The sequence below is a fragment of the Thamnophis sirtalis genome, unplaced genomic scaffold (assembly GCF_051295495.1).
Source record: "Thamnophis sirtalis isolate CommonGarterSnake01/CBP01778 unplaced genomic scaffold, rThaSir2_p1.2 scaffold_12, whole genome shotgun sequence".
Lineage (NCBI taxonomy): Eukaryota > Metazoa > Chordata > Lepidosauria > Squamata > Natricidae > Thamnophis > Thamnophis sirtalis.
In genome coordinates, this window is record NW_028261392.1 from 37,408,099 (window position 1) to 37,696,456 (window position 288,358).

Below are 288,358 nucleotides of genomic sequence, written 5' to 3' on the forward strand. Positions count from 1 at the left end.
AAGGAAATAGTATACAAACTTCTTTCACTCAGTTGCCAATTTGGAACCAGTCTGTTTTGCCATGTTCTATTTGTATTAGGGCTTCCAGACCAGGTTTCTCATGAAGACAGTTATCTAAATACAACGACTTTATGTTTAGGTGACAAATACAATGGCTAAAAACTTCAAGTAACATAACTGAGGACTCTTCTACCTAAGAAAATATAACTGTAAATGAGATTCTAATACTTTTAGAAATGTGACAGAAATTTAAGTCACTATTAAACTACTCAGCCAGGGCTGCTGATTGTCCACCATAGATGAATGATTTCTAACTAGTTAATAGTAAGAAGAGACTGAGAGAGAAATTTAAGATAACCAGGTTCCAGAGTAAACCACTAAGCAAGTTAACAAAGTTTGCTAATAGGAATTTGCCTGTGGGGTTTGGTAGAGAGATCCAAATACAATAGTGCTCAGTACCACCCATGGTGAAGAAAAGTAAAATGAATCATGATGAAATACTATGGCATAAACTCTAGCTCTTCCTACTGATGTCCTGACATCAGATGCATAAGTCATGTGGGTTTTGTCATAACATTCCAATACAAATAATGTTATCATTTGCTCTCTCTCTTTCCACAGATGCCTATATATCCTTAATACCTTTTTCTTTAAGAGCTTGCATTTGGCTAATCTGAAAGCCCAAGAGAAATAAGAAAAAAGGCTGGCTCTTTACTAGTAGAAGATAAAAGTGAACATGGCCAGATAGAAATTTACACCTTAAAGGCCCTCAGCAATCTGGCATATATTTGCAGCAGCGAAATTCTTGTCTTCCTCTCTGAAGGGCATAAAAATATAGTTATGCTAACTTGATAGCTCATTGCTACAAATAATTGAAAATAAATATGCACTGCCAAGACCCATCAGTTCATAATGTATACTGTCTGTCAGGCTTCTCTCTGGTAGATCGGACAGGCACCAATTGTATAGGCTTACAATAATGCAGAAACTTGAGATACGTAGTTTATTACAGAAAAGCTAAGAAGCCATTACTAAATAACTTCAATTACAGCTGTGTATCAAGTGTGAATCTTATTTATAATACAAAACAGTTAATCAGAAAATGTGTGCCTCTTTTTCAATAGGCTGGATAGCACGAACAACTGCAATGAATGATTCCTTCCTAAGATAGTGAGAAATGCTACTACCAAGAACAACAGTTGCCACATACCATAATCATGTATTTAAAATTTAGGAAGAAATCTCAAAACCTTGGAGCTTATGTTATCTCATCAAAGAACATAAAAAGTGAATGACTGACTAGATAAACGATATATGAGAGAAGTTACATTAATTGGCCTTTGGATTAAATACTTGTATCATTTACAAATAAATTGTGAGCATTTAGCCATACATTTCATGGCCTTTGTTGTCTGTACACCAAGGGGAAATAAATTAACTGTGTTTGAACTCTTAGTACAGGAAGGAAAATATGATTTAACAGACTTAGTAAGATAAGTCCCATGATTGTAGTACAACAGAATATAATTTGTTCAGAAGAAATGCAATCCATAGAAAGTGATGATAAATCACTTTGATGATAAATTTTACTTCTGTTCAGAAATCTAGCTAATGGGCACACATACATACTGTATATGGCACTATTACCTACTTTTCACAAATGTTTAAAAAGCATGATCTTTAAATAACTAACAGTGAGGATCTAACAACACTTGTTTTGTGCATTTCATCTCAGGTATTATTAGCATATCTGCGCTACTTACAAACATGTATCATGTTATATTTTAACTACATAGCAATGGAAATCTTTCCATCATAAAATTTATCCTGGAGTACAAACTCAAAAAGAGTAAATAAGCCCAGGTAATGAAATTCAACATCCTATCTGCAATTTTATTTCCAATCCTAGAGAGGATGATCAATGCATTCATCTAGTTCTCTTATATGGTTTCATATCAAACATAAACATCTTTCATCTTATGCATTTATTTAGCTCTCTTTTGCAGTTTCACACCAAACATGCACATTTTTTATCTTGTACAGCTTCACACCAACATGAATATATTTCAGACAGCTGAGGATGCATGCATACATCTACCATACTTTAGCTCCATAAGTGAGCAGAGAATAATTTTACAGCTCCTTAAGGGAATGTCCCTTCATTGTAAACATAATATATATTCAGAATAATGTGTGAATATACCAATGTCTAACTACTAAGCATAAAAACATAGATTTGGACCATGCCATAAGCACAGAAACCAAATAAAAATTTCAAACTAGTCATGTGTCTACTTAATTTTCATGTCATCTAATCCATACTGAATCACTTGATCCCATTTATAATGGCCAACATCTAAAGTTAAGGAATATTTTCAGATAAAACACAGTATCCCTCAAAAGCCAGTCCTAGTTTATAGCCCAAATTTGCATCCATAGTTTCTTCTTCACTCCATTTCACTTAACACCCTAAATCTTATTCACTTCTGAATAATTTCTGAATGAAGTAGTTTAACATCATTTTCCATCAGGATATAATCTTTTATTCTATGAATGCAACTAAGGTTAAAAAAATCCTGCAATAGGATAAGATTGTAGCCCAGGGATTGTATCATTTGATTAACTGGAGAGTGTTGGTTAAGATGCCAGCTTTTTGGTTTTACTTTTCTTTTTATTTTGTATCACCTACAATAATATTTCACAAGATGGGCATCCATGTTAGCCTTTTAAATAAATAAATAAATAAAATTCAGACATTTCTTCTTCTATATTAAATTAAGAATCAACTATATGAATCCTTTTCAAATCACATTTGGATCTGAGAAAAGCTGAAGGCTTGAGCTGTGCAAAGCAGCATACTTTCAAAAACTATAAAGGCTACTGCAATCTTCAGAAATCTTGGTGCAGTTGTTTTGAGGACTGTCCCCGCCTCCATTGTCTGTGTAAGATGTCCTGCTGTAATATTATTGCTGAATTGTACCTATATCTGGTAATTACCATAATAAAGGATTTTGGTGTTTGTGTGTGAAATGTTCAAACAAAAATTCTGCTGGGCCTACCAACAAACATAATTGGTATGAAGGCACAGATGACCTGGGAAAACCTTTGAAGTAGCCTTTGAAGTAGTCATGTCAAATCTTACAGATGTTGTAGCTGACTCTGTCTTCAGAAGTGGTGGTGTGTTCATCTCACCTGTGAAGCACACCTCAAGCTTCTTAGCTTACGAAACTGTGATGATTTGGAATTAAATAAATAATGTGAAGACAATACTACTTACAGGAGTGTTTGCAGGATGTCTGCCTCGTGATCACAGCTCCACAATGGAGTTTCTCATCTTGATTTCCTTGCCCATAGTTTCTGGACTCTACTGATTACTTATTTCTGAATGCCTGTATTCAGCGTCATTACAAAAGAGCCTAGGAGTAAAAATGAAAATATTTCCATTGGGAATATTGTTCTAGAGGTTAATGAGGAGCTAATGAGGCAGTGCTTAATACTTTTAAACTTTCTATAATTATGAAGAAATACTGTATTAAAGAGTAAACAGAAATATGTGGTAACCATAAAATCCCATAGAATTGCACGATTTAAAGAAAATCTGAAAGTATAATTTATATTAGAGATCATTTGAATGCAATCAGGCAAGTGGGCAACAGCTCAAAAAAATACTGTGATGCAAATTCAAATCTCAAGTTACAAATGAGTTCCAAGAGAGGCAATGATTATCTTGAAGTTGTTGTACTGAGATGAACCGAGCTGACAAGATAAACATACATCTCATCAGATCAGGAATATTCATAAACATCTCACTCTTCTCATCTCTTTAGCTTGCATTCTTAGAACCATTTAAGACGACTCAGTATGTAAATCATTCTAATCTGAGAGTTAATTTTTATTTCATCTCAATTACTGAATATTTGTTTACAGTTACTGTACTTTAGAAACATGTTCTACATTTTAATCTCCCCAGTTCTAGAGAAAAGGAAAATTTGCATGGAGCACTGTCACAGGCTCACCAAAAATGAGTTGTGAGCCTATCTTGCCATGAGGGAATGCCTGCCTTTATTACTATTGCAAATAAATTCCTTCTTCTTTGCTCACATTAAAAAGGAGTTGTTTGAAGTTTGGCCTTGTCCCAATGCCTGCAGAGAATTGCTTTCACATCATTCCATAGCCAATAATTTCCTCTGTGTCAATGAATTTCTGAAGCTGTTTGCTCTGCCCATAATTAACTGTTATGCACTCAACTGTTATATCTGCTCTCAAAGTGTTGTAAGGGGAGCTTCTCAGGAGCCCCTCAAATATAATTCTAGTTCTTCTCCACAACTGCATATGAATTCCATGGTTTCTGCTCCATGACAATTCCAAAAATACATTTGCGTGGGATGAAAATATCAGAATATTCACCAGAAAGATAATATTGCTGGAGAATTTTCCGCAAACCCACCAAAACCCAACCAGAGAAAATGGAAGTGCATCAAAGAAATGTTTATTTGGAGCAAGAATAAGAATTATCCTTTACAATAGGCAGAATGTTAAAGGAAAAGAACACAGAAAACAGTGTCAGGGGTATCTATGGAAGGGTCTGTAAAGACAGAGTGGTGACATGTGACAAGCCAGCCTCCCTCAGCAGCCAAGAAAGAAACCACTTAACTCCATTTCATAGAATTAAGAGTACTTTTACTGGTTATGAAAAGAGAGCAGCTAAGCAAAGCAAGATCGGAGGCAAAAGCGTGCCAAATCATAGATATCAATTTGTGACCCAACCCCCTCCACCTGGTAACCCCATCCTTAGTCCAATCTGCAAATCCCTCAGGTGTCATGTGAGTTCCAACCTCAAAAAGCATCATCAGGTTGGTATGCAGGACAGTTAGCCTTGGCGGGCCCAATCACTATCTCCAGCATGCGCAGTAGATGGTGAGAACAAAACTCCCTTTTCATAATCTCTCCTGTACTTAAAACTTCCCTTCCCAAATACCATGCCTCTCCCCCCCCCCCATTTCAATGGCAGCCGAAAGCAAGTAGCGAAACAGAGGCTGACAATAACCATGTGACTAAAGCCCCACCCCTTTTTTACCTGGGTCACAATATAAAAAGCAGTTTATTACAATATTTCTTACAAAATGTGAAGTTATATGAGGAATTCTTGCAAAATTATTAAACTACAACAACAAGCCATTTAAATAATTATCATTTAATAATTTAAATAATTCAAAAAATAATTTAATTTATATTAAATTATTATCTAATATATCCATTCTGTGTCTGTGGTTTGCTTTATTTTATTTTCTAAGGAAAATAAAAGTTCTTTCTTTTAAAAAGAACTTTTAAAAAGAACTTTTAAAAAGAATCGTTGTCACTTAACTTTAGTGGAAAATGTCCATAGTTAGGTTAAAAGCAACAGTTTCTGGGGGCAGAAATGCAAAGAATGTAAACAGGCCACTGTAACTGCAGACTGATTGTGGGAAATGCACCGCAAATTTTCCCAAAAGCCAAGAACAATTCAAGAAGAGTCACTGTAAATAAACCTAAAAGCATATAAGGAGGGCTACCAGCCCTAATTGGCACAGGCAAACAGTTATAGTCATCAACTTCTGACGTTATTAAGACATTTCAGTTCAAGCTAGGTTATGACATGTACTAGGAAGTTCCATCCACATTTGTTCCTACCATAGTAGTGGTGGGTTCCTGACTACGTGCATCTGGTACACTGTGCATGGGGCTGGACATCCTAGATGAGCATGTGTGCTGCCTGGTGGAGGTCGCACAGGCACCGCACGCTGTGGGTGAGTGAGCAAAGGGCCGGTCGCGATATTAAACGCCCATAGAATGTGGGCAGGTGGGCCAAACAAGCCACTGTACCAGTGTGGTGGCAGCATCTCCCCGCTACTCCCAGTACGGCCATACTGGGCCGTACCGCCCAGAACCACCACTGTACCATAGGAACCCAGCAAGGCTGACAGTTGTACTTTTGCTTGAGCTGTTTTCTGCATTAACTATAAGGGCATTAACAGCTTCCACTGTCCATCCTTCCTTCTTTATTATGGTTTTTTTAATCGGAAATGCCATACCATTTGTGTATTTTTCATTTAATTTTCAAATTTATGAATAAACAAAGACAGACAGGTACCAAGTTTTATGCTTTAATGGGACAGAAATATTAACTGGCTTCCACTGTTCCATAAACTATACTTCCAGAGAACTTGCATTAGTTTTTTTAGGTCAAATTCCATAAGTAATCAAGTTCCATCTGCCCTTATATCTATGCAGATGGATTTGTTGGTCTGTTTCATTTGCCTGAATGAATTGTGTGTAGCTACAGCAGAGGAAGAGAATCAGAAACTTTCCACTTCAAGTACCACAGTTCATACTGCTAAAATACTCTAAGCAAAAATTATTCTTGGGGCAAATTCCCAAGTCCGTGTAATGGATGAAACTTTGGATGAAAGTTTTTTCTAGATATATCTACCTGTGCTACAACCTACATACCATACATACACATCATGCTTTTTCCTTTTCTATATTATGCAACATGCAGAAAAAGTACTAAATGAAAGAATTTAAAATCAGATTTAAAATGTATTTAGACATAGTTTATATCAATAGCATGCTCTATACCTATTCACATATCTTTCTACCTATATTATGCATGCTCTTTACTATATATTCATCCTACATTCCAATTGTAGCTTTCTATACTGCTTATCAATAAATGGCCCTTCAAATTTTTATCATTACCACCCATCAGCCAATTAACTTTTTTATATAAACTTGTTAAATAAGATTAAGAAATATACTAAGTTACCTGCCTGTTTCCATGCCACATATCACATCTTCTACTAACTGTAAGAACATAATGTCTCAGTATGGAGACATTTTAATTTGTGTGCCATAAGCATATCCAAAGTCCAGTTCTATCCCAAGTATGCTCACACAGTTTTATGTAAGAAGGAATGCTAATCTTACAAGTCAATATACTGTAACCTTCATCACACAAACTAGGAGTTATATGGAAAAGACTGACATACTTGGGATATGTGCTTTTAACTTGATTTTCTGATGTTCTTGATTTTTAAAATAGGGTACTCCTTCACTGTGATCATAAAGATAGAGTAAAGGTGGCACGTGGTTCTCTCGCCTCCTGCTGCAGTTAAGCACTAAGCAGAGTCATCCACTGTGACTCTGGTAGCAACTACCTCAGCCTTTTTCCTTTTAATTTTCTTTTTCTTTTTCATGATGATAGTGGTGAGGCCCTGCCTCCCCTGCCTCCCCTGACTGCACGTCCCTGTCCTTCAGCATGGTTTTATTCATTTAATTAGAATAAATTGGCTCAAAACCACTAGCATAGATGGCTCCTGAGTCACATACAGGTCCCTCCAGGGATGAGTTGTGGTCCCCAATTTCTTTCCCAATAGTGTGTATGTATTAACCAACCTTCTACACATTAATATATGATAACTACAGAGTAGCAATGGTTTCAAGAGGACTGGATACCTAGTTATCTGTTTCTTTCTTTTCTTGGCTTCCTCTCAGCCTTCCTATCTTCTCTTTCCTTTCGTCTCAGGCATCCCTTAACTTTCTTTTATGTGGCTATTAGGTTTTGCATTGGGAGGCCCAATATGTTGCTGAAAAGCTACTGCATCCATCAGCCTTTGAAAGCTGAACATTCCTGGCTTAAAGCTACAATTTGTAAAAGAATGAGCTGTTCCATGAGTGCCGAAGTATAGCAGAAGTTTCTAAATTGTTTTACTATTATCCCTTACTGCAAGTATATATAGCATACTATTTGATTAATTGAATTTCATCATTTCTCAGGGACCTCAAAGCAGCTAACACTTACTGATGGTAGCAGCTAAACACAGCTGCTCCCGTATTACCAGTTGCGTTATCTGTTAAGATGATCATCTATCAGACATCTGACAGACACAGAAGGGAAAGGAGAGAAGTTTTGTCAAGCAAATGCCTTTCTGATCTTTGCAGCTTCTGTGTCTGTGAAGAGAAGGGGGGCCAGCTGAAGGCAGAACTGCTCCGTGCTGGAATTCTCCGGCTGCCTTGCAGCCCCAAGTAAGCTTCCCTCCCACTCAGTTCAAAGATTGAATTACTTGATTTCAAGACGAGCAGAATTCGTATGCAAGAGCATTAATTGTTTATTTAAATCTAGCTTCTTTTCTACAAGATCCTCTTCCGTTATTTTATCTATTTAAAGAGGCGTCTAAAATGGCGACGAGCCAGTTGAATTGCTGAGTAACATTGTTTATCTAATTATATGGAGTTTCAAAACTTCAAAGAAAGGGAGTGAATTTTGCCTCACAGCCAGCCAACAGATCTTTACTAATTAGTTTCACTTTTAAAGTTTTAAAAGACTATTTGCTAATATAGAGACATTCAAAACAGAGGTGAATATGCTGAACTGTTTCGTTACAATGCTTATTTTTTGAAACCTTCTGCAAACCTTCTGCAAAGTCCTACGAAGTTTATTAAAAAAAAAGAAGTACCTCATTCCACAACTGTACAGCGGGCCAGTAGAGTTTTCCTAATTGCTTGAAGATAAAGTTTGGAATGGCATCAAAACCAAATCCTAATCTGAAACCGCCCTCTTCCTCAGCCCCCAGAAGCACATCGCCAATACTTGGTACAAAGTCACAGCCACCATCCTCTATGCCCCCTACTGGAGAGTTACTAATGACAGAACTCTTTCTGAGAGAACTGAGCGAAGTTCATAACAAGCTGACTAACAAACTGACAAACAAAGTGGAAAACAAACTGAAAGAGTTCAAAGAGGAAATAAAAGGGGAGATAAAAGATGAGATAAAAGAACTTAAGGCTGACTTGTATGAAAAAATTGATACCAGGGTTGCTAAAATAAAAGAAGATATGCTGGGACTTGTAACTGTACTGACAGAACATGTTTCTGGAATCGAAGATAGTCTAGAGGATCTTAACAAAGCTAATACCAATTTGACATTCAAAACTGAGGTGGTGCAACAAAAAGTTGAAAACGCTGAAAAAGAAATTATTATGATACAGTACAGGCAGATGGAGCTGGCATTAAGAGTAAGGGGGTTGCGTGAGGATAAAAAGGAGAACTTGAAACAGATCTTTTCAGAAGCTTTTGATTGTCTGGCGGGAAGACCGGGGTCTAACTTTGACTGGCAGATCGATAAAATTAATTGCGCTAATTCTTGGGTGGCAAAACAGAAGCAACTCCCCCGAGATATAGTTATATATTTCACTACAAGAGAGCTCAGAAACATGATACTACAAGAGTCTTATAACACTAGGCTCCAAATTGGGGGCCAGGATTTGACCGTTTTGAAAGAAATACCACCTCAAATGCTAAGAGCCAGGAGAGACTATGCTTTTTTAGTGGAAGAACTCAGAAACCGTCAGATACAGTACAGATGGGACGCGCCATTTGGTATTATACTTACATTTGACAGGCAAAGATATCGTCTCAATTCTGTATGGAAAGCCTGAGATTTTTATCACAATATTTTGAAGGCGGGACAACCTGCCCCTTCTGGATCTGGAGAAAGACCACAAGAAGGACAAGACAGACAGCTAACCACACAACTACCAGAGAAGATGGATCATCTCCCCTCCCCAGAAGGGCAAGGTGTTATGGAACAAAGACCCAGCCATATGATTACCAGACAAATGGAAAAACAAGCTAAAAGGCAACAACCTCAACAATCACCGGCCATCGATCAAGGAGTTACAGCAACAAGCTCAGAAGCCGTGGGAGGAGCTAGGCCAAAGGTTAAACAGGCCATGCAGGAGGCTCTAAAAAAGCTTCAGGTAACCAAAGATGACAACTAAGATTTTAACATGGAACATCAATGGACAGAAGAGAAAGAAAATATTTCACTATCTTAAACAGTTTAAGAATGATATAATTTGTTTGCAAGAAACTCATATCAAATCAACTGATCAAAAATATTTGATTAACTCAAAACTTGGTCAACATTTTGCAGCCTCTGCTATGGAAAAGAAAAATGGTATAGTCGTATACTTAAGAAAAGACATCAAAGCTGAGCTAATTGAAGCAGATCCCTTTGGAAGATATATTGCGCTAGATCTAATCTTAGAAGGGAAAAAGACATTACTTTTGGGAATTTATGCTCCTAATCAACAGCAAGACGGATTCTATAGAAATCTTCATGCTAAATTAGTACAGTGGGACTATAGGTCTTGTATACTACTGGGTGATTGGAACGGTGTGATAGATACTAAAAGAGATAAGAAGACCTCTCGCCCAAACACCAAAATGCGAGCTAAGCTACCCAAACCTTTTTTTGACATGATGGATGACTTTGAATTTAGAGATATTTGGCGAGAAAGAAACGCAGAGGAATATGACTTCACCTTCTTCTCTGATAGACATCAATCCCTTTCAAGGATTGATTTTATACTAATCACTAATGATTTGCTTTCTACAGTGAAGAGGACAAAGATTGCAGCTAGGGTCCTTTCGGATCATAACCCAGTTTGGATGGAATTGGGAAGGGCAGTGCAGGCAAGAAGGTCTTGGAGATTGAAGTGCCGAGGTGGCGCAGTGGTTAGAGTGCAGTACTGCAGCCACTTCAGCTGACTGTTAGCTGCAGTTCAGCGGTTCAAATCTCACCGGCTCAGGGTAGACTCAGCCTTCCATCCTTCCGAGTAAAATGGGTAAAATGAGGACCCAGACTGTGGGGGCGATATGCTGACTCTGTAAACTGCTTAGAGAGGGCTGAAAGCCCTATGAAGCGGTATATAAGTCTAACTGCTATTGCTATTGCTATGAAAACTTATTCAGACATGAAAAGTACATTAATGATTGTAAAAAATTGTTATCTGAATACTTTGTTTTGAATACCCTTGAATACCCTTGTACCCTTGTACACCTATGGAATTCGTATAGGATGCAAGCAAAGCGTATATGAGAGGGGTGCTGATGAATATAAATAAAATACATAGACATAAACAAGGGCTAAATCGAACAGAATTGGAAGAGGAAATTAAGAGGAAAGAGTTGGAGTTAACAATGAATCCAGGCGATACAAAGGTTAAGGAAGCAATTACCATATTAAAATCTCAATTTGACATGTTGATCTCTGACCAGGTAGCCACTAGTTTATTATATGCAAAACACAATACTTTCTGTAATGCAAACAAACCTGGCAGATGGTTAGCGTATCAGATTAGGAAAAAAAGGAAAACTCAAAATATAACCAAACTGATTTATAGAGGGAAGGAGGTGTTTCAACAGGAAGAGATTCAAAAGGCATTTCGGGAATTTTTTACAGAATTGTATAAAGGGGATAAAATTAATGGTGTAGATATAGACAAATACTTAGATAAAGAGAAACTACCCTCAGTTAGAGAAGAGCACAGGCAAAAATTGAACCAACCAATAACCTCGGGGGAAATTTTGCAGGTAATTAAGCAACTAACGTTAGGGAAAGCACCAGGTACAGATGGTTTGACAGCAGTTTACTATAAAAATTTACAGTTAGAAATGGTAGAACCTCTTAGAGAATTATTTAATAAGATTCAAACGGAAGGTAAGATGCCTCCATCTTGGAAGACAGTGTTTATATCTTTGATACCCAAAGAAGATCAAGATACTACCCAACCAAAAAATTATAGACCTATCTCATTACTTAATGTAGATTATAAAATTTTTACTAAAATACTAGGAAATAGGTTAATGCTGGTTATTCAACAATTGATACACACTGACCAAACAGGTTTTATACAGGGGAGACAGATGAAAAGTAATGTTAGATTAATTATTAATGCATTAGAATATTTGGGAAAGAATAATCAAATTCCTGCTGCGTTCATATTTTTGGATGCTGAGAAGGCCTTTGATCAAGTTAAATGGCAATCTCTGTTGAAGATATTGCAAAAAATGCAGATAGGAGATAGCTTTTTACAGTCAATTAAAGCAATATACCAACAGGAAACAGCACAAATCATAGTCAATGGAAGTTTAACAGATGCTTTTCAAATTGGAAAAGGTACAAGACAGGGCTGTCCTTTGTCCCCACTATTGTTTATTATAACTTTGGAAGTATTGTTGAATAAAATACGGGGCTTGGATGGTCTAAAAGGGATCAAGATTAGGCAGCAAGAATACAGAGTGTGCGCTTTTGCGGATGATTTGGTCATAATATTGGAACAACCGCAGGAATCCAGTATGGTTTTAATGAATACAATTAATCAATATGGTCAGGTGTCTGGTTTTAAAATAAATTTAGGAAAAACAAAAATATTAGCTATAAATATGAATACTAAACAAAAGGAAGAACTAGGAGGGATGCTAGGATGTGAGGTAGTCAAAAAAGTCAAATATCTTGGGGTTAATATTTTAACCTCAAACGGGAAATTATACAAGCATAATTATGAACCACTTTGGCATAGTATACAGATAGAGATGAAAAAATGGCAGAAATTGCACTTATCTTTGTTGGATAGGATAGCGGCAGTGAAAATGAACATCCTACCAAAATTTTTATTTCTCTTCCAAATGTTACCTATACTTTAAAAAGATGCGAATCTTTTAGAATGGCAGAAGGGTATCAACAAATTTGTATGGGCAGGAAAGAAGCCGAGGGTAAAGATGAAAATAATGCAAGATGTACGTGAGAGAGGAGGCTTGAAATTACCTAATCTAAAACTATATTATGATGCAGTGGCGCTATCTGTAATTAGAGATTGGACTCATTTAACTAATGATAGAATACTGAATATCGAGGGACACGATCTGGTATATGGTTGGCATGCTTATCTGTTATTCAACAAAAAATTGGATAAGAATTTTAAAAGTCAGATTTTAAGAAATGCTTTACTGCGGGTCTGGAAAAAATACCAATATAAATTAAATGACAAGATACCCATGTGGGCAATTCCTAGACATGCGATTGAAAATATGAATATAGCACAAAAACAGGATAGAACTACCTACAGACAGCTTCTCATTTTGGAAAGGGGGGTTCTACAACTAAAATCTTTAGAGGTATTAAAAGAGGAGAAGGTAGTTCAAACATGGTTCCAGTATGGGCAATTACAGGCCAGGTGGAAAATAGATCAAAAAATTGGTTTTATCCAAGTTGAGGATAATTTGTTTAAACAAATAAGAGATCAAAGCTTAATGCATATAAAGAGGATATATAATGTATTAATACAGATGGATTCGGAAACAGAATTAGTCAAAGACTGTATGATAAAGTGGGCTCAAAATATTGAAGAACCAATAATGTTGGATACATGGGAAAGAATATGGGTAAGAAATGTGAAATTTACACAAGCTCAAAACCTGAGAGAAAATTTTTATAAGATGTTCTATAGATGGCATTTAGATCCTAAAAAGCTGGCTTCTATGTATCCGAATTTACAGCCTAAATGTTGGAGGTGTGGTTCTCTCGATGCTACATATTTTCATATATGGTGGACCTGTCAAAAGGTTAAGGCATTTTGGATAAAAATATGGTGGATTATGCAAAATATCTTTAAAAGAAGGATAAAGTTTACTCCTCAGTTATTTTTACTAGGTATATGTACTGACTTTACAGTGGTAGAGACTAACTTGGTTCTGCACCTAATAACAGCGGCAAGACTGTTGGTGGCGCAATACTGGAAGAAGGAGGACTTGCCTACAACTCAAGAATGGACATTGAAAGTTACAAACTTAGCTGAGATGGCTAAAATATCGGCATATCTTAAAGATCATTCAAATGAGAGATATAAACGAGACTGGAAAAAATGGATTGACTATATACAAAACAAATACAGGACTAAGAAATTCCAGATAGTCTACGCTTAGGATCAGGAATGAGTTAAACTGTTCAAAGTTAGTGTAACAGGAAGAAGCTAAGATCAAAGTAGAGATGTTATTAACCTCTTTTTTTATTTCTTTTGTCTCAATATATTTTAGACTGTGTTTGTTAAAAATCTATACCGTGTACGGGCTCTGGGAAGTCGGGGGGAGGGAGGTGGGGTGTTATGGGGGAGGGGAGGGGAGGGGGGAACATATACTATGAGTTAGATTTCAACGTAATGCGATTTCACATGTATACTGTTTCTCTTTAATTTCTCCGTAAAAATAGGACAAGCTGAATACATTGACATATAGTAGAAATACACCAAGGGGAGGAGGAGTGGGATAGAAGGAAGAGGGGTAGAGAGGGCAGGAGAGAGGATGGGAGGGAGGGTGAGAAGGAAGGGAGGGAGTGGACTGGGAGAGAGGAGTGGTAGATGGGGAGGGGAAGTAGGTTAGAGGGGAATGATGGAGGGAAGATAGTAATAGCAATAGCAGTAATAGCAGTGAGACTTATATACTGCTTCATAGGGCTTTCAGCCCTCTCTAAGCGGTTTACAGAGTCAGCATATTGCCCCCAACAACAATCCAGGTTCTCCAAGTAAGTTGGAGCGGGGCGGAAGAAAGAGGTGTATGGAGAGCGGAAGAGGTATACTGGGTTTCTATTTGAGTTTGAGTTTTATTTTATTTATATTTCTGGGGGTATTGCTAACAAGAGGAACTGCTGTGATTATTGTTTAATGTTGTATGGCCCCGGTTATGCACAGTATATATGTGACTGTATGAAAATGAAAAATGGAAAATAAAAACGTTTTAACTAGGAAAAAAAATAGTTTATAAAAAAAAAAAGCAGCTAACACTGGAAAACAAAGATTTTGCTTCCTGGCTGTTTTGGGTTTTTCTTATAGGTTTTTTTTTCTTCTAATCACGAAAATAACCTATAATGTAACCTATGACATACCATTTTATAGAAATATTTTGTTTTTTAACAATGGCAAGTGTAACTTTTAAATATCTGTTAGCAATGCTGCACACATGAAAGAAACATACAAAAATATGGAACTGTTGTTGAACCACATCCAGTACATCAAGTACAAATGAAATATAAATGGAGTTCTAGAAGTAATGGTTCTGCTGCTTAGAACGCAGCTCTGATATACCAAGTATTGTTACATATGAAAATGAGACAGCCATGCAAGAGAGTCACATTACATTAAAAAGAAACTGTCACTCTGAAGAATTTGGTCTCAGTGCAGAAAAACATGCCACATGAACTATTTGTTGACCCAATAAAGATATTTTTGCTTCTGCTTCACATAAAACTTGGACTGATGAAAAATGTTATGAAAATGATGAACAAGGGAACTGAAGATTTTCAATAGATGTTTACAGGAAGAACTGATGCCAAGTTTAAGAAAAGTATTTTTGTTGATCCACTGATCAAATACATCATCAATGACAAGGGTTCAAACATTGTGGGGCCAGAGAAAAATCACCTGGAAAGATTCAAGAATATAGTTGAGAATTTTCTTAGCAACTACAGAGCACCAAACTATATTCAGCTGGTTGACAAACTTCTTACAGTAAAATGCAACATGCCTGAAGATTCATTTTCTGAATTTTGTCCACATTTTGAACAGAGAGGACCACTGGTTTGAAAGAGGGGTCAAAGAGGCCATCTATGTCAAAATAGAACAGCCCTCTCTCAACAGAAGCTTTCAGCAGTTCCAAGAAGGCTCCATATCCATTTGCACCAGTCAGGTGACTCTGAGGACACAAAGAAACTTCCAAATGAGGACACGGAGAACCATCCAAATGGCCTCAATGACTGTCTAAAGGAATGCAAATGACCACTCTCTGCAAGGAATATAAATCCTTCCATTGCCTATCATCCAGGCATAGCTGAAGAAACTACTTGGATGAGAAGTGAAATGTCTTCAAAGAAAAATTAAAATCCAGTTGCCTCTTGAAAAAGCACCTTTGGGACATCCTAGCTGTGTTTTTTTCCTGCTTCTTGTGATTCTTGCCTTGCTTTGGATTGATGCCTTGACTTGGATCGTGCCTTGTGAATTCTGGACTTTTCTTGCAAAGTGAACCTTCTTGCATTGTAGATGTAGTTTTACCTCATGGGTTTATTTTGATTGGAAACTCAAATTAAGTGTCTTGTGGACTCATTGGCCATTGCTCTGTGGATTAATATTGGTCTGCTTGTGACTGGACTTAATTGGGACAGTTCTGAGTTTTTGGTGTAGAGTGTTGCGAGGGAATATTAATAAACCCACTAAATCACAGCAATGTGTGTGTATGAGAGAATGGGACAGCACAGTAACTTGGGGATCTCAATTTTATTCTTATTGCAACCCCATGAAATAGAATGAGCTGAAAGTGACTGTACTAAAGGCATATTGAGTTTCTTTAGTTTTATATCTGTGCAACAAAGTTAAAACCAGCTTCCTACTCCATCAGTTTTTGCCATGGGCCAAAAATTAAATAAGAGTACACACTGTAGATCTGCCCTATATCTGAAACAACACAAAGAAGTTCAGATTTCACTCAAAGATCAATTTCAAGAAAACATTATATTTCCCTGAATCTCTTCTGAACATTTCTTACTTATTCAATTTAAGAGCATGGCAAATCTCAAAAAAGTTAGTAATCAGATCACAAATATTTTCATTTTTTATCATCAAAAAAGGGAGCTTTGTTTCTTTTTTGCCTGCCAGTGAGTTCTGTAATCATAAGGATATCTTTGAATGCATTCCACATGTTACATCTGTGAAATATTCATATAACGAAGTGGTTGATTAATTAAAATGTGCAGAAACCAGCTTGTGCAAATTTAGATGCTGTGGGCCAAAAAGCTTTTGGACACAAGATTTCATCACTGGTGGCAGAGCAAAAAGAAAAAAGGAACTAAAACCAAAAGAAAAAAAATGCAGCTGTATCCACCCATTAGATAATCTCATGTCCTATTGAAAATGCAATTTGGTGACTTGTACAAAAGTACAGCCAAGAAAAAATATCAAAGTGGAATATTAGCATTGCCAAGACAAGGCCAGGATAAATGTGTGCATCCAATTTATGAAATTTATGAAATTAAATTACTAAAGCAACTGCCAATGGCGAGAATGTAAAGAGAAGAGAAAAGTGGGGTAATTTATAGCACTGTTATCCAATCAAGTGAAACATAACTCTTCTTTTACATTGTCTTCTCTACAACCCAATCCACATCTCAAATCTGAAAATTGTGATTAAATTTGTTTAATACATGGTTCGTTCCTTAGTAACGGACTTTTTCTGTATTTGCTTTTGTGAAGGTATATAAGCCTGACATTTCATTTTTCATTGTCCCTGCAGTCATGCTTTTATTTTCTACTATGCATGGTGTAAAATGGCTATTTTCTTGAGCAATTAGCACAGGTTTTACTGCTCTTGCTGTGAAAATAGCCCAGATGACCAGGAGCAAGCGTTGGAGAAAAAACCTTTTCCATTACTAAGTCCTGAGGGAAACTGTTGATTGAAAAATCTACCGGTAAATTGTTGCAGCCTAACAAAGCCATAATAGCAGCTTGCAGAATCATTATAATCAACGTTGGGATTGTATAACAGAAACCTGTGTTCTTTTCTACTGCTACATAATTTTGTCAAAATCTTTTCTGTTTTTTGTATTCATAAACGTGAAAATTCTAATACTTGTCTTAAGATATGGTAGAAACTATATTTTGCTTATTGATTAGCATCAAATGCAAGTTCTTACAAAATGTGCTTATATCTTCTGTCCATACTGTTCCAGTGTAGAAAAGATCATATAAGAAAATGTTGAAAAGTACACACACCTGAAAATTCAATGGTAAGGCATAGCATGAAAAATAGCTTCAATTATATTGTTCTCATGTATCAATCAAACTCACATTATACTCACTGAAAGCACAGAATTGCTCTGTCAACCTCTCCACTCAACTTGCCATTGTTCTTGTGTGGTTGAGTGTAAACTTCTGTGCAGCACCTGAATGGAGCTATACTCTCTTCAGTTTGTTATTATTTGTGAACATTGACATTCACAATTTTTTTATCCAACTTCTTCCATTGGCAGAGGTTTTTTGTACACTGAGAACAAGATCTCAGCCATATGTAAATGTGCTAGGAAGAGGCACATTACTTGCTTATTCTTCATGTTTAGATTTTTGAAAAGAAAATGTGGTGAGTGCACAATGGTAAGTACAATTGTCTCATGTGTATAATTAAGTCATCACACTGCTGGCCCAATAAGATGATAGATAGATGATAGATAGATGATAGATAGATGATAGATAGATGATAGATAGATAGATAGATAGATAGATAGATAGATAGATAGATAGATAGATAGATAGATAGATAGATAGATAGATAGATATGAATTATAGGCTGCAGCCTTCTTCGATCTCTAGAGCTGAAGAGAGCATATCCAACATAGTGATGGAAATAATGCCCCACCAGCAACATGATTATTGAAAGGAAATTGTGTGAAATGTTGGTGTAGCAACAATTGGTTTTTGGAGAAGCGGTAGCTATGCTTGACAGTAAGGGACTTATGATCCCACTGAAGAACTCTAACTGATGCTCTTTGCCACAAATATATGTTTGGATTGTGACTTGAATTGGCATTGATAGAACAGAAGATTAGAACATTGTTTACCATTCTCTTTGGATCTAATGATTTAGTCATTAGTAGTCTTTTAGTTGGAGATACACTTGGTGAGTTAAAAAAAATTAGTCCTTGCTGTCCTTTTCTTTCATCATGCCTTCCATTATTAAGTTCTTTAATGTCCTCCAGTTCATGTTTGCCAATGTTTAATCTACTCCATTTTCCCATTCTCCAGAATAGATCCTCTTCTCCTATGTGCCTGGTCACTCTGGACTCCCTACCCTCATTGTTGCAAGAAAGGGGGTACTAGTAGCATGTTCAGCAACACAGCAGCAGGTCATATATTTTCCATCCCTGTCTATCATGTCTGGAAAGGGAGAGAGAATGAGCATGTGAACAAGCATGTACATCAGTGGTGGGATACAATTTTTTAGTACCGGTTCTATGGGCATGGCTTGGTGGATGCGGTGTGGCTTGGTGGGCATGGCTTGATGGGTGTGGCTTGGTGGGTACAGTAGGGGAAGGTTATTGCAAAATCCCCATTCTGTCCCCACCCCACTAACATGCTTTCTATCTCCATTCTCCTGTTCAGGGCAAAAAAAGAAGATCATCTGGGAGGCTGGAAGGCAGCAGGGGCAGGGCCAGCCTATTTGCCAGTTCTCTGAACTACTCAAAATTTCTGCTGCCGGTTCTCCAGAACCTGTCAGAATTGGCTAAATACCACCTACATCAGTGGTGGGATTCAACCAGTTCACACCACTTCGGGAGAACCAGTTGTTAACTTTCTGAACAGCTTGGTGAACTGGTTATTGGAAGAAATTATTAGGGCAGAGAACCAGTTGTTAAATTACTTGAATCCCACCACTGACCTACATGCAAGTAATCCAGTTCACATTGTGCATTTGGACTTTGGAAAAGCTTTTGACAATGACCCTCGTCAAACACTGTGAGTTAAGAAGATGAGCCCTCTTCTGGATACACTGGAAATGAAGCAGGAAGAAATATCTAGTAGCAGATATTACTACTAGAAGAACATTCATGACATTACTGTTATTATTGCCCCATTTCTTTTATATATAATAGTTATAATGGAGTCCATTAGTGTAACATATAGAAAAATATAAAGCAAAGGACATAGCATGTAAACATTAAAACATCTCATTCTGTTTATTCTTCTGCCTCTGGAAGTAGGAAGTAGTAAAAATAGATAATGTGATTTTTCAAAAATTACTACTTAATGGAACACTTTCATTTAATTCAGAATGTCTCTTCAGGATATAGCTCTAATTTTTAGCTCCGATTCTGTGGATAATTCATACTGAATACATAGTTTTAGCATTTCATTTTGCAGAAATCCATCTATAGCATTTATCTAATCTTTGTTCCACAGCTTACTCACAATTAAAGGAGATGTTTAAAACACCCAGTAATTATTTTACTAATCAATAAAGTTTTTAATCAAGGATATAAATAGATATATCATATACTCTTTTGCTAATAGAATTAGAAAAGCTAGGTTATTATATTTGTTTCTTATTTTAACATACTTTTTCTTTAGAGAACAGTTGTAAAAACTTTAAAAAATAAGATACATCCTCAAATAAAGATCAGTTCCAGATAACTACCCATATATAGTTGTGCTTGGCAACACTGACTAATGGGGTTGCCTTAGCTTTTTCCTAAGATGTTTTTTGAACACCCCAATTTTTATGAAATTGCTTAATCTTTTGGAAAAGAAGCTCATACTTCATTTTAATTATCCCTTACAAACGGACTAATGGAATTAAACTTTTAGCCTCTTTGATCCTTCAGTGATATCCATATTTGCAATCCAAAGTACAAATATGAGACTCAACTCAAATATTTATTATAGTCATAGATCAGGATAAGGAGGGAGGGTCCAGCCATTAAAAAGGAATAGTGATTACTTACCTGTGATAAAATTCTGAGCCTGGAAAGACAGATATAGAACAAGAGAACCATACTGATATTCCACTGTATTGCTCAGGTTATAAGGTACCATTCATTTTCTAAACAATCAGTATTATTAGCAATAGCAATAGCAATAGCAGTAGACTTATATACCGCTTCATAGGCCTTTCAGGCCTCTCTAAGTGGTTTACAGAGAGTCAGCATATTGCCCCCAACAATCTGGGTCCTCATTTTACCCACCTCGGAAGGATGGAAGGCTGAGTCAACCCTGAGCCGGTGAGATTTGAACCGCTGACCTGCTGATCTAGCAGTAGCCTGCAGTGCTGCATTTAACCACTGCGCCACCTATTTCAAAACTGATACTAATATATAACTTTTATACTGATAGTATATAAGGTATATAGTATATAAGACTTGGATATAGTATGTAGTATGTAGTTTAAAGTATATATACTATATATACCAGTGTAGGCGAATCTTTTCGACACCAAGTGCCAAAACGGGAGGCTGCACGGGGAAGCACTGCAAAACTAGAAGACCAGCTGATCGACATGCATGCATGGGAGCACCGGAAACTGGAACACTAGTTCCCTGATGTGCATGTACATGCCAGGAAGCTGAGCTTCCAATTTATGGCATGCACATGTGCGTGTCAGCTGATCTTCTGGTTTCAGGCACACATGTGCACGTGTGCACCAGAAACCAGAAGCTCAGCTTCCCAGCATGTACATCCGCATCAGGGAACTGGTTTTCCAGTTTCCACCGTTCTCATGTGTGCATGGAGATCAGTGCACTGGAATGCGGAAGAGCAACAGCAAACAGCTGGCATGCCCAGAGAGATGGTTCTGTGTGCACACATGCCATAGCTTCGCCATCATAGATATATACTATATGGGATAGCATATAAGGCTTGGAACTGCAGTATTTTTGAACCAAAGGAATCAATTCAGTGGCTAGGACCAGCTTCTGATTTCTTTGCAGAATTATTTCATCAGTAACTATTCCTTCTGGCTGAAGACTGAAAGATTCTTTCATAACAACCATAGAGTGTTATTTGTAAAGAAGTATGAGATCTGAGAAAGTTTGGGTAATGTTAAATTATTATGTAACCCCTCAAAGAGATATGCCCTTAGAATATCATTATTTGTAAGACGGTATCTTTTGAAGGCAAACTTGCAGAGAAAAAGGGAATGAGGAGGAATTATAACTTAAACCTACTAAGAATCAAAATAAATCAGGGCACATGTTCAGGGAACATTCATTCTCCTGTTATCATAAAGCTTTGATGATATGGATCTATCACAGGGCATGGAGGTAAGTATATGTTGCAGAGTCCATGAGATAGTAAGGTTGGGAAGGGGTTGTGACTTTACCTTAATTTCTTATGTTATTTGTTGTTATGCTGTTTGCTTTGGTAAATAACCACTGTTGAGAGGGGAGAGGAGAGGAGAGGAGAGGAGAGGAGAGGAGAGGAGAGGAGAGGAGAGGAGAGGAGAGGAGAGAAGAGAAGAGAAGAGAAGAGAAGAGAAGAGAAGAGAAGAGAAGAGAAGAGAAGAGAAGAGAAGAGAAGAGAAGAGAAGAGAAGAGAAGAGAAGAGAAGAGAAAAGCTTTTCCTGGGACCAGAACTAAATCATACATTTACAGTTGGGTATCTCTTCTTTAAGTTGTCAAAGTTTGAGAAAAGATATGTTACTTGAAGCTATATCTTTGAGAATGTTGCACTTGGGAAGCTTTTACTCATGTCCTGGTAGGATTTGTTTCCACTGTAATGCATTGCAATACAAAGCTGAATTTAATATGTTTGCTGTAGGAATCATTCTTTCTAAAGGAATGACAGAACTTGATGCTATCAGCTTTAGGGAATGGCCATCCAAATAATTATTTAGCTCAGAAAACATGATTCTAAGCTTTCTATTCTTCTTGATCTCCAGAACTCTAAGACTGTTTTTTGAATTGAATTTTATTGTAAAATATTCATTAGCTACTAAAGCCACTGGGTTTTGGTGGTTTATACATTAGTTAAAATAAAAAATAAGACACTGTTTCTGTTGGTCATCCATTTGCCAATATACTTTAAAGTGGAAAATGTATCTCTCTGGTTTCCTCTCTACTGCCATACATATATTTTTCCCAGTCCCAATTATGTATAGCATGTGCTGCTTTCTGTGAAGTAATAGAATTGATTTCCAAACCAATGCAGTATATAAAGAAAACAATTTTTTCTCTTCTTTACTGTAATATTGCCTATATCTTTAATATTGTGATTTATTTTCAGATGGGGCATGAAGATATGGAAGACACATTTCAGCTCATTTATGTCTAACTGCATATTAGCATCACAATTACATTAGAATTGTAATTTTATTCACTTTACAGTTGAATTTTACTGCTTTATCTCGAAGTGTATAATATCTTCATTTTCATATATTCCAAGAGGCAAGCTAGCACAGATGGGAGAATTCCAGGAGCACATTTAATCATCTCTGTGCTTCTCCCAGTTAACATTAGATTACAATAATGAAAGGCAGATTGAGCGTTATGCATAAACAAACAACTTCATCTTGCATTATCCCTTATTTTGACATCTAGACTAGCAAGGAGACTTTCTAATTGCACATATGCATTGCAAACATGCTTTGGGAAATATATATTTTCAACAAAAACAGCAGAAAGGAAAAACAGTAGATAGAAAACACTGCATCTATTATTTACTCCAGTTTTATCCTGCCTGTAAAGTAGGTATGAGAGAAAACTGGACCCCAAATTGCCAAATGAGCCTTGTGGTCAAATGAGGACTCAAATTTCTCCAGTCCTTGGCTTTATATATATTTATTCTCCAAGAGCTTGTCTCCAAATACCACTCCTTACTAAAGCAACAAAGAAGCACTTCAAGTGTCCTTAAAGACATACACACATAATTCCCATACACACTATCTGGAAATGTGTAGAATAGTATAGTATGAATAGTATACAGAGGTAGCATCAGGGGTGGTATTCACTTACCTTCACTACTGGTTCACAAATGTGAGCATGCACATGTGCAGGACCTTCTACGTATGTGTAGAGTATCAAAAACAGGACATGATCATGTTTGGGTGGGTGGGTGGAGCCTCCTGCTGCTACCGGTTTGCCCAAACCAGATAGAACTAGCTGAATACCACCACTGGTGATATTCAGCTGGTTTGGACCACTTTTCCCCAACTGGTAGCGGAAATCGTGGGTGGACCTGCCCACCTGCCCCGGCTCTATCCCATCCTATATCTTGCACACTCACATTTGTGAACCGGGAGGGGAAAGTAAGTGAATACCACTCCTGATAGTATAATATGGATTGCTTGTGAATTGATGTAACCTATTTAGAACTTTTTGGCTGTCCACATTTAGCCAAGCAGTGTTGACCTCTGTACATTATTATTCTATACATTATTCTTCTGTGTTTAGTCAAGTTCTCTTCAAGAATCATGAATTCCTAATGGTATCATTATGAGAAATATTTGAAAATGACTATTTTCTGTCTACAATTCATAGAATATGCAGCATAATTACTTATCTCTGGTAGGTGACAGAGAATGAAGGAGTGGATTTAATTATTTCCTAATCTAAACCTAGACCCACAACTTGTATATTTTAAAGCAACCAGTGATTGAAAGGATAGGAGGCAGGTACTTTATCAAGATCCATTACAGCAATTACAGAAAGAGTAGGAACTTAATGTCTTCACCTCAGAAAAATGCCATTAAGCTTGAGGATGCTACAGTATATGGTAGGCAGGATTAAACTGACAATTTAATTTTATTAAACTTGTATGCTGCCCGACTTTCAATGATTCTGACCAGCATACAAATGCATGCCAGATCAATAGTAATGCTGAGAGGGTAGTTTATACTAAAGAGCTATTGGGTTTTGAATGGAATCAAAACCGTGGATGAGGTTATACCATTGACTGCTGGAAGAATGTACACACCTTGGTACACTTCAACAACTAGTTGCAAGTACTACAAGACTATATATGATTTGTTACAGTTGTGCATAAAATTATATATGTGAAACTCATTACACAACTGATCATTAACCATCATTACATAACAAAGCAGTGGGACAAAATTTGCATTCAATCCACTTATTTGCATCCATCTTTCAGGATTATATTGATCCTTATCATTCTAGCCAACTCTGTTAGGTTATATATTGGTAAAAATAAAATCATGTCCAGGACAAGCTTGACTCCCTGTAATTTCATGGACAGAATCATGCAGTTTTATTAGCAAAAGAACAGAAGAGGTTGGTCACTGCCTTTTTTTCAGAATGTTTTACAAATGTCCTTCCTACCCTACAGTCCTAATAGTCTCCCATCTAAATACTAAGTATGCTCGATCCAGCTAAGCTGAACCCTGACAAGATCAGCTGAAGGCATATAATTCCGGCATAACTTTATAAATATGAAGTTGTGACTGTCGCACAAGAGCAAATTATAAAACACTCTTATTGTGCATCAGAATTAATTTATCTATAGGATATGCTTGCATACAACATAAACTTACATATAACCTGTCTTGATTATTGCTTTTAGATATCACTTAACTTCTTCAATATCACTAAAACCATCATTTTAAATATATTACATGCAGAGTTGGGAGGTAAAATTAATTGCCTATAACAATTTTGTAGAATCCATGTAGTTTATCAGAATTAATCTATATATTACTAAAACTCCTTTGTTTGTCACCTTTAATTGGGTGAAATGATACATCACAGGGGAACATTTTTTTAATCAAAGTATCTCAAATAGCCAGAGTTAAACAATGCATCCAAGATTCATAATTCATTATTTCTGTGTAATTGAAACTTGAAGGATCTTCACACCAGATGCATTCACAAAACATAGCCACCGCAAGATTGTCACAATTAGTCATGATCACATGACCATGATTTCCAATGACATTTTCCAGAGCCCCATAGGTTGCATGGTACTAGGAAAGATGGGAGAGGTATATCCCTGTCCTCTTTCCTGCCTCCCTCTTGCCTCTGCGTTCAAACAGCTGGTAGCAAGTTCTGATTGGCAAGAAGTGATTGGCTGCTTGGGAACTGAGGCCAAAATCCGAAATCTCTTACTGGCAGTGGGCAGGTAGAGAAGCAACAGGGAATGACTCAGGTGCATATTTGCAAGGTAGGGATGTCTTGGATGTGCTTTTGTTAAGTAGACACTCTTTCTCCATGCAGGACACAGCTGGATGGGGAGCAGGGGTGTAGTTTTCTTCAAGGCCAGCAACTCCCTTGGTTCTTGGTTCCCCTTGCAAAATGGCAGGCAGTTCCACGGATCAACTGAGTAGGAGGAGAAAGAGGAGCTTCACTGGGGCTCTGATAAGTGTCATGAGGAGAGGGAGGAATAGCACCAGCCTATATTACAGAAAAATCCAATTTTTTGCCCACTAGTTCTGTGGGCATGGCTTGGTGAGAGGGTGTCATGTGATTGGGTAGGCGTGGGCAACTTTTTTTCACTTTTTAAAGCATTTTTTTCCTGCCGGTTCAAGCAAATAGGCAGATAAAGCAGAAAAATAGGTTCCCATGATTGCGCAGCTCACAGCTGAACCGCGCAAACCTTGGAAGCTTTTTTTTTACTACCAGTTTGCAAAACCAGGGATAATTGTCCCTACCGGTTCAGTCGAACTGGGCTGAACCGGGAGGATTTCACCCCTGCTATATTATATGTGGAAAGAAGGATGACTCTAGGTTTTCTAGTTGCTTATAATGTCTTGAAAAGTCATTTTGGCTGAAGGAACAGCAGAAAATCTAATAGTAGAAATCTAATGCTTCTAGAAAATCCAATTAGATAAGTCTTCAGTAAAAAACTGCACAGTTTAGCCAGTAGAATAGAATCAATCAAACTTTGAAGTGTTATATTGTTATTTTTAAAAATTATATTTAAGGAATATAATCGGGCGGGGGGGCACAAGTGGTAAGAAAAGAAAAAAGACCCACCCACTTGTGGACAGATATCCTGTATATTATTAAAAAATTTCTTTTACAATGACATTTTTTCTCTTGGGAAAGTACATCACTGGAAAAATACAGAATGCAGTTTTCTTGATTTCTTAAGTTCTATAAAAAAAATTACAATAGAAAACAATCCTATTGTGTGTATTCAGTATATTTAATCTTTTAAACTCATTGTATTTACTGTTAAGCTATCTGTAAGTAAGTCACATATATGGATTTTTTTCAGACAGCTGCTGAGAATGAATGAGAGAATTGCATATCTTCCCATTCTCTGTTAGCCAAATGTCAAATGAACTGATTTTAATACAAAAGGAAAACTGTACTTTGTCACTCTAAAAATGCAAATTGTAATTTTGAAAGTTCTTAGTACTGGAACTGTATAAAGCATGATATCTCAAATTATAAACCAATTTAAGAAAATCAAGTAAGGAATAAGATCAAAATCTATAAATAATATGTGGAATCATATTGACACTGGCATCATCAGAGAGAGAAGACAAGAACTTCACATTCATAATGTCATCACATACCATAATATCATTGCAAAAAGGATCAAATTAATAACTTTACAATACTGTTTGCATGATAATGTCACAATAGGCTAACATTACCATGGATTCTTATATAGCACCTATTCATATTTAGCAAGACTGAGACTAATAAATGTACTGTTTTCGTTTCATTTATTTTAAATAATGTTAAATCCGGATCCAATTTAAAGCAAATTATATAATTCCTAGAACAGCCAATATAATACGATTAAATAACAAGATTATGAAAGATTTCAAGACAGAGGCATATTGTTTAATTCCTGAGGCAGAATCTTACTAAATGGGTTAAAAACTAAGAAGTGGGAGAAGAGCAGAACTATTATTTGATAACACATGATAGACAAGAAGTTCACTATCTTATGAGATTGTGATGAGAAAAATGGGAAATCCTACATAATTCAGATTTCTCCTTCATGTAGCTGACGCTGCAGTGCATTGAACAGGATGTATGGTGTGTGTGTGTGTGTGTGTGTGTGTGTGTGTGTGAGAGAGAGAGAGAGAGAGAGAGAGAGAGAGAGAGAGAGAGAGAGAGAGAGAGAGAGAGAGAGATGAAATATGCATTGCAGCATTGTAATGTTATATTCACCATTATATACTTTCGTGAGACACTATGATGTACATGTGAAAAGGTGGAGGATGTGATGCCATAAGACATTTATCAACAACCTAGTGTCATGTGGGTAGGAATGGTTACCTATAATAGGTCATAAGAGTCAGTAGACACCATCCAAAGAATAATCTTCATATAGGGAAAAAGTACTTATTACAATACAATACTGTTTTATTACATCATGGAGATGTTAGTACTGATTAAGAGCCAAGTCACATTTTAAATGGAACAAGCAGTCAGAAGGCCAAACCATTGAATCATAGGGATCAAAGAGATAGCAACTCTACCTAGATTTGGAAAGTAGATATGAGAGCATAATGGATGTACTGCTTCAATCTATGGTTATCATTCTTCACTTCTATATTTACAAACTCGATCCATAAAAATACCTTGGAAAAAATATTCTAATTAGTTTGCCATTCTGTCCTGCTTAGCTAAAGCAACAATAAGCAAGCATGAATCCTTGATCACTAAATATATTAAAATTAAACTGTTTACACTTAACCTTAGAAAAATACCCATGATAATTGTACAAAATGTAGCTCATTTTATTTATACATATGCATTTGAATGAATAACAATTCTTCTGAAACTGGTAGAAAACTATGAACCACATTAAAAGGGATAATTATTCAATTTCAAATAATCATTGTTTATTTTAAAACAATGAAGTACTTTCATTATGCAAAGTGTCCCTATTTACTTATTTATCACAGTAAGCATAAGGTGAATATCAGCAGTTTACACTACAAATTGCTAAACATATCACCAATACAAAATAAAGTTCAAATGAGAAACAGAAAATATCTGCAATATCTACACAAAATTTAGCAATCCAAAATTTCAGGAGAAAATATAATCCCAGGTACATTCAAGCTTCAGTTAATATAGATGATTATGAAATTATGTATATTTATTTGAGTGTTAATTAATAAACCTCCCTCCTTTGAGAATGTTTTGGGTGAACAATTGCAGAAAGGTTTATCATTACTGCATAATGATATTTACAGAAAATATAGACCTAGCATTTATTCAGCTTCATTACCCACAAGCATATTTTTAAAAAGGTAATGTTTAGATCTCTAGTTAGTCAAATTACCTTACCAAATTATAATTTTGGGGATGTGAAAAGTTATCCTGGAATACATTTCACCTAACCGTAACTATTATCAAGAAGCGTATCTGGAACACATCAGAGGAACATTGAATTAGGACCCAAGCACATTATTCAAAGGGATACATGGCTTTTGTTCATTTGTGCCTTTTTAAACTGGAGACTCCAAATTGATATATCAAAGGGAAGGATTTTAATCTAGTTTTGATATGGTAGTTTCTTTACTGTGCTATCAGTCCTCCTGGGTAAGTCAAACAGGAAATATTACTACTTTATTGTAATGCTACATTAACAGAATCTTGCAAATCTGAAGGCCGCAAACACTTTTGACTGCTTGATCCATTAGCGTGGGTCCTTTGTAAGTTTGCTTTTATGACCATTAAGCCATTGGGCTGCCCTTCCTCTCTTTTCTGATTGTTTCCTAGGCAGCATCTCTTCCTTCCTTTTCTCATGTTCCATTTCATCTACAAACCACAACCTTTCCAAATGCAATATAAAATAGTACAAACCCTTCAAAATTTGACATGGGAATCATAGCGCTATCACCTCTTAACTAAAATTATGGTGACTTGCATTCCATGTGGTTCTGTTTATCTCAGTTTCAATACGGAGCATAGACTCAAAAAATAATTCCTACCAAAATCAATGCTTGATTTCATTCAGAAACTAGATTTTTTGCACATGATGGAAAGGCAAATTGGAGCATTTTTTTAAAAAAAATCTGGTTTTCTTTCATTGTTTAAAAGATTTAACAAAAGCTGAAAAAAATTGACAGAGTTTTTTGTTCATCTAGTACATAATCAACATATGAAATTTAAGCCCAACCCAATACAACATGAGCAACAAGAAGATAACACATTCCAATGGTACAGGATATGACGGTCATGGGGAACCCCAACCTAAAAGTTAAAAAAAGAAAGAAAAAAAGGTGAGTCAGTGTTTTCTTGTTAACATTCTCATTGAAATTTAACTATAATTAACAAGTACACTAACAAAGCAATGCCAAGTTAGCGTTGTAATTGATTAATGTGTTACAATTTTATAGACATAATTTACAAATGTATGTGCCTCTATAATACATCAGACAAAGGAAATTTTCATTATAAAATCCTGCTGAAAATACTAGATTAGAAACTAGTTTCAACCATGTATTAAAATGAGACTTAATCATAATAATTTTTGATGAATTATGCCAATACATTGAGTAACAGTTATTTCAATTTTATTTAAATATCTGGAGTTTCATTCCCCAAGTGCATAAAGGAAGGATATAGTTTGCAGACTGAAGGTGAAAGAAAAAAAATACTTTGCAGGCTATTTTCAGCCATTAACTGGAAATCAGAGAGTATAAATGAAGTCAGTTATACCAAGATATGTCTAAAATACTTACCTCCTCTAGAATAGAGTACATTACAACCTATTCTGAGTCTTCTGTATTATTTACTACCAACATGCTAGTGGTATCTGAATATATTTCTACAGTGTTGGCTATAACAATTGAGAGTCTAGGATTTGCCAACAAAGGACCAAATCAGAATAATCATGGCATACTCTCACAAACCCCACATTGTTGACCTAATGTTTCTCAGTAACTTTTCTACCATATGGCACATTTTGTATGATGTTCCTTTGCAGCAGTGATGGGTTGCAGATAATACGCCCCGGAACGGGCATACTGGTGCCTGCCAGGAGCATTGGTACTGTCCCGGTACAGTGTTCTGGAGGGCCCGCCCACCCACCCATCCTCCTTACCTGTATTTGAGCTCTTCAGTGCTTCCACACACATGCATGGCTGCATTCTCCTTACCTGTATTTGAGCTCTTCAGTGCTTATGCACATGTGCACAGTGTGTATGGCTAAGGTGACCAGACGTCCCGATTTCAGCGTGACAATCACGCTTTATAACAATTTTTCCCGTTTCCCGCCGCGTTTTAAAAAAGTCCCGGTTTTCTGGCTTCATGTTGAAAGCCCAGTGGATTTGCTTAAGAAATCCTACCCGGGGCAAGACAAAAGACACCCTGTCTAACCTCTCTCTATGTGTCTCAGTACTTTCATTGAAGATATTAAAACGTTAAAGCAACAAAACGGACCTCCCCCCCGCGCCGTTTTTACTCACTTTTATAAGAAAAAAATGATCTAGTACCATAGAGCTGCAGGAAATGGCTAGAGAGGTTACTTCCTGGATTTTCCGGAGGGGAGGGGCACATAGGTTGGAGGACTGCTACGAAAAATGGTGGCATTTTTCCCTGACTAATTTCACCATTTCAATTTGCTCAGTTCTTTGTATTAACATCTACATCATTCTGGGTTTACTTGGAGTGCAAGCCTGCTGGTAAGTGGGTTTTTTTCTTTTATTTTTTAATGTATTTTAAAATAATATTTTATTTATTGTGCATAGGATTTATTAAAATAGTTTTATTCTGTGTGGATTTAAGTTAAGAACTCCCTGTTATTAAGCTTTTCTCAATTAATCTCTGAGTAGATAGAAATGACTCTCAGGAGTGACAACAATCCACTAAAATAATAATATAAAACAGTAATTACAAAAACAGGAGCAACTGTTATGAAAATTATTATTAAAAAATAAAGAATAAAAATGGAGTTATTAAGTATATTAATTGCAGCAACCACAATACAATACCTCGGTCCTTCTTTTCATTAAACTAGACATACCCAATTCCAAGGAATTAAAAGACGCTTGCTCCTGGGGAGGAAAGCTGTGGCAAATCTAGACAGCATCCTAAAAAGCAAGGTGACCAGATTTTCAGTAAAGAGGGACACCTTTGACTGGGGGTGGGGGCTTGATTAAAAATTTTATACGGAGCAACAAAATCATAAATACGAATCTGTTGCCAAACATCAAAATTTTGATCGTGTGATCATGAGGATGCTGCAATGGTCGCTAAGTGTGAAAATGGTCACTAAGTGTGAAAAATGGTCATCAGTCACTTTTTTCAATGCCATTGTAACTTTGGTCACTAAGCCCATTATATCACCTTTCTTGCCACAGTTCTTAAGTGAATAACTGCAGCTGGTATTTTGTATTTTGGATAGAATCTTTTTTTAAATTGTCTTAGACTATTTTTAAAAAGATTCTATCCAAAATACAAAATACCAGCTGCAGTTATTCACTTAAGAACTGTGGCAAGAAAGGTGGTATAGTGACCAAAGTTACAATGGCATTGAAAAAAGTGACTGATTACCATTTTTCACACTTAGCGACCATTTTCACACTTAGCGACCATTGCAGCATCCTCATGGTCAGGTGATCAAAATTTTGATGTTTGGCAACAGTTACAATTTATATTTGTAAATTGTAGTTATGTTGAAATAAAAAAAATACTATTTTTGCGTTGTATGAAAATTTTTGTTGCTCCGTATAAAATTTTTAATCAAACACCCCCCCCCCCCGGTCAAAGGTGTCCCTCTTTACCAATCTGAAAATCTGGTCACCTTATGTATGGCGCTTGCGCAATGCTCCAAGCAGCTGGAGCATTGCGAAGGTGTCGCGGAGATAAGGACGCATATGCGTGCTGCGTGGGTTCATGTAGTGGACACTGGGCCTCGTTGCACCAGATCGATTGCAACATGATCCGGAACCCACCACTGCTTTGCATTATAAACTATGATAATAAAAGCAAGTGTCTGCTCTAAATTTAGAAAACTCAGTAGTTCAGAAGTTAAATAACACATCAGAAGAGAGTTCTCCCCCTAAATGATCAGGAGAGTACACCACAACAACTGTTTATGTGTCCCATTTTCCTTAAAAGTACTGCAGTTTTATCATGGCAGCCAACCAGCAGGGAATTTTGGAATATTTGCAGCTTCTGATTTTTGGTGGCCTTTTGCTCACAGGCCACCAAACTCTCATCATGCCAAATCTTTAACCTTCAAATTGTTTGTTTCAACTCCTGTCATGGCCTTCCTTCTGGCTACAAGCGGTTAATTAGTCTCTTCATTCATCACATATTCTAACCCCCAGACATATCCTGTACCTGATCTCAGATAGAAATGTTTAAACCACTGCCTAATTATAGACAAGACTCTTTTAACTCCTGCATGTTAAGCATATTGTCTCTGCTCTCAATTTGCTATGTAGAAAACTACATTGAAAACCTTGCCAGAATTTTTTTAAAAAAAGATGAATGACGCCACTTACATTTATCCGCCTATTTTTTTAATAAGAAAAATAAAAGAAAGCTTAGGAGATTAGTTTCCTTATTAAAACTTATCTGTATATTCTACTACTTTAAACAAAGCAATTATCCAAGTAACTTTTAAACCCTCTTTGGACAGTTATTCCAATACTCCAGAGCTGGAAGCATGGACCAGATGAGTATATATTACATTTCTACTAATTTAATTGAAATACAGAAGCTCAAACATTTTAAAATTAAAAAACTAATTTATTTTTTAAAAGCCAGAAAAAAGTTCAAATACTTTCGTATAGGAAAACAGCACTTTTCAAAATGTATTTGCAGTTAGGAAATGCACCTAGTAGAAAAATGTCCCAGTTACATATATTATAATTGGAGGCATTAGCAATGTGTTATTCATGTATCTAGAGGTAAGCTTGGGATCAAGGGTCTGGGATCTCCTCTAGAATTCTTAAATTGGCCTTTCATCTGATTTTACTCAAAACATATTTATCATCACTTTCTTCAGCCCTGCAATAAAGTAGTAGATAAATAATAAATAAGTGGCCTTTTGTTTATACCATGGGCTGGAATCTCAGCATCATTGCTTTAGTCTTTGTCTATAAACAGAGATAGGACCCAAAGGTATTAAAGTTATTGTGGATCATGAGGCAGAATATCCCACAAGTTCTTTTCCCTTCCTCCTTTTGCAGTAAAGATTCAGTAATATTATAAAATAAGCAACCATTTTATATGCATACATAACACCTCAAATCTGTTGTCTGAGGCAGACATCCTTTTTACCTAATGATAGTATACTGTATATTTGCATGCAATGATCAGATGAGACATTAGTCAGTGTTGCATTCTTTCTACAGACTGGATATTTTTACATCTAGCTGTTTTCCAAAGCATTGACATCAACTCCCAGAATTTGTGATCATGTGCCTGCTAGTTGGAAAAGTTGGGTGTTGAAATTGACACATCTGGAAATTTCCCAGGTTGAGAAACACGAATGTAGTCCATTACTGCCAGATTTATAGCAGCCTCCTATAGATACAAACAGGGAAACGTTTCCTGATACTTAACTGAAAAAAAAGCAGGGAGGATTGAAACTGAGCCTATATTGTGCTCTGATCCCTTCATCATGCTGTATGTGTGTAAGCCTAAAAGTGACAAGCTTCTGCAACTTGTATTTTTGAGTTAAGTATCATCTTACATACATAACTCTTCACAATTCAGTTGGCCTCCTAAAAAGAGTCTGAAATAGCATGAATTCTTCAATTACTTTTAATTATCTCATAGGTCACCTGAATGATAAGGGGAGAAAAGACAATACAATCTCAGTCTATTGCTATTGCATCTGCTGTTTATACCGTCTGTCCTCATGTTCCTCTGGCTTCATGGATTTTTCTAATGATTTATAAGCAGTTGACAAAAGGGCTTTTTCAATCTAATGAACTTTAAACTGTCTCCACCAACAAGTAGATTTTTTACTCATCTGTCTGAGTCAACTGAAAACAATAATATCATGAAATTTTGTTTGACCATAGTTAGGTTAGGTTGGTTATAGGAAGTGAAGGACTCTGCATGTATTTGAGTCTACATCTCAAAGAGAATGCCAATTCATGCTCACCTTTTCTCATCCATTGCAGAACCTCAGTTAACCCTTTGTCCTAATAATAATTGGGGCAGGTGTGGAATTTAAATATAAATTCACATTTAACTGATAGATGGAAATGGTAACAAAAAGAAGCAAATAAATCACTTTACACAGAGGACATGCATTGGATCATGAGAACTGTCTTCTTGAATTCCCTAAAGAACACATTCATTTACACCATTACATCTGTTTGTTTGCATCAACATATGTTCACTTCACAGAAAGGTATGGCAATGTGTCAACAATCATATTGAATAAATTATTCCAAAATTAAATCTCCCAAACTCATTTCCTCATCATAGTTTTGTGCATTCATAAGTCCATGGACTTTAGCAAAATAATAAAGGTAGTCTCTTTTAGATGGCATTGAATGAAAATCTCAATGACTCAAATAGCTGTTTACAAGCAGTATTCAATCATTGTATTTATTATTATTTGCTTGTACAAATTGTTTTTATATGTGTTTTAGTCTTGTATATTGAGAGCTGTCTAGAATTTCTGGCACAAATGCAGGTAAGAAAGTAAAACATTCAAGTGTATGAGCCTGCAGTCACCCATGGGCCATGGCTCTCTAACAATTTGTCAATCTACAACCTTTAAACATTAAGTGGACTCTGAGTTCAGGAATGACAACCTGGGTTCTTATAATTTTTTTCATAGGAAATCGGACCTCCTACTAAATTAGCAAGAAAAAGGAGAAAGGCAGAGATTTTAAAAGAACTCTAGGAAGGAAGGAAGAAGAGCATTTCAGGGTTTCATGTAGATGAATTGTCCAACACACAATTGGCTCTTGTGGTTTTCTTGTTCCCAGGAGATCCTGGGTGAAGCAGGGAGAGACCCATGAAAGAATAAATGAACTGCCATGGGACAAACCTATCCTTCACAGAAAGTTTCTATGAAGGGTTGAAGACAAAGAAGTCAGCAAGAGTGAACTAGAATGCTAACTAGCATAACTATCAGTGAACTGGGAAAAATAGTTGCAGCTATTGGGCAAAATAGCCCCGCTGTCACCCCATTTTCCGCATGCATTCATACGTTCACTCAGAACTTAATCACAAACAGCCAAGCTATTGTTGCTACTGCTGGATAATTGAACCAGGCCCTGGTATTTTCAAGGCTATGCTATTGTGCAGAAACAGCCTCAGCCTACTCAGGCTCTCTACTGACAAAAGCAAATGCTAGGTCAGAGTGGGGAGATGTACTGTATGAAGAAGGTACATGATAAGCAAGTCACAGACAGGGAAGTAGAGGCAATATCTGGAGATTGGCAGCTGTTAAAAACGAGCAATAGGACCATCATTAAACTGCCAGGATCACAGCGAGTCACTTATCCTGGTGGAAGGCCTGCTTGGAGCTTTGCCAAGAGATTGGTAGCAATTAGAAAATCAACCACACTGAAGTAGCTCCTCATCCCAACAACTATAAGAACCTTTGGAAGGAGGCAATGGTTGTATGCTATTTTACAGTTGTATGTTACAATTATTATTAAAGACATATTTATACGTGTCATCACCTTGCAAATCCCAGAAGTATGGCGACAAATAGACACAAAGTATATGATGCAATGAAGCATTGTGCACAGATTTGCTGTACTATGTGGTACGTCCTATGAAAGCAAAGAACTCTCACATCCCATACTCATATTTGAATGGGACGTATGGATAAAACACAAGGATAACATTAGTCCCATTTAGTCAAAACTGGAGACTACACACACAACATGGTGCACTTCACCAAGATGTTTTACTTTAGTATTAGAGAAGTAATTTGTTTTATAATGTCTAGGCAGCTGCTCCTAACTCAGGCTACAATAACAGAATGCTGCCTAGAATCAAAGCTAAAGGATTGTGCTGCTTTGTTTGCTGACACAAGTAGTCTGTCATAGGCGTGTCTTAAATCAAAATCCTAAACACCCACAAATCCCAGTGGCATTTCCCCTTCAAAATCATGAAACCTGCCCTTCCCATTGTGAAAGCACACAATTATTACATCTTCTTTTTAACACATGCATAAGAACATACACACTTCCTTTGTCTCAAATCCTTTTCCCTCCTCTCTGTTCTCCCACTAACTGCTGATCTATTTCACTTGATTAGTTTCTTCTGCCCATCCCCTTGGCTTTGTAAATCCTCGGGAATGAAGGAGAATATACATGTCCCAGGATAAAGTTGCAGGATCCAATCTGGGTCAGTCACTGGGTCTCCCACATCTGTCCCTCAATTTCCCCTTCATTGACTTTGTTTCTCAGTGGTTTTTGAAGGCTTCCTCCTGCTGACTTTTCTGCTCCCCTACCCAAATCATCCAGCCTGCAATTAAACAGCTTCCCAGGTTTGGATTTCTTTGTTTTCAGATTTAACTAGAGGGCTCAGCTGGAAAGCAGAAAAGACCCCGAGAAAACAGAGCAAGGAGTGGTAGCTGTAAGTATTCATTATGTCAATTGTTTTTACATTATGAAGAGGGATATGTAACAAATTGCATTTTAGTTCCAGTTTAAAAGGTATTAATTCCCCAACATCACCCATTTTTATTAATTATATAACCTTTTAATAAAGCACCAAACATAAACATTGCCGAAATTTTCATCTAAAGCATAGATACAAACATATTTTCAAACCATCATCTTCTTCCATGTTAGAAGATCCTGCATTCCCTCTAATTCTGTGTGATACCATATAACACTAAAGCGTCTGGGAAATCCTTCTGATGCAACATGAAAATAGCTATGAATTTTCTATATTTGCATAAAGATGCCTGTGCCCTTCCTTTTTTAGTTACCATACTAGTTAGTGAGGAATTGAAATTACAGGATGAAACCTATAATCCTGTTTTGTTCTGAATGCTAAAATTACAAGAGTCACTTCTTATTTTTCTTCCCCTTGAACCTCTGCCCACTTTCTTCATGCAACTGCTCTCAATTAAAAATTTCTTAGACTAGTAGGAAATGATGGGAATAGTTCTCAAGGCAGACAAATTAAAAGCTTGGTTAATTTATTTCTGTATGAAATCTGGACCCTTCCCCCAACAAAATGTTCACTAAACATTTTCCTTGAACTTCTAGAGAAAGCACAATAAGCATCTCCCCTGGCAGCCATTGACCTTGGGGCAGGATAGCTTCATGGGTATCTTTTCTGCTGATGAAAAAGCCTTTTTTGTCTAGTGCCAGAACTTGGCATTTCAAGGTGACAATGTTTGAAAGGCCTTTTTTTCATTAGATATTTCTGTTATTTGAGCGATCTGGCAAGCTCATTTCACCCTGTATCTCCATGCTTTTCTGCTGCTCCAAGGCCATGATTTACACAGACATTTCCTATACCACAAAACACTTGATTTTTTCACACAGAATGGCACATTCAGGACACCTTTGGCTTAGCAACTTGTGCAGTCGCCACACGAAGGAATGGATTCTACTAAGGGTCTATGGGCAGGGAAAGCACAAAGCCTAACTCCAATCCATTAAAACTGCCATGGGTTCCTAGTTTCTAACATGGCAAATCAGAAAAGAAGACAATTAGGAACAATGTCTTGTTACTTTGTGTAAAATACTGTGAGGACAGATGAGGCGCAGGCAGCTGAGGTAACGAGGAACAGCATTTATTAATAAGAACTAGGTAAGAAGACAACTATATACAATTCAGCACCATGCCCTGCTTGACAGCTATTTATACAGGAGCTGTCAAGCAGGGCAACCAATAGCAAACAGCAGAAAAACCCACTTCCAGCCAGGCGCACCTTAGCCAATAGGCGCAAGCCTTTGGTTGCTGGGCTGTCAGTCGTATGTTGAGGACTTGCAACCGGTTGTAAGTCAAGGACCCATGACTGGTCGCAAGTTGAGGACACAACACTTTGTAATAATGTATTCTTCATAGGGCTGCCTATGAAACATGTTCAAAAGTTATCAAAGTGTACATGACCAAAAAAACACTCCTTAAGGAGATTTTAGAGACCTTAGAATCATAAAAAGAACATTTTTGAATTTTGACAATTTAAGTTGCCAAATTTGTTGTATAAAACAAAACCTAACCAGAGCAATAGAAAATGATTGTGTTGTTGGTTTGAGCTTTGAGCTTGGCGATTTGGTTGCAAACGTTTGTCCCTATTAAAGGAGATTGTGATTGTTTTGGATTGTGCTTGTCTGGGGGAGCCCTGGCCTTTAAATACCTTTCTGAGTCCTGATCTGATTTCGGGTTGTGTGATTGGCTGGCTGTAGTTGCTGAGCCATAGTCCTTAGTTATAAGTACGGTTCGTGTGATATAAATTAGTGCTTGGTGTTGTTGTTTTGATGTCTTCTGATGATGTCGTGGTCTGGTTTTGGGTTGATTTGATTGGCTACGTGTCATGTGGTCCAATTTCTTGTGATCTGTCAAGTTATAACTTTGTTTGTAGCATATCTGTTTGTTGATCTTTAAATGCTGCCTTCGGGATCATGGTTGATGTTGTTCTTTTGTTCTAAGTGGTTAGTAGATTGGGTTAATGTCAATGTGTCTGTTTATTGATTTTTTGGTAGAAAACCAGGCTTCCAGGAATTCACTTTCTCTCCTTGACTTTGCCTGGGTTGCAACTGTGGTCCCGGTTAGATCCTGAAATCAGATCAGGACTCAGAAATATATTTAAAGGGCAGTGTCTGTCAATAAACAGACAAGCACAAGCCAAAGTACACTGAAGATGTCTCCTCGAATGGGGACAAAATGTTTGCAATGAAATCACCAAGCTCAGAGTTCAAACCAACGCCATAACTACCAATCTAAGCTACTAATATTCAGACATAAAAAATGATGCTAGATGCACTTCTATTTCAGTCTTCCTACTGTAGGAAACATTGTAAGAATCAAACTGTAATGAAAAGTTAAATATATTCTATTTAAGGTGCATGTTTTTTTAAAAAAAAGGTGCTCCTTGTATAGTGACCACATTTGGGACTGACAACTGTGTTATGAAGCAAAGTGGTCACTAGATGGAAAATTAGATGACCATGACTGTGCTTTTCTTTTACCCACTCCTCCATCCGTTGAAATACTAACCCTTAGCCAGCTTGCAGCTACTAACTGTAACTGATAAGACTGATCACCTACTATACCTCTTGTTTTTGTTTTTCTCCTAATTATTTTACTTCAGTTTGCCTTTTTCTCCACTTCCCCACTCTTTGAAATGCTCTCCAATCACTGGGATAATTAGCAAGAAGCAAATTAATATTTACATTCATTGGAAAGCAGACATGCTCAGAGATGAGACCCATGAGCATACTACATTAATAGTCTTGTGAATTTCCCACTGCATGTCTGCTTACTCTCTTGTAATTCCTTCCTCTCCAGTCCCTCCACGCATTAAGGAAGGGAGAAAAAAGTAGATGAGGCATAAGAGATGGCCTAAATTGCTTGGGTTCTGTATTTTCCCCTCCTCGCAGAGTGGACAGATTGCTTAAACAACTGAGAACAGTAAAAATTATACCAGAATGTTTCCATAGCACTCTCAAAGCTGCTGACACCTCCATATTCCTTTCAATGTGTTCCCTATTGTTGCCTGCTTATTCTGTTGTATTTCCTTCCTCTACAATTTCTTCACTTTGCAAGAAATAAAAAAAAGCAAAACAACAGGTTAGACGCCAGGTAACATATATTGACTATAATGGTGTGCATGTGCCTATGAATTAATGTTTGCATTTACATTCATCAGGAAGGAAGGAATTACAAAAGAGTAAGCAGGCACACTATGGAGAATGCACATTTAAAAGAATATGCTAATATTCCTTAAGAGGCCAAAAAAAGACTTCAAGATGAAATTAGGGTTAGCCAACACTCCAAGCTGGCTGCAGGGTTCTAATAGTGAACTTGCAACAGAGAGAGGGAGGGAGGGAGGGAGAGAGAGACAGAGAGACAGAGAGACAGAGAGAAATGAATGCTATGAAGGTCATAAATGTTGCTCTTGGTTGCAAAGTTACTTACAACCAAGAGACACATTTATAACACAGTTGTAACTGCAAATGGTCATTATCAGTCACTGAACAAAGGTGTCTATATTTTGCTTTATTAAGATGATGTTTTTTTAATTCTGCAGTATTTTATACTATCAGTTTATGTACATCTATAGACATTGCAGACAAAATTGTTCATTCACTAATTCTTAGGACCCTGCTTTGCAATTCAAGAATATTAAACAATCATACAGGGCTCTCAAAGTTAAAATGGGTTTACAATAATTGTTTATAAGCTATTCAAAAGTTAGACAAAGGATAAATATATAATACCTTAACATATATGAAATTCAAACATAGCATAAGGCAAGCAAGCTGAAGTCTGATGAATTTCACTTTGAGACATAACTTTAAAAGCAAATCAAAACATTGATTACAATATTGGAAACCACAGCTGTTGAATCAAATGATCTCGCTATGAAATTAACATTTGCAGAGCCCATCCAAAGTGAATATATCCAGCAGATATCTGTGAAGTTAAAAATTAAGGCACAGAAAACTGTGATTCCAACACATTTACAGAACACAAATTGGATAGTATAACAAATAATCTGATGGAAGTACATTGTAGATTCTCTGAATTAATTTTACAACGTGTTAGCTGGAAATTACACTAGTTGGGAAAAAGTCCTAGAACCCACTGTCTGAATACTATAAAAGATGAGACCAGAATGACTATGGCAGATTTGAAGAAGACAGTGAGAGACAGAGGGGTATGGAGAGTGTTGATCCATAGAGTGGCTGAGGGTCAGACATAACTGAATGATTGACAAGGACAAAATTATGACTAGAGCCATTCTCACTAAATACTGTAATTTCCAAAAGGTCTATCTTATTCCTAGTATATTTGCCTTAATGCAAATGTCTCTCCTTTGTATCAGCCCTGAAATCTTGCCTTGATCTCTTTGGAGAGTCACTTCCTGAACAAACCAATAAACAAAATGGATGATGGAAACAGATGTTCCACATTTTATTCCTCAGTCAAATTATTGGATTTTTTTAAAAAAAGATTCTCTTTGTTCTTATGAAATTAAATATTGCTGGAGGAAGAAAATATGAAAAAGAATATCAAGACATAATTCATTCACTGCATATCAACATGACGTTCCTAGTTTTGATTTTCCAACACACATACACATGGTTTTATCTCTATGGCTTCAAGGATCCTTCAAAGAACTTTTGTACAATAATTAACTCTCACATTTTGTAAGCAGCATCTAGAATCCTGTTTTTAAAAGGTTGCCAATCTACAACCCTTGGGTTGTATGTGCCACCCCAGCATGTCAACACCCAGCCTATCTAAAGACAAATCTTCTCACTATTTTTAAAAACTTGTTATTTTAGGACTGGAGTATTCAGTGGGAAAGCCAGATGCCTTAAACAAGTTGTTAAAATATTTCAAAGGTGCTTTTTTCAAAAAGCAACTGAACTTGTTTTTCCTTAAAGACATTTTGCTTCTCATCCAAGAAGCTTCTTCAGTTGAATAACCATGACCTGGATGACTGAACTCCACAATGGATTTTACTAAAGACTCCAATTCCCAAGCTCTTTGTAGTAAGGTACAGTCTAACAGAAATAGCAACACAATTTAAGTTAACTATTTCTACATGTGCACATTGTAAGTCTAAGCTATAATTATGATGGAATCATACTTTTGAATAAAAGAACGATATTGAGATTAAATAGGTTTCTGTATAGAGTATGTATATGTCTCTGCATAACATACACATTCCTGTGCACACATACAGACCACCTACCTAGATAAATTTTTAATTTGTACATACTTAATTTGTGTATCATCAAAATTTAATATTATTATCATATTAAAGTCTATTGTATGATTTTTATAGAAAAATACATGTGTATTATGTTCAGTCTTTACCCACAAAGTTATAATCATTATATCTGACATTATATTGCTTCCAGGCACTTATTCCAGCATAAACATTTTAATTGACTTTTTAATGAGTCTTGATTTAACCAAGTTTTCTAGGAATAACAGTTTCTGCAGTATTCCTGCCTATCAGGCAGATGGTCCAGTTGCTTTTTTTTAAGTATCATCATCATCTTACTGTAAATTATATTTAAACATTTTAACAGATATTCTTTTTGTCAACATTTAATTATTGCCATCTTAATTTTACATTAGTATCTGAAATGATCTGCTTAGACTGATGGCCTTTTGTCACATGCATCTAACCATGATACGAATGTGTACTGACTACCTTTGCATTCTGTCACATTCCTCTGATAGCGCCTTCATCCCCACCTCAGCTATGACCAGAAATTTAAACTACCCATTCTGATTTCACTTTCCATTGAGGATGATCTGCCACACTTCCTATTCCATATTGGTGATGGCACAATCCTGCATATAATCCTATACAAAGATCTGCATGGAATGGGATAAGCCAGTCATGCTTTGATCAGATTAGGCCACTTCTCTTGTTTTCCAAGAAGTCCTTGACACCTCACAAAAGACACCTTATCTATGGGGTGCTTCACTGTGCCACCACACCCCACTTATCAGTTGTCTCAAAATCAATAATAGACTATATCCATGTCTCTAACCACTTGTCAAAATCATCCACAGATCAGAACACTCCCGCCAGCCAGCTGATTTTTGGGTCTTTGCCATGCATCCAGGAGATGTGCGCGCATGCACCAGAGGGTTGCACACAGAGGGGGAAGGGGGTCATGTACACATGCAAGGGGGAGTGGGAGTGCAGGGGGTGGGGGGTGGGTGCCCACATGGCCCATTTTTGGTCCCAGAAGGCTTCAGGGAGACATGCTACGCCCATGCATAGGGATGGTTGCGTGCATGCATGAGACAGGGTGAGCATGGGAGGCTCATTGCATTATTGGTGTGGGCACGTGCTCGCATGTGCGGGGGGGGCTCATTGCATTATTGGTGTGGGCACACGTGCATGCACACACAATTTTGGCACGCAAGGAGAAAAATGTTAGCCATCACTGGTATAGACTGCTTTAACATAAGTAGTAGGGAAAAGCTCTTCATAAAGAAATATTAGCAAAACCTGTTTTATAATTAACTTAGATACATTTAAATCTCAACACAGTTTTTCTTAAAGCTTGATAAAATTAATATCATCATATATTTGTCTTCTGAGAAGGAGTCCCACACAAGGCTCTGATATTCAAAAATTACACCCAAAAAAATGGAACTTTCTTACTGATCCTATTTGCTCCTGAATCTTTCCCAAAAATACACCAAATACTTCTGACAAATAGAAGGAGCTGTATAAATTTAGCTTTGAGAAAAGTCAACTGTTGGGGGGAATTGATACTACTGATTTATAGATTACATTAGATTAATTTTGATTAGATTCCCAAAATATATTAAATAATACCATATAAAAATCAAGACTGGTTCTCTTTTCCCAGAGAAATTATGAAATAGTGGGTTTTAGTTATGAAAGACACATTGCAATTGACTCTTAAAACACATATATTCCTAAGACTAAGAGCAATTCAACAATGGATTTAGCTAATAGATTGCTGGGCTTCCCTTCAATGTATGATGTGTTCAGATGGTGGCCAGTCAGCCTTCTGTCTGTGATACTTTCATCTACAGAATATTCCTGCATTGAGCAGGGATTGAACTCAATTGCCTCAATATTCTCTTTCAGTAATTCTGTAAGTCCATCCTATGATTCTACAATGAAATCATTGTCTTTAACACGCAATTCAAATATATACTGTCAAAGATGAGAGCCAAATATTGCTAGAGAATAATAGACTGTTGAATAAACAAATGGCCAGATAGAAGCAGATGCAGGGGCCTATTTCTAACATATATTTGAACGTGAGATATTGCAATTTAGGAGCACACAAATCTCTCCAGAAGGAAACGATTTCACAAGAACAAGCAATAAATAAATGGATGTAAACACTGACATTTAAATTTGTTGAGCTACTCAATAATACTTGGACAAAAGCCCAGGAAGTGTTTAAAATTTAAGCAACTCAGCCAATTTACTACTAAGTTCAGTTGGATCCAGCATATATTTCCTCTTACCCATCTTACATCACCTTTTGGGGTGGGCCACATCAAGAAGTCAAGACAAAGTCAATTGCAAATTTTCAACCTATCAGAAAGACAAAAATGCAAATCCCAGAAATAAAAAAGGAGATTGGACACTAATAAGGTTAGAAGGGTTTTGTTGATTGTGGAGATGTTCCTATGGTTGACCTTGGACTTAAAAAAATGTCTCCAGGACATTAAAAAGGTTTATGCAACAACAAAAAGGCCAGAATCTCTGCCATATAAAATTACTAAATAAACTTTTAAAATGTATGTTAAACTGAAGCAATTTCTTTTTTATTTCAGAGTTCATCTACCCCAGTGTTACTTGGTGGGGGGGGGAGCTTTGGTTCAGGTTCTTGTTTGATAAAATAGTCTCTTTTTTCCAGATCAAAGAATTGTTGTTATTTTCATTTCTCTAGTGCAAAGTCAAAAGTGGAAAATGTCATAGTGGCTCCATAGAAATTATTAGTTTTATGAATCTTATTATTCTCAAATTCCCAAATCATTCCTGAATGGCCTGGATGCCAAATACTGTCAGCTGGAGACAATATACTATATATTAAGATGCAGAATGACAAGTTAAAGTAAGGAAAGCAGATTTCATTTGAAGAAACATTAATCAACTATTAGATCTTTTGAAGTGCACTTTCCTTCAAAGCCAGCTTTGTTAACAAGATGAATTAGGATTGTCAATGAATTAAAAAATAGGATCTCTTCCTTGCCAGATGGACCTTTTAAAATAGGTTAGACAACTTGACATTCAAACAGAAGACCAAAAAAAAGACAAGTTGTGCATTCTAATATTGAGTATGTGAATGGAGCAGGTGACGCAGAGGAGCTTGACAAGGTGATGCCACCTGAACTGCCACTCTTGGAGCCAAGAATGAAAGGGGCTTAAGCACCTGCAAGATTGAAGAAACCTATTTCACCCTTTGAAGGCTCTAAGACAGAGGTTCCCAGACCAGTATCAGGCTGTAGCCCATTGGGAACTGAGTTGCGCAAGCAGCAGGCGAGTCCATGGAGCTTTATTTGCACATGTGCAGGTTTAGGTTACACCGTGGCACGACAAAACCGCGCTCGTCAAAATAGCGGTGATAAAATCGCGGCACTAAAGCCGCGACGTCATCACTGCACGTCATCACTGCCGCGACAACAGCACGGCAACAGAAGGGCGCTTTAAAACGGCGCCGCAGCAGAAAGCCGATTTCAATTAAGGTAAGGGTTAGGATTAGGTTTAGGGGTTTGTTTTAGGGTTAGGTTTAGGGTTAGGTTTAGGGTTAGGGTTAGGTTTAGCGTTAGGTTTAGCGTTAGGTTTAGCGTTAGGGTTAGGGTTAGGGTTAGGGTTAGGGTTAGGGTTAGGGTTAGGTTTAGGGTACTGAGTGCTTGGGAATGCGCGGATTTGCCCTCCGCGATTATGTCATCGCGGTAGGGTCACGTTTTTCCTTAGCGCTTCGAACGGCACGAATTAGTCTTCGCGCTTATGTCTCCGCGGATAAGGGCTTCACGGATTTGTGGTGGAACCAGGTTACATACACAAAACCATCCCTTTCCACCACCACCATCACCACTGCCGGTTCATAGAGCCAAAAATGTTGGGGACCATTGCTTTAAGATCAATGGGAGGAAAAGGACTGGCACATATTTTATCCCATTCAACACAAAATCCAGGAAAAGATTAATTAATTCAAAGATGCAAAAAATTCAGCTGAGAGATGCAAAGAGAGTTTGTGGTCTGCATTTTTTTTAATGCTTGTATTTGTCTACTTTTTTCATTACTCCCATGGAATTGGAATGCTGACTAAGTTTTAATGGGATATCTTTACTGTACCAAGATTCAGTACAATCTTTCTGGATCATTAGCATTTTCTTTGTCCCTTTCACTCTTGCTGAACCTGAGTTAATGCTTGGACATGATGGGTCCATTATCTGTTTTCATAATTCTCAAATAAATAGTCCCCTTTGTGTTTGAACTATTGATTCTGCCAATATGGTGAAAACAGGGAATTTATTATCAAAGGCAAACATAAAAGTATTCTATTTATGTTCTTCTGTAGAAGAGGGACTTATGTCTTAGAAACAAATCCTATGCAATACAGCCATGGCCATGAATAACTATACAGCCCTGGGTGGAAGGGAATGTTAAAGAGAAGAAAATCAGAGGCTACAGGTTCAGATGCTATAATTTCATAATAATCAAAAGAACTCACAATGATTTGTCTTCAGGCTTTCTAAGTTTCCAGCTCTGCAGAGACCTAAACAGAGGTACTGGGTATTAGATGTTTTGAAGTTTTGAATCTTGGTGGAATAAGGAACCACCAATGGAAAATTAGTGAGTAAGGAAGCTTAAGCATTCTTTTCTGTGCTTTCTTCAATACAATTCATCTTTTTATCAAGGTACTTTACAAGGAACAAAAGTTCATCAGGGTGCCACTCTTAGATTTCAATATTATTTGCAAGGTAAAAACGAACAGATCTGTAAATATTGTTCTGTTGTCAAACTACTGGACAAGCACTAAACTGAGAATATAAGAAGCCAAATCAATTATCAGTGAGATCTAAAAAAAAGTCTTTGCTTTCATGTATATGATGTGTGGACTTCTAACACTGACTTTAATCTTGTTTAACTTTTTTCTTTCCCCCGCCCTTCTTATGATTACACTGAAATTTATGGCTGAAAGGATACTCTTATCTCAAGAAAATTGCTCCCGTGTTATAAAAGCAAGCAACTAGCCATATATAGAAATTGATCTTTCTGGTTTTCTCTTTAATCGCACTTTAGGAACTTCTCATTCATCTTGAAACATTTGTGCTGTACCAAATTTAGAAAATGGTTTGGCTAAAAGAAAAGGCTTAAAATTCACAGGGAGAGTATCTTTTAACAAAACATTGTGTCTGAAGCATTATTCCTGGGCACCAAGGGAACTTTTGATGCATCTCCAATTGTATGGCAATGTAATTTATCAAATGTACGACAGATTTTTAGATCTGAATGAACACATAACTATGTGTACATGAAAACAGATATTCTGTTTTGTACAAGTTCTATATGCCATGAGAGTTGATACAGATATTGGCATATTTACAATATAGATTTGTTTTCAAATAGATTTCCCTAGCGACTAGCCCCATCAAAAGTTTTCAACTATTCTTAGTAACTGCAGCTTGTTCTAAAATATTTATCACTTAAGAAATATACAAGAGCATCAGCTGTCAGGAGATAAATCACACTTCTTCCTCCAACCCTACAGGTACCCCCATCCTTCCTCAACTGAAGCTAAGAATAAAGAAAGACATGCAGAAAGAGAGCTTAATAAAACATATGCAGAGTGCTTCTTCTAAGACTCATTTCTGGAATGACATTATGGTTAAGCAGATTATTAAAGGCAATTGGGTACATTTACAAAAGACTGAGTCATATCTCAAGCTTTAATAGGCAGGCAAAATGGTAAGTGAATAAAAATGCATAAAATCATAAGAATCATGTATAGTAAAGTTAAAATAAAGGAGACATATTCTAGACATCCAGTCAATATGTTGTCTTTGATTCTTATATAAAGAATGTCAGTCCATCAAGGCTGCCAAGATGAGGAAGCACCACAAGATGACTAGAACTATACTTTAATGAGACAAGCTATTGTAGTAGAACCTTAACAGAATAACAATTGCAAACCTTTGTTTTTCCTTCTCTCCTTCTTTTACCTCAGGGAATCAGAGAGGACCAGTCTGTGTTCCTTCCTAACTCTTTCCTTGTTTCCTGGGCTGGAAGTTTGTTTTTGCACATGTTGCTGTTGTAGCAGTTTCTGAATAAGATCATGTCCCTGAGTTTACCCTTACAATTATTTAGTAAGTAGATCCTTTTGCAACAAGAACTTAATGGTTTTGTGCTCAAGCACATATAAGACACAGAAAGATTAAGCAATCAAATCAGCACTTCCATAGATAAAATTGCTCTTAGTGTATTATAGTCGTTCCAATCTTAGAAGACTACAGATTATGATTATTCTACACTATCATGCTCCTATTTATAAAACTCAGTGGCTCTGTGAAAGGTAAGGATGACTACTGCGTTTGTGGTGCAATCAGAACATTGCGTGTGTTGAAGTTGTTTTAAGGGAAACCGAAGATGCCTTTTAAAGAACAAGTTTACATCCTATTCTTATGCATGCCAGTGCTGTGTGTGAGGTAATTTAAGGTGGTTCTGACAAGTATCGTCGGCATCTTCGTATCCGGTCACATGGGCGGCAAGCCACTCCCACAAAGGAGGCCACACCTACAGAGTAGGTTCGAACAATTTTTGAAACCCACCACTGCTACAGAACAACATTCACCTTCTTTCTTTCCATATATTTAAGTACCAAATCCGAAGAATATGTTTGTAACATGGCATGGTGGATGACACCAAACAACGCAATTAAAGGTGGAAGAGACCTCCAATGACAAGATTAGATGTTGATGGAGAATAATAGTTTTCAAAATCCTATGCAGAAGTTTTGTTTAGTATTTTACAAGTGTGCTATACTTACTAAGTATGTGGCTTTTTCTAAAGAAATAATTTTCCCTTCTCTTGTGCTTTTCGGGCATAATACATGACAAAGTGACAAATGGATTCACATGAGTTCCAGTCAAGGGGTACAAAATTCCATGATTAGGTCACTATATGAACAATGTGAGTAGATCAGCCTCTCCATCACTAGGCAGTGAAACTCTCTAAATGGTGAATAAATTTAATCTGAATATTTAGACCAGCCTGACAAACCATTTGACAGGAAAAAATAAGGAATTTGTTTTAGATAAGTTTCATTAGTAGAGGTTAGATGTTATTTATCAACATAATATAGTACAGGTAGTCTTCGCTTAATGACCAATTACAGAACAGACTCTAAAAAGTTATGACATGTCCTTGAATTTACAACTGCTCCCCCCCCCCCCGCCGCCACCCTCGGAGTGATTGAACTTTGAGTGGTTGGCCACAGGCTCCTACTTATGACTAGCAATGTTCCCTCTAAGCTGCACAGCTGCGTGGCCATGCACGTGGCAACAAAACACTGTGCAGCAGTTTCCAACTGCCGCACAGTGGTTTTTGTGAGATGCCTTCTACGATAATAGAAGAGGAGAGCCAGCCTGGAGACAGCAATCAGTTCTAGGTCCACAAGGCATAAAGTAGCTGAGAGACAGGGCGTGGGGATTGGGAGAAGGCATGGGCCGGGCTCCCAGCAGAGGCTGCTCAGATTTACCATTTGCCAGAGAGAGGGAGAGGGGGAGAGCGCGAGCATGTATATCCCTCCTTCCTTCAGCCCAACACTCTCGCTGGCATCCTGGGCAGACAAGAGGGACTGCAGAGGGTCTCCTCGAGTCTAGGGCAGGGAGTCATTCAATGGTAAAGTTGCCTCTTGGAAGGAATGACTTGGCTTGGCTCCCGCTTCATCTCTCCTGCCTCGCCTCTCCTGCGTCTTCATTTCTCCGTTCGGTCGTTGGGTGGCAGATCGAAAGCGGGAGCCAAGCCAGGTCATTCCTTCCAAGAGGCAACTTACCCATCGAATCACTCCCTGCCCTAGACTCGAGGAGACCCTCTACAGTCCCTCTCGTCTGCCCGGGATGCCAGCAAGAGTGTTGGGCTGAAGGAAGGAGGGATACACTAAAGAGAGAGAGAGAGAGAAAGAGAGAGACAGAGTTGGTGGACAGACTTAGCACTTCGTTAAGTTTGTTTCTCTGTGTGTTGTTTATATATATACACACGTCTCTATGGGTGCAATTGTGCAAGCATTTTTTTTCCTCTTTAAAAGAATTTTTGGATTTCTCCTCACCAAACCTTTAAGACTGAAAGAGTTAGAGTTGAAATATAAAGAGATTGTCAATCACCATACTGTTAGATTGATAGGCAATTATGGACTATCTTGATTATATCCTCCTTAGAAAGAATATGCTACTGTATGTTTGAGAAAAAGATCAAACTTCATTCCATGGAAACCCAACAAAGTTCATAGGGAGGGTTTCTTTCTATGATAGGCTTCTTGGGTCAACAGTGAATATCAGTTATCAAAAATGTAGGTAGAAAATTAAGCAGGCAATAGGCAATTACAAAAAGGGAAGCCAACTTTCTGAATTCTGTTTCTTTGCACTTAGTGACTTATAAATAGACTAATGTTCTGAAAACCTGACCTAAATTACTATAGATTTTAAATAGCTGTAAAGCTATGCTGAAAAAGTTGTTCTCAAGGTATTGTGATAAATTCAATAAAAAGAAGGGAATTCTTGATGAACTTAAGGAGAAATGAGAGTATTGGATAGTAAATAGACAAATAAAGTTACTAATCAAAGAGAATATTTGCACCTCAGGGTTGAAATGAGATGTTCTCTCTTACTTTCCTCTTCCTCTCTTCTCTCTCTGTCTCTCTCATCCTCTTTCTCTTTGTCTCTCTTCTCTTTCTCTCTCCTTTTCCATTCTTCTGTCACTTTCTCTGTCCTTCTCCATTCTCTCTCCTTTTTGTCTCTTTCTGTCTCTCTCACCCTCTTTCTCTTTGTCTCTCTTTCTCTCTCCTTCTTTCCCACTCTTCTGTCACTTTCTCTCTCCTTCTCTGTCTCTTTCTGCCTCTCTTCCCTTTTTTTTCTTCCTCTCTTCCTCTCTCCCACGCTTTTATCACTTTCTCTCTACTGCCAACCTGTCCCCATACTTATCTTCGACTGATCATGTTTGCAATAATTTACCTTTTCTAAATAGGTGCAGTTCCCTTACTGGATTCCTCGCTCACTCAAACACATACACACACACACGCACAAAACCATTTTTCTCCATTCCAATTCGGATTCTATAAATCAATTGCTCTGTGAAACACCTGTGAAAAAAATTCAGGTGCTCAGGCATGAAAATGTGCCGCTCAAACACTATACTTTTCTGCACACACTGAAAAAAAATTAGAGGGAACATTGATGACTAGTTACATTCCACAGTCATGTAATCACAAATTACAACATTTTTGACATTTTCTAACAGAAAACAGCAAAGATCCCCGTTGAATATGGTGAATTTGCTCAGTGACCACACAGTTTGATTAATGACTACATGGTTCATTTAACAATCATAGTGACTCACTATACAGCTATTGTAAAAATAGTCATAAAATCAAGTTGCATCACATGATAACCAGCTTAGATGGTCACAATGACTTACAACCAAAATTTCAAAATTCCAATTATGGTATATAGCCATGATGGTGAACCTATGGCATGTGTGCCAGAGGTAGCATGCAGAGCCCTCTCTGTGGGCATGTGTGCCATCGCCAGCTGCTCTTCTGGTTTCCGGCATGCGCATGCACACCAGCCAGCTGATCTTCCAGCATGTGCAAAGACCAGCTGGCCAACGCACATGTACGCAGCAGAAACGCAAATACCAACTGGTCTTCGGATTTCCTGCGCTATGACATGAGCATACATCCACGTACATTCCGGTTTGGGCACTCGATGCCAAAAAGGTTGGCCATCACTGGTGTATAGAATAGAATAACACAGTTGGAAGAGACCTTGGTGGTCTTCTAGTCCAACCCTCTTCTCAGGCAGGAAACCCCATATCATTTCAGACAAATGGTTGTCCAATCTCTTCTTTAAAACTTCCAGTGTTGGAGAATTGACAACTTCTAGAGGCAAGTTGTTCCACTGGTTAATTGTTCTGTCAGGAAATTTCTTCTTAGTTCTAGGTTGTTTTCTCCTTGATTAGTTTCCATCTATTGCTTCTTTTCCTACCCCCAGGTGCTTTGAGAACAGCTTGACTCCTTTGTGGCATCCCCTGAGATATCAGAACACTGTTATCATGTCACTCTTAGTCCTTCTTTTCATTAAACTAGACATATCATCAAATGATGATATCATTAAACTAGACATGGTCATCAAATGAGGATTATCTCTAATGTATTTCTCCATCACCAAGTAATTTAAATATCCATGCCAATTTATTTCATATGTTGGATTATGTCCATCCTTTAGCTTAGTGTTTCTCAATCTTGGCAAATTTAAGACATGTGGACTTAAACTTCAAAAAACCGCTATGCTAGATAGGGAATTCTGGGAATTGAAGTTCACACATTTAAAACTTGCCAAGGTTGAGAAAGACTGCTTTAGCCAAAAGATGTCCAAGGCCTGGAAAATTTAAGCAACTATGGCTTCCCTCAGGCATTCCCTCCCATAAACCTCCTCCAAAGAAATAGGGAATATTCTAGAATGGTGTTTCTCAATTTGGCCACTTGAAGATGTGTAGATTTCAATTCCCAGAAATCTAGCCGTTGAAATCTTCAAGTGGCCAAGATGCGAAACACTGCTCTAGAAGAGACAGAGAACTACAGCACAGCAGGCTATAGAAAGAAACCAAATAACTAAACATTGCCCTCATCCTATAAAATATTTAAAGCAATTGTGCTTTGCAATTATCTTTAATATTTTATAAACTGAAATAAGGGATATAAAAGAAACATAAGAAAGTGAAAATGCTGCTGTTGCTGACCTAATTTCAATATAGAAAGAATTATTAGCCTAAGATAGTACAGATGTCAACAGGAATTCTTATGAAATGTAGAATCTAAAAATTTGAAAATCACACTCCAAAATTACTAGCTTTTGGAATTAGGAATAAAAATAACTTGGAATATATAATTAATAAAAATCTTTGTCTAAGTAAAGTTACATGCAAAATGTACTTATAGAGTAGTCGTTATTTATGCATATAACAATTCTGAGGATAATGAGATCAGAAACTCATCAGATGAAATAAGAAATACTGGTAATAGAAATCAGTTTAAAATAGCAGTGCTATAGCTATAAATAGTTTTAGATTGGAATAATACAAAGGTTTTTTTTTAAATCTTCATAACATAGTATTATCAAGTTCTTACCTCTTGCTAACACATCCACATTCTGCTTACTCTTAAACCCAACAATCATCTTCAACATACATACCATCATATCAGTCTATATTAGTGTTTAAAACTTACTGCCTTATTGGTTAATAGTTTAAATACATTTTAAGTGATTACTTTTGGGGGTGGGGTCAATATAGGTGTTTACAATGTAAATATAATAGATTCCGTCGGAAAGTATTAAACATAGTGCATTATAGTAAAGATGACAGAATTACCCCATGACTTTTCTGCTAACTTCAAATGTCTTTAAACTATTTGATAGAGTGTAAAGTTGTTGTTTTAATTAGAAATGGGATTTGAACACTTCATCAGTATAATTAATCAGTTATATTCAACACCACCAGCAGTAATTAGCACTAATGGATTAAATGTGGATGTCTTTCAAATAAATGGAGCTGAAAAAGATGCCCGCTCTCATTATATATTTGATTTCATTATATAATGTATGTTTTAGCCCAGAAGATTAGGAAGAATATGAATACTGAAGGAGTTAATATAAAACAAAACATCAGTAATAAATATTTTTGCAGATGATATGCTCATTTCCTTAAACATCCAAATACAAATATATCTTAATTGCAATTTTAATTAAGTTTCATGAAGTAATATATTTACAAGTTAGCTTTGATATATCTTCCACTGTGTTAATTAACATCCACATACTATCATGGAAAGTAACAGCTTCAAAAGTAACATAGCTCTATATTGATTCATATGCATAGAGATACTTAAAAATAACTACTTCAAAGCCTAGGCCAACTAAGAATATAATTTTGACATTGTCCTGAAAGTCTTTTATTATTCTTGCTGAGTACAATAATTGCATTTCTTATAATTTTATGGTTTTGATATCACTTTATATTGTACACTTCTTGGTTTCATATATGGCAAAAATGTTTTAATTTTGATTACTTGAGGAATCATTTTACCCCAATGGGGCTGGCCCACCACCCCTGCTGGCAGAGGAGACATGCTGCGGGCCCTGTCAGTCAAGCAATTCTAGCTGGTGGTGTCCAGAAGAAGAGCCTTCTCTGCTATGCTTTCTGCCCTTTGGAACCTCTGACTCCCCTGAGGTGAGATTGACTTTCACCCTCCTGATCTTCCACAAGAGGCTGAAGACCTGTTTAGTGGATCGAGGGTAGAGAAGACACGAGAGCCAGGACTTCAACAGAACACAGGTTTATTCACAAGATAGTTTGACAGCAATTCAAATGTATCCTCCACTTGACATTGTATTTATACAGGCAGCAAGAACAAACAGACCAATGGGCGCTCTCCAAGCATCTGGCAACTGCTGATGCTGCGCCACGACCAATCGGGTTGGCTCGAGCGGCTAGCAACAGGCTATGCTGCGTCTCAGACAATCAGGGCACAGCCTGGTCTGTTGCTGGCCTCCCGGTCGTAACTCGAGGACTTTATGAGTCCTCAACACCCCTTCCCCCTGGGTTAGAGCACATGCCCAACATTTGAGCATACGTAGTCAGCGAGATAGGCAGGGCAGCGCCGGACCCGCCCAGATCGTCTCAGTTCTCCAGGAGTTGTCAGAGGGGTGAGACCTGCTCGTCGTAGCTCCTCCCTGAAGGGAGTGGAGCTCCGAGCGGCGCCATCTTGGGACTGCCCAGAAGGCGAGCTCAACACAACAGGTAGGCTGGGCTGAGGGGGCATGGCAACGGGGGAAGCGTCGCGTTGCCAGGAGGCGGCAACCGGCGGAGGATTGGTGTAGTAACTTGGAATGAGGGCCGGACCGGATTGAGTTTGTGGTGGGGGACGCCGGCCGACAGGGGGCGTCTGGGTAGGTGGGGCCTGAACTGGGGAAGGCCCTGTCGCTTGAAACCGTGTCGGGTTGAGGAAAGTCAACAGCAGGTTGGAACCCTGCAACAAGGGGGTAGGAGAGGCCTGCCTGGGGAAAGGCCTCAAACTGGAGCATTGGGAAAGGCTGGCAGGCAGCTGCGTCGTTGGGCCCTGGATCCATCGGGGTGCCAGTCTCCGCGGGGAGACGCCTCCTTAGTTGATCCACATGGTGCCTCCACTCGGATCCATCGGCCAGTCCGACCCTGTAGGAACAGGTGCCGGTTATGGACACAACAGAGGCAGCCACCCATTTAGGTTCCCCAGAGAACGAGTGTGCCCAAACCGGATCCCCCACCATAAAAGAGCAGGGAGGGAGAACCCCCAGATTTCACGGCTGATCCCCTGAATAGAGCGGGTGAAGCCTATCCAGGGGGGGCCGCAGGCGCCAGCCCATCAAGAGCTCCACGGGGCTTTTGTTGGTCATTGGGCCAGGGGTGGAATGTTGGCTTAGCAGGTAAGTTGCCACCCTCGACTGCCAGTCACCCCGGGCCATCCGGCCAAGTGCCTCCTTGGCCGATCTGACCGCGCGCTCCACCCGGCCATTGCAGGGCGGATGGTACGGTGCTGTGGGCGCATGACGGATTCCCTGACAGGCCAGGAATTCCTGGAACGTGGTGGAAGTGAATTAGGGCCCATTGTCGGAGACAATTATGTCCGGCAACCCGTGGGTTGCGAACAAGGGCCCTGACCATACTCTCAGCTGAGGTGGAGGTCATGAGGACCAGTTCCACCCAGCGAGAGTAGGCATCCACCACTATCAGGAATGTCTGGCCATGGAAGGGGCCGGCAAAATCCACATGTAGACGGGACCACGGGCCTCTCGGAGCCTCCCACTCACGAGACGGCCTGGCTGGGGGTTAGGTTGGGAGAGCTGGCAAGTAGTGCAGCGGCCCACATAGGCCGCAATCTCTGAGTCCAGCAAAGGCCACCAGACATAGCTGCGTGCCAATGCTTTTATCCGTGCTATGCTGGGATGGTCTTTGTGGAGCAGAGACAGGACCTGGGCGTGCAGCGCGGAAGGGATCACCACCCGATCCCCCCAAATAAGACACCCACCATGTAGGGACAATTCGGCTTGCCGGGCCTTAAAAGGCCAGAAGCTGTCAGCCACCTTTCCTAAGGGCCATCCGCGGAGGACCCAGGAGCAAACCTGAGCCAAGACAGGGTCGGCCTTAGTGTGAGCCGTGATGTCCGCAGCAGAAAGGGGCAGGCCAGAGGAGGCAATAAGTAGAACGGACAGAGAAGGAACCGGGGCCGGGTCAGGGTCTGGCAAGGGGCAACGGCTAAGGGCATCTGCATGCCCCAGCTGCTTGCCCGGGCAGTAGAGCAGCGTATAAGAATACACCGCCAAGAAACTTCTTAACCCCGGACACTGCAGCCAGAGCCTCCTTGTCTATCTGGCTGTAATTATGCTCCTCAGCGGAGAGTGTCTGGGAGTAAAAAGCCATGGGGGCCTCCGAGCCATTTGGGAGGACATGGCTCAGGACCACCCCCAGACCATAGGGGGAGGCGTCACAGGCTAACGTCAGTGGCAGCTTGTCATTGTATTGCACTAAGACAGCCGCTGACGTAAGCATGTCTTTGACAGCCGTGAACGCATGAGCTTCACGGCTGCCCCAGTGCCAGGCCACGGATCGGTCGAGCAACTGATGCAGCGGCTCGACTAGTGATGCCTTGTGAGGCACGAACGGCACTTAGAAATTTAGAAGCCCCAGGAACACCTGCAACTCCGCCTTGGAGGAGGGAGTGGGGGCATTCCTGATGGCAGCGACCTTAGCAGGTGTAGGGTGGATTCCTTGGGCATCAATTAAGAACCCCAAGAACTCCACCCTTAGGCACCTCAAATGAGCATTTGCTGCATTTGAGTTTTAAACCCGCGCGCCTAAAATGAAGGAGGACCTTCCTGAGCATTTTGATGAGTTCTGAGCGGCTGGAAGCAGCGATCAGAACATCATCGAAATATGGAACCATGCCAGGGAGCCCATGGAGCAGGCGTTCCATGAGGCTCTGGAAGATCCCCGGGGCCACAGACACGCCAAATTGGAGGAGGCGGCAACAAAAAGCCCCATGATGGGTGACGATGGTTTGGGCAGCCGCTGCATCATCATCCACCGGGAGCTGTTGGTAGGCCTGCACCATATCCAGTTTTGCAAAGGTGCAGCCCCGCCCCAGGGAATGGAGCAGGTGCTGCACAACAGGGACTGGATAGGGGTTTGCCTGGAGGGCAAGGTTGATGGTCGACTTGTAGTCGGCGCAGATCCACACCGACCCGTCTGGTTTGACAGGGACCACAATCGGGGTCTCCCATCGCGAGTGGTTGAAAGGTTCGAGTACGCCCTGCGCCAAAAGCTTATCAAGCTCGGCATCAACCTTGACCCTGTGAGCCTTCAGCCGAATTGGAGCAACCTGGGGGTCGAGGTTAAGGGAGATAGGGGTGCCCTTGTAGGAACCCAGCTGGCCATCGAAAATGTCTGCGAATTCCGCAAGGACATCCTCCAGGGAAGAGGCACCCACCCTATGAACTCCCCCCAATAGACAGCCCCAGGGAAGGGAACCAGTCGAGACCCAATAGGGCAGGCAGAGGTTTTTTTACAATCAGGACAGGCAAACGGCCGTGAAAGTCCCCATAGTCCACCCAAATGGGAAAAGACCCCAGGGTGGAAATAAGAGCAATAGCAATAGCAATAGCAATAGCAGTTAGACTTATATACCGCTTCATAGGGCTTTCAGCCCTCTCTAAGCAGTTTACAGAGTCAGCATATTGCCCCCAACAACAATCCGGGTCCTCATTTCACCCACCTCGGAAGGATGGAAGGCTGAGTCAACCCTGAGCCAGTGAGATTTGAACCACCGAACTGCAGAACTGCAGTCAGCTGAAGTAGCCTGCAGTGCTGCATTTAACCACTGTGTCCCCTGGTAGTCCCTGAGGGAGGTGTCCACAGGTTGTAGCTGGTCACAGGAGACGCGGGGACACAGGCAAGAGAAGGTGGACCAGGAGAGCAGGGAGCGGGGGGAGCCAGAGTCCACCTCCATGCGGCAGGGCTGACCTTCCAGCTGGAGCACTGCGGAGACCTTCCGGGCACCTTCAGACGCCTAGCTGACCATCTCCCCGGCGACATCAGGCTGGTTGATGGCGTAGCAGTCTTCAACCCGTCTCGCGGGCCGCAGCAGCTGGCGGCGCAGCTGGGGTTGAGGTGCAGCAGGCTGCTGAAGGAAGGACGGCACAGGCAGGGAGGCGCGGCAGACCTGGGCGATGTGGCCCTTCTTGCCACAGCGGCAGCAAACAGTACCCTTGAAGGGGCAAGCTGTGCGGGTGTGGCGGCTGCCACAACCCACACCCCCCCGACAAGGCAGGAGCAGCCAGTGGAGGTGGTGGCCGCCGAGGCTGAGCCCGGATCTGGGCAACTTGTTCAGAGCTGGGGTCTTCAAGCGGCACCAGCTCATCAATAAGGCAGGCGTGCACAGCCGGCGGAGGGCACACAGGGAGCGCAGGAGGGGGTGGCGGTAGAGGCTGCATGCATTGTATGTCAGCCATGGACTGCTCCGAGAGCTCAGCTGCTCTGGCTTCATCCACGGCCTGTTGCATGGTGATATCGGGGTGCCGTAGGAGGCGACGGCATAGATGGATGTCTTTGACCCCGCAGACGAACTGTTCCATGAGGTTCTCATCTAGATCACGGAAATTGCATTGTATCGCCGTTACGCAGAGAGACTCCAGGAACTGGCTGATGGTTTCCGCTGGTTTCTGGACGCATTGGCGGAACGCGTAACAGCGGGCGATGTGGGAAGGCTCTGGTGTGTAATGGTTCTTAAGCTTTGACATCAGCGTGTCCCAGCTGAGTTGATAGACTGGCCACGGAGAGGCCAGGGCTCTGGCAGATGCGAACATGGCTGGTCCGCAGCAGCTTAGGAAGAAACTGCACTTTTCTTCTGGGGGTTGGTTATGGTTCTTTGAGGCTATGAGGTAGCACTCAAAGCTCTCAAGAAAAGGAGCGAATGGCGGTAAGGCGGATGCCATGCTAGTACTGGATGTGATCTCTCGGATCGGCAGAGAGATAGAATTAGGGGGCGGAGAAAAAAAAGTCAGCGGTTTGCCACACCGGTGGTTTCTTCGCGGCTTAAGCGGCTACGCAGCTGATTCTTCTTCTTGCTCTGTCCTAGGCTCTGCAATTGGAATCGCTGGATCCCACCCTCGTTGCCAGTTTAGTGGATCAAGGGTAGAGAAGACACGAGAGCCAGGACTTCAACAGATCACAGGTTTATTCACAAGATATTTTGACAGCGATTCAAATGTATCCTCCACTTGACATTGTATTTATAGAGGCAGCAAGAACAAACAGACCAATGGGTGCTCTCCAAGCGTCTGGCAACTGCTGACGCTGCGCCCCGACCAATCGGGTTGGCTTGAGCGGCTAGCAACAGGCTATGCTGCGCCTCAGCCAATCAAGGCACAGCCTGGTCTGTTGCTGGCCTCCTGGTCGTAAATTGAGGACTTTATGAGTCCTCAACAACCTGGCTCTGCCAAATAGCTTGGGGACCCAAAAGGGAAGCGTCACTTTGGAGGAGATTAATTAAGAGGCACACACATCCTGTCCCCTCCTTCTCCATCTTTTAATTATAATTTTATTTCAATTGTGATTTCCATTTTTATTGTTTTAGAAATATTTATCTCTTGGAATTTTAATGTTTTAATGCTGTAAACCATCCATTTCGATACAAGATGGGCAGCAAATAAATTTAATAAATAAAAATAACTAAATTAATAGACAGATATTTAAAAAACCTCTAGGTTTAAATACAATGGACAGTCAGAAAAACTGAAACTATTTAAGCTTCTCAACTAAGACAATTTAAAGCATCAGCACATCAAATAATGTTCAGTGGCTATATATATAAATGAAAATCACTCACGCCACATCACAAAATCTCCAGAACTGTAAAGACTACAAACTTGAAATGTGGCACATATGTTCCTCTTGGCTTCTAGGTACCTTAGAGAGAATTTTTTGAAATGATCATCAGATCAGTTATATTATTATTAACACGCTCAGATGCTACTCGCCCCTCCCCACCTGAAAAGGTCTCTGTTCAAACTACAACTTGGATGTTGCCAGCACATGACTCATCCAGCCTGCTGGCTGGGAGTTTGCAGAGGAGCCTGAGGGAGAGAAGGGGGTAAGATAGGAGATGTTTCTGTGGGGCAAAGCTGAGAGAGAAAAGGGGATAGGATAGGCGGGGCTTCTGTGGGGCAAAGCTGAGGGAGAGAAGGGGAGAGGAGAGGAGAGGCCTCTGTGCAGCAAGCCTGAGGGAGAGAAGAGGAGAGTGGAGATCAATCGTAACTACTCATTAATTTTCAAGCTGTAAGTATCGATTTATCAAGCCCAATCACATAGTTTCGTAGTGGAATACGGGTATTCAGCTACTATTGAATAAATATTGAATTTTCTGCTGGCTAGGACAGTACAAAGTATCTACTATGTCAAATCCATATTTAAAACTTTTTTTCTGAACCTTGGAAAATATGGAAGCAACCCTTCATCCCCGACCTGTTCCTATTCTTTGATCCTACCTTTTTTAAGCAAAAGGACATATTTGTTTAATATAAGAAATGGGAAAATAAAATAACTTATAGAATTACAGATTTATTTAAATAGAAGCTTGGTACTGAATATCTAGCAAAAAATATCAGATAATCAGATATCAACCTAGTTTCAAAGGAATCAAGAGCAACCATCACTTATCTATTTATATAGATTTTAAATTTTTTAGAAACGTTTTCCTTTTGAGTTTGTAACTAGTAGAAAGATCAATTATTCCTTTCTAAAAATAACTGATCTTGTCAATTAAAAATATCAACAAAAATAGAATACTGTACAATTACATTATTTAATTAAATATGCCTTATTAGTGTTATATTATATTACATTATGTTATAATATATTATATTCATTCTATATTACACTTCACATATTATCCTGCAACAAATTTTGGATTGTGATCTGAAATTTCATTTTGACTAATCTTCTTCAAATTCTTTGCAACACAAAATCCCAAATATCTGTGACTTGTTAAGGATTAATCATTAAAATATTCCATTGGCAATATTACAATTCATCTGAATTATAACATTGTTATTGTTCTTTAGAATGGGTTGGCAGGTTGACAGAAAGAGTTCTAGCCAGATATGTATCTATTTAATTGTAATTAGTTCACACTTTTAGTCATAATATCATATACTATATTGCTTTGCTGAAATCAAAATATATGATGCCTACAGCATTCTAATTATCTGCTAATGATTATCCAATTTTTTAAAAACTATCTGGTCTGATAAAATTATTCTTCGCAAACCTTTGCAAATTTTTATGGGTCTCCACATTGTTCTTAGTGGGCTTACAGATTTCCCTATGATCTGTTCTAAAAAAATTGCCAGAGTTCAGAGACAGAAGAAAGTCCACCTTTGTATGAATCCATAGTACCTGAAGGTGGCTAAATGGACTTGGAGTTTCTTTGTTCCATTTGACAACCCTTTTGTGTCAAATGCAATAAGAATTGTCAGTATAAGCAGGACACACTAGCTGCTGAAACCAACAGGATTATAAGGAAAGGGAGGACATGTCCAGCTTCTACATAAGGTTTGCAATCAAGTTAATATGCCACATGGCCAATCTATAGGAACCTCTATTACCTAGATATCAAGTTATGTGCAGGAAATTCATTTTTTTCTTTTCTTGTCCTCTCATAGGAATGTGCTTAATACAAAAGTAATGCATCTCCCTGAATAGCCAACATCCTTCTGAATTTAAAATCCAAGAGATTGCAATTCTCTAGACAAATAGCCCAAGACCTGAATAGCAACTTTGTGTTGCCCTAAAGTCCTTAGTCCTTCGTTCATGTACCAATTTAAAAGATGATGTCACGCCCAGCCGCCCTGTTCAGGATAACCCGCTCCCTCCTTAATAGGAGGGATGCGGGAGACCCCTTGCAGGGCAGGGCTGAGGATTATGCTCAATTCTTGGCGGACAAAGTAGCTCGGTTTCGATCGGACTTGGACTCCACCGCAGTAGATCCAGCTGAGACACAGGAGGATCATTTGCCACATCAGTTCTGGGTTGAGTTCCAGGAAGTTGCCTCTGGGGATGTGGACAAGGCCATCCGAGCTGTAAGTGCCTCCACTTGTATTCTGGACCCGTGTCCCTCCTGGCTGGTGGCTAACAGCAGGGAGGTGACACATGGCTGGATCCAGGCGGTTGTCACCGCCTCCCTTCGGGAGGGGCACTTCCCCGCCGTACTCAAAACGGCGGTGGTGAGACCCCTCCTAAAGAAACCATCGTTAGATCCAGCCATCTTAAACAACTTTCGTCCTGTCTCCAACCTTCCCTTTATTGGGAAGGTTGTTGAGAAGGTGGTGGCCTTTCAGCTTCGACGGGCCTTGGAGGAAGCTAGCTATCTTGACCCCTTCCAGTCCGGCTTCAGACCCGGTTACAGCACAGAAACCGCTTTGGTCGCATTGACCGATGATCTCTGGAGGGCCAGAGATGGAGGCTATGCGTCCATCCTGGTTCTCCTCGACCTCTCAGCGGCTTTCGATACCATCGACCATGGTATCCTTCTGCGACGACTGCGGGAGGTGGGAGTGGGAGGCACTGTTTTGCGGTGGTTCTCCTCCTACCTCTCGGACAGGTCGCAGTCGGTGTTAGTAGGGGGGCAGAGATCGTCCCTGAGGCCCCTAACATGTGGAGTACCTCAGGGTTCGGTCCTATCCCCCCTACTATTTAACATATACATGAAACCGCTGGGCGAGATCATTCGGAGGCACGGGATAAAATACCATCAATATGCGGACGATACACAATTGTATCTGTCCACCCCGTGCCAACTCAATGAAGCGGTGGACGTGATGAACCGGGGTCTGGAGGCCGTTAAGGACTGGATGAGTGCTAACAAACTGGTGCTCAACCCGGATAAGACCGAGTGGCTGTTGTGTTTCCCCCCCAATAATTTGGCTAATATACCAACGCTTAGGCTGGGGGGTCAAATTCTACACCCCTCAGATAGGGTCCGCAACTTAGGAGTCCTCCTGGATCCACAGCTGACTTTTGATCACCAGCTGTCAGCTGTGACCAGGGGGGCATTTGCCCAGGTTCGCCTGGTCCGCCAGTTGCGGCCCTACCTAGATCGGGGGGCCCTCACAACAGTCACTCGAGCCCTTGTGATCTCTAGGCTGGAATACTGCAATGGGCTCTACATGGGGTTGCCCCTGAAGTGCATCCGGCGACTACAGCTAGTCCAAAATGCAGCCGCGCGAGTGATAGTGGGCGCACCTCGGTTCGCCCACGTTACACCTGTCCTCCGCGAGCTGCACTGGCTGCCTGTTGGTCTCCGGGTGCGCTTCAGGATACTGATGACCATCTTTAAAGCACTCCATGGTAGTGGATCTGGGTACTTGAGAGACCGCCTTCTGCCGATTACCTCCCTAAATCGACCAATTAGATCTCACAGACTGGGCCTCCTCCGAATTCCATCTGCCAGTCAATACCGACTGGCGACCACGCGGAGGAGAGCCTTTTCTGTTGCTGCTCCGACCCTATGGAACGAGCTCCCCATGGAGATCCGCACCCTCACCACTATCCAGACCTTCCGCGCAGCCCTCAAGATCTGGCTCTCCCAGCAGGCCTGGGGATAGGTTCCTAATTACCCGCCCGAGTGTTTGACTGTTGAATGAAAGTTGGGTTTTTATTACTTTTCTGTTGTTCACATATTGTTTTGTTTTGACCTTGCACCTCCCCTCCCTTGTCGTTGTAAGCCGCCCTGAGTCCCCTCAGGGAAAAGGGCGGCATATAAATCCCAATAAATACCTAAATACCTAAATGATTCAGTCACACATATACTGAATAGTTGGAGAATAGCATTATTTACAGAACCTCCTTTTAGATTTGATAAATGATGGCTTAACTTGAATTTGAATAGAACTTAGTATTTTCTAAAACCAGTGTATTAACTGTTTCCTGTGTTAATTCCCAAGTTTAGGCTCTTCAGGTTAGCATAATGTAATCTCTTGCCTGCAGTAGTGAAAAAAGAAGAATTTTCTATTGTATTAGAATTTCTCTTTGCTGTTATGCGAAGGTTGAATTTAAATAACATGTCATCCTAAACTGTTATCTGTCTCATTTCTAAAGTCCTACCAATGTTATCAAGATATGTTATATTTTTTGCTTGCCATGTCAAATCCAATTAGACAGACAGATTGAGATACAAAAGGTAGCCACATTTTGTGGAATGGCTTATAGATTCGGGGGTGGGGGGGACGGCTTGATTGCTGTTTCTTGGTATAAAAGTACTATTTTCTTTTTACCTGTGAAACTAAGATCAATCTGTTTTGTGATTTAGGTCTGGGGTTTTTGTTAATCTGAACCACTTTCTCAATGTGATCATACAGTGCAGCATGTATCTGAATTATAATTGACCAAAACAAATGGAGCCATCTGGCTGGGAGGAGAGTCATATAATGAAAGCACAGTTGTGCCCTTGGAAAGCAAATATCATTCTGTCTTACATTCATAATGCAAATGAAAATTACAAAAATTGCATCATATGGATATGACATTATTTGAACCTTTTGACCTCTGAATATCAGATGACTAATTGACTAGAATTTGACTAGAGTCTATTGAGAAGTAGCCACAGGAAGAGTCCTCACAAATTAAATAGGGACAGAAACATGGATGGTTCTGCCATTCTTAGACAAACATGTTCTTTTTCTGACTTTTCTGCTATTAATTTTTAATGGTACACACTGGAAGGCATGCAAGATCCTGTGCAGGATATTTGAAAACCAGATGTAAATACCCCATGTTAGATAAGCCTTCCTCCTTGATAGGGTAGAATTTCAGTACTAGTTTGAAAGGGGTGAGATGCAAGCCGGCTCACTTGATCAATAGTGCTCAAATCCCACAATTGGCAGCTGGCTGGGTTAGGGTGTCAGTTGCATCTTTTTTTCTTACTTATTGCCAATGCAAAGAATTTTTGTCCAATTGTGACAATACTGATCCTTGCAAAACTCTCTCTCCAAACTCCACATCTTCAGCATCCAACACTTGGTGAAGAGAAAATTCCAATGACTAGCAATAAAGCCAGTTTGGTCTAAAGGTTAAGGCACTTATTTCTTCCTTGACTGTTTCATTTCTCTGTATATTAGTTAATAGGTGTGTAACAAGAAAGTATTGTTTAGGGCAGGAATCCCCAACTCCCGGTCCATGGATTGGCACCAGGCCGTGGCATGCCAGAAACTGGGCCGCACAACAAGCAAAGTCCCACCTGCAGGATGCAGGCAGCATGTGGAACCATGCCTCCTATGAAACCATGCCTCACATCTGTGGAAAAACCTCTGTCCATGGAACCGGTCCCTAGTTCCCAAAAGGTTGGCGGGGGGCATTGGTTTAGGGCTATTTGCCCTTTTCCTTCACCTTAAGATACCGATACTTTTTATTTTGGGAACTTATATTGATGTGCCTGTTAATGGCTGATTTGTGGGGTCCTTGGTGGTCTTTGGTGGTCTCTTTCTTACAGATGTTTCTAGGAAACATCATCAGTATTAGAAGGGAGTGAGTTTTGCACTCATTTTATATACTAGTGGCTTGCCCTGTCAGTGTTAGTGGGAGTGGTCTTGGTGGCTGCTTGATTGGACTGTTGTTTACTGTTAGCTTATTTGCCTGTGTTGGTAGTTCCTTGATTTGGGTATTGCTTACTTCTTGATCGTTGGTCTGATGTTAATCTTGGTGTTAATTTCTGATTATCTGGGTATTAATTGCCAGTGAGGAGGTGTTTTAGTCTTTTTGTTTCCTTGTGGAGATTTTGATTTTTTCTTTTGAGTATTATGTAGATGTTGTTTATATACCTATGCACCTGTTGATGGCTGATTTGTCAGAGTACCAGACTTCCAGGAATTCTCTACCATTTTTGGAGTTAATTGAAACTATGGTTAGGTCTGTCTATATGCTGTGAAATTAAGGAGTCTTCCTCATAGTTGGTGCTCATGGATGCAAACTGCTGGTCTTCTACCTGTTTGTTCTACACAGTAAAGACAATAGTCCTTGCATTCTTTGGTGTAGATGATTCATCCTTTTTGTCCAGGGGCTGATGGGTCTCTTCATTTACTTAGGAAGTTTTGGAGTGCTTTTGCTAGTTTGTGTGTTACTGTCAGCATTCCAAATAGCATCCAAAAGTAAATCAGAGTCTGAGGCAAAGGATTCCTCAAAAGTCCAATTTATTAAGAGACCCATATTGGGAAAACCCAAATCTGAAAGCTTCCAGGTTTTCCCACCCAGTTGAAAGTTCAAGATCCTCCCTCCACACCCAAAGTCCATCACATGATCCAATCTTCCACTGCCACGTTGGCAGTTTCTACCCATCCAGTTCCGGCCAAGTGCAGAGACCAAGAATGACCTTGGCTTTCTAGAAAGAATATTATTATGGCTACATATCACCCAATTCCATATAATCCCCCTCCCATTTTCCCACAATAGAAAATGAATAGTAGAAAGTGTGGCAGGCATGAAGTCCAAAAAGAAAAGATGGCTTGCAGGCCTGATGCCATATGGTTGTAATTTTTTGGCTGATTTGTCAGAGTGTCAAGCCTCTAAGACAGGGGTGTCAAACTTGCGTTGTCACGGCAGTATCATGTGATATATCGCAACTTTTTCCCCTTCGCTAAACTTGGTGTGAGCATGGCCAGCGCATGACACATCTGGGCCGTGGGTTACAAGTTTGACACCCTTTCTCTAGGACTTTATAAATCTTGTTTTAGATATCAGACTTCCTGTTGGACAGGATAGTATCCACTGCTACATGAATAGGTATAAATTACTCTCAAGGCAATCCTAAATATCATAAAAATATCATATTCAGTCTATATGTTTCTATCAAGAAATTAAAAATAACACAGTAATTGAAGTACTAATTAAATGCAAAATGTCATTAAATTAATTATATTTTCTCCTACAAACTAAGGAATAAACATCACAATGTTGCAATTCAGTGCAAAATAACCCAGCTCTCTTCAGCATACTCCCTAATCTAAAATAAAATATCATTGTTCAGTTTAAAGGAAAAAGGCTATACCTTTAATTCAAGAAAAAGACAGCATACAACAGTAATTCAGGTCACAATAATCTAATCAAGAGGCATAAAGTGGTGAGTTTTTGTGAATAGAGGTGATTGTCCAGGATGGAGGTTACATCTATTTTTTACAACCCGTCCTTGTTTTTCTTCAAAATTGGTTTTGGAGAAGATTTTAAGGACATGTGAAGGACTAAAGGATTTTGAGAACATGTAAAGGAAGGGAACAAGTCTGTTCCTACAGTTTCTTTACATCATATTAGATTCAACCCTTTGTTGAATTAAAGTCTGGCACAAGTTTATGTAAAATATTTATTCTTCTGGGGGGGGGCAGAAAGTAGAGTTGTTATTCAAAGATTATTTTTTATTTACTTAACAAGTAATTAAAGAATGGAATACAGAAAAGGTGATTCAGTACACTATACACTAAAGTACAACTTGCAAAAATAAATATCTATATAAAGATAAATATATAGACAGAAGCAGGCAGGCAGGCAGGCAGATGATTAATAGATGTTTGATAGATGATAGATGGACAGGTATGGAATAGGTGCTACCTGGCTCAATAATAGTAACTGTGAGAGGGAACTTGGAGTCCTACTGGACAATCACGTAAATATGAGTCAGCAGTGTGCTGCAGTTGCCAAAAACCCCAATGCAGTTCTAGGCTGCATTAACAGGACAGAACAAGATCATGTGAGGTATGCCTTGGTAAGACCACATTTGGAATACTGCATCCAGTTCTGGTCCGTGGCACGACAAACCGCGGTCCACTAAAGCGCGCCCGATTAAAGCACGTACCTGACGTCATCAGCAGCGCGACAAATACGACCGCGGAGAAAAAAGGGCGTTTTAAAAAGCGCTTTTAAAGCAAGCCGATTCACGTAAAGGTAAGGGTTAGGGTTAGGGTTAGGTTAAGGGTTAGGGTTAGGGTTAGGGTTAGGGTTAGGGTTAGGGTTAGGGTTAGGGTTAGGGTTAGGGTTAGGGTTAGGGTTAGGGTTAGGGTTAGGGTTAGGTTAAGGGTTAGGGTTAGGGTTAGGGTTAGGGTTAGGGTTAGGGTTAGGGTTAGGGTTAGGGTTAGGGTTAGGGTTAGGGTTAGGGTTAGGGTTAGGTTTAGGGTTAGGTTAAGGGTTAGGTTTAGGGTTAGGTTAAGGGTTAGGTTAAGGGTTAGGGTTAGGGTTACGTTAAGTGTTAGGGTTAGGTTTAGGGTTAGGTTAAGGGTTAGCATTAGGTTTAGGGTTAGGTTAAGGGTTAGGTTTAGGGTTAGGTTTAGGGTTAGGTTTAGGGTTAGGTTTGGGGGTTAGGGTAAGGTTTTCGCGTTAATTTTAACTTTACCGCTCACAGCGTGATGTTTTCGTCGCGCTGTGATGACGTCAGGTACGCGCTTTCATCGAGCGCGCTTTAGTCTACCGCGGTTTTGTGGTGGAACCGTTCTGGTCATCACAATATAAAAAAAGATGTTGAGACTCTAGAAAGAGTACAGAGAAGAGCAACAAAAGTGATTAGGGTACATATGAAGAACAGCTACAGGAATTGGGTATATCTAGTCCAATGAAAAGAAGGATTAGGTGACATGATAGCAGTGTTCCAATATCTAAGGGACTGCCACAAACAAGAGGGAGGCAAGCTATTCTCCAAAATACCTGAAAGCAGAACAAGAAGTAGTGGATAGAAACTAATCAAGGACAGAACAAACTTAAAAATAAAGAGAAATTTCCTCACACAACAATTAATCAGTGGAATGGCTTCAGAAGTTGTAGGTGCTCCATCACTGGAAGTTTTTAACCACTTGTCTGAAATGGTATAGGTTCTCCTGGATGAGCAGGGAATTAGACTAGAAGACCTCCAAGGTCACTTCCAACTCTGAAATTCTGTTATGCTACATAATACATTAAATCTAATAAGTAAATACCTTGATTTAAAAAAAAATATGTTTGTTATAACAACAAGAGACTGAATGGAAAGTATCTATTGTTAACCACAAAGAGATTTTCATAATTATTAGTACAGTTTTCAATAGTCTTTACATAAAATGACATCAAATATTACTAGGTACTGGTTTCCCATATGAGGATTTTTTAGAAGTAGTGCTGAAAATATGCTACAAAAGTGTGTGCATTAGATCAATATTTAAAACAACTTTATAACAACTTCCACTCATCATTTTTGAATCTGAACAAATGAATGAAATGTTATTATTTCAGTCATAAATCACTAACAAAATAATCTGAAAATTATGGTCATAACTCAGTGACATGCGGTGAGGTTTATGGCTGGTGAGGCAAGCGGGCAAAAGCCGCCCTATGTCGGACACAGTGGCAAGGCTTTCGGACGCCCCGGCACTGTGTCCACCATACAGGCGGGATGCCTCTATGTCAGACATAGCAGCAGGGTGGCTTTTGTCTCTAGCGCCGGGGTGGCAAGGTGGCTGCCTGCTTCCCGCCCTGCCACTCCGGTGCTAGAGGCAAAAGCCACCATGCCGCTATGTCCGCCATAGAGGTGTCCCGCCTCTATGGCGGACACAGCACCGGGGCGTCCGAATGCCCTGCCGCTGTGTCCGACATAGAGGCGTCCTGCTATGTCCAAAAGCCCTGCCACTATTTCCAAAAGCCCTGCCTCTATGTCCGACATAAAAAAAGTGCCAGCCTGCGGGCCAGCAGAGGTGGGTAAAACACACACACACACACACTCACAATAATACAATTACTTACAAATTACATTAATTTTGAATTCCTCCCCCTCCCTCCGATTCACATACCTTTTCCAGCTATTTCACAGAGAATTTCAACTTTGCTCTTGTCTGCCATGATGAAAATGTAAAAATGTAAAAGGAAAAAGACAAGAGCTGCTGAGGTCAGGCTGGGTTAGCTGCTGCCAGAGTCTCCAATGGATGACTCTGCTTAACTGTTGAAAAAAGCCTCTTTAAAAAGTGCCCTCTACAGGAGGATGTGAGAGAACCACATGCCTCATCTACATAAGGAATTTTTCGGCTTTTAACCCTTGCTTAACTCTGCTCAAGTAATCATAGACTAAATGAGGCACGTGGTTCTCCCGCCTCCTCCTGTAGAGGGCACTTTTTTAGAGGCTTTTTTCAACAGTTAAGCACTAAGCAGAGTCATCCATTGTGACTATGGCAGCAACTACCTCAGCCTTTTTCCTTTTACATTTTTTTCTTTTCATGATGACAGTGGTGCGGCCCTGCCTCCCCTGACTGCACGTCACTGTTATAACTCATGGTATATCTTGAACATTGAACATGTGTTTGAGTAGAAATTGCCCTTCATAAGATTTTTTTCCCCTCTATTTTTATGTAGTTAATCAATTTTTATATCACTTTGAAAGCTGTTCCTTGTGGTATGTGCTGTTAAGACAATAACTTATTGTAATTATGAGCATACTTATTAAGCATATAGAAAATGACATCAAGTAGTAAATTTTGCTAAGCAGTATCACTAACACCTCAATGAAAGTTAATATTGTGAATAGAACAGGCTGAGTAAGGATTGGTCAAATTTATTATCTTCTCCTAGTATATATGTGCAAGCATTTTTTGTACACTTTTTTTTGTTAGGGTTGAATGTATGCCTTTGTTCTGTTTTGTTTCCTTGTTTTACTGTTTTGTCTTTTATTTTCTATAATTAAACAATATTATTTTTAAAAGGATGATAATCTTTTTTTAAAGTCTGGTTGGGTTCAGACTAATAGTGTTTCCTACCCACCCCCAAATTGCCTGTAAACTATAGTAGCATAAAATGTGATGGCTTATTGCCAAAATCCTATCCTGCCACTGTTGCAATGTTCCAGCTTACTGTCAAATAATAGTATCTGGATGTATTGAGTTATTGTTTGCAGCTAAAGCTATTAATGGATCCCTCTGAATTTGTTTTTGTTCTTCTCATTCCCAGTCACGCTCAAACAGCAAGAAAATGTCTACACCAAGCAATGCAAGGATGAGACAGGCTCTTCACTCTAGCTCTTTTTTCTCTTCCCAGTGTTTTTCCACAAGTTTAGACTTTGCTTTTTCGGATCAACCAATTGATGACTTTAGTCTTGCTCACATCACTAAATCAATATAAACCAGGTATTCTGCTTAATAGATAGGCAATCATTTTGTTGATGAGAAAAGGAATGATTAAGGGAGCTTTGCAGGAACCAAAAATCAAAACCAGGAATTTTTTGTTTGTGATTATTTTTGTAGCATAAAATCAGTTGGGGCAAAAATGAAATAAATAGAAAAAGAATAGGCAAAAGTCTACTGCTGGGCCTGGTAATGAGGAAAATTAAGACAGGAAGAAGGGACAAATAATGTGTTCAGCTGAATTCAGTTCTGCTTCAGATTATAGGCCCTCTAAGTTCCTTCTATTTAATGTCATATTTGTGGAATGAATTAAGCCGGCCATTCTCCCCCAACAAGCCAGTGACAAACAGAACTGTGACTTGGGGTTGGCAGGGCAGACAGATGCTTATTCTTACCTTTCAACTGCAGCCTTAGGAAGTGATTAAGCAGGAAGATACTCGGGGGTTGGAAAGACATGGAGTTTGTGTTTGTCCAGCTGGACTCTGATGCTCAGACAGATATCTTCAGTCTAAGGCTAAACCCAGCACTCTCCTCATCACATAACACGCACATAAACTTAAAGAACAGACTTGATGGACCATTGGGTCTTTTTTCTGCTGACAGTTTTCTATGTTTCGATATACAAACTTGTTAAGGGACAATCAACAAAATGCATTATTTTTTGTTACTGAAATGGAGACCCACTTAATTCACTCTGTTTGTTAGGCTGGTGATTATGTAGACTTTTTTCTTCATCATTTTGATTTTTTTTAATTAGTGAATGATCTCTAAAACACAATCAAATTCAAAACCAGAGAAGTGCCAGGTCTAAAACCTACCTGAAAAATTCCATGAAAGAAAAGCCATAGCCATGCTGTTCAGCAATGCCTGCACAAACGACATTTGCAGAGGCTCCAATCAATGTCCCATTACCTGAAATTCAATAAATAACAAGTAAAACAAAACCCAGCAGATATTTGGGAGGTCTTTATCTATGGATTTTGCCACTCAGATCAACGTGTAGACTAAATGCAAATGAGGAAAGGAGAGTCATCATTTCACATTTACTTGAAAAGAAATTGACAGAACAATAACTTCCCTGCCTATAAACAGTTGCACCTTTTCAAAGGAAGCCTGTCTTTGTGCTCCTATTGTGAATGAGACAAGAGACAGTGAGAGGAAGAAAAACGATGGCACTGTGTTGTTAAGATGACACATTCAAAGCAATTTGCTGATTATTTCTTTCAAATTCAGAAAAGTAACATTAAGATAAAATGAAAACCATTGAGAAAGACATCACTGTTTGACTATTGACAGGTAGAACAATGGAAACAGAGGGGGGGTTCTTCATTTCCCCAGAAAGTTATGTAACAGTAGCACAATAAGTATCTTTAAAATATAAGATATCCATTGTATCTTATAGAATGACTTTTAAACCTACAAACACATGTGTGGGTACACATAAGCATGGAAATCAGGAATTTCTCCTCCTGCCACAAAATGGAAAAATGAAAATTTAACAGGTTGCAATGTTTATCTCTATAGTTTCCTTCCTTTCTTGGGTTAAGCACCTTCTCTTGAAAAAAATGTATACATGTAAAATCAAGGAATTCCCAAAGGCATTTTTTAAAATATATGCATATGCAATATATTAAAGATACATTTCTAAATTGATGAAAAATAACAGTTTTCAGTATCAAAACGTCTGATGAGCTGTATCTTGATGTTATTTCATTTTTTTATAATAGATTGCCATAGACTGAGCAAAATGTAATCTGAACTAAGGGGCATACCATGATTTTGAGAAGAACAGAGAATATAATAAATTTACAGAGATGTTTGTTGTGATGTCTGCAAAAAGGGTGAGGCTTCGTGGTTGTGGCCATCATTTTGACTTTTAGACACCCCCCCCCCGGTAGACACCCCTGCAAACCTGGGAATCATGGCATAAAATACAGTAAAAGCCTAGAGAGGGAAGCTGAGGCAATGTTTTCTAAAATGGAGAAACAGTGTGTGAACATAGAGATAAGCAATGGATTATCCATGGCAAACTATAACTGTGATAAGTCTGTGACAGTTTCAGAATGGGATTAGTCCCAACAGTAACTGAAAATCAATTACTGTACATGCAATTTGGTTTGGTTTTTCCATTCTGATGTCACTGAGCAGAATTTGAGTGTTCTTCCTCTACAAACTGGAAAAAAGATACCTTAGAGCATTCTCTCCATTGTTTATTTAAGAAATTGAGAGACTCATTGAAGTAGTAAAACATTGGATGTTTTGCACAAGGAAGGTCTGTGCAGTTCAGAATGTGAACATGGATTTTGTGTGCATGTGTGAATAAGTCATTATATGCAGAAGCTGTCAGAGATCTATGACTGTGACTTAAAAAATGAAACAAAAGACTGTGTTCTTCAAATGTTAATTTCATTCCAGTTTTCACATTCAACATAACTATATCTGAACAGAAGGTAAATATACTTACTTTGGATCATCCTTAAATCCTAGATTGAACCCTATTGCATCCCTCCCCAAAAATCACAAATTTCTCTCTTTTTAATATCTGCAGGCTTCAATCATCCATTCACACACTCCAGTTTGAAATCTTTGGATTTCTCTTCCAGTGTTTTGAAATTATTCTCTAATTTTATTTCTCTGAGATCACTTGCCTAAAGCCACTAACTGATCAAATGGACTTTGATGGGGAATGGGGGCTACAGCTGCAGATTCTGTTGTATTAACCAATCAAAGGCAGGAAAACACCCTTATACACATTTTCTTATATTCACATTTGTCAGAAAAAGAACCAGAACTTTCCAGGCACTGAAACTCATATTATTCCACTCCAAACTTCAGTGATATTTCTTATTACAGTGTTTTTCAAGTAAATAGCTTTCACCGACTTCAATGCAGTGGCCTCTGTTTAACAAACCATACAATCATATGCTCTTACATGCAGCTTCATAAAACTCTACTTCTCTTATTCAAAATGGCATTCCTTATCACTACTTGCTTACTTGGTTAGAGAACTAATTTCACTTTTAAGTTTGCTTTTAGACTAGAGAGGAGGAGTGAAAGAGGGGGAAACCATTATCCCTGACCATTTTAGAATTCAAGAACTTTGATCAATCTTGCCTGAATGCCTCCTGTTCCTTCCAAATGTTTCAGTGGTTTCCACAAGTTCCCACATTCGGCAGATTTCTCTTTCTGACATTGCCTGCTCTTCCTATATATATATATATATCACTACAAGGCAAATTTGCTACATTTATGTTTACCATGATATTACCAAATTATTATAATGCTAAGTTCATGATGGCTTTCTTTAATACAGGTGAAATTCAAAAAATTAGAATATCGTGCAAAAGTTCATTTATTTCAGTAATGCAACTTAAAAGGTGAAACTAATACATGAGATAGACTCATTACATGCAAAGCAAGATAGTTCAAGCTGTGATTTGTCATAATTGTGATGATTATGGCTTACAGCTCATGAAAACCCCAAATTCACCATCTCAGAAAATTAGAATATTACATGCAATCAATAAAACAAGGATTGTACATAGAACAATATCAAACCTCTGAAAAGTATAATGTACTCAGTACTTGGTTTGGGGCCCTTTTTCAGCAATTACTGCCAAAATGTTGCGTGGCATGGAAGCTATCAGCCTGTGGCACTGCTGAGGTGTTATGGAAGAGCAGGATGCTTCAATAGAGGCCTTCAGCTCTTCTGCATTATTCGGTCATGTCTCTCATCTTTCTTTTGGCAATGCCCCATAGATTCTCTATGGGGTTCAGGTCAGGTGAGTTTGCAAGCCAATCAAGCACAATAGTCCTACGGTCATTGAACCAGGTTTGTGCTTTTGGCAGTGTGGGCAGATGCCAAGTCCTGCTGGAAAATGAAGTCAGCATCCCCATAAAGCTCGTCTGCTGAAGGAAGCATGAAGTACTCCAAAATCTCCTGGTAGACGGCTGTGTTGACCCTGAACTTAATGAAGCACAGTGGACCAACACCAGCAGACGACATGGCTCCCCAAATCAACACAGACTGCGGAAACTTCACACTGGACTTCAAGCATCTTGCAGTGTGTGCCTCTCCGTCTGCGGAAGGAAGCATGAAGTACTCCAAAATCTCCTGGTAGACGGCTGTGTTGACCCTGGACTCAATGAAGCACAGTGGACCAACACCAGCAGATGACATGGTTCCCCAAATCAACACATTGTGGAAACTTCACACTTGACTTCAAGCATCTGCAGCGTGTGCCTCTCCATTCTTCCTCCATATTTTGGGTCCTTGGTTTCCAAATGAGATGCAAAAGTTGCTCTCATCAGAAAAGAGGACTTTGAACCACAGAGCAACAGACCAGGTCTGTTTTTCTTTAGCCCAGGTAAGACGCTTCTGATGTTGTTTGTTATTCAGGAGCAGCTTGACAAGAGGAATACGACGTTTGAAGCCCATGTCCAGGATCCAACTGTGTGTGGTGGCTCTTGATGCACTGACTCCAGCCTCAGTCCACTCCTTCTGAAAGTCCCCAACACTTTTGAATGGCCTTTTCCTGACAATCCTCTCCAGGCTGCGGTCATCTCTGCTGCTTGTGCACCCTTTTCTTCCACACTTTTCCCTTCCACATAACTTTCCATTAATGTGCTTTGATGCAGCACTTTGGGAACATCCAACTTCTTTTTCAAATTACCTTTTGAGGCTTTCTGTCCTTAAGGAGGGTGTCAATGATGGTTTTCTGCACAACTGTCAGGTCAGCAGTCTTTCCCATGATTGTGATTCCTACTGAACCAGACTGAGAGACCATTTAAAGGCTCAGGAACCCTTTGCAGGTGTTATGGCTTAATTAGCTGATTAGAGTGGGACACTTTGAGCCTAGAATATTGCACCTTTCCACAATATTCTAATTTTCTCAGATTGTGGATTTGGGGTTTTCATGAGCTGTAAGCCATAATCATCACAATTATGACAAATCACAGCTTGAATTGTCTTCCTTTGCATGTAATGAGTCTCTCATATATTAGTTTCACCTTTTAAGTTGCATTACTGAAATAAATGAACATTTTGCCCGAAATTCTAATTTTTCGAGTTTCACCTGTACCTAAAGTACTACACATTTCTTGAGAGTATATTAATACTATTATATTTATTTAGGTACTAGTAAAAAGAACACCAATGGAGTAAAGCATAACACACTCCAATGACTAGGGATAATAAATACAGTGGGAACATTTTGACAGAGAAGAGTAGGATTGTATACACAAGTGTGTATCTTTAATCTTAGGTTAGCTGGTCCCCGTAAAGTATAATAGGAGCAGTTCTTCAATTGTTGGTAGTTGCCTTAAGACTGAATTACCAGTCCAAACAATGTTTGCCCAGGGAAGTATTCACTTGTATACCATCCTATTCCAAATGACTTGTGTTAATAATGATAACGGTTCAACAGTTCAGCTGTTATCATTCTTAACACAAGTCATTTAAAATGGAATGGTATACTCTACCACAAATAACTTGTGCTAACACTGATAATAGTTCAAAACCAATTCAATACAAACTTAGTGTTTAAAAAAAAATAATCATAACCTTCTGTCCTACAAGAAAGATGCAGTCAAGCAAATGCAAATTCCCTGTGAACTAGTATTCAATCAAGTTCTCAAAGCATTCTGAAGAACAGCAAAGCAGGGGCAGTCTGAATATCAGAAGAAATTATTCCAAAAGATTAGAATAATGACCAAGAACAGTTCCTCCCATAGACCTCTCAGAGGGAAGAAATCCAAAGTACCCCCTATTAAGCTGAATACACAAGATGGACAAATTCACTTCGTGAGAGATTTCCCACTATTGGAGTAATTTGCACCAGTTTTGTGGATTTAACACAAATAATATTGCCTTCATCTTTTGTCTATGGAGATACTTGATCCTTCTGATTTCATTTGTTGGTCAAGGTATGTTAACAAATGGCAACTATTCTTTGCTGAAACTGAACATCATTAGAAAATGTAGCACAGTGCTAATTTTTATTGAGGCCAAAACAGAAATAGAAAAGTTTCTTACAGGAAATCCATTGTGGTGGCTAAGTAATATGGCAACAATGGCCATCATATTGAATTCTTTAATATCTCTCTGTAAATCCCCTTCTTAGTTAGGCTTAGTCTAGCAAGTTGTCATTGTTACAGCTTCTGCATAGCCACTATTTGTAAAACAGCATAAAGATACATTAAAGAAATAACAGTTATAAGTTCAATATTGTTTTTATAAATTTCAGATAAGCCCTGGTTCTTTGTGGAATTGCTTGCTTCACTAGTAACATTTGATGAAAGATAAATTTACACACTGAAATCTCACCAGTTAAACACTGAGATGCAATCTATCTAACAGAACACATTTTCAGAGGGATTAAATTTAATTACAAAGTTACCGCTTCTTAATAATAATTTTTATTGAAGTTTAAAAATAAAAGATAAAAACTAATGCAACTAGATAAAATACAAAAAGAAAAGAAAAAAACATTTAAAAAGTGCAAGAAGAAAATAGAAATGAGGGGAAAGGGAAAAAATATGGGGAAAAGATATGTATGTATGTTATGTATATGTATGTGTGTATATTTGCATATGTGTATATATGTATATGTGTGTATGTATGTGTGTATATAAAACACACACAATTTGTCCCTTCTATTTTTAATTTAAGTAACATATTACTTTCTCTAACATCTCAACCTAAAATGCCTTTATCCCATATATCATCTTTTATGTATTAATAATAAAGCTTTATTATTAAGTCTTAATCAGCAAAACTAATTCTGTTTTCACTTTATCATTATGGGATACTGAGTGTAGATTAATGAGGAAAAATGAATTTCAACAAACGTAGAATCAGGCTGCAGAATAACAAAATTGACAAAAATGAAGTGGGTCTGAATACTTTCTGAATGCAGTGTATAGAAATTTAGTCACATAATGTCCCATAAATTAATTTCTTATCATCTTATCTCTTTTCAGAAAGTCCTTCACAAATTTAACACTTTCCCTCAGTTTTAATACCATAGCTTATGATTTTTCAATTTACTTTAAAATAAATAAATGTGTTTATTACAATTATTTAAATCTGTTGATTTAACAGAAAAAATAGCCTCTTTCTATATCATGTCTATAAACAAATATTCAATATTCAACAACAGGAAAAGCCCTGGTGGTGCAGTGGTTAGAATGCAGTACTACAGGCTATTTCTGACTGCTGGCTGCCAGCAAATTGGCAGTTCAATTCTCACTAGCTCAAAGTTGACTCAGCCTTCAATCCTTCCGAGGTGGGTAAAATGAGGACCCAGATTGTTGGGGAAAATACGTGGATTCTGTGAACCACTTAGAGAGGGCTGCAAAGCACTGTGAAGGGGTATTTAAATCTAAGTGCTATTGCTAAGTGCTGTTGCTATTCAGTCTCAGTCAAAAAAAAAACGATTTGAAGATGCTGGGTGAGGAAAAAAAACATTGTATATGTTATAATCTTGGTCAAATAAGCAAGCCTTAAAAATCTTATTTTTACTTTTAAATTTCTTTATGTTTATTCCTTTTGAATAGTATCTCAGAAGCCAATTTCGTTTTATTGTCTTTATCATTCTCTATGTAGCAGAGGGGAGAAGGGAAGAAAAGGAGGTTTTTGCAGGAAGGGGAGAAGACAATGGGAGTGCAAGAGGAGGAAGGAGAGGCTTGGCTGGAAAAAAGGAAAAAAGCGGGAAAGATAGGACGGGATGCCTGAGGAAAAGGAGGCCTAAGGGATAGGATAGCAGAGGCTTCTGTGGGGCAAGCCTGAGGGAAATAAGGGGATAGGAGAGAAGAGGCATCCATGGGGCAAGCCTAAGGAAGAGACAGGGATATGATAGGAGAGGCTTCTGTGAGGCAAGCCTGGGGAAGAGAAGAGTTTGAATTAAAGAAGGCAAGTAGAGGAAACAACGAAGGAGCAGAGGCTGTGGAAGGGGAGCCCAGCAGGCCGTTCAAGAGAGAGTAAAGAGAGAGAAAGAGGAAGACGGTCCAACCAGCCAGCTGAATACCACCCCATCATGTGAGCCACCTGCTGAAGAAAAGACTAACCATCACCCCACCACATGACCTGCCTGCTGAGAGGAGGATGACCACCATCCCATCATGTGACCCTGGCAAGTAGAGGTGCATCAGGGAGGGACCAGTGTGGACTGGCAGCCATACGAAGTGGGCCAGGAGACCCAGACTCCAGCAGCCCTTACAAGGATTAGTGCTACATCTATCTTTTCACAAAATAGTAAGATCAGAATGCCTTTTCAGGATTTTGAGAGCGAGAGAAACGTCAAACTCTTCCCAAAAATTGCAGGATCAATACTTCTTATAAGATATTAAACATATCAAATGATTTTTTGGAGTCTGCAAATGCAGAGAGAACTAATTTCTGCCACAAACAAAATTGAGATAAAATAACTCAGTACAGAATTTTTCTATCCCCGTGCAATTTTCAACTTTGGAACTTTCCAGCATAAAAGATTAGATTTACTGCATGTCTAATGACAAATCAGAGATTAGAAAGGCAGTCTTTCAGAACACTAAAATGGAAAAATGTAAATTGACATTTCAAGACCAGTACAGTACCAAAGACAGAAAAAGAGGGGACTAAAGAGGAAACAAATTTAGTAAGTCTTTCTTATAAATCAACATTTTATTATGGTCATTGATCAATCCCAAGTAAGATAGCAAAGTAAGTGAAATAGTAAAAAAAAATGGAAAATCTTAATAAAGCTTAGTGCTTGAATAATTTGCCATTAACCCATTTTCAGAAATGTAATTTACTAGACTTGAAAAGAAAAAAAATGGGTAGGTTAAGAGAAATAATAAAAAGGAAATATAAAATATGTCAGAGCTACCTGGTCTGTGAGTCAAAAATAGAAATGACATAAATCAATCAAATATCTTAACAAAATGGTCACCACAATAAGATATGCGTCAGAGATTCAGCTTCTCCTGAATCACAAAGGCAGAGCCAGTCTCCCATAGGGATATTATTAATTTTACCTTCCAAGAGTAAAATATAAGGAAGACAGAATAAAGACCTTATGTTTCCTTGAAGTGGTTGAGTTGTGTAAGATGACAGGCTATTTGAAAAAGGTTCAAAAGTTCTCTAAGGGTACTGATCACTTAGCCAGATCATGTTGATGCTCACAATTTAAAGTTGTTAATCAAATAACACATTTGGCTTTTTAAAAACCTATAGATAATAAGGCATTAAAAGAAAATCCAGATGAGGCCAATTTGGTTTCTAGATTTCGGTGCCAAGAGACTGAAAATTGTCAATCAAAGTGATAGGTTCTAAGCCTACTAGGAAGAAATTTAACTGAAGCCAAAATTAATCAGTAAAATCCAGACCTTGGCTTCAACTTTAATCAGGCTGCTTCCAATCATAGCAATGCTATTGAGAAGATAGCCTGAAGGAAATCTGGTCAAACTGTTTTCAGCTTAATCAGAAACCTGGTCCTGAAACCCATAAAGCAATTAGCTCCAACTTTAAGCAGCAAAGATTTTGAAATCTACTAAAATACCTAAATTCACACTGAAAAAGTTGAAAACAGCTACTTCACTTATCAGAGTATTATCAGTGGCAAGTTATTTTTTTGCCTCAAGGCCCAGTTGCTGAAACACTCTTCCTACATATTTATAACATGATATCTGGTCTATAATGTTGCCATCTGTTCATCTTTCATCTTTTGGTAAACACCATTTTGATCTTGATGTATCTTTCTAAAATTGCTCACAACGGGATGAAAAAAAAACAGGAAAAAATACCTCAAAATATGAAGATAGCAGCTAGATAAATTTTTAAAGAAACCACTGAAAATCTTTCAGACTCAAATCCCAAAAGGAAACTTTAATTCTTTAGAAATTATGCATGAAGAAGGAGCAATCTCCAAGTAATCAGCAAAAAATATGACCTATTCCATTCCACTAGAAAAGTCCTCTATATGAATGATTTTTGTTTTTATTTTTAATAGTATTTATTGAATTTTCTAACATTTAAAAGACAAAATACAAATTTACACATATAACAGCTTTTCCATATCAGTATCCAAATTATATCTCTATATCATTATCCTAAGTTATATACTTATTTAAATACACTCTATATATTATACTTTTATCATTTGTACCTGAAGTTCTATGCTTGCTCTCAAGCCAGGAATACCATCTATTCCAAATTTGATAGTACTCGGTTTCTTCCTTCTCCTTCATTTCCATAGACAGTCTATCCATTTCACATTCATAGATTTTCCTTATAATTGGGTCTGGGGGGGGGGTTATCTGTTTGTTTCCAATTCTGTGCTAAAATGATTCTGCTTGCAGTTAATATGTGTAGTATTATGTATTGTATGTATTGTATTGTATTTGCAAAAAGAAAAAGAGCCACTCTATCGCTTGAATGCTACCCTATGCATAGTAAAGCAGACTCGATGAGTCAAGAACAAGCAATATGTCCCTTTCTGGAAAGTGGCCACTTTAAACAGCCTAACAAATCTCTGGAATTAAATTAAATTAAATTAATATCAATTCACTTACGATAAAAACTGTACACATAATCCTTTATCAAGGTGTCAACCATCACACAAAAATAGCAAGTTCCAATAAAAAGTTTGGTACCAGGGTTACAAAGATTAAAAAAACAAGCCTTCCTGAAGGGAGATGGGTGGTCTAGAAAAATGAAATATAAGTAAATAAATAGTTCCAATTGTCTAGGTTTGCATTATAGCAGCAGCAATAGCACATATTCTGCTTTACAGTGCTTTACAGAACTCTTTAAGCAGTTTACAGAGTTAACCTATTGCCCACAACAATCTGGGTCCTCATTTTACTGATCTCGGAAGGATGGAAGGCTGAGTCAACCTTGAGCTGGTCAGGATCGAACTGCTGGGATTTGGCAGAATTAGCCTGTAATATTGCATTCTAACCACCACTGTCAATAAGAGATTATCAATATCAAGGATAGGCTCATTGTTTCATCAAGGCTTCAATCTACTTAAATTCTTTTCTCTGTACGTCCCACCAACTGCAGCTTAGGTTCTGTAGCCATGATTTTGTTCAGTTCTGATGCTGCAAAGCCTCAGGACTATTATCCTTCCTTTGATAAGCAATCAATTATTGAGCTAACTTCTGGCTCTCTACAAGTTGGTTTTAGTCTACTTAGGCTGTGAATTCTTTTCTTTTGTTCAGATCATAATTCTTAGCATCAGAGTAAAAAAGTATTAGTAGAGACATAAACCTTCTGCTTCTGAAATACTAGATTCCATGGACTGGTTTCCTTGGATGAAGATGTCTGACTGAGTCCTGATTAGATCCTATTTGAGAGATCAATGAAAATGGAGGAATATTGAATATGAAAATGAAGGAATTATTGTCTTGAGCTTCTGCAGGAGGACCATGGAGGCCAAATATGACACATGCATCATCATTATGCATGACTCACAATTTAGATATTTGTATTAAATAGTATAGTGCAGTGATGGCAAACCTTTTTTGGCTCCCGTGCCAAAAGCAGGGGGACCGCAGGAGGGTTGTGTATGGGCGTGCCACACCCATAATGCTATGCGTGTGACTCCCCTCCATGCAAATGGTTGACCAGCTTTCCCCCCCCCCCGGCTTTTGGCACATTTTTTCACCCTCCCCAGGCTCCAGAGGCTTTCTAGGAGCCTGGGGGGCAAAAACAGCCTCCCCACGACACCCTCTGTAGGCCTCAGGAACTTCCCTGAAGTCTCCAGAGAGTAAAAAATGGACCTACAGGGAACCCGGAAGTTCAGGAATTGCGACTTCCAGCTTGTCCGTAGGGCCAGTTTTTGCCCTCCAGAGACTTCAGGGAAGCCTCCTGAAGGCGCCTGGAGACTCCAGAGGGTGAAAAATGGTCCTACAAGCAAACTAGAAGTCCGTTCCTGAACTTCCAGTTTGCCCATAGGACTGATTTTTCACGCTCCGGAGGCTAAGACTCCAGAGGGAGAAAACAGGCCTCAAAAGAAGATTGAAAGCTGGCCAGCACATGCATGCACACTGGCCATCTGACAGGATAGCACCTCACATTCCCAAGCAAATGGCTCCGCATGGCACTGTGGCACGCATGCCATAGGTTCTCCATCACGGTTATAGTGCAATATGCAACTGCAGCATCAAGATCATCACCATTTTGTCCTTGTGGTTTGTTACACATGTCACTGATTTCTAAGACCAGTCAGCTTGGAAAGCATCTTCCTCATTCTCACAACAGTTCCTTTCTCTTCCCAAAAAGATATCTAAAAGCACATTGGTGAAATTATGAGAATTTGGGGGAGGGGTCTAAGTATCCACTCAGATATTGTTCCAGAATGCAAGATGCACATAATCAGTGGTCTCCCAATGGACTAGTCAATTTTTTCAAGAATGAGGTGTAGAGGTAAACTTGACTTGGTTCCACTTTATGACACTGAAACATAAATATCATAAACTTAAGACCAATATTCTGGTTAATAAATCAAAACTATAACCATATCTATAATCATCTCAAATGTGGACAGACTGGGCTGCAAACTGAACAGCACTGAAAAAGACACTGTAGATGACAGTTCCAATGATGGTAATGATACATGGTCAAAACCACTTTAATACATATAATTATGACAGCTGGATTAAGTGTGGTGTTTGAACAAAGGCAGTGTTAGTGATGATGCCTACCAGCTCCTAGTAGACAAGAACATTCATTTATGTTGTATCGTAAGATGACTGAAAAATAACTCTGTACTATGGCAAGGAATGCAAGGAAGTAAAACACTGTGAATATCCAGTCAATTATGCCCCAGGCAATTTTGAGCAGAAAAGATATTAGGGCTGATGCCAATGACAATTACCCAGGTAAGAATACTGAAATAATAGTTGCTTGTAATAACTGTTGTGTTGCATCTATGAAAGCTAAGGCTGATGAGATTAAAATAGGAGAAGACAGCCATAGGTTAGCAGATGCTACCTAAGGGACTATCTGCATTCAAGATGCAAATGTTCCAGATTATACTCTTCAGAAACAGAACTAATGAGATGGCTTGCAACACTTGAGAATATTATTTACAACATCAAGATAATAGTGGTCAATGCCAATGGAAATTGTAGAATGATATTATCGTTAATGGAATTACTAATACCTTCCTTGGCCAGACCAGGGAAATCAAGCATGAAGTCAATTTCAGTCCCACTTTCTAAAGAATTACTATTTCTTTGAGGATATAAAAATAATGATTTCATGTGCTACAGGATATATTTTAAAAATGAATATTTTTAAATGTGCAATTTGATTAGTTGTGGATCACATTTTAGTTAACTATAAAAGTGTTTAATCTGACTGAGAAATTAAAAATCACAACTCTAAATTTAGCGTGTTGCTTTAGCTCTCACTGATAATATATATAATTCCATATATCTTCAAACTATCATCATCCCTGCTTACCTCCAAGACAGGCACCTATGGCTAATGCAAAGATCAGTGGTTTCACAGGTAAATTAACGTCAGGATCTTGACTTAGATTGAGAAGTACAGGAATCTACAAAATGTATATTAAAATAATAAATAATAAGAGAAACAATAAGATTAAGATTAAAGATAATAACCAGTTACACTGAAGACAAGAAACTTAATTTCTAACTTCTTTTAAAAGTGTTTGGTACAATTATCCTGGGATTAGGTGAATGCTCATCTAAGTACTTTATGTATGGAAATTAGCATAAAGGGAAAGACTATTCTAGAATTTTCCTTGAGAACTGTAGGGGCTTTTAAAAATAATCCCACCAAAACCACAAAAGCACACAAAATATTTGATCCAAAGATTAATCTATCTGAATTTTTGCCAAAAAGGCAGTTAAGGGACAATGTGAGAACTATTTTGAATGTCACTGAGTATTTACAATAACACAAGGAAAAACAAACAGAGCTGATATTTTTTCACAAAGAGAAAGTTTGACAATTTAAATTGGTTCTAATGTTTTAAATTTAGAAAATCTAGACTTTGGGAAGTAATTTATTCAAGGGATTATGTCTGTTTATGCAATTTAGCAAACTAACATCATCATCAATGGAGGTTTGATTAAATCATGAGAGAGATATAAAAGGGTACAAGGGAAGGGTGCCCTTTATTTTTTGTTTTAATCAAAGTTTTGACTAAATATATTATACAAGAAAATATCGCCTCTGAAGTTTTTTTAAAAGAAATGTATTAATTGAGCTTTTGCTGATGAGTTTGTGTGTATGTGTAGTAGTTTTATTCAGTGACAGATGATTACTGAATGGTCTTGATCTGAAGATGTTCTACAGTGTATTTTGCATTTTAGATACCCCCTTTTTGCCTTTTGACTTTTATCTCTTATTTCTGCCCGACAAAAGACAGAATGATTGGAGGGCATACGCTGTATGGCAGTGTTTTTCAACCTTTTTTGTGCAAAGGCACACTTTTTTCATGAAAAAAATCACGAGGCACACCACCATTAGAAAATGTTAAAAAAAATTAACTCGTGCCTATATTGACTATATATAAAGTGACGTCCCTGCGTGCGCTACCTCCCGGCAGTCCCCGCGTTTTTAAAGTAAACGCGGGGCCGCAGGGACTTAATAGAGGCATCTCTGTGTCCCGAAAGCAACTTTCAGGACACAGAGATATCCCGAGGCAAAAACACCCAGCGGGTGTTTTTCCCACGGCACACCTTACACTATGTCACGGCACACTAGTGTGCCGCGGCACAGTGGTTGAAAAACACTGCTGTATGGTGTTGGAAATAACAATTTTAATTATTTGTTTAAAATATTCTTTAACATTTTGGTTAGGAGTAGACATACAAGAAATTTCATAATTATTGTTATAGCTGATTTAATATAACATTTTCTAGGTCATAGTAATAAAATTGAAAAATCTTAACAGATGGCTCACGGCAGTATATACTGTAATAGCAGTTTATTGAAATAAATGTGAAGAAAATAAGGTTTTCCCAAATAACACTCTGAGGGTAGAATCTCTCAATGGTTCTATCATTTTAAAAAAGGAGAGAGTCAAGATGGTCCAGAATGTAAAGGTCACCATTAGGATGACATCAGGGGTGGGTTCCAGTCAGAACTACTGCCAGTTTGCTTGTGGATGCGCTTCCAGCATGGGCACTGGATGCACGCTGTGTATGCATGTGCAGTCCAATTAAAATTGTTCTGCGCATGAGCAGAACAAAAAAAACCAAGATGGCAGCACCAGTGGCACTGACTGGGGAACCAGTTCAGGGGCGTGGCAGATGTGGGTCACTGCCAGTTCCAGTGACCCAGGCCACCATATCACTACTGGTTCCGAACTGGTCCGAACCGGTAGGAACCCACCATTGACACATTGTGGCCACTTCACTCCCCTCACCTCAGGTGTGATGGAGACTCTTCCCTTCAAGAATGCACATACCAATTCTATGGCTATCTTCAAAAAGGGAAAATAGAAGAACCAAAAGGGTTGCAGAGGGTTATCAATATCTGAAAAGATTCTAGATCAAATAAATATCGCTTCATCTCTAAGCACTTGAAAACAACATAGTGATGGATTTATTAGCATGGATTTGTTAAAAAGAAATCTTGCCAGTCTAATCTCATTTTACTTCGTTTAACTGTTAACTTTTTTTAATGGAATATGGGAATTGCTATGGTAACTTTCACATCTCAGAGCATTAACGTAAGAGTCCCCTTGGCAATAAAGTAATGGGAAAGGTGGAAATTACTTTAATAAATCAATATCTGAAAGTACTGAAGAAAAATGTATAGTGACCTAAACAACTGGTGACATGCAGTTACTCTACACTGTATCCCTAACAGAAGGATGCAAAGACATATGACTTACCATTGTAGCAGTGAATGGAATATTGTCAATTAGAGATGATGCCAATGCAGAGACCCACAGAATTAAAATAATAGCAACTGTCAAGCGTTGCTCTTCGGGGACCACCTGGCAGACAGGCAGAACAGAAAGGAAGGATTAAATAGATGGCCTTTTCAATGAAAGCAATTATTTTGCAAATAAGATTGTCATTGATTTATTCTGCTATAACTCATGTTAAAATTCTGCAGATTTGTATATAACTCAGTGTTAGATAGGTCAACTTTATTATATCTTTGAGCAGTGTAGTAGAAGTCATTGTTTAAAATGCTTTGTTTTAAAAACTCAAATTCAAATATGTACATAAAAATAGCACAATTATCTGATTCAGTAGAAATAAGAAAAAGACACAGAAATATAAAATTACATAAAAATTATATTCTGTGTTCCAGCTATATGCTGAATAGTTTTTTGGGGGAAAAGTAGTCCAAAATTTACAGAGCCCTTTTCCCAGTTATAGCAATAGCACTTAGACTTATATACCGCTTCACAGTTCTTTACAGCCCTCTCTAAGTGGTTTACAGAGTGGTTTACAGCCAACAATTTGGGTCCTCATTTTACCCACCTCAGAAGGACGGAAGGCTGAGTCAACTTTGAGCCTGGTTTGATTTGAACTGCCAAATTGCAGGCAGCCGGCACTCAGCAGAAGTAGCCTACAGTACTGCGCTCTAACCATTTTGGCACCGTGGCTCAAAATATAGTTTTTTATTATATAACTAATCAGCCAATTAATGGCTAGTTATATGATGTACATTATATATACAATAATATACTTAAACATATCAAGAGTCATCTTTATTTTTTTAAAAAAAATCCTCTGAGATTCCAAATAAGCCTCATAGCTGTTCATTTATAATAGTGACTATGTGCCTCCTGCCTCAAAAAACAAAAATCAGCCACTCTTCAAGGGAATCATTATGATTGGTAAAGAAGCAAAATTGCCATCTTTTTTTTTATAAACTGCTATTTTGCAGCTGTTGTATACTGTTGTAGCTACTTTGTGAATTATTTTTCATACGTTTTTAAACACTCATGAGGTGTTTTCCCTATCAAATATATTCACAGGTCCAAAGGACTGGAAGAGGCTCTCCTACAACCAAGGAAGAATCTATGTTTGATTCCCTTTCCCGGCGCTAACTGTAGCCTGAGAATAATAATATCCAGATCCAATATTGGAGCTTTTTCTTTTAAAAAAATCCCTGATTCCAAAGTTCCATCTTCTAACAATTCATCTAAGAGAAAAACCCCAGGATTTCACTGCATTGCTTGCCTTTGAATCTAGGACTGTATCTCTGACAGCAGAATATAATCATTAATTTAATACCATAAATATGAAAAAATATAACTTATCCTTTCAAAAAAAAATATTGTAAACTATACCTTTATCAGCAAAGCTGTTTGTTCTCCTATGTATTCTATTAAATGAAGATGAGCCAAAGCCTATTTTTTTTATTTAAAAAAAGGAAAGAAAGAAAGAAATGAAGTAAATTCAGCAAATAAAATATGCATTCTAAATTATTAGGCAAAATAATTGCCCACTTCCAAGAAATTATTAATCCAAGTTTTTTAAAACACTTGTTACAGAGCTAACAAAAGTTAGTAAACTGGAACCTAGGTACTGTCTCTCTCTCCCTAGTAATTAAAACAAACATTTGTTTTTCCCTCAGGAAAGACTGATGTAATTTTTCAGTTAATATGGATTCTCAAGCAGATGGTTAATGGTCAGAACGGTTTACAAGAATTTAGGAATTATTATACTCTAGCCACAAAAGAAGACTGGGGTCAGTAGCAAAGAATAAAATTTTTATACCAAAGGCCAAAAGTTTAGAAAACAGATTCCATGGAATGTAGACAGTCCTTGATGAGATGGACTAACATTAAGTAACATGTAGGTACTGAATTAAAATTGCAAAAACAAATTAGAAAGGGGTTATTTAGAGCTAACTGATTGAAATTCTGCAGAGCCTGAGAATGTTCTAAGAGGAATTTTCCAAGAAGGTAGATGAAGATCTGATTATGATCTTCATATATTATAAATGGCTGATATATAATTAAAAGGAGAGATGTTGTTGACTATGATCCTGTAGGTTTACATGTTGAAAATGGCAGATGAATAAAGTACAAAGTCTAAAATACATAAGCTTCATCTAAGTGCAAACATTTCATAAGTCTCATGACAGGAACTGTTTCACAGAAGCCTCTATAAATTCTTTCAGATATCCCCACTCAAAATGAAGATATGTGCTATAAGTAATCTTGACCACTAACTTAGCTGGCTTCAAAAACAGGTTGGACCAATTCATAAAAGGTATGGGAATCAATGGCTATTAGCATTGTTCGCCGTATGGCTGCCTTTGAAAGTCATCTGTTAGGAGAGTAAGGTAAAGGTAAAGGTTGCCCTCGCACCTGTGTGCTAGTCATTCCCAACTCTAGGGGTGGTGCTCATCTCCGTTTCAAAGCCAAAGAGCCAGCGCTGTCCAAAGACATCTCTGTGGTCATGTGGCCAGCATGACTCAATGCCGAAGGCACACGGAGCACTGTTACCTTCCCACCAAAGGTGGTTCCTATTTTTCTACTTGCATTTTTACATGCTTTCAAACTGCTAAATTGGCAGAAGCTGGGACACATAAGCTGGAGGTCACTCCATTACACAGCGCTAGGGATTCAAACCACCGAACTGCCAACCTTTCTGATCAACAAGCTCAGCATTTTAGCCACTGAGCCACTAATCTGGGAGATTAGTGATTTCCTTAAATTGATCAACTAGTACGAAAATAGATTGTGGGACTAAACGGGGGCTAGTCCAAAGGGCTCTGTTTACAACATTCTTGTCCTGGGATGGGGAAGTCACCAGTCAAATCAGAATCAAAAAATGTTTGTGACACTTATCCTAGCTTGAAACTATATATAAATATATTTTACAAAGAAACCTGGTTACAGTGATGTGGAGTAAACAGAATATATGTATAATAATATCTGAATAATGTGGTATGAGAAGATTCTTGTTGTCACTCTCTTTTTATCCTATGAGTAAGGTGACCAGATTTTCAGATTGGTAAAGAGGGACACCTTTGACCGGGGGGGAGGGGGGGCTTGATTAAAAATTTTATACGGAGCCACAAACATTTTCATACAACGCAAAAATAGTATTGTAATATTTTTTTATTTAAACATAACTACAATTTACAAATATAAATTGTAACTGTTGCCAAACATCAAAATTTTGATCACGTGACCATGAGGATGCTGCAACAGTCGCTAAGTGTGAAAATGGTCGCTAAGTGTGAAAAATGGTAATCAGTCATTATTTTCAATGCCATTGTAACTTTGGTCACTAAGCCCATTTTACCACCTTTCTTGCCACAGTTCTTAAGTGAATAACTGCAGCTGATAAGTTAGTAACATAAGTGAATCTGGTTTCCCCATTTGACTTTGTCAAAAGGTGATTATATGACCCCAGGACACCGAAACCATCATAAATATGAATCTGTTGCCAAACATCAAAATTTTGATCACGTGACCATGAGGATGCTGCAACAGTCGCTAAGTGTGAAAATGGTCGCTAAGTGTGAAAAATGGTCATCAGTCACTTTTTTCAATGCCATTGTAACTTTGGTCACTAAATGAACTGTTTGAAAGCTAAGGCTAGCTTGCATTATCTTTAGAAAGTCTACATGAATATAATTTGTAAATCCCCCTATATTGCTCCTTTCCCATGACTCCTGACGCTGGCAGGTAGACTGCCCTTGCCCACAGAAGCTCAAGAGGAGAAAATTGGATAAAGCATACCTTAGTCATGCTGGATGAAAATTTAAATTTCTAACTTGCCTCTTTTTGGGGGGGTGAGGGGGGGCGTCAAGGCTGCCCAGGAAGACCAGCAGAATAATAATTTAAAAAAAGAGATGACAATACGATAAATAGAGAAATGTGTAGAGAAATGTAAAGAATGAAGAGGGATGGATGGATGAAAAGGGGGAAAGATGTATGAGTTTTTAAGAGTCTGGGGCTGCAAAACGGGGGTTATTAATCTCTCTCTCTCTCTCTCTCTCTCTCTCTCTCTCTCTCTCTCTCTCTCTCTCTCTCTCTCTCTCTCTGTGTGTGTGTGTGTGTGTGTGTGTGTGTGTGTATCCAGCCTTCATTCCTGCTCACTTCACACTGGATGCCCAAAAAGAGCAGTTAAAATGTGTGTGTGTGTGTGTGTGTGTGTGTGTGTGTGTGTGTGTGTGTGTGTACGATTTTTACCAGCAACAAAAGGCTAGCAGCTAGCAGGGTCTTTTATTTGCAGCTGTTAAGCGCTCGGTTACAGCAATTACAAGATCTCAGGAGGAATGGGGGAACCTGGGGAGGGGGGGTGGGGGAGGGGGATCAGAGATCACAAGGTAGGAAAGGGATAGATTAAAAAATAAGAGGGGATTGTACGCCCCCACCCACCCACTCCCAACCCCATCCGACAGAAGGAGATGAGAGAAGAGCAGTGGAGAGAAGGAAATCTCCTCCATCCCCCCCGCCTCTTCCAAATTATACACACAGACACTGCCCTCCCCATGCCGCAGCCCCAATTCCAGCCACACCAATTCAAGCTCCCAGATCTCTCTTTTTTTCTCCACTCATCCCCCCCTCAACCAAAAAAACGAGCAAAGGAAATACAAGAAAAGCAACTTTTTTAAAATAAATAAAGAAATAAATGAAATCCAAGGCACAGGAGGAAAATCCCCCTTTCCCCTAATTCTCACTCCCCTCCCCCATCCCGCCTCCCAATCTATTTGGGGTGGATTTCTTTATTTGCAATAAATTCTGAGTTTTTTCCCCCTTTTTTTTAAAGGAAGGAAAATGACAGATCTTCTTCCTCCCTCCCACCCACCCCTCACCAAAGGAGACCGGAGAAAAGCAACCAGATCGAAAGGAAGGGAGATATGATCAGAAGAGCAGGAGGGGAGGGAGGGCTGCGAGCAAGCCAAGTGGAGGGAGGGAAACCACTGCCCTCTAAAGACCACATCGGGAACGACACTTCAGATAAAATTTTTTTTAACGGCGTCCTTTTTAAATCGGGACTTTTTGAGCATGCAGCGGGACACGGGACAAATTTTGAAAAATCGTGACTGTCCCGCCAAAAGCGGGACATCTGCTCACCTTACCTATGAGGCAAATCTATCCTAGAATTTTGAATTAAAAACTTTATTTACAGTAAAATTAAGTCTTTAATAATGTCTGAACTTAGTTGTTTGCTTGCAAATGTTTCATTACGCAACTAGGTAGCATTATCGCTCCTCAGTTCAACCCTGAGCTATAAATATTCTTTTCTATTGAAATAATAAGACCCAAAACAGCTGAACTAAGGTCTAAATAAATGAGAAATGAGACCGTTAAAATGGCTTAATCCAGGAAGTCATAAAGTCCAGAACACCGTTTAGCATTTATTACTACCATCTCAATTTATATTGTTCCCGATTCAAGCTATTCACTCATAATATGTAACCCAGCTACAAAAAGTTATACAGATTAGTAGATTTGGCATTATATTAGAACATGCTACCCTGTAAATCACCATTAATCAAAAGATAGGGATGCAAAATGTTATTCCTATTTACATTTAAATTTCAAGTTTCACAAATCAGATCCCCTGAAGCAAATACATTGCTTTACTGCTCGAACTCTTAATATTTTTACCAGAAAATCACATGCAATTTTAATTCTGAAACTATCTTAGACGGTTCTCCTTAATCAAATCTATTTCTTGAAGTATTGTGCAAAAATAAACTATATTTTACTTATAACTTCCCTACCTTGGCCGGATTCAAGAGGAACCATATTCTCTCCAGTTTTTTGAAAAAATTAAAACATACAAGTCTTTAAACAGTGTTTCATGGCAACAAAATATACCACGGAATTAAAAGTTATTTCTTCAAGAGGTCTGCACTTCGTAAGTCATTTACCAACTAATATTAAACATTCCTTTACAAATTTCTATGCTTTTTGAGAGAATTTTTCTTACTTGCTTTATTCCAATTTATTTCAGGCAGCATACCCAGTTCAGGTAATCCCATGGACAAACCTTAGCAAGTCTGCAAAGCCTTTGGTCAAATTTCTCTTAGGTAGAAATTAATAATCTGTATCCAAAATCTGCTTGCTTACTTTGGGTTAGCATTTGATGTACCTCTTGCCAACTGCAGACAATAACTTTTGTCCACAGTTTTTCCTCTTTTTCCATTTTCTTCATGAAAATAATATTGATGGCCTTTTTTCTGCCCCCAAACAAATGCAGAATATTTTTTGATATAGCAGGCACTCCGATCTAATTCTTGGCATTTCAAAGATAAGATTTCTTCATTTTACATATTCTTATATATCATAACTATGCAAATCTACATTGCAAGGTGACCTGTGAAGACCTTTCCAGTTTCTCTAAGTTGCTCGGTGTCTTTTGTGTTCTTCAGTATCCCAGGCTCTTACATATAGTCAGGTTTTTAGAATTTTATGAAAGGCTAACAAGGTGAGAGCCATTCTGACTCCAAAGGAAGAATGTTCCAGAGGCTGGGGCTATAGCTAAGAAGGCACACCTCTTTCCCCTCCAACCAACTTTCCTTGGCTGAGTTGTCCCATAGCATTCCCACTTTATTGCAATAAACATTGATGAAAAACTAATATGTGGACACTGCCACCTAGATGTGCACTGACGAATATAAAACCCACAATGATTTTCTTAGAATATATGGTCCAAATTCAACTCTCTTGGGCTCTCGGGCTCAGATATGAAGAGAATAAAACAAGAATAATTGTCAAGTTTGCAATGGTCAAAATATGATGGAAATACTGTGCATCCATCCAGTTGTAAAAAGGAAAAGCATTTAAATAATGTGTCTACCGCTATACACAAGAATCATCTAAAAATAACCTCTGCTTTTACTGTAGTAGTTCCAATCTTTTAAAGTTCATTTCTATGTTTCCCTGTGATGGGAAGAGATGAACACTCAGTGAGGCATGGCAATAAAAACAACAGAACAGTTGGAGCTATGATAAGTTCTGCAGAGAAACAATTTGGCTAAAAGTCATTAGTGTAGCTCAGCTGGTTAGAGAAGTTGAGTGTGGCATACTCAAAATTCTAGAAGAAAATTAGACTTGAAGAACCAATACACCTGCAAGATTTACTCAACTATGATTGGGGGCTACATTGTGAGTTTATATTTTCATGCTGTTTCCGACCTGGGAAAAAAACACCTTACCTCTACCTGAATAGTTACATTTAGCTTGATTAACTTAGTGGTATGTGCATACGGAGTTCTTTCTTTTATGTAGGATTTCTGACTTGGCACTGTGTAAAAATCATTACAATAATCCTAAAATTATTGCTAGTTATTCCGCTGTTACTTGTATTCAGAAGTTTGCCCTTTCCTAGGATTTTTTATTGAACTGAGGACAAATGACACCTAGAATTGCACTGTTTTACTATAAGCACACCTGAATTAAAAGAAACAATTTCGGCACTCCAGTTCTGCTAACTTTGTGAGTTTATAGAGATCTGGAGTGTCTTTCAAATTAACATAATAACTTCTTTCTTTATTCATTTCATAGAAGTGCCTTTACTCTGAATGTTGTAATCCTATCAGTTCAGGAGTTTAATTTATTTAGCAGGAAAACAAATTGGGAGACGTACAATTTACCATATACAACGTACATGAACTGTGAAAACTCACATTGTATTTATCTGTTTGTACCCTCAGGTTAGCCCAAACAGTGCATTATACTACAGCAATTTTTGAATTGAGGAATATAAATTTTGCTAATTTATAGCATGCATAAAAAAATCCAGGCTGTAATACTCCCTGGCAGAAAGCAAAGTCCTGGGGAAGCTGTCAGGAAGTCAGAAGTCACTCTTATTTCCACTGCCCATCTGTGGTCAAACCGCTTAGGTAAATAAATATTGATTTATTATTGAAGATCATTTGCCACTACAAATTTTCTATTTATAATATATACTCTTCTTAGATTATCATTAGACTCTCCAGCATTGGGGTAAGAAAATAGAGTCATCTTAAAATTTAATGTTCATTCTGTTCACATTAGACTAGGGGTGTCAAACTCGGATCATCACAGCGGCGTTGAGACTATTTTCCCCTTTGCTAAACCGGGTGGGGGCGGGACCAGCATGTGACACATCCAGCCCTCAGGCCGCAAATCTGACACCCCTGCATTAGACTGTAATACTTTTCTCTCAAAGAATGACAGACTAGGTTGAAGGGTTGTCTATTTACTATCTAAAGAGTTTTAAAAAGTGCAGCAGTGCTTATTCTTTACAATGATCAAAACATTATGGCATGGCTTATATTCATTTCATCCCATAGAAGAGTTTAGGGCACACAATGTATTTTTCCATATAGTTACCTTACTCTATCCATCAGCAGAAGAATTTTCTAGGCTGTATGATATATCAACTGGATGAAAGTATTCATTCTTTCTCTTTCTAAGATTCTTAAACTTAGCTAAATTTTCTATATTATTTGCCTCTCTGTAAGCCTCACTGAATTTACCTTTGATTACACAGATAAAACATTGAAATGGGAAACAGAGCACCCTGGAGAAATGCAAATGAAGATTTTCTTAATTCACTGAACTCAAAGTAAAAAAGCTTGCAATTTGGGACACAGCTGAAAGATAAATCTTTGCACTGATCTTGGATTTAAGAGATCTTCCCTTTCTGTAATATGTATAGTCAGTCTTCACTTTTGTCAAGCAATAAAGCCCTGTCTTTAAAATTTTCATTTTTAATGTGGGCCATTAGCTCACAGTCAAAAATGACAAAAGGTTGTTTTACCTTGTTTCCCTGAAAATAAGACTTCCCTGAATAATAAGCCAATCGGGCTTTTGAGTGCATGTGCTAAAATAAGCCCTCCCCTGAAAATAAGCCCTTTCTGAAAATATTGCAACACAGCAGCAGCCATGAGGTGATCATGCTCACCACCTTCTGCACCTCAAAATTAATAAGACCTCCCTGAAAATAAGGCCAAGTGCTTGTTTTGGGAGTCAAAAGAAAATAAAACCCTGTCTTATTTTCGGGAAAACACGATATCTTATCTTATCTTAATCTTATGTAATGCTCTGTAAAGCAGGATTTCCTTTTCAGTCCTGAGAGTAGATAGTGATAATTACAAGAGAATAATTTCTTAAAGTTCCTTTTCCTTCTTTTAATTCACACAATTTTTGAACGAAGGGATAGATCACTTTGTTTCAGGCTACACAATTTTGGGGTAGCATTCTGGGACCTGTGCTCAAAAACATAGCAGGCCAAAGGAAAAAGTTGTTGGGGTGAAAACAATGATGAAATTAATTACCTTAATTAAATATAATTAAGATATTTCCCATACATTTTATATATTCCCCCTTTTTCACAGTCAGTCATATTTGATGAAAACCTTTGCGGGGAGGGGGGCACAGGCTACATCAGAAATATACTGAGGCCACATGAAAGGTTACATATCTTGACTATTAACAGAATCTCACACCAAATCAAAACTAATACTGAAAAATTGGATAGTCTCCGATTTAATTTGCACCTAGCACATAGTCAAGGCACTATATCCTGATTAGATCAAGCACACAAGCCACTCAGTACAGCTAGCAAAATTATAATTCTATTAAACTCAAAATATTTAACAGACAAAATGCCAGAGAAAGCACAAACAATAGGCAAGCATTCACATCAACGGTTTCTCAAAAGACATCATACTATCATTGGAGATTCCCAAAGGGAATGGTTCTTGGTTATGTCAGCCTTAACCTTTTTATGTATATAGCAGAGGAAAAATAGTAAATATGGTGATCCTTCCTCTATGCCACACCATATAGTAAACATATAGGATGGGGATGATAGATTTCATCTGTCTGTATTTGCAAAGAAATTGTCCTTTACACTCTTTTATTCAGAGCATATTTATACCAAGAGTTCCTAACTCATATGTCTTGACGCAGAAATATTTAGTCCATATCTGAAAATTCCAGCTGCAGAATAAATATCAGAACACAGAAGTTGTGCAGTACTGCCTTTACAAGAATAACTTCACATCATAATTGTAAATTAATCATTCTGTGTGAGAAGAGCAATCTATATTTCACTTGATTGAAAACCAACTCAAGAAAGTAAAAATGAAATGTTTCCTTTTTGCTGTCACCAAGTTTTTAAACACTCTTTTAAAATGTCTTCATCTTACCTCCATTAAAACAAATAATGCTGCAAAGAAAAGGAGAGTTGCCCATTCCACTCTGTTCAGAATCATTTCAAAATCATGAATGTTGGCTAGCACAAGAAGCCATACGGCTCCCAACATAGCAATCCATCCTACATAAAAAGAGAAGAAAGTTAGCATGAATATAACTGAGTCCATTTTAATCAGCTACGTGTAAATCTACAGTACACATACCCTTTGGGTACAGGAATATTAAAAACATATTTATACTGTAGAATAGCAAATAATCATGGTTAAACTTGCAACGTATTTTCCCTTGGGGAATAGTTTATGTGCTTTTAATATCTCAAGTAATTTAATAGATGGATCTTCTCTAATACCATTATTTCTGTGTTCTACTTTCTTTCATGCCCTATAAAAGATAATATCCGGAAATTTTTTTTAAAAGAAATCTGGTTATAAACTAGTTGTAAACTTGCAATCTAACCCAATGCTTTTTTTCCCCTGATGTGAATCCAACACTTAGAATTCAAAACAAGGCCATGCTAAAAAAAAAAAAATCAGGCTTGACTATGACTATTAATCTGGTATTCTAATTTTTTTTTAAATATGTCTTGACTCAGAAATATTTAGTCCATGCTGAAAATTCCAGCTGTGAAAATAAATATCAGAACACAGAAATTGTGCGATAATATAGCTGCCTTTACAATACTAACTTTACATGATAATTGTAAATTAATCATCCTGCTTGAGAAGAGCAATCTATATTTCACTCCCATTTTTACTATATGAATTTAGGAAAAAAGGTACAATTTAATGCTGAAATTAAGTTTTTCTAGATTTCTTTCAAAGGGGGCCAGTTATCATGATTCCAAATGGACTCCATCCTGAGCTGAATAACATAATAACATAATATCTCTCCACAGCTTTTGGCAGGGTTTGTTTCTGTGGACCTTACCCATTTCTGTGATCTTCAGTTACAGTTCTGAGTTGTTGTTGTTTTTAAAAAAAATTGAATTCTACAACCAGAGTATTATACCTTGGGAATTTGTATATACTGAACTTATTTAAAGGACATGCACATATTGCATGTTAGATAAAAATGGTTCCTATGTTTTTTATTCTTGTTTGTGTTAAGGCATTGCAGATTCTTTATTTATGCATTGGGGAAATATTAATGGGATATTTCTTCAAATATTATGTGAATGACTACTAAAAGCTGAATTTCTCAAAGAAAATATTCAGACAGTATACTACAAAAGAATAAAATTCAGTTGCAAAGAAACAAAAGAATATAATAGCTGCAGTCTTTCAAGATAACCTTTAAGCCTCCTTAGTGTATTCATTCCTCTTTGAATGTAATCAAGACTGAGTTTAAAACCCAACTAAAACTGAAATAGTTGTCTCTAATATGAAATAAATATTTTAAAATGAAAATATTCATTCATGCTCATAGTAATCTATTAAAATCAATAATTCTTTCCACAAAGTCATAATGTACATGGCATACAACAAATATAAATAAAAATAACATGGTTACTAGCAGGGACAATTTTAATATTTTCAAAGGGAATCTAGTGCAATGGCACAGTAATGACCCAATAATTGGCATAAAAATTAAGAAATGCACAGAACCCAAAGAAAAGTCCTAAAATAGGCATTTTTTCCAGCTGGACTTCAACTTCATCATTCAACAATGACAAATAATATGCTGGCTGGAAGATTATGTGCATTGAAGTCCAACTCATTTGCAAAGTAGCAAGTTGTGAAAGATTGTCCTAGAAGGAGGTACAGTCGATATATTGTAATGACTGAAATTTCTGTATCTGGCAGTATTTTCTGGATTGGACAAATGACATCACTGCCTTGGAGACATTATTTATCTTTACCACATCAGCTAAGGTAGACCCCAACTACACAATTATATTCAATTTTTGTTGGATAAGACAGAGTTACACACACAAAGGCATGTACACCAGGCAGACAACCCAACCTAAAGAGTCTATTTTATACATAGTTGAATTAAACTCTTTTTCACAGGAGAGACACAATGATAATTGTAGTGATCATCAGTCCTTCTTTTTTAAGTTTATCTCTAAAGACTATTGCTGAATTTTGAAGGAATAGAATCAGAGTTATGTCTGTAAAAGAAAAGGTTTTCCAAAATATAATAGACAAAGTCCAGGTAAATATTCCAGCCTTAAGTGAAGAATCAGTCCACCTGCCAAGGAATCTTAAAAAAGGGTGATCAAACAGCTCACAGAGATTTTGCCTTAATGTACTCACCACTTAATGACAACTGTTTATCCAGTTTCTAAGACTTTGTAATCTAACACCATTTTCTGGCATGCTTATTAAGAAAATGTGAATTAACGTCTACAGTCATACAAGCCCACCCCTCTCCTCATTTTATACCTGAATTAAAGTCACAAGTACATTCCAAAAAGACAAGTAAAACATGATATTTCATCTATTATCTTGCTGAGTTTGGAGTGTTCCTTGTCATAGATGCCACTGCCAGAATCAATTCTCCAGGGTAATAAACAAGAATACACTTCTGATAAAATACTTAGTAGTGAGCACCTTTATTTAAAGAGCACTTTTTTAAAATAATGCCATAAATTATCTGTTGGACTCTATTTGTTGTTTCCATGGCATTGCCCTTTTAAATGATTCACCGTTAAGTGAATCACTTTAATTATTTAGTTAATAACAGGCTTAAGTGAATCTGGCTTCCCCATGACTTTGCTTGTCAGAAGGTCGCAAGGGGACCACATAACCTTGGCACACTGCAACTGTCATAAATATGAAACAGCTACCAAGTGTCTGACTTTGGATCAGGTGACCATGGGGATGCTACAATGTCTTAAATGTGAAAAGCTGTCGTAAGTCACTTTTTTCAGTGCTGTTGTAACTTTGAACAGTCATTAAATGAACTGTTGTAACTGAACGATCGGTGTGATTTTTTTTAAAAAAAAATCCTATTTAGTAAAGGGAAGTGGATCAGTTTTTACATGAGGTGTAGAACAAAATGCAATAATACTTAACTTTGTTTTTCTGTGACTGCCAATTTTGCTACATTGTCCTTACAGTAATTAGGACCTTCACTGTAAAGTATAATTGCTTCTGCTTGCAGGCACAGTTAAAAGAAACATTATGGTGTCAACAGGTTGTAAGGTTATACTGCTACCCAACCGACTATGTTTACCCATGAGATGATTGAAAAGTGCGACACAAGGTTTTCCTGCGCAGACTTTGCACTCTGAAATCTTCTAAAATATTATTTTTCCCTATGGGGGAAAGGACTAAAGTAGCTTTAGAAAGGCAAAATTCGGGAAAAACATTCTTATACTAAGCTCAGGGCGGAATTCAAATCTCAGCAGTCTAATTCAAGCAAGGTTTTCAAGAAGAATAACAAATTTCAAATAATGTATAGATTTGCTGCTCAATTAAATATCTATCCCCTTCCTACTCCCATCCATATCTCTTTGAATCTCCTGACTGAAATCCTCCCAGACTCCAAATTTTCTTTTGTGTACTCACCCAGAAACAAAGGAAAGCCTTACTAATGAAAAAATAGAAAACAAAGACAGTAAGAGTTAGAATCTGAAGCAATTAATTGCCCAGATCTTTACCTGTTTATTATTAAGTATAATAGGATTTAGTCATATCAAATAAGGATGCACAGAATCTCTGCTGCACATCTGTTTTATTGAGGAATAAACAGTTTACTTGGAAACTAATATCCTTATCAAACTTACATGCAAATAAATGCCACCCACTGAGATAACAAGTATGGTTAAGGTGCTGGACCAAGAGCAGAAGGACCCAAATTCTAGTTATCCTTTGGGGCATTTAAGCCAGCTGGGTGACTTTCTCTCAGTTCTAGTCTAGTCTGTGAAATTGAAAAACAAACACTGGTATATCACTTCTGCAATCTTGCCAAGGAAACCATGTGGCCCTGTCCATGCAGTCGCCAGGAGTTAAGACTAATTTTAAAAAGAAAAGCCATTGAGCATAATGGTTCTGACTTCATAGTAAAGGAATGGAAATCTATTGCAAAGCAAAGCAAATTTGGAAATTAACTTAATCTGGGCTTGACTTGGTTCATTAGCTGATCTACTGGTAGCATAGTTGCCATGAATTTAAAAGCGTTCAGAATAAATATAATTAGCTTCTTTTTGAAGTACATATTTTGAATAGATATATTCTTGGGGTTTCAGATGAATAACTTCCATTTGTTTGTGTGGGCAAGGAGGATAAAGGACAGAAGCCTGACAATTTCTTCATGCAAATATACAACACATATGTTTGTTAGACACCATGACATAATTTTTGCTAAGTTGTCATGGCACAGAAGTAGTCTTTCTGATATCAGTGTGGTTGGTAACAATTACTGAAGGTAGTCAGTAACAATTCTGTACTTTTTTCTTGCTAAGGCATATTGTACTTTGCAAACCAATCTTATTTTGTCTGCAATGAATAGGAGAAAAAAAAGGCATGCAGAGGCATCGTTGTGCATGTATATCTCACAGCAAAAATCCTTAGCCATACGTCGATATAGTTTTAAATATATGTCCCAATTTTACCTTACAAATAATGCAGAATAGGTAACAAGATAAAATATAGACCCTAACAGTGAAGTCATTTTAATAAGGACAAGCTAATACAGCTCTCACAATTCCTCATTTTGAAATTTCAGAAGTAATTTCTAGTTGAGCACATGAGACACCCAAGAGTAACATAAACATTTTATCATTGCTAGACAGGGCTTCAGGAAAAGGTCACACATGGCTACTTGGTAATCAGTCTATTATGTTCATTCATTTAACTGTGGGAAATTACTGCAAAATCTAGCTAACCTGCATAGCTGTCCAAGCAGCAACAAAACTGAAAAATAAAAAGCACTTACATGTGCAAATCCTGCCATTTTATAGTTGTTTCCTTATTAAGATACAATATCCCCTGTTTTCTGCATAATGCATTCAGTGTCATTCATTTAAAGCAGGGAGTATGCCAAAGGGGCTCTATTGTTGCTCTTTCCAATTAGAGTGTTTAATTTCTCCAGCTTTCTTAGGTAAATAAATCAATAAATAGGCCAACTGCTTTCTGAAGAAATAACAATAAAGCCAGAATCTATTAAATCTGAATAATTCAACCTAATGTTACATGTTTTAAAAGGGAAAGGGAGCAGCCTGACTTCACCAGCCATTCCAAGGATCTCATATCAATCCTCAATCCCCATGCCAGTTGGCAGAGCCTTGTCTTAACACTCTTTTGGAAGGCCAGAAGAAGGAGGCTTGCTTCACCTTGGGGAGGAGCGGGTGTAACATGTTCCAAAGAGCAAGGTGAAAACAAAGAAGGTTCTCTTCTGGATCTTACCAGTCAAAATCCTTCAACTAGTTTCACGGTTTCTTTAGCATAACACATTTTCATTGAATATATGCATTTTGTGCAGAGCATAAATAGTGTGACCAGACGTCCCGCATCTGGCATGCTTTCCCATAATTTTTCCTGTGTCCCGGGCCGTTCTCGAAAAACCCCACTTTATGTTGGCGCTCACAGCTCGCTCGCTCCCCCGCCCATCAGCTGCTAGCTCGCTCGCTCGTTCCGTTCTACACTAAAAATCTAAGCCAGCCCAGCCTGCCACTCACTGATTGGCCTGGACTCCAGTTAATCAGTGAGCTGGCTTGGATGGAAAACTTTAAGCACACAACGTGCTTAAAATTTTCCATCCCAGCCAGATCACTGATTGGCTGTAGTCCGCTTAGCTTAGCACGCTTCATTTCATTTCGTCTTTTGCTTGCTGCTTAACTGGTGAGTAACGTTACCAGTGGGAATCGGGAGGCGCTGGGGGGAGGAGACGGCCCTCTCCTTCTCCCCCTTTGCGGAGTTTCCCTGTGTCTCCCAGGTCGCGCCCATCCCCTCTCAAAAGTATTCATCCCGCTTCCTCCTCTTCTTCCTCCACCTCCTCCTCCTCCCCGTCCATGGTGGCAGCCACAGGATGGGGCGGCGGCGAGAGAGAGCGAGTGAGACAGAGAGCGTTCCGTCCCGCGAGGAGATGCCCACCGAGCTGCGGGTCCCCCCGCCACCTTCCCTCGTGGTCACTTCCCTTCTTTCGACTCATGGTCGCTTCCCACCACTGGCGGCGCCTCGCTTCCCACCATCCCGCCATCGCCCAGCCGCCGCCACCGCCTCCCCTTCCTCCCTCCCTCCCTCCCTCCCCCTCGGACTGCTCTTCCTGCCCCTGCCACCTCAGCTTGGAAGGGCCGGGAGAGTGAGAGAGAGAGAGAGAACGAGGGAATCTCTTGGGGCTCGCCGGAGCGCTGCTCCTTTACCAGAGCGAGGGTGGCGTGGGGAAGACAATCTGCCAGAGGAACCTTCTGAAGTGGAGGCGGCAGTGGCTGGGCATGCGCTGCTCTTTCCCTCCGTGCCCTGGTCCTCTCCGTTCCCAAGCAGCCCCGTCCTCTCCTCCTCCCTCGGTCCTTCCCGCAGCCGCCTTGCCAAAATCTCGCTCTCCCTCCCCCCGCTTCAGCCGCTGCTGGCCATCGCCCAGCCGCCACAGCCGCCTCCCCTTCCTCCCTCCCTCCCCCTCAGACTCCTCTTCCCGCCCCTGCCGCCTCAGCTTGGAAGGGCCGGGAGAGCGAGAGAGACAGAGAGAGAATGGGGGAATCTCTCAGGGCTCGCCAGAGCGCTGCTCCTTTCCCAGAGCAGAGAGAGAGAAAGAAAGAAGGGGGGAGAGAAAACTTGGTGCCCAAGCCCTTTCCCCACATCCCTATGCAGCAGGGAAAGAGAGGTCGCTCCCAGTGAAGCGTCGCCCCCGCACTCGCTGCTTCTGCCGCAGCCACCCGACGCTGAGACAGGATTCGGGGTTTTGACAGATGCCCGTTTCCCCCCTCCCCCACGTGCCCGAGCCCTTTACCCACATCCCTATGCAGCGGGGAAAGCTCGCTGCTTCTGCCGCAGCCACCCGAGGCCGAGACGGGATCCAGGGTTTTGACAGATGCCCGTTTCCCCCCTGCGCGGCTCCCTCCGGCTGGAGAGCCATGTAGATCCCTTCTTCTTTTCCTTCCCCCCTCCCTCCTTCCCTCCTCTCCTTCCCACTCCTTGCAACTGGCGGCGGCGAAATCGTAGTGATCCGAAGGGTTTGATGGCTGGCACAATGAAAGTCTTCTTCATCTCCTTGACCTCCGCAGCGTCCCCCATTTTCCTCCCCTCCCCCACCCATGGAGCCTCTTCCCCTCCCCTCCCTCCCCTCCCCCTACAAGGGATCTACAACCCATGCAGGAAATTTGGGGGGGTTGCATCTTTTCCCTGGCTTCTCCGAGCTTAGTTCCTCCCGCTTCCGCTCCTTCAGCTGGAGACAATTACACACACACACCCCAAAGAATCCTAGGCACATAAACAAGCAGCTTCCCCACCGTGGGCTTTGTTCTTAACCGACATTGGGCAAAGGGAATAGAGAGAGGTGCCGGCGAGGCTACCTTTTGCGGGGAGAGCAGGAGCTTGGCCAATCATGGAAAGGTGCCCTGGGGCTGGGATCCAAGGCATGCTTAACTAGGCGAGGAACTTGTGCAGACCCGCCGGGGCGTGGGAACTGAGGAAAAGAATAGAGAGGGGGGCATGTGGAGAAGAAGAAGCGTGCCGAGTCCTAAGACACTGGCAATCTGGGGCTGCTGTAAGCAGGCGCTGGGCTTCGGGGGAGGTGGGATGTGCAAAGCCCCCTCCTCTAATGCTTCCGGCTCTTCTAAAGAAGGGGGTCGGGGGGTTGTGCATACCCCTCCCCCCTATTTCCGCATCTCCTTGCAGGAACCCCCAATCGCCAGGGGCATCGGACTCCAAATCCCATCACAGCAGCCCCCAATGGCCAGTGTCTTAGGACTCCAAATCCCATCACAGGAATCCCCACTCGCCAAGATCATAGGACTCCAAGTCCCATCCCATCTGCTTCTAGATCTCCCTCGCAAGCTTCAGCAGCCCCGATGACAGCTCGACATGCTTCTTCTTCTCCACATGCCCCCCTCTCTATTCCTTTCCTCAGTTCCCACGCCCCGGCATGTCCGCACAAGTTCCTCGCCTAGCTAAGCGCACCTTGGATCCCAGCCCCGGGGCACCTTTCCACGGTTGGCCAAGCTCCTGCTCTCCCCGCAAAAGGTAGCCTCGCCGCCGCCTCTCTCTATTCCCTTTGCCTGCTGTCGGTTAAGAACAAAGCCCACGGTGGGGAAGCTGCTTGTTTGTGTGCCTGGGATTCTTTGGGGGGTGTGTGTGTGTAATTGTCTCCAGCTGAAGGAGCGGAAGCGGGAGGAACGAAGCTCGGAGAAGCCAGGGAAAAGATGCAAACCCCCCCCAAACTTCCCGCATGGGTTAAAGTAGAGCCTTGGGATGCCTTCATATGGAATCTCCCCCCTTCCTCTTGGCTTTGACCTAGGGAGATCCCAGGCGCTCCCGCCACCCAGCTGGAAAGGAGGAAAATCGCGGGGTTGGGGAGAATCAGTGAGCTGGAGAAGGCTGTGGGTGTCTCCGCCATACACTCAGGCGCCAGCCCTGCTGCTGCTGCTACTGGGCAGGAGCACAGGGGCGGCGTCCAGCCAACCTGCGGGAAGCCTGGCAACTGACAATGGCAATCCGTCTTGCTTTCCCACTCTGCTCCTCTTTCCCAACGCAAAGGTAGACAGACGGAGAGATAAGGCAGAAGAAGGGAGGGCAGCCGATGCCTCGACCGACAAGAGGCACGTCCTCTGCAACCTTAAAATCCCCATTCCCTCCCCACTCCAGGGGTAGGATACTATAAAATCCCCATTTCCTCCCCACTCCAGGGATAGGATACTGCAAAATCCCCATTCCCTGCCCACTCCAGGGGTAGGATACTGCAAAATCCCCATTTCCTCCCGCCTCCAGGGGTAGGATACTGCAAAATCCCCATTTCCTCCCCCATCCAGAGAAAGGATACTATAAAATCCCCATTCCCTCCCCACTCCAGGGGTAGAATACTGTAAAATCCCCATTCCCTCCCCACTCCAGGGGTAGGATACTGCAAAATCCCCATTTCCTCCCCCCTCTAGGGGAAGGATACTATAAAATCCCCATTCCCTCCCCACTCCAGGGGTAGAATACTGTAAAATCCCCATTCCCTCCCCACTCCAGGGGAAGGATACTGCAAAATCCCCATTTCCTCCCCCCTCCAGGGGAAGGATACTATAAAATCCCCATTCCCTCCCCACTCCAGGGGTAGGATACTGCAAAATCCCCATTTCCTCCCCCCTCCAGGGGAAGGATACTATAAAATCCCCATTCCTTCCCCCCTCCAGGGGTAGGATACTGCAAAATCCCCATTTCCTCTCCACTCCAGGGGAAGGATACTATAAAATCCCCATTTCCTCAATGTGACCACTGTCTGTGATCCGGTTCATGATGGAAGGAGGCAGGAAAGCGTGGGGCACCGGAGAGCTCACCCAGTTGTATTTCTTTCGTTAATTTATCCATTTCGGCACAGTCCATAATTTTTCTGTATAATTTTTTCGTATAAAATTTTTAATCAAACCCCCCCCCCCCGGTCAAAGGTGTCCCTCTTTACCAATCTGAAAATCTGGTCACCTTAAGCATAAACATTCATAGGAGATATTTCATTCATTTCATTTCATTTATTATATTTATATGCTGCCCTTTTCCCCCGAAGGGGACTCAGGGCGGCTGACAAATCAAATCTGGGAAGGGGGGGTACAGACAAAAAATTAAAAAAACAAACATGACAATACATAATTTAAAACACACAACAATCATACCATTCGAGACGGGGGCAACAGCTCTTTAGCCCCAGGCCTGTCGGAACAGCCAGGTTTTAACGGCTTTGCGGAAGGCCTGGAGGGTGGTGCGGGTTCGAATCTCCACGGGGAGTTCGTTCCAAAGGGTCGGAGCAGCCACAGAGAAGGCTCTCCTCCGGGTAGTCGCCAGTCGACACTGGCCGGCAGATGGAATTCGGAGGAGGTCTAATCTGTGGGATCTAATCGGTCTAGTGGAGGTAATTGGCAGCAGGCGGTCTCTCAAGTATGATGAAACATACATTCTAGCCTTGTGAAACAAGCCAATGTCTCCTTTAAAATTTCACCATAAAAGGCAGAGTTTATTTTATTATATCACAACACGTATTTCATCCTTCTTTCTTTGCTCAGATTTATACCAGATAGCTATGATGTAGATTTTTTCCTAACACATTTTTAAATTGGCAAAGGGTTTAGCAAAATTTGAAGATCTGCAATTTTCAAAAGTAATTAAGTTTTGATCCATGTATTTTATTTGAAAATATGCAATTAGATAAGATGGTTCTCAAATCTAAAATAAATGCTTTTTTTCTCCCATTCCTCTGCTAAAGTTCTATTTCATCTTTAAAATATGCATCAGGAAAAGACAATTAGTATTTTCATTACACTGCCCTCTCTGCTGTCACTATCAATAGAAAAAGAATATTTTGGCAACACATGCATAAAGAAACTCATTTCCAACATGCAAACTGTGTTTCAGCTTCACATATATAATACCCCCAATTTCTCCTAAATATCCTTTGCATTTATAGGTTTGTGAGAAGTCCCTGCTCTTCTCAAAAAAATTCTAGCTAACATATTCTCTGGGGGAAGAGAATGACTTTTAAATCAAATTAAAACTAGGATGTTGATAAGAGAAGTCAGATGGTAACCAGCTGTAGAGGTGTAGACTTTAATATTAAAAGAACTGCAAGCTTTGTAGGATTTCAAAGTATATTTAGTTTAAAACCTAAGTCATAGTGCTAATCTAGTACCTTTCCACAGATAGAAGTAATTATCTTCCAAAGACTGAATTTAGTGATAGCCATGTGAATCTCTTAGCATAGATTTATCAAAAATTAGGTAACTAAGTATTTCAATCTTGCTTTTCTGATAAAAAGTATTCAAAGCTGCTAACAAAAATAATTAAAATCAAAACAACTTAAAACCTCTCCCAGGTTCAAATGTACCGTATACCTCTATACTTAAAATATTTTTGCTAGCCCTGATAAACGATACTTTAGAATTGAAACAGTTAATATATCCTATTGATCAGCAGATATTAAAATAGTTGCAATTCATTAAAAAAAATAAAGGCAGTACTTCTTTTGTAGCACTAAATGTTGCAGGAGCTGTATATTTCAAGGCTGGCAAAGCATATAAAAAAGCACACCTCTATGTTCCTTGGTCCTGAGCTTGGATTTCCCTCTGTAATTTTCGGCTTCTAAAAGCAGTCTCTAACTAACACTGAAATTGAAGTAGAGCAAAAACTCATTTTCACTAATTGTGGGGAGGGATGTCCATTATTCATAGGATCTGGCATTGACTGCACTGCAATCTGCATTATTTGCCTAATGACATCATTGTGCAAATGATGCAAATCATCCAATTTCTGTCCATTTGTATTATTTATATATTAGAATTTGCATCCCTGGTTTAATTATGTAATTAAACAAATCAAGTTAATTGATGACAAAAACTGGTACATTCCATGCAACACCCATTTTACCCAGGTCTACTAACTTGAGATTTCACTGCATAGAGAAAGGCCTCTAATTTAGAATTTTTTAGAATTTTATTAGTATTTGTAGGCCGCCCTTTTCCCTGAGGGGACTCAGGGCGGCTCACACAAAACTGGGAAGGGGGAATACAGACATTAAGACAGAAACATGTAATAAAATAGCAAGCAACATACATTCATCATTCGGGAGGGGTAACTATCCTATCCCCAGGCCTGACGGGCGAGCCAGTTCTTCAAGGCTATGCGGAAGGCTTGGACGGTGGAGAGGGTACGAATCTCCACGGGGAGCTCGTTCCAAAGGGTCGGGGCTACTGCTGAGAAGGCCCTCCTCCTTGTAGTTGCCAGCCGACACTGGCTGGCCGATGGGATACGGAGGAGGCCTAATCTATGGGATCTTATCGGTCGCAGGGATGTAATTGGCAGAAGGCGGTCTCTCAAGTATCCAGATCCACCGCCATGTAGGGCTTTATGGGTGATTAATAGCACCTTGAAGCGCATCCGGAGATCAACAGGTAGCCAGCGCAGCTCGCGGAGGATAGGTGTTATGCGGGTGAATCGGGGTGCACCCGCAATCACTCGCGCGGCTGCATTCTGCACTAGCTGAAGTCGCCGGATGCTCCTCAAGGGCAGCCCCATGTAGAGCACATTGCAGTATTCCAGCCTAGAGGTCACAAGGGCCCGAGTGACTGTTGTGAGAGCCTCCCGATTCAGGTAGGGTCGCAACTGGCGCACCAGGCGAACCTGGGCGAATGCCCCCCTGGTCACAGCCGTTAAGTGGTGGTCAAATGACAGCTGTGGATCCAGGAGGACTCCCAAGTTGCGAACCCTCTCTGAGGGGTATAGAATTTGACCCCCCAGCCTGATTGGTGGAATAGTAGCCAAATCTTTGGGAGGAAAACACAACAGTCACTCGGTCTTTTCTGGGTTGAGCACAAGCTTGTTAACCCTCATCCAGTCCATAACGGCCTCAAGGCCCCGGCTCATCACGTCTACCGCTTCATTGAGTTGGCACGGGGCGGACAGATACAATTGAGTATCGTCCGCATATTGATGGTATCTAATCCCGTGCCTGCGGATGATCTCTCCCAGCGGTTTCATGTAGATGTTGAATAGTAGGGGGGATAAGACCGAGCCCTGAGGCACCCCATAATTTAGGGGCCTAGGGGACGATCTCTGCCCCCCCACTAACACCGACTGTGACCTGTCCGAGAGGTAGGAGGAGAACCACCGTAACACGGTGCCTCCCACTCTAAGCTCACGGTGCCACTCACGGTGCCTCCCACTCTAAGCCTTTTAGCTATAATTAGGAGATACAATAAGGTTTCTACTAAGCCCCCTTTCTTAATCGGGGTTCTACTTATGCATCTACACCAGTTTGAAAGATAACTGCTCTGAAAGGCAGAGAAATGGTTAGGCTCCCTTTTACATGCATTCACAGAAAATTAAAATTATACATGAAAAGAATGTATTCCTGAGTGTCCTCTGCAACCCAAGTATGTAGAGTAACTTAAATTGTGTTCTAAAGTATTATATAAAATGTCTTCAATGCAACCTATGGTACATTTTTTTAAAAGATAATTGAACAAAATCTACCTCTGTTAAGAATCCATATGAATCCAGACCAAGAACTTTAGAAAAAGAATCTTATTTTCCATTGTTTTAAAAGGTAGAGCAGTTGTAGCACTAGTAGCACAATATATAAACTACAGTATATATCAATTATAGTTTATATGATTAATTGTCAAGAACCCAGGAACAAGAAAACCAGAGAGAAAATAGTTAAATCTTTTATAGTGTAATATAAAAAATATATCATCAAGCCTTCAACAAATGAGATAGAATTATATAGTCTTGAAGTACCACACACACACAAACACACACACACAAAAAAACCTGCATGCACTTAAGAGCACTGCACTTAAATAATAATAGCACTTAGACTTATATACCACTTCATAGTACTTTACAGTCCTCTCTAAGTGGTTTACAGAGTCAGCATATTCCCCCCAACAATCTGGGTTCTCATTTTAATGACCTCAAAAGGATGGAAGGCTGAGTCAAGCCTGAGCTGGTGACAATTGAACTGCCAAACTGCTGTAAGCCGGCAGTCAGCAGAAGTATCCTGCAGTACTGAATTCTAATCATTGCGCCACCACAGCTCTTGTGGTGTCAGACACAAAAAATCAGGACCATTTGTGAGGTTGTAGCATAGAAGATTCATTCAAGTCCATACATAAGAATCTGGTCAACTAAACTTCAAATTGGTCAATGATAAGGGTCAATGGGATTCAGGAGGGGTAAGACTTGGAGTGCTTGTGGGAACACTATGATTCTAAACTAATGATGCACCTAACTCTGCCCCCCAACTTTGCCTGCTCTTCTCCTACAAAAACAGAATATATTTAAATACCAATAAATAATCCAAATGGAGCTTACCAAGATCTAAATGAATTCCTGGAACGAATGGATTGAGAAAGTACATGAGAATAACAATTCCTAAAACCATCAGACATTTGATGAGAAGCAACTTGTCTGTTATTCTGTGCTGTTCAAAAGAGAAAATAGATGAATCAAGTGAAAATAGTCTTCAAATATCCAGCTTCATACTAGCATGTTTCCCAAGTCAGCACCAAATAGGATTGTAATATATGTTTTCATTAAAATGGCAGGGGAAACATCTAAAGCGTGAAAACAATATTTTAAATTTAGAATGAAACACATTTTAGAGATTTGTATTACATTTCCAAGCAGAACCCTGTTGACAATCTTGGGAACAGCAGCAAGTCTTTCATCTCAATTGAAGAAGTTTTCATTTTTATCATACAAATAAAATAAGATCTCATTATTTTTTCTTATTGTAGCAGGAACAGAAACACCAGAATGAAAGTCCCATAATAATGTTTAACTACCAAGAGCCACACAGTCCAAGACTAAACAGCCTCTCGACAGTTACTATGACAGGTTATTGACAAATGGTGTTATTTATGGTTAAAAGACAGGTAGAGCACTGTATTTTTCTTCTACTTTTATTCATTTATTATGGTATATAGTAGATAATGTGATTTTCTCCCAGGCACAAACATGCATTTAGAAACAAATGAAATAAATAATTTGACATAGACCTCCACTTTAGGAAACTATCTGTATTCAAGATCCATAAATTCTCCTCTAGGTAACTTATAAGAATAAGAAAAACAGAAAATTGCACTTTATTCCTAACCCTCCATTGCAGGGAAGATCTGCAAGAAATTGATAACCGCATTAAACTAAAATGTACAGTTAGGAATGCTGTCCATCAAATCCCAGATTAGAAAGAGAGTTTACCACATATCTATAGCCAATCTCTAGGCATTCTTTTCCAGAAGCTCTGAAGAGGCTACCATGTTCTCCATATATAAGACTAATGCATAAAGCAGTTTTGAGGACTTCTTTAATTCACAAGAATTGGATTCTCTCTCCATTTACATAATGAAATCAGATATGTTATTAAAACATTTTTAAGTAAATATTAGCTAATGGAAATATAAAATGGCTCAGAAATTAGGATGAATTAAATGATGCTTTATTTAAGAGGCAGTTCAGAAATAGTACTTCGGAACATGTGGATGGATTTTTGTACAAACAAGTAATTCTGGAAATAGATGCAGCTGCTTTAATAACCATTCAGCAGGCAGAGTTCCCATCTGAATTATATATTGCACAACTCTAAGAAATTGGCATCAGCCATTAGATCTCATCATTAACTGTATTATTTTATCTCTACAAAATATGGAACAATTTTTACTAACAACCCAAGTGTGACAATTCAAGTATGGCTCATCTAACTATGACAAGTTGGCAATTCTGCATCACCAGAATTGGGACAAAATTTTTAAAGAAAATTTTTCAAATGGCCCAATGTGGATTCAATGTAGCTCTCCACAAAGCTGCTAGTGTTATCAAAGTGGCTCTGCAGACATGGATCTTGGTTAAGCATATCCTTTTGCTATTTAGGACTATCCACAGTGACATCCACCTGATAATTTCTTATAAAATAGAAAAGATCTATAGAACAGAAAATGCAGTATTATAGTATCTTTCTGTAAAAAAATTTAGCATTCGATTTTCATCCATCTAACTTGGCAGGAAGGCAATACATTATAGCCATGGTCAAACCCTATAAAGATATATTTTTAGAAGGCCAATCAGCATCATCCCAGCCAGATATTTGGGTCAACTAAAGTATCAAAAGTTAGAAGAACCTTATTGCTACCATATTTCAAAGTACTGAAAGTCTAACTGAGCAATTTTAAGGAAAGCTTAAAGGAATGCCATATGCAGTCCAGCTTTGTCCATGTAAAATGAGGGTCACTTTATTTTATATTGTGCTTTTTATAAAAGTATATGTGCCTGATTTTCAACTTATCTTTTAATCAAATTCTCAAGAAACTCAGTTTTCTCACTAGTTATTGTCTGCTGAATGTTTTTAATCTTTCATCATTTTATATTGTGGTTTTATATTATTGTTAGCCACCCAGAGTTGCTTGGCAGTAAGATGGGTAGCATATAAATATAATTAAAAAATAATAAAAAGTAGAATCATCCTGAGGCAGATAGATAGTTTTGCAGAGAGCAGGGTGGGGAGCTGGCTAGCAAGTAACAGAAAGCAAATTCTGCATACTCCAGAGATCTAAAGAACTTGCTGAAATTTATTCTCCTCGGTCCCTTGAGTGTTTAAGGACAATGGTTGAATACATAAACAGACACAGCCTCATCTGTCCAAATCTAGAACTCTAAGTAATGTTCAATATCAAATATCTAACCAAGGCAGTAAACTGATCTGTCAGCAACAGTTTGAGGCTTGTTCTCCTCTCTAAATAAGTCTTCCAGCCTCAGCTATGTGTATATAAGCAACTTCTTAGTGTGTACTTTTTGACCTCTTGCTTCCCTCTGGAGAAGGCTTTCTAGAAGAGAGGAACCAGCTTTCTTTGCCTAGGCAATGAGCTGAGTTTCAGCCAAGCAGCAAAGAAGTGTTGGGGTGTTGGGGTGCTTTCTATTTGTTGTCCTCTGGCACTCGCTGCCTCCCTCAACATTCTTCTCCAAACCCCCATATCTGTTCCTATTAGGTACAAAATATCAGATCCAGACATGAAGGTCCAATTAAACTGATTCATTGCTACTTATGTTTGTGTACAGTCTCAACTAATGGTTATCACCTGCTTGGAGTTAGATAATGGTCAACAGAATTCAAGGGAAGTTGGACTTAGTTTGCTTATGACTATGTAGGGATTCTAGATTGATACCTCTTTTAACTCTGCCCCAGATTGATTCATCAGAACAGCACTTATACATAACAGGCACTATGTCAGATACAGATACTCTGCTGCTGTGGTTTGGTTAAATGGAAAGTGGTATTTTTCCTCCACCACACATATCATCCTTTAAATATTAGTCAGTTTTTGTTTTATTGCTTCAGTAGTGGGTTGCAGGTGGTATGCCCCAGTACGGGCATACCGGATCCTGCCCAGAGCACCGGATACCATTCCGGTACGATGCTCCAGAGGGCCCACCCGCCCGCCCGCGCTCCTTACCAGTGCTTTATGCTGTTGGTGCTTCCGTGCATGTGCCTGCGCGATGCTCTGCGGAGCAGCTGAAGCATCGTGGAGGCTTGTGGAAGTGTCATTTGACACTAGAGCTCATGTGCGCACCATGTGCATGTCCATGCATGCCATGCGTGCATGCCGTGCATGTGCATGTGGGTAACTCCGGAGCTGTTCCAACCGTACTGGTTGGAATGGAATCCGGAACCCACCACTGTATTGCTTGTATTCTCATAAGTTGATTTCTGCAACATGATTGTATTGTTTTATTGTAGTCTGTTTTGTTCCTTATACCCCTTTGGTTTTTGATGTTTTACTGTTTTAGTTTTATTTTATTCTTTACTGAGATTTTACTGAGATTGACCATAATAAAGAATTACAATACAATTGCATAATGACACTGACTCTTTTGAAAGGCAAAGCAACAAACCAGTTTCTATTTCAGACAAAAATAGTCTTGTGAAGTAAAACAAAGTGTTCTAAAATACCTTTTAGTTATTTGTATATGACCTAAGGGAGACTACCTATATGTGTACTTCAGGCTCAAAATATTTTTCCCCAATTATTTTTTGTGTCCTTGGAAGATTTCAAAATAGAAGATTTTGTGCACTTGCATTGTTGTCAATATTAAGAAAAACAAAACATTATAGATGTAGATGAACATTTCTCAGAATTTTTTACCTTTTTTTGGAGCTCCTGGATATTTGTTTCCCAGTTTTTATCTTCTTGTGAGATTTGTCTGAAATATAATATATATAAAACCATACTAATAGAATAAGAACTTAGCATTATTTGTTACCGGTAATTATACTTAATATTTATGTTCATATCCACTTACCATTAAGTGACACAACACATACCTATTTTCTAGGGATGGATCAGAAGAAAAAATAATGGAATATTTGGGCTCATTTTTAAATGAATCTTTCTTTTGCCAACTCCTCTGACTATATCAATTGTGGCTTGTTCTTTTTAAGTTTCAAAGAACTGTCTTGCTGATGGATAGACCCAAAGAGATTCACCCCTTCACATAATTTCTTTCCAACAATCCATGAATTTAAAAAGAATGGATATTTCACTAACAGTGAATATCAATAGAATTTCTTGAGCTATTTAATGGTGTTGCTGTTTTTAATATTTATAGGTGGGGATAACAAAATTAAATGATTAAGGGATGCAATTCTGAGCAATTGCTTCATTTAGAATGGTCCTAGACCACCACGTAATAGAAAACTCAGATTTTCCATTAAATTTCCATTAAATCTATAGCAGCTGCAGGATTCCTATTGAGGTATATAATATAGATATGTTTTTTTAAAAAATTCTCATTCACATTTAATTTGTTTAATTTTAAAAAAAATTGAGTTTGTTCAATTTTTTGTTCGAATCTCTATCAAACCAGATTTCATCCTGCACTTTGACTTCTGTTTTTCAGTCCACTTTATACCATAACTAAATATTCTCAGGTCAATTTCCTCTTTCTCTAGAACTGATTTGGGGGTACACAGGGCTTGGTACAAGTGGTGGGATTCAGCCAGTTCACACCACTTCGGGAGAACTGGTTGTTAACTTTCTGAGCAGTTTGGTGAACTGGTGGTTGGAAGAAATCATTAGGGCAGAGAACCGGTTGTTAAATTATTTGAATCCCACCACCGCTTGGTACATTTATGCATCACTTCCACATATATGAAGATAATTACCTTGAAAATCTGCTGATAGATATTTTGTGAAGAGTTATTTACTGTATACAGTATATGATTGCCTATTCACAGCCTGGAAAGGATGCAGAAGACAGTGGAAAAATATCCAACTACATCTGCATATTTCTTAGTTTTCCAGGAAATGGGCAAGCAACCCATTGTTTGACAAGAGAGACATTTGAAAGAAAATACAGAATATTACCCTAAATATGAGACTTAAATGGAGCTCTAAAATAAAAGTAGTCTAAGTATTGAGATTTCCATAACTTTATCCGTTATTTCTCAAGATCAGCAAGATGTGTCAATTTCAACCCCCTCACAGGAGAATTCTGGGAAATGAAGTTCACATATCTTAAAGTTGCTAAGTCTGGAAACCCTGAGTCCTAACGCTTTCATTTATAATAAAGTTAAAAAAGATTCAGTGTAGGTCTTGTTTCCAATAAGACTGGCTATCAAGAGTCTTATGTTACCTGTGGAAAGTTTTGAGCTTTTTCTTTAGCAAGAACTCTAGAGTCCTAACTTTTTGCATTAAGAGGCACTTCACTGCTGTTTCTTCTCTGCTTGCAGGGTTAATTCTCTGGGCTGTCAGCTTCCAAACATGGATTTCATGTTTCAGTTCTAAAAAGAAATAAAATTATTTAGCTGAGAGTAACAATATGGCACATTTCAATGTTCCTAGTCACAACGGAGGTATATATGATATCTCTGGCCAAAAATTTGCAACACTACAACCAAGTCAGCCACTGTCATTCTTGTATTTATATTTTTTTTAAAACACCCAATTTTATTTCTCGTTGTAAATGTCTGAGCAATGGGGGGCATTGATGAAAAGTCTTTGTAATGCTATGTCATGGTTTCTTGTTTAGTATGAATTCACCCGACATCAGAAATTGGTCAGAAAATTGTACAGGAAAAATAAAAGGAGCGCTAGTTGATATAAACCTGCATCTCCACATGGCACTGAATAATAACCCCTAAGAAATGAATGCAAAGCAATTTAAGTTAATATTTTATAGATGCTAAACATTATTAGATCCAGGACTAAATCAGGTGGTCTGGGGACCTCTATTGACCCAATATTATTGCATTTCTTTTCTAGAAATCCATTAGGGAAAAAACAGTGCATGAAATCATGGAAATGGAACTTGGTTTCAAAGCAATCACCAGTCATTTTATGTATTCATGAGCTAGATACCCGTGCTTCACGACAAAACTATGTGATCGGGCTATGCAGGAGAAATGCGATTCACAATCTGTTGGCTCAGTGGTGGTTGGTGATTGAAAAACATAAGGGAATATTGCTCCTGCTGCCTTGAGTCCGGAAGCAATTCCATAGGTGAAAGGCACCATAGACATTTTGTTGAAGTACCAATGGTTAGTACCGTAAGAAGCCCCAGACTACTCCTGAGTGAAGAGTGGAATGTCTGCCAGTTTGAACTGAGGTAACAAAATGTAAGGCAACTGGCAGTTGGAATAGTGTTCTTTTCAGATGGGGAGGGGAAGTAGAACTCCTTAGCATCGGAGGGTGTTAATTACTGTATAAAAAATACTAATGATCTGATGATCATTTCGAAAAATCCTTTCTAAGCAAGCACCTAGAAGCCAAGAGGAACATACATGCCACATTTCAAATTTGTAGACTTTACGGTACTAGAGATTTCGTGATAAGTGAGTAGTATTTGCTTTTTATATATATAGATTACCCTGTTTCCCTGAAAATAAGACCTCCACGGATAATAAGCCCAATTGGGTTTTTGAGCACATGCATTAAAATAAGTCCTTCAAAAAAAAAGTCCTCCCCAAAAATATTGCAACACAGCAGCAGCCATGAAGTGACCACGCTTGCTGCTTCCTGAACCTCAAAAATAATAAGACTTCCCCAAAAATAAGGCCAAGTGCTTATTTTGGGGGTGAAAAGAAAATAAGACCCTGTCTTATTTTTGGGGAAATACAGTATAAAGTTTACTTTACAAATATTAAAATTTACTGCAAAAATTACAAATGCAGTCATTCAAGTGAACCACTCTAATTATGTGTGAAAGTGAAACAGATTTGGTGTAGATAAAACTGCACAACAGATTAGAGTGTTATTAGTATTTATGTACTATGATTAGCTTTTTGTTCATTTATATACTTAGATCTTATTTTTAGATATGCTAAATATTCATAAAATGTTATTCATAGCTATGCCAATTTTTGTAATTACTTTATGTAGAGAGCATTGAAAATGTGAAATTTATTCAATATTTAAATCCTATTCTTTCTCCTGGCACCAGATCTTTTTGATATATAAAAGATTAATGTACAGTTAAGTTGAATCTTGAACTCTTTTGGCTAAGCATTAAATATCATACACTGTCAATATAACATCCTGGTGTTTCAACTTGATTTGAACCCTGAGTTCTTTTTAAGAAATTATTTGTGCTACACCATATCAAACATTAAAACATATCTAACATATAAATGATCATTTCTATTTTTTGAAATTATTTCAGTCAGAAACTAAGCTAGAATATAATTTATCATAAATTGTTGTGATGGACTATGACACTATAGGCCAGTGATGGCTAACCTTTTTGTTGTTGGGTGCCAAAAATGTGAGCACACATGCAGGAGAATGTGCATGTGTGTGCCGGCACCCATAATGCAAAGTGCACCCCCACATATGCATGTGTGTACAAACCCCTCCACAAACTCCCCCAGTGTGTGTTGCACTGCTCACCTTCAAGTTGAGCTTGGTATTTCCTCCAGGGGAGAGGAGCCATTTTCACCCACCCTAGGCTACAGAAAAGCCTTCGGAGGCTGGGGAGGGCAAAAAACAGGCCCAACAGGCCAACCGGAAGTTCAGGAACTGACGATGGAGCAGACGGCTCACATGTCAACAGATATAGGTTGTGCCAGCTGTGGCACGCATGCCATAGGTTCACCATCACAGCTATAGGTCTTTAAAAGATCCTGGGCAGAATACATTGCCACTTTTTCCTACCAATTATTTTAGATCACACATTCTGCTTTTCAGAAATCTAAGAAGGGGGTAACCACACGGGGGAGGGGAACTGAACAGTTGCTTCCTATTAGAAAAGCCACTGCCTACAGCAGGGGTGTCAAACTCATTACATCATGGCAGTGTCACGTAATGTATCAGGACTTTTTCCCCCTTTGCTAAAATGGGGGTGGGCATGGCCAATGCATGAGGCATCCTGCCCACGGGCTGGGAGTTTGTCAGCCCTAGCCCACAGGATCAATATGATCAGAAACGTTAAAATTAAAGCAAAGCCCAAGTGCTAACAGTTCAACAAATGATCCACATTGATTAAAGCATGCAATAGAAAATAGATTGTAGTAATGATGGCGACAGTGAGATCATGGTTTGTTATGGTTTGAGATCATGGTCTTGCCTTATCTCATTTGAGTTTCTTTTCCTTTTTATGGACACAAAGCCCAGAATTAAGAGAATGTCTGAATTAGTCCCCTATTGAATGGTTGTACTAAGGAGGGAGGTGTGTCATGACCTAAATGGCCTTTTTCAACTCTATACTTCTAATCATTTATAATGTGAATATTCAAGCCTTTTGATAATCATGGCTTAGAATGCAATGGTTCAATTGTGCACTAGGTTTTTCTTATCATAGTAATTATTATGGGCATAATTTCTATATGTTTTTGCAAGGTAGAAAATACTTTTTACTTTTGCAATTTCACAAGAACCCCAGAAGATCGTTAGGATGAGAGAGAGTGGCTCAGTGAAAATTATCTAGTAAAGTCTCATTAGTTGACTGAAGATCTGAACCTGGATTTCTACAGCTACGATTAGCGTTACGCAACTGTATATTCAGCTAACCCAAATATTCAATCAAAGAAAAGACATTTGTATAATTCAGCTGTCAGTTTTTTCACACAATCTGCCATCTAAGTTTGGACAATGAATCAAAGTCTTACACTTTACTATTCTTCAATTTATAAAAATGTCTAGAATGGGATCAGAAATACAATATTCTTCCCATCATCCATCTCACCCTTACAGCTACCAAATTCTGACCTGAATGGGTCATATCCCATAAGGTATATTTTTCATCATTTATTTACTTATTTATCTGCACAATACCAATTTTAGGTAATTTTCATCTGCAGTAGATCAAATTCAAAATCACAAATTACTGCTCATCACAAAGCTAAAAAAAACCTGACAATGTAATTTGTTGCCAAGAAGACAAACCAATTGTCATTTATTCCATATAAAGACACTGCCTCTCAAAGGTTTCTAGGTTACATCATTTCCAATATCAAGCTGATAACATTTTTCAAAAGATTACTCTTTGGCAACTATCTGGAGAAAAAAGTATTTCTGCAATTCATTCTATTGTTTTCAGAAAAGGATTGTTCCTTTCAGTTAGTGCATCTATAATATGCTGTGGTATATATTTTTGCACAATTAAACAACTGATGGGATCAAGAAGAAATCAATTGATACAATAATCTTCTAAGCCTGATACATTCACTAGTCTATTGACTGGTGTGGGGAGAGTTTGAAAATGAATCTCGTGTGTGTGTGTGTATGTGTGTGTGTGTGTGTGTGTCCTAAATATATATTTGCATATGTTTGTATGTTTGAAATTATATTGACCATCACCCTGACATTCTATTTGCAAGTTTCTTAATCAGAAGTAGCAGATTTATAGCTCTTTGTATCAGTGATGGGTTCCTACCAGTTTGGACCAGTTCGGCCAAAAGTGGTTTAGTGGCTTGGGTCGCTGGAACCGGCAGCAACCCAGGCCTGCCACACACCCGAACCGGTTCTCTGGGTGGCACCATAGGCACCACCATCTTGTTTTTCAATTCTGCGCATACACAGAACAATTTTAATTGTGTGCATCAAGCGGGCAAAGCACACAATAGTGAACTGGCAGTAGTGCCTGCTGGAACCCACCCCTGCTTTGGATGTTGTTGGATTATAATTCCAATGTTCCTTGACAATTGCCTACAGAGGTAGAGGTTGGTAGATTAGACCTTTGGAGACAGAAGGAAGAGTCATAGCCAGGGGGATAGTTGTATAAGAAACAACTAGTCCTTTAATTTAGTCTGCAGAAGGAGATGAGGAGATATAGGTAGTCTTCAACTTACAAATGATCAAAGCTGTGACTGATCAAAGCTGCGTCATTGAAAAAAAGTGAGTTATGACCATTTTCACACTTACAACTGTTGCAACAACCCCATGATCATATGATCAAAATTCAGACACACAGCATATGGTTCATTCTTATGAACCTAAACCTGTAAATAAATCTCCTTTCTGCTATAGTTACATAGTTAAACCTGCTTTACTAGTAATTGTTAAGGGCAGACTCTCAGGAACACTCATTTGCAGACAGTATGCTTCAATCTTCAACTTACATTTCCAATGAAAGCATGGCAGAGACAACCCATTTCACCCTATGAGAAAAGTTGAAGACTGGCAAAATTAAGATCAGCTTTCCAAGGTAATCCAGAAAGGAAGCACGCTCAGATGAACTAATGCTATTGTATTGTAAGGTTACATTAACAGAATCTTGAAAATCTGAAAATACATTTCTCCCATATTGCTTTACAGCCCAAGAAACTAAGGAGGGACCTTTGCATATCCACAATTTTGCTGCAGCCTAAGCTGCCTCTAGTCTCACTGTTCGCTGACTGTGGCTCTTGCCGCTGTCTCTCAAGGTCATTCCCACATTGCATTGCAAAAATCAAATAGTATTTGGAGGGCCAGTTGTATTATACTTGAACAAAAATAATCTTAAATTCTGTGGTGCTGCCTGATCATAGTGAGGGGAGTATTTCTGGAAAAGAAAAATGAAGAACATCAGAACTGTATGCCAGCATTATGTATTCCCAGTAGGGTCATTCAAGGCATGAAGGTACTTCCAGGTAAACCAAACAAAAGCCTACCTCAGACAGTAGCAATACAAGAAGATGCTGGAGATAAATGATCACTTTAATGACAACCACAAAAGCATAATTTTATTCCATAAGAGAAGGCTATCACAAATCACCCCTGAACTTCACCAAGATACTAAATGAACCATCAGTTCTTTGAGGGAATGTTCTACAAAAAGTTTAGAACTAAGCTTGGTTGAAATAGGTCACATTAACAGAATTTTGCAAGGGTAATTTTGGTGTAACTCTTCTTCTGTCACCCCTTATACTCCCATGAATCAGGGAGATGTTGCCTGAATTGTTTCTGAAGATCATCTCATTTCTTAGGGCTTTAAAATGTTTCAGACCCTTCTGCCCAGTTCAGTGATGGCGAGCCTTTTCGGTACCGAGTGCTGAAAAAGTCATGTGGAGACATCACATGCACACTCATTGGGGCTGCACTCTGACAAAGCCAGACTTCCAGGTTCTAGAGTGCATGTGTGCCCGACAATCAGCTGGCTAGTGCGCATGCGCACATGGTTTTTGACACTGCCGCACATGTGAAGGGTTTACACTCTGGAAAAGCCAAATTTCTGGATTCTGGCACACTCAACAATCAGCTGGCCATGGCGCATGCACACACCAGTTTTCAGCACTCACACACACACGAAGGACAGCTAATCTTCATGTGTGCATGCATACCAGGAATACAAACAGGCAAGGCCACATGTGTTGGGCCACCTGGCTTCATGTACCACTTTGGCAAGCATGCCATAGTTCGCTATCATGGGCCTAGATAATTGTTCTTCAGTATTTCTCTCAAGATCATCCTTCTTACCCTCTATATCTAAACATAGAAGCATAAACGTAGGGAAAATGAAATAAATCTACCAAACACTGATATGCTAGGTATCAGTAAATTGAAATGAACTAGAATTGGACACTTTCAATGAGAAGACACTGTTTACTACTTGGGACCCAATTAAAAAAAATAAAAGAAAGATCAGCATTTCTTTCAGGGTCAATAAAAATATAGCAAACATAGTATTATTATTCAGGCACTATGCAGTCAGTGGCTAATCAATAGCTATTAGACTTCATGGACACCTTTTAATATGTTTGTTATCCTATGCAGAAGAATGTTATGATGGTTCAATCGGAAATACAACTGGAAGCTCAATCTGAAACACATCTTGACAGAACATGCAAGATGCAACACCTGAGATTGGAAACTAGAATACCAAAGTTGGAAATACTGAGAAAATAAGATTAGCTGGTCTGTATGGCTTAGAAAATAGAAATAAAGCAGGAGAATTACAATTAAATTTCTGTTTCTGCCCATCCTATCATTTCTTTTTTTCTAACATCATCTTCATACAACTAAAATGATGCCTCTACAATATATAGGGACATCTTCAAATGGGATACAGAGAAATAAAATTGACTGTATTACTGGTACAAGGAGGTGGAAGAGTTCAATTATAAAATCAAAGAAATGGGCAGAGACTAGCTATGAGTCGCAAGTCAAGCGAGGGAGAAGGAATAAAGTAGTTCCATCATATAATTTCAAGCAGATAATCACCATTTTCAACATTAAGTCTAAAGAAGAGTAAATTAATGATAGCAGGTTCAAAAACCATTGTAGAACTGAGAAAAAAATATTGAAGTTTGCCTTTTAGTATTAAGTATAACAAAATAAAACAAAAAAAGCATCTAGCAGTCAAGAAATACAGTATGCCTCAGACTAGCAATGAAGTCATTGGAAAAGATAATCAGATGCTATGATATGTCTGTACTTACAAAGATCAGAATCATGCAAGGAATGGTATGTCCTGTGACACTCTATGGAAGCAAAAGATGGACTTTGAAGAAGCAGAATATAAAGAATATATTGATGCTTTTGAACTTTGATGTTGGAGACGACTAGTGATATCCACTTTCGCCAATAGCCAAGAAAACAAACAATGGAAAATAAAGAAATTAATCCAGAGATTTGAGTATGATCATACTCAAATTATCATACTTTGGATACTTTCTACAAAGACAACTCTCTGGAGAAGTTGATGATGATAGAAAGTATAAGAAGAAAGGGATGGCCAGATGATGGATTAGGTTACAGTAGAAGTCAATATACTGTTGGAAGACCTGCAGAGCCAGGCTGGGGACAGATCTTAGTGGAAAGATCTATCTACATTATCATTAGGAGTAAAGACTAACTTGATGCAAGTAATCAACCATCAGCCAATCAGTAAGTCAACATCTTTGCAAAAAGGTCATTTTTTTTCCATGTTCTGTTTTTGCATTTTCAGTCATGATCTTCCAGATATTTAAAAAAATGCAGATTATTTCTAACTTTTGAAAGATCTTGTCATAATAAAAAAAGTTAACAAGTACAAAACATAATAGGACAAGTCATGAAAATAGTGAGCATAAATGTAATATTTTTAAATATAAAAAACAACACTTTTTTCAACATGAAGCTCCTTTCAGCTTAGTTGACAGGCCAAATGACCCTCTGGCTCCTTTTTAATTGGAATTGCTTCTCATATAAAATCTAACAGTTATATTCATCTTTACTTATTTATTAATCAAATTTAAATTGCCCAACTCACAAAAAACTACTCTGGGTGGTACACAGAAATCAAATATATAACAATCAATCATTATAAAAATATTCTAAAATCTTTTTTTAAAAGTATTATATTATCAAAATTTAAATATACAAACAATATTTTTGTTGAAATCTGCAGTCACCTTTCAGAGATTACATTAAAAATTGGAAGTCACCAATTCAGTATCTTTCCCTGCTTTTGTCTGATTACCAGGGAGAATTAACTTTAAATGTTTAAAATATATCTGGACCACAGAATCAGCAGCCATTTTAATCATGTACTAATTATCTATGAATAAGATATTTATACTGGAACAATTCCCATTCTGACCGTCATTTCTCTACATGGATCTAGCAAGATTTGTTCAAGACGGATGCTGTGATTGTCCCTTACTACCTATAGTAGTTCCCCCATAAGTGTTCAGTTCATAAGTGTATAAGTGATAAGTGTTCCCCCATTCTCCACTTAAACCAAAATGTTGAAGAATAAATAAACCAAGACTGAACTTTCTGAAATCCTAATTTATATTTTTCAAATTCAATGAAAGATCATTGATCAGAACTCTGAGTCTAATATTACAGACAACAGCATTTCCCCTTAATTGTCAGCCAGCTCACACTTAACAAGCTTGATAATCAGCATGATGAATGCTTCTGTTCATGACAAGGTATATTATGTCTACTACATTACAATAATCTATTAAGGGAGTTATCCAATTTAAAAAATGAGATGAAACTAGTCAGGCAAGATTTATACTTAACTCCATGATGGCTTCTGATAATTACTACATTGTTTTCAAGATGCTTTGAGATCAATCTCTTTCTGATGCATTGTACAAGTACTAGTATTTTTCAATATCTTCATAAATGACTTAGAAGAGGAAATAGAAGGGGAACTCATCAAATTTGCAGATGACACTGAGCTGACAGGAATAGCCAACATCCCAGAAGACAAGCTCAGGATCCAAAATGATCTAGACCAATTTGAAGAATGGGCCCTATCCAACAACATGAAATTTAATGTGAAGAAAAGCAAGGCTTACAACATACATAGGCAGAAAAAAACCCAAAGATACACAGATTGGGTGAAAGCTGGCTCAAAAACAGTAACTGTGAGAGGGACCTTGGAGTCTTAGAATATGATATAAACATGAACCAGCAGTGTGCAGCAGCATCCAAAAAAGCTAATGCAATCTTTTATTGTATAAACAGAGGCATAGAATCAAAATCACTTGAAGTATTACTACCACTTTATAAATCCTTAGTAAGACCATACCTGAAATACTACATTCAGTTTTGCTAAAAGATGTTGAGACTTTGGGAAAAGTGCAAAGAAGAGCGACTAAGATGATTAAAGGCCTGGAGACAAAAACAAATGAAGAATGGTTGCAGGAATTGGGTATTGCTAGTCTGGAGAGAAAAAAGGATTAGTGGGTGACATTATAGCAGTATTCCAATATTTGAGGGGCTGCCACAAAGAAGAGGGGATCAACTTATTTTCCAAAGCACCAGAAGGCAAGACAAGAAACAATGGATAGAAACTAATCAAGGAGAGAAGTAGCCTGGAATTAAGGACAAATTTCCTAACAGTGAGAACAATTAACCAGTGGAACAGCTTGCCTTTAGAAATTGTGGGTGCTTCATCACTGGAGGCTTTTAAGAAAAAGACTGGACAGCCACCTATTTGAAATGGCATAGGGTCTTCTGCTTGAACATGGGGTTGCACTAGAAGACCTCCAAGGTCCCTTCCAGTTGTATTCTAATTGACTAATTGAATCAAAGTAAGAATTGAGTAATTCTGTCTCTTCTTCATAATCTGTTAGCAATTTGTCTTCTTCATTGAGCAGCTGATATCTGATAATTTTCCTTTTATTTTGCCTAGACCTGTATAAGCAGCTCTGTTTGTTGTTCTTTGAATTCTTTATTAACCTTGGCTCACTCCTAGCTTTTGTTTTCTGATACATACTCTACAATTTCATACACTGTGTTCTATTTTAACACCTTCACTAAGCTTTTTGTGTAATTCAATAACTACTTTTCTTGCTCCCTATTGCTCTGCTATTAAAAATATTTCCAATTATGTTTTTAATATCTCCTTTAGTACTCCCACTCATCTCGAGTGCCTTTTCTGATTAGTTACTCCTGTCAGGACATCCTACTTACTGTTCTGTTGAATTCTACTGTTCCAAAGTCCAAGAAATGTATTAGGCATTGCTTAGTTTTATATTTCCTTAAAGTCAAGAACATTAGCATTACACAGTCACCATCACTACGTTTCTGCTACTAAATCCTTCCTATGGATCACCATGAAATAACACATTGTACTGTTCCCCAAAGCAAGTTTGCAGTCATTGTAAACATTTGTATAAAATATAACAGATGTTTCAGAGATAATTTGACATTTCTAAATAGTACAAAAGGACGACCTTATGTGAAAATTACAAAAAAGAAAGCTGGAGCTTAACTGTAACTTTCTCATAATTCTCTATGAACTGATGAAGCTGGGACATCAACTAATACAAATCAAAATGTTTCTGATTATAAACTCTGTTAAAGAAAGAAAACTATCTATATTCAGACTCACTCCAAAACTATGTATTTTCTCATTCTAAGAGAGTATGACCATATCTAGCCAGTTGTATATAATTCTAGTATTAAAATCCAGTGATGATTCTTCCCAATCCATCTGGACTCAAAGTTATTTCTCCTCTTCTAACCCATTACCATCTGCAGCCAAGTAGTCAAGGCAGTCATGTTTTATGATGTTGCCATAGAAAAGGGTATTTGAATGTCATCATCATATTGATAACATTTGCTTTTAAATCTGCTGATGATCTCTTCCAGACTGTTACATATCAGTTAAAAAATGTTGGAGATTAAATGAAGCTTTTAGGGATGAGCTCCAATTCATGGAACTACAAACTCAACTGTCACCATCTAGTATCTTCCTAGCAGATACGAGCAGAATAATTTCAATGGAGATTTCCTTAAACTGCCAGGTCATCTAGAAAGATATTGGGGTCAGTTATATTGAAAGCCACTGAAAAACTTTGGAAAATCAACAGTTTCTTTGTCTCCAAATGAAAATCATTCACTAAATAATCCAAATAATTTATTCACCAAATATTCACAAAATCATTCACCAAATAATCAATCCCATAAACCATCCTAAAGTCAGCTTACATATTTATTTCATTTCATCTATCTGAATCACTCTAATTTTTCTTACACAGCCATAGTTCTAGGAACTGATCCATAATTGAAGTATCACAATTCCATAAAGCTGATCTTGTGGATGCAAAGTTATACAGTCTGTATACATATATAACTGTATACAGTTATACAGCCTCCCTCATGGAGGCATTAAAATTTACCACTCCAATTCACTCTGGGCAATTTACAAAAGCCAATGCATGGTTAAAACAATTAAATACAGAAAAAAATAGTAAAAACACAACAATAAAAATATGACAGGCCTCCCACAAATGTATCAACCCCAGATCTGGGAATAGAGGCACATTTTTCCTGAACCACAGAGGGTGGATGGAATCCAAACATTCAGTTACTCAGTCTTTCCAGAATTGAACCAAAACCCTGAACAGGATCCAGACATTGGAGTCCAGGGTTGAAATGTAAAGTTCTGAAGTCAAAGAGTGTGGGATTCCTAAAGGCACAGATTTTCATGAGGAACAGAGTCCCAGATAGTAGAACAATTTCCCAGAAAAAGACTACTTGCTAGCCATGGCTCTAAAATAGAACTGACCAGATACAAGCAATAATCAATAGAAATTCACTTGCCTTATGAGAAGCCATGCAAACCTCTTCTGTTCTGCTCTTCACTCAGTACTACATGTTTTAATGCTAGGAGGAGGTTCTGTCTCAGAGCCCTTATCCTCTGTCATTTCCAATTGCTCAGAATGCTCTGTAGCGACTATCCCAACTATCTCCCTACTGCTGTCCCTCCTTGGAAAGAAAGAACTCACTGAAAATGCCACAGCAATCTGGGTGTTCTTTAATTTTAAATGCAAGGTTGAAGACATTTGTACATTCTCTCACAACACTAGTTAGCTGTATAAGAATCTGTAGGTGTAATCACATTACTACTTTTTGAATATATTGTCGATAGTACACTATAGCAGGGGTCTCCAAACCCCAGTCCATGGACCAGAATCATGCCAGCATGCCAGCAACCAGTCTGCATGAACAAGTAATGCCCCATCTGCAGGATGCAGGTAACACATGAAACCATGCCTCCTTCAGTATGTAGAAAAACCTGTCTCCATGGAAGTGGTCCTTGGTGCCCAAAAGGGGGCCGCTACACTATAGCATTTCAAATGGGCTCTACGTTGCATTTTCAAGGTCAGTATTCCAGTACTTGTATTCTGCATTTTTTGTTGCTTAATCCTATCTTTTGGGGGAGACTAGTTCTTGATAATGGAGAGTGGCTATAAGCTTGGCCTTCGGCAACTAGTGGTCCATGACAATGGAATTACTATAAGGGAAATTATCTAAAGAAGGCAGGGACGTGCAGTCACTGGAGGCAGGGGAGGCAGGGCCTCACCAGTCTCATGAGGAAAAGGAAAGAATTTTTAAAATAATTAAAAAGGCCAAGGTAGTTGCTGCCAGACTCCAAGTCACAGTGACTTTGAGTCTGCTTAGTGTTAACTGTAGGGGGAGGCGAGAGAACTATGGGCCTCCTTTGCATAAGGAATTTTTCACCTTTTAAGAGTTAAGCAAGGGTTAAAAAGCGAAAAATTCCGTATGCAAAGGAGGCACGTGATTCTCCCGCCTCCAGATCTGGGAGCAGCAAATCATGCCTTGCGCCGCTTGAGCGGGGAGGGCAGAGACTCCATTTCCTAGGCTGCAGAGGGAAAGCAAGCTAAAGCCTTCCTCGCTGCAGGTTGAACTTCTCGGTTGCAGATGAGCGAGAGAGAGAAAACTGTGAAGGGAGAAGAAAGAGAAGGAAGGAAAGAAGGAGGTGGGGGAAGAAGGGAGGAAGGAGGAGGAGAAGCATCTCTGGGCAGGCAAATTATGCATGCACTAAGCGAGCTCTGAGAGAATGGCTGTGGAAGGTAAGGGCTGTGGTTCTCCTGCCTTTTCCTTTTGCAAAGCCAGAGGCGCCCCTGGGAGCCCTCCCTGCCTTACTCGTCCTTTGCTCTCATCTGAGGGGAGCAATTGCAACCGAGTCGGGGGGGGTCAGCAAGCAGATCAAAGGCTTTGGCGCCTTGGCCAAATGAGGGGTAAGAGTGGGGGTGGGTGGGGGATGCCGGCCACAAACAGAGGCTTGGAGGGGGCGCGGAGAGGTGAGCCAGTGAGGAACCTGCTGAGCTAGGGACAGCCGCCACGGCTTCCCTCTTTGCTAGGCTCCTGCATAGCTCCACTGCAGTGCTGGCTGGCTCGCCCCTACGCCCCCTCCCCTGACCTCACTTTAAAAGGAGCTTGTGGTTTTGTTCAACGGAGACCCATCCAAATCCTGAACACATAACACCCCCCCTTCGCCTTCCCTTCGGAGGGCGTTCATGGAATCCCCACCATGTCCTTTTTATCTGCAGCTGTTAGTCCAATGTTAAGCTATTGAGCTCCTGCCTGCCTGCCTGCCTGCCTGCCTGCCTGCCTGCCTGCCTGCCTGCCTGCCTGCCTGCCTGCCTGCCTGCAAGCACTTTCTGGGCATCAGGTGAAGTCGGCAGGCATGGAAGGCTACTATGTGGCTACTAACAATGGTCTATGGTGGACGCCACCGGGGCCCTGCCGCCACTTTAAAGCCCGGGCGGCAGGGCTTTAAAGTGGCGGCAGGGCCCCGGTGGCAGGGCTTTAAAGTCCCGGTGCCACGTCCGCCATAGAGTGGGTCCTGGTCCCGCTCTATGGCTGATGCAGCGCTGGGGTTTCGGCGGGGCTTTCGCGCTTGCCTCACTGGCCACAAAGCTCACCGCACTTCTCTGAAAGAAGGCTATCCCAGCAAATGAAGTGTGTGATCAGCATTGTGTGTTGGCCTATAGATAGCTTATGTATTATGAATTCTTGAGAGGCTGTTGACATTATCTAGCACTAATAATCTAGATGATTTAAGTATCTCTGCAGAGATAAGCTCAGTCAGCTATTTTAAAAACGCTCAGATGAATCCCTAGCCTAGGGCTGTCAAACTCTCAGCCTGCAGGCTATATGCCTCACTCGCTGGCCATCCCCACACCTGGTTTAGTGAAGTCGGGGGGGGGTGTCCCGATACATCATGTGATGCCACCATGATGACATGAGTTTGACACCCCTGCCCTAGCCTATCTCTTGTTCTCAGTTGTACATATACATATTCATTAAAGGCCAGGGATCTGAACTGAATTCTACCAAGAATGAGATATCCCTAAGGTGCCAGGCTCTTTTCTATACTTCATCCACTTATGGTCAGCTTCAAATGAGGATGTATGGTGAACTAGATGTCCCTGAAAGAGCAGGTACAATATTTTGGCAGAGCTAACAATCAGACAATGAATTCTAGCCACTACTTTCTTTTCAGAAAAAGGAGAGATTGTGAGATCACTCACTTATGTTCAGGAAACTGTTGTTCATGAATAAACTGCAGGAATTGAGAGTTTTGTGGCCAGCTTGTAAGTTGAGTGGCTGGGAGTTGAGGGATTTCCATCACAGCTGTAATGCAACCTATAGGGATGTAAGGTTAGTCTGAGCCTCATTTTTAAAGCACTTTCAGATATAACTAATTTACAATTAAAGAGAGGTTTTCTGAGGGACAGGAAAAGAAAATCCCACAGTGAGTCAACAGTCTTTCTAGTATTACAAAGGGGAAAAGAATTTTAAATATTTAAAAGCTTTTTGCAAAAGGTTTAGCAAGGAGTGAATATAAGAAAGCATAAAATGGATAATTATTTTGAAAGATTATTTTTGGTGAAAGTGCTTTTGAACAAATTTGAATTAAAAAAACAATTAACTGGAAGAATGTTTTTGCTTGCTATTAAAGAGTCCAGACAATTGGTGAATTTCACAGATCAAAATATAAGAGTAATATGAGCCAGACTGTGATTCTCACTGTAACTGCAGAGTGCCATTTTAAGATGTATGTAAACATTAAGGACACGGGAAGACAAAATGACAAAAAGGAAGGAAAAGTTGTTTTTGGTCTTTCTCTTTTTGAGACATTTTTTATTTTTGTATGATAGTATCATAATGGCAACCATGAGAAAAGTGGCTATAATAAATAGAGGAAGGAGAGGATTGCTAGAGAGAGGAATTAAACCAGATTTTCTTCAGAAAATGTTTGAACAACTATGAAAACTATGTTTGTCCAGTAACTTAGCTAAATCACTTAATAATAAATTGACAGCTTTTGAAAAAAAATTAAAGACTTGTAAAAATGAAAGAGGGGGTGAAAGAAGAAGTTAAGATGATTGCAGGTTCTATAACATAAGTGCCTGCAGATGTAGAAAAAATAATGAAAAAATAACTCTTACTTTTCAAGAATAAGACAGAAGTTATAGAGAGTTGGAAAGAAAACTAGATAATATAGTTAATTTTTCTTTTGTTCAGAAAAGAAAATTTCCCCTTCAGATCTAATCTGTCATTCTGAAGGTCTCTAATGATGTTAGCAAACTTAGTGTCTTTTAAAAGGCTCTACTGCAGTTGTGAGCTTGGGTATTTAAATCTATGGAAGACTGTTGTTGTAAGGTCTCCTCATGGAACACATATGGATGATTTTCCATCCTCTTCTTGTCTGGAGAGGTTCTAAAGAACTGGTCATTTGATATTTGCCACAGTCATTGCCTCTGCTCTCCTGGAGGCAGAGTTCAACATGCCTCTTCTGGAAGTCAGAAAGAGCCAGGTTGCCAAGGTGATGGGACAGCCTACCTACAGATATTCAGCAAATGTCTCCTTCCTCCAAGGCATTGTCAAATTTGTAATAAAAGTTGATTAATTGTAACAATTGGTATGGTTCCTGTAATATGGATAGAGGAGTTTTTGTTATTATTTGTTGGTTGTTTTGTATGGTTTGTAAACCAGTATGTTTACTAAGGGAAAGAAAGATGTTTCCACAAAACCTTAATTTAGCACAATCTTTACTGTTGTGTAAATGCTAAGAGGTAATTATCTCAGGATTTTCAAGTTTGACTTTGACTTTGACTTTTATAAGATTTGTATGCCGCCCAATCCCTAGGGACTCTGGGCGGCTCACAACAAAATAAAAAACAGTTAAAATATATAAAAGATACAGTGTTAAAATTAATGCAACATCCATTCCATCAGGTGAGGCTGGAAATTAATCAACAACCACAGGCATGCCAGAACAGCCAGGTCTTGGTCGCTTTACGGAAGGCCGGGAGAGTGGTGAGGGTCCGGATCTCTGCGGGTAGCTCGTTCCACAAGGCCGATGCAGCGATAGAGAAGGCCCCCTCGGGGAGCCGCCAGCCGGCATTGTCCGGTCGACGGCACCCGGAGGAGGCCCAACCTGTGTGATCTTATTGGTCGTTGGGAGGTGAATGGCAGGAGGCGGTCTCTTAGGTAGCCAGGTCCAATACCATGTAGGGCTTTAAAAGTAACGACTAGCACCTTGAAGCGGGTCCAGAGACCAATGGGAAGCCAGTGCAGCTCGCGGAGGATAGGTGTAACATGGGTGTATCTAGGTTCACCCATTATCGCTTGCGCGGCTGCATTCTGGACCAGCTGTAGTCTTCGGACACTCTTCAGGGGCAGCCCCATGTAGAGTGTGTTACAGTAATCCAGTCTTGAGGTGACGAGGGCGTGAGTGACCATTCGAAGTGCTTCCCGGTCCAGATAGGGCCGCAACTGGTGCACCAGGCAAACCTGGGCAAAGGCCCCCCTGGTCACAGCCGACAAATGGTGTTCTAATGTCAGCTGTGGATCCAGGAGGACACCCAAATTGTGAGCCCTCTCCGAGGGGCAAATAACTTCGCCCCCAGGCTAAGAGGTGGTATGTCAGGACCATCCTTGGGAGGCAACATCAATAGCCACTCAGTCTTGTCTGGATTGAGTGCAAGCTTGTTCGCTCCCATCCAGACCCTAACAGCCTCCAGGCACTGGCACATCACTTCAACTGCTTCACTGAGTTGGCACAGGGTGAACAGATACAATTGAGTATCGTCTGCATATTGATGATATTTAATCCCGTGCCAACGTATGATCTCACCCAGCGGCTTCATGTAGATATTGAACAGGAGGGGGGATAGGACCGAGCCCTGCAGCACCCCATATATGAGGGGCCTAGGGGTCGATCTCTGTCCCCCAACCAACACCGACTGCGACCTGCCCGAGAGGTAGGAGGAGAACCACCTCAGAACGGTGCCTCCCACTCCCACCTCCCGTAACCGTCGCAGAAGGATACCATGGTCAATGGTATCAAAGGCCGCTGAGAGGTCAAGAAGCACTAGGATAGAGGAATGGCCTCTATCCTTGGCCCGCCAGAGATCATCGGTCAGTGCAACCAAAGCAGTTTCGGTGCCATAACCAGGCCTGAAACCCGACTGAAAGGGGTCCAGATAATCTGTTTCATCCAAGGTCCGTCGGAGTTGAAAGGCCACCACCTTCCCCACGAATGGGAGGTTGGAGACTGGGCGATAGTTGTTCAAAATGGCTGGATCCAGGGGAGGTTTCTTAAGGAGGGGTCTCACCACCGCATCCTTTAAGGGAAGGATCCCTCCCGAAGAGAGGTGTTAACAATCCTCTGGAGCCAGCCACGTGTCCCCTCCCTGCTGGCCGAGACCAGCCAGGAGGGACACGGGTCCAGTAAACAGGTGGAGGCACTCACCGCTCCCATGGCCTTGTCCACTTCCTCAGGAGTGACAAGTTGAAACTCGCTCCATAAAATCTGATCAGGACCTTCCCCCGGCACCTCGGCTGGTACCGTCCAAGTGGAGTCCAGGTCCGTCCGAATCCGAGCGATTTTATCCGACAGAAACTGAACAAATTCCTCAGCTCTACCCTGTAGAGGTTCATCCGCATCCCTCCCTTTCAAGAAGGAGCGGGCTATCCTAAACAAGGCGGCTGGGTGCGATTCTGCAGATGCGATAAGAGTGGAAAAATGCACACATTTTGCCACCTGTATCGCCACTAGATAAGTCCTAACAAAGGCTCTTAATTGTGTTCGGTCGGATTCAGAGTTACTAGCCCTCCAATGTCGCTCTAGGCATCTCTTTTGGTGCTTCATCTCCTGGAGTTCCTCGGTAAACCAAGGAGCCCTCTTGGATCCACTGCCGCAGAGAGACTGTAAAGGCGCAATCCAGTTTAGAGCCTCCGCCGCCACTATATTCCAAGCAGCAACCAAGGACTCCACTGGACTGTGGGCCAGAGAGTCAGGTATCTCACCAAGTGCCGTCTGAAATCCCATAGGCTCCATCAGGCACCTGGGGCAGAACCACCTAATTGATTCCACCTCCCTACAGTGGGGGATTGGTTTCCGAAAGTCAAGCCTCACCAGGAAGTGATCTGACCATGACAGGGGTAAGATCTTAATGGCCCTCAAACCTAGATCACATCTCCACTGCTCTGAGAGAAACACGAGGTCGAGCGTGTGACCCACTGTATGAGTCGAACCCTGAATTACCTGGGTCAAGTCCATGGCTGTCATGGAAGCCATGAACTCCTATGCTCCATCAGACCGTTCGCCGAGTGACGGCAGGTTGAAATCCCCCAGCACTATAAGCCTGGGGAACTCAACCGTCAGTTCGGCTACTGACTCGAGGAGCACAGGTAGGGCTGTTGTAATGCAGTTGGGAGGTAGGTACGTTAGTAACAACCCCACTTGACCCCCAAGGTCCAACTTCACCAGAAGGGACTCACACCCGACAATCTCTGGAGCAGGGATCCTGCGAGGAGCTAAAGACTCTCGGATGATGACTGCCACTCCCCCACCCCTTCTCTGGTGGAGCGACTGGTGGAGCACCCGAAACCCTTCTGGGCACATTTCAGTGAGGGGGACTCCTCCCTCATGGCCCAGCCAGGTTTCAGTAATACATGCCAGGTCTGCCCCCTCATCTAATATTAGGTCCCAGACGAGGGGAGCTTTATGAACCACAGACCTGGCATTTAGCAACAGCAGCCTGAGACCAGGGCCCGGAGAACTCTTGCCATCTGGTTCTGGAGTGGAGCTGGTAGGGCCGGAAGGGGGGATCACTGTAACGTAGCGAACTCTCCTTCCCTGGTAATGGCTAGCCCTATAGCTCCCATCAAACCTGCCTCTCCCAACAATGACCAGGATGCACCGGCCCATCCCCACAGCCATCGGCCCCACTTCCCCTCCCGTGACCTCCGTTCTCCTAGGCAGGCCATTCAAACCACACATTCTGGGACGAGAGGCAGGTCCAGGCCCCCATCCACTTCTGATTCTGCATTCAGTGGAGGGGGTACTAGGTCGCACTCTCAATCCCCACATACACACCAGCCAGGCATTCTCCCCATGCATACCCCATTAATAGTACAATATTAAGATATACAATAAAACAAGATAAAAAATTTAAAATTTAAGTTTAGAACACATGGGAACATTCTCTCAACCATCCATACCTACACTCAGCAAACAAAGGTGGGTGCCATTCTTGAGCCATCAGGCGGTTGGCGCAGCTTTGAGCTTTGAGATAAATAAGTTAGTAATAGTACGAGCAATGGTACTTCCATTGCCTTATGTCAAACTTCCTTTTAAATCTCTCTCTTCTGTGTGTGGGTATGTGTGAGTATGTGAGTGTGTGTTTGTGTGTGTGTTTGTGTGTGTGTGTTTGTGTGTGTGTGTGAGAGAGAGAGAAAGAGAGAGAGAGAGAGAACCTTCAAGTAAGCTTGAATCCTGGTAATATACATGTCTTTTTCTTTACAATATAAAAATATTCTTGCCATATATGTCTATAGATATATAATATCTTCATCTTCCAATCTAGTCTCTAAATTTTAAAATGTCTGGAGTCTCCTTGCATTTCAAAGTGCAATCTTGTGAATTCCTTGCTCATCCTAAGCAACTGAGTAGCAGCAGAACACCCTCAAAAAGAATATGAAAACTGAAGAAATCTAAGCAATGAAGAACAGTGAATGAGGGTTTTTTTTTATAAACATTCAGTACTTGTTTGATTGGTAATCAGGGGCAACTTTGCAGACACTAAATTGATTGAAACAGCTGTTTCAAACAATTCTGTTGAAGGTTATCACAGAACTACAGCAATTAAAGATTGGAAAGTCCCATTAAGACATCTTGCACTCATTTTGTTACTTCTCTGAAGCCAAATTGCTTCAGATCCCTTTTAATGAAATGTACTTTGATCACCCCTCTCATCTCCTTTCCCAGAAATCATTAATAGAACTAGTACAGTACTTCAGTATTTGCTTTTATTGAGCAATGAGCAAGTACTGATTAGCTTCATCATGATGTAACCACTGCTGATTGTAGGAAGGAAAAAGTTTACTAATTATGAGAACTGCTGAATCTGAAGATAGTAATGAGAGAATAACACAGATGACATCTAATTTGAGTTTGAATACGCTTCTTTACTAAATATGTTTAACCATTTTGGTTAATAAAACGCAAGAATATTGTAGATGATTATGCTCTTTTAAATAACAAAGCATAGGATAATACCATTTTCTTTAAAGACTTCAAGACAGCTCAGCCTTGGGATGTTCAACTCCTAATAGTTTTCAGAATACCATTTAAGATTTCAGAGTAATTGCTATTAGCTGCTCCTAAAAATGCCTTTTATGCTTGCTAACAATGATTTTTTTAAAATAAAAATAAAAAAGAAAGCACGTGTTTAAGAAACCACTGTCTACTAATTTAAAATATTAAACAAAAAAGTGGAATCAAGACTGACGTTGTAGTCAAGGTTGACTCAGACTTTCATCTTTCCAAGATTAGTAAAATGAGGACCCAGATTGTTGGGAGCAATATGCTGACTCTGTGAACCATTTAGAGAGAACTGTAAAGCAGTGTGAAGCAGTATATAAGTCTAAGTGCTATTGCTACTATAAAGAATAAAGCTGGGGATTGAGGAGCCATATTAATTTTCACACTGGATAAAAGGAAGAACCATTATGTCAACATCTGGATCAAGGCTATCACAAGTTCAGCCAAGTTGTCTGTTGATTCTGGAAGATTAAAACACCTAGAATTTAAACTTGTAGCATAGAATATATAAGGACTTTGATTTCTTTGTACCACGTTTCTCCAAAAATAATTGTTAGGCCTTATTTTTGGGGAGGTCTTATTATTTTTGAGGTGCAGGAGGAGGTGAGCATGTTCACCTCATGGCTGCTGCTGTGTTATAATATTTTCAGGGAGGGCTTATTTTGGGAGAAGGGTTTATTTTAGCACATGCGCTCAAAAGCCCAATTGGGCTTATTATCCGGGCAGGTCTTATTTTCGGGGAAACAGAGTACTACAATAGAAAATTCTTCTACGTATATATAGCTTCTTTTCTGTCTGCAGTAAAGAGATTAATCTCATTCCAGTCATGTCCATTAGCATTCTGTCACATAAGCCAATTCCTTCATAAGCAATTAAGAGTATGTGCAGCTGAATTTAAAGCCATATCTTTGTAATGCCTGGCATCAACATTTGGCACATGCCAGCCCAAATGACTTTACATCTGATTCCTAGCAAATGTTATTTTAAAACAACTACCTGTGTAATATTCATTGTGTCTGATAGTCTTAAACACAATCCATAATGTGCTGTCCATAGCAAACTTAATCACTTTATAAGCAGATAAATTATTCTGGAAAAGGAATATAACAAATTCTCAGGGTTGAAGCATACTATAAATCCAATCCATATTTCAAAACAAAACACCCTTCTTAATGTTTCATTTTATCAAGTAAATCAGATCAATATCTACCTTGTTTCAATTTTCCACTCACCAACAATCTCACTTGGCTCTTTGTTATAGAGTTTCTTGTTCCAGTAAAGTAGTCGTAGAAAAGGAAAGGAAACCAGAAGTACAAGACAAATTCCAATAAACATATGCCCTGTAAATGCAGCAAAGTCCAACCCCTAGGAAAAAATACAGTTGAAATACAGTCAGCTACAATGGTTTTACTCAGTGAAAATGGAAATTAAAAGCATCTGCTGTTTTATGTGATCAGACAGTCTTTTTAATAGCACCCTTAAGGTCATGTCTCTTTTGGAAGAAGCACATCTTAAGGTGAGCTCTCAAATTCCACTTACAGTATATCTTCCCTCACCTAGCTTTCCATAGCAGGAAATATGCTCACCTTTTCTGATTAAAAATGGCTGCCAAGTGAAAGAAATTTAGAATTATACTTTTTACACTCACTCATGCAACACTCACGCAACACACACACATACACACACACACACACACACACACATATTTGCACCTCCTTCTGATCAGTTACACTACCCTGGAAGATACTTTAATATAGCATTTGTCAGTGTAGCGTGATGAATTGGCTTAAAAAATAGCTTTCACCTCCCGAGTCTTTAAAATATGTTTACGACATCAAAAGATAAAGATGGAAGAGAAATTATAATTAATAATTTTAATCAAAACCAGGAACAAAGTAGAAGATAAAGGAAGTAATACAAAGATATAAGAAAGATATATGCTACACCAGTGACATGCGGTGAGGTTTATGGCTGGTGAGGCAGTCCTCTCCCCCGACATCCCACTGTCTAAAGCGCTTTCTTTCTTTCGCCCGCCTGAACTCAGGCGGGCGAAAGAAAGAAAGTGCTTTAAACAGTGGGATGTCGGGGGAGAGGAGAGAATGCCTGAGTTGCTGCCTCTGGGCAAAAGAAAGTGGCAGCCCACCAGCAGAGGCAGGCAAAAGACCCGCCTCTGTTGGCGGGCTGCCATGGACACACAGAGAAAGAAAGCTGGCAGGCTGCCCTCCCTGCCTCTCCTACCCCCTTCCCTCTCTTCACTGAGAGAGAGTTTGTTTGAATGAAGAAACAAACACACGCACACACACACACACACAAATTACTTACAATTACTTACAAATTACATTAATTTTGAATTCCCCCCTCCCTCCGACCCACATACCTTTTCCAGCTGTTTCACAGAGGATTTCAACTCTGCTCTTGCCTGCCATCATGAAAATGTAAAAATGTAAAAGGAAAAAGGCGAGAGCTGCTGAGGTCAGGCTGGGCTAGCTGCTGCCAGAGTCCCCAATGGATGTCTCTGCTTAACTGTTTAAAAAAGCCTTTAAAAAAACGCCCTCTACAGGAGGAGGCAAGAGAACCACGCGCCTCATCTACATAAGAAATGTTTCAGCTTTTAACCCTTACTTAACTCTGCTCGAGTGATCATAAAGTCAGACTAAATGAGGCACGTGGTTCTCCTGCCTCTTCCTGTAGAGGGCACTTTTTAGAGGCTTTTTTAAACAGTTAAGCACTAAGTAGAGTCATCCACTGTGACTCTGGCAGCAACTACCTCAGCCTTTTTCCTTTTACATTTTTTTTCTTTGCATGATGACAGTGGTGAGGCTCTGCCTCCCCTGCTTACCCTCACTGCACGTCACTGACCCAAAGTCACCTTGTGAGATGAGTGCCCATATAGATTTTTAAGTAAGTAAGTAAGTAAGTAAGTAAGTAAGTAAGTAAGTAAGTAAGTAAGCAAGCAAGCAAGCAAGCAAGCAAGCAAGCAAGCAAATACATACATACATACATACATACATACATACATACATACATACATACTAACAAACAAACAAACAAAATACCATTTTTGTAATACAAATAATTGAATATAGTTTTCAGTTTTGGAAAAAAACAATTTATAAAGGAATTATAAACAAAGCACATTCTTATTGTCATACTGTAACAAACTAGCAAATCTAAACAGATTCAGTAACTGGTTCACTATATTTTTAATCAAGTATGACTCAGTAGAGGTACATCAAGAAAGAGTTATACTAAATACAAGCACAGGAAGTCTTTGCTTATCAACTGCCTCATTTGATGACTGTTCACAACAACAACTATTGGAGGAAAAGCAGTTTTGAAATCAATTTATACCAATTGCAATGTCCCATAGTCCCATAATTGCTATTTATGTGCTTTTCAACTTCTGAGAAGCAGACTTAGTAGAGAACGCAGTTATAAATCACAAGTCACAATCACATAATGACTCAATAAACAATGGCGATGATTCACTTAGTGACCAAAGCAAAAGAGAGGTCATAGATCCACTGCAGACACATGATATTTCACTTTATGAATGCAGTGTCTAGCAACCAGGCTGCCAGTCCCAATTATGGTCAGTAAGTGAGAACAATTTGTACAGTGTTGCCTAAAAAGGCTGCCTGTGCATCAAAGCATATTGAGGAATGGTACTTCAGAACCTGTGAGAACGCAGGAAGAAGTACTTCTTTAAAACAGCCATATATCTGCACCTGAATATAAGACACTATTTTAAGGAGTCATATCAATGACATGCTATTTTAATGAGTTCAAATTTGTGCAGGTCTGAGAAAAGATGTGGTTGCTTTAAAGAGATACTGTGCTTGCATTCTCATATATCCTGCAACATCTCTTGTGAGTCACTTTCAAAGCATATTAAATCCTAAAACCAAAAAGCCAAGACAGTGGTTTATTTTTACACTGTAGTATCTTCTTTGAAATTTCCTTTACTAATGTGCAGACATACAGTATGTCTGAAGTCTTTAAGTCAGAAGAATTTCCTATGGTCTGTGAAGTTACCTGTGGCATATGCCAATGCTAAGATAATTATTTTACAAAACATTTTAGATTACATTCTGAGATCATTGACTATGGAGCACAAACTATTTAACACTATTGATCCTGCCCACTGTCCCTACAATATCACTCTGAGCTGAGATGAATTAAACTACAATTATGTAAATTAGCCACAGCAATACTAAAACTTTTTCAAATTATAAAATATAGTCAGGTTTCTTAAAAATGTACCAGTATTTGAAAGTTTAAATGTTTAATGCAGAAAAGGGAAATAAATATATTATCAGGCAATTAGAAATATGTTATATCATGTCTTGTGCAAGATAAAAACAAAGGAATTTTACAGAACTTGGTACAGATTGGCTTTTAATAGAGTTTTTATGCTTTTATCTGTAACTGTCCAGAGTCACACTGAGAGTAAGATGAACAGTTTTTAAATTTTATAAACAAATTAAATCAATGAACCAATGAAAAATCTTATGAAAGTAATAAACCTTCCCATCAGTGTGCACAATTTTGGTTATTTGCATCCCATATAACGCAATTCCAATGTATGTCAATTCAGAAATGAATTCCATTGATTCTTTGGGACAATCCCAAGCATGTGGATATAGACTTGAAGTTTGGATAATAAGGTAGTTACTACATATTAATGATGAGAAGTAAATTGAACTGTAAGATTTGAGCAGTTTTTGGTCTAATATTCATTTTTCTAGTTTAAGTTATTCCTTGAACAACCACTCTGAGAAAACAAAAAACAAAAAAAGTAAATCTTTGGTTATACATGTTAAACTAAAAAAATTAGAATATCATGCAAAAGTTCATTTATTTCAGTAATGCAACTTAAGAGGTGAAACTAATATATGAGATAGACTTATTATATGCAAAGCAAGATAGTTCAAGCTGTGATTTGTCATAATTGTGATGATTATGGCTTACAGCTCATGTAAACCCCAAACCCACAATCTCAGAAAATTAGAATATTACATGCAATCAATAAAACAAGAATTGTACATAGAACAATATCAGACCTCTGAAAAGTATAAGCATGCATATGTACTCAATACTTGGTTTGGGCCCCTTTTGCAGCAATTACTGTCTCAATGCAACATGGCATGGAATCTATCAGCCTGTGGCATTGCTGAGGTGTTATGGAAGAGCAGGATGCTTCAATAGCAGCCTTCAGCTCTTCTGCATTGTTTGGTCTCATGCCTCTCATCTTTCTCTTGGCAATGCCCCATAGATTCTCTATGGGGTTCAGGTCAGGTGAGTTTTCTGGCCAATCAAGCACAGGAATCCCATGGTCATTGAACCAGGTTTTGGTGCTTTTGGCAGTGTGGGCAGGTGCCAAGTCCTGCTGGAAAATGAAGTCAGCATCCCCATAAAGCTCGTCTGCGGAAGGAAGCATAAAGTACTCCAAAATCTCCTGGTAGACGGCTGCGTTGACCCTGGACTTAATGAAGCACAGTGGACCAACAGCAGCAGATGACATGGTTCCCCAAATAAACACAGACTGCGGAAACTTCACACTGGACTTCAAGCATCTTGCAGTGTGTGCCTCTCCATTCTTCCTCCATACTCTGAATCCTTGGTTTCCAAATGAGATGCAAAAGTTGCTCTCATCAGAAAAGAGGACTTTGGACCACTGAGCAACAGACCAGGTCTGTTTTTCTTTAACCCAGGTAAGATGCTTCTGACGTTGTTTGTTGTTTAGGAGCAGTTTGACAAGAAGAAAATGACATTTGAAGCCCATGTCCAGGATCTGTGTGTGGTGGCTCTTGATGCACTGACTCCAGCCTCAGTCCACTCCTTCTGAAAGTCCCCAACACTTTTGAATGGCCTTTTCCTGACAATCCTCTCCAGGCTGCGGTCATCCCTGCTGCTTGTGCACCTTTTTCTTCCACACGTTTCCCTTCCACATAACTTTCTATTAATGTGCTTTGATACAGCACTTTGGGAACATCCAACTTCTTTTGCAATTAACTTTTGAGGCTTTCCCTCCTTAAGGAGGGTCCCATTGATGGTTTTCTGCACAACTGTCAGGTCAGCAGTCTTTCCCATGATTGTGATTCCTACTGAACCAGACTGAGAGACCATTTAAAGGCTCAGGAATCCTTTGCAGGTGTTATGGCTTAATTAGCTGATTAGAGTGGGACACTTTGAGCCCAAAATATTGCACCTTTTCACAATATTCTAATTTTCTGAGATTGTGGATTTGGAGTTTCATGAGCTGTAAGCCATAATCATCACAATTATGACAAATCACAGCTTGAACTATCTTGCTTTGCATGTAATGAGTCTGTCTCATATATTAGTTTCACCTTTTAAGTTGCATTACTGAAATAAATGAACTTTTGCATGATATTCTAATTTTTCGAGTTTCACCTGTATGTAATATTGTCAAAATGGATATGCTCATTTTTCAACACAGTGGGATGAATGAATCAGTAATACACACCAATATCTCTATGTAGGAATTTGTTGTTATTTTTATTAATACAGCAAAGAGCAATACATACCAACTTCCTGAGTTCCTGATTTGAAACAATAATCACATTTGGAGGATCCCCAATAGCTGTTGCAGCCCCTCCAATATTTGTGAAGATAACTTCAGCAATCAGGACATGCCTGGGATCAAGATTGAGCACCTCACATAACCTGCAAAATTCCACAAAGAAAATATCAGATAATATTCTTGCTGGAAGACTTTTTAAAAACATTATTAATATTTCTCTTAAAAACATAACAAAAAAACAGAGCCTATTAAGAGCACCTGAACTATCATACAAAAATTAAGAATAAAGCAAAATATATCATCTGTATAACTTGAGTTAAATGTTAAATATTAACATAGTTTTCCCTTTAATTTTTGCTCCAATAAAATTAAAGTGCAGTATGGACTATGCCTGATAGGTCTTCCATTAATATACCTTGAATATTTCAACCTTTCAATTCAAAAACAGGAGAAATAATAGGGTTTGTCTCAGTTTTTTTCATTGAAACCCATGGGGCTCCTGACAATGTCTGTAAAGTATGAAGAGTAATAGTGATGACAGAAGTTGGAGTCCAACCATGTTGAGACAGCTACAAATTGTCCACCCCTACTTTATGGTTTGAGGTTGGAGAAGAACAAATTAAAAAAGATGTCACAGAGTATCTTAAAAAAATGAGAATGTCTATGTGTGCAATAACAATATCACTGGACCAGAACAAATTATTTTGCAGAAACATGCAACATCCATAAAACCAATTCTAATGAGTAAATTTTGCCTATTAAGGGATGTTATAGGATTCTCTTCTGGATCCAGATTTATTTCTAATTTTTCACAATGTTTTATATGAAGAAGCAATGTTGAGTAGCAGTGTCATGGAAACATGAGCCAGAATGGGTTTGGGTTTATTTGTTTGTTTCCTTAAACGCAAGCTGTGGTCTTTTCTTCATAAAAAATGAGTTTGCCACAAAACCTAAGAAAATAAGATCATATTTCATGCATCATTGGTAAAAAGCTAAATCCCTATTGTCAGGGAATCAGGAGAATTTGCTACTAAGCTTCATCACCATGGTAATAAGAGCTTACAAAATCATTTTAAAATTGGACTGAAAAAGACTGGGAAAGACAGTAACAATAACTGGATGATTAACAAAACCATGTAAGAGATAAAATATATAACTTATTTAAAAAGTCTTTTTTTAAAAAAAAACTATTACTATACATGAGATCCCCGCTATAATATGAAAACATTTGTTTATTCACTCATTCAATATGTGTTCCTCATTCTATTTGGCAAGACATTCAAATGAATAAAAAATATTTGAATATAGAAATTGTGTTTAATATTGTTTCCAATTAAATCAACATTTCAAAACCAAGCAGGGGGGAAAAAGACATTCACCATAAAATTCTAGTTCTGTCACTTCCTTAAAGTGAAAGATTGAATTCTGCCACCTTGATAAGAGAAAATAAGTCAATTCATAGTTAAACTACTATTGTATGAAGTAGATTTGACTGTTTAATCTTCTGTTCTCACACTCAAATCAACAAGTAGGTTGACAGGAATCTCTAGAATAGTGACCCCAACCAGGGACCAGTTCCATGGACAGGTTTTTCCATGGACCAGAGGGGGTGTCATTTTCCATGCTGCCTGCATCCCACAGATGGGGCTTTCTTTGTTTGTGCAGCCTGGTTCCTGGCATGGTGCACACTGGTGCTGGTCCATGGACCGGGGGGTTGGGGACCCCTGCTCTAGAGCATGAATAGACAAAACTTGCGAGTATGATGCCCATAATTCCTTAACATGTTGACTATGTCTGATGCTGACTGAAGTTTAAAAAAACAGAAAGGAGGAGTGGGGAAATACACCTAGAAAAAGAACTGAATGAAGTAGTTCAGTTCAGTTTCAGTTTATTAAATTTATATGCTGCCCTTTTCCCCCGAAGGGGACTCAGGGCGGCTCACAACTCGAACTGGGGAAGGGGGATACAGACAAAAGATTTAAAAAACAGCAAGCATAACAATAACAATATATAATTTAAAACTCACAACAGTCATACCATTCGAGACGGGGGCAACAGCTCTTTAGCCCCAGGCCTGTCGGAACAGCCAGGTTTTGAGGGCTTTGCGGAAGGCCTGGAGGGTGGTGAGGGTTCGAATCTCCACGGGGAGTTCGTTCCAGAGGGTCGGAGCAGCCACAGAGAAGGCTCTCCTCTGGGTAGTCGCCAGTCGACACTGACCGGCGGATGGAATTCGGAGGAGGCCTAATCTGTGGGATCTAATCGGTCTAGTGGAGGTAATTGGCAGCAGGCGGTCTCTCAGGTACCCAGGTCCAATACAATGAAGGGCTTTATAAGTGACGACTAGCGCCTTGAAGCGTATCCGGAGACCAATAGGCAGCCAGTGCAGCTCACGGAGGATAGGTGTTACGTGGGTGAACCGAGGTACACCCACGATCGCTCGCGCGGCTCATTCTGGACAAGCTGAAGTCTCTGAATACTCTTCAAGGGCTGCCCCATGTAGAGCATGTTGCAGTAGTCCAGTCTAGAGGTCACAAGGGCACAAGTGACTGTTGTGAGGGCCTCCCGGTTCAGGTAAGGACGCAACTGGTGCACCAGGCGAACCTGGGCAAATGCCCCCCTGGTCACAGCCGACAAGTGGTGTTCAAAAGTCAGCTGTGGGTCCAGGAGGACTCCCAAATTGCGAACCCTGTCTGAGGGGCGTACTGTTTGACCCCCCAGCCTGAGAGATGGAACACTTGGCCAATTAGTAGGAGGGAAACACACCAGCCACTCGGTCTTATCTGGATTGAGTACAAACTTGTTAAACCCCATCCAGTCCCTAACAGCCTTGAGGCACTGGCACATCACGTCAACCGCTTCATTGAGTTGGCACGGGGCGGACAGATACAGTTGCGTATCGTCCGCATACTGATGGTATTGTATCCTGTGCCATCGAATGATCTCACCCAGTGGCTTCATGTAGATATTAAACAGGAGGGGGAACAGGACCGAACCCTGCGGCACCCCATAATTAAAGGGCCTAGGGGTCGATCTCTGCCCTCCGACTAACACCGACTGCGACCTGTCCGAGAGGTAAGAGGAGAACCACCGTAGGACAGTGCCTCCCACCCCCACCTCCCGCAGTCGTCGCAGAAGGATACCATGGTCGATGGTATCGAAGGCCGCTGAGAGGTCAAGGAGCACTAGGATGGAGGCATGACCTCCATCCCTGGCTCTCCAGAGATCATCGATCAATGCGACCAAAGCGGTTTCCATGCAGTAGCCAGGCCTAAATCCCGACTGGAAGGGATCTAGATAATCGGTTTCCTCCAAGGACCGTCGGAGTTGAAAGGCTACCACTTTCTCAACAACCTTCCCCACAAAGGGGAGGTTGGAGACTGGACGATAGTTGTTTAAGACGGCTGGATCCAAAGATGGTTTCTTCAGAAGGGGTCTCACCACCGCCACCTTTAAAGCAGGGGGAAAGAACCCCTCCTGAAGGGAGGTGGTAATAACCACCTGGATCCAGCCCCGTGTCACCTCCCTGCTGTTAGCAACCAGCCAGGAGGGGCACGGGTCCAGTACACATGTGGAGGCACTTACAGCTCCCATGGCCTTGTCCACGTCCTCAGGGGTAACAGCTTGGAAATCAATCCAGTGATGTCCTTCCAGATTCTCCCCTGGTGCCTCGGCTGTCTCTGTGCAATTGGAGTCCAGGTCCATCCGAAGTCGAGCCACTTTATCCGCGAGGAATTGGACGTAATCCTCAGCTCTGCCCTGCAAAGGATCGCTCGTATCCCTCCTATTTAGGAGGGAACGGGTTATCCTGAACAGGGCGGCTGGGCACGACTCAGCGGAAGCAATCAGAGAGGCAATGTGTGTTCTTTTGGTTGTCCTAATTGCCCGAAGATAGGCTCTGATGCTGGATGTTAAAAGCGCTCGGTCTGACTCGGACTTACTGGATCTCCATCGTTGCTCTAGGCGTCTCTTCCAGCGCTTCATCTCCCGGAGTTCCTCAGTAAACCAAGGAGCCCTCCTGGATCCACTGCCTCGGATCGGCCGTAAAGGCGCAATCCGGTTAAGAGCCCCTGCTGCTGCTGAATTCCAAGCAGCAACCAGAGTCTCCGCCGGACTGCGGGCGAGGGTATCAGGAACAACACCAAGCTCCGTCTGAAAGCCCAAAGGGTCCATAAGTCGCCTGGGGTGGAACCACCTAATCGGTTCCTCCTCCCTACAGTGGGGGTTTGGTCTCCGAAAGTCAAGCCTCAGTAGGTAGTGGTCCGACCATGACAGGGGTAAGGTCTCGCTACCCCTCAAACCAAGATCACAACTCCACTGCTCCGAGAGGAATACGAGGTCGAGCATGTGACCCGCCGAGTGAGTTGGGCCCCGAATTACTTGGGTCAAGCCCATGGCTGTCATGGAAGCCATGAACTCCTGCGCTCCATCAGAGTGTTCACCGAGCGAAGGCAAATTGAAATCCCCCAGAACCATAAGCCTGGGAAACTCAATTGCCAGCTCAACTACTGACTCGAGGAGCGAGGGGAGGGCTGCTGCAACGCAGTTGGGAGGCAGGTACTTTAACAGCAAGCCCACTTGACCCTTGAGGTCCAACTTCACCAGCAAGGACTCACACCCGACAAGCTCCGGAGCAGGGATCCTACGAGGTACTAGAGACTCTCAGATAACAATAGCCACACCTCCACCCCTTCCCTGGGATCGCGGCAGAGTGCAGGGAGCCATGTCTGGAGTTGATATGCAAATAAAAAAGGGCAGTCAATTATTATTTTTCAATGAATGACTTTACCTCACCATTGTGTTCATTTCTAGTCTATATTTAATTCTGGAAGTAATCTGGATTCAGAGACAAAAAACTGTTCAAAGCAAGGTAACGCAGAAAAGTGAGGGATATATCTACCTACCTACCTACCTACCTACCTACCTAACTACCTATCTTATCTATATCTATCTATAATTTATCATATATTAATTACCTATCCATCATTTATCTAAGTATCATCATTAGTTCCTAAAGTGTGGAGCTAGGCAGGCCATTGATACTAGATTGGGAAACTAAAATTGTAGAATACCAATAGTGAAAAATTGTTTAGATATAATCTTAGCAGAAATCTGATCAAGTTTAAGAGTGGTTTCCTTATATACAACATATTACACAACAATGCACACTTAGATTTTGAGAAACTGTTTAAAAGGGTAATTCAAATGATTCACATAGATATGAGCAATAGTTGCAGATATCTAAAGAATAGTATAAAATATGTAAGCAGAATTTAGTGGCTAGGGTGGAAAAAAGGGAAAAACACTCAAATGCTTTGTCCTATAATATTCTTTCTTCATCCTTTTGTTTGTAATCATCATATTTTCATATCAAGTTTTGCTCTAATGTATATATTATGCAAATAATTATGTACCATCAAGTCATTGTTAATTTTTAGCAACCACACAGATATATTTTCTTCATGATTATTTTTATGTAAGTATGTGTATTCTTTTACCTTTTTGGTTTTTGCTCTTTTTGTTGTTTGTTTTATCTAATCCATAAAATAATAAATAAAACCAGGGGTGTGTGGTTAAAAATGTAATAAAAATGTGACTGCCAAATGTAATCTAGGAAACCAATTCTATTCTAAAAGAATCAAATAGATTGAGAAAAATTAACTCGGTACTGGCAGTACAATTAAGCAGAATTGATAGACATTGGTCACTGGGGTGAACATTATTTTAACCCAAAGGAAAAAGGAAAAAGCGACAGTTGTTAAAACAATGTTCAGTTTACTAGAATACAAACTACATATATTTATTCACAGAGGTAATGATAATGGTAAAGGTTTTCCCCATCCAGTTGTATCTGACTTTAGAGGGCAGTGTTCATCTCTATTTAAATTCTAGCTGAGGGAGCTAGCATTGTCTGAAGACATTTTCCATGGTCATGTGGCCAGCATGGCTATAAGCCAAAGGCACATGGAACACTACTACCTTCCCACCAAAATGGTACCTATTTATCTAGTCACATTTGCATGCTTTCAAACTGCTAAGTGGAGCTGAGGCAAGACTGGGAGTTCATGTGCAATGCTCAAGTCTCGAACTTGGGCTGACAGCCTGTCAGCTGACAAGCTCAGGGTCTTTAACCATTGAAAGCTAATTGAAAAGCAACTTCATGATTGCTGAAGGATTTCAAAAAACTACATAAACATAACAGCTCAGTATGATTGCCAGTTGCAATTTTGGGCAAAAATTCTTTTGCTGATTCTCTTCCTTCTTTGATTATTGAGAATAGTTTTAATTTATTCCACAGAAAGGTATCGTATGGAACTAAAGCATTGTTTTTTTATATAAAGAATTTTTTATATTTTTGAATAAACCAAACAGACAAAACACAAAAGAAAACACAAAACCATCTTCCATTACAAATTGTAGAAAGTGTGTCAATTGGTTACAAAAACTTCCATGCATCCCTTCTACAGTCACCTACAATTCATATCAAATCATATATTTTAAATCAAATATATTTATATATATTACTATCATCATACCTCAACCTTCATTTGATTTTAATTGTTTTATGTCCTTTTATATAAAATATTCCAGATTTAAAGCAAAACCACATAATAGCATTCCATTAGCTCTTCCCAATATCACCCAGTAACATTACACCTTTATAACATGTTCTAAATAAAAATTGGTTATATTTAATAACAGAGTTTCTAAACCTCCTTTCGTAGTCACCATTTGCAATTTATATCAAATTACCTCTTATCAAACCAATACATATATATGCATTATCATTATCAATCAATTATTTAACTGAATCCATTATCACTTCATTTTATACATAATGCTCTAAATTTAACTACATTTGACTTAAATGTTTATTATAAGCTTTCATTACATCAATCTATGTCTTTCCAGTAATAGTGCAGTCTTTTGTCTCTTGCCATTTGTGGGATTAGTATTCTGGTTATTTCCTTAGTACGTTTTGTATGGACTTCTCTTCGCAACTTATTGCTTATTGGATATCTTGTATAAGCTTGAAACCCTCCATCTGCTTCTTTGATCAGCTTATCTTTGGTTATCACTAGTGCTTCTGACAAAATTTCTCTCCTTAGTTCCATCAATTCTTCTCTCTTTTCTTCTTCTATACTTTGAAATCTGGGGTAGAGCTCCAGTCCATCTATCTCCCCATATTCCACTCTTTCCATTTCCAACCACGCTCAGTTCATTGTCAGTATCAACAATTTTCTTGTCTCTTTGTTTATTTTTTTCCTTCAGTTTTTAGAACTCTGACCTCCACTTTCTTCATTTGATGAACATCCTCAATTTTTCCATCAAATTTTACTGTTCTACGATCTATGTTCTCCAATCTCTTCTCAATTTTCTCGGTTACTTCTGATAATTTTTGAATTTCAAACATAATCTTTTGCAATGTTAAGGTTTCTTTTTCATATTGCCCCATTCCTCCAACTTGTAAACACTGTCACTCTGGCATTCAAATCTTTTTATTAAATTTAAAACAAGTTCATTTATAATCTTTCAAGATAAGGCTTTGTTTTCACTCCACTCTAGCTGCCAATAAAGCTCCCGAAGAGCACCTGTATAAACAACCCATGCTCTTCTCACTATCACTCTCTGTAAACAAGCTGAGGAACCTTGAAATGCAAAGTCAAATGATCAAAGAGAAAAAAGAAAAGACAATATTTCCAAGACTTCCAAGCCTCCAGCCTCCAAGTGGCAGTGTTACTTCCTTTCCCTCTGTTATTAAAGCCCTCTTTGTATTCCTTTTATATCTTCTTTATATTCCAGGCTTAAAAAAAACAAAATTCTTAAATGGAGCAAAATAAAACCATCCAATCCAGCATTATAAAAATAAGGAAAAAGATTTTAATCCATAGGTATAAAAAAAGAATCTAAAAAGTAGTAGAAGAAAAACTAATCTGTTCAATTTAAAGAATAGAAAACATTTGCAAAAGTTCCATCCGTAAAATAAAATTTTAAGAAAAGAATAACACACTCTAATGTAGCTTAATTTCGCTGCTTGTTCTCTTCTGTTTTCAAATTTAATTTAGCTTTAATTTTTTTTTGGTGGGGGGGGTAGTCTCTTTTATAATAATAAGATTTCCTCACCAGATGGACATGATTTCACTTTCCGTTTTCCTCCCATTCCAGAGCTGTCCCAACTTCAGCAGCTTCAATGACTGTGCTTCTGTCGCTGGCAAAAAGAGATTCTTCTGGATCAATCAGGTACTTTGCAGTGTGCCTGAGATCAGCAGGATGTACTCTTCCCTGTCACCATTTTTTTCGGGACAGTTTAGGTCCAAAAGGACTGTCCAGCGGCAAAAATATCAACTGCAATCTTGGAGCTCCAAGATCGCACACTGTGTCATTGTGACGTCAGCTCCTCCTTCGGAACGAAAGCATTGTTGTCTCTCAGAACAATACCTTGTTTCGCTGGTCCAGAGAGAATCACAAGTGACTTGAAAAATGGTTTTTATATTACCACTCAAAGAGTGAGCATATACACTGTTACAGTGCTGATCCACGTGGAAATGCTTTTATCCTGCTAAGTACTTTTCTAATATTTTGTGCCAATCACAGATTAATGCTTCCATGAAAGAATCATTCACAACATCCCATTTCAGAAGTTCCTGCCCTTGACAAATCTGGCGAAATCAAGACAATAGCATCACTACATTTTTACTCGCATGGCACACAGATCTATTAATGTGATCATAACCTTAGTTGGCTGAGTTAGGAGAAAATTCTATCTTTTTAATTAGCCGATGTCTTCAGTAATATTCTTTATAGCTAACTCAGTTTAGAGAATCTAATTTCAGGAGCAATTATTTTATACAGACAGATTTTAAACTATGTTTATTGGCTTTAGCTTTTGCTTAAGTATTGACCAATTTTACTACAATTTCTGAAAGTTTGATTTTTTTTATAGTAAAGCAAAAAAGTAAATGAATTAAAACTTCAGAAACAGCTGTACATCTTCATCTATCTCAGAATATTGATTTATTATTGCTAAAGGAAGAAAAAACTGGGGGGTGGTATGGAAGAGGACATGTCAGACTTCATGCAATTTAAAAAAACTCCTTAGTTTCACTACAGGTTCTACTTCTATTTTTATAGTATGCTATTTTGTTTCTATTTATATATGCTTCATACATATATGACTATCTGAACATTTTAACTCCTTGCCCAAAGTGGAAAAAATAAAATATTAATGCAATCAAATAAATAAATGTACTGCAATACATATGACAATTCAAAAAATACCTTATAGTTACTGGAGTAAAGAGGAGCACTGTAGTAACATTGTCCAGAAAGGCTGATAGAATTGCAGCAAAAAAACAGAGAATGATAATCATGGCCCACACTTTACCTCGAGAAAGTCTATAAGCCTAGTAAAAAGATGCAAAAAAATATTAGTGAAATAGATGAAGGTGATCAACAACATGGTGCAAATTTCAACAGATCAACTGTTCTTCTCATGATATATATTAGGGATTCTGTTGATCTCAAGAGAAGAGTTGAAATTCTAGAGCAGAGGTGTCAAATTCAAGGCCCAGGGGCCAGATCCAGGCCCGCAGTGTGCTTAAATCTGGCCCACAAAGCCACCCTGGAAACAGCAAAGGATCGGCCCACGGTGCCTCTGCCAGTGAAAATGGGTTCCTGAGCTCTGTTTTTGGCTGCCACGGCCTTCTGCAACCCTCTGCCAGCAAAAACTGGAGGCTCTGTTTTTGCTGGCAGAGGGTTACAGGAGGCCATGGCACCCCAAAACAAAGCTCAGGAACCCATTTTTGTGGGCAGAGCACTCGGGCCCCACAGGCGCCCCGACACGAGTGATGTCAAGCTGGCCACATCTACCCCAGCCACACCCACCTCAAGGTCAAACACAACCCTGATGCGGCCCTCAATGAAATTGAGTTTGACACTCCTGTTCTAGAGATATTATTTTTATGTACTTCTTAAACTCTTGTGACTGTTTACTATATTGTAACCTTCAATTGGGCAAAATACTGAATCAAAGGGCAAAATGTTTTCAGCAAGAACACCTCAGTAGGGCTAACTTACAGGATACTGGGAACCCATTGTTCCCAAGGGAACGAAATTTGGGGAATGTTTTGTCACCTTAGTGACACTGCATGGCTGCTGTTCAACACCACTGCCACATTGCTGCAGTGAACTATTAAGACATGATCCTCATTTTCAACATTCCTTGACAGCTTCCCCCTTCAGTGGGGATCTGCGAAGGAACTGATACAATTACCAACTTTACTACACATCTTGCCATCCTTCCATTGACAAAATCTGCTTCTAGGAAGCTTGTAAGGCGAAATGAAGACGTGAAGAAATGGTCCAATTTCTCAAATTACCTATTGTTGCTTCTCAGAAATTAGGGCTCATGGAAATTACAATGCTATATGGGAATCAATGTCTACCTATAGTCCCTTGGTTACCAAAATAAAATTCAAGCTTGTTTGTTATTTCTGTCATAAGACCTTTTGGGCAAAAAGTAAATATTATCACAGTTTAGATATAAGTGCATTTTGAAATTTGTTCACAGTAATCTAACATAGCTCCAATAGGAAACAATCATTTGTCAGTAAGTACAAAGGCTTTGAGTAATGTATTTCTCCTGATTTTCTTTTCATTTAACAGGCAATTTAGCTTCTGATTTCAATTAACAATAAATTTTCAATGATAAGTCCTGAATCATAATCATAATTATAATAAAAAGGAGCTACTTTCATAACCATGGTTTAAAGCAGACTTATTTCAGATGCACAATAGAAGAGACTATATGTACTGTAGCTGAGGGATGAACAGCGGCATCCTTGGTGCTTTTTGAGCTTGCTTGTTGCTTGCAGACATTTCATTTCCCAACTAGATAACTTCATTGATGCTAATGAATGTACTATTTCCTCAATGTTTATTTCCAGTTGTTTGCAAAGAGATATGTAACCCAGCTACATAGTAGTAAGATATCAATATTTGACATCACCTAATGGATGAAGCTAGTCTCTCAATCTTATTGAAGTTAAGTGCCGTGTAAGTGCTATTAACTGCAATAGAGATTAAGAATGTGTCCTGAATCTTTGTCAAGTCTTTTAAAATAGTAGCTCTAAATTTCATCAAATTGGTTAAGATCTTTACAAAAGAAAGGTAGCATACTTGTAAAAGCAGTCAGCATTACTCAGAGCAGAATTGAAACAACTGAACTGAGAATGATTCAAGCACACTTTTCAGTGTAATGTACACACAAAGTATTTGTAAATACTTACCATTAAAAAACAGACTCACCTTTACTGCACAGTAATCAAAAAACCCAGTTTCAGAGAAGATAGCAACCAAAAGCATCTAGAAAGACAGAAATTTTTTAAAAGCTGGGCTGCCATGTTTGAATTTGCTTTACATAAGTAAATATGACTCTATTGGAGAATCTTTCAGATGAAACTGAGCATGCCATCTTCCTTGAGTGAACTAATGTCATTAAATGAATTCCAGAGCAGATTTTCAGTGCAAGTTATTTTTCAGAGTTGAAAACAATTGTTTGGGGGATTCTTTTTTTTTTTTTTAGAATGAATAGGAATGTGCCTCCACTTTAGTGAAAGAACTTGAAACATAGTCATGAAGTGAGTAGATTATTACTAAATCTTTTTTTGGAAGTATTTCAGTTTTGGATAAACCCAATATTGGTACAGGTGTGGATCATTCCCATGCCAGTTAAAAGGAAAATTGCTAGCCATTGGGAGGCAGAAGCTGCAATTTTGGGATTAATGCTATATCCTTGCAACTTGCTAGTACTCTACCAGTGACTTTTATTTCTCTAATATTTCAAGTCTTCTGTGTACCCAATTATGTGCTCCTTCTGCCCTTTGCCTCACCCAATTGCACATTTTCAGGAAAACAGGTCATAGAAGGAGGACTCACTAAGTAAATGTTTCATGTACTATTATAAAACTCAGAAGCTCTTTGTAGCTCCCCATCCTCATTTCCACAAGTTCCGTTGTGAAGTGAGCTTCCCCCCCACCCCACCACCGATCCACCCAATTGGCAGACAGCAACAGACACCCTCAATCTCCTCAGTCTCAGTCCCAATTTCCATGTGATTTAACCATACACCTGGTGCAACCTAAATCCAACAGGGCCAACGTTCTCCCCTGGGTGCCCAATGAGGACACCACTAACTCCACCGGAATGGTCACAGGGACCACATGTTGACTTACCAGGGGGTCACTGTCAGAGTCTACCTATGTACATTTGAGTGAGTCTCGTTCCCATTTTATCTAGCACTCCGGGGTGAAAATGCTGCTGATTTCCTGTTTTATATTCTCACAGGGGGTTACTATGGAACTAAATCATACCCAACTGTGTTTTATGCAGTAAAAGTATAACTATTTGTTGATTTTTTTTCACTTTAGTTAATGGGGAGATTTTCAAAGCAGATTTATTCATTTATACATAATAATTAACCCTAATGAGAAATACCACCAGGCCAAAGTCAAGAAATTTAGAAACTATAAGCATGTAAAGCGATAACTTGGACTTACAGCATGCATTCTCATCAACAGTATATAGTGAAAGAATGAAGATTGCTCTTTTTCAACATCTAGCTCAGAAACAGACATCCTTGAACTGATCTAAATTCAGTAAAGATCTAGTTGTGAATGGAGTGGTCTGCAGACTAGGAGATGATGTAGAAATAGTCTATCTCTGTAAAAGCTCTTGCAAATAGAGGTAGTTATCAGTATCTTTATTGGCAGCAAGATTCAGAATAACAAGAAGTGTTAGGAACAGATTTTTTGACTGGACCTGGCATTGCTCAACAGCTAGACTCACGGTGGTAAAATTACAGGGAAGATATAAACAAGTGCACCAGGTAATACATTTCTTTTCAGTGCTGGTTTGATGAGATATGCAATGCTACTTTTGATCCCTTTTTCTGAACCTCTAGTTCTTTTCTTCTTTGCTGATGAAAGAATGCTAGCTTGTGTGTGTGTGTGTGTGTGTGTGTGTGTGTGTGTGTGTATACACATATAATATATACATACATACATACGTACGTACGTACGTATGTATATATGTATATATGTATATATGTATATATGTATATATGTATATATGTATATATGTATATATGTATATATGTATATATGTATATATGTATATATGTATATATGTATATATGTATATATGTATATATGTATATATGTATATATGTATATATGTATATATGTATATATGTATATATGTATATATGTATATATGTATATATGTATATATGTATATATGTATATATGTATATATGTATATATGTATATATGTATATATGTATATATGTATATATGTATATATGTATATATGTATATATGTATATATGTATATATATGAATTGAATATATTGAATGTTGAGTTTTCTCAACAAAAAGATCTTGGATCTTTTTAGAGAGGGATACCAAAGCTATGTGCTTAGAAATTAAGCTCTTGAGAAGAGCAGTTGCCTGTTCTTTCCCATCCAGATTCAGAGAGAGGATTGGGAAGAAACAGCATTTCTTCACCTAAGACCAGGTGGTAACAGTTTAATTACTTGCTGTCAACTCCCAAAGCAATCATGGTCTACTGTCGAGTTGCCATGGGCAGGAAGGGAGGGAAACTGATGGAGCAGTTCAGCAGCCATGTTCAGAAGCACGTTCCATGCATACCTTTCTCAAGGTTGAATTTCAGATTACAGGTGCTGGCCTGAAAGACGTGTTTTTTACAGCTTGCAAAAGTGCCTCATTGGACAATGTGATTAATGATACACTCTTGGAGGAGGCAGGAAATAGGGTTACAGTTGAACCATAAATCCCATGCAGCAGAGTTGACTTCACTCAGGAACAGTGTTGACATGTTGCTCCTAATAAATAACTGGATTTCTTTTGAAATTTGGCTCGAGGCTCATGAGTTAATTAGGGCATCCATCGGAACCCTGATACTTGCCCCAGGTAAGACATTTTCTCTTAGGGAGATAACTACACCCAGATACCCTGGAAAAGGGGTGACCTGAAAAAGCCTGAAACGATTGGAGACCCCAAAATAGGGGCTGGCAGGGTAGTGGTACATACTTGTGACCAGTTCCCTGCCATATTTGGGATGTACTCATTCTTAACATTTTAAGCCAAAACAGTTTTAAAAGGAGCTAATGCTGAAACTCTTCCTGCCCAACCACACATATGAATAATAGTAACTTGCAGGGTTTATATATAATATTTTTTTAAAAAAAATTCAGATCTTTTAAGGTGTCATGAAAATGTTTAGTTACCATTCCAAACAATAGTGCCAGAGTTTCAAAATCAATCCATGCCACTACTTTGATCAGGCTCGGCTTCTGCAATTAAAGAGGACAATTATCACTGAATCACATTCATCTTTTTATCTAGTCATTTAATCTTGGAAATTCAAACTCTATTTTAAAAAACAATATCTTAAAGAAATTAACTCAATATTTTTGAAAGGAACCCAGATTGGAAATCTCTTTATATTGGTAAAGGTAAAATGGAGTGGGGTTTATTTATAACAATATTGATCATAAATGAAAATAAATGAAAATTGTATAAGCACATGCCTTAGTTCTATTGACAAAAATACTAGTAGCATTTGAAAAAGAAACAGTTGAAAAAAATTAAAACAATAAGGGCAAAAAGGCAATTTTTTTAAAGTAGTATTTTTCAAAATATCTGCAGTGATGGACTGCTAAATGAACATCTGGACAATATGTGGATAATATAAGAGAAAAATATTGTTCAGTCTGCAAAATTGGGTGGGTTTTTTGGCAATTATAATAACATGGTAATAGCGTTGGTGTGTACCTTCTGATCTTCTCCATTTTTAAAGACCTTCTTGAAATTCAATTTTGAACCAGCTCCTCAAAAAAGTAAGTATTTATTACTTTGATCAACCAGTTTTCAATCAGTGATCCATTTTTGGAAGCAAACTGAGTGACAATGAACAAGGGGAATTGGGGGCTGTAACAATGAACGAACTCTGCCCTAGTCAGCCAACTGGCAGCCAATTGTGCCTGGCAGTCAAATGGAACTCTATGATAGATAATTTGTTCGTTTCCAGGGTCCACCAGAGGCTCCCAGGCCACATTTTGATAATTCCTGTTGTAAAATTATCTGGGCATTATGGAAACTGAGAATGAATGAGCTGTAAGGATGCTAAAACAATGCCAGCAGAAAATAACCACTAGTAATTCATGAGTGAACATCCAAATACAGCACAGGCTTTTTTTTTCCTTATCAGAAAAAACAATGTGTAATTTCCCCCTCATTTAAAAATGCAAGCAATGTTTCCTTTTTTGTTTTTGTTTTGAGTTATGATATCATGAAGCAAGTTTCAATCTTTGGGTATCATTGTGGCTAGCCATGGATGCCTCCTCAAATAATGGTTTTGATGTTTTGACAAATGAGAATCAGCTGTATCTCTGGCAATCTCAGCAAACTTTACTGTTGTTGTTTTTTTGTTGAGCCTTATCAACAGATTTGCTGTGAAGAAAGAAAAGCTGAACTAATGCTATGTACACAAAGAACATGGAAATGAAACAGAATTACGGCTAAGTGTAAAGCAGCTGAACCCTAAAAATCAGCAAATTTCTATTCCGGTACCATCATTAATATTTGTGACCTACATCTTCAAAGTAGATGAGATTCCTTTTGAATGCATTTTGAAATTGATTCTGCCTTTTCCCACTGTACATATAAAATTATTTCCATGGTTCCTATCTAGGTTAACATGTTTTCTTATATATCAGTGATGGCTAACCTTTTTGCCCTGCCGTGCCGAAATCACGCATGCACCCACACACACAATGCTATGTTCCCCCTGCATGTGTGCACACAAACCCCTGTGTCCCCTCATTCCCCCATGTTTTGGCCCCCATTAATGCATGTGACCCCCCCCCATGCCCCATTTTGGTCCTAGCAGGCCTCCCTAAAGCCTTCTGAAACCAAAAATGGGGCATGGGGAACACACCACTACCCCCATGAGCCCCGCAACAGCCCACAAATGTGATTCCCACCCCATACATGCATGTCTCCTCATGTGCAGCAGGGGCCCCAAAATCAGCTGGTCGGTGAAAGGCTGACGTGCCTGCAGAGAGGGCTCCGCATGCCACCTATGGCACTCATGCCATAGGTTCGCCATCACAGTTATATATCTTTTTGCAGTGGTGTGCCACTAGTAAACTGGGAGTTTAAGTACAGATGCCTTCTTTAGCAAAGACATGCACTGTTCATGGCACAGCAAAGTTAAACCAGAATCTGTAGTCAAAAGTTCTGAGTAATACAGATAGGAGAGCTTGCTACTTACATCACCAATTGCAGCTAAGGCAGCTAAGGCAGCCAAAGATCCCAACATTGCAGCTAATGTCCTGTGGACAATCTGTAGCAAAAGTAATGAACAATTCTGTAACAGAGCCTTTTGCAAAATTAAATTTCAGTTGTTCAAACATTATATCTCAAATAGTCTTTTTCCAATAGGTCTTCAATGTGATATAAAGATCTACTTACAATCACACAGTAGATTTTTTAGAGACACAGTTACTGTATTCAGATTGACTTAACTGTACAGGCAAATCAGGCCATTAAATTGCAATACATTCCTCTTTTTCAGAGTTTACAGGGAAATTCATGATTTAACCATGCACAGTCAGGTTCAAATTAGATTTCAGTTGCTCATTGAAACAGCTAGATAGTCTTTGCATAAATATTTCTACCAGGAAAACAAATCTTTTCATGGAATTTTCATATAGAGGTGCCACCTTTTATAAATATTTTAAAATAAAGGAGCAAGGTAGAAAACCTCAATAAATACTGTATCTCAATGGTGGCTTGCTTAATGCATCTTCAGATTTGGCCTACAAATTGAATTGGTGTTATACCATTAAAGGGAGTAATTCCATTAAAGAAAATGCAACAACAAAAGATCTTATATAATTGAAATTCTATGTTATCATTGAACCCTGTTCATATGAAAGGTGGGATATAAATAAATAAGTAAATTACATAAAAATATGATCTAGCAAAATATTATTCAGAAGAAACTATTTCACAAAATCTACTTAATGCTAACAGTACTAGAATATGTTTGGAAATCCAAAAAACAATGAAACAACCTTTATAATTCTCTCCATTTATTTCCGTTTCAATGGGGGGAGAGTAAAACAAAAGGTTTTTTAATGTACTTATTACCACTGGAATGGAAATTTTAGAATTACTACATTGCAATCAGTAAGAAAGATATTGAAATTACACATCACATCAACTCTTGATTAGAACATCAATGCTGCATATTTTGCTTCCTGGTTGCCCAGTATTGCCAAATATATGAAGGGCTAATGAGAATGTATATAAGTAAACCATGCAACATAGCTCCTGATGAATGTGCTAGATACTGCCCCAACAGCATAAATTCTTCATGAGTCTGATAATTATTCTGCCCAGAGACAAGGGAGCACTTTATAACAGAAGCTCAAATGCTTACTTACATATATGCTTTAGCTATAGAACAGACAAGTATGTCCATGCAAAGTTAGCACACTATGGGTAAGGGATGTATAACCAACTACACACCATCTTGAGGCACAGCTAGAGTCAAATGAAGCACATAAATAATTTCCATGCACTTTGTTTTTACTTGATTACAAGCAAAGGATCCTTGCCAGAACAAGTACAAGAATGTATTTTCTGTTACAGGATGACTGGAATGAAAATCACACACCTGCTCTATGCATCAAATAGTATTAAAAAAATAAGCCCCACTGTCACAAATGTGAGGTTATTTTCTAAGGATCCCAGATATGTGAAAGTCATCAGTTTACTTGCTTTGGGAAGCAAGGGGAGAAAATCCTCCTTCCAGATGTTATGTTTCTATTAAGGCTTTCCTTTCTCTCCTATAATTAGTTAAATATGTGGGAAATAAAGAGATTTTCACACCACCACTGTTTTCATTTCCCAACTCTCAAAAGCCATTTGAAGGCAAGCTGTGATTGTCTTCACTTCTGAAGACCTAATAAGCTGAGAACAACTGAAAATTATTACTTTATGCTGAGTCCCACAACTGCAAAAATCTGTTCATGTCTCATTCTACATAAAAGGGAAAGAAAGAAAAGGTTTTTAAAAAACATCAATAATATGGCATTTTGAGGGTCCTTCTTACTTCTCTGGACTGCCCTGAAACTATATGTAAGGAAAGGTGAAAAAATACCACAAATGGAGAAACAAAGCACATCATTTCAAACAAACAAAAAACAGTTGTAGCAGTTTTGATTAGCCCAGAGATTAATCGGAAACAGAACATCTCAGTTTTACAGTACTGCTGATCTCACTGGAATTCAGAGGAACAAAACTGCTTCTGAAGTGGTTTACTTCGTGGTATGTTATAAACCATGCTGACACCAAAACCATGTCACTCCAGCAGATGCTTATGCTAGTGTGAAAGTGTGCATCAATTCCTATCATATAAAGGATAATATTTTACCTTTATTATATGGGTTATGTTAACAGTCATCATAGGGAATTGAACAGAAAATCCTTAGAAGATGGAGTAATATAATATAATATAATATGGACTAATTTAATATAATAATAAATATAATGTATTATTTATTATTAAATAAAAGTTATATGCCACCTATCTGACCCATCAAAGTGACTGTGGGGAGCTTACACCACCATAAAAACAAGGATACAAAAATATTAACAACATTAAAATTAATAGGGACTGAAAGTAGGAATCAGTATAGGAGTGGGATGGAGATGGGATTGTCTTTCTTAATCCATTAGGCACTTCCAGCATGGAATGCCCCCACAGACACTCAAGCCACTTGGCAGAGCAAGGTTTTGAAGCCATTTTCAGAAGGCCAAGAGAGTGAGGATGGATCTCCCCTCCAACAGCTTTATGTTCTAGAGGGCAGGAGCCATTGCAGAAAAGGTTGTCCTGGACCCACCAACGAAACATTAAATTGGGTCCGTAGCCAAGCCCTTCTGCTAGAGTGTCTCACTGGGGTGAGACAGTTCTTGAAGTAGTTTGATCTCATGTCATGAAGGTTTTAAAGGTAACTAAAAAAACCCACTTTCAATTAATTCAAAGCAAATCAACAACCACTGCAACTCGTATAACAACAGTGTTACATGGGCCATACTAGGGTTACTAGAATTGTCCACATAGTTGAAATATGTATTAGAGTTATGCTTCAAGAGGTCATGTGCACATGCACAGAAAGGACTGCTAATAAAGCCATGGCATGCGCATAGTTTCCCCCTCTGAGTAATTGGCAAAGTCCTATTACCAGTGTATACATACGTATAATATTATTGGAGGCTCCATAGGGCTTTTTTCCATTTATAATGAATTGAATCTGCTTGTTTGATGAGAATCTCTCCAAAAAGCTATTAAAGTTCTTTCTTCTTATGGGTAAATAGGCAAGAAAAGAGCTTGTGATAGCTCTCAAACTTTGGAACTCCCTCTCTTTAAACTCCTTCTGTCATAGCATTCAAAAGATCGCCGAGACAGTTTTATTTCATTGAATCATCAACCCAAATTAAGTGCCATTTTTTTTATTGCTGGGCATAGTTTATCACCTTTAAATTTTTGTAACTTGTACAGAATCTATTTATTGCATTGAGACATTAAATAAACATATAAAAGCTGTTCCCCCTACTTTGGGAGTGGAAATCCATGAATTAATCTGATTATTCTGTATTATTTTATAGAATACAATAATTCCCTCTAGATAATTTTAACATAATAATACTTTTAAAAAAAATAATAACCAGGTGAAACAGTTTAAACATGGCTGCAGAACCGGTCTCCCTCTGCCTAGAAGCTCGGCATAACAATAGGAGAATGAAATGTGATAAATTTCATAAAATTGATTTTCTGTACATTTTCTCTCCCCGTACAGCTTTTTGCCACATATCTTGAGTGAACCTTGGGCCTTCAGAAGAGACTGTGTACAGTAATAAATTTATGTAGCCAAGACGTAGGTGTTGAAGTCCTATTAGATGAAAATCCTTCACAGGCATTGCAATAGATGCAACACTTTTGTGACAAAATGTCCTTCCACTCTCTCATTCTAGGAAATTTAGGATTAAAAATAATAACTTGAAAAAAGCTCTATACAATCCAATAAAGGTATATTATCGATCAGAAATATATACAGCCTGTCATTGTGATATTTTGAAATATTGTCACCTACTTCTATGGTATATTAACTATATTATATATTAACCAACTTGAAAAGGCATTCGAGAAACTAATACTTGCAGAAGATAACTGTGGTCTTATAACAAATATTTATTTGCCCAAATTTTTAAAAAAAGACCCTTGGAATTCCATATTCATACACCCATGCATGGATATAACATACACATATAACTTATTTATGCTACATAACATTTTTAATTTTCTTCTTCAGTAAACAGTTTATAAACGTTTGGTACAAACAAATTTCATTGATAGTAGCATTATGACATTTATACAAAAAGATTTATGCACTGGGGTCCAGAAAATTTTTTATATGTCATTATTATTGAGGTCAAATATGAAATCAGGAGCATGCCACATTTATGGAGAACATTCATATATAAAGGCTTACATTTCAGGGCTAACCTTCTTCAGGTGGAGATAAGTTTAAAATGTTAGGAGCCTCTCTAAATACATCACAATTAAACCCTAAGGATTAATATAGACAACCTCACCAAAGATGAATTCTGAAATAGTGAATAAAGTTTTGTGGATAAATAACAGTGACTCAAGCATGACCTTCTCCTTATACCAAAGGTCCCCAATTCCCAGTCTGTGGATCGGCACAGGGCCATGGCATACCAGAAGCTGGACCATGCAAACAAGCAAAACCACACACACAGGATGCAGGCAACACATAAAACCATGGCCTCTCCAGTCCGTGGAAAAACCTCTCTCCTCAGAACCAATACCGGATGCTCAAAAGGTTGGGGGCCACTGCCTTATACAATAGGGATCCTCACAGACCTCATCAGACAATCGTGCATTCTCCAAAATGCTGCTCTATACCTAATTAAGATGAAAAGGTGTTATTTACTCAGTAATCTGGTGACATAAAAATCTTTGGAGGTTTTTCTGGTAAGGAAGAGGTACATTTTATCTAAAATATCCTAAGTCACATACAGAGTTAAATACCAGGTCAGATTTTACATGTCTAATAACATTTTCTTTTCTTTTGTGATTTCTATATGCCATCAGTGTGTAACATTTTAGCGTTTTTGATATGATCAATTATATTATTCCCTTCTAGTGACTGCCAAAATATGTTTCTAAAAATAGACCAGGCTGAAACAAATTCCGATCTCTGACATCAATTTTATATCCCTTTGAGCTAAGAACTTGAGTGGATTTCATGAAACACTTCAGTCATCCTTGAAAATGTTTTTTTTCTTCCAAAATTCCTAACACAAAGGGCATGACACCAGAAGATCCCAGGTAGTAGTAGTAGTAGTAGTAGTAGTAGTAGTAGTAGTAGTAGTAGTAGTAGGAGGAGGAGGAGGAGAAGAAGAAGAACCTGCCATTTTGATTTTTAAATCATGCACTGCTTTCCCAGCCAAAACTTAAAACATTCTTTTAAATTATACAATGAACCTAGCAAGTCTCTTTGCCTTCCTTTCTTATTATTTGGGTTAAATGAATGTTATACGGCATTGCTTGTTCCCTAGCATTAGATGTTTCATTTCCATTTGCTAGAGTACATGTTATTAGTGTTCATTGTTTATTTCCTGCAATGCCATCTAGAGTTGCTTTGGTGACTGAGGCAACTAATACACTGAATGAATGAATGAATGAATGAATGAATGAATGAATGAATGAATGAATGAATGAATGAATGAATGAATGAATACATACATACATACATACATACATACATACATACATACATACATACATACATACATACATAGATTTACCTTTGAAATGTGCTTGCAGTGACCTCAGTGCAAAACTTCAAATAAAACAAGAGGCATGTTGCCAATCCCTGGCGTTTCCTCTCATATTTGTCTTTCATGCTTTAAATACATCTATTTCTCAGGAAGGAATTTATTTCCATTTAGTAAGAATAGCAACGTTCAGTAGTTGCCATTGTAATAATAAACACAGAGTTGCTTTTTTCCCCAGTGGCCATTTGCCACAAACATGTATTGGGAAATATTTGTTGTTGAAATTTGCTACTATCTGGATGAATAAGGACAGAGACAGTAAAAGACCGAGCCCTTAGAAGTAAGCCAGTCAAGGATTCCAAGAATGCTTTTGTGGCAATAAGGTAGAAAAACAGAATCTTTGAAGCCAGAACAAAATCTCCACTGCCCTTTTCAAAGCATAATAAGACGCTTCTGAATCCCTCTCTTTGGGTTTCTACTTTCCCAGGCAGAGCAAACTTGTCACTCTCTCTTCTCCTTCTCAAACCCAGAGCTAATTTCCTCTACAGAAAAAGACAGATCCATCCAATAGTACAGGTGGTCCTTGACTTACCACCATAATTGAGCCTGGAATTACAGTTGTAGGTCACCACAGTCATTAAGTGGTCCACCATGTGACTGCTTGATTTTACATCCTTTTTTGCAGGGGTTGATAAACAAATGCCAGCACTGTTAAGTGAACCAATTGGTTACCAAGGGGGATTTTTGCCCAGCAATTGGAAGTAAGAACCAGATTCTGGGCAAAACAATGCAAATTGCAGTCATATAACAGTGGGACACTGCAAGCAAGCATAAATGCAAGACAGTTGTTGAGCACCCAAAATGCAGCCAGGTGATATCTGTAGGAGGTGAGGCTAATCATCAGAATTTTGAATCTGGCTTCCTTTTTGTGGTATATCATAACTTTAAATGGCTGCTAAGCAACCAATCATAAATCAATGAGTATTTGTAAGTTAAATGACTATTCACACTTTGAGAATAGCTTGAAAAAACCCTTAAAATTTCAGCCAGACAGGACCCCCCAAAACCTTTTGTTTATATGAGTTATGTTCAGTAGGTGGGTTCCTACTGGTTCAGACCAGTTCGACCGAACCAGTAGTGGTTTAGCAGCCTGGGTCACTGGAACCAGCAGTGACCAGGCCTGCCACACCCCTGAACCAATTCTCCGGTTCTCCTACGGCAGTGCCATCTTGATTTTCAGTTCTGCGCATGCACAGAACAATTTTCATTGCACAACTGTAATTTTTTTTCATTTTTTAACATTTGCACATGCACACCCCTGTTTATGAGTAAATGTGCATGTGTATGTGCATGGACTGAACCGGCAGTAAAGCAACCCACCCCTGGTGGTTAGTTGATATTTACCATATTAAAATTTTAAATTCACCCATTCACTGCTGGCACAGCCTCTCACAACGCTTTGGAATTTAATATTGCATTTTTTTTCAACATAGCCTGACAAATAATTTTGATATTATGGACCCGTGAGAGGTGTTGGGGGGCAGGGGTGCTAGGACCATGCTTGAAGAAACACTGCATTAAAGGAATCAATCTTTATTCAGGCTTCTGCACAAAACAGAAAATGTGCAACACCCTCAAAAGATATATTAACTTTAATGAGCTGATATTTTAAAGCAAACACACCTTTTTTATCAGGCTCACGTGGAAAAAGAAAAGCTGCTTCCATCAATAGGCAAAGGGCTCTGCTTCAACAAGTTACAAAGCATTTCTTCCAAATTATTTTCAAAGTGTGTACAGCTTTTGTAATTGGACCACAAATCTTGTTAGTGATTTCCCCATTTACAGAAAGCAACAATGAAATGCAAATAAAGAAATACAGAAGAAATACAAATAAAAATGTGATAAGTACAATTAGCATAATTTTGCAACAGCACTTGGATATCATAGATATAAACAATGCTATAGAATTTTATCATAGAATTTAACAGTAAAAAAATAGTTCAGTAAAAATATAGTAAGGTAAGCCTATTTGAAACCTGACAAAATCATTCTACTACACTCAGTTCCTGCAAATCACAAATGAAATGTTACTTTGAATTTTAACACAGTGTTTGAATATCTGACATTTTTGTGTGAAAATTTAACTTACTGTAAAAAATATGTTGGTGTTAATATAAAGCTGAGCACATTTTTTTAGAAATGGTTGGTTTTGATGGAATCTAGCCAGATTTTTTTTCCAAAGGACTATAGCTAATTAGAAAGCTTATTTCAGATAGTATATTAGATTTGTACTTTGTGTTCTATTTTTAGGAATTAGTTACTCTATGCCATCTGGCAGAGGGTCACCAGAAAAGAATAAATTAGTTGCTAATAGCAACAACATTGCAAAACCTTACACTTTGGAGGCATATAATAGAAATCCAAAAAATTAAATAGAAATTTGGCTGATGGCTTATGGCACTGCAGAGCTCAGATTTTTCTAGGGAGACCGTTTGTATTGATTTCCAATTCTATGATATTTCTATGGATAAAACAATCTGAGTATTTGGCTGAAGAATGAATAAATACCATTGTTCTCAAGGCCATATGGCAAACAGGCTAACAGTGGGGTTAACACTAAAGAGTAATGCTAAAAGTAAATTCATGTACCTTGATGCACAACCATATCCTCTCTGTAAACAATATTGTGAAAATTCAAAGTTGTGTACAAGACTATTTGTTCACTGAAAAAGTTCAAGGTAAATAACTCTTGATCTTATAATTTTAAAATTTAGGATTTTTACTCTAATTTAAAACTCTCAAGAAGAGCATGATGAATGAATATTGATTTTTTTAACTACCCTTACTGTAAGGTGACCAGACGTCTCGCTTTCAGCGTGACAGGCACGCTTTTGTACAATTTGTCCCGTGCCCCGCGCAGTTTTCAAAAAGTCCCGCTCCCCAACCCATCAGCTGTCGCTCGCTCCCCCGCCCATCCACACGCTTTCAGTGGGGTGCATGCTTGGAGGAATCTCTCCTGTCCTTCCAGCATGCACACCACTGATTAAACTGCTCTCTTTCGCCCGCAACAGAGATCAGGCGGGCAAGAGAAAGCACTTTTTAATCAGTGGGATGCATGCAGGGAGGAGAGGAGATATTTGTCCCTGCGTGCAGCCCACTGATTAAAATACTTGCTTTCGCTTGCCTGAACTCTGATGCCGGCAAAAGAAAAGTCCTTTCCTTCGCCTGAATCCCGCCCGAGCTTTGATGCGGGCATCAGTGGGGTGCGTGCATGGAGGAGAGGAGAGATTCCTCCCAGCACGCACCCCACTGATTAAAGTGCTTTCAGTGGGATGCGTGCAGGAAGGAATCTCTCCTCTCTCCCAGCTCCCTTTTGCCCGCAGCAGAGATCGGGCGGGTGAGAGGAAGCACTTTTTAATCAGTGGGATCCGTGCAGGGAGGAGAGGAGATATTCGTCCCTGCGCGCAGCCCACTGATTAAAATACTTGCTTTCGCTTGCCTGAGCTCTGATGTCGGCAAAAGAATAGTCCTTTCCTTCGCCTGAATCCCGCCCAAGCTCTGATGCGGGCATCAGTGGGGTGCGTGCAGGGAAGAGAGGAGAGATTCCTTTCTGCACAAGCCCCCCCACCCTTTTCTGTAGAAGAGCCGGAAGAATTAGGGGAGGGGGCTTTGTGCAACCCCCCCTCCCCTGAAGCCCCGCACCTGCTTACAGCAGCCCCAGATCGCCAGTGGCATCGGACTCCAGCTCCCATCCCAGCCCTCTGCACAGGGTGACACTTGCAAAGAAGAGATGCGAGAGGCGCTGGGATTGGTTAGAATCAGATGAAGCTTGGCTTTGGAAAGGTTGGGGGGAAAGCGAAAGTGAAAGCCCCATAAAGTGATACCACCAAGAAGAGTTTTGCAGTGTTCCATGGCCCTCCCCCCTCGGGAAAGTAGGGTTGGGATCACAGGCACCTGACTCTATTCGCTTTGGGTGTGCATCATAATGTTGTAAGCCGCCCGGCGTGGGCTGCCCTATGCATTTGCGTGTGTGCATGGGAGAGAGAGAGAGTGAAAAAGAGAGGGAGAAATAATTATATTAATTAGATAGATCAGTGTTTCTCCACCTTGGAGACTTGAAAGTGTGTGGACTTCAACTCCCAGAATTCTGGGAGTTGAAGTCCACATACTTTCAAGTCTTCAAGGTGGAGAAACACTGAGATAGATGATAATGAGATGAGGGAGGGAGAGGGAGAGAGGGAGAGAGAGAGATACCATAACTAGATAGACAGATAGGCAGGCAGATAGACGGACAGAAGGAGAGAGAGAGACAGAGAGATACCATAACTAGATAGACAGATAGGCAGACAGATAGACAGACAGACAGATGGATGGAGGATATGTATAATTAAGGTGACCAGACGTCCCTAGTGAGGCTGCAGGCTGGCACTAACCACCGCGGCCTAGCTTCCTCCTCCCCACCCCCAAGGTGGTGCAGTGGTTAAATGCAGCACTGCAGGCTACTGCTAGATCAGCAGGTCAGCGGTTCAAATCTCACCGGCTCAGGGTTGACTCAGCCTTCCATCCTTCCGAGGTGGGTAAAATGAGGACCCAGATTGTTGGGGGCAATATGCTGACTCTCTGTAAACCGCTTAGAGAGGCCTGAAAGGCCTATGAAGCGGTATATAAGTCTACTGCTATTGCCCCCGGTCAATGGTGTCCCTCTTTACCAATCTGAAAATCTGGTCATCTTACCTTACTGCTGAAACCTTTAAATGCTAACCATATAACATTTTTTTCTATTTAGCTGTATACTAACATACAGGCAGACCTGCCTGTCTATTCATATGGAAATAATTAATTTGATTATATAAAAGAAATTGTATTACTTTGAACTTACATCAAGATTTACCATGAATATAATATTTAAGGCAAGTATTGACATACAGTATCTATAAGGGCACAGTGTTTAAAACAAGACTTCTTCTATATAGTTTCTTATTTGGAACTATATTTGTTTGTATGATTTAGATACCACCCATCTCACAGTAATGACTCAAGGTCGTATAAAAGGTTAAAGCAACAGTTTAGCAATCTAAAGCAGGGTGTCCAAGGTCAAAACAATCATAATAACTAATAAAAAAAACCAAAAATAATCAGCAGAGCTCATCTAAGCTCTCAGACTGAATGCATCACAAACTTTGCACCGATACTGAAGAATCAATTGGTTGAACATTCTTGAATACTAGCATATTTTTAATGACTCCTGGCAGTTAATCCAAGAAAATGCACATAGAACATTGATCAGTACTCAATATTACGAAATGAAATGCATGAAATATAATCAAAATGTCCATCTTAATGAGAGATGGAGAATGAGAATGGCTGCCGAGTTTTACCGCTCCGGCTACCGAAAGACAGCAAAGAAATAATTCAGATGACCAGGACCCCGGACATGGAAGCAGAGGGGTTCCTGCAGAGCACAGACGTTTGGGCTCTCCAGGGAGGTAACTATTTGAGTAGGGGGCTGCATTTGAGCGGCTCCTGGACGGCGTTACCTCCCCCGTTTCTTTTGCTGACCTATTTAAACAGCTGGCTGGCGGCGGTGGCGGAGACGGCTTTGTACGAGAGGCGACGGCTTCAGCCTCGTTGCCCTGGGAATCGTTGGACTTTCCCTTTGAAGATTTTCCCTCCGAGTGAGCAGTGCCGAGGCGTTGGTGTGTGTCCCGGAGAGGGGGTAGGGAGCCCAGGAGAGATGTCTATCGGGTCTGGGGGATTGGCTTCTTGCCCCCACCACAGCCCTGTGGACTCCCCCCCTTCCCTCCTGGCGCGGCGCTTTCTTCCGCTTTTGCCGCTGTCCCTACGAGGCTCCACGTTGCCTGACCATCTCTCTGCTCAGACTGGGACTCAAGGACCCCAACGACAGGCCTCCTGTGGTGACCAGTGCCATCCATTGCTGCTACCACTCCAGGAGTATCGCATTAGTCACCACTACTGTCATCATTTTGTATTAGACGCCATTACTCCGGAGAGACAACGAGCTGGCAGCTTGGACTCCCCCCAGTGGCCACTACTGCAACTGCAGCCCTCGGATTTTTACACAGACTTTTATATGCATGAACGAATTACACCTGTTCAATCAGTGTCACCTCTCTCTGCTCCAGTGTCACTACTGCAGCCACTCAGACTCTGCCTTTTACTAAACGTTTGGCAGTCCGGACTTAACATCTTTGGCAGGCCCCTAAACCATCTAGACTCCTGGGACTTTCCAACCCTGCTAGAAGGAGAGAAGCACCATCCTCCCCCCTCTATGTATTTTCAGCGGACTGGAACTGGGCCTTTAACCATCCTGCCAATTAATTGCCAGAGGAAGGGAGAGGAGTGGAGTACCTCTCCCCCCCCTCCCCCCCTAGGGGAGGGTGGAGGACGCCTTGGACTATCACAAGCTTAGTACGGACTTGCCAACTTGCGCAACTTTTAATTTTTAAATCTTAATTTTTAAATTGGTTTGTTGAGTGCATGAGATTGTCTGGGATGGTGTGAATGTGAGTGTGTGGGACTGAATGAGTTAGTATGAAAGACCCACTTTTAGCAGTATTATTGTTGTATTCTTTTTGTGTTTTAATTATATTGTGGGGACTGCCTGTGTGAGTGTCTGAGTATGCCTGATTCGGAGGACCTGGCGGGGCAAGCGGGGGCCATTGGGGTGGTTGGGGGAACTATGCCCACGGGAGAGAGTCGGAGCATTGCGATCATAACAGGGAGAGGCAGATATGGCGGGGACTTTAGGGCTGGCCACTATAGGGGAAGGAGGGTTCGCTATATTGCAGAGATCCCTCCTTCCGGCCCTATGAGTCCCACTCCAAGGTCAGATGGCGTGAGCGATCAGGACCCTGGTCTCAGGCTGCTGTCGCTAAATGCCAGGTCTGTTACCCATAAGGCTCCCCTCGTCCGGGACTTGATTGTAGACGAGGGGGCAGACCTGGCATGTATTACTGAAACATGGCTGGGCACGGAGGGAGGAGTCCCCCTCGTAGAGCTGTGCCCAGACGGGTTTCAGGTGCTTCATCAGCCGAGAGCCCAGGGAAGGGGTGGCGGTGTGGCTATTGTAGTCCGGGAGTCTTTAGCTCCTCGTAGGCTCCCTGCTCCGGAGCTTGTCGGGTGTGAGTCCCTGCTAGTGAAGTTGGACCTCAAGGGTCAAGCGGGTTTGCTGCTAACGTACCTGCCTCCCAACTGCGTTGCAGCGGCCCTCCCTGCGCTCCTCGAGTCAATAGCCGAGCTAGCAATTGAGTTCCCTAGACTAATGGTTCTGGGGGACTTCAATTTGCCTTCGCTCGGTGAACACTCGGATGGAGCGCAGGAGTTCATGGCTTCCATGACAGCCATGGGCCTGACCCAGGTAATTCGAGGCCCTACCCACTTGGCAGGACATACACTCGACCTCGTATTCCTCTCGGAGCAGTGGAGTTATGATCTTGGTCTGAGGGGAAATGAGATCATTCCCCTGTCGTGGTCAGACCACTACCTACTGAGGCTAGACTTCCGGAGGCCAAACCCCCACCGTAGGGAGGAGGAACCGACCAGGTGGTTCCGCCCCAAGCGACTGATGGACCCTGTTAGGTTCCAGACGGAGCTTGGGGTCATTCCAGATGCTCTCGCCCACAGTTCGGCGGAGACTATTGCTGCGGCCTGGCACTCGGCGGCATCAGAGTCTCTAGACCGAATTGCGCCACTACGGCCCCTCCGGGTCAGCGGCTCGCGGAGACCCCCTTGGTTCACCGAGGAGCTCCGCGAGATAAAGCGCCGGAGGAGATGCCTAGAGCACCGGTGGAGATCCGACAGGTCCGTATCGAACCGAGCACTGTTGACAGCTTGCACCAAGGAGTATATTTGGGCATTGAGAACCGCCAAAAGATCACACATTGCCTCCTTGGTAGCGTCCGCCGAGTCTCGCCCAGCCGCCCTGTTCAGGATAACCCGCTCCCTCCTAAATAGGAGGGAGACGGGGAACCCCCTGCAGGGTAAGGCTGAGGAATATAGTCAGTTCTTGGCAGACAAAATTGCTCGGTTTCGATCGGAACTGGACTCCACCCCTGCAGATCCAGCCGGGACACAGGGGAATAACTTGGTAGACCATCTCTGGGTTGAGTTTCAGGATGTTGCCTCTGGGGATGTGGACAAGGCTATGCGAGCTGTGAGTTCCTCCACCTGCATACTGGACCCGTGTCCCTCTTGGCTGACTGCCAACAGCAGAGAGGTGACACGAGGCTGGATCCAGGCGGTTGTTACCGCCTCTCTTCGGGAGGGACACCTCCCCACCGCGCTTAAGGCGGCGGTGGTGAGGCCCCTCCTGAAGAAACCGTCTTTGGATCCAGCAGTTCTTAACAACTATCGTCCAGTCTCCAACCTCCCCTTTCTGGGGAAGGTTGTGGAGAAGGTGGTGGCCTTACAGCTACAGCGTACCTTGGAGGAAGCTAACTACCTTGACCCCTTCCAGTCTGGCTTCAGGCCCGGTTACAGCACTGAAACCGCTTTGGTCGCATTGACTGATGATCTCTGGAGAGCCAGAGATGGAGGCTATGCGTCCATCCTGGTTCTCCTCGACCTCTCAGCGGCTTTCGATACCATCGACCATGGTATCCTTCTGCGACGACTGCGGGAGGTGGGGGTGGGCGGCACTGTTTTACAGTGGTTCTCCTCCTACCTCTCGGACAGGTCGCAGTCGGTGTTGGTGGGGAGGGAGAGATCGTCCCCGAGGCCCCTAACCTATGGGGTCCCGCAGGGCTCGGTTCTGTCCCCCCTGCTATTTAACATATACATGAAACCGCTGGGCGAGATCATTCGGAGGCACGGGATTAAGTACCATCAATATGCGGACGATACGCAGTTGTATCTGTCCGCCCCGTGCCAACTCAATGAAGCGGTGGACGTGATGAACCGGGGCCTTGAGGCTGTTAAAGACTGGATGAGAGCTAACAAACTGGTACTCAACCCGGAAAAGACCGAGTGGCTGTTGTGTTTTCCTCCCAAAAATTTGGTCAACGTGCCACCAATCAGGCTGGGGGGGCAAAATTTATACCCCTCAGACAGGGTCCGCAACTTGGGAGTCCTCCTGGATCCACAGCTGAGTTTTGACCATCACTTGTCGGCTGTGACCAGGGGGGCATTTGCCCAGGTTCGCCTGGTGCGCCAGTTGCGGCCCTACCTGGACCGGGAGGCTCTCACAACAGTCACTCGAGCCCTTGTGATCTCTAGGCTGGAATACTGCAATGTGCTCTACATGGGGCTGCCCTTGAAGAGCATCCGGCGACTTCAGCTAGTTCAGAACGCGGCCGCGCGAGTGATCATGGGCGCACCACGGTTCGCCCATATAACACCAATCCTCCGCGAGCTGCGCTGGCTACCTGTTGATCGTCGGGTGCACTTCAAGGTCTTACTTACCACCTATAAAGCGCTCCATGGTAGTGGATCTGACTATTTGAGAGACCGCCTTCTGCCAATAACCTCCCTGCGTCCCATCAGATCGCACAGAGTAGGCCTCCTCCGTATTCCATCCGCCAGTCAGTGCCGACTGGCGACTACGCGGAGGAGAGCCTTCTCAGTTGCAGCTCCGACATTATGGAACAACCTCCCCGTGGAGATCCGTACCCTCGCCACAGTCCAGGCCTTCCGCATAGCCCTCAAGATCTGGCTATCCCGTCAGGCCTGGGGATAGGATTACTCTCACCCCGCCCGAATGTTGAGTGAATGTTGTGTTTTATGGATAATTTTCTTTTATTCACGATTTTTTTTTTCTTTTTTAAGTCTTGTCTTGCACTCCCTTCCCCTGATTGTTGTGAGCCGCCCTGAGTCCCCTCAGGGAAAAGGGCGGCATACAAATACTCAATAAATACAAAATACAAATACAAATTAATAATCAGTAAAAACTGTTCATAAAGATAAAAACAGTAAAGCATCAGAACAACACACAACATTATTTAAGCAACCATAAAAAACCTCCATAAGGCTTTTGATATCTACCGTGTTTCCCCAAAAATAAGACAGGGTCTTATTTTCTTTTGACCGCCCCCCCCAAAAAATAAGCACTTGGCCTTATTTTTGGGGAGGTCTTATTATTTTTGAGGTGCAGGAGGCGACGAGCGTGGTCACCTCATGGTTGCAGCTGTGTTGCAATATTTTGGGGACGGCTTATTTTCAGATGAGGGCTTATTTTAGCGCATGCGCTCAAAAGCCCAATTGAGCTTATTATCCAGGAAGGTCTTATTTGGGGGGAAACAGGGTACAGTCTGAAAAGTAAATAATAATGGGTAAATCTGATTTCCAGGAAAAAGCTGCTATATTCTATACCAGGACCATAATGGAAAAGTTATACCGTCTGGCCTTTAACACCCACACCGCCTTGTTTTACTAAAGTGGGGAAATACCAATAACATCTCAAAAAATGAGCATATTGAATGGAACAATTCCTGCTAAGAAGGAAGCTCTGGAAATATTTTGGGCCAAGCCATATAGTACTCTAATATTACATACTCTGGGATTATATAATGCCTCAGAATAGTTTGAGTTAATCAGTGTTTAGTTAAAGGTAGATATTCGTTTTGAATTTCCTTATGACAAGGTGCATTGAGAAAACCAGCAGGGCCAACGCAAAATTGGTCATTCCTTCTCTTCCTTAGCCACCTTCTATTCAGTCTCTCATTCATTCATTCTCTCTTACATATAGTCTCCCATTATCCCTTTAACCATCATTCTTTATTATTAATCATATTTCACCTACATCCATCACACATTAAAACACTGAATGTAACAGCCTCTGGCAAAGCCACCCAACTAGCTTATTCTGTACGCTATCACCTCCTTTGTACGCCCGCCAGTCAGCCAGTCAACTAGATTGTTCCACCCAGTTATCTCTGCATTTGGCCTCAGGCTATCAGCCACTGCCTTTGCTGTCATTTTAAAAGCATGTCTTTCACCAATCAAAAAATGTCAAATGGTCACAGCATTTTCATAGTGACAAAGAGTGCACGGCAGTTAAAATAAAGCTAGTATACAAGATGGTGTATCCATTCACTGATCTTGAACAACTTAGGACAGTGATGGCGAACCTATGACACGCGTGTCAGTGCTGACACGCATAGCCATTTGGGGTGACACGCACAGGATTTCATGTGATTCATCCTCGGCTCCTGCACGGCCGCCGAGGATGAAAGAATCTGTGCTGGAGGAACGGGGGGGCGGGACGTGTGATCTCCCCCGCCCACACTCACTTACTGTATCGCCGCCGCCCCTTTCTGAGCGCAGGGGCTGCTGGTAAGGCGTGCGTGCCGTGCGCACACACGTCATCAGCGCGGCGAGGGAGGACCCACAGGAGAGGAGCACGGGAACAGTGCGCGCCTCTCTCCAGTCAGGCCGGCACAGAGAGTCTACTCCTGGGACTGTCAGTTACAACCGCACCACAGCAGGGAACAGCGGAGTGCCAACGGGAACTGTGAGCGCCATTATACATTTTTGTAGTTTAAACTATAAATTGCGCAAAATTATGTTTTTGTTGAAGTGACACACAACGCGAGTTATGCTCGATTTTTTGCCGATTTTTGACACACCACGCCAAAAAGGTTGCCCATCACTGACTTAGGACATGGTATATAATGTATGTATATCTCAGTGCAGATAGCACCAATTCTCACATTATTCCCCATGACAATGTTGGTGATTAATCAGACCAGCAGAAAAGAAATTTGATGGAAGATTAAGCCATTTAGCTATTACAGGACATCATTAGCAGCAGTTTTGACAATTTACAATCAAGGCAAAAAGAGACAGCTATTTAAGACACATATGGTTGCTTACTGTTCTCCTGGGGTGATTTAGGAAATAGAGTACTTATGAAGTAACTTTTTGTTCAACATTATTAGGCAATATATGTAGAGACACTTCCTTATAGAGGGAAATCTTGATTTAACAGACCAGTTGTGGGAAAGTGATGTCTGTTATTCATGATTGGCCATTAAATCAAAGGTATTTCATCTATTTGCATGTTTACATTATTTCTCCAATGTTATAATCTCAAAGTTTGGCGATATTATTTGCAGCATTTTTGTAACAATTTCACTACATAATGATTTAAAATGGCATAAATACAACACAAATTTCATTTGCTGCATCTGAAGTCTATTATTTTGAAGTCCACTAAATCAGGATTTTTTTAATCCTGGGTAATAAAAACAAAAACTAGTGTAAATAAAACTGAAAGTGCCACCATGCTGCCTAGAAGCTAAAAATATCCCTATATCCCTTGAACAAATGAATTGTTATATAATGCATTGCAATTTACAATACAATACAATACAATAGCAAAGTTGGAAGGACCTTGGAGGTCTTCTAGTCCAACCCCCTGCCTAGGAAGGAAACCCTATACCATTTCAGACAAATGGCTATCCAACATCTTCTTAAAGACTTCCAGTGTTGGGGCATTCACCTCTTCTGGAGGCAAGCTGTTCTACTGATTAATTCTTCTAACTGTCAGGAAATTTCTCCTCAGTTCTAAGTTGCTTCTCTCCTTGATTAGTTTCCACCCATTGTTTCTTGTTCTACCCTCAGGTGCCTTGGAGAATAGTTTGACTCCCTCTTCTTTGTGGCAATCCCTGAAATATTGGAACACTACTATCATGTCTCCCCAGGTCCTTCTTTCTATTAAACTAGACATACCCAGTTCCTGCAACCGTTCTTCATATGTTTTAGTCTCCAGTCCCCTAATCATCTTTGTTGCTCTTCTCTGCACTCTTTCTAGGGTCTCCACATCTTTTCTACATCTTGGTGACCAAAACTGAATGCAGTATTCCAGGTGTGGCCTTACCAAGACATTATAAAGTGGTATTAACACTTCACATGATCTTGATTCTATCCCTCTGTTTATGCAGCCTAGAACTGTGTTGGCTTTTTTGGCAGCTGCTTCACACTGCTGGCTCATATTTAAATGGTTGTCCACTAGGACTCCAAGATCTTTTTTACAGTTAATGCTGTTGAGCAAGGTACTACCTATACTGTACCTGTGCATTTTGTTTTTCTTGCCTAAATGTAAAACCTTACTCTTTTCACCATTGAATTTCATTTTATTAGATAGTGCCCAATGTTCAAGTTTGTCAAGATCCTTCTGTATCTTTAGCCTATCTTCTGGAGTGTTGGCTATTCCTGCCAGCTTGGTGTCATCTGTAAATTTGATGAGTTCCCCATTTATTCCCTCATCCAAATCATTGATGAAGATGTTGAAGAGTACTGGGCCCAAATCAGAGCCTTGGCATACTCCACTGCATACTTCCCGCCATGAAGATGAAGTTCCATTGAGGACTACATGTTGAGTGCCGCTGGTCAGCCAGTTACAAAGATGGTGATGCTCTCTAACCCACATTCTTCTACTTTATCTAGCAGTAGGTTATGGTCTACCTTATCAAATTCCTTACTGAAGTCCAAGTAAACTATATCGACGGCATTCCTCTCGTCCACTAATTTTGTCACATTATCAAAGAATGCAATGATTAGTCTGGCATGATCTGTTCTTGACAAACCCATGTTGGCTTTTGGCTATTACTTTGTTTGCTTCTAGGTGTTTGCTAATTTATTGAAGAGTTGATGGATCCAGATTATTACACCACAGATACAAAATATATAATTCAGTCAGTGGTAGTAGTTTGGCAGCCTATGTCACTGGAACCAGCAGGACCCAGGCTTGCCACGCCCCCGAACCAGTTTTCCAGGCAGCACCATAGGCACCACCATCTTGTTTTTCATTGCATTATGGGCAAATGTGAACACGTGTGTATGTGCGTCTGGCACGCACACAAAATTGTGCATGCACCGAACCGGCAGTAATGCTGGCAGCAATCCACCCCTGAATTCAGTATATACACACCAAAAGTTAAATAAGTATTTGAGCTTCACCATGGATTTAAAAATCAATGTATATAAATAATAAGCCCATTCCCTGAGGGTGCAAAATATCATTCATAATGAATTGTACTTTACCACAAAATGAATTTGAGTCAGTAGAGTGAAAGAAATGCAAAGACAGGCAAGGGCTTCTTTAGGCTGCAATTATTAATATACAGATATATAGCTATGAAATCATATAAAGCAATATACCTCTACTATCTTCAGTGATGGTCAGAGCCATGCCAAATACCATTTCTATTTCTAAATACCACAATTTTAGAAGTACTCAGATGTAGTAGAACAGAAACGACATTGAGAGTGATGGGACTTGAAAAAACTACCTATGATTAACTTTGAGAGAAAAAGGATCAAACTATATTATCCTGGATATAGATGTGGAGTAAATAACACTGAGTTTGCCCTTTGATATATTTGGCCAAGGGTAGTTGAGCTATCATTACCATTTCTGGATCAAACCTCAGTCGGGGATTCTTGCAAGTAATGGAGAGGAAGAGGAGGAAACTTGATCAAATTATAACTTAATCAGAATAACTAAGGAAAATTAAAACAACTTTCTGAGAAATGATACATAACTTTTGTACCTTGATGACTGAGACCTCCATATTTTTACCAGGTTCCTACTGCACTAAATAAGAATACATTACCAAACCCCACAGAACTTCAAAATAATAAACATCTATATTTAATTTGCTCATATCAATAACTGCTCTATTTTTATTGCTTTCCCTGAAATACTGTGGATCCTAATGAGCAATAACAGATGCAAAATAGTTCACATCAAAAAAATAAATAAACAAGCCAATCTTTCCTTAAAAGCCTGCTTCCTTTAAAGCCTCATTTTCTCCAATTCAGTATTTTCTTTTGTATGTTTAAACATTATAGGGACATTGTCTCTTTGACCAACTCATTCCTTTTTAAACCATTTGTTTTCTACAAACACAGCATTTATGCACACACCTGCCCACACGCACAGATAAGTGAAAGACTGTTGTTGTAACTTGTTCAACATTAAAAGCTTTTTTCATTTTGTCTTCCCCTTGGGCTCACTGACCGTGGCATTGCAGCATTCAATTTACCCAACACAACGCCATCAAAGAAAGAAAACACAAATAAGCTACAAGATGGGAAACGTACGTCACTCTTATTAAAAAAACAGTGGCACTATTCAATCTGAACGTCATGAAGCAGGAGAAAATATGAAACTTTAAAAAGTAGATGCACTTGAAAGTTGAGGGTTTTTTTCCATTAAAGGGATGGAGTGGCACCCTCCCGATGTTGGTAGAAAAGCATTTTCTCTCTGTGAGGAAGCATCACAAAAATCAGAACAATTGCTATGATTTAGAGTAGCAAGCAGTGCCACCCAGTGTTGAAATGCAATTTTAATTTTCAGCCCAGGCCACTTTTTATCATATTTTAAAAATCTATTGATGGGACAAGCGATGGTCTTCAAAAATTTTAGTGGAAATGAAACTATTTAATAAAATAGTAATAATTACTGATCTGTTAATAAATTGTGCTATGAAGGGGGGGAGAACCTAACATGGAAGATTATAACTATCAACTGCAAATCCTCTGTAGCTCCAATAGTGCCTAAAAAGGGGCAGGGGGATCAGGAATCAGATAATATGTTTCCAAACAAATGATTAAAGTAAAGGAGAATGACTTCAAAGCAGTACACTATTTCCCAAGCTATTCAAGAACTGTATCTCTAGGCACCCAAGAGTCTGTTAAACAGTTGATGGCAGATGCAAAAGTTTTACTTCTCCACCTCTTCATAATGGCTTAGTAAACAGGCTATGCTTCAAACCCTTCATATCACAGACCCATTAGTTGGTAGGGGTATATATTTGTTTTTCTTTTTTTTCACCTTACCAAGAGCCACTAGGGACATGATACTGACGTCATCATGCAGCCATATGGCCCTTTTCCACGGGAAGACAGTAGATTGCTGGAACAACCATGGCATTTCTTTTAGACTCTTCATGGAAAATAGTGAAACTATTATTGAAGGAAATTCTGGTGAAATTAGGCCACCTGAAAGCCAGCTGGGTGACCTTGGGTCAGTAGCCTAAAGAAGCAGGCAAATACCACTTCTGAAATCTACCCAAGAAAACTGCAGTCACTTGTTCAGGTTGCTGCAAGGAATCAATGCTGACTCAAAGGCACCACCCAAAAAATCTTGCTGGGTGGCAGGAGTTGAAAAGAAAGGATTAAAATTGCATGATTGGTAGGTTGCTCATAGATTAGGCTCTCTAGTTCTGCCTCAAAGTTTAGCCGGTCAAAGTATATTATGCTACTTCTGCTCCAAGTCTTATGCAGGCACAAAAGTATTATGAGGTATTAGTAGTTAGGATAGATTAGCGAAGGTAAGGGAATAAGAAATGATATTAAATTATATTTGGGTTTGCGGAAATACCATCCCAAGGAAACATAAACTGAGACCTGAAAGAGAGACCTACAATAATAGAAAGGAAAGGGAGAGAGGAGGAGAGAATGAAAGGAGGACGGGGGAAAGAAGAAAGAAGTAAAGAGAGGATGGAAGGGACAGGAAGAGAAGGAGAAAGGGTAGGGAGGGGAAGAGGAAAAGTAGGAGTAGGAGAATGGGAAGGGAAGAAGGAAGAGGAAGGAGAGGAGGAAGGAAGTAGAGAAAGGAGGGAGGGAGAAAAGAAAAAGAAAATAAGGTGGTATTACAACAGGAGGAAGGGATGGTAAACAAAGCAAACCAAACTGTATACAGTATTATAACCTATTAAATGAAATAATAAATGTATAAGAATGATAAATGTAAAGAAGAATAGCCATTATGTGAATGTATACTTAAAATGCTATGTAAGAGAATAAAAATAAATAAATAAATTCGGAGGAAGTATTATGAGGTATTGAGAGATTTGGGGGAAGGAGACATAAAATGATTTTTTTTCTTTTCATCACAGATTCCCTATACCAGCCTGACATCTTTCTGACCAAAAACACAACTAAGGACCAAAATAGCTTCCAGTGTGATTACTAGCAATCAGAATGTTAAGCACTTCCCATTTAATTACTATGTTCCTATGAAGAGTTGATGGGATTGATCAGAGTTCCAAGTGATCTTTTTTTATAAAAAAAAACCTAAGTATAATGTATCATGGAGATCTGTTATAATTGGTTTTCAACTTCACAGAAACAGGGGGTTTAAAATAGAATGAAAAAAATCAGATGAAAGGATGATGAGATTGATGTAGACTTGTAGATGTACTTAATTGAAATGCACAGATTCTTATTCTGATTTTTAGGTTGGTATATTAACTGACAAAAACAATCCTGCTTATATTTCTCTTGAATAAAATGATTATTCTTACCTCAAACACAATCAGAACATAAACACCTGCTAAAATGACTGAAGCTATTGTGACTTGAGCCTCTATATTTGCATGAAGATACTGATGTGTCATAGAAAGAGGAATGATTTCTGATTCCTGAAGAAATGCCTGGATTCTTAGGGAGGTTTCTTTTCTGTGGAAAGAAATGTTAAAATTCTATTTGATAGCTGGAGTAGAAATGACCACAGGTTCATACTGCTAAAGGTTTTAAGCGTTGCTAATTGTATGCTCTTCATTTTGCTGCTATTATTCTTGCTTCAATATTGTCTATGTAATGATTTAGAATATTTCAAATTATTGAGATCTTTTTAGGTCATGTTCACATTCAGCACAAAAGCAGAATTTCTGAAAAGAGATTTACACAAGGATATACACATAGTCCTCGCTTAGCAATGGCCTCAGATAGTGACCATTCACAATTAAAACTGTGCTGAAAAAGGAACTTTGCAACCAATTCCTGCATACATGACTAAAGCAGGTCTTTGATGTGAAATTGATTAAAATTTGGTCAATTCTGGGCAGCAGGGAGCCAGCCAGAGGATTTTAATCAACTAATTAAGGTTTCAGAGATGAGCTTGTTAATTTGTGGTTAGCACTTTTTAAAGAAACACAGCTGCAGAGAAAAACAGCTCGGAAGATAAGGCCTATTTAAGCAATCTCTCCATTCCATGAGGGCAAAAAAGGAGAAGTTCAAGTTGCTATATAAGAAAACCTTATCTGAAATGAGATGGCAACATCCAGCTTCTCTTTCTTTTGCTCCCACTCTAAGTTACATGGTTTGATTAGCAACCATATCTCTTAGCAAGCATTTCATTGGAACTAATTAGTCACTAAATGAGGATACCTGTAAAAAACACAAATCAGTGTAAACATTCATAAAATGGCTTTGCTAATTTTTATTATGCCACCTGAAGAATTAAATATTTAGGCAATGAGGGAGAAAAGGATATGTTCTGGCAGCCTTCTTTTTCCCAGAAAAAGAGAAAAGAAGGGATCCATGAGACAGGTTGCAAGATTTAATTCAAATGACTGGAGAGGAGCATACGCACATGCAATGGTGCCACCCATCCATCGTCCTAATGTTAGAGCAACTGTATAAATAATTATTAAAATATGTTTCAGTGGGTTTCATTGGATTCATGAACCAACCTATTCACTGTCTCAAAGATTCTAGTCACAATAACTTGCTCATTTTTCTTCAGATTTAATGCAAGAGTCCAATTATATAATATCTGCAAAAAAAAGAAAGCATGAATTAAGAAGTTTAATAGGTTTGATTACCTATGCACCAATTCCAGTTGCTAATTGGATAGAAGAGACTCGAGGCATATTGGCACATAGATATCTTAAAAACTAGTAATATATACAGTAAATTGGGTGAGAGTCATTCCTTAATTAAGCTAATAGCTCAAGATGGCCAGTTGATCAATGGAAATACACCCATTAAGGATGAAGAATCAGTGTGTCAGGGGATCAAATTAGAATGGTGTGCATTCAATCCATGGTCTTCTGTATCCTTTAAAGTGTGGGGGAAGGTGGTGTTTAGGAGAAAATGCTTTGAACTAGCTACTGTAGGTTTTATCCTCCTTTTCCCAACTTTTTGTTGGGAAGAAAAGACTAAATCATACCCTTTGCCTGCTCTCACTGTATGGGCAAAATATATGCATGTATTTAATAAATATACATATAATAAATGTTGCCCATAGATAGAAGATGGTAGTTTAAAATAAAGGAATTTGTATATTGTAAAAAAACAGAGAGAGATGCAAAATGTCTAATTGAAGTTGGCTGTAATTATACTGAAATTGCCTATACTTGGAAGCTCCCCAGATTTCTTACTGCCTTATAACTATGCCTGCTGATCTTTCTTGCTTGTATATGTAAACTAAGCAATTAACCTTATAAATTCAAACACTGAACACTATGACTTCAACATTCTATCAACCAGACCTGTTCTAATGTCTTTGTTTACTAGTGAAATGGCAAAGTTTCCATATATACCTTCTCAACTTTTAATGTGATAGAAAGAAGGGATGTAATGTTATCAAATCTTTTTAAACTGCAGGCCTCTACTCCTATACCTGATAACCAGTTAGAAATAATTAAGATGACATGGCATACAAATAAACATTCTTGGCCCATTTGCTTTGTTAATACAATTTTCATGTTGAAATCTGTTTTAGGCTCTATAATCTTCTGCATCTTTCTTTCAAGATCCATAAGACTTTTGATTCTTCTGCCTGATAAGACTATGAGCAGATTTATAAGACGGAGAGTGGGGGTTGGGAGAAGATTCAATTTTTTTAAGTCTTACTTGCTGTTGACGTCTCCTTTTAGGACTGGAGTCTTCTATTTGTCCAATTTGAACTACAATATAGTCTCTTGGTTGTCGCTCAGTTACAAAGGGCCCTCCAAGTTCTACCTTTAAAAGAGCAGAATCACTGAAACTGCTAAAGTTCACAGCTGATAGAAACACAGTTAAGGACTCCACATTTTTCTATGAATGAAAGACCTATGGTCCTCTAAGTTATGAGTTTTGTGATGCCATCATAAAAAACTAATCATGGTATCATCCCTTTTCCTCATTCTAATCTGATCTGACTTTTTACTGCTCCTGTAACTTTATATAGTTAATATAATTAATTCAAAAACAGCAAATTCCTACTTCAGAGATTTAAAAAATATGTCTCTTTGAAGAGCGTTCTGTCTAAAATTTTATTAGCTCATCTCTGATGAATGGAAGTAACCACTGATAAAAAGGAAAGAGAGAGAGAGAAAAGAAAGAAACTTCCTCAAAAGAAAATGTCGTTTGTCTTCCTTCTTCCTCGTTGTTACTTATAAGATTGAAAAATCTAGATTCCCTTGATATCAGCAAATCATTGGAGGGAGAGACTTCAAAGGTGGGTTGCTGCCGGTTCGGCCCAGTTCAGCCGAACCAGTAGTAAAATTCAGGCCTGGGTCACAGAACCGGCAGTGACCCAGGCCTGACACGTCCCCAAACCAGTTTGCCAGTGTCTTTTGTCATTGCTGGCATGGTTCTGCGCATGCGGAGAGCAATTTTTAGGCAAATGTGCATGCACATGTGGAAGCAATGTGTGGCTGGCACCTGCACGAGCGAAGCAAACAGCACACATGCAGCAAACCAGTACAAACCAGTTGAGGAACCCACCCCTGAAAGACTTAGCTTAGAAACAGTATCACAAAGATATCACTGCAAGTGGAGAAGGTGGGACTATGATAAATATCAAAAAATATTCTGCATCTAAATTTTATTTTTCCTACCCTGCACACTGATGGAATACTTTGGAGAACATGTTAAGTTAGGTTTGGCCTTCATGGCCAAAAAATGGGATAAGCACATAGAGAACCATATGTTATTATGACTGTCCCAAGTATTCTTTTGCAACATTGTTTTTTTCATCAATCTTGTATATATCTTCTGGCACATAGAAGTTGCTGTGTTATTTCCCAAAGTTCCCATGTGGTTTCAATACAACATACTGAATAGGTACTGGGTGTTGACAGGGCAACTTCCCATACTATGGTCAAATTCACATGCAACCTGGCACAAATCATCGAAAATTATGTAGCAAAAGGTGGCATCAAAAATTGATAAAAACGATTATACCCTCAATCACAATCTATATAGATACCCAGTAGATGGATGATATAAAACAGTGGTAGTCAACCTGGTCCCTACCGTCCACTAATGGGCATTCCAGCTTTCATGGTGGGCGGTAGGGATTTGCTGTACCTCTGCTTTATAAATTTTATAAAGTAAAGTTACTTCCCTACTTAATAAATCACCATTACTGTGGAACTGGTGGGCAGTTAGAAAATTTTACTACTAACAGAAGTACAAAAGTGGGTGGTAGGTATAAAAAGATTGACTACCCCTGATATAGAAATATAAAGAGATATGCAGTAGTGGCCAAAATTGTGGAAACCTTTTGGGGAAAGCGTACAGTATTTTTGATGGCTAATAACACCACTTTTTTTGTAGTAGTACCATAAAATTATATATTCTCTGTTCAGGTAACATGGGTTTTAGCCCAGTTTAATCTTTTCAACCTTTGTTTGAGAGATAAGAGTCGCCTTTTTTTGTGGAATTCTAGATTTTAGGCCAAATTCCTGCAGTCTGCACCGAACAGTCCTTGCACTCAACTTTACATTGCATTGCTCCATTTCATCTTGTATGTACCCAGATGATTTTCTTCTGTCATGTAGGCACAGTCTGTTAATTCTTCTATCATCACTTGCTGTTGTGCACCTTTTCCTGCCTTTACCAGTGTAGTTTTGTAGTGACTGAGTCTCCTTATACCTCTTTAAAAACCTAGAAATGCCACTTTTGGTTAAGTTTCCACAAATTTGTCTTCTAATTTATTTATAATTGTAGCCTTGTTCACTTAATAATACTATTTTACATTGCTGTCTGGATGACCAGTCAACTCTTTGGACACCATTACTTTAATTTTATTACATTTTACAAGTTCACCAAATGAAAGAACACAAAAAACCCAACCAACTTGATAGTGATCACATAACACAAGGGCAAATGTCCTCCTCTCAGGTTCAATACATAATATCAATAACTGAATCCTACTGTGATCTGATTGGCTCATTCCAAAACAAGATAACACCTGATTGGCTCTCTAAACACTCATGCTCATTGGCTACAATCAGATGAAGGAAAGCTACCTGACATCAACTTAAGCAAGTTGTGCTTCCTTTCCCTGGTTATTTGGCTATAGCTTTTCATAGAATACAGATAATTGAACAAACCATTGATGCATAATTTTATGGTACTACTGCAAAAAAAGTAGTGTTATTAGCCATCAAACCTCAAAAATACACTTTTCCCAAAGGGTTTCCACAATTTGGCCACTATTGTATGTAGAGATGGAAGGAGGGAGGGAGGGAGGGGGGAGGGAGGGGGAGAGAGAGATTGATTTTCCAAAACCAATCCTCTTTGCATCCATCTATCTATATGACAGAGACCTCTTAAAAATTGGAATTGGTTTTTAATAATCTAAACATCCTACAGGTATGTTTTTTAAAAATTCTCACTATTATTATACTGTACATGATTTCCAATAGACCAGACATTACACTGCCTTCAATTGTCCACAAAAGTGGACATATAATACTGCTACACAAACATATTAAGAATCTTATACATTTGTTTTCATAATTGTCTGCAACTTTTACAATATCGAAGTTTTGAATGACTGCTATAATTTCCAGGTTGATTTGTGTACAGTGCTCTTCAGATCTTGACTCTTTCAATTGTGGTTCAAAAGGTTTGCTGACCTGTATTAATTAACCTAGCAGCCCAAAATACTTTTACAGACTGTAGCCAATTTTACAATATAGCCATAATTTGTATCCACAAGAACTTCAGGTGCACATAATTATAGCTGCTTCCTTGTTCACAATACAACTAAAATATACTCTGTAATTACACAAATGGCATATTCAGAAGCCATTATAAAAATTCTTCAAATTATTAAAGAAAAAATGGAACTCATTTCACAATATATTAATATAGAACAAAGTGGCCAATGTGTAATTGTTACAGCTTCATTTGAAACACTTAACCAGAATGCTTATGGTTGTGTGTCAGTTCAGACAAGAACTGCAATTGACCTACTGAACAGAGCAACAAGATCTTTAGCTAGCTTCTTAGCAATTGAATTTAATATGAAATATGTTGTTTTAATGGCTTAAAATAGACCTAGAACTAAATTCTTGGATTATTTGCTCCCTGGGATATCCACCTAGGGGCTATCTTAACATTTTGACATATATATTCCCGAAGATCCCTGTGCTAATTCCCCATTTATTTCTGATATTTTTTCCTCTTGCTTTCCTGATCTTTCATTCCTCAAATACAATACTATCATTGTGGATTATTTCCTCAATAATATTTCTTTCTCATTCTCTAATCATTTTCTTTATATTTCAGTTCCTTCAGCTGAGGAGAAGAAACCCCAATTCTTCATCTCCTTTTGTTGTCTTCAACGTCTGAAAAATTATCATTATGTGTGTAGCTTTTTCATATACTGGTATATATTTCAGATATCCATTTGGTCCATTTTTATAAATTCAAACTTACCCAATGACCAGAATCTCTTCATAAACAACACAAGAATATAGATGGCAAAGGTTGGTCCATTGAAACAAAGGGCTTTCAGTGATTGTCTCAAAAAAAGTCTGAGTTTTAATTCCTTTTTGCTCAAAAGTGTGGTCTTGAATTACCAACACAGCTTTCATACAGTATACAGACAGATACAATTCAGCAGGGCTCCTTCAGACATGGTGACACTGAATTTATTCAACCAATCTGGCAGGTAAAGGTAGGTGAGAGAGCCAAGTGGTTCTGTGATAAGACATCAACATTCTCAGCATTCTTTAGAGAACCTATGGGAAGTACCTCAGATTCAAAATCATTGGATGTGGGAGCAATCAAATTTGATAAATTTATCTGTCAGAACCACTTTCATTCTGTTGCTAAGAAAACTGTATAAATGTGTTCAGAAGATGAGTTTGACTCAGAGGTATTTTGATTTCTGGTATTATACTTCTGGTATACCTCTGAGTTTGACTCACAGGTATTTTGACTTCTGGTATAAATCACCAGAAAATGAGTATGACTCAGAAGAGACTTTACCATTAAAATCTAAAATCTAAAAACTCTCTTTAACTATTCCTTAATTTTCTTGCTTATCTATTTGTCTGTCTTTAATCTTTAGCCACAGTTCAAGACACTTTTCCACACATTCAGAAAAAGTCAAGAACTAATTTTCAAGTAAGCATCTTATGCCTGTAATATGAATCACCAGGCTAGGAATAAATCACATACTTCTCTATGATATTGCTAGTTTGAATTTTGGTTAGCTGGTTTATTTCATAATAAGTAACACTTTTTTGCACTAGTGTTTTATTATTTCTTGCTATTTTATGTTTTACTTCTTACCCTTCTGTTTTACTTTCTGTATTTTGCTATTCTGTTCTTTGAACTTCTCTAGAGGAGCCTGAATACTTAGGGAAACAGGATGAGGCAGTCAGATGATGTTATGAATGAATCCATTTTTAATGTTGAAAGTGGAAGACAAAAGCAAGAAATTAAATTCCAACAACTTCAGCAAATACTTTTGAAAATGTCAGCAAAAATTGTTGAAGCATGAATTTAGGATCTCAGTATGCTAATAGTTATACAAAACCCCTAAAAATAATCTAGTAGCCCCAAAGGAAATGGTTCATAAGATGAAAATCCTTTGAATATATGAAAATTTTCAACCAGAGAATCATGAGAATGTAAGCTCAGCACCACTCCATTTGTTTCTGGCTCCAATTTGCATGCCAAGGATTGGTTACACTAAAATGGTGGTTGTAATTTATGTCCTACTTTTACCTTGCTATCAATACTAAAAGAGATGAAATTAAAATATGCATGTAAAGTATAGAGCCAGGACCAAAGCTGTGAAACAGCAAATATAGAAACCCTTATAGGAATGAAGTTTAATTTTAAAAAAATACAGAAAGTAAAAAGTGAAAGCTGAAAGTAGCAACAGAGTTGATTTAAGAAAAAAGAAAAAAACAACAGTACACTATCAAAACCATTCCAAAACCAATCAACTCCTTCTCTTAGAATGAAACAGACACATATACTGTGTTTTCCTGAAAATAAGTCCCATTCTTATTTTCTTTTGGACTCCAAAATAAGCACTGGGGCTTATTTTGAGGGGATTTCTTGGGTTTTTTTCATGTACAGGAGACGGCAGGTGCAGGGACTGATGGGAGTGGGAATGCTGCTACTGCTGAGTTGTCTGTCTCTGTCTCACCATCTGCTTGCTCATAGCCCTGCTGCTGGGACACTGGAACTTGGGTCTTGCTCAGGCTGCTGATATGACAAGGCAGAAGGCTGTGCAGTGTGCCAGGATCACCTCCCCCCATGCCTCTGCCAAGATCTGTGACCTCCAGAGGGCCTCCCCACCCCACTGCCGACCTGCCACAGCCCCTTCACCAGCAGTCACCAGTGGAACTATGCTGCCTCATTCGCCATTGCCTTCAGGCTTTGCCTCTCCTCTGCCCTGTGTGGATTTGGCAGGCAGGAGCTCCATGGCAGCCCTGCAATGAGACAGATGGACGGAGGAGAAAGGGGGAGATCAGCCCCTCCTTTGTGTCCCCAAATCCCATCTTCCTGGTCTGCACCCCTGTGCTGGAAATGTGAGCAAGATATGTAATTCAATGCTACCAGTATGCCATGCAACACAAGCCATACAAAGCAATCCACTCTGACCCTCTTGGCTTCAGGATGATCCTGAATGGGGAGGAATCTCAGGGGTGGAGGCCTCCTGGTAGAACACTTTGCTGCAGCTCCAGAGCAAACCTCCCTGTTAACCACACAGGATTACAAGATTGGAGGGCTCCCCAGCCTCTGCAAACCAAACCTCATCCTGTACCGGCAGTGGCACCTCCTGCTACTGGCCTTGTGGGGGCTCATCTACACTATACTTGATCTTAGCCAAAAGGCTGAGAAGCAGCCTCATACACACTCCTGGTCACACTGCTCTCAGATGAGCTACTCCTGGAGCGGACCTCCAAGGCCTCTGGTTGCTGTTCCTGGCTTGCATTACATGGCAGAGCATTGAGTTGCACATCCTGCTCACCTTCCCAGCACAGAGGTGAAGGCTGGAGGCTCGAAGGCCAGGAAAGATAGGGTTTTGGAGCGCAAAGGAGGAAGGCATGATCTCCCCCTCCCTCCTCCGTCTGCCTGCCCCACTGCAGGTCCTCCACAGAACTCCTGCCCGCTGAAGTCACACAAGGCAGGGAATGGGAACAGCCCAAAGGTGAGAGCAGGCAAGGAAGCATGACTCCACTGGCGACCACTGGCAAAGGGACCCTGGCAGGTCAGCAGTGGGGAAGGCACTCCAAAGGTCATAGATCTAGGTGAATTCACCCTGCAAGGATAGCAGTAGCAGGTGCCAGGCAGAAGCACAGGGAGGAGCAGGCAATCCCAATGCACCACACAGCCTTCTGCCTCGATTTATGGTAACAACAGCCAGAGCAAGAACCGAGCTCCAGGACTGGTAGAACACAAACTGTGGTTGCCACATGTTACAGAGCCACAAGGTGAACTGTGGAAGAAAGGGGCCCTTGGCTGTGAGATTTCCTGGTGCCAGAAACACCTCTAGGTACCCTGAGAGATGGAATGAGAGGCACCTCCTGGCCCTCGTTGGTTTAGCCCATCTGCAGAGTCGCAATTAAGGGGCTGAATCAGATCCATGCAAAGCTCAGTATGGCACTTTACCCACATTGCTGATCTCACCACTACACCAAGTTGCACTATACACCCCTCCCATGCTAAGACCTGGCCACTGGAGTCATGTTGGTGAGGTGTGAAGGAGCCTAGCCTCCATGAGGTTACCAGGGAAGGGAAGGAGCCACCATGCTAAGCACTGCCTCGAGAAACACTGTCCATGTTTGTGAGGGGACACGTGATTGGGTGATTAGTTGTTGATTGTTCCCGGCCCGGAGGATTGGGGGAGTAAGTTTTCTCCTCTAGCTTCATTGCCCCTTCCTCAGCTAGTGGGGGGGAGTCCCAGCTTCAACTCAGGCCCTCACTTTATGTGGGCTTCTGAATCGGTATACCCAGAAGCAAGGTAGAACACTCTTCTTTTAGTTACTTTTTTTACAATGTTTTATTTTCTGCCCTTGGGTCTAACTTGTTTGGGCAATTTACACATCTGTCATGCCCACCCACTCTGACCCTCTCCTTGCCCACAGCTACTTCCAGAAACTTATCACCTTCTATGTTGGCCACACCTACCCTCCTTCACAAGGGCTTATTTTGGGGGTTGGGTTTATATTAGGTGCATGCTTAAATTAGGCTAGGGCTTATTTTCAGGATAGGACTTGTTTTTGAGAAAAAAAATAGTACTATGGAAAAATTCTCTCTCTGAATACATAATAGGTATAGGATAGGTAGATGGCATAATCATTAGCTTATAATTAGGTTATAATTCACTCATTAAATAAACTTTTGTTCTGCCAAGTCTATACAAACAATTTGCATTGGCTACCCAGTCAAAAAATGTGCGAGATGATTTTCTAACATTCTAACATTGAAGCAACCCTCAAAAGAGTTATCCAAATGAGGAAGTTCTTGGCAACTTTCAAAACTGCGCCATGTGAAGTCTTTAAAGATCAGCAAATTTAATGCTTATGTGTGAAAGTGCTCAGTGACATATTTCTTGCTCATGCTGAATTATAATTATGTCTTCAAAATTTGTGTTTCACAGTATAAAGAGTGATACTCTAATGGGATTGCGCTTTTGCATTTTGTATTTTTCTGTAGATCTTTACAGCAATGCTGGGATATTTTAATGCCTTTTAGCCCTTCAATGGATGAAGGAAAGGAGTATAAGAAGGGAGAATTATACATGATTTTCTCTTCCTTCAAGTTTCACATGTTCATTGAAAAGTCTCATACAGATGTTTATGTGTGATTCCATGCAATTGAGCCAATGTTTTTCAGCCTTCAGCTATTAAACTAAAACATTAGCAGAGGTGAGATGGAGTGGCGTGTCCTCCAAATTGTAGGTATTTAGAAGGCTAGTCATAATGTTTATGACTCAAATTCAATTGAATAATGTCACTAAAGGCTGTACTTCTTCTCTCAATGTATCTGCAATACAATTCTATAAAAGGATTTCTTGACTATATTTCCCTATGCAGAAATTTATATGTTTAAGTATAAATGTGCATAGATTCCATTTTAACCTGGATATCAGTTTAATGGAAGAGCAGACATAATTCTACATCTTCATCTTTATACACTCAGCAAAAATAACTTTTGTATAAGTTGATTCTGCCTTTATAGAGGAGGATATGGGTATCTTTTTCCTTGAGATTCTTTGGTAAGTAGATTGACATTATTATCACAATAAACAATTTATCTATAGGATGCATATTCAGTAGATAGATAGATAGATAGATAGATAGATAGATAGATAGATAGATAGATAGATAGATAGATAGATAGACAGACACACATACATACATACATACATACACACACACACACATACATAGACATATATCTAGTCTTCTATAAGTGGAAAAACAAAGGGCAGTTTTCTCCAATAGAATCTGTAAAATGACAATTTGATTCTTTCAGCTCTTTTCCTCCTTTTGTCTGTACTACACATTATAATTCTGCATACAGCTGAAGTTATTAGGAACACAGCATGAAGAGAAGCGTAGTAATGAATGACAAAGTAGAGAAAGTAATTTAAAACAATCCAAATTGTTTGTTTCATTGGGGTAAGAGACATTTAATACACTTACCCAAAGCTTGAGATACTGGTGATGATTTTAAATCTGAAAACTAGGATAGTTTGAACAGCTGATGTCACAGCAATATTGGATGTGAGGAGTGGGTCTCCACACTCCCACACTGAGTTCTCCATGTTAGAAGGCTCTGAAAGGAGCTAAAGCCACCCTGGAGGGATGGTGAAGAAAAGAGGGACGCCCTGCAGGTTGCAGAGAGTTGCAATCTCTCCCACTTGTTCCAGGGAGGGTGGGTTTCCCTCTCCTTCATGACAAGGAGAAGTGGCAGCCAAAAATGGATGCTGTGAAGTTGGGATAGCTGAGGTTATCCGAGCACTGTAAATTAACAGTGAATGGAACTGGATGAGATTATTCCTTTTTTTACTCAAAACCTAACCTTAAAAAGAAAAGAGGAAAAAAATCCAAAAGAGACTCTTAACTATTTATTAAAGCAGTGAAGAATCATTAAAGACCCAAAAGAAAAGAGCTAAGAGAGGAAAAGTTAAAATTTTCAAAGCACAGAAAATTGGATGGCTAAATTGGTGAGCATTATTTTGGAAAGGCATTTTATATTGCTGGTTCTATCTACTTTAATAATTGACTTTGCTCTTATAAATAAAATTTAAATTGGATTTAATAGCTGTTAGAACTGAAACAATGCTAAAACCTAAGCTGAGAGTGCTATCTACTGATGAAGGAAAATATACCATACTCAACAATCCTGGGAATTTTCTTGATTAGAAAAATAAACATTTATTTGGAGAACCGTGGTGACATTTACTATTCTATACTTATCTACCTTTTGACTATGGGAGATTCAACAGTGAGAACAAGGAAAATACCTAAATAAAGCAATTTTTGAATGTTATTAAACTTATAGAGGGCACATAAGAAAATATTTGGAAAGTTTCCTGGACTATCTGAATGTCTGATTGAATAACTGTGGGATATAAAAGAAATGTGACTATAGTATTCTTTGAGGAGCAACATTAGGCCTGAACATATGATTGTTGAACTATTGAGTAAAAGTGGACATATTAAAATAAGACGAGATGTTCCATATGGGGAAAAAGAATGGAAGTTCAAAAGAAATATTGTTGATGTTCAAAATCATTAAGGATTCTATGACTGTGATGGCAAACCTTTTTGGCCAGTTGCCGAAAAGGGAGCACTTCATCCGAAAAGGGAGCACTTCGTGTCCGCTTATCTGGGCCACAACAAGAAAGAGAAGTTGCCCAGGAGGCATGTGCGCACCAGAAAATGAACTTCTGGTTTCCAGTGTACACATGCGCACCGACCAGCAAGTCTTCTGATTACTGCACACATGTGCCAATCAGCAGACTGGTGTGCATTCTTACACCAGAAAATGAAAGACGAGCTCTTCCAGTTTCTGGCACTGCTACACGCACAAAGGCCAGCTAATTGGCACATGTGCATGCGTGCCAGAAAGGGGAACAGTCATGCATGCGTGCCGGAAGGGGAACAGTCAACACTGTGTGTGCCAGGCAACGTGTCTCCGTGTGCCACCTCGGACATGCATGCCATAGGTCCGCCATCACAGCTCTATGACAAAGAACTTTAGGGAGATAAACAATTTAATGCAAAGCATAGATGGGAAAATAAAAAATATTCTGCAAGGGACAATGAATAAAGACCAAGAGGGAAGAGACAAGGGAAAGAATGGAAGAAAAGACAGAACAGATAAATCAACAAACAAAACAAGAAGAGATGATAATAAAGACCATAATGATTAATGAAACAAATGAGGGGAAAAAACAAGATTTAAAAATGGAATGGAAAGATACCATTGAAAAAGAGGTAGGGGTTTGGGCAGATACCTTGGAGGCTTGGCAGCACACAAGGATAGAGATGAGAGGAATACTTAGACTAAACAGTAAAAATGCAGGGGTAGATAGAGACAAAGATCCAAGAGAGGAGTATGGGAAGTATGCAAAAAACAAATAAGAATTGAAATATTAAAATGGGCAAGAGATGATGGCTAGAAAGGAAATATATTTTCTTGATTTATTTTTTCCTTCTTTCTTTAATATAATGGGTAACTAATTAAAAGTTAGAATAGAAGTAGAAATAAATATATACATATTATAAAAGTATTAAATAGATGGAAGATTAAAGGTTGAAAGATGGATTTAATATGTATGTTAAATAATATGGTGATTGTTGTCAGGATGGAGTAAGGGAATTAGATTTTAATACAATATGTGTACTATATTAGAATTAGTAAGGATGGCCTGATTAAATAGAATAAATTAAAGAATTAAATGGAAAGATTAGAAGTTGAAAGATATTATTATTATGCATGCTTAATCAATGTTGTAATTGGCTTAGAATGATACATTGAAATATTGAATAATTAAATGAAGGTTTAGATTGTAATACAAATAGGAGTATTAATACCAGGAGTATGTAAGCTTAATTAATGTAACAAATATTATTGATATTAGTATTGTCATTTGTATCAAAATGAATGATACCCAGATGCCACACTGTTCATGTATTGATGTTGATGTATATATAAAAATAAAAAACATATTAAAAACAGAAAAGAAAACTAGGATAGTTTGTTTGGTAACCATAAAACAATAAAATATCCAATTAAAGTGGGTGGGGAGAGAATGAAAGTAATTTCCCAGAAATATTTTATACTGATCCTTCATATTGCTGGAATACTATCAGAAATAATTTTAACTGCTCAAGTATCCTGGGTCAGTAACAATATTTTACACAGTATAAAGAAATCAGCTACCATCTTAATGTCTTTGTCAACCTCCCTAATTCAAACACAGAAGCTTTCCAGATACTTTACATAGTTTGGCTTGATAATCTTGACTCTAGAAAGAGGCCACTTTTAAATCAGAATAGAGCTGGAATGAATCTTGGAGGTCTTCTAGTCCAATCCCTGCTCAAGTGAGGGAGACTATACCATTTCAGACAAGTTAGCTGTTCAGTCTCTTCTTACAAACCTTCAGTGATGAAGCACCCAAACCTCTGAAGGCAAGCTGTTCCATTGGTTAATTGTCCTCACTGCTAGGAAGTTTCTCCTTAATTCCAGGTTGCTTCTCTGCTTGATTAGCTTCCATTCATTGTTTATTGTCCTGCTCTCCGGTGCTTTAGAAAATAAGTGGACACTCTCTTCTTTGTGGCAGCTCCCCAAATGCGAAAATAATACTATCATATCATCCCTACTCCTTTTCTTTAAATTCGCTAAATAAGCACTTAAAGGAGTTGATTCCCCCCTTTCCCACAGCTTCATAGATACCTTGCTTGTGTTCCTTAGACTTAGTGTTAGATATAAGCTGGTTGTTGTTATAATTGGCATTCCTGCTGTGGAAGCACCCAATGTAACTCAAAATGTTTTCATGATCTTCCAGCACAATACAAAAAAGGAATTGCCCCAAGTTACATTAGGAACTGTCCAAATCCTTAGATATCGACATCTAAAAATTCTTTACAAATAATATGCCTAACAAAAGGTTTTGATCTAGAAGAAAAGACTGTCTGTACAAATATTTTCCATTGTCAAGCTTTTGATCTTTTAAGTCAATAAATCACCAAGGAAAAGGAACAGCAACCTTACTGTTTTGGAATGTTACACTGAAGCTATTTAATTTGAATTTTTGCCAGTGTGAGCAAACACATCAATAAAGTTTAAGAGCAAATTTAATAGACATGAAAACTTCTCATTAGTTGCAGCACGGTGAAGGGGGTTTTTGATATTAGGAAAGGTATATCTTCTCTGGTTTAATATCTATCAATAACAGCCAATCCATCTTAGCAGGACACCAATTGTGCATTAGAGAAATACTCAAGCAAGGTAAAACAATAAAGGGTAAAGAAAAAGAGGAAACAAGATCATTTGAAGCTGTCAGATTCATCACTCTTCAAATATTTTATCATCTTCTTACAGTACAGAGAAAGGGGAAGGGAGGAGAGGAGAGGAGAGGAGCGGAGAGGAGAGGAGTTCAGCAAATATGGATCTGTAAGATCTCTGAGATAACCTTCACATGTAGTTCATTCACACTCTCCACTTTTCTTGATTTTCCCAAACAATCATCTGTTCTGACACCACCACCCCTCTGAGCCATGAATCACCCAGACACAGGGTTGGCTGTTTGCCACTCTTTAATCATGGAGTTATCAACTCCTTTGGCTGAAGGCTCAGACAAGACTCACATGCAAGAATAGTTCGCAACAACCCAAAATCCAACAGGTACAGATACAAGACAGACCGAGTTTTCCAATACTGTTTCAAATAGTTGTGTCCTGCAAATGCCCCCTCCCACCTTTTCCACTTATATACTCTCTTGGGAGAGGCCAAGCCACAACCACTCGGCCACAACCACTCGGTCTCTGAGTCTGCCTCTGGAGCTGCTGCTTCCATTTCTTCGCCCTTCTTAATCTTGCATCAGGAACAAACTGCCTTTGATCCTCCCCACTACTCCATGCCTCAGGCGCCTTCTGGTGGTCAACCAGCCTCTCTGGTCCCTGTTCTGAGTCTGAACCCTGCCCAGGGTCCTCCACATCTTCCCTGGTAGACTCATACGGTTCCCCGCTATCCAAGTCCATCAGCAGCTCAACCGGATCCTGCTGGGCCACAACAATCATCCAAAGCCAGGGAAAATAAACTCATTAGTTCTTCCAAAATTCCATCAAAATGTGTGTATATGTCAATATGTGCATACAGTGTGCGTGTATGTGTATACACACACACACACACAGAGAGAGAAATTTTGTCTTGGAAGAAGAGTGAACATCCTTGAGTTTAGGGAGGCTCACTGGATTAGGAAAAGAGGTCAACCTAAAAGTTAATCTTTAGCAGGAAGAAAACCATTTTATTACAAATGTTTAAAATGATCGGATTCTTGCTCTGTTAGAAGCCCAGTAAGCCTTTATAAATTGCATATCACAGCAGGCTACCATTACCAATCAGTGAGGGAAAAACAAGATGAAAGAGGGACAACTTCCTCTTTCAACCCAAACCCAAAACAAAGATACACAATGCAGCATCCTTGAAATGAGTTCATTGCAGAGATGCAGAACAAGTTATATCATGTATTGACAATTCAATCCATGTTCTCGCCCAGCCTTCAAGATATTGTATGTATCAGTTCACTTTGCCTAACATCTTTCACTGGTTTATAATGTCAGTTCTGTTCTATGTGTTTCATCCAAGTGTTGCTTTTATGGCTATGCTGAACTTTTTTCTGGAATTCACACCATCTGGAATTTCTTCTGAAATTCACAACCCAAGGTACAAAGCCAAGTCAATAAATAATGAAAAAGCATCCATCCCAGATCAACAGAATGCTACACCAAGCATGTTCTTTATAGCATCTGACCCTATGTTGCTTAACATGGATCACTAGTTATTATACTTCTCTGAAAGCCTTTCTCAATCTGTTGCCTCCCAGATATAGCATCCCAAGCCAATCTTCTGATAGAAATAATGGGACTTGAAGTCCCCAAATGCATTTAGAAGAGAACAGGTTGGAAATGCCATAGAGTAGTCCACAATGACATCCTGCATTCCATGCATCATTGCTGGGTGACAATTAGTTGTATATAAAGCAAAAGGTACATTTTAATTTAAAACTGAACATTTGCTTTCATCTAAAGGTATTAGGCACTCTATGATGGTTATATTTCTGAAAGAAACATTTCAGGGAGAAGCTAAAGAAGATATGAAATCAGATTTTCAATACCACTTGGATCGTGATCTTAGAAAACAGTTTTGCAAATATATTAATTATTGGTTTTAAAATCAGTGCTTACTATCAGGATCTCTAAAGAAAGAAATCATTGTCAATATTTAATTGAGCAAACAAAATAAAAGCTATTAAATATCAAGCATGTTTTTGAATTGGCCCATTGTTAGCACCCTATTCTGATTTTGTGTTTTCCAAAAAGATAACAGGTAAAGGATACTGTAAATGTCCACAGGTGAAACAGCCAGCATCTGCCAAGATGTTCGGTTTTCAGGATGAATGCTAAACAAAATCTGGGGATACATCCAATAATTGTATTTCAGTTAACAAGTTATTAAATAAACTTTTCCTAAAGCTGTTTCCATTGGTGAAATAACTACAAAGAACAAATGGTTTCTAGTAATGATTCCCTAAAGCCCACCACTTCTGTGGCCCAGTTCTGAATGGGCTGCACTGCAGTCTGACACTGGGCCACAGACCAGGGGTTGCAGGGGGGAAGGGTGTACCCTGCTCTACTTCGTTGCTGCCCAGCCACTGCTACCTTTCCTATCCTTTCCACAAAAAGTGGATGGGCAGTGCTTTAAAAATATTCTCTTTGCTGTATTCTTAATATTACAGAATGGCATGGGGAGAATACAGAGTTTACAATAAAGCAGAAATATTGTTTTCTTCTCTATTATGCTTTCTAATCTTCTATTTTTAAATTATACTCTAATAGAATGTTCAGGGGAATATTACCGGTATTAAAGCAAAAACAAATAAGCAAATAAGATTATTACTAATATTTCTTCCTTATTGCTATTTGTGTTCAGTAACATTTCTTTCATTGTTCCATATTGAAATAGGAAGAGACAAAATCTGAAAAGCACCTTACCAACGGTCTCCTTAAAATTGGAGCCAGGCTCAGGAATTATTAATAAAACATCCCGCAATGCTATTTTGTAAAACTATTTCAGTTTTAGCTTTTGGTAGGTATCACTCTCAAAATTGAATACTCACAGAGCATATAACTACAAAGATAAAAAGGCACGAAATCTTTAGGAATTTTAAGCAGCATCTGTAAAATAAGAGGAAAGATTCACAAAGAACACCAGGAAATAATATAAATCATGAAGTCATCAAGGGCTGTGTGAGAACCTGGAGAAAATATGAGTGATTAGACAAAGATTACAGAATTTCTACAGATGAGTTTTTAAATTGTTTTATGCTGTAAATGTATAAGAAAGTTCTATGCATTGATTCAGTCAATTAAATGCAGATCTAACATAATTGGTTGCAAACTCTTCAAACTTCCAAAAATAATCGTGTCACATTTCTAACTTCCTGGAGAAAAAATTTGAGTTACGGTTCAAAACATATAGATGTCAATAAAAATACCTCTTGTTCTGATTCTGCAATATCTTGCAGGAAGTTCCCAAAGAGATAGGTACCTGTTCTGTCCCCCCTTCTCCGCTCGTTAAACAGACGACAGGAAAACAACTTAAAAGGAACTCTCTTTATCAGTTCTCGGCTCAGATTGGCTGCGAGCCCAAAAATAACATAAATACAGTCTCTAACGAGATAACAGAATACCAAACAAAAACTCTTACAACGCAATGCACTTCTCCAAGTGTATCCTTGAATCAGGGTTACAGAAAACAAAGCACTTTTCCAAGAGTATCTTACATAAACCACGACTGATGATCAATCAATGTTGAACGAACCAAGGAACGTTGACTCCTGCAACTAGGGCGTGGCACCATCCGTCCTTTTATCCCCAGAATATGCCCCTAACGAGCCCCAGCTGCATAATTAATCTTGCATTCTGAAAAGACTCACAGAAGACTGCTGCTGAGTCACAACACTATCTCCCACTGCAGGGCACTTTCCCCGGGTTCCGATGGTCTGGATGCGGTGGGAATGACGTGTCCACAAGATGACCTGCACCCATTTCCCATGGTGCCTTTTTCATGAGTCCCAAACCTCTGGAGGCATAGCCCCCTTGAATCGGAACTCCTTAGGTATCCGGTGGCCACCATGTTTCCTTCCACCCTTCACGGTGTCGACACCCCGTCCAGGCTCATCCACCCTCTGTAAGGCCGACCCACCAGCCCCCCTACCATTGGAGGTTGATGGCAGCTCTACCAGCTTCGGCCGAGCCTTAACACCCTGTCCAGGGTCCTCCACCCTCTGCAAAGCCAACCCACCAGCCCCCTTACTGTCGGAGGTTGATGGCAACTCTACCAGATTTGGCCAAGCCTTAACACCCTGTCCAGGATCCTCCACCCTCTGCATAGCCAACCCACCAGCCCCACTACCGTCGGAGGTTGATGGCACCTCTACCAGCTTTGGCCGAGCCTTAAAACCCTGTCCAGGGTCCTCCACCCTCTGCAAGGCTGACCCACCAACCCCCCTACCATCGGAGGTTGACGGCAGCTCTACCGACTCCTGCCGAGCCACCACGCAATCCCCTCCCGCAGAGCCCTTCCCCCGGTTTCGATGATCGGGGTGCGGCCCAGAAGGGTTGGTGAGCCCAAAAATAACATAAATACAGTCTCTAACGTGATAACAGAATACCAAACAAAAACTCTTACAACGCATCCTTGAATCAGGGTTACAGAAAACAAAGCACTTTTCCAAGTGTATCTTACATAAACCACGACTGATGATCAATCAATGTTGAACGAACCAAGGAACGTTGACTCCTGCAACTAGGGCGTGGAACCATCCATCCTTTTATTCCCAGAATATGCCCCTAATGAGCCCCAGCTGCATAATTAATCTTGCATTCTGAAAAGACTCACAGAAGACTGCTGCTGAGTCACAACAGGTACCAATGACTGTGCTGTTCATCCCAGGCATTTCTCTGATCACTGTGATACCTCAAAATCATTTCCCTTTCCATAAAACTAAATTCACTAAAGATTACAAAATGAAAATGACAGGTGGTCCAGTGGTTAAAGCACCAAGCTAGAAACCAGGTGTCTGTGAGTTCTAACCCCACTTTAGGCATGAAAGCCATCTGGGTAACTTTGGACCAGATACTCTTTCTCAGCCCATAACATCAGGCTCGGATGACAAGCCGGTTGGCTAATTTCTGTTGAAATTAATGCATCAATACTTGGTTAATTAGGAGGTGTGTGGGGGGAGCAGATACAGCATTTTTAGGGAAATGCCAGGAAGAAAAAAAATGTAATTAAATTATCAGGGGGGAAATAACTTCAGTAGGAAACCTTTTTTACTAGAAAAATCAGTGGACCATAAACCGAAAGTGGTATTTGGCTTTGGTTTTTCCATGGTGATTTTGTTGCTTTAAATTGATGCTCTATTTTGGTGTACTGAAGATTTTGCCCACAGAAAGGAGGCAGATTATATGCAGTTCTTTTTTCCTGAACATAGAATTGCTTCTCCTGGATTTTATGGATGCATTAGTTTTCTTGGGGTAGGACATGATTCTGAGTTTGTCTGCCTTTTTGCTATATTTTCCCTGAATTTTGGAGAGCTGTCTAATGCAATATACATTTTGTCTGGATTTATGTGTGATGTGAGTTTTGCTCAGGCTTCTGGCAGGGAAGCGATAGATGTATGTATGATGTGAATTAGTGTTTTGCCTTTGTAAGTGGTATTGTCTGAATATCAGTTTTGTGAGACACAAGTACTTTGTTTTATTTTATAGTGGCAAACAAGTAATTGATCATTGGAAGTTCAGAACACATTTAATTTATCTTGACAATATTTCGGGGCAAGTTATTGGGCTCTGCATTTATCGGTTTTCCTTCTGTGACAAAGACACTGAGAACTCTAAACTGTTAATTCTGAAAGTGTCTTTGTATTCTTTTAACTTGACTCCATTTCTATCATAGGATTAGTTTTCTGAGCAAATTACTTTTCTTTCAACATCACTATTTTCTGTTGCATGATTGGTCATAACATACAGTGATAAGTGTTTGCAAATAGGTTAAGCTCTGTCCATCTCGTTATGGAAGAGGCCCCTTAAAACTCCGAGCAAGCCACTTGGAGACACTTGACCTAATTGCTAATTAGCTAAATAACTCGTGTTTTCCTCCCATATCATGGGTACCTAAGGGTAATAGCAGTAGACTATACAATGCAGTCTACATTTGTCCTTTTTACTGAGGATTAGAAAAATTGAAACAAAATGAAATTTAGCTATTCTTAGCTACATGTAATAACATACAATATATTATATCTGACATGTCTTGTTTTAGCAGTTGACAATGCCTCTACATAACTTTGTCTGCCTCAGAAGCAAAATGTTAATAGTTGGGTGAGAGACCACCAGGGAATTCAGGGCTATGAACTAGATAGGAGAAGTAAAAAAACATTCTGGAAAAATAGGAAATCACTTGCATAGTTTTTATGAAAAACGGAATGTATGACTATAATTATAATTTACACATTTAAGGCACTCATTTTACAAATATAATTATATGTGTTACAAGTCAAGTCTATTTATTTCCATTGTCAACCAACAAAGTCATAGACCAAAGACAAGTTTAATCTTTTGAATAAAGATTTAAATTTAAAATATGATGTCTAGGAAAAAGACTGTCCATAATAGCAATAACAATCAGGAAACGTTAAATTAATCATTGAGATATCCAGAAAAGCACTTCCTTAAAATAATAAACTCAGCTAAGTAATCAGGAGATAGGAACTTGTTAATAAACTATAACCCTTAAGAGTATTTTTCTCACTGACTAGTAATCCTTTAGCATATTAGATAAATGCTCTGATGAGTTGAATTAGCTATAATGAAGACTGGTCTTATAAACAATTGCAATCCAAATATCTACCCTATAATTCATTGTATTGCTTTATTTGCAATTATTTTTTGCCTATCGTGTTGATGACTGCCAAAAAAAATTGAGGGTTTTTTTTTCTTTTCAGATCTGCACCACACATAGCACAGCTATTTCACTGTAACTATGCAGATTTAGGCCTCCTCGGCGTCTGGAAACTCCAGTATGTTTATTCAACAGGGCTGCATGAAAGTATTTTAGGGAACAATTTATCAAGAGTCTGTGCCTGCTGCAGCACCAGGGATACAATGCAGGACTAGCTGCCAACTGTTCTGCATAACCAGGGCAATTATATTGGGCTGTGCTTACACAGCAACGATACAGAACAAAGAAAAGCTGGGCAGTTTTTAATGTATTTCTATATTCATAATTAAAATAGAACAGGGAAGGTCAGGAAGGAAGGAAGAGTGCAGAAGAAAAATAATAGGCATGATTTCATACTGATTCTAGAAATTTATATCTTGCTGCCAGCTGAGCTGTTGTATGTGACAGTAATTAACAACAGAGAATATTTGCTGCTGTATTTTCTGGCTCCAACTAGTCAGTACATCAGTACCAACAATAATACATTCTTCTTTTATTCCGTTATTGTCTCAAGAGTATAAATATGGATGGGTTGCTTCAAAGAATCTACTATGCGAAATGTGAATTTCTGAACAGATTGCCATGCCTCACTAAGACTTACTTCATAAAACAGTGCCAAGTTTACACAACGGTAGTTGTGCCCTTCTGCCTAAGAACACTTTAATATATTATGAGCTAGGATGACAGCAAAGCTCACAGGATATTTAATGATTTCCACATCCCTAACCTAGATGCATAGCTGCACTAGGCAATGAACCAAAATAGTTAATGATCTGCAAGAAATATATATTGCCATTTGCTATATTTTTGCTGAAATAAAACCTTTTAAAACTATGGTATTTTGTTATGTCTTTAATATTTTGGGTAGGCGCATTGTATGTGCATGTAAGAGCACATCTGGGGGGGAGATTAAGTAAGTAATTGATTTTAAGAAATAAAATGATCATTGACTGAATTATTAAAACATAATAGGAAATAACAGAGTTGGAAGGGGCCTCAGAGGTCCAACCCCCTGCTCAAACAGGACACCCTATACCAGCAGTCACTAATTAGTGGTCTGTGGACCACTGGTAGTCCATGAGAAAATTTTGATGGTCCACAGAAAAATTTTTGAATTTTTTATATTGCACTAAGTCAGGGGTCCTCAAACTACGGCTCCTGGGCCAGATACGTGCAATGAACATTTGTGTTGCTGCAGAGAGTCCCCCCTTTCAGGGTCTTTTTGTGCAGATCAGAGGGGGGGATTCTGACTTGGGGTCTGCTTTAGCTCCTGGTGAGGAGCTTTAGGTGAACGCTGGAGGGAATTGCTGCTGGTAGCAAAGAGCTGGAGGGCCTTTTTCTAGTGGGACTTCATGATGGCCTAGAACTGGCTGACCATCTCAGCCCGCTGAGCCTCCAGATGCCGGTACCTGGCCTTGCACTCCCACAGGTCTTCCCTCTGCTTGGAAAGCCTATGTTTGTAGTCCTCAGTGAGGTGCTTCTGCTGAACCTCCTTCTCAGTCAGATCCAATTTGAACTGAGCCAGCTGTTTGGCCAACTCATTCTTAAGGTGGCTGCTTAGCTGCAACAACTGCTTCCTGTTGGAGCCCTAAGGAGCCCAGGTGGGCAGGGGCTGGGAGGGGAGGGGCAAGTAGAGGCTGGCGAGGCACTCCTTGACATGAGTGACATCATTGGCCATGCCCACCCAGTCACATGACCACTTAGCCATGCCCACCCAGCTGGTGATTAGGCAGATCATATTAGTGGTCAGCAGGATTTAAACTTATGAATTTAGTGGTCCCTGAAGTCCAAAGGGTTGGTGATCGCTGCCCTATACAATTTCAGACAGGTGGCTGTCCAATCTTTTCTTAAAAACCTCCAGTAATGGAGCACCCACAACCTCTGAAGGCAAGCCATCCCACTGGTTAATTGTTCTCATTGTTAGGAAATTTTTCCTTAGTTCTAGGTTGCTTCTGTTCTTGATTAGTTCCCATCCATTGTTTCCTGTCTTGCTTTCTGGTGCTTTGAAGAATAGCTTGACTCCCTCTTCTTTGTTGCAGCCCTTCACATGTTGGAACACTGCTATCATGTCACCCCTAGTTCTTCTTTTCACTAGCCTAGACATACCCAATCCTGAAATCATTCTTCACACATTTTAGCCTCCAGCCCCCAAATGCTCTTTTCTGCACTCTTTCCAAAAACCCTACCTATTGTTAGAGACTGGTGCACAAAGAAAGATAATGCAGCCTTGGCACAAAATATCCATGGGAAATGAAATTATGTGTCTTCTTTTATGAATTGGAGAACTGCTCTAAAAATCTAGAAGTGGATTGCTAAATAAGAGCAAAAATTGACTGATGATAAGACATGCTTTTTCACATGAATATATGTAAGAAATCATACAATAAAACCACATCTGTTTGAATTCTACATCCACTAAATCATCTGGAATACACATATACACATAGTTTTGCAGTATATGATAGAAAACAAATAAAGTGCAGTTACTTTATTGCCAATGCTTTTCAAGGGCAAACATGTTTTAAAATGTATTGGGACCTAGTTGGAAATAAAACATAAATCTATTTCTTTTCTTTTTATCTAATTAATTAGGTTACATCTTTCTGTTCCAAGTTTTTAAAAAATCAGTAAGAACTATCTCTGAATAGTTTCCAACATAACAGGAAATATGTGTTTGTGGTGCCTCGTAGCCAGGTAGTAGGTTAGAGGAAATAAATCCCATATCTACATGACTGAAACTTGTACATGTTACAGAATTGTCACTATATGAATTTTTAGTTGATCATGTGATGCAGAAATCACTAGATCTATCTCTTTTTCCCCACTAGTCACCAGTTAGATAGTATGCAAAAAGGGGTTTTTTTTAACTTTACTGATTCCATAGATTAAAAAGATTCCTTAAATCAGATCATGCTTTCAAATGCCGATAGGGGCCTAAGCAGAGTTGAGAGAGAGAAAAAACACTAAACTTTGTAGGACTTATTTCTAAATTTATAGCTAGGATTATTTGTTTGTTTACTTTATCACACATCTTTCTCTATAAAACTAATGTCACTGAGAACACAAGTCAAAGCATAATTAAAAACACTTAAACAGAAATAAAAACAATAATCTCCCAGCAACCAAAGCCTACTTAAACTTTAAAAAGGTCATATCTTTACATAAAGTACCTTGTAGGGAGATAAAGGAGGTTATATACCAGTATTGTAATATTATAATACGGCTATAAATCTGACTAGATGCTATTATCTACCTCATTGGATTGTTCTGCTTGAATCAATAGCAAGTTCTAGCAAAGGAGTGTTACTTTAGTTATTTGCTGAAAAGAAGAAAATCTCAAAATAATACCTCATCTTGGATAAATTGAATTTGACATGAAAATTGTCCAATATTTCACATTTTTCTGAGCACGAAGCAGATCTTGACAAGCTGGTCATTTCACTTCCTGGCTGAGACCTCTGCTCAAATTCGGCAGAACTGTTTTCCCAAGAGTCATCATCTGTGATGAAATCTGTATTATGAACATCTGTACATCTTAACCTGTAAAACATCATGGAGACAACTATCAATATAAATTATGGTCTGATCTTCTCAAATTTGTTCCATTGGGAGCTAAGGCTACTGAAGAACAGCAGAAATTAAGGATGCCAATTTTTAAAAAATATATCTGCTTGTGAACATGATATTTATTTAACCTGTGAGGAATACAACTTAATGTGCTATTTATACTTTTGCAATAAGTAACAATGCTGACTTTTTCCATTACAGGAGAAACCTCAGCATTAGCCTACTTACAATCAACATATTCTACACATCTGGGGTTTCAGGGAGATGTTTTTTCACTACCACATTACTAAGCTTAAGTAATCAGTTATTTTATGTATTTATTCACCTTGGAAGGCCACCCAATTCACAATGATTCTGAGCAGTGTACAAACATATTAAAAGCCATTATAAAAAGAAAATGATACATATCAAAATAGCAAAATAAACTGAAAATCAATATGCTACAATATTTCCTAGAATTGAGAGTTAGGTTGGGTTCACTCAACCAACTGGTCTATAGAAAACTCCATTTAGAGCCTATTGATTGTTACCAGTCAACCAGGAGTCTATCTCATGAAATCATCCATGTCATCCTTGGGGAAATGGCTAAATAAATTATTTCTAGGTCAGGAATCCTCCTAAGTAATCTCAGAATATCCTAGATTTTAGAAGGAAGAAGAGTTGCTTTCCAAGGATAGCTTCAAGGAAATTTATATATCTTAGCTAGATAAAAGAGTACAACTATATTTCCAAAATGATTATTTACTTTTACTGTTGATCAATGTCCTTGTAGTTCCATGACCAGAACATAACTCCCCATATTTTGATAAGATGTGGGGTTCTATTATAGTTGTCTTATTATAGAAGAAAGAATCTCAGCAATGCTTTGTTGATAGTTATTTACTGGTAATTTATAACTCACTTTTCTTCACAAACTTGAAGTAGTATACTTCACGTTTATTTCTCTAACATTTAGGTTATTTATGATATACCAGTAGTAGCATAGGGATGAGCCCTCTTCAAATTACTTAGGACTTCAGCCATTAATAATATATTCTGGTGCTCAATATCAGAGGTGGTATTCAGCAGGTTCTCACCAGTTCTAGAGAACCGGTAGTGGACATTTTGAGTAGTTCAGAGAACCGGTAAACATCACCTCTGACTGGCCCTACCCACATCTATGCTCTGCCTCCCAAGTCCCCTGGAGTGGGGATGGAATGGGGATTTTGCAGTAGCCTTCCCCTGCCATGCCCATCAAACCAAACCATGCCATGCCCAAGCCACGCCACAGAACCAGCAGTAAAAAAAATTTAAATCCCACTACTGCTCAATATCAAGAAAGATACATTTTAAAAAAAAACTCTCTTACCCATTGCCTTTAGTGGAAACTTTCAACAGAGGTGTCCTTTCTGTAAAACAGTTATCTTCTGATCTTGTGCTGAAGAATTTGGGCAAACTGTAATTATACCTTTAAAAAAGATAATTATTAGAGTAATCATCTCTCCAAAGCAGTATATGTGGCTCATATATCAGTAGACAAATTGATTTACTATTAGATTAAGCAAATACATTAATTTAAAGATTTGTGTTAGAATTGCCAAGCAATATTATCTCAGTTTTCCATTTCCCTTCTTCTTGTAGTAATAACACTGCTTTTCTTACAAATCTTTTTTCCAAGAAGCATCTGCCCATATTTCAAAGTACTTTTTTCTCAATTCCTGATCAGAGTAATCAAGGAAGCAGTTATTTCACTTTTGATTTTCCCCAGCTACTTGAAAAAATGTATATTTATCTTCATTATAGAGCCAAGGTGGCGCAGTGGTTAAATGCAGCACTGCAGGCTACTGCTAGATCAGCAGTTCAGCGGTTCAAATCTCACCGGCTCAGGGTTGACTCAGCCTTCCATCCTTCCAAGGTGGGTAAAATGAGGACCCAGATTGTTGGGGGCAATATGCTGACTCTCTGTAAACCGCTTAGAGAGGGCTGAAAGCCCTATGAAGCGGTATATAAGTCCACTGCTATTGCTATTGCTATTATCTAGAAGCTAAATAATATTATTGATGTAAATTTTCCAATCAGTCTTCCCTTCTTGGGGTACCAACTCAAAATTCTGCGTCTTATATAAATATGATTCCAGCAATGGCACTGCATACATCTCGAAGAATTTTGTCTGCAGCAGAGAAGAGCTACTACTTTAGCTGTGACAATCAGTTTGAAATCAGTTTTAGTCTTAGAAAGATGTTTTATTATAAATAAAAACATTCTCATGCTGATTTGTTCTACACTAATCATACATCAAAAGTTGATTGTTTGGTTCTCATAAGATAAACTGGAAATTAAGGGTATCCATAGAAGTTACCATATTGAAATGTTGTGATATCAAGCAAAAGTTATTTGGGTTTGTGTGTCTATTAATACTACCTATTAATAATCTATGGATTCAAGGTTTAAGAACTTGAAAGTACAGGTACATAATGTATTATATAATTATATAAATCACAACTATTATTTCTCTTTCTCATACTTTGTTTTTCTAAAACATAAGGAAAAGCAAATATTGTTTTCAAATATTCCTCTGAAATTTTATATAGGCCAAGACCTTGTAAGATTACACACACACACACACACACACACACACACACACACACACACGGTATAGATATATATATTTCTACATTGTACATCTCTCACTTGATCCATTGAGTACCTTCATTTAAAAATCAATTTATAACATTAATTCTTCTAGCCATTTTAATGTAACATTTGTGGCTCTGAAAGCTATAAACTATTATTTTTGGTCTAGCTGTTGAGAAAATTATGTAATCTGTATTTTTAAAACCTAAAATATTGAAAGTTGTTGAAATGTATCGATGGAGGCAAAACAATATGGTTTACTTAATCTAATGTACCTTTCCAACTGCAAAAAAAAAAAAATCAAACCCTGTACTGCTACTAAAAAAACAGTTTCTTAAATCTTTGTAAATCATCTTATTTATGGTTAGGAAAGATGCTGAGGGGAAAAAAGTGTTTGCTATAAATATGTAGAGTGTAAAAACTGTATAGCTTGAAAAATGAAGTTCTGGTGTACTACCAATCATTTTTAAAATGGGAGCAATTATATATTTTACAGCAATGAAATAATAATAAATACTTCTGAAAATGAGAGTAATATGTTTTAAATTATAGCACCATCAACTACAGTTTAACTTCATTAGATTAGTATAAATTTGTATGAATATATTTTTAATAGGATAAAAAGAATGGAAATATTGGAAAGAAACAGAATTTAACAAAGTATAGTGACTATATATAAAAGAAAATAGGAAAAAAGAAATAGAAATAGGAAATAAAAAAGATCATAAATAAGAGGTGTCCAATCTTTTTCGCAGAGGTTATAAATGCATTCATATTTTATCCATTCTCTAGGTTTTTTTTCATAATTTTCGTCTTTACATAAACTATTGTTTCTAATCTTCAAACCCATAAATTACAAGTTCACCTTTCTCTTTTTTCAGTAAAAAGCCAGAAAGGGTTTCTAGGCACTAAGCTTTCTGTTATCAAGCTTAAATGCAATTGTGGACCTTAGATGTCACCAGTAATTTCTCAAAATATGGAAACAAAACCTTGGCAATCTCCAAGGAGTAATATTGTAACAGAGTTTATTCAGCCATGATTGTGCTTTGTTGCTAAAATTTATTTTAGTCCTAAATGACTAATGGCTTCATAAACATGGACTGGGTAGCAAACACATGCCCATGAATTTAGTCCACTTGGCTGATTGGAACATGGCAACTGAGGCTTTTTTAAAAATCTAGAGATGGCATATGAAATGTACTTAGCATGGAAACATTGCTACTCATTGTATCAAAAACTTTGAGATTTATGTGATGAGTATATATGGTTGGTTTCGCTATTTGGAAGTAGGTTCTGCATGCTTTTGCCCTTGAAAAAATGGATTAGCAAAAAATATACTTACTGAAAGGATGATAGTTCTTAAATGTACCAGTTGACTGGTAACCCTTAGTGTAGTGAAGTTACAACAGCACTGAAAAGGTGGCTTTCAACCATCCCTCACATTTCTGACCATCACAACAGCCACACAATCACATGATTAAAATTCAGGCACTAGGCATCTAGCATGTATTTATTACATATTTAATATCCACGTATCATGTGATCTCCATTTGCAACCTTCCAAGCCAGCTTCCAACAAGCATACTCAATGGAAGAAGCCAGAGTTACTTAACCACCCTGTGATTCACTTAAGCATGGCAAAAAGAGCATAACATTGGGTGCTCTTTTTCTCACTTAACAACCACATTGCTTAATAGCAGAAATATTAAGCAAATTGTGTCATATGTTGAGGACTATATGTATTGCTCTTATTCATGGGTGACATACCAGATATATGGTGTTAATTTAATTTTAAACCCATCCTATATTCTGGTTTTTGCACCATCACAGAACATAGTTATGCTATGCAACAGCTGATCATTGAAATAGGGGTCCATACAAAGATGGTATTCAGCTGGTTCTCTCTGGTTCAGGCGAACCGATAGTGGCAGTTGCGGGAGGCTCTGCCCACCTGCCTCACCTCAGTGCATGACAGTGGTGGGTTCTGGATCCCGTTGCAACCAGTAAGGTGCAATGGGGCCGGGCATCCACCACATGAATGTGCACAGTGTGTGTGCACACATGCACAGTGCATACATGTGTACTTACCACCTGCGATGCTCCGCAACACCTCCACAATGCTCCAGCTGCTCGGTGGAGTGTCGCACAGGCGCCATACTCTCCGTATGTGGAAACCCCAAAAACCTCAAATACCAGTAAGGAGCACGGGCAGGCGGGTGGGCGCTCCAGAGCCTGATGTGTGAGCACTGTGCATTCACAGAAGGTTATGTGCATGTGCAAATGAGGTGTATGCAAGTGAAGGGAGCAAGCACACATTTGTGAACTGGTAGGGAAGGTAAGTAACAATAAAAATAGACAATAGGCAGGTATGTTCAAAGACTGCTGTGATCAATGAACCATGATTAAATTAATTAAAAGAGAATTTGACAAGGTTTTTTTTACTGCAAAACCTCTGTAACAGGAGAGGACAAACATTTCATTCTTCCCATTCTTTTAGGGCCAGAAAAGGCATTGACATATATGATGTCTTCACCAGTGGAAAGGAAGAAATTTAGGAGCTTTTTTCATCAGTGCTGCTTAATTTTTATTTATTTATTGTTGTACCTTCAAGTCAGTGTTGACTCCTGATGATTGCCTGGTCGAGTCCCTGAATTTTATCAGCTTAAAAACCATGAGAGCATTCATATTATCATTCACTTTATTTTCCAGTACATTTCCATTTCTTCCTTCTATAATTTACAGCAACTCAGTCTCAAATGGAAAAAACACAAGAAACAACATCATAAATTGCAGTCTTATGGCATCTAGGAAATATCCTGGGATTAGTGGAATCATGTGTACATGATTTCTTCTCTGAGATCAAATAGAGAATTCCAATCTTAGAAAATAAAATGTCCCTCCCATCTGAGACTGATTGCAAACAGGAAATAGAAATCACCCAGTAGTTTATTGAGACTGAGGAATCAAAGACAGGAGGTCATGAATTAGGTAAATAGCACAAGATATAAATCAGTAGATCAGTCAAACAGCAACTGAAATATCAAGAACCAATAAAGGAAGATGATTTATGAACTGTGAAACTGTGACTACTCTAGACCAAGCCAAGTGCAAAAGCATTAGAGAATTCCTAGAAGCCTGGCATGCTGACAAATCAGCCATTAACAGGCACATAGACATAAACATCTACATATCATTCAAAAGAGGCAATCAACAAGCCAAAAAGGGAATAAAACACCTCCTTACCAGCAATCAACATCCAGATGAGTAGAGATTAATACTAAGATTAATATTAGATTTACAATCAAGAAGCAAACAATACCTTAAGGGACTGCCAAACAAGTTAACAGTAAATAGTCCAACCAAAGGACTACCAAGACCACACTCACCAACACTGACAGGGCAAGCCACTAGAATATCAAATGAGAGCAAGCCCCATTCCCTGCTAACATTGATGATGCTACCTAGTTTGGTAGGACCATAACCCAGTTTGGATGGAGTTGGGAAGGGTAGTGCAGGCAAGAAGGTCTTGGAGATTGAATGAAAACTTATTTAGATATGAAAAGTATATTAATGATTGTAAAAAATTACTATCTGAATATTTTGTTTTGAATATGAATAAGGGTACATCTATGGAATTTGTATGGGATGCAAGCAAAGCGTATATGAGAGGAGTCCTGATGAATATAAATAAAACACATAGAAATAAACAAGGGTTAAAACGAACAGAACTGGAAGAGGAAATTAAGAGAAAAGAGCTGGAGTTAACAATGAACCCAGACGATACAAAGGTTAAGGAAGCTATTAACATATTAAAATCTCAATTTGACATGTTGATCTCTGACCAGGTAGCCACTAATTTATTATATGCAAAACACAATACTTTTTGTAATGCAAACAAACCTGGCAGATGGTTAGCTTATCAGATTAGGAAAAAAAGGAAAACTCGAAATATATCTAAACTGATTTACAGAGGGAAGGAGGTGTTTCAACAGGAAGAGATTCAAAAGCCTTTTCGGGAATTTTTTACAGAACTGTATAAAGGGGATAAAATTAATGGTTTAGACATAGACAAATATTTAGACAAAGAGAAAATACCTTCAGTTAGAGAAGAGCACAGGCAAAAATTGAATCAACCAATAACCTTGGGGGAAATCTTGCAGGTAATTAAGCAATTAAAGTCAGGGAAAGCACCAGGTACAGATGGCTTGACAGCGGTTTACTATAAAAACTTACAGTTAGAAATGGTAGAACCTCTTAGAGAATTATTTAATATGATTCAAATGGAAGGTAAAGTGCCTCCATCTTGGAAGACAGCGTTTATATCTTTGATACCCAAAGAAGATCAAGATACTACTCAACCCAAAAATTATAGACCTATTTCATTACTGAATGTAGATTATAAAATTTTTACTAAAATATTAGCAAATAGGTTAATGTTGGTTATTCAACAATTGATACACACGGACCAAACAGGTTTTATACAGGGGAGACAGATGAAAAGTAATGTCAGATTAATTATTAATGCATTAGAATATTTGGGAAAGAACAACCAGATCCCTGCTGTGTTTATATTTTTGGATGCTGAGAAGGCCTTTGATCGAGTTAACTGGCAATTTCTGCTGAAGATATTGCAAAAAATGCAGATAGGAGATAATTTTTTACAGTCAATTAAAGCAATATACCAACAGCAAACAGCACAAATCATAGTCAATGGAAGTTTAACAGACTCTTTTCAAATTGGAAAAGGTACAAGACAGGGCTGTCCTTTGTCCCCATTATTGTTTATTATAACTTTGGAAGTATTGTTGAATAAAATACGGGGCTTGGATGGTTTAAAAGGGATCAAGATTAGGCAGCAAGAATATAGAGTCCGCGCTTTTGCGGATGATTTGGTCATAATATTGGAACAACCGCAGGAATCCAGTATGGTTTTAATGAATACGATGGTCAAGTATCTGGCTTTAAAATAATTTTAGGAAAAACCAAAATATTAGCTATAAATATGAATATTAAACAAAAGGAAGAATTAGGAGTGATGCTAGGATGTGAGGTAGTTAAAAAAGTCAAATATCTTGGAGTTAACATTTTAACTTCAAATGGGAAATTATATAAGCATAATTATGAACCACTTTGGCATAGTATACAGACGGAGATGAAAAAATGGGAGAAATTGCACTTATCTTTGCTGGGTAGGATAGCAGCAGTGAAAATGAACATTTTACCAAAATTTTTATTTCTTTTCCAAATGTTACCTATACTTTAAAAAGATGCGAATCTTTTAGAATGGCAGAAGGGTATCAACAAATTTGTATGGGCAGGAAAGAAGCCGAGGGTAAAGATGAAAATAATGCAAGATGTACGCAAGAGAGGAGGCTTGAAATTACCTAACCTAAAACTATGTTATGATCCAGTGGCGCTATCTGTAATTAGTGAGTGGACTCATTTAACTAATGATAGAATATTGAATATTGAGGGATACGATCTGGTATATGGTTGGCATGCTTACCTGTTATTCAACAAAAAATTGGATAAGAATTTTAAAAGTCATATTTTAAGAAATGCTTTACTGCGGGTTTGGAAGAAATACCAATATAAATTAAATGACAAGATACCCATGTGGGCAATTCCTAGACACGCAATTGAAAATATGAATATAGCACAAAAACAGGACAGAATTACTTACAGACAGCTTACCTCGGAAAGGGGGGTATTACAATTAAAATCTTTAGAGGTATTAAAAGAGGAGAAGGTAGTTCAAACATGGTTCCAGTATGGGCAATTACAGGCTAGGTGGAAAATAGATCAAAAAATTGGTTTTATCCAAGTTGAGGATAACTTGTTTAAACAAATAAGAGATCAAAGCTTAATGCATATAAAGAGGATATATAATGTATTAATACAGATGGATTCGGAAACAGAATTAGTTAAAGATTGTATGATAAAATGGGCTCAAAATATTGAAGAACCAATAATGTTGGATACATGGGAAAGAATCTGGGTAAGAAATGTGAAATTTACACAAGCTCAAAATCTGAGAGAAAATTTTTACAAGATGTTTTATAGATGGCATTTAGATCCTTAAAAGTTGGCTTCTATGTATCCGAATGTACAGCCTAAATGTTGGAGGTGTGGTTCTCTCGATGCTACATATTATCATATATGGTGGACCTGCCAAAAGGTTAAGGCATTCTGGATAAAAATATGGTGGGTTATGCAAAATATTTTTAAAAGAAGGATAAAGTTTATTCCTCAGTTATTTTTACTAGGTATATGTACTGACTTTACAGTGGTAGAGACTAACTTGATTCTGCACCTAATAACTGCAGCAAAACTGTTGGTGGCGCAATACTGGAAGAAGGAAGACTTGCCTACAATCCAAGAATGGACATTGAAAGTCACAAACTTAGCCAAGATGGCTAAAATATCGGCATATCTTAAAGATCACTCAAATGAGAGATATAAATGAGACTGGAAAAAATGGATTGACTATATACAAAATAAATACGGGACCAAGAAATTCCAGTTAGCCTATGCTTAAGATCAGAAATGATTTAAACTGTTAAAAGTTAGTTCAGTAAGAAGAAGCTAAGGTCAATGTAGAATGTCATTAATTTCTTTATTTCTTTTTTCTCAATAGATTTTAGACTGTGTTAGTTAAAAATCTATACCGTGTACGGGTTCTGGGAAGTCGGGGGGGAAGGAGGAGGGGGGTTGGGGAGGTGGAGGGAGGGAGGGGCATACAAAAAAAATTGTACTACAATGTTTTAATGATTGACGAATGATGAAATATTTGTGTTTTTTAAAAGAAATAAAACAGATTTTACTGATGATGTTACCTAGTTTGGATAATGTAATGTCTGCAAAAAAAAAAAAAAAAAAAACAATGTAGAGAACACCAAGGAGGCCTCATTTCAAACCGGAACTGCAAGTATTCCCTTCTATCAAATTATGAATTTTGTTTGCTTCACCCAGGCGTTTAGAAAGGGAGAGTAAGGCCTTAACTTCATTTTCATCTTTTATCTTTCATGTTTTATTGGTTTTATTGTAATTTATTTTATAGTTGATTTGCCACTCAGTCATTGTGAATTAGGCAGCACACAAGTTGAATAAATTATGATCATTTTCATTATCTGCAGCATTGAGTCTGCTTTGACTAGATGTTTGGGCACTTGAGTAGGCTCTTCTCTATGACAATTGATTCTGAGAGAGCTTACGATTTGTCAGAAATAGGTTTATGCTTTGCCCTTTACATCTTGTAGAGCCTCCTATGTCTGTGCGGTGATGGGAGAAATCCAGAATATTTGCCTGAGGAGAATTCATGCTATGGTAGCTAGAGTATTCCTCCAATTATACAAGTTTCTAAGCTTCCTACTTCCCTGAAAATGAATAAGAAGATTCATTTAAAACAATCTGACAGCAGAATCCCTTTTCCCTGGCCTTTTTAGAAACACCTGCAGCCTTTCATTCCCTGATATCAAGAGTTTCAACATTACATGAGGGTAAAAGACCTGAGAGTGAGTCAGAAATAGAGTAAATTCAGAAATTATTCTGAATTTTTGTTAGACCCAGCAAGGCAGACCTGACTAAGAAACCAATGCCATGTAGGTCTGGTGTCAATTGTCCAATTGGTGAACGCAGAAAAAGAAACTCCTGGGACATTATTTTACAAAGAATATAAATGGAACAAACCATATTGGCATAGAACAGGGGTGTCAAACTGGCAGCCTGCAAGTTTGATGCATCACATGTAGGCCACACCACACTACCCCAGCTCTGTTATGTCATGTGACATCACGTGAGTTTGACACCCATGACATAGAAGAAGCGAAACCAGCTCTGGGCTTCCTGTGCAAAAGCAAGCATAGTTAATTCCCCCTTTCCCTATGGGCCACTCACAATCCATTATGTCCACCAATCAAATCTGTTCATTTTGTTATGGGAACCAGCCAGCCATACTGGAATATCTGCTCAGTGTGTCCTTGAGGTGGGAACATGTCTCCCGGGGACCAATGATGCTTGAATATCATTCTCCCAAACTTGCATTCCATTCCACACACACACACACACACACACACACACACACACACCTTTTCTTTGTCAAGCTGTGAGCAAAGTGGAATATAGGTGAAAGTGTATGTCAGTCTTGACAAAGAAAAGGGGAAGGAGTGGAATGGAAACTACTTTTATTGTTAATAGGTGAAGAAACAGAATCTGGCAAACACATCCGAATGTGCTTCCTGCCATCTCATTTTATCTCCATGTGAATTAGGGAGGCACCCGTTTAAGACTTTTTCTCAAATTAGTGAAACATTTCTCAAGTCTCTATTATCTCACCATTGTTTTGATAGCAGTTCTTCCTCCTCTCTTTAAAAGCCAGTCTTTATGCCTTCTACCATTTCTGACTCAGGAGAAAATTTAGAAAATTTAATTTTCCAATGTTTATAGGTAGGTATAACTATTATGGCAGAAATGTTCTTCTCCATGGCTATTGGCCACCAAAATGCTATTCACAAGGCATTAGAGAACTAGAAGTTTTGCTATAGGAATGATCAGAACCAACAAGCAGGAAGGTTCTTCCCCTCTCAACCAAGGATTACATGGATCCAACACATCTGGAAGACAACAAGTAGGGAAGGTGTTATGTCAGGTGTGAAAAACCAGGTCCATATGTAAAGATTCAAATTAACTGATTTATTGCTAAAAGCACATGAATCTTTATGGTAAGCACCTGGTTAGAACTAGATAAGGGTCAACGACACTAGAGGGGTTGGACTAAGTTTGCTTGATGCTCATAACAATTCTAAACTCATTCCTCTTTTCACTTCTCCCCCTGCCAGTCCTTCTCCTACAGTTTAGGACTTTTCTGTGTATGTGATGATATCCCAGACCGCAGGGGTCCACAGACCAAAAATTGATAACCACTGTCCAATTGCAAGCTGTAGGATGGAATCATGTTGGATTCAAGGGTAGCTGAACTAGTGAACAGAAAACAATCAAGACAACATTTTCAAATCTTTTTGAGCCACCCTAAACTCTTCAAGCAGCCCTGGAATTGAAACCAATATATGAACTGAGAGTAGACAATATGGAAATTTCACTGAAATTAAATGGTATTTGGCCAGGTTATGTATGCTGGGCATACCTTGTGTCGCTTCATTATTTTATCTAGCTACCATTTCTTAAATAAGCAAAACAGGCTGGGTTTAAACTTCATGTAATCATACTTTACAAACCACAAAGTCTGGATTCATACAAGAGGCAAACCCAAAACATTGACTGATTTTCATTTAGGGAAAGTCACAGGCTTAGAAAGGAAAATGAAACTGGCATTGCAAAATTGATCAGTGAATGGGCATTTTCTGGGAAATTAATGGCAATTGCAAACTGATTTGTATCTAGCTGCCTGGAGGCTAAGTGTAGTGAATCTTCTCTGCCCAAAATGGAGATTTTCTGAGTATATCAATGAACAGGCACCCATCTGATCGCTAAGCTTTATTTCTGTGTAGATCTGCATGACTGCAGAGAATTAGCATATTTCTAAAAATATATGAGGCATAAGCAAAGCCCTCCACTGTGATGCTCTAGTTTGTGAAAAGCACTGACCTTTCTAACATCTCCCACTTAGTCTGCATTCTGTGCTTTGTGCTCAATTTTAAATAGAACAGATAAGGACTATGCTGTATTTTTTTTTTGCAACATGTCTATTGCCTAGCAATTCTATCATCACAGAGCTATATGCGCGCGCGCACACACACACACACACACACACACACACACACACACACACAAACAGCTCCCCTGTGTATCTCGTTCTGCTTTGGGTCAGCAAAAAGTGCATGACAAGCATCATCCATTCCTTGCAGAAGATTTGGTGAGTTAAATGTTGCATAGCTGAGCTGATGTGGGCCAGCAGCCCAGATTTATGAGGAATGCCTCACTAGATATTGGAATATGCTGAAATGCATAAATATGCAATTCCTTTGCAAAACTTTAAAGAAGGATTTAAAAGTTGAATGTGAGACACAGAGTTTCTGGAACAATTTGATGCCAACAACAATATGCACAGAAGAACCACAAGATGTTGATCTAAATCACCGGTGACTGCTTTAATGTCATGTCTCCAGCATCAGTGACACAAATCTAATTAATATCTGAAAACTCCTGAATAGTCAGCTAAAGAAGTCAGCTAAAAAAGAGACTAAACACCAAATAGATTCAATACGATATTGGTCCCCAGTGTGTGGGGTTCATTTATAGAATAATAAGGAAGTTAGCCAAGCAAGCATTCAGCGTTATAAAATGTGACAGCAAAAACAAGGAGGTTTTCTGCTCCCAATTTTTTTTTACACCCACAAGATTCTGTTCTCCAATGCAACAACTGGAATATGCCAAACTGATGGATTTTCTCTCTTTCCGTCTTGGATGCCCTATAACATCTTTCAAAGAATGTTGCACCACTGTTCCTCTATACCCTGTGGTTGACACTCCCTGCCCCACCAGTCATTCTGTTGTTCACCTTGAAGCAGCCAGAAGACCTAATGTTTGAAGGAACAAAATGCCATTGGATACATTTAAAAAGACAGCTGAGCACAAGTAACTCATCTCTGTTATAAGGAACATCATTTCATACTGGAGGAACTGAAAGCACGGGAACAAAGTAGGGTCCACTTTTCCATACCCATGAACTCCTAATAATTTTGCCTGATTTCTCATCCATAAAGTGTTATAAGTGTTGTGGCCTGCCAGCAGAACTGGCAACAGATTCAGACAGTGAGGAGGTTGGAGAGGAACATGGGCCAGTCCTGGAGCCTGGGGAAGGCTCTGATGAGGGCTCTGTGTCGGAGGCAGAGAGGGGGCCAGAACAGTGGCAGATTAAGGCTCACTGGTGCCCTAAGCACTGACAAATCTTGGTGCCCCCCCTCCTTTGTACACACTGTACAAATCTTCACTGGGTTTTTTTCTTTCTCAGCTTTGTGGTACCCCCTTGGGCCAGGTGTCCTAAGCACGTGCTTAATCTGCTTAATGGTTAATACGCCACTGAGCCAGAGCTGTATGTTAGTTATCAGTTGCCTTCAGAGTCAGACATCAGTAAGTCAGATGAACAGCTGGAGCCTGTTCTCAGTGTGCTCATGCGCAGAATTGCCAGATGAAGGGAACAGCTAGACAACAGGGGTTGACTTGGGAGTAAGGCCACAGATGGACGATGAATGGCCCCTCCCAGAGGAAATAAAAGAGGAGTGAAAGGGGAGTGGAGTTTGCAAGAGACAATTAGTTCCCTTAATTGGTTTGTGACTCTCCGAGACTCCTTGGCATGTTTTTTGCAGATATCGGCCTGTCAGATCTCCAAGCCAGATAAGGTCTGTGACTGTAAATCTTCCCTTGAAAGACTTTGCTGGATGTGAATGAGCAGAATTCACAGTAAATTAATAAAAGGAGTTTGCTTCATGCTCTTGGGAAGCCTAGGTCAGAACAATAAGTTCGTTGTCAAAATAAATCAGGATATATTAAATATGTACTTTACAAACTTTTATGCATGTATAAAAGAATCATTCTTGATCCATATAGTGTGTTAATATTTCATACATTTTTTTGCTTTGTGAATGCTGAAATGCTTGGTTTTCAGGTTAAATAGAAAAAAATCCAATATATCTGGAATATAATCCTCTCTGTAACTTGAATAGAGTTGAAATAACCTTCTTTCAGGATTTATTATTTTTGTCATCCCCCTCCCCATTTGTATTTAATCAGATTTGGGGCACGGCTATTGCATTCCTCGGTGCACTGGAAATAAGCAAAACATAATATTTCTTTTAAAAAATACATCCTTTTCTTTATTGATTCCAGGCAAAGCATATGAACAGTAAATAAATCTTTTTAATTAGCACAGCTTATTTGGTCAAACGTCAGCAGGCTTTTAACCCAACTATTTTTAGATCAACAGTGTACTGCTTGTAATAAAAATAATGCAGCACTTGTAGGAAACCAACGCTAATGCATTTTCTATATTGCAAAGCAATACCCTCAGCCAGTATTTAAAGCTTCCATTTTAAGAGAGATTGAGAAAATCCATAAAATACAGCTCTTCTGATCACATCTACCTATGCTGAGCAACATGAAATCAGATACTATCATAAAGCTAACCTCAATACAAGTAACAAGTGAAGAAAAATCTATTTTTTTTTTCATTTCACTTCCTTCCCTCCCTCTCGATTTTGGCTTTCCTGGTTCTATTATGAATCTTAATGATAATTAAAATCAGGTTCATAGTATTTATTCTGAATGTTACATAATGAAACAGTTGTCAATAAAATCCTAAAGAGGATTGATGCTCATATCATATTAGCATTATGATTGCATGAGGTATTGTTGCTGCCTATATTCTTAGAAACATTAACTTCTCTATCTGCTAGTGAAGGTGAAGAAAATGGGAAGCAAAATTATTTTAAAAAAATTAAAACAGATATACACTATCAACAATGGGTGAAGTTAAGAACTTGGAAAGAATACACTAATTTAAGATGACATATTATTTTAGGGCAGAGGTGTCAAACTCGCGTCATCACAACAGCATCACGTGATGTATCCCGACTTTTTTCCCTTTGCTAAACCAGGCGTTGGGATGGCTAGCACATGACTCATCTGGCCGATGGGCCACAAATTTGACATCTCTTTTTTAGGGGTTCTGTACTATATAAAGCATATTTTATATTCTATAAATATAACAGTTTTCCTTATATATGAAAAGAGGGGAGTAAATTTCTGGAATATTTACTTACATAATCTGAGTATCCAGACTTTAACTGAGCGAGGCAGCTATTTCTACAGAATTCACGCATAAAGTGGCTTAGTATCAATCAAACTCTATAATTTATCTCAGCATTCCACAACCATAAAACAATCATATTCAGTAGTAAGAGAAGTGCTATTTCACACAAAGAAGAGGGGAAAAGGAAATGAAAGCAAAAGAAGCATATGTGATAGGTACATTTCAATCTGCTAATAGTGGCATCTTCCGAACAACTCTGTGGCACATGAAAGACAAAAGTACCAGGTCTTCTGAAGGAACAAGAAGCATTATATAGATTGAGAGTGGGTTGGTTGACGGTAAGAGACAAGGATATATTGGAAATAACAATAAAAAGTTGCATGATCCTTTCAAAAACTGTGCTAGCATCATTCTTTGCTTCCTTTTATTTATTTAATTATTTATTGGACCTATTTGCAGAACTGATTCACCAAAAACTCTCAGCAATAATACCATGAGGCTCCCTTCCCCAATGCCCAATCACACATGCAAACATTTTTACAGCAGTATATGACATTATTCTTTAAAAAGCAAAACAATGTGAGCTACTGTTATTATCCTGTCCTTCCTTCCTTCCACTTCTTTCTTCAGTTATGGACTTCAATTATTTTGAAATAAACAGAAACCTGATGCCTACTATATTTTGCAAACCTCTTTTTAAATGCATGCAATTGTTACTAACTTCCTTTTTCTTTTAGGAAAAAACAAATAAGTTTAGAAAATTAAGAGTGATATGAAAAAAGGCCAGTATGAGAAATTACCTGCACATGTGCGAGCCTGTGAATGGCCGGTAGCTTCCTTGCTCCGGCTGGGCGGATGGGAAAAACGCCGAAAAACATCATATTTCTCAACAGCAAACCCTGCAAGAAAGGGCTTAAAATGGTAGGGCATGACTTTGGGGACCCGACCGGGCAATCAGTTGGGGAGTCGCCATTCGTGGCTGACTCCCTGGCGTGTTTCTAGCTCGCATGGTTGTTATTGCTGCTATAGTGGCTTCTTCTCTGGCTTTTCTCTATCGGGCGGTGGAAATGGCGGTGCCGCACTAACAGCGCCGCCCCTGACGATTTCCAACAATGCTGGTGCTTCTTTTGACTTTTATTTGCGGACTGAGGAAACCTGGGAGAGCTTCTGGGACCGTATGAACTGCCAGCGAGGGGGTGGCTGGTTCAGATGGGGCCAACTGAGATCGGGCAGCTGGCCTTGCTGCCGCCATCACTGCCCTCCCAGCCCCCCCACCTTCCTTCTGTTTTCTTCGTGCTTTGGCTTATGGCAGTCCTGGCAACCTTCGTCCTTGCTTTCTGCAACTGGGAGAGCCCCTGGATCTTTCAGAAGGGTGTCAGTTTGCTGCTTGTCTTCAAGGAGTGGGGTAGCTGATCCGTATGGTGCTGGACGAGGGTGGGCATGTGACTGTGCTTATCATCACCACGGCCCCTGCGGGCAACCCCCCCCCTCCACTCAACCGGACTCTCTCTGCGCTGCGGCCTCTCCTTCGCCCTTTTTGTGGCTGTGGGGCCTTTTTCTCCTTATTATCTCTACCATCTGGCTCTTCCTGTTTATGGACCTAGGACTGCCTACAGACTCTGGACCCCTGTACTCCCAGACTTACGACCCTGTTTCCCTGTCACGACTACTGCCGCCTACTACTAGTCTAGAGACACCATTTCAACCATCCAGATTTCTCTCCCCCTTTGCCACACTATCTAGGAAAGAAGACGAACGACTTCTTCTATATTCCCCTACCACTGATCCGACGTTTGTGTCTCCGCCCCGTGAACGAACAATCCTACTTGCACAACACTAATACCGATTTTAATATCTGCACAACACTAATACCGATTTTAATATCTGCACAACCCCCCCTCTTTTCTGTATGTGGAGTGTATGTGTATGCCTGTGAGTGAATGATCCCACATTCTTTTAAATTAGTGTAATTTTTTATTGTACTGTTGTATTCTTTTAATCTGTAGTGGGGTATGTATGTGGAGAATGCCTGGTTGGTATGTATGAGGGGATTGAGAGCGCAGCCTGGAGCCCCCTCCACTGAGTGCAGTAGCAGAAGTGGATGGGGGCCCAGACTCGCCTCTCATCCCAAAGTGCCTGGATTGAATGGCCTGCAGAGTAGAACGGGGGCCGTGGGAGATGGAGGGGGATCTACGGGCATGGGAGCGGGCCGGAGCATTAGGGTTATGACTGGGAGGGGCAGGTACGACAGGAGCTTTAGGGCTAGCCATTACCGGGGAAGGAGGGTTCGCTATGTCACAGCGATCCCTCATTCCGGCCCTGATAGCTCAACTCGGGAACCAGGTGACATGGGAAACCAGGGCCCTGGTCTCAGGCTGCTGCTGCTGAATGCCAGGTCTGTGGTCCATAAAGCTCCCCTCACCCGGGACTTACTATTAGACGAGGGGGCAGACCTGGCATGTATTACTGAAACCTGGATGGGCCATGAGGGAGGAGTCCCCCTCTCAGAAATGTGCCCAGAAGGGTTTCAGGTGCTGCACCAGCCACGACACCAAGAAAGGGGTGGAGGAGTCGCTGTTATAATCCGGGAGTCATTGATGTCTCACAGGCTCCCTGCTCCAGCGATTGTCGGATGTGAGTCCCTCCTTGTAAGGTTGGACCTTGGGGGTCAAGTGGGCTTATTGTTGATGTACCTACCTCCCAGCTGCATCACAACAGCCCTGCCTGCGCTCCTAGAGTCAGTAGCCGGACTGGCGGTTGAATTCCCCAGACTTATAGTACTGGGGGATTTCAACCTGCCATCTCTTGGTGAATGCTCTGATGGGGCCCAGGAGTTCATGGCTTCCATGGCAACCATGGACTTGACCCAAGTAATTCAGGGTCCAACTAATATGGCGGGACACACACTCGACCTTGTGTTTCTCTCAGAGCAGTGGAGACGTGATCTGGAATTAAAGGGGATTGAGATCTCGCCCTTGTCATGGACAGATCACTTCCTGCTGAGGCTTGATTTTCGGAAGCTACTCCCCCACCGCAGGGAGGTGGAGCCGATTAAATGGTTCCGCCCCAGGCACCTGATGGACCCTTTGGGATTTCAGACAGAGCTTGGGGAGATACCTGACTCCCTTGCCCACAATTCGACTGAGTCCTTGGTTGCTGCCTGGAATACCGTGGTGACTAGGGCTTTAGATCAGATTGTGCCTTTGCAGCCTCTCCGCAGCAGTGGATCCAGGAGGGCGCCTTGGTTTACTGAGGAACTCTGGGAGATGAAGCGCCAAAAGAGACGCCTAGAGTGATGGTGGAGGGCTAGTAACTCCGAATCGGACTGAACACTGCTAAGAACCTTTATTAGGTCTTATCTAGTGGCGATACGGGCGGCAAAATGTGCGCATTTTTCCGCCCTTATTGCATCCGCAGAATCTCGCCCGGCCGCCCTGTTTAGGATAACCCACTCCCTCCTGAAAGGGAGAGATGCGGGTGAACCCTTACAGGGAAGAGCAGAGGAATTTCTTCAGTTTCTGTCGGATAAAATCGCTCAGATTTGGACGGACCTTGACTCCACTTGGACAGTGCCAGCAGAGATGCTGAGGGAGAGTCTTGAGCAAACTTTGTGGAGTGAGTTCCAGCTTGCCACTCCTGAGGAAGTGGACAAGGCCATTGGGTCGATGAGTACCGCCACCTGTCTACTGGACCGTTGTCCCTCCTGGTTGGTTTCGACCAGCAGAGAGGTGACTAGGGGCTGGATCCAGAGGATTATAAACACCTCGCTTCGAGATGGGTCCTTCCCGCAGCCTCTGAAGGAGGCAGTGGTGAGACCCCTCCTCAAGAAGCCTGCTCTGGATCCGTCCGTTCTTAAAAATTACCATCCAGTCTCCAACCTCCCATTTTTAGGGAAGGTTGTTGAGAAGGTGGTGGCTTCTCAACTCCAGCGGACCTTGGATGAAGCGGATTATCTAGATCCCTTTCAGTCTGGTTTCAGGCCTGGTTACTGCACCGAAACCGCTTTGGTCACACTGACCAATGATCTCTGGCGAGCCAGGGATAGAGGGCACTCCTCTATGCTGGTGCTTCTTGACCTCTCAGCGGCCTTCAATACCATCGACCATGGTATCCTTCTGCGACGGCTAGAAGAGGTGGGAATGGGAGGCACCGTTTTGCAATGATTCTTCTCCTACCTCTCTGGCAGGTCGCAATCAGTGTTGGTCGGAGGACAGAGGTCGACCCCTAGGCCCCTTAAATATGGGGTGCCACAGGGTTCAGTCCTGTCCCCTCTCCTATTTAACATCTACATGAAGCCGCTGGGTGAGATCATCTGTAGGTACGGGATTAAATACCACCAGTATGCGGATGATACCCAGCTGTATCTGTCCGCCCCGTGCCAACTCAGTGAAGTGGTGGAAGTAATGTGCCAGTGCCTGGAAGCTGTAAGAGTCTGGATGGGAATGAACAAGCTTGCGCTCAACTCTGACAAGACTGAGTGGCTTTGGATGTTGCCCCCCAAAAATAGTCCAGATATTCCACCTTTAATCCTGGGGGGTGAAATCTTACACTCCTCAGAGAGGGCCCGCAACTTGGGTGTTCTCCTGGATCCACAGCTGACATTAGAACATCACCTGTCAGCTGTGACCAGGGGAGCTTTTGCACAGGTTCGCCTGGTGCACCAGTTGCGGCCCTACCTGGACCGGGAGGCACTCCAAATGATCACTCATGCCCTCGTCACCTCAAGGCTCGACTACTGTAACGCGCTCTACATGGGGCTGCCCCTGAAGAGTGTTCGGAGACTACAACTGGTCCAGAATGCAGCCGTGTGAGCGATAGTGGGTGTACCTAGATACACCCATGTTACACCTATCCTCCATGAGCTGCACTGGCTTCCCATCGGTCTCCGGACACGCTTCAAGGTGCTGGTTATTACCTATAAAGCCCTACATGGCCTAGGACCTGGATATCTCCGCAACCGCCTCCTGCAACATACCTCCCAGCGGCCAATAAGATCGCACAGGGCGGGCCTTCTCCGGGTACCGTCAGCCACACAATGCTGTCTGGCAGCTCCCCAGGGGAGAGCCTTCTCTGTTGCTGCCCCGGCCCTCTGGAACGAGCTATTCCTGAGATCCGGACCCTCCCCACTCTCCTGGCCTTCCATAAGTCTGTTAAGACCTGGCTGTTCCGGCAGGCCTGGGGCTGTTGAGCTTGACTGAACTTCAGCCCCATTATAACTGAGTGCATGTTGCGTTTTTCTGTTTTAAATTGTATTGTTCTGTGTTTTTTAATCTTTTTAATATTTTAATTGCTTTTATGTAAGCCGCCCGGAGTCCTTCGGGATTGGGCAGCATACAAATCTATTAAAATTACAAATTACCTATTCTCAAAATACTAGTGAATGGATAAGTGCATGAATTCAATTGTAATGATAGTATCCAGATTATCAATCTTTTGACATCATCATCATTTGATGTTCCAGAAATGATCAATGTGACAAGTGGATTGATCTTATTTAGTAAGATCAAAGCCACACTTAAATCTTGATTCCTCATCAAGACTGAGTAGCAAGATAACTCTTTTCTACTTTATGTTGCCTTGAATCCTCTTCTCCATCTGGTTCAGCCTTTTCAGAGGAAAGACTATCCTTTCAGTCAAACCAATAGGTTTCTAATAGGTTTCATTAATAAAGGTTTTATTTACTCTTACCGCATAAGGATATTGAAACAGGGTGGCCCAGTGGTTAGAGTGCAGTACTGCAGACTACAGCTACCTGATTGCTATCTGCAGTTCGGCAGTTCAAATCTCACAGCTCAAGGTTGATTCAGCCTTCCATCCTTCTGAGGTGGGTGAAATGAGAACCCAGATGGTTGGGGAAAATATGCTGACTCTGTAAGCCGCTTAGAGAGGGCTGTAAAAGCACTATAAAGCGGTATATGTCTAACTGCTATTGCTATATGCAAGTGATGGCGAACTTTTTCAGCACCAAGTGCCCCTACCAGAACACATGTGCATGCGTGTGTATGTTTGCACACTGGAGCACCAAAAACCCAAGACCAGCTGGCCGGCACGCACTTGCCTGGTTTCGGGGCATTTTCTGTGCTGTTTTTAGGCTGTTTTCTGTGCTGTTTTCAAGCTTTTTTCAGGCCATTTTTAGGCCATTTTGGCTCATTTTTTCAGACCGTTTTTGGCCTGGAAAAACAGTCCAAAAATAGTCTGAAAAGGACCCGAAAAATGGTGTTGTTTTGGGTCGTTTTTCAGGCCGTTTTCAGGCTGTTTTGAGGTTGTTTTTCAGGGCCTATAACGGTTCAAAAAACTGCCCCAAAACCTGTGAGAAAATGGCCCTAAAACCAGCCTAGAAACAGCCTTTTGGGTGGTTTTTTGGCTGTTTTCAGGCCATTTTCGGATGCTCCGGTGCCCATGAAGACCAGTTGGCGACAGTGCCCATGCCCACAGAGAGAGCTCTGCATGCCACCTCTGGCACTCGTGCCATCGGTTCATCATTACTGATATATGCTATCTGGAAATCGAGATGAGAAATCCTTTTAGTTCAGGTAACTGGAGAAATGGTACAATGGTAAAATTCTAGATTTGCTTAAACAAAAAACAGAGGGCAAATGGTTCCTACTCCAGAAAAAAAATTGTAAATTAGTTTGGGGAAAAGTTTTCAATCAACAGGGTTCTCTAGGCCTTAATGCAAAGATTTTTGTTTTATTTTTAGAATTTATACTTCAAAAAACATTGCAACTAGCATTTTTAAAGTTGATCATATTGTATTAAAAAATAGGTATCAATTTAACGATTTAACAATAGTAATATTATAAAATAAAAGTATAATTTAGAATGGAGAGTTAATGTATTATATTTATAAAAAATAAAGTGAAGAAAATTAAACACTTAAACATTATATTATGTAAAATAAAAAATGGGAAAATATTAAAATATTAAAAATTCCTACAGTAAACTTAAAAAGTTAGGATAGAGCAAAATATTTATATGTGTAACAATATTTTTTCTAAATATGTATTTACAGTATATCCCTGTGGAGATTCAGTTTTTAAACAAAAACGTGAAGCTGGAGCATTCAAAATTAAATTATCTAATAAAACAAAGATCTTAACTATCATACTACCTTTAATTTAATACTGTAAGCAGGTGGATGGGTGTGCATAAAAGTGTGTGTGTATGTATGTATGTATGTATGTGTGTGTATGTATGTGTGTGTGTGTGTGTGTGTGTATATATATATCACACACATACATACATACACACATACACACACACACACACACACACACACATACATACATACATACAGGAATACCCACCAACAGGAAGGACATTGGCTGTTGTTTTCATTGAACAAAAAAGTGAGAAAACACTGCAGCAGGGAATTATCCAAAAACAGAATGTGGTAGCTAGACTGAAAACCTTGCAAACTGCTGCCAAGGTTTTTTGGTTCACAGGATTTTCTTTAACTGGCTTATGAGCTTAGGGTGAAGCTGGCATGAACACAGGATAGGAGCAGCTTACATTGCTAAATGCAGGTATGCTCTAAGTCTCCAAATATGTATTGTCCAAGTCAATGTTCATACGCTACCACTCACCAAGCTCGTGAGTTAATCGAAGCCTGGCACTCCACAAGCAATTCCATCAACAGACACATTGACTTACAACCATCTTACGAACTCCTCAGAATCTAAATCAATCCCACAGTCAAACAGAGACAGTACCACCCTCAACCAACCCATACTACACCCCCAACCAGCACTTTACCTTCCAATGACATCACCTGATGTAACTTCCCCATCACTGATGACTCACATCTGACCTATCACAAGACCCTCACTGACACCCACACCTGAAGCCCTTATAAACAGAAAAACACTGACACTGACATACCCTAAACTCCACTGAAGATGTTACCTAGCCTGGTAATGAAATGTTCAGAAAACAACCTACAAGCTTGGAGAACAAACCTTCATCCTCAAGTCAATTTCTCCAGATATTTTAGGAGGAATGTTACTCCTGCATACTCCAGACTATTTTTAACCAAAATCATAATATGTAGGAATTGAGGGAGTTTTATCAACTAAATAGCAATAATGAGATTGGGCATAAGATGATCTATATAATTTATCTTATATTCATCTTCCTACATCAGCCTTTAAAGCACTTTTTTTAAATTCTGAATAACAGAATATTATAGTTGGAAGGAACCAGTGGTGGGATTCAAATAATTTAACAACCGGTTCTCTGCCCTAATGATGTCTTTCAACAACCAGTTCACCAAACTGCTCAGAAAGTTAACAACCGGTTCTCCCGGACTGGTGCGAACTGGCTGAATCCCACCACTGGAAGGGACCTTGGAGATCTTCTAGTCCAAACCCCTGCTCAAGCAGGAACCTATACCATTCCAGACAAATGGCTGTCCAATCTCTTCTTTAAAAACCTCTAGTGATGGAGTACCCACAACTTCTGGAGGCAAATTGTTCCTCTGGTTGTTCTTACTGCCAGGAAATTTCTCCTTAAATCCAGGTTGCTTCTCTCCTTGATTAGTTTCCATCCTTTGTTTCTTGTCCTGCCTTCAGGTGCTTTGGAGAATAGGTTGATCCCTCTTCTTTGTGGCAGTCCGGCAAATATTGGAACACTGCTATGTCAGCCCTAGTCATTTTATTTTTCATTAAAGTAGACATATCCAATTCCCAATTCTAATCCAGACAAAGGCTTCCTATGTGTTTTCATCAAGCAAGGCCAGAAATATTTGATTGGAGTCCTGCATATTCTGTTCAGAACATTCATTAAGAGGTTGCAAGACTCCAATTTCACGTCCAATATGAATATTTGGAGAATAAATAAATAAGTGTGTATAGAAAATTGTTGTGGCCCAGCAGGAGCCGTTGGAGCTGCTGATGGACTCCGATAGCGAGGAACTCTATGAGTCTGCTATGGAAAATGTGGAGGACCCTGGGCAGGGTTCAGACTCAGAGCAGAGACCAGAGAGGCTGGTTGGCCACTAGGAGGTGCCTGAGGCATGGAGCAGTGGGGAAGATCAAAGGGAGTTTGTCCCTGATGCCAGCCAACGGAGGGCGGAGAAACAGAGTCAGCAGTTACGGAGACAGACTCATAAGAGATAATCAAGCCCAGGTGGTTGTGGCTTGGCCCCTCCCAAAAGAGTATATAAGAAGAGACTTTGGGAGGAGTCCTTTTGCAGGACACAACTGTTCGTACTAATCTGGAGAACTCCTTGTCTGGTCTGCATTGTGTTCCCGTGTCTGTTGGAGTCTGGGTTGCTGCCAATGTCTTGCCAGTGAGTCGTGTCTGGGCTTTCAGCCAACAGGATTATAATCACTGTGAATAAAGAGTGGCAAACAGCTAAACCTGTGTCTGCGTTCATTAGGAGGAGGAGGAGGAGGAGGAGGAGGAGGAGGAGGAGGAGGAGGAGGAGGAGGAGGAGGAGGCTTTGTGAATCTGTAATCTGTATCGGTGACCTGGTACATCCCTATTCAACCTGCCTTAATATTACCAGCACAAATAACAATCATAATGCGAGCTACCACTGGCTGAGATAAAAGTGATAATTGTGTAATGATGGTGGTTTTGAATATTCTTAACTTTGGATGAATTCTGATCATTAAGGAAAGGAAGATTTCTTTTAAAAAATCTGTTCCCACAGAATAAGAGTTAGAATGGTCCTTGGAGTTCTAGTCCAATCCCCTGCTCAAGCAGGAAACTGTATACCATTTCAGACAAGTGGTTATCCAATCCATTCTTAAAAGAGTTACAGTTATAGTTCCCAGAATCCTCAGCCAGTATTGACCATGCATGTTGGAATTCCAGAGGTAGCCTACACAGGTTGGGAAAAGTTATCCTCAGTGACAGTCACTTTGAATGAGTGAAAGCATTTTCCATTCAAAACAGTTTGCATCATTTATGTCCATCACAACAAACAGATCAGGAATGAACAGTTTGTTCTCTTGGTTCAGGTTTATGAAATTGTACTTTGCCAACTTAGATATCTGAACTTATTAGTAAAAAGGATGTTTCTCCTTGACTTCATGAGTACTATCTTTAAATTTTAAACAATCAATAAGGAAAATGGAAAATACAACAGAAAATAAACACGTCCCCATAGCAACTATAACAAGAGATATTGATGCTATGGAAGTTGCAGGTAGAGTATCTCCCCACAGGATATTATCTTAGTGGCTTCCTAAGCATAAGCTCCGTTCCTGTTTTTCTTGTTACAAAAAGATACTACATAAATTGTTTATTGGTTACTGAATGAAAGAGGTAAAACTAGTATCTGAAGAAGCACACTCTGTTTAGCATTGGATTTAACTCTGTCACCAGACAAATGAATTTATTGCATCACTCTACTCCTTTCAAGCCTTGCAAGCTAGTAGCAAAGTCCAAATCTTGTATGAGTAAATCCAGTAAGTATATCATGCACTGAATAAAAGATACACATATCAGGCTATTTGTCTGGTGTTATTTAATCTGACTCTGTGTTGTAAAGCAAGGAACATTGTTTTATATCAGCAGGTATGTGACATTCATAGGACTCAGGAACTAAAGTCCTAACTGAGACATCACTCAGGAACTGAATGGAGACTGTCTGCCTGGAAACATATTCATCATGCTAGTTTACACCTGCAATGGCTTGATCTAAATCAGGATCCCCCTTTGTTTATAATATATCTTATATCTCCTGCAGCAGGTAACTTATCCCTTCCATCGAATGCTGTTAAGAAGCCAGCTGAGATGGTCCTCTGCCCCATTAGTGTCATGATAAATCAAGACCTCACTACAGAGGGCCTACATCTTTCTTCTACACTGAGGACAAATTTCACTGTATTTCTATAATGCATTTCTTCCCAGGTACGCACCAAGCAAAAGAAAAAGTAGGGGAAATGGTGTGCAACAATAGCTAATAAAAGAACCCTATAAAAAAGTACAGTATTAATTCTACAATTGTTGTAAAAATTGCATGTTTTCCTATATGCTTTTAAAATACATAAGATTCTGCATTAACATACTATCATACTATACTATTCTAACAGACATACATACTATTAAACAGTGGTGGGACTCAAAAAAATGTACTACTGATTCTGTGGGTGTGCCGTGGCTTGGTAGGCATGGCTTGGTGGGCATAGTTTGGTGGGCGTGACAGGGGAAGGATACTGTAAAATCCCCATTCCGTTCCCAGTTCAGGGCAAAGATACTGCAAAATCTCCATTTCCACCCCACTCCAGGGCAAGGATATTGTAAAATTCCCATTCCCTCCCCACCCCACTAACCTGCTTTCCAGCTCCATTCTCCTGTGCAGGGCAACAGAAGATGACCCAGACCGAGCTGGGACTCGGGAAGCAGCAAATAGATGGGGGCGGGGCCAGTCAGAAGTGGTATTTGCTGGTTCTCCGAACTACTCAAAATTTCCACTATCGGTTCACTAGAACTGGCTGAATACCACCTCTGAGTCTATATCATGCTTTTGCATAATTAAGGTGACCAGATGTCCTGATTTTGGCGAGACAGTCATGATTTCTAACAATTTGTCCCATGTCCCAGGCCGTTTTTAAAAAGTCCCGATTTTCTGGCTTCATGTTGAAAGCCCAGTAGATTTGCTTAAGAAATCCTAACCGGGGCAAGACAAAAGACACTCTGTCTAACCTCTCTCTCTCTGTCTCAGTACTTTCATTGAAGATATTAAAACGTTAAAGCAAGAAAACAGAACCCCCCTCCCCCCATCCCTTTTACCTCCTTTTATAAGAAAAGATGACCCAGTACCATAGAGCTCCAGGAAATACTTTGCTAGAGAGGTAGCAAGTGTTTCTTCCTGGATTTTCCGGAGGGGAGGGGCACGGAGGTTGGAGGTCGGCTCGTGTGAGAAAAATGGTGAAATATTTTTCTTTGAAAAATATTTCCCTGGGACTAATTTCACCATTTTAATTTGCTCAGTTCTTTGTATTAACATCTACATTATTCTGGATTGACTTGGAGCACCTGCCTGCTGGTAAGTGAGCTGGGTTTTTTTCTTTTATTTTTTTAATGTATTTTAAAATAATATTTTATTTATTGTGCATAGGATTTTTTAAAATAGTTTTATTCTGTGTGAATTCTTTTTTTAAGTTGTCTTAGACTATTTAAAAAAAGATTCTATCCAAAATAAATTGAAGTGAAACCATTTTGAAAAATTCTATGCACAATACTTTGAAATATATTGTGCATAGAATTTTTAAAAATAGTTTTACTTCAATTTATTCTGTGTGGAATAGTTTAAAATGTTTTATTTCAATTTATTCTGTGTGGATTATTTTTTTAAATTGTCTTAGACTATTTAAAAAAAGATTCTATCCAAAATACAAAATGCCAGCTGCAGTTATTCACTTAAGAACTGTGGCAAGAAAGGTGGTATAGTGACCAAAGTTACAATGGCATTGAAAAAAGTGACTGATGACCATTTTTCACACTTAGCGACCATTTTCACACTTAGCGACCGTTGCAGCATCCTCATGGTCACACAATCAAAATTTTGATGTTTGGCAACAGTTACAATTTATATTTGTAAATTGTAGTTATGTTGAAATAAAAAAATATTACAATACTATTTTTGCGTTGTATGAAAATTTTTGTTGCTCCGTATAAAATTTTTAATCAAGCCCCCCCCCCCCCCCCCGGGTCAAAGGTGTCCCTCTTTATCAATCTGAAAATCTGGTCACCTTATGCATAATGTAACATTGAGCCAATATGAAGTAGTCAGCAAAGATTGCATCGACTAAAAATGTACAGGCTTAAACCTTTTACTTAGCCATGCAACTCATGGGATTTTGGGGGAGCCTTAGCCCACACCTATTTCACTGCATGTTTGATAAGATAAAATGGCAGAAAGGGAATATTATGTACTGAATGGCCTAGAAATGAACATATTAATATTGCTCAACTTCCAGAATCATTCACTGTTAGTCATGTAAGGAAGAGTTGATGGGAGTTATATTTAGCAATAGTCAAAGATAGTCTTTTCTGCTGCCACTTTCTGAAACTTCTAGAAGAATCAACTCTCAAGAAATCATTCAAAAGGTGCTGTATGCACCTGAAACTAATACAATTAAACAAACAAAACCTGGTAAAGATAGAAAAAGCAAAAGCAAAATGGCTTTTGGGATATTCTGGTATTTGTGTGTCTATTTTGATAGCATCAAATTATTTTTACACACTCATCACCCAGCTAATGAAATGAATAATAAACAAACACCATTATTACTATCATAACTGCAACTTCATGCCTTAACTTAATCACCTGAACAATCACCCATAATTACAGAACTGGGTCCTGTAAACTTTTGATTTGACAATTTTGGCATTATTTTATTTGCATAAAGGGTTTTTTGTGTGTCATATGAGTGTTTTGTTTAAATACAAAGCCAAGGAAGACAAAAAGATCCTTGAAAATAGAGGCAGAAAAAAAATAGCTCACAGAGCTGCTATAAAACCATGTGTTAGTTCTGAAACCTGCTGAGAGTCTGTCCCTTTGCAGCAATTGCCTGTTTTGGTTCCTCAGCTAAGCTTTTTCCCCCACAGTTCCTATTAATTGTAGGAAGATATTAAATAAAACACATATGGATTCCTGAGCCAATGAACAAATCCATCAGAAGGAAAAGAATATATGTAGTTCCCTCTTGGGTTTCTTACCTGGGTTGTATAGTGAGAGGATTGAAATCTTTCCCCAAAGTAATACACTGGTCTGGCTCTTGTGCAATTCTTGGATAGGGTTGATGTGATGCTCCCTGACCAATCATGAACTCCTTCAAGAGCTTCAGTTTGCTGACATTGTAAGAAATTGGCTCTCTTGCTCCATCTCCAAGCACATCCATGTGGTGGGAGTCCAATTCCATATCTATGTTTCTGGTGATTGCACCATCATCTTTATTGTCCAGGTACATAGTTCTGGTACCAGATGAATTGTGTTCTCTTCTCTAAAAAAAAGGATATAGACTAAATTAGACACTCATTTTCTGCTGATCTCTTCTCTGCTGATTCAATGTGTTTTGCCATTTGCCATAAAAGTATCAGTACAACTGCGGGTTTGGTCATTCTTGGGTTTTCTTGTGATCCAAAGTATTATTTTAATAATACTCCATTGGTAATATCTTTAGTTAATTTAATAAACTGCACAACAGGTATATATTAAGAACTGTTTTTATGTTTTTATGAATCATTGGAGCTTCCATTTTTATGTACTATATTTTTTTATGTAAACTGGTAAGCCATACACTTTATTTATTCCATTTCTCTTGCTATCCATCTCAGTCAAGCTTATAATTCAGGAAACATATTACAATTACAAATTTAAAAATCATTTTAAAGCATTAAAACCAGTAAAAAGCAGTAAAAACATTTTGCACAAGAGCAAAATATTTGGTCAGTTAGTAATATGGGCAGAAAACGGGGCCATTGGCACATGTGGTGCCCCAGGAACATAGCCAGGGTTTTAAGACCTTACACAAAACTAAGAGGCTGGGAACATTCTAATCTCTGAAGGGAAGATGTTCCATAACACAGGGGGCAGTGTGGAAAAAGATGGACTTCTACTTCACCTAGTTGAATGGGTAGAGACTCTTGAAAAAAAGGCAATTCCTCAGGTACCCTAGTCCTAAACCATGTAAGGCTCTATAAGTAATCACCAGCACCTTAAATTGTATCTTGAATTGTATACACCAGTAACCAGAGCAGGTCACACAGAAATGGTGTTATATGTGCCATATATCTGGTATCATTTACTACTTGTGCAACCACATACTGCACCAGTTGGAACTTTTGAATGGTCTTCAAGGGCAGCCTGATGTAGAGCATATTATAGTAGTCTAATCTGGAGGTTACAAGGGCATGAAATCCAGTCCAAATTGCAGTCATGAGTCTCTGGTCCTATTTCTGCCTCTCCTTTCTGATGCCCCTCCCATGTCCTCATTGTCCCCTTCATCTAAGGAGCAATCTAGACAGGCTTTACTATTTCTTGAAGCAATGTTATCAAGTGAGAAGAAAGAGGAGGAAAAGAGCTCTAATCAAAACAATTCCTTTTGAGTGAAAAGAAACTACAAACCACAGTGTGAGTTTGAAAAACATGGTCCAAGCCAGTTATATGCCTGACATAAACATGGAGAATTAAACAAAACAAAAAAAAGACCAGCATCTCCATTCTCTGCCACTAGAAACACCTGAAAAAATTCTATCTGCATGACATATAATTTATATATATATACACATACATACATACATACATACATACATACATACATACCATACACACACACACACACACACACACACACACACATACTTGATTTTTTGATTTTTTGATTTTATTGAAATTTGTAGGCCGCCCTTTTCCCTGAGGGGACTCAGGGCGGCTCACATAAAATCAGGGAAGGGGAAATGCAAACAGTAACATAGACACATATAATAAAAACAATAGGCAACATGCATTCATCATTCGGGGGGGGGGGCAACTATCTTCATCCCCAGGCCTGACGAGCTAGCCAGTTCTTCAAGGCTGTGCGGAAGGCCTGGACGGTGGTGAGGGTACGAATCTCCACGGGGAGTTCGTTCCAGAGGGTCGGGGCTACTACTGAGAAGGCCCTCCTCCTTGTGGTTGCCAGCCGACACTGGCTGGCCGATGGAATACGGAGGAGGCCCAATCTGTGTGATCGAATTGGTCGCAGGGAGGTGATTGGCAGGAGGCGGTCTCTCAAGTAACCAGATCCACTACCATGCAGGGCTTTATGGGTGACTAATAGCACCTTGAAGCGCATCCGGAAATCGACAGGTAGCCAGCGCAGCTCGCGGAGGATAGGTGTAATGTGGGTGAACCGCGGTGCACCCACAATCGCTCGCGCGGCCGCGTTCTGTACCAGCTGAAGACGCCGGATGCTCTTCAAGGGCAGCCCCATGTAGAGCACATTGCAGTATTCCAGCCTAGAGGTCACAAGGGCCCGAGTGACTGTTGTGAGTGCCTCCCGATTCAGGTAGGGTCGCAACTGGCGCACCAGGCGAACCTGGGCGAATGCCCCCCTAGCCACAGCCGTCAAGTGATGGTCAAATGATAGCTGTGGATCTAGGAGGACTACTTAATAACAATATGTGAAGAAATTGAACTGACTTGGGTTTCTGTTTAAAATAGTACAGTTCCTAGATGTACATGAGTTAACAATTGAACTGATCAATTCTTGAATTGATTCCCATTGCTAAATATTTGATTAACATCCACCTTACAAAGCAGCATTAGATATACCTTTAAGCAATGATCCACAGCAGAAATCACCATAAAATGCATGAAATGCTATAAATATGGAATTTGTAATCTCTTTCACCTACATTATGGTATGAGGGGTAACAATGTGCATTTTTACAAACAAATAAGCATACACTGACCTCTTGTGGCAGTCATACATCACATTTAAGCTGGTATTTCAGTAAAAGAAATGGGTAAATTCTGTGCAAAGTGGGTCCAGTTAGAATATATATGATACAAAAATACCAATCCTTTGTATTTAACAGTGTTTACTTCTTGGAAGTAATAAACCAACATCTGTCCATGTTAAGAGCATGGTTTACTTATCCAGCATCATCGGTAGCTGTAGTATTCTCCTGGGAAGTATCAGTAGATGTTAGGTTCCTACACTAAGAAGTTTGCCATGTAAAGATCACTGGGAATTGCTATCCAGTGGATTTAAAGCAAAAGTGGGGAGGCATCTCTACTGCTCCATGTCACGTTGTGAGCAATTCTCGAATAAGCACATGAAAAAGAACAGACTTCCATATATTGCTATCAGTTTTTCAGGGTATGAGGAGTTGAACAGCTAGGAATTTGGAGAGGAAAAATCTCTTCTCATGAGTGAGTGAGGGAGGGAGGGAGAAAATCTGTTTAACAGAAGACACCAAAAATATTATATTCTTAGTGCATGCACAGAGTATATTCTTTTTAAATGAAAAGATTTGAAGATATCAGGATTGACTTCTGTCTGAGGGGCTAGAGTAAAACTGCCTGTTCCTTCCAAGCAACTGACAGTGTAATCTTGATGATACTTAATCCAGTATGAGTCTACTCGGATATGCAGGTAATATTAAATTCTTTAAAAGAGCAATGACTCAGAATTGGTCAGGTCCAAGGAGTTCTTTTTAGTACTTGAAAAGTTAAATGCTTGTCCAAATATATAGATCTGTTGCAATCCACTTCCTTTTAAAAAAAAGTTATCTTCTTTTCTATCAAGTCTGAAAACTGAGTAAGTAAAGCAGTCTATTTCTGTATTCCATTTCCTTAAGTCACAATATGTAGCTGTCCTTAGGAAGTAAGAGAGAAATTAATCAATTTCATCCCCATAATGTTTCCTCTTCTCTCATTTTCATTAAATATTTGCAGTTTATCATATAACTATTTAGAGGACAGTCAACCATACTGCTTATGCATAGCTGTTGGTTGGCAATATTATCACTATTGCTAGTCCAGATGAGACTAATAAAATACAGGTAGTCCTTGACTTATGAAGACAACTGAACCCACAATTTATATTGTTACATGAAACATTTGTTAACTGAGTTTTACCCCATTTTAAGACATTTTTGTCACAGTTGTTAAGTGAATCATTGCAGTTATTAAGTTAGTAAGATGGTTATTAAATGAAACTGGCTTCGCCATTGACTTTGCTGGTCAGAAGATCACAAATGGTCATCATATGATCCCTAGATAAATACGAAACAATTGCCAAGCATCTGAATTTTGATCATGTGTCCGGTCATAAGTGTGAAAAATGGTCATAAGTCACTTTTTCCCCTGCCATTGTAACTTTGAACAGTCACTAAATGAATTGTTGTAACTCAAGGACTACTCATAAAGCAATCCAGAGCAACTTATATGTATTATTTCTTTACATCCTGCCCTTATTATTTTACAAATAACTCAAGGTAGAGACATATCCAACACACTTTCCTCCTCCTATTTTCCCATAACAACAACTCTGTGAGGTGGGTTGAACTGAGAGTGTGTGACTGGCCTAAAGTCATCCAGATGGCTTTCATGGATAAGGAGGACTTGAACTCATGGTTTCCTGCGCTCTAGCCTGGTATCTTAGCCACTAGACCAGTGATGGGCAACCTTTTTGGCGTGGTGTGTCAAAAATCGGCAAAAAATCGAGCATAACTCGCGTTGTGTGTCACTTCGACAAAAACATAATTTTGCGCAATTTATAGTTTACACTACAAAAATGTATAATTGCAATATATAATTGTATTTAATAAACCAAAAACAAATTATTTAACATACCTGCTTAGTAACTTCTTTGTTCATCAGTCGATTTCGTATGTTGCCCTTGATATTATTGAACTTGTTTGGGGTGCCATGAACCAGGGCTGTGGAGTCGGCTGCTTCCAGCTCCACGTCCTCATCAACATGCCGCTCCAGCCCACCCCTGCTATGAATATTCCTAGTGACGCGAGGGCTGCTAATGGCGCTCACAGTTCCCGTTGGCACTCCGCTGTTCCCTGCTGTGGTGCGGTTGTAACCGACAGTCCCAGTACAGGAGTAGACTCTCTGTGCCGGCCTGACTGGAGAGAGGCGCGCACTGTTCTAATCACTGTTCCCGCGCTCCTCTCCTGCGGGTCCTCCCTCGTCGCGCTGATGACGTGTGTGCGCACGGCACGCACACCTTACCAGCAGCCCCTGCGCTCAGAAAGGGGCGGCGGCGATACAGTAAGTGAGTGTGGGCAGGGGAGATCACACGTCCCGCCCCCCCTGTTCCTCCAGCACAGATTCTTTCATCCTCGGCGGCCGTGCAGGAGCCGAGGATGAATCGCATGAAATCCTGTGCGTGTCACCCCAAATGGCTACGCGTGTCAGCACTGACACGCGTGTCATAGGTTCGCCATCACTGCACTAGACCAAACTGGCTCTTATTATAGTCCCAACACATATGGGAGGCCATCAGTGGAGGCATACTAGGCCTTTCTTATACATTCCTCCAGTTCTTGGTTTGGCTGCCCCAATAGCCAAGGACTTTATACCCTCCTTCAACCCACTCACATAGTTCCTCCACTTGGTTCACCTACCACCAGATTATTTTGGATTAGTAGACCCATGTTCAGAAATATTCTAAATGGCAGGTCACTTGTACAATGAAAGCATTATAAGGATTCTTCAGGCACCTCCATTCTACTTCAGAATCTGCCTGTCTACTGTACCTCTTCTCTGACTAAAAGAGAAAACAGACTGAACTCTGGTCAATTTCACCTAGGGTCTAATAATGCCCAATTGGATATACTCAAAGGAATGTCACTTGTGCTTTTAAAAAAAAAATTCAAAAGACCCACTTAGCCTAATATGTCCTAGCCTAATGCTCTTTTCCAAAAAGCAATAAGCTTGTGAATAAAAGGAGCCCAAGTATCATTGACATTTTGGAATGTGCAGTCAAGTATCACTCTGCTGAAAGCCAGATGTTCAGTCTCTCTCACAACTCAAGCCAAAATGCCCTTACAGGGCAAGGCCTAGTGGTTAGAATGGAGCAAAAGTGCCCACAGCTGCCTCAAGGGGCCAAAAGAAACTGGATAAAACCCAATATCTATCTATCTATCTATCCATCTCCCTCCCTCCCTCCCTCTCCCTCTCCCTCCATCAACCCCAAAATCATAAAATGATTTTCAGATAGCAAACTTATGCCAGGAAAAGGGGTAATGGCTACTTGGAACAGCTAAAGATGAAGTTAAGTTGCCTTGCAGCAGCTGAGAATGAAACAAAAGTGATCTCGTGAGGTACGTCCTTTAGCAAGAGGTTTTTATTAACTATAGTTAATAGGTCATAAGGATAAGCCATAGACTCCTATTCTCAGGTAAAATCATGTAAAGGATATTTGTTGAGGCTTTCTTTCTGCTTCTGCAACACCATTACATCTGTGTTCTTGTCAAATCCAATTGTACATAATACCATGTTCTGATTAAAATGTGATACAGGATCACATGGCAATGCATAAGGTTCTATTAGGTGGTATGGTGGAATTGACGGCTGAAAGGTAGGTAGAGGAAGTTAAGAGTTAAGAAATAGTTCAGCCTGAACTCCATAAGTGGGAGGAAGCATATGAGATCAAACACTTGGGTCTATATCAGGCTTTCTCAGGGGAAAGCAGGAAGTCTGGCAAGATTCTTGTGAAGTGATGAATTAACAATAAAGGTTTGACCTAAGCCTCAAAGCTGCTCTGGTTGCTTGCTTGCTCCTGACAGGTGGGGAAGTAGGAAGAACTGGAAGCTATTTTAATTTGAGAGTATACCATCATCACCTGTCATTAGCAGCTAAAACCATTGTAATTTTGGTACAGGTAAATAGCATATCAGGTTGCTTTTTTACTCACTCACAGAAATGACAAATCTAGATCACATTTCCAGGGAGGGAGGGAGGGAAGTGTTGTTAGTTAAAGATGCACACTTGTATATTCATAGAACCATCATCTTGTCTTGGGGAAAAAAATCCATGATTTTGTTGACTGCTCATTATTTTTGTTCGACCTGCATCAAAGGGAAGTTATGGGGGAAATTCTAAAACATATTCCACAACTTACAGGGAAATTATAATCGACATGAAAGATTACAAATAGTTTGAAGGAACATATTAAAAAGGGAGAAATATTACAAGAAAATGGTTAGGGAACATATCATGTGCTGCATAAGTAATTCAATGTAGCACATTGTCCTGAAGGTGAAAAAGTATTATCCATCCCTATAGAGATTTGTCTGTGTTATACAAAGGTCACTGCTGCAGGTAGGTTTAATCAACTGTAAAGACAGATTTTGCCTTGCAGTTGTTCAGCATGCTCATAAAATATATAAAAACTATATAGCAGAACTGGGGGAAAAACTCTAGGACATATTTCTACAATATAGGTTCTCCAAGTGGTTGACCTATAATGTTCAACACCCCCATATTCCACGTATCTGTGGATGAGAAAATTTCAGGTCAGCCCATTTTTGGAATATAACTTTTGACCTTTTGGAAAGTACCAAAAGTTGGAAAAGACCAGCCTAGAGAGAGACTCCTATTTTAAACCATTTCCAGTAATTTTCCCTATTGGTATTATCACCTGAAATAAAATAAAATAAAATAAAATGAAATAAAAGATCCATCAGTTTTAAAACATTGGTGGTTTACTTGTTAATTTTTAATATATTTATTGTTCACAGCCATACATTCAGGCTTTGATTTATATTGAGGCCAAATCCTGACCCTAAAAATGAAATCGTCCTTAGCTGTGGCATACTGAATTTCTGTGTCTGTTCGGTTATTATACAATATGTCCAGATATCAGTGATAGAAAGACTTAGAGATCGAAGAGTATTATTATTAAAAAGATCCAAGACTTGGTCTCTCTTCTTTTAGAGATTAAACACTTTAAAAGAATAAATTCAGCGCTAGCTCCCCTTGCAACAATACAACACTGCAGTGATTCAAAAATCTATCTGAAGCTACCCGGCAGCTTTTCATGCTGAGAAGCAAGCATGCTAAAATACATTTCAGGAGGGAGAATAAAAGTGTTATCGTACCTAGAGTGACATCTCTGAATTATTGTTATTCTGCAGCAACAATCTTGCTTAGATGTCCCTTGAAAAACAGCAGGTATTTCAATTCTGTAGTTCTGCACCAGCATTCTAAAGAAGTGCCCTCCCCCTCCAAATGCTTCAACTCTGATTAGCCTAATTTTCCTTTATGAAACAGATGTTGGCAACTTACTTTCTCAATCCAGATTTTTTTTCTCTTTAACCATCCTTTTCGCAAGCCATCTGAGTTTTAAGTGATTTATGTTGCTGCCATACTGTGTTTCTATTCTGAACCTTTCCAGGATGTGAAATTGGGTACAGAATGTTGGTGTGCATCTTGCTCTTTCTGACTTCATGTTTTCTCAACTTTGTCCTCTATTCATTCCAACTTCACATATTCAGTGGAACAGGTGATCTGTACTCCTGTTTGTCTGGATACTTCTCCATATCTATAGCGCCATACCCTGTTTGATATATTTTCCATCCAGATTGTCTGTAGAGTTATAAAACAATTGCCCCAAGCATGAAAATAATTAATGCATGCCTGTTGGGTCAAATTGCTTGCTTACTTAACCTTCCACTACTTTCAGTTTCTGTGTTAGCAGATAATCAGATGCCATAAAGGGACTTATAAAAGTCACAGTTATAACAATCTCTCACATTTGGTGAGAGACAAGTTCTCTGAGGATGGACTCCAGCACAAGTCCTACACATCAGAAGACTAAACCTCTGGTCCTAGTGACTTACCCCGATTGGATCCTGGTAACTGTCTTTTTCAAAGAAGCTCTGTTCCATTCTCCACTATGGTTTTTCTTTCTCCCTCTCAAGTGGATCAGCATTTCTTGTTTCAAAGACCATACTCAAACCTTTGGCTGTTTTTAGAGGGAATTTAGAGGGATTTTTTTAATTTTCTAAAGGGATGCTTTTGATATTTCTGCAAACTTCCTTGTTTTCTATTAACTCCAATTTCTGCAGACATGGATGTTGGCTACATAACAATTGATATTAAGGAATGAGTAATTAGCTGACTGTATAATACAGTAGCATAGGCTCTCTTGCACTGTAACTCTTGGTGATTATATGGAAACATTCATGTAGTTTCTTGGTAGCAGTAATGTGAAAATGGTTTGCCATTGCTTTCCTCCAGGTGATTCCCTGCCTGGTTTATAGCATGCACTTATCTTGGTTTCCCACCCAAAAAGGGACCCTCTGTCAAAATTCACTACATGTGCCCATTGCTGTGGCAAGCAAATGGCACAAGTTGGGTTAGTCTCCCTGCATCTACACCCAACATGATACATAGCTTAGAAAATGATAATGAATCAAGCCCTTGAGTTGGGCTCAATTTCTTTCTTTTGAAGTGCTGGATAATAAAATATAAAAAACAGCATTTTTATAAGTCAAGAGTTGCTCCAGACATTACAGTTTCTTTCCAGATCCAGGACATCTTGGGAGATCTCCATGGAGAAGCATCGTCTGTTAAAATCATCCACTAGAGATCTACAGTAACACTTCTCAGCCTTTTGGGTAAGATCAAGTGTATAGCGCAGTAATATGTGATGAGTTTCCATTTTGTCTACCATGTTTATTTATTTATACCTCTGCAGAGGATTTAGTCCCTACTCTTCAAGCAGGCAGATTCCCTGTATGGCTTATAAATCAATAAAAAAGCAGAATTTTTTTTTTCTTCTGGTTAAAAATGCATCCCAAATTTTAAAAAAATCTCAGATGCCAGTCCTTAATGTTGCTCTGTATTAGCCAACCAAGAAAACATGTCTCACCCCCAGATCTAAAAAATACTTATTTTATTTTCTATTTCTATTGTATTTAATCCTAGGAGTAGGATTTGTAGGTTCACTGAACTGGGCAGATCCTTAGCTAAAGGATCGCCTGAACCCGTACAAACCGCAGCAGCCCACCTTTGTTTCTCATGTCACTCATGGCTTAGTTACTTCTTAATTGGGCTCTTGTACATTTCTTGAAGCACCTGTATAACATTTTACACTGAGACATGCAATGGTTGCTGGTTGTTGGTTGGTACCTTAAAAGCCCTTCGTGGTTTGAGGCTGGATATCTGCAGGACCATTTTCTCCCATTAAAGCTGCCCAACTAAGAATTATTAACACTGAGCAGTGGCCATGGGTAAAGAAAGCCAGTTTAATCAGCTGGAAGAGACTTCCAAGATAAAATCCATCCAGAGAGTCTGAATTAAAATAAACTGTAAAGGAAAGTCTGATCTGGAGTTTTGAGAGTAGACACTACATTTGCCCTCATCCCCATGTCTTTCAGCTGACTGGCTTGAGGCTTATGTAAAATTGGCAGTGGTTTAATGAGACCTTCAGATCATTTTGAATAACAGCTGGATGCTCAAAAGCTGCTTCATAGAAAGGTTAAGACAGCTGACTTGGGTTCACGTATCCTCTCAGATATTCTTTCTGCTAGTGCTGCATACTTCTAAAAACGGCAGGCTGATCACATGCAGAGTCATCCCAAAAGAGTCAGCCTTGCCAACGTTTCAGAGGAAACCTAATCCTTTGTCTTCACATTTACTTTAGAATTTTTCCTTCCCATATTTAACTTTCTTCTGTTAATTTGCCACAGAAAATGATTTGCATCAGGAAATTGTATAGGCAATGTTGAAACAAACACTAGTTCCCAACCATGACATTGTAAAGATAACCGGCTTGGATGAAATAATTTTTTTAAAAAAAATGCAAGAGAATAGCTTTCTCAATTATGCTAATGAATCGTTTAGGTTGCTTCAAATTAGAAAGCAAAACTATGCACTACGAAGCTTGAAGCAAAGCTAATCAAATCTTTAATGCATTGTTTAAAACTTCAATGATTTTAGATTACAAAGATGGTAAAGCCCACTTTGGGTGGTTATCATTTAAAAATGCCACTAAATGTATTACAGGAACAAAACAAGTGGAAGAACTATTAACATTCATAGAGGGGTGGGAAAACAATGCTAATGTTCACAAGCATTCTAATTTGAAATTTGTTCCAAGCCAAAAAAAAAGCCTTTTTACTTTCAAATAAATGTCTTTGTAATTGATGTGAAAAAGTCACTTTGCTCATAATTTAAATGGATATGAAGAGTGTGAACAGGAAGTATGAAGGGTAAACGTGGCATGAAGGACTAAAATGGGAAGAATGCCTGCTAAAGGTACTTGTTTAAAAAAACGTGTATTTGTCTCATGCGGCCCATTAAAACCACCTCATTAAACTGTATGAAGCAGATGCTTGAGGCAGAAGTTTTCAGGAGCATTGTGAAAGGGCAGCAAACTGGTTCTTTCTTAAATTGTTATTGTGTTTTTATTGTCTGGGATGGAGAAAGCTGTATGTGGAATAATATGTCCCATGTGCCAAAATAACTTAACCAATGTTGTGCCTTTGATTGGCACAGGTTGTCCAGATTCAGGTGTTAGGTTGTTGGTATTTTTTCATACCTTGCTAACTGAGATACCAGGGGATGAATTAGAATTTTACACCATCTAGCACTGAACCCTGACCTATAACCTTAGAAGAATCTCTAAGATACCTGGTTGACATTACAGTATCTGTATTTTTACCTTCTGGAACAATTTTGCAGCTTGGAGTAGAAAACCCTTTAAAACAATATCAAATAATATAGCAATCCAGGCCACAAATGTAATTAATTTTTAAGGTTTTTTTTCTTGCAAAGCTAAAAGGGCAAACATAAACATTACACTTTCCAAAAGCTATGGCAAGTGAAAAGTCAAAATCACACACATATTTGATTGACTCAACAAGTTGGCAATAGTCTTCTTTTGCTGTTACTGAAAAATATGAATAAGTACAAGTCAAGGGTAAGGTGAAATTATATGCTCTGAAACATTAATTTAATTGCCATTGTTCTCTAATGCAAATCTATAATTGTAAGTGAAATTGATCATGCAGTCCTATCTACCTGCCAAATTAAAATAATACCCTGAATATATTTTGTATCTGTTGAAGTCAAATCTAGATCATAATGGTGTCATGATAAATGTTAATGTTAAGCAAAACTTAATTTAACTGATAATGAAGGAAAGAAGTCTGTGTTTACGGTATTTCCTCCAAATATTTAAAAAGGCTCAACCCTCGACAGATGTAGTCTTAGACTATCACATTTATTTTTGGATATTCTATTTTTAGTTTACTTTTATTCTAATCTACAGCCCAATATTCTCTATAAATCTTCTGTTTAACTCCTTAACTAGCCCAATCCTACTTAATTTATGAGCTCAGATAAGGTAGATCAGATGATGACACATTTTCATTTAATAAAAACCCCAATAATATTAAATTGGCAGCATACAGCAAATATTCCATAGATGTCAGCATAAGTTTTTACATAAATTGAAGCAAATGTCTGTCCTTAATTTATTAAAGTTGTGACATGGTCACAAGGTTCCAGTTGAATTAATTAATCAATTACATGAAATATCTCTGCTTAGAAAGCATTTAAAGCACTAGTTAATTAAGCACTCTCAGCATCTAACCAAATTACCCTCATTGCTATCATCAAAAAATTCAAAGGGAAGAAGAAACATTTGCATTTGGATTTTTATCCCCTTGGCACTTGGCAAAGGCTTCCTAATAAGGGAAAAGTGATTATTAGAAAAGGATTTGTGTGCATGCAATTAATCAATTTGGATATATCCTTACTGGGATGTTTTAGTGATAGTTGTGAAGATTATGTGTGAAGATTGCCTGCTTATAGGCTAAAATGTCTATGATTCACCACTAATAACATTTATGTTGTTTTTCTGTAATTGTGGACCATCAACTACAGGAATAACTAACCCTCACTGACCTTGGCAGACCTTTAAAAAAAAGTTAGAATCTGATCCAGCAAGCATATGGATAATAGGTGCAATGTCCTGGAAAAAGATCCAGCAACTATCTGGGTAATAAGCTCAACTATCCTGGAAGAAGGGAAACTACTTCTATTTTGTTGCCTAAAACTATGTGGATGTTGTCCACAAAGTCCCCAAGATTCAAACCAGACTCAAGTGATCCCATCTTACATTTGATTCAAACCCTTAAAGCAAAACTCTCCATTTTTCCCCATTGGTTAACTGTGCCTTTGGAAGACACACAAGGAGTAATAAGCTTCAAAATAAAAATAGTATTGGAGGCTGACATTATGGTTTGTAACAAGCTAGCATTCTCTAATATTTTTTCTGTAATTTGTAAAAAGCAGTTAAAATTTAAACACCAAGATGGGCAGCAATTCTGGCACGCTTACAAAGGAAACTGTTTGTGAGCACCACCCTAGAAACTCCACTGAGTAAATAGAAAGGAAATGAAACACGTCACCCAAATTCATCTATTCCCAAACTATTTGGGCCTTTGTTGAGTGTGCATGTATCACATGCAGAAAAACTTCTGTGGCTCTTAAGCATATTAACTAAATAGCATTTTAAAAGTGGAAATTAGTTATAGTTAAATCAAGAAGGAAATTCTAAGTAAAGGAAGGAAGTGAGACCACTTGGCTACAAACCATTGCACTTGCAGAAAATGGAATATTGAGGTGTGAATATTAAAGTATTTAACAATATCCTATATTATCTAGTGTTGAGAAAGATTCTTGGATAAAATATAACATCTAAACTGCAAAAGATCTCCAGTAACATGTTGAGTGCCATCCAATTGGAGGGAGCCTATCATCCAACTCTATATTGTCAAACATTTTATATTGCATTTCCATATAATTTTCTTGCAAATGAAAGAATGGCTGACCATTGCCTTCCCTACATAGTATTAAATCGGGGTGTCAAACTGAAGGCCTGTGGTTGGGATCTTGCCCATGTGGTGCTTAGATCTGCCCCCCGAGACTGCCCTGAAAACACTGAAGGCTGGGCCCACGGTACCTCTGCTAATGAAAATAGGCTCCTGAGCTCCATTTTTGGTGTGCTGCCCTCACGAGTTCCATTTTCACTGGCAGGAAGCTGTTGCAGCTGAAAATTGAGCTCGGGAGCCTATTTTTGGGGACAGAGTGCTCGGGCTACCACAGGCGCCAACACAAGTGATGTTGAGCTGGCCACCCCCACCCAGGCTATGCCCCCCTCCCTACCACAGGTCAAACATAACCCTAATGTGGCCCTCAGTGAAATCGAGTTTGACACCCTGGTATTAAATGATCTATTTCATGTTATCATTGAAGAGATCATGCAGCATCTTCATATATCACTACCTTCATATATCACTACCTTCATATATTACTACCTGCTTGATGCCTATTTGATTTAGCTAGGCAGTAGGGAGGAACTTTACACTTTGGGTGCCCCTTCTGGAATTATATCCTCTTGATTTACATTCCTGGCAATCTTTACTAATCTCTCCAACACCACCACACTGTCCCTTCCCCACCTGTGCCATGATGAGTTGGCCTACCAAGATTTATGGGGAAGTAGAGTAATTAAGAAATAGCAATGCAATGTTTGTGACCCTTCAACTAATATCTGTTAAATATCATGCCTAATTCACTTATTTGGCCACACATTTTATATTCCAATCAGTGTTAAAAATTGTGTAACATTCCTGAAAATTGTTGCAGTTTTTCTTCATCAATGGTTGCAATGTGAAACAGATATTTTTAATCATCAGGATTAACACTAACTGCTTTCTGCTTTTAAAAAGGATTTAACAATAGCTTCTAATTGGTGGCTATGAGTTAATCCCTTAAATCTTGAAAGAGCTGCTAAAGCATTCCATTTAGAAAATATTTCTCAGGCTCCTCTTTCTATATATTACATATACACTCCATGATCACAAACATCTTACTAAACCAAACTTCTCTAATCAACTATCTTTCAAAAGAGTGCAACTACAAGAATTCCCAATGGCTATGCTTGGTCAGGCTATGCTAGATGGGAAATCTGGAAACTATATTCTCAACATATATACAGGGCAAGATGTACAAGTTAGGGAAAATTCTAATAAGCAATAATTAGATCCATTTCTTTTCTGTATCACTTTTACATATGCTGATTCATAAACATACAGTATAACCAGTCACATCTCCTGCAATAACAAGCTGCACATTTTTAAAATCTACATAAAATGTAGTTTATTTTTATTTATATAATAATTTTATTAAAAGTAACATAGATAAAACTAATATAAGCTACAAAAGATAAAAAAGAAAAATGCAGAGAAAAAAGAAACTTTGCCTCTACCATATATAGTAAATATCAGTTTATCTCTCTCTTAAAATACAATCAATCATCCTTTCATCCCACATAACATCCATTCTCTATAAAACAAGACTTTAAAATTTCATCATTCAATCTTAATTGACAAATATTCCATTAAGATTCAGAAGTGATCACCTAACTATTGCAAATCTAACAAACCCACTTTGAATCCTTCCTTTTATATTTATCATTTATTTTTCATTTTCTATTTAAACAAATTTTCCCTATCTCAACAATTAAAATGCAATTCAATTCAATTTTTATTACAGTCAAGGACCAGCATTAAAACTTTTAAAACATTGTCCTGATCTATTAAACATTGCCAGAAATAGCAATCCATTTATTTTAGCCTTAATCAAATAAATCAAATCTGTATTCTTTCTCCTTTCTCAGAGCAATCTTTAGCCTCCTCAAATACTATCTAAACATCTGTGTTCTTTTTATGTTCTCATTGCCAACTTTAGCAAATCTTTTTTGTAGTTTCAGTATAAAGATCCATGTTACTCTTCATATTCTGTCGATTCTCACAAATCATTGACAATTTTAACAAACTCTATGTACATATATACATATATAAAAAAGCTATCCATATAGATATATTAAAAGGCTATCCATATTACTCTTCTCATTTAGTATTTGGATGTTGGTTTAATCGTTAAACAATAGCTGGTTTCACTTGTATAGCCAATGGTTCGTCTTTTAATGTGTCCACTGTTTCATCTTTTTTCAGCTGATTATACATTTTAAATCCACATTTAACTTGGTTTCAAATTAATCCATAACACCATCTAATTTATCTACCATGGCAGGTAATTTTAACAATTAAAATTATTTTCTATGCCCAAAAATATTAATCTCAACAGAACCATTTCCGTCTGGTTTCCTCTAGTGGCTAACTTTCATAGTCATCTTAACAGTTATCCAGATGTTGACATTGAATATTTTCCACAAGAAGGATTCATTTAATTAACTTCAAAATCTTAGTTCAAGTCCATCTAAACTCCTAATCTGTTTAAAACTTTCTAAATCAATATTCTCATCAACCTTTTGCTTTGTATTCCAAAATGGATTTTTTTTACAAAATCTTAAACTTGTAATCTTAATTCTTAAACAATTGAAGAAAAATGGCATCTACTGAATATGATAAAACTATTTGGTTCTTAAGGTTCTCAGTGTTTAAAATGTAGTACAATTTTTTTTTAAAGTAAAATCCAAAATGATTAAGAAGTGAGGTTTTTTTAATCTTGAATTCATGGAAGCACATTAATGATCATAAACTCAATGAAATCTTGCAACTTCCAGCTGATTTCAAGCGACACAAAAACCTTGGTTTCTGCTATCTAGTCACATAAAGTAGCTGCCCAGAGAATGTGTGTGTGATCTCGAACATCTCTTGTTTCTCTAGAGAGATTTTAGCAGTCCAGAACTAGAATCCGGTTGCCATTTTTAATCATAATGTCTACACTACTCTGCAGGATTTAAAATCACCATATTCTCACTAGGAGTTTTCCATTTCCTCCCCAGAATCTTCTGAAATTCATAGTTTAAATATTTTTCAATATTTAAACATAAACATGTATCTAAATATATCTATTCTAAAGTGAAACCACTAGAAAAATGTCAGATCGGTAAACTGTGCTTTAAGTTCTTTACCAAATGCTCTCCCTCTTCAAGGCTTCTTAGAATGTCCATGTGAATCATATACAATCATATTATTATTTGAGTACTCCAGAAAAAAACTTCAGAAGTCAAAACTAGCTTTTAAAAAAAGCTTTTTTTATCTTGCATATTAAATAAAGTAAATCTACTCTTCTGCTGCAAGTTCCCCTCTTTTTTCAATCCTGTTGAAAACTTTTTTTTAGTCTGTGGACCAAACTCTAATGTTTAGTTCCAGCAGAATTTGTGGTTGAAATTAATCCGTGCATTCATTGTAATTTCTATTAGCAGCATGTAAATGTTGCCTATGACATATCATTTGACAAAGACTGGGTTCATAACTCACAGCTGAAAATATAAATACTCTTTACTGAAAGTTATTAAGTTCAAAGAGGTGTCCAAGATGCTGATATATAAATATGTATGTGTTTCTTGATATATAGTACCATTCCTACTACTGCCAGATTATGCAACCTATTTCTGAGGAGCACCTATGGCCCCTAAATTCCTTTTATGGGTAAGAGGAAATTTTATATAATGGAATGAACATGTGGTGAGAGAGAATCAATAACTTTAAGAGTTAACATTACTAATAATGTATTTTTGAGGCTTGTATTTACATAAAGAAAAAGTTAAGCTCCATTTAGGAAGATAAGCAGATACAAAGCCTGCCTTACTTAAACCTAAACCTTAGTTGGGTATTCAGCTAACTAAAATATCCACCAATGGGATCAAAAGACAAATCACAGAGCTATATTAGTGACAGGCAAACCAATGTAAAATACTGACAGAACAGAACTAATTGCCCACTCAAAAGTATCATCAATAAGTTGTGCTCTATACTGGTCATATACTTGGACTCAGACAACCACCCAATTTAAAATAACCTATCACTAGCAGTAAAAGACAACAAGACAACACAAACATAGAGACTAAATTCTGCAATGAACTCAGATATTGCTCTATCTCAGTGTGCATATGCCTATACACATAGACACGGTTGCTAAGGGGCTGAGTTGTTTACCAAGCAGATAACCAAAGACACAATCATAAATCAAGATTTGTGCAGAGTGCTTGCCTGAATAAATCCATTTGAAATTCAAGCAACAATAGAGTAGTTCAATTTTTTTTTGAAGTTTCAAAACCTGAGTTTGGTAATTAGCTGGTCCATTACTCAAAGGTTCAAGAGAGGTGTAAGGCAAGAACAAGTATCATGAGCTGGAGTTATGAACAGTTGTTCCCCCCCCCAAAAAAGGGCAGAAAGCAAAGTAGCTATGTAAATCTCTCTGCAGACAGCTAGCTGCAATTACTTAGGCCTTGCCCTTTGCGTAGTAAGGAGCCTCATTGAGAGCGCTGCTCTGCTCATCACTGAATGTGGAGAGGCCTGGGGTTAGGGGTCATGACTTATCATCCGACTGCTCCAGCTGTTCAGGAAACGCCTATGGTTGATCAGCCTCCTCAAATCATGACTTGAAGACTCCCAAGGTTGACAATCCACAAGCTCAGCTGAAGCAATGTTGTCAGTATCAGAGTCAAATTCTGAAATTGAATTATGGCTCATGACAGATTCCAACTCTGCCCCATAATTATGCCAACACCACCATACCAAGCCCCAAGCTATACTGTTAAGGGCACTTTCATATGCTCATCCTCTAAAATGCTGGTTTTCACACTGGCTGGCTGGAAATTTGGGAATCCGAAATCTACACATATTAAAGTTGCCAAGTTTGAAAAGCACTGCTCTAACATGATATATTGTATGTCATCATCTGCCAATAATGCTCCTGTAGATTTTATACTGGAGAAAATAGTCTTATTCTGTGCAAGAGAATAATTGGACATAAAATGGAAACTCCAAACAGTGACAAGACAAAGGTACAACATTTCAGCCCCTGGGGATACTTCATGACTAAAGTGGCTCAACCACCCATTCTGCAGACCGAATTACAATACAAAACATTTTTTTAAAATAATCAAATCCATTACAGAAGATCTGAACAACAACAGTGGTTCTTAGCCCATTATGCATAAACTATTGTTCAGTCTTTCTCTCAATCTCCACTATTATGTAAATTCATTAACCTCTCACCTTGTTTTCCTCCACCCCTTCCCCCTCTTCTACTCTGTGTTTAAATCCCTATAATAACAAATCTATTATATGCATTAAATAGAGAGCTGTTGCTCGCAAAAGCAAATGCCGTAATATATTTGGTTAAACTAGACTCTGTATCTGCTAAGTTACTTAAATCTACCTATTCTGTCTATATCCTACCCTATTCATTTCCTTGTAAAGACAAATGTAGAATTGGCATTGGTTCCTCTACTCTCTCTTGGTCAGGTGTTAAACTTTGCCTGTTTGGAATAAGCAGTGAATTTATAATCTCCATTTTCTTCTTTCAGTTGGCATATTTGAAGAAACCCCTTTCTGGATTTTTCTCTTTTGCAAGTCCTAGCTCATTTTCCACCTTTTCTTTCCTAATCTTATATATATTTTGCAGGATTTTGCAGTATCCTACCCCTGGAGGGGGGAGGGAATGGGGATTTTATAGTATCCTTCCTCTGGAGGGGAGAGGAAATGGGGATTTTGCAGTATCCTACTCTTGGAGGGGGGAGGGAATGGGGATTTTGCAGTATCCTACCCCTGGAGGGGAGGGGAAATCGGGATTTTGCAGTATCCTACCCCTGGAGGGGGGAGGGAATGGGGATTTTGCAGTATCCTACCCCTGGAGTGGGGAGGGAATGGGGATTTTATAGTATCCTTCCCCTGGAGGGGAGAGGAAATGGGGATTTTGCAGTATCCTACCCCTGGAGGGGGGGGAATGGGGATTTTGCAGTATCCTACCCCTGGAGGGGAGGGAATGGGGATTTTGCAGTATCCTACCCCTGGAGTGGGGAGGGAATGGGGATTTTATAGTATCCTTCCCCTGGAGGGGAGAGGAAATGGGGATTTTGCAGTATCCTACCCCTGGAGGGGGGAGGGAATGGGGATTTTGCAGTATCCTACCCCTGGAGGGGGGAGGGAATGGGGATTTTGCAGTATCCTACCCCTGGAGTGGGGAGGGAATGGGGATTTTATAGTATCCTTCCCCTGGAGGGGAAATGGGGATTTTGCAGTATCCTACCCCTGGAGGGGGGAGGGAATGGGGATTTTGCAGTATCCTACCCCTGGAGTGGGGAGGGAATGGGGATTTTATAGTATCCTTCCCCTGGAGGGGGGAGGGAATGGGGATTTTGCAGTATCCTACCCTTGGAGGGGGGAGGGAATGGGGATTTTGCAGTATCCTAGTCTTGGAGTGGGGAGGGAATGGGGATTTTGTAGTATCCTACCCCTGGAGTGGGGAGGGAATGGGGATTTTATAGTATCCTTCCCCTGCAGGGGAGAGGAAATGGGGATTTTGCAGTATCCTACCCTTGGAGGGGAGAGGGAATGGGGATTTTGCAGTATCCTACCCCTGGAGGGGAGGGGAAATCGGGATTTTGCAGTATCCTACCCCTGGAGGGGGAGGGAATGGGGATTTTGCAGTATCCTACTCCTGGAGTGGGGAGGGAATGGGGATTTTATAGTATCCTTCCCCTGGAGTGGGGAGGGAATGGGGATTTTATAGTATCCTACCCCTGGAGTGGCGAGGGAATGGGGATTTTATAGTATCCTTCCCCTGGAGGGGAGAGGAAATGGGGATTTTGCAGTATCCTACTCTTGGAGGGGGAGGGAATGGGGATTTTGCAGTATCCTACCCCTGGAGGGGAGGGGAAATCGGGATTTCACAGTATCCTACCCCTGGAGGGGGGAGGGAATGGGGATTTTGCAGTATCCTACCCCTGGAGTGGGGAGGGAATGGGGATTTTATAGTATCCTTCCCCTGGAGGGGGAAGGAAATGGGGATTTTGCTGTATCCTACCCCTGGAGTCGGGAGGAAATGGGGATTTTAAGGGTGCTGAGGATGTGCCTCTTGTCGGTCAAGGCATCGGCTACCCTCCCTTCTTCTGCCTTATCTCTCCGTCCGTCTACCTTTGCGTTGGAAAAGAGGAGCGGAGTGGGAAAGAAAGACGGATTGCTATTGTCAGTTGCCAGGCTTCTGCCCAATAGCAGCAGCAGCAAGGCTGGCACCTGAGTGTATGGCGGAGACACCCACAGCCTTCTCCGGCTCACTGATTCTCCCCAACCACGCGATTTTCCTCCTTTCCAGCTGGGTGGCGGGAGTGCCTGGGATCTCCCTAGGTCAAAGCCGAGAGGAAGGGGGGAGATTCCATATGAAGGCATCCCGAGGCTCTACTTTAACCCATGCGGGAAGTTTGGGGGGTGGTTGCATCCTTTCCCTGGCTTCTCCGAGCTTCGTTCCTCCCGCTTCTGCTCCTTCAGCTGGAGACAATTACACACACACACCCCAAAGAATCCCAGGCACACAAACAAGCAGCGTGCCGAGCTGTCATCGGAGCTGCTGAAGCTTGCAATGGAGATCTAGAAGCAGATGGGATGGGACTTGGAGTCCTACGATCTTGGTGAGTGGGGATTCCTGCGATGGGATTTGGAGTCCTAAGACACTGGCCATTGGGGGCTGCTGCGATGGGATTTGGAGTCCGATGCCCCTGGCGATTGGGGGTTCCTGCAAGGAGATGCGGGAATAGGGGGGAGGGGTCTGCACAAGCCCCCCCACCCCCTTCTTTAGAAGAGGCGGAAGCATTAGAGGAGGGGGGTTTGCACATTCCCCCTCCCCCGAAGCCCAGCGCCTGCTTACAGCAGCCCCAGATCGCCAGTGTCTTAGGACTCGGCACACTTCTTCTTCTCCAAATGCCCCCCTGTCTATTCTTTGCCTCAGTTCCCATGCCCCGGCGGGTCCGCACAAGTTTCTCGCCTAGTTAAGCACGCCTTGGATCCCAGCCCCAGGGCACCTTTCCACGGTTGGCCAAGCTCCTGCTCTCCCTGCAAAAGGTAGCCTCACCGCTGCCTCTCTCTATTCCCTTTGCCCGCTGTCGGTTAAGAACAAAGCCCACGGTGGGGAAGCTGCTTGTTTGTGTGCCTAGGATTCTTTGGTGTGTGTGTGTGTAATTGTCTCCAGCTGAAGGAGCGGAAGCGGGAGGAACGAAGCTCGGAGAAGCCAGGGAAAAGATGCAACCCCCCCCCAACTTCCCACATGGGTTGTAGATCCCTTGTAGGGGGAGGGGAGGGGAAGAGGCTCCGTGGGTGGGGGAGGGGAGGGGAGGAAAATGGGGGACGCTGCGGAGGTCAAGGAGATGAAGAAGACCTTCATTGTGCCAGCCATCAAACCCTTCGGATCACTACGATTTCGCCGCCACCAGTTGCAAGGAGTGGGAAGGAGATGAAGGAAGGAGGGAGGGGGAAGGAAAAGAAGAAGGGATCTACATGGCTCTCCAGCCGGAGGGAGCCATGCAGGGGGGGGGAATGGGCATCTGTCAAAACCCGGAATCCCGTCTCGGCCTCGGGTGGCTGCGGCAGAAGCAGCGAGCGTGGGGGCGACGCTTCACCAGGAGCGACCCTCCCCCTCAGACTCCTCTTCCCACCCCTGCTGCCTCGGCTTCAAAGGGCCGGGAGAGTGAGAGAGAGAGAGAGAACGGGGGAATCTCTCGGGGCTCGCCGGAGCGCTGCTTCTTTCCCAGAGCAGAGACAGAGAAGGAAAGAAGGGGGGAGAGAAAACTGGGCGCCTGAGCCCTTTCCCCACATCTCTATGCAGCAGGGAAAGAGAGGTCGCTCCCGGTGAAGCGTCGCCCCCGCGCTCGCTGCTTCTGCCACAGCCACCCGAGGCTGAGACGGGATTCGGGGTTTTGACAGATGCCCGTTTCCCCCGTGCGCGGCTCCCTCCGGCGGCTGCTCGGATTTGCCATTTGAGAGAGGGGGGGAGGGAGGGAGGGGGAGAACGCGAGTGTGTGTATCCCTCCTTCCTTCAGCCCAACACTCTCGCTGGCATTCTAGCCAGACGAGAGGGACTGCAGAGGGTCTAGGGCAGTGAGTCATTCAATGGGAAACTTGCCTCTTGGAAGGAATGACCCGGCTTAGCTCCCACTTTCAACGATCGAACGGAGAAGTGAAGAGGCAGGAGAGATGAAGCGGCGGGCGAGTTCTAAACTGCCGGCATGACTTTGAAAGGGCTGGATTGTCTTCCGCGCGGGCCGATGTGGAAGGCAAGTGGCAAGCCAGCCCTTCAAACTCATGCCGGCACTTTAGCGTGCCCCTCGGCCGCCATTCAGCGAAAGATGTTTCGCTGAATGGCAGGCGAGTTCTAAACTGCCGGCATGACTTTGAAAGGGCTGGATTGCCTTCCGCGTGGGCCGATGTGGAAGGCAAGCGGCAAGCCAGCCCTTCAAACTCATGCCGGGACTTTAGCGTGCCCCTCGGCCGCCATTCAGCGAAAGATGTTTCGCTGAATGGCGGGCGAGTTCTAAACTGCCGGCATGACTTTGAAAGGGCTGGATTGCCTTCCGCGTGGGCCGACGTGGAAGGCAAGCAGCAAGCCAGCCCTTCAAACTCATGCCGGGACTTTAGCGTGCCCCTCGGCCGCCATTCAGCGAAAGATGTTTCGCTGAATGGCGGGCGAGTTCTAAACTGCTGGCATGACTTTGAAAGGGCTGGATTGCCTTCCGCGTGGGCCGATGTGGAAGGCAAGCGGCAAGCCAGCCCTTCAAACTCATGCCGGGACTTTAGCGTGCCCCTCGGCCGCCATTCAGCGAAAGATGTTTCGCTGAATGGCGGGCGAGTTCTAAACTGCCGGCATGACTTTGAAAGGGCTGGATTGCCTTCCGCACGGGCCGACGTGGAAGGCAAGCGGCAATCAGCACTTCAAAGTCGTGCCGGCAGGCAGGGCTGGAGCGAGCGAGCAAGTGTGCTCCGTCCCGGTGGGTGCATGAGTGGAACACTTTTCCAGTGCTCCTGTGCCTGGAGAGCTCCGTCTGCATATGAGCCCGGGATCCGCCGCTTGCACTCCCTTGCTCCGCCTCACCACCCACCTTCCCTATCTAGGGGCTCCTCCAGCAGAAATAGCGCCGCTCTGCCTTCCTCTGAACTCTTCCCGCCTGGACGCCCAGAGCCTCTCAGCCCGCCCGGCCCAGGGTGAGTCAGCTGCAGTGCAGCGGGCGGCGATCCCACCACCATCTGCCCACTCACTCGCCCCGCCCGTCACTTACTCTGAGTTCGGAGAAGAAGCAGTGGCCCCAGGTGGCTCTTTTCGCAGAGGCTTTCCCACGGCTTGTCCGGAAGTGGAGCTGGAAAGGCGAGCTCCCTCCCTGCTCACTTGCTACGCTACCCCGCCCATGCGAGCGGCAACGGATGGGCAGGGGACTCATGCGGCGTGCTAAGCGGACTCCAGCCAATCAGTGAGCTGGCTGGGATGGAAAACTTTAAGCACGCCGCGTTTTCCATCCCAGCCAGCTCACTGATTGTCTGGAGTCCAGGCCAATCAGTTAGCGGCAGGCTGGGCTGGCTTAGATTTTTAGTGTAGATAGAATAGATGGGGGAACGGAACGAGCGAGCTAGCGGCAGCTGATGATGGGCAGGGGAGCCAGCGAGCGCCAAAATAAAGCGGGGGTTTTTGAGAACCGGGTGGGATGCGGGAAAAATGATGAAAAGTCATGCCTGTTCCACCAGGTCACCCTACATATGCATATATATATATATATATATATATATATATATATATATATATATATATATATATATATATATATATATATATATATATATATATATATATATATATGTGTGTGTGTGTGTGTGTATGATGTGTATGTGTATGTGTATGTGTATGTGTATGTGTATGTGTATGTGTATGTGTATGTGTATGTGTATGTGTATGTATATGTATATATATATATATATATATATATCCCATATCTTCAGAGCTTTGGTTGGTAATTAGCTGTATTTTCATTTCCAATGAACACCCTCCTTTCATCTCAATGCTACAGTATTCAACCACATTGCTTCTTTAGATGTATCTTAGTTTTCTTATTGAGACATTGCTATCCTAAATTCCCTTTTCAGGAAGTCCTCACCAAGGCAGTACATTTCCCTTTGTTTTTTTTTCCTTTGACATATTCATATTTCCCTCACTTTATGAAAATCAGCTTTTCTAAAATCCATGGTTAGTAGCTGTTGTTCTTTTAATCAAGAACTCTAACAACGCATGGTCATTTGTACCCAAAGTACAAGGAGTAATGCAGAAGAAACTCGAAACAAAATCAAATAAAGGCAGCATTTGTGCAAACAGCAAACACAACAAGAGTTTGTTTTGGCAATTCTATTTTACCACAAACTGTCATATCTTTGGATTGCTTTCACACATCTCATCCTGCATTTATATCTTGGTCCTTTGAATAATTTTGGTGATTGACATTTTTGCTGTTTAGATATTACTAGGTATGTCATGATTTAATGTCCTCATTGTTCTTGGACAAAAGGTGTTTCCTTTGTATGAAATTATGGAAGTCCATGAATGGGACATGGCCCCCGAGGTAGTTATTCAAAATCTCTGACAAGTTCTGGAATTTGAAATTGATTCATTTGCTAAATATCTTTTTTTCCAATCTTATCCTTCTTTATCCCAAGATTGTAATCATTCCTTTGCATCAACACACTTTTCCAAAATGGATTTTATGTACTAATGGCTATAAAAAAATAAGCAGCCCAAGAAGAAAGAAATGACTCTAGTTGTTCTCTTTCCCACTGATCTAAACTCAAAATCTTATGTCCCACTGCTTAAATTAGTTAAAAATAAGGCAATTATATGTGTTTACCCATACAATTATTAGAAAATAGAAAATAAATCCATTGTCTTATTTTAAAAATGCAATTGCTTTGGTTTATTTTGAATTGCAGTAAGGCAAGTTCTCAAGGATTCTGAAATGCTTTAATATGTATCAAAATAAGGAATGGTGAAAAAGTTTTAGAATTTCAAAGAAAGAATCCTTTCATGTGAATAATTCTCATATGACTAGAGATTGTCATTGTTTCTTGAGTAGTTTTGAAATCATTTTTAGATCAAAAGCAGAACTGGAATGAATTTATTTTCAAACTTTCTCCTAATTGTTTTCTTTTCCAATTATTAATATCAAATATGATCTATTTTTTTGCTGAATATTTAATATTCAAAACATGTAAAATTTTATATATTCACCAATTGTATTTAATTTCAGTATTTATGCAGTCATATGGAGCAGATGACAGTATGAATGTGCAAGAACAATAGTCAGTCTTCAAACTTATTATTTTAGAGAAATAAATAGAATATACTTCAATACCAGCAAAAAGCTTTTGTTTCTCTTCTAAGCTCCATTGTCACAAACTCTGACAATTTGTACAGTTGCCTGAATTTTAACAACTCATTAACACTTCAGGTGAAAAGCATTTGTCACCAGGATAAGTAATATTCAGAGTAATTCAACTATTTTGAAATTCAAACAAAAAGTAGAACTGTTATAGGATGCTTACAGTTCCATATAAGTTATTCAGTTGTCTTATTTTCTTATCCATCTTATTCAGAAATAGCCCTCAATCATTCTATTGAAATTCTATTGAAATATGGGTTCTATTAAATTAAATTACAAACAAACTAAGATAAAACAAACTAAAATAAAACATAAAGGCATATTAAAACATAAACTACCACATTAACATTTAAAATATTCCACAATTTCTAGAGAATTTAAACCAAAATAAAGGGTGGATTTGTGAGTTACCCTCTAAATCCCACTGTTTGAAAAGCTCATTCATCTTCACAAAATTTTCATTACTGTTGAAGACAATATGTCTCTTAATTGGATCTGAATGTTTCATAAATTGGATTAAAAAGAGTTTGTTATGCATGCATTGTATGCATCTTCTCTGTAACTTTTTCCATTAATGCTATTTTAAATTATTTAGAATACCAAAGATCTAAACATCAGAAGATTAGTTTCATCATGGGAGTATAGATATGATCCAGCAAATGATAACTCTGTACATGATATCCAAAGATTTCATTGACCATGGAAGATACAGCTATTGGAATATTTTAATTATTACTTTTGTCAGTATAACCATTTCAGACGCATTCATAAAAATGATATAAATTTCAAAGCTAAAATAGAAATCAGATTTGCTCATCACATTAGAAAGATTAATCAGCTTACCAAAGCCGGGGTTCTGTTTTTACCTCTGGTTTGTATATATACATGGACATATATGGGTTGCCCCTTAACACTTTATGCATCTGCTGAAGTAGATGTAGCCCATGCAAGATCATGCTATAATAAATGTGCTGTTATTTATGATGTCATAAGGTATTTAGTTTTCTGTAACAACAGACAAAAATATTACTTCTGGGAGCTGACTTAAACATATTTACTGTTCAAAATAATCCTATTTGGTTATCTTAGATGATATGAAGAAAGAATGTAATGTCTGAATTTTATCACATTGGTTCCAGTACCAATTTGGAAAAGCAATTAATTTCTTAAATATGAATCACTACAGGGTAATTATTTATTTCTACCATTTGGCAATGTCGTTTTGCAGAAGTTGCCTATATACCATTTATTTATTTCAAGTGAAATTTGGTTTTATTTCAAATTTCACTTGAAATAAATAAATGGTATTCCAATAACCTAAGAGAAATTAGGATAAATTGTGTCCTTGGGTACTGGATTCAAATGTTTTAAACGTACACTTTCAAAAATGTGTCACTTAGATAAGAATATTTTACCTGGTCTTGTAGATTTCTTGATCCCTTCTTCAAGTCCACAAAAGGAGAAAGATACAAACGGAACCTGTCTCCTGCAGCACCTCTGTAAACTCTAAGCTGCTATCATTTTCCTGAAGAGAGACTTCAGGAATCTAAATGTATAAATCCCAGAGAAGATGAGTTCCGTATCTACAGATCTACAAGTGTCCATTACATTCTTGACAAACCCAACTGAAGCAAAAATTATTAGGTCAATCATCATGTGATACTACCAACTTGGATGCTGGTGCTCATTTAACAGCCACTAGCAATATTCTGACTTCACAAAGCCCTTTCTAATCATCCTGAGGTTCAAGTGGAGGGGAGGAGGGAGGTGGAAGGAGGGAGGAAATGGATCACATACACACACAGAGACACCCTTATATTATGAAGTGTCCGGTTTACAAATTGAGAAACTGTGTTTAAAGTATTATAAAGTATTTATACTTTATTCACTACCAGCTTATAAAGGAAGTTGCTTTCAACCTTTATTCATAGAACAGAAAAGCAAGTACGTGAATATCAAACTTTTTGTATTCACATTGTTCTTCGTTTTGTAAATGATCGATGCACACATTTAAATAACCCAGACTAAGAAGGTGTTTTTTTCAAAGAGGAAAATTGTGTTTGTTGGATCTTGAATGAAATTAATAACTGTTTCAAACTAGGTCTGAGACTCATGGCAAGGAAATTCCAAATCTAGGGGTTGGGAGAAGGTCCAGGTCAAAATCTCAGTGTCTTAAAACTCAGTTGCTGGAACTGAGCACTGCATCTGAAGCCTGAAGTTCAACGCTGATGCCCTGCTGTATTTCATGCAAATGAAGTTCCCACAAGAAAGAAAATTAGCCTATTACGGATTAGCCTACAAGCTTTTACACGAGTTTTAATCTTGCTTGGGGGGTGGTTAGATTGTTGGGGGAGTACTTTTGGTTGCATAGTGTGTTGTCAAAAAAAATAATGTATCTGGATTATGGTTCAATATATATTATGAATTAAGAAAATGGGTTAAACAGCCCAAATAAAATTCAATGCAAACCCAGCCTACAATATGGAGCCACTGTAAGAATAAAAGTGCTTGGGGGATAGTTCATCTTTTGAAAAAGGATGTTGGACATTAAAGCTTTGATGGTCTTACTATCATTTTTGTGTCCCTACAATTTGCTCATATCTAGTTAATTACTAGTCCTGTGGGAACTCAGCCCTGACCTACAGAGACTCTATTGTAACTCAAATCCTGCTTTCATAGAACGCTGACTGGGTATTTAGGAGTTTATTTCTTTAATCCAATTGTATGAAGCCTGAAAAACTATCACATTTTGAAGCAGTTTATAAGTTGACTGCATTTAATGATCTGATTTATTATTCTGCCTTTTATTCAGGAGGGCTTTTACATAACATACAATGTGTTTTCTCCTCCTAGTTTTCCCCACAGCAATGTGACATAGGTTGAGCTGAGAAAACAATAGTTACACAGTCATTCAGGGACCTTCCATGATTGAAACTGGGTCTCTCCCACCCCTAGTCCAATATTTTAACCACTGTATCATTCTGAATTCACAAATTCTATTCACAAGATAATCTTCTCCAGCACTCCAACATGAGGTTGGAGAAGATTCTGCTATTTGTATACAATAAGGTGACCAGATTTTCAGATTGGAAAAGAGGGACACCCTTGACCGGGGGGGGGGGGGGGGGGCTTGATTAAAAAAACTTTTTTTGTCAAAAGGTCACCCCAGGACACTGAAACCAGAATAAATACGAATCTGTTGCCAAACAAAATTTTGATCACGTGACCATGAGGATGCTGCAACGGTCGCTAAGTGTGAAAAATGGTCGCAACGGTCGCTAAGTGTGAAAAATGGTCATCAGTCACTTTTTTCAATGCCATTGTAACTTTGGTCACTAAATGTTTTCCCCCTCCTCGAGACTCCTCACTTCTTCCTTCATTCCTCTTGCTTATCTACCTTCACCTTATCTGTCTTCTGCTCTTTCCCTCTCTTCCTTCCTTCCTCCCTCCTTCCATCCTCTTCTTTCCTCACTCACTCCCTTCCTCCTTTTTTCTCTTCCTTCCTCCTTCCATTCTTTATACGATATAAAATTCAATGAGGGTGAAACACACAAAATCTGGCAAAGCTGCCTTGCACCAACCTGGCCTGCCCATAGAATAGCAGCCACTTTGAGACACATAAACCTGGTTTGAACATATTGCATCACAAAGATGTGCAAAGATCACATTTGCAAAAAGGAACATTTCTTGTAGTAAATACATTTTATAAACAATTTAAAAGTAAAAATCCCCCCAAAATAATAAAAAAGGTATTCTATAAATAAAAGAAATCCTTAAAAACCATTGTTAAGTATTACACCAGCAATAATTTATACTGTCACCATTTCAAACTATCATCAGAAATACGAATCTGTTGCCAAACATCAACATTTTGATCGCGTAACCATGAGGATGCCACAACGGTCGCTAAGTGTGAAAATGGTCGCTAAGTGTGAAAAATGGTCATCAGTCACTTTTTTCAATGCCATTGTAATTTTGGTCACTAAACAGCCATGTTCCTGACTTAACAACCACCATGATTCACTTAACGTGGCAATAAAAGGTCGCAAAATGAGGCAAAAATCATTTAACAAACGTCTCCCTTAGCAACAGAAATTGGGGGATCAATCCTGGTCGTAAGTCGAGGATTACCGGTAGCCAATTGCAAAAGGCAACTTTACTTGGAACAGGTGAGATTGTGCCCGGATCCCTTTCATGCCAACATATCCATCTTCTGCTCTTTCCCTCTCTTCCTTCCTTTCTCCTTCCATCATCTCCTTTCCTCACTCACTCCCTTCTTCCTTTTTTCTCTTCCTTCCTCCTTCCATTCTTTCAGCTTCATTTCTTTTGCCTATCTACCTTCTCTGTCTTTCTGCTCTTTCCATTTCTCCCTTCCTCTTTGCTTTTGTTCCTTTCTCCTTCCCTCCTTTCCTATTTCTTGCTTCTTCCTTCCTTCTGCCTATCTACCTTCACCTTCTCTGTCTTTCTGCTCTTTCCCTGTCTTCCCCTTTCCTCCCTCCTTCCCTTCTTTCCTTTCTAGTTCCATCCTTTCTTCTTTCCTCTCTCCCTCTTTTTTCCCTTCCTTCCCCCTTCCTCTTGCCTATCAACTTCATCCTCTTTGTCTTTCTGCTCTTTCCCTCTCTTCCCCTTTTCTTCCTACCTCCTTCCTTCTCCCTCCCTTCTTCTTTTTCTTCCTTTCTTCTTCCATCTTCCTCCTTCTCCTTCCATTCTTTCTCCTTCCATCCATCTTTTCTCCTTCCATCTTCTCCCCCCTCCCTTCTTCTTTTCCTCCCCCCTCCCTCCTTCCTTCCTCTCCTTCCCTTTCTCACACACAGGAAGGGGAGGGGGGCTATCTAGTCGCTTTCACAGCATAATTTCTTTATCTAACTTTTAAAAAACAGTGTGCAAATCAAACGAGATTTTCGTAACCTGCGAAGCACCAAGTTATTTCATTTCATTTTCATTTATTTTATTTGTATGCCGCCCTTTTCCCCGAGGGGGACTCAGGGCGGCTCACAAGCTAAATTAGCTTAAACCAAGCTAATGCTAAAATGGATTTAGGGAATTCCTGGAAGCTTGGCATTCAGAGAAATCAGCCAGCAGTGAGCACCCAGAAATAAATCACATTTATACACTATTCAAAAACAGACAATAAAAAAGCTAAGAAGAAAATATCGTCTCCAGCTACCAAGACTGGGGTAAGCAGGAATTAACTCCAGACAATGAAGCAGAAAACAATAGTCGAATCAACCAAGGAGAAAACCACGCACACACACTCCTCCACCAATATGGAAAGGCAAGCTAATGTATATAAATAGGGAGCAAACCTCGTACTCCCTACCAGTGATGTTATCACCTAGTTGGGGAATGAAAGGTGTGGAAGCAAGCAGCCAAGTTCAGAGAGAACAAGGACTCCACAGACTAGCAAAGTGCACCCATGAACACTAACTACAGTCAGAAGGCGTGACAAAAATTCCTCCATCTTACCACACATGGACAGATTCAGCCATGGGAAACTAATCGTGTTTTAGGTAAACCCGGTCCCAAAATAGTAGGATCTCCTGGAAGTTTGATATTCAGACACAAGACATATGAAGATAAACCACATTTACCTAACTTTCAAAAGACACATAACTTAGGAAACAAAAAGACTACAACGCAACCTCTAAAACTACGATATATAAACAAGGTGCCAACCTCACATTCACTAGCACTGATGTTACCTAGTTGAGCAATGAACCACCTGAAAGAAAACAAACAGATTGCGAGAGGACGTTCAGACCTTTACCCACAAGACTGGTTTCCTCAAATGGTTTATATCTGCAAATAGGATGTTTTTACTATGTATGCCTGAAATTTTGTGGAATTAGAGCAGTGAAAATATTCCTACATAAAACATGTTTTGCTCCCCAGCTCTGCCTCCTTCTCTCCTTCTAGTAAATCATGACCAAGAGGTACAACCTATGAGACTCCTGATGAATAATACAGCGGACTGTTTAAGACCATTTAATGACAATGACAGAACTTGGGGAGGTGTGGTTCAGGCAGGGGCTCGAATGACTCACAGTAAGTGCACTATTTCTCTTTCTGACTGGTCATGCAGCGAAGAATTAAATGAGCCTCAGTCCACTGTCCTGAACATCCAAGAGCAAGGACTGCACAAATATAAGTTTTAAAATGATTGTCCTCTTTGGCATGTACTTTGGCAAAGCACATTCAGTATTATGTAGCATTAAAACAGTGAGAAAACGTATAAATACTTTGAAGGAAATTGAGCAAAAAGTCTGACTTTGAAAATCTATACAATTTCAATTGGTGAGAAGAAGCACTAGGCTGAAAGTGCAGGTTTGGGAGTAGCACGTGCCGCAATCATCTACATCAAATGCTTCGGTCATTGGATAACAAGCATCAGGGAAGATGGAAGGAGGATTCTTAGCCTGGAAATCATGGGGGGGGGCTGGGGGCTACGTAGTTTTTTAGCCAGCACAGAGCCTGGCTGGGAGCCTTTAGTCTGCCTTCAAATCTGCTTTTGAAAGGATGAAGTTTTTCAAAGGCGGACACGGGTAATGCGGGGGGGGGGGGATCTGATTGACGCGCTACCCGGCAAAACCCAGCACTGAACGCGGGGAAAAGGGAGGCAGCAGCGCTCAATGCTTATTGCCGGTGGTGCCAAACTCCCCGTGGAAGGAAGGAGGCCCGGGGGCTCCAGGGGGCTCCTCTCTTCCTGCAGGCACCAGGCGGGGCCCTCGGGGGAAAGGTCAGGAGGGACGGGGGAGGCTGTCACTCCGGCCTCCAGCGCAGAGCAGCCTTTTCCTCCCCGTTTGGATGGGCGAAAACCCCGCCCGCCTGGCTTCAGGTCCACCCCCGGCAAACACGCCGCCCAGAGGGGAGCGGAGTCACCCGGCCGCCGCTGCCGCCCTGCCCGTTGCCTTTCGCGGCTTGGCCCGCGCGCGAGAGCGGGGCTCTTCAAGCGGGACCGCCGGAAAGCCGAGAGGCTGCGCCGCAACTCTCCCTCCGGGCATCCACCGGCAGCCGCCCAGCTGCCCTCCGCGGGGCCGCCACCTGCCCCCGCCTCCCGCCACACGTGCGGCCGTGCGGGAACGGAGCGAGCTCGGCTGGCGGCGTCTCCGAGCAGCAGGAGGAGGAGGAGGAGGAGGCGCGTGGCCGCTCGTTCCCGCGGCGGCGGCGCCGGCGGCGCAGGCGAGGAGGGGGCGTGCCCCTTCCCCTTCTCCGTGCCGGGGACGCGGCGGGTCGGCACGAGGGCGGCTCCCGGCCGAGGAAAGCGGCCCCTCCCGCCCCCCGCCCGCCCCCCGCCCGCCGGGTCCCGGCCGCCGGCCTCATAAGTTATATTATGTTGTTACAAATTCGCAGCTACTCCATTCTTTCTGATAGGGAACTACATTTCCCAAGATGCCTCAGGTCCTCAAAGCGCTGAACGCAGTTTTCAATTGACTCCAGCGAGGCCCGGTAGCCACCGGCTGGGGTGGTTGTCAGGGCGATGCGGAGCGGACGCGCCGTTTGTTACTGCTTCCAGCAATCAAGACGGACAAGGGAAGCGACTGAAACGGACGCTGGCCGCAGGAGAGAGAGGCTGCTGCCAGCCGTTTCACCTTGAAGGTGAAACGGCCGGCAGCAGCCTTGCTCTCCTGCTGCGGCTTCTGTTTCAGTAGGGAAGAAAACTTCCTTTCGCTTCCCGAATTTGACTGGGTCCCGGGGCTTCTGCCGGGCGGCAGAAGCCCCGGGACCCAGTCAAATTCGCTGCGCAAGGTGAAACGGCTGGCAGCAGCCTTGCTCTCCTGCGGCCAGCGTCCGTTTCAGTAGGGAAGAAAACTTCCTTTCGCTTCCCGAATTTGACTGGGTCCCGGGGCTTCTGCCGGGCGGCAGAAGCCCCGGGACCCAGTCAAATTCGCTGCGCATGGTGAAACGGCTGGCAGCAGCCTTGCTCTCCTGCGGCCAGCGTTCGTTTCAGTAGGGAAGAAAACTTCCTTTCGCAAAAGGAAGTTTTCTTCCCTACTGAAACGGACGCTGGCCGCAGGAGAGCAAGGCTGCTGCCAGCCGTTTCACCTTGCGCAGCGAATTTGACTGGGTCCCGGGGCTTCTGCCGCCCGGCAGAAGCCCCGGGACCCAGTCAAATTCGGGAAGCGAAAGGAAGTTTTCTTCCCTACTGAAACAGAAGCCGCAGCAGGAGAGCAAGGCTGCTGCCGGCCGTTTCACCTTCAAGGTGAAACGGCTGGCAGCAGCCTCTCTCTCCTGCGGCCAGCGTTCGTTTCAGTAGGGAAGAAAACTTCCTTTCGCCTTCCCGGGCTTCTGCCGCCCGGCAGAAGCCCCGGGACCCAGTCAAATTCACTGCGCAAGGTGAAACGGCTGGCAGCAGCCTTGCTCTCCTGCGGCCAGCGTCCGTTTCAGTAGGGAAGAAAACTTCCTTTTGCGAAAGGAAGTTTTCTTCCCTACTGAAACGAACGCTGGCCGCAGGAGAGCAAGGCTGCTGCCAGCCGTTTCACCATGCGCAGCGAATTTGACTGGGTCCCGGGGCTTCTGCCGGGCGGCGGGACCCCCGCACGACGTTCTGTGCGGGCGGCAGCCGCTGCACCCATGCTCTCGGAGGCGGCGATCCCATTCACGAAGAGGCAGCTCCTCGTGGGCGCAGCGCCTGCCGCCCGCACAGAGTGAATTTAATTGGGATCGCCTGCGGCCGCGAGGACCCCTGCACAAATGGATTCCTCACGGCTGCGGGCGATCCCAATTCACTCAGCCAGGGCGGGCAATTTCTGCACGAACGGACTACTCCTCGCGGCCGGAGGAGGAGGAGGGGGCAGCCGCCCGCACGCAGTTCAGGGGCTTCTGCCGGGCGGCGGGAGCCCCTGCACCGCATGGAACGTCTCTGCCGCGGGCGGCTGCAGCTGCCCCCACCCTCTCCTCCTGCCGCGGCGAGCGGAAAATTCGATTAGAATTAGATTACTCACCAGTCAGCGCAGCTGCAACCTCTTTCGTCTTTTGTAGAAAGGAAATGGAAACTCGTGCAAGCGTGCTGAAAATTTCCCATCCCAGCCAGCTCACTGATTGGCTGGAGTCCAGGCCAATCCAATCAGTGAGCGGGAGGCTGGGCTGGCTTAAATTTGTAGGTAGTAGGTAAAAGGCTAAAAGCACGCTTTTTTTTGGCGCTCGCAGCTCCCGCCCATCAGCTGCTAGCTTGCTGGGCTGGCTCATCTGGTAGGATAGAGAACAGAACGATGAGCCAGCCCAGCAAGCTAGCAGCTGATGGGCGGGAGCTGCGAGCGCCAAAAAAAGCGTGCCTTTTAAAAAGGCGGGCGGGACGCGGGAAAATGCATGGGGAGGCGGGTGTGTCCTGCCAAAAGCGGGACGTCTGGTCACCTTAGTATACAATCCTGTACAGAAGAACAACAGAAGAATTGGAGATCTAGGTAGCAGTACTTTCAGCTATGAGTTGGAAATTGCTTTGGGCTGGATTGATAAAGCTGGGGGTTGTTTGAATTACTGAAGAGTAATAACTATCAGAAAGAAAGATTGGGATTTTGCAAATTAGTTCCTGGCCTCTCACTCAGAAGGTTATATCTTATGACAAGCATGTGGAGGTGAAGCGAGTGAATACAAAATAATTTGTCTGCATTCCTGGCAGACTTTGAGTTCAGTGCAATGAAACAGAAGGGATAAAGTGGAGGAGAGGAAGGAGGGAAAAACAGCTCTGGGCTTTTTTTTCATATTTGAATGTTTCCAGTAACTTCAAGAAAACAATTCTTACAATAATTACTCTATATCAGTAGGACAACCATTCAAGTTACAACTCAGTGAATGAAATTTAAACTGAAGTTAGCATTGTTTTTTCTTTTCTATGATATGGAATTTATGAAGATCTTGGGTTTAATCCCAAGCATTGATTGCTCTTTTGTTTAAAAAAAGGAAATTTGGAAGACAACAAAATATACCCTTTTAAAGTATGTAAGAGTTGTATATAACAGCAACAGACTAAATTGGAGTACAGCAATAAGTGTCCGGTGACAGTATAAGACTTATTCAAGTTATGGAATTAATTTATGATGTCATAATTCAGTAAAAAATATTATAAGAAAGCATTAAAAATGATGGTATGCAGACTATGAATGGCAGTTCCTTCAGGAGTCACATTATGCGGTGGTGAGACTCCTCCTGAAGAAACCGTCTCTGGACCCAGCCGTTTTGAGCAACTATCGTCCAGTCTCCAACCTTCCCTTTGTAGGGAAGGTTGTTGAGAAAGTGGTGGCCTCGCAACTCCGACGGTCCTTGGATGAAGCCAATTATCTAGACTCTTTTCAGTCGGGTTTCAGGCCTGGTTACAGCACGGAAACTGCTTTGGTCGCGCTGATCGATGATCTCTGGCGGGCCAGGGATGGGGGTCACCCCTCTATCCTTGTGCTTCTTGACCTCTCAGCAGCCTTCGATACCATCGACCATGGTATCCTTCTGCGACGGTTGCGAGAGGTGGGGGTGGGAGGCACCGTTTTGCAGTGGTTCTCCTCCTACCTCTCGGACAGGTCGCAGTCGGTGTTGGTCGGAGGGCAGAGATCGACCCCAAGGCCCCTCAAGTATGGGGTGCCGCAGGGTTCGGTCCTGTCCCCCCTCCTATTTAACATCTACATGAAGCCGCTGGGTGAGATCATACGCCGGCACGGGATTAAGTATCACCAATATGCAGACGATACGCAGCTGTATCTGTCTGCCCCGTGCCAACTCAGCGAAGCAGTAGAAGTGATGTGCCAGTGCCTGGAGGCTGTTAGAGTCTGGATGGGAGCAAACAAGTTGGCACTCAATCCAGACAAGACCGAGTGGCTTCTGATGTTCCCTCCCAAAGATTGTCTAACTGTTCCATCTCTCAGGCTGGGGGGTGAAATTATACGCCCTTCAGAGAGTGTTCGCAATTTGGGAGTCCTCCTGGACCCACAGCTGACTCTAGAACACCATTTGTTGGCTGTGACCAGGGGGACCTTTGCCCAGGTCCCCTGGTGCACCAATTGCGACCCTACCTGGATCAGGAGGCCCTTCAGACAGTCACTCACGCCCTTGTGACCTCAAGACTGGATTATTGTAATGCACTCTACATGGGGCTGCCCTTGAAAAGTGTTCGAAGACTCCAATTAGTCCAGAATGCAGCCGCGCGAGCGATTGTGGGTGCACCAAGGTACACCCACCTATCGCTGCGAGCTGCACTGGCTACCTATTAGCCTCCGAATCCGCTTCAAGGTGCTGGTCGCTACCTATAAAGCCCTACATGGCATCGGACCTGGGTACCTGAGAGACCTCCTCCTGCCGATTACCTCTCTCAGACCAATTAGATTGCACAGGTTGGGTCTCCTCTGGATTCCATCTGCCAGCCAATGTCGGCTGGCGACTCCCCGGGGAAGAGCCTTCTCTGTTGCAGCTCCGGCCCTCTGGAACGAGCTCCCTGTTGAGATCCGGACCCTTACTACCCTCCAGGCCTTCCGCAAAGCCACCAAGTCCTGGCTGCTCCAGCAGGCTGGGGGGAGCTGAGAAGCATCTACCTCCACAGAAATTGTGAATGTTGGTTTTTGTTTTTAATATGTTGTCTTTGTCTCGTTCCCCCCTTTCCCTTGTCTTTTGTGAGCCGCCCGGAGTCCTCCGGGAGTGGGCGGCATACAAGACAAATAAATAAATAAATAAATAAATAAATAAATAAATAATAATAATAGTAAGAACTCAAACATGTGTGAAGAACTCTCCCTCATCTATACCGGCAACAAAGCACGAGTGCAAAATGCTTCAGAATGAACACAAATGAGAGAAATTCATATTTAGGCAAACCTCCACCCTAACTATTTTTGCATAAAAGCCTACAATTCAAGGAAGCTGCTATATATAAACAGTTAACAACCTCATTTCCCCATGTCAAAGCACTGATGATATTGCCTACAAAGCTCAGAGAGTACCAAGAGCTCAACAAGAACAGTGGTGGGTATAAACCTACGGCAATTGATTTTAGCAGGACTCAGTTTTGAGACAGGACTGCCTTGTAAATTAGTTTTTAAGTTCCCTTTTAAATCAATGTGACTTAAGTAATAATTTGATTGATTAAACCTGGTATTGTCTAATTCAACATCAATCTCAAAGCTATACGTAGTATTAATGCCTTTGGTTCATTAAATACACTCATCATCTCTTAAATATCAGCTCCTCTCAAGCTGATAAACTACTCCAGCAGATACTTTTATGGGCATCAGCTGTATCATTCACCAACTACATCAGATAATGTGAGAAAACTTTGATCTGGAAGGAGGTAGAATGAGGATTATTCTACATAATACCAAGGATTCTTGGAGGCAGGTGACATATGAATGCTGGCAATTATCACTAAAGCAAGGGGATGCAGTGTTAGAACCAGCTTCATTCAAAGCAAGCTTTGTCTACCCCAACCCTTGAATCCTCAAAATATTCTTAATTCATAGACTATACCTACTTTTAAGTGATTAGACAATACATGGAAAATACATGCCTTTGAATTCTTCTTTACAATGATGTTAAAAGCAAAGATACTATTTCTTTTTAGAAAGTTCTTAGATGAACAGTGCCTGCCCTTTGGAACATCTTGCCCTCCCCCCCTCCCCCAGTGAGGTCAGCTCCAATCTTCCTGACCTTTAGTAAGATCCTAAAGACCTGGGTCTGCCACTTAGTTTGGAGCTCCAGTGAAGGAGAATCACAATAGAAATGGTTGATAGATTAATAATGGATCCCACTCCCCCCCCCCATCCTACTCCCACCTCCCCATCTTTTAATTGGGCCTCAGTATTTAGCTTTGTGTAGTGTGTATGTATGTATGTGTGTGTGTGTGTGTATGTATGTATATGTGAATATATATGTGTGTGTGTGTGTTTGTGTGTGTGTGTATATACATATACATACATACATACATACATACATACATACATACATACATACATACAATATATGATTGAATATGATTGTCACATAGCTGATCGTCGGAACTACCTGTTTGGGTGAACCGGTCTCAACCAGTACCATTTCACACCTGCATCAGACCCTTAGGAGCTTGCTGGCGTTGAGTAGCAGTTAAAGACAATGATTACAGATGGGGAGATTTCATTCATATTTGCCCGCATATGTGACTCAAAAATAAAGGGTGGAAAGAACACCAAGATGCAAAAATGGCCCAGGAAAAGAGAAGAAAAGACTAAGCCCCTTGCATAAGAAAAGCCTAGGTCAGGAGCGTCAAACTCACAGCCCATGGGCCAGGTGTGTCACGCACTGGCCATGCCCAGACCTGGTTTAGCAAAGGGGGGGAAGCCAAGATATGTTACATTATGCTGCTGTGACAACATGCATTTGACACCCCTGGTCTAGGCCATCCAGCAGATACAGCAGTAGCAGCCAGAGTTTTGAGTTATTTACCTAACCAGGACTGGTAAAAATGTGTTTGGCTTAAGGATAATGAGATTAATTAAAAGCAATTCAAACTATACCCTGTTGAGAATGGAAATGGAAAAGCCTGAATTAAGGACCTGAGAAATTAAGAACATTGTCCTACAGGAGTGGGGAGTGCTTAATAGGGCTTCTTAAAGAAGTCATTGAAAATCAGACATAACATTGGTCCATAAAGTTCACGATCTATACATGCTTCAAAATATGGGGAATAGAGAGGATGAGCTTAGGCTCTTAGCACAGTAAGTCAAAGAGGATTCAACAAGCATAATAAAGACCTGGTAGGATGGTTCTCATGACCAGAATGCATCAATTTTAAAAGTGCATGCAAAACCTGGGCATTACCCAAAAAAGTGGGTTGTTTTTCTGTTGGAAAACTGCACAGAACCTCACTACCCAATCATAACAGGGATATTTAAATAAGGACTTTCCAATAAGCAGTTCAGGGTAATAAAGGAAAATGTTTGGAAAGCACTGAATTAAAGGATACAGTGTGTGAAAGATTCAGACACAAGAGGAAGAGAAAGTAGCCATTGCCACTCATTCATTTATGCAAGATGGTACCCTGTTTTCCCGAAAATAAGACCTCCCCGGATAATAAGCCCAATCTTGCTTTTGAGCGCATGCGTTAAAATAATCCCTCCCCTGAAAATAAGCCCTCCCAAAAATATTGCAACACAGCAGCAGCAATGAGGTGACCACGCTCGCCCCTCCTGCACCTCAAAAATAACAAGACCTCCCTGAAAATTAGGCAAAGTGCTTATTTCGGGGATCAAAAGAAAATAGGTCCCTGTCTTATTTTCGGGAAAACATGGTAACAGCCAGGCCTAAGGCTTTCATTGCAAAAGGTGGTTTATTATTCAACTAGACACAAAATGTACTGATCGCCAATACTAAACATGGTGATTTTTTATTTGTGTCCATTTTAAAACATATACCTCTCAAAAGAATGTATTTTTTCTTTGTTACAGTAACACAATTTCCTATAGGTTTTAGTTTTGAGCCTTGAACTCTAGTTATTGTTTTCTCCATCTCAACAGTAAGTTCACCTCTCCTACTTTCAACTCCTTGATTTATTACATTAATACTTTACCTCTGTGGAGATTCTCAGTCATGAAGTTCATAGTTGTCTGAAAAGTTCCTTGAGGAAGACATTTCACCTCTTATCTAAGACGTTTTGTCAGTTCTGGCAGGATGGTGGGACAATAGAAGGAGTTATCTGGTCATTAGTATTCTCCCAGAGAGCTCTTGAGGGCACTTGGGAATCACTAGATAAACAGATAAACTCCCAAGTGGCCTCAAGAGCTCTCAGGGAGAATGCTAATGAACAGATGACTACAAAGCAATATGACCCTTCCCCACCCCATCCTGTCAGAACTAATCCTTCCATTGCCCCCATCATCCTGCCAGAACCAATAAAGCTTCTTGGATAAGAGGTGAAAGGTCTTCCTCAAAGAAAAAACATTCCAGTTGCTTTTTGGAAAAAGCATTTTTCAGACAATTATGACCTGTATGGTTGAGAATCTCCATAGATGTAAAGTATTAATGTGATAAATCAAGGAGTGAGAACAGGGGAAGTGGAGAACTTACTGTTGAGATGGAGAAAACAATAACTAGAGTTCAAGGCTCAAAAACTAAAATCTGTAGGAAATTGCACTGAGACTTTACTGTTTTTTATTGTTTTACAGCTCAATTCTGACACTTTTTGAAATACTAATTTCTCTTTTCCCCTTGAACATGGTCTTTAAGGGCAGCCCCCTGTAGAGTGTCTTATAATAAAAATGATATGTAATTCCTCCTCTCCCCCCCCCCGCCCATTTCTTCTGTCCCAGGTCAGTCTTGTGGATATTTCACACAGAGAGCACATCCAAATAAAGTAATTCTACTTTATTGTAATGTTACATTAATAGAATCTTGCAAATCTCAAAGTACATTTGTCTCTTTTCCCTTCACACACCCCCTTCACCTTTACAGGCCAAGAAACAGAGCAGTGATGGTGAGCTTTTTTCTTATGGCTTGCCACAATTGTGTGTGTGCGTGCTATTGTTTGCGCACACGAGCCCACACCAATTCAACCCTCCCCACCCACCTGTGCATTCACGCGCAACCCCACCCCCCATTCATGCACACATGACCCCTCCCCAGGCTCGAGAGGCTTTGCTGAAGCCCGCGAAGGGCAAAAACGGCTGCCCCTGGCCCTCCGAAAAGCCAAAAATCAGCTGATGGCTGGCATGCCAGCAAATATGGCTCGGCATGTCACCTGTGGCAAGCATGCCATAGGTTCGCCACAGAAGTGGGTTCCTACCAGTTCGCACCTATTCGGTAGAACCAGTTCATCAAATCTACCGAACCGGTTAGAATAGGTTCCACCAGTGGACCAGGAAAGCAGGCCACACCTACAGAAGAGGTTCCAAAAATTTTTGAAACCCACCACTCATTCACCATCACGGAACTACAGGGAGTCCCTTGTGGGAAGTTTGTCATCCATGTTCCTTCTGCAAATTAAGCTGCCTGAACTTACCATTCCCCTAGCAGGGGCACTTCCCTTTCTCCCAAGGGCATTCCCACATACTGTTTACAGCCTAGGACCTCTAAGGCTCTGTAATCAGCTGGACTAATTACAGCTTCCCCACTTCCATCTTCTCTATTCAGATCCACAGTTACAAAACAATCTCTCATCAATCCATGGAATGTCTTCTTAGGCTCACAATTTCTATGGGCTTTTGTGTTTTCTGGTTTTCTTCTTTTCTTCTCTGCCAGTCTGGCATTCCCATGAGCAGCATCCCTTTTTAAATGCAATAGCTCTTCTCAGTTGCCAACTCTCAATTGACCCCATGTCATTTTTCTCACTTCCCACTTCCCTCATTCCAGAGAGGTACTAATTTACAAAGGCATAATTGCAAACTTTTGGAGGGGAAGAACAATGAAACAAGTCATTGTGGCTGCACAGAAAATGAAAAAGTGTAAATGCAAAAAGATATCAGAAAAAAGCAAGAATTGAAGAAATTCTAAAAGATTAAAGTTCACAGGGAGATAAAGCTGGCAAAGAATCCCAAGAAAAAGCTAAAAGGGCATCTTCATGTTCAAAAGAAAAGGAAAAATAATCAGGATACTAGCTGCTCAGTGAAGATGGGTACAAAGAAAATACAAAACTATTCACCATTTTGATACAACAAAAAAGTATACGGTATATTCAGAACTCTTTGCTTTTGTCAATTCTGTTATGCTGCAATCTGATTCTACAGTTTTGAAATTCATTTTTTTTCTCAATCTACCTTCAGTATCCCATACAGAATTTTATAAATGTTTGTAAATGTTTTAAAAAGGAAAAAAGTGAAATATCACATTGGCATTCACATATTCACACATATCACATTCAGACCCTTCACTCAGTACTTTGTTGAAGCACATTTGGTAGCAATTACAGCCTTGAGTCTTTTTGGGGATGATGCAACAAGCTTTGCACACATGGATTGCAAGACTTTCTGCCATTCCTCCTTGCAAATCCTCTCAAGCTCAGTCAGGTTGGATGGCAACCGTCTGTGATCAGCCATTTTCAGGTCCGTTCAGAGACATTCAATAGTGTTCAGGTCAAGGCTTTGGGCCACTCTAGGACATTCACAGAGTTGTCCCTAAGCCATTCCTGTGTTGTCTTGGCTATGTCCTTAGGATCATTGTCATGTTGGAAAATAAACCTTTGGCCCAGTCTGAGGTCCTGACCACTGTGGAACAGGTTTGAAGATATCCCTGTACGTTCCATTCAGTTTTCCATCAACCTTAACCAGTCTCCCAGATTCTGCTGCTGAAAACACTTCCACAGCATGATGCTGCCATCACCATGTTTCACTGTTGGGATGATATTGGGCAGGTGATCAGAGGTTTCCTCCAGACATAATGTTTAGAATTGAGGTCAAACAGTTCAATCATGGCTTCATCAGACCGGAGATTCTTGTTCCTTGTAATCTGAGTCCTTCAGGTGCTTTTTTGCAAACTCCAAGTGGATTTTCATGTATTTTGCACTGAGGAGAGGCTTCCATTTAGCCACTTTGCCATAAAGCCCAGACTGGTGGAGGGCTGCCATGATGGTTGTCCTTCTAGAAGTCTTTCCCATCTCCACAAAGAATATCTAAAGCTCAATCAGAGTGACCATTGGGTTCTTGGTCACCTCTCTTACTAAGGACCTTCTCCCCTGATTGCTCAGTTTGACCAGGTGACCAGCACTTGGAAGAGTCCTGGTTGTGCCAAACTTCTTTCATTTGAGAACTATAGTGGCCACTGTGCTCTTATGAACCTTCAGTGCAGAAATTTTATTGTAGCCTTCCCTCAGAACTGTGCTTTGCAATAATCCTGTCTGTGAGCTCTGCAGGCAGTTCCTTTGACCTCATGGCTTTTACTCTGCTACAGTAAGCATTTTCAGCTGTGAGACCTTCTTTAGAAAGGTGTGTGCCTTTCCAAATCATGTCCAATCAAAATATCAAGGTCAACTCCAATCAAGTTGTAGAAACATGTCAGCAATGATCAAGAGAAATGAGAAGCACCTGAGCTAAATTTCAAGTGTTGTTGCAAAGGGTCTGAATATGCCAATGTGTTATTTGTTTTTTTTCTTTTTAATAAATTTACAGACATTTCTAAAATTCTGTTTTCTTTTTGTCATTATGGGGTGAATGTAGACTGAGGGGGGGAAAAGAATGTCAACAACTGGAGAATCAGACTGCAGCATACCAAAATTGACAAAAGTGAAGGGGTTCTGAATACTTTCTGAATGTCCTGTATACCCCATCACAGCTCCTCCGGAACTAATTGAGCTAGCTACTGAACTGTCCAGCCTTTATATGTTCCCTTTGAGAAGTCTGGAATAGTGAAATGGCAGATGACTGATGAGAAAGCAAATACTAGTAGTTCTCGTTTAGTGACAATTGAGACTAGCAATTTAGTAGTTAAGCAAAGTAGTCACTAAGTGAAACATCATATTTTTATGATAGCTGATAACCTGATATTGCCTGGATATTTATTTATAGGGGGGAAATGTCCAGACCAAACATAATTTCTAAAGTTGGATTTTCCCCCTTACTAGAGGGAGCCCCCTTATGGAGTACTGTGAAACCTTTGCCATGGCAACTCCATTGCGCTGTACAGTAGAAGCCATTTTACAACAGTACAGTAGAATCGGGCTTTTGAGTACATGTGCTTAAATAAGCCCTCCCCAAAAATATTGCAACACAGCAGCAGCCATGAGTGACCATGCCTGCCGCCTCCTGCACCTCAAAAATAAGACCTCCCCGAAAACAAGGCCAACTGCTTATTTTGAGGGTCAAAAGAAAATAAGACTATCTTATTTTCAGGGAAACACTGTAGATTTCCATTTTTCTTTGCTTTGCAGACCTACAATGGTTGCAAATGCAAGGACCAATCACAAAGTTATTTTTACACCACCATTCTAACTGAACAGTCGTTAAACACTAAACAAAGCAGTTGCTAAATAAGGACAATCTGTATCACCTATCATCAAAAAGTGAAGAAAAAGTAGATTCGGCAATTAAAAGCCAGTCAATGTAACATCGGTGTCTATGAAAATTCCGGAATACAATGCAGATCTTTTTATGATATAGTCTCTAAGTTTGAAAGCAATGCAGTAATAACCAGGAGTCAACATAGATTTGTCGCACTAAGTTCTCAGATTTTGATTAGGGAATTTCATTCATACATCATGGGAATCCTGTAAATATAATGTCTTTATCAAAACCTCAGTTGACTAAGGCAAATAATAAGCACTATTTATTAAGTTGCTTGTTTTAAAATATTTTGAAAGAAGTTCATTTCAATCAATGAATTAACTGATGTTTGTTTGTGTCCAGCTATGTGACTTTTCACCAGCTTGCCCTGGAGGAAATAACTGATTTGAAAGTATGTTCTTTTAAAAAACAAAACCTAAGTTTAGTTTCTCTTGACATTCCTTTCAATTAGATTACTTTAAGGAAAAAAGAAGAATGTTGTGAGTGCTGGAATAAAAAGAAATTGTTTCTATGGAGTTTTTATAGTGGGAGTTTTCAAAAGTTTTAAACATAATCTCTTTGGGCAATTTGTCTGAAAGTTGGTTGGTAGCATCATGGATAATTGCAACACTAAATATGTTTGTGAGCCTAGGGTGAAAAATAATGGGCTGGACTTCCCATTTTTTTTTTTCCCATGGCAATAACGCTTTAAAAATTATTCCAACAAAATATGGAATTTGGAATAGTTCAGTTGCTTACATTTTGTTCTGCAATCATCTCAGTATACTCCAGTAGAATATCCCTAGTAAAGATTTTTTTTAAAATGGAAGTAAAATACATTTTCCATTTCAGGCATAGCCTTGACATATTGTAGTATAGTGTGACATTATTTCTGATTCCATTCTATTACTCACCTACCAATTTCTGCACTGTCTCTTTTTTAATTTAAAGTTAACACTTCACAATGACAAAGCCATCTTGAGGATTATCTAAAGTTAACATTGCAGGGTGACATCGTCTTTTACACAACCCTATAAATTGTGTAAAAAAGAAAAGCTCCTGAAGCGAAAAACTGAACCCTTGAATCTACACTCCAGTTTTCGAATCAAACAAGATAGCTATCCCCAGAGCTAGACATTAGATTTTAACTAACCAAAGCTACATTCAACAAGCAGTGCTGATAGTCCAGGTATGATCACAATTGAGCCTAAAATTTATGTTGCTAAGTGAAACATTTGAGTTTGCCCCATTTAAGACCTTTCGTGCCATAGTTGTTAAGTAAACTACCATAGTTGTTAAATTAGTCAAACTGTTGTTAAGTAAATCTGGCTTCCCCATTGACTTTGCTTGTCAGGGGAATACATGACCTTGGGACAAGGCAATGGTCATAAGTATGAACCAATTGCCAAGCATTTGAATTTTGATCACATGATCATGGGGATGCTACAACAGGTTGTAACTGAGAAAACTGGTCATAAGCTACTTTTTTCAGTGCCATTGCAACTTTGAATGGTCACTAAACTGTTGTAGGTCAAGGATTACCTATAGTTTAAAAAAAGTAACAGTATCCTTCTAGTAAAGCAATATAATTATAAAGGAGCACTTATAATTGAGAAAACAAAACACATGAATTAGGTATTATAAATATATTTTGGGGGGATTTCAGGCCTCATATAAACCAAGGCTAGCATTTTCACCAGCAAGCTAATATGTACATATTAGTTGCCTTCACACCCAAAAAGTAATTGACACATTATATTTTTAAGCCTGTATCTTGGTAACATCTGTTCTTTTACCCTTCTCTGGGCAGTAACAGTACATGCAACCTGAAGCATTTAGTCTTCAGAGACAGGCTCCAAATGAAGTTCAAACCTCAAACTCATAGTAGCAGGAAGTCAAATCATAACAGCTGCCTGAATCCTAAACACATTTTTGGTTATAGCTTGATGATGGTAACAGACAGAATGGCTGCAATGATCTAGTTTTAGTTTCTAATTTATACAGAATTCCTACAATTGGACTTCTCTTACAGAACAGAGTGGAAACTTGTTACATGCCTTACATAAAGGGTTATATAAAATTAGTTTCAGATTATGTTACTTTCCACTTGGCCTCTCTTGAATTTCAGTAATTGTGATTTAACTTTGGGTTTACCCAGCAAGTAAATATTGTTAGGGCTATTAGTAGCAATATTGATTCCAATTCTAACATCTCATTTGGCGTTGGTACCAAATTTTCAATGCTGTATGATGGGTTATGTAAAAAGTCTTTTGCCATGTGATTTTGAAATGTTGAAAATGCAAGAGCAAGGGAAGTTTCTTTGAGAGTCAGAAACTGAGCCAGCACTGTTTTTTTTAAAAAAAGTTAATGCAATAATAGAACCACAAGAATGTGCCCTTTCAATGAATAAGAGGCCTCACATTGCTCAGTGAAATAGAAAAATATGAGCTAGAATGTGATTATCTAAGATTGTTAATGAAAAGCTTATTGTAGGGGAGTTGTGTTAGTTTTTAAAACACTGGACCCACTTTTGCAAACTAATCCTATAGAGAGACAAGTCAAAGAATAGCCAGAGATTAGCAAAGTTTCAAAGAGCTTTTAGGAAACCCATTGTAAAGTGAAAGAGTAACACAAGGAAAGTATTATTATTAAAGCAGAAATTTGTCAATGGACCTAACTTCTAACTTAAAATTTTGGAATGTATTTAAAAATTTGTCCTGAGATTAAGCAAATGTACTATTAAAAATAATCAAGGGATAATTTTCATTTTCTAGCTACTATGAGTTCTAATTGATCCCACACTGTGCATTTTAATAAATACATGCTTATTTTAAAGTATACTAGATAAAAATAGATATGATCATGATTTTGACAGAAAATAGTTGAACTGTCTTAGGCAGTGTCTGCGTATATGCCCAAAATTCATGTCAATCCCTTAAACTGAACTTCCATTGCATTTTAAAGCACTTTGTAACATCACTTAGTATGTGATTCATCACCAGATCTAGATTTATTTTTGTACACTAAGGCAGGGGTCCTCAGCTCCCAGTCCACTACCAGGCTAGGAACCAAACACACAAGACAGGGGCTAGTGCATGGGGGTATGCACACGCAGGTCAACTTGCAGTTGAGCAGCGTGTGCGTACCCTTGCGCTCCAGCCCACTGCTTGTGTGGGTTGAGCTGCGTGTGAGCATGCGTGTCAGCCTGTCACTCATGTGGCCTGGATCCCCTTCCAGCCCCAGCCAGGCTGTCAGGACGAAAAGGTTGGGGACCGTTGCACTAAGGTGCTAACTAAATGAAACAATTGTTCATCAGCATGGCGCATCAGGTGGCACAGTGGTTAAATGCAGCACTGCAGGCTACTTCAGCTGACTGCAGATCTGCAGTTCAGCTGTTCAAATCTCACCGGCTCAGGGTTGACTCAGCCTTCCATCCTTCCGAGGTGGGTAAAATGAGGACCCGGATTGTTGTTGGGGGCAATATGCTGACTCTGTAAACCGCTTAGAGAGGGCTGAAAGCCCTATGAAGCGGTATATAAGTCTAACTGCTATTGCTAATTTTATTTTTCAAAAATAGTTCAATACTTAATGCAAAGATTTAAAATTAAAAAGAATGATTAGTGAAAATGTAATTTAAGAAACAAAGTGTATGTTTTGAGGTTATAAGAAAGTCCGAGACAAAGGGTCTTCCAGGAATAATTTGAAATAGGCTCTACGGGACAGAAAGAGAAAATCAAGATTGAGCAGTGATTTTGTCATGTGACTATGTGGCAGTTTGGTGTGTGTGTGTGTATGTTCAGATCTTACTTATCTCAAAAACTCTTGGTGGGCTTGGAATATGAATGGCAAATTATCTAGATGCATAAAAACAATTACGGCAGGAATAAGTGGAAACAAGATGGGAAATTTCCTACTTCACAGCTAAATCCCCAAGACTGCCTAGAGAATCCCAGATTTTTTGCAATTTAGGAAACTAAAAATATATGCAGGAAGAAAGCAACAACTTGACTTTTTAACTAATTCAGAAACTCTAGGCTATCTAAGACTTGAAATTTTAGTAGAACAACACTTCTTTATTGCATCTACAATGATGTTTTAGAAGTTGGAAACCCCTGGAAAGATTTCTCACCATCAAAAGCCCTATTAAGCTGTCAGTGGGTAGTGATGGCTGTTTTATTTAGAGAAAAATTATAATTTGACATAGTCATGGCACAATTATGTAGATTTTGCATCTTATGTTAAGAATCCTGTTATTCAGAGAGAGGGAGGGAAGACAGCAGATAACATGACATTGAAAGATAGCAGCTTAATAAGTTGTTGGCTAGTGAATAGGGAAGTTAGTTGACTAGAATATAATGAATACTGATAACAGCGTTCAAAAAAGTTTTTAATAACCAAACAACTATTAAAGTTAATTGAAATATTTATAATACTATTCAGTAATTGCACAGTAGTTCCAATATACAATCAAGAAGATGCAAAGAACACAACACTTAACTTGAAAAAAAAACCTATTGCACTGACCATTTAAAATAATTTCAGTTTTTTAAATTCCACACTATCAATGTTTTATAAACATTTACAACACATCAGTAAATACCAAGTTCTATCTGCAGTGCAGCATAAAGGGGCTGAAGGGAATCTCCAGCCACCAAAACAGATGTTCAATGCCCATGTATGGCACCCACGATGCTAGAGACAGTTATTTCCATTATTTGCCAGTATTCCTACAACAAGTAGTATGTACTCCTTGTTTAGTAATGATTAGTAGTTCTCTGGTTGCATGCCTTTGGACTGTGACCCGTTGCATCAAAGCTATTTTGTGGTACTCTATTCTGGGGCTCCAGCATTGTCTCTGGCAAGGGGCCCTCCCTCTCAATGGCCAGTTAAATAATCTTGAGTGGAGTCAGAAGCAAAAGAATCAGCATCTTCATTGTCAGAATCCTCACTGCTATCATCAGCAGTTGGCTCCCCTGTCAATGCTATTCGAGCATAGTCGTCCGTGTCTATGGATTTACAGAAATGGATGGCATACTTTAGTTTCTCTTCTAGAACCTGTTTGCAAGAATACCTAGGAAGCTTCAGCAGAAAAAAGCATGTGTAGGACTCAGGAAGAAAATGGTCTGGAGGATTGTATTTATCCAGAACCTGTGAGGGGAGAAGAAGAAAAAACAATTTCACTCAATGCCATTTGCATAGCACAAAATTTAAAGTGTTCACCTATCCATGCTTATAGAAAAATAAAAGGCTTATTTCTAGCAAAGAGGTTCAGAGTCCTGTTCCTTAAAAAAGGGCCCACTGAAGGTAGTTGTCACCTGCTTTTGCTTTCCCCGAGTCAAATAACAACTAATTTTGAAGCTGTGTCTCATTATCCACGTGAGACACAGCTTACTATCCACATAATAGTAATTTAATGGCAGAAACATTGTGCAAAGGAGATATGCAAGGGTGGGATTCTACAGGTTTGGCCCAGTTCGGGCGAAGCAGGCGCAAAGTGAACCTGTTGCTAAACCAGTAGGATGCTACACCCGGAGATATGTATACGTTTCACTGTTCCAGCAGCCATGCAAATTTTAGCTAAGTATTTTGCACATTTTGGACTAGTGCTTGTGACTACCAATTACATATGAGGAGCCCTCTTGATTTGACCATTGGGT

The 288,358-nt window shown here is 39.8% G+C and overlaps 2 protein-coding genes and 1 pseudogene across 7 annotated transcripts in view; 1 reads left to right on the forward strand and 2 right to left on the reverse strand.

Annotated features, from left to right (window-relative positions):
• Positions 1-27,433: 27,433 nt before the first annotated feature.
• Positions 27,434-238,017, reverse strand: OCA2 (OCA2 melanosomal transmembrane protein). Its single transcript, XM_087726964.1, has 23 exons — positions 237,767-238,017; positions 210,062-210,160; positions 208,495-208,686; positions 201,260-201,317; positions 200,481-200,553; positions 185,515-185,663; positions 184,350-184,432; positions 183,180-183,333; positions 160,310-160,381; positions 158,262-158,327; positions 155,261-155,317; positions 153,233-153,357; positions 143,961-144,099; positions 138,642-138,774; positions 116,758-116,905; positions 115,269-115,326; positions 111,445-111,553; positions 97,495-97,622; positions 88,673-88,732; positions 87,257-87,361; positions 84,850-84,943; positions 72,218-72,311; positions 27,434-29,531 (listed from the first exon to the last, which is right to left on the reverse strand). Exons 1-23 carry the CDS (start codon positions 238,015-238,017, stop codon positions 29,447-29,449), a joined length of 2,532 nt encoding a protein of 843 aa, XP_087583090.1. The 3' UTR covers positions 27,434-29,446.
• Positions 226,588-230,430, forward strand: LOC148043300 (uncharacterized; annotated as a pseudogene).
• A 49,053-nt stretch (positions 238,018-287,070) lies between the features above and the next one.
• HERC2 (HECT and RLD domain containing E3 ubiquitin protein ligase 2) overlaps positions 287,071-288,358 on the reverse strand; it is a 132,471-nt gene continuing 131,183 nt past the window's right edge. For all 6 annotated transcript variants that reach the window (XM_087726918.1, XM_087726917.1, XM_087726915.1 and 3 more), the window contains one exon: positions 287,071-287,849. In XM_087726918.1, coding sequence (XP_087583044.1) covers positions 287,577-287,849 — 273 coding nt within the window. In that variant the 3' untranslated portion in view covers positions 287,071-287,576. The remainder of the gene's footprint in view (positions 287,850-288,358) is intronic.

Bases quoted from the DNA above. Each gene is read 5' to 3' on its own strand.
- OCA2 (XM_087726964.1), bottom strand. From the start codon at position 238,017: ATGTACCTGGACAATAAAGATGATGGTGCAATCACCAGAAACATAGAT. The intron at 208,687-210,061 runs GTAAGAGAGTTT...GATGTTTTACAG, and splicing joins GTTTCCACTAAAGGCAATGG to GTTAAGATGTACAGATGTTC. The intron at 115,327-116,757 runs GTAACATAAGAC...ATTATATTTCAG, and splicing joins AAGCTCAAAACTTTCCACAG to ACAAATCTCACAAGAAGATA.